Here is a 257825-nt window from a genome sequence, read left to right as displayed (position 1 = left end):
ATTTTGTTAAATAAGATTCGTTATAATAAACATCATTTAGTATGCCTAGATTTAAGTGAAATGTACTCATATTCCATATATGTAGCGACTGTTACTATGTGTTACCAACAAGTAACTCTTTCTTCAAACCACTAAGTACACTTCGATACACCAAAATCGACGCTCTATTGGCCATTATTTTTTTTCGTTTTGATCGATTTTGAAGCAGTATTTTGCAAAAAAACCGAATTTTTTTTCAAATTTTAAAAATGCTTTACAAATTTTAGTTGGAACTATGACCCCGGAATAAATTCAGATTGCAGCGGGGTAGCAAAATTTGGCCATTTTTTTATCGGCTACGATGTAGAGGATGAAGACGATGAAAACAATCCAATTGCAATACACAACTTAGCTAAGTCTTTTTAATAAAGCAAGAGGCTTTCTTTTCGAGGCAAACTTCAATTCAAAAATAAATTAAAAATGTTTCCAATGCCGTTTTTTGATAATTCGCTGGTCGGATTTGCGCTGGATTTAAACATTATAAAAACCCTACTACAGCCATTAAAGATGTTCAGATATGATAGTAAACTTTACAAACGCCGAAGAAGAAGCATCGAATGCAAAATCGGAACCAACAATTACAACCGAAATATTCGTATGAATCATAAACGCAGGCACAGCAATTTTATAAGTGTCGAGAAACTGTGGAGTATCGATTCTGTCAATGGGACGTTATTCTATGCCTACCTCCTCGTCCCGGTGGGACCATGGTCGTATGCTGACAGGGAAGGGGGACTCCTCTTTTCGGAGGATGAGCCCATCCGAGCGTCTGTTCATCACGTTAAAGGCGACGGATATATCGTCCTCGTGTCAGCGTGTGACTAAACAGAGCTGACACGATGGTCCTCCAGCGAGACAGGGGGTTGGGAAAGGCCCAACAAGCCGTCCTGGAAAACTAACCGTCACGAACAATGCAGAAGAAAATACGAATCGGAACAATCGGCAAAGACCTACGCGACGAAATAAGGACTACGATTGGAAACTCGGAACATGGAACTGCCGATCACACTGCATTCCAGCTTTCGACAGGATAATCTACGACGAACTCCAACCATGCAACTTTGAAGTCGTAGCAAGAACTTTGCTTGACAGGAAAAAAGGTATGGAAAAGCGGGCATCGCACTATGGGAAGGTTCCATACAAACAGGTGGCCAAAAATCTTTTTTTTTCATATTCTTTAGCGAAAAGCTTGTTTGAGCTGTTAATAATGAACGAAACTCATAATGGACGTATCCAGGTTTTAAAACCTTAAGGGTGAGGAGGAGGGGGAGAGGTGGGGGGGGGGGGTTGGTGTAAGGTATGCAAGGTAATTTTTTTTAAACAAATAAAAAGAGACACAGAGAGTTTTACTCAATTCAATCACTTTCCATATAATGATGCAGTATTTGAACAATATTTTCTTAAATTTTCATTGGTCAAGCGACAGTGAATTTCCGAAGGCACCTCGAAATAATGCGGTGTGCATCATAACTCAAAATCTACTGGGCCAATGCTTTCGAAATTTTTTATTATTATTACAACTATTTTTACAAAAAATGTTAGTAGTTTTTTTTAGCGAAAAAGGGGACTTTGGCTTCAAAGTGTTACAAAAAACTCAAAAAGCAAAAAAAGGAAAAACTCAGATAACGTGCTTTTTAACCCTCAAACCAATAGTAACGGAGAAAGAATGCATGCCGCAAAAGAGACAAAAATATTTCAATTTATTTATTAAATAGAAGTAAATAGAAAATAGTTTGAAGTGCATAGTGATTATTTCAATGTTGAAATGACCAATGAGCTTTAAAAGAAATGTCGCTCTTTCAGTTGATTGCTATGCCAATATATCTTCTTCATATTTATAGTTTGCGATTAATTGTTGTTTCATTTGGAACTCTTGTTCCGGAGATATAGTATAATGAATCCTATATAAACCAATATCACGGAAACGAAATAGTTAAAACTATCAGAATAGGTCTTGAAATACATTTTTTATATTACGAGTGGCCATAAAAAATTTCTTGGTCCCAAAACCTGCTTTTAGCGATTCCGGCGCTTATTATTATAAGCATGAACATTTTTTGAATTTACAAATCGTGCTATTTAAAAATTTCAAATATTTGGTTACATTGATCGTGTTAACGGTAAGTTGGAAATTCCAGTGCAACTCAGTACCATTTATTGCTACATAGTAATATTGAATAGCAAAAATGTAGTCAGATGAATTATCTTTTCAACAAAATTGTAGTCCACGCTCATTTCGTTGTGGAATATGAAGCACTCAACCGAAACATGTACTGAAGTATCCTTTTCTGGTCGACTAGTTGAGACTGCCTTTAAAACTTCAAGTGATGCGTTCTCAGTTTGGGGCAAATTCGGGCAACTAAAATCTTCGCTATAAGTTAGAAGATGCATTATCCTTGCATCCCCCATCGAGAATTCCGGGGGACATTGGGGGACTTTTTTCCTGGATCCAATTTGTGTATATTTTAGGACCTCGAATCGTTATTTTTCATATAACTCCATACCAATGCAATATATTTGTATTTTCAATAATATAATCACAAAGCTGGCATTCTTAGCTTTAAAATGGCATATATGAACATATGTTTCATTCAAAATTCAGCAAAGATACGAACAGTTGAAAAAACGCACGTGATATTTCTATTTTTCAAAATTTTTATCTTTAGACACCCATATACACAGTTAAGTCAAATATATTTTCGAGATACTCTGGGAATTTCTTAGCTAGAGTATATATAAACATTCAGTATAGAATTGGTTTGAATTGAGGTTGATGCAATTTTCGATTTTTGGCCACATGCCTCCCCATAGTGCATCGGGCGGCTACTTTCTACCAGAGCTGTGGCACCACTAACCAGCTGGGAACCAACTTTGTAGTGCTGAATGGACTCCGATCAACGCAAGGATGTGTAAATTGAGGATCAAATGCCGTTTCTTTAACTACAGCATCATCATCGTACACTGCCCACACGATGGGAGACCCGACGACGAGAAGGAAGCGTTCTATGCGAAGCTGGAGGAGGTGTACGAGGCTGTTTGCAACGGGACGTGAAAATCGTCATCGGTGATATGAACGCTCAGGTAGGACGGGAGGTAATGTTTAGACCGGTAATCGAGTCAAACAGCTTGCACACCGTGTCGAATGACAACGGCCAACGATGCGTGAACTTCGCAGCCTCCCGTGGCATGGTAGTCCGAAGTACCTTCGTCCCCCGCAAACATCGTCAAATCAAAACCACCTGGAGATCACCTGACCAACGCACTGAAAACCAAATCGATCACGTTCTAATCGACGGACGATTCTTCTACGGTATCATTAACGTTCGTACCTACCGCAGTGCGAATATAGATTCGGACCATTACCTAGTTGCAGTATGCATGCGCTCAAAACTCTCGACGGTCTACAAAACTCGTAGTCAGACGCCAAGGCCCAACATCGCGCAATTTCGGGATGCCGGGTTTGCCCAACACTACGCTTCAGCGGCTGGAAGCAGCACTACCCACGGAAGAACAGCTGAGCGCAGCTACTCTTGAAGATGGCTGGAGGGAGATCCGTTCCGCCATAAGCAGTACTGCTATAGCGGCACTAGGTACAGCGATTCCGAGTCGAGGAAACGACGGATTCAATGACGAATGTAAGCAGTTAATGGAGAAGAGTGCAGCACGGGCGAGTATGCTGCAGCACGGAACGAGACAGAATGTGGAGCGATACACACAAGCACGGAACAGGAAAACCTCGGTCCTCCGGAAAAAGAAGCGCCAACAGGAGGAACGAGATCGCGAAGCGATGGAACAACTGTACCGCGTAAACGACACACTACGGCTACGTTCCGCAAGCCGATATGTGCAGGGACTTAGACGGCAACCTTCTTACGAACGAGTTGGAGGTGATTGAGAGGTGGAAGCAGTACTATGACGAGCACCTCAACGGTGAAGCAGAAGAGGACGAAGGCGGTATGGCAACGGATCTTGGAGCGCGCGCAAAAGACGACAGACTGCCGGCCCCTGATCTTCAAGAAGTCCAGGAGGAGATTGGTCGTCTGAAAAGCAACAAAGCTGCCGGTATAGATCAACTGCCCAGCGAGTTTTTAAAATACGGTGGTGAAACACTGGCAAGAGCGCTGCACTGGGTAATTACGACTCTTCCGGAAGAGTGAATGGAGGGTGTCGTTTGCCCAATCTACAAAAAGGGAGCCAAGTTGGATTGCTGCAACTACCGCGCGATCACACTACTTAGCGCCGCCTACAAGGTCCTCTTCCAAATTCTTTGCCGTCGATTGTCACCATTCGCAAGGGAGTTCGTGGGGCACTACCAAGCGGGATTCATGGGTTCCCGCACCACCACCAATATTCGCGATTCGACAGGTTCTGCAGAAGTGCCGCGAATACAACGTGCCCACACATCATTTGTTCATCGATTTCAAATCGGCATATGACACAATCGATCGAGATCAGCTATGGCAGATAATGCACAAGTACGATTTTCCGGATAAGCTAACACGATTAGTCAAAGCGACGATGGATCGGGTGATGTGCGTTGTTCGAGTATCAGGGACACTCTCGAGTCCCTTTGAATCTCGAAAAGGGTTACGGCAAGGTGCCTGCTGTTCAACGTTGCGTTAGAAGATGTAATAAGGAGAGCGGGGATAGACACGAGTGGCACAACCTTCAGGAAGTCCGTCCAGCTTCTTGGCTTCGCCGACGACATTGACATAATGGTACGGAACTTTGAGGCGATGTCGGAAACGTACATCAGACCGAAGGCTGAAGCCAGCAGGATTGGACTGGCTATCAAGGTTTCGAAGACAAAATACATGAAAGGAAATGGTTCTAGAGACGACAATGTGGACCTCCCATCTCGAGTTCGGATTCACGGTGACGAAATCGTTATGGTCGGCGAATTCGTGTTTTTTGGGCTCTTTGGTAACCGCCAACAATGATACCAGCAGAGAAATTCAGAGATGGATCTTGGCGCGAAATCGTGCCTACTTTGGACTCCGGAGGACGCTCCGGTCGAACAAAATTCGCCGCCGCACGAAGTTGATTATCTACAAGACGCTGATTAGACCGGTGCTCGCGCCCTTGGAGTTTTCGAACAAAAGGTGTTGCGTACCATCTATGGTGGCGTGCAGATGGAAGACGGAACGTGGCGCAGGCGAATGAACCATGAGTTGCATCAGCTGTTGGAAGAACCATCCATCGCGCATACCGCAAAAATAGGACGTTTGCGGTGGGCTGGACACGTCGATAGAATGTCGGACAACGACCCGGTGAAGATGGTTCTTGAGGGCGACCCTACAGAAATAAGAAGACGGGGCACACGGTTGATAGACCAGATAGAGGACGACCTGCAGACCCTTCGAAGACTGCGAGGCTGGCGACAGGCAGCAATGGACCGATTGAAGTGGAGGCGACTTCTGCATACAGCAAGAGACAATGAGGCGCTAGCATGAACGGTAAGGTAAGTAAGACGTTATTCTACAGAGTTCTAATGTCAAGGAACAGATTTCAGCAGATCACTCGCTGCATTCGATTTGACGATTCCTTTAAGGGGGGTTATAGGTTTGTGTAAAAAAACACTTTTGAACTGTCAGCACCTGAGTGAAACGAAACCTGCCAACCATTGCTAGGGAGTCCAGAGAGCAATTTTTTTGGTGAGAAAACACTTTACGCTCTTTACATTAATTACAGAAAGGTATTGAAGTAGTTCTAATTTTTTATTGAACACCCGTTACACATATCCTCAAATATCAACCGTTACAGATTTACTGAGCTTTTTCTGCAAATAACTTATTTGTCTTAAAATATCTCTAACTCAACAAGCATAGTTTGTATTCTAGCACATTTTGGTCAATTTGAAAATTGAAAAAAATCCTACCAAGCAAAGCACTCATAACAGTCAGATGATGGAAATAAGTAACCTTTTAGTGCTGAAGTAGTCAAGTAGTGTTTTTATGTGGTTTTTGTTAATTTTCTCAAAATAATGAATTATTAACATAACAACAACTATTAACCAAAAGTTGCGTTTTAAGAATTTGAAATGATCCGCAACTTCATATTGCTATCTCTTTTCATTTCTCTGTTATTTCATTATTAAACTTTTCTGTAAGTGCTTGGATGACTCTAGTCTAAAAATATGCTATAGACACATTCCACGCACTTGTATCGATTACCTCATGAAAATAAATCTACTAAAATAAGTGAAGCTCGTCAATAAAAACCAGTAATACATTTAAGACTCGTTTTTAATAATTGAATAGATTTTCCCGTACCACACGGTATGTTCGTAATAAAATTTATTTGGAGTAATCTTAAATGCTATTTTATTGTATACATATTGTACAAAGATTTCATCTTTGGACGCACATTTTTTGAGTAAATGGATTGTCGGATAAAAGGGGGGGGGCAAAAATTGACCATTTTTGCGTTGTCCCCTAACGCAAAAATCATGTTTTTTTTTCAATTTTTCAAAAAAACAATGCACGATATCTATGAAATATTTTCAGAAGCTATTAGTACTCATCAATACCTTTCTAAAAATGTGCTATTTGTATATAACAAACTTTGAAATCGTTCTTTCATAGGGGTGCACTGAAGTGTTGTCCCCTAGCGCTTTCCGTTACATTACGGTAAATCCTTCTGCAGAGATACTTTGGGAGCTTACAGAACAGGATATAGACGTAAAAGATATAAGCTACCTATTTCAGAAATAGCGCAGCCATGAGTGCCCTAAGGGTGGAAAGAGAGAAGGGGGGGGGTTATGCCATTAAGGGGAAGGCCTACCTTATAATATCGCAAAATAATCGAGTTTTTATTACATCTATCAATGCAAAAACTATCTAAGGATAAATCAACAATTTCAGAACATGGTTCAAAGATATGGAATGGAACGCAATATGCCAAACAAGTATGAGAGCGCATGGAAGAATTTGGTCATAGGGAGTAACACTCACTTGTCCTCCTTAAATATTCTTTTAAATTGACGGGGTAACACTGTTCAACACACGATCAGGGAGCAGAACCAAAAAAAATGGCGAATGGTTTGAGTCCCAGGAAACCCTTGGTGAAGAATTTTTTGAAAAATATTGGAACCGGACTTCACAGTTTAAAACCAAAGTTTGTATGGAGAACTAGGGGTGTTCAAGAGGCAAGATGTCAATGAAAATGGTCATCTTAAATTTTCGCATAAAGTCTTACATAAAATGCTTATTACATTGAAAAAGTAATCTATGCAAGTTTTTAGCTCAATCGGATATCATTAAGAGGGTGCAGCGTTTGAATATTGTTTTCATAATATAAGAAAAAATCCAAAGGGGGGAGGAGTACATGAAATGCTGAAAATCGAAAAAAAAATTGTCGAAATATGTCTAAAAATAGCATGAAACATCAGCGTCTAGTATTTTCAACAAACGATAACCGCTGAAAACAAATTATAAAAATTTTTAAGATCCAAGAACTTGGAAATTTTTGAAACAATGATTCGAAAATTTTACTGTAATGCCCTACGATTGAAAAAAAAATTACCATCGAACTGGGCTTGGTAGCAGCACAAATAAAAAGATGGTGGAGATTTACGGTTCCAACTAAATCACCGTGGAGAAATTTTTGAAAAAAATTGGAACGGGACTTCACAGTTTATAATTATTGACCACTTGGAAAAAACCACGGTTTGTCTTTTCGGAATTGATTTTCTTCTACATGAACTAAACATCGTAGTTTAACACAGCTTTTTAATGTTTTTTATAGCACGTTAAAGTCAAAATTTTATCTAAGATGCGCATTTCTCAGAATTCGCAAACAAAAAATACAATTTCACGAAATTATCCAGTTTTCCATCTTTTAGATAATTCAGTGACAAACCGGCCAGTTGACCCATAAAACCAGGATTGTGTGCAGATTTTTAACAATTTTTGCATACTGTAATATGTCTAAATTTTGAAAAAGCTGTGTCTTTCCCTTCTTTTCCAAAAATCGCGTAAAGCGGATGCATTTTGATTAATTTCCGCAATCATAACTAGTGCCTTCTTGCTGATCTATTGTATACATAGAAACGGTTGAACAAACGCCAGAGGTTGAACTAGAAGGGCGATATTCTATTTCGAAATCTTTACTTCAACCATATTACTGGTTTTTCGCTACATTATATACAATATGTAGATATCATAACTGCTTGACTGAGTATAATCGTTTGACAGTCTTACCTTTGCTGAGTTGCTTCAGTGTCACATTTGTTTATTTTTAACGCAACAAGAAAATAAATATTGAACCACCCTAATGACGTTTTTTGATCTGCCCTAATCAACAGTCAATTTTATTTTCAAGATTTTATAATGTCAAAAAACAAAGTTGCTTGAAAAAACTTATTTGGTCAACAAAATAAAAATTTGTTGAGTCACCCTAATAAACAGTTAATTTTAATTAGTATATTTTCCTATGTCAATAATGTATTCAACTTATCAAAACTACTTGAAACCACCTTTTTCGAACCATTAGAAAGTGGCGATTGTGGTCTACAATCTCTTCTATACCGGGCCACACGGTGGTATGCGGTGTGGCCTGTTCTCAATCCATATTAATTTGTTTTCTAAATATCATTTGTCAAATACACATGAAGGTGAAAATAGAAATATATCTAGTTTAGCATTTCAAATCTTTGTTTTGAGTTATTCACAGGTCTTGAGGTAATATACTTTGCTTTGTTTGAGCTTCAACAAACACTTCGGTCGCGTTAGGGGACAACACCAAAATGAACACAAACGGTCACATATAAAGGGTTTGCAACGATCGTGAAAAAAATTTCATGAAAGCACGAAAATCTAAGTATACAGTATTGTTCTGTGACTATCGATGATCAAATTCTTAGAACAAATGGATGCTCTAAAGTTTGAGATAAAGCAGGTTTTTTGATAAATACAAGTGTAGTCCCCTAAGGCGACATTTTCACCTCTCAGAATGAAATGACAACCTGAAAAACATCTAACCCATAACATCAACATAACAATAAAAAAATTGCCTATTTCGGGTCTCTAAGATAAGAAAAATATGCTCAAGAAAGGATTTTTTCAAATTGAAATTGGTTCGTCTGCTAGAGCCCACCAAACTACGAACTATCAATTTTCATATAATCCTAGCAAAATCCGGTCAAAAAGCTGATGAAATCGGGGACTGATAAACTCGGGTATTCAGTCTATTTAGATTTTCGAGAAATGTACAAAAAAATCACAAAACGCTTTTTAAATAAATTTCTTTTAAAAGGTTACTTAAACTCTTTAACTGGTACATGTGAAGACACCATCCAATAGTGTCTTTCCAATAGAACTAAAAGATTTAAAATACAATGTATACTTATTGAGTTGGGGGTATTTAAAGACAAACATTGTTTACAGAAAAAGTTCAATAACTTTTCCGACGGGGTTAATAAATAAACGTATTATCAACTCACTATTACCATCAAGAAGGCTAAGAATAATAAGTTGCATTAATTTCGAAACTCACAGTTACTAATACCTTGGTTGACAGAAACAAAGAAATACTCATCACAATTTGCAGTGTTGTGCATTATTCTGTATGAATCCCTTATTTTATGAAGGTCATACCTTGTATACTCACGGCAGAAAAAAACAGTTTAGTCTTTGCTTCCTTCGCAAATTACTAAAAATAATAAACGACTGCACAAACCTAGCATTTGTCTTCGCTCTAGTACGAAATACGATTCAACTAGAACTATCACTATTCCGAATAGTAACAACAGAGCAGCATTCACTTCAAGCAGAAATCGGCTCTTTTGAGACTAATTCTATTTTGATTTTAATTTTATATTTCTATTAATTTTGAAACTAGGAAATAAAAAATGTATTTAGTTGTTTTCGATCTCAATTAATATAACAAAAAAAATATTGAATTCCTGTTTTTATAATTGGATTAATGAAACAAAATATGATGTAGGAGAATTGTGGGAAAAACCGACACTGTGGGTAAAACCGACACCCCACAACTTTTCCTAGAAATCAAATTTTTATTAATTTCATAATGATACATCATTATTATTACGTTTATGTAGAGCATTTGAAGAAAAATTGGATTTACGTTAGTGCGCCGAATGTCATAAAAATAAACAAAACATACGACAGCAACGTTCATACTCGTCTGGATGTAAAATTTCGTTAGTAGATTTTAAGGTTTTAACCGAACAAAAGCTTTTCAAATCACCCCATTTTTCAGTACCTATTATTATCGGCCTTTCCTATGATCAACTAGGTGCATTGAAGACGAGTTTGAGAAATTCAATATTTTTAATAGCTTTTATAAAAAAATGTGCGCTGTTGGGGTAAAACCGACACCCTTTGGTTGGAGTGAAACCGACACACTGTTAAGATGGTTGTGTTTACTTGCGATTCATTACAAAAGGCTGGGGATCTTTGTGACACTTCAATTACACTATTAGCACACTATAGTAATAGCTGTAATACACAAAAATACTTTTATTGTGTTTATTTCTTATAAGTCTCTTTAAAAATCAAAAATTGGTATTTTTGCTTATCTGATTCTATCGAAGCTTTTGCTATTTCTGCAAAAAGCTCATCAAACCGAATTTCTTGTGTTCTCTTGGTTTGTCATAGATGAACTTTATCACAATGAGACAATCGCAATCGCTAAATTGGAAAAACTTGGCTTCAGTGGATCACTCCTACGATGGTTCCAATCCTATCTCGTTGGCCGTCAACTCAGTGTGAACATAGGTGATGCATACTCCAAACTATTCTCCGCAACGTCTGGAATTCCGCAAGGAAGTCATCTCGGACCTTTGATATTCACTCTCTATTTCAACGATGTAAACTATCAGCTGAAAGGGCCACGGTTGTCGTATGCAGATGACCTGAAAATTTTCAACAGAATTAAGAGCCGAACGGACGCACTTTATTTGCAGCAGCAATTTGACACTTTCAGCAGATGGTGTGAAAACAACCGAATGAATCTGAATCCGGCGAAATGTTCTGTGATATCGTTCTCCAGAAAAAAGGATCCCATTGAGTTTGAATATAACTTGTCTGGAGCTCTTGTTTCCCGGGTGAGCTGCGTTAAGGATCTTGGAGTGCTGTTAGATTCGAAACTTACATTTAAGAATCACATTTCGTATGTTGTTGGTAAAGCATCGCGAAGCCTGGGCTTCATCTTCCGTACGGCTAAATCCTTCACAGACATTTATTGTCTCAAAAGCCTCTACTGCTCTTTAGTGCGCTCCACGCTGGAGTATTGTTCGTCAGTCTGGAACCCGAATTACATGAACAGCAGCGATCGAATTGAAGGCGTTCAACGAAAATTTATACGGTATGCTCTTCGACGCCTGCCTTGGCGCGATCCTTTTCGTCTACCAAGCTACGAGAGTCGGTGTCAACTCATCCAGCTCGATACCCTTCAGCGCCGTAGAGAAACTGCAAGAGCCTTATTCATCTCTGATCTTCTGTCAGGACGCATCGATTCTCCAGATTTATTAGAGCGAGTCAACATCCAAGCAAGGTCCAGAACGTTACGCGGAAACGTTCTTCTGAGAGTGCCGTTTCGACGAACTATTCAAACAGCTAATGCTGCTATCACGGGACTACAACGCCTCTTCAATCGTGTGTCGCACCTGTTCGACTTTCATTTGTCTCGGATAACTTTAAGAAAGCGATTCCTGCAGTTTTTTAAATGTAATTAATTTAAGTTTCCATCATTGGGGCCGAGTGCGGCCTGTTGATGCGTGCGATAAATAAATTTTATGATATTATGTATACCCCAATAGATCATTGATGATCAGAGTTCGAAAAATCAAATCTGAAAAAGATAATTTTACTAAGAAGTGTGTGTCACTTATAAGTGAATGAATCCAATTAGCAGAACGTAGAACGCTTGCAAATCTTCTCTTACGAAATAAAATGACACTGGAGGTTGCAATGATGTGCGCAAGGATTATTTGGAAATACTCATATCAATCAATAATCCTATAGCATAAAATATTTTTATTTACAGTACTACGCTTTCGAACTTTCTTCCCCTACTACATGATGAAGTAATAAAAAGCAGATATTTGCATCATACATACTCACACTTTATTAATCACGCATATATCTCATTTTTAATAAAGATAAAGATTTTAATAAAGTGGAGAGAAAATAAATTAAAGGGGGTGTCGATCTTACCCCTATAGGGTCGGTTTTACCCGCAGTGCCTACAAAAAGTCACTTTATTTTCCAAGTTTTACAACCAATAATTTTTAATGAAATTAATTTTTCGAAGCGCTGAAAAAATTAAGTCTTGTTAAGAATTTTCTGAAGAAGAATTGTGCATTAAAATTATAATTTTATTGGTTTTGTGGCAACTTAGAAAAAGTGTTAAGCTTAAGGTGTCGGTTTTAACCATAATTCCCCTACGTTTTGACCCAAAAAGTTAGTGATCTGCTGTGATTAAATTCAAATATTTTCCATCGATACAAAACTTAGTCCACTTTCAATACTTTATTCCATAGTTTGATTACGTATTTGATCTTCCAAAAACACAGTACTTCCTTTCGTCCTTGCTTCCACTTTGCTATATTGCTCTTCATAAGAACTCTTGCATGTGAAATGAATATCTCAAATTTATATTATAACTGGCACGTTTTAAACTGTTTCACCACGCTTTAGTAACTGGGTGCAATTGGAACAACTCCAAATGTGACACTTGCTGAGGCAGCTATTTGTTTCAATCCTTGTCTCGCTACCTTCGAAAACTCACATTTCAAAACAATTCGCCAGAAAAATTCCAACGTCCACCGTCCGAAGCGCAAGACCATTCAAGCACAGCAGAAAAAAAAACAGTTTAGTCTTTGCTTCCTTCGCAATTTACTAAAAATAATAAACGACAGCACAAACCTAACACTCGGCTCCGTTCCAGTACGAAATACGATTCCACTAGAACTATCACTATTCCGAACTAGTAACAACAGAGCAACATTCACTTCAAGTACAACAGTTGATGTTCCACTATTTTTTTTCGATACTTAAAGACCACTTTCTCACTAGAAACCAACTTCGCACTCCACCAAATTAGCGGCCTAATAGAACTAACACACTGACCGTGCTGCGGCGATTATGTGTAGTAGGTACATACAACAAATGCGGTTCTTTGCACCCTCGCGCACAGTAGTTACTCGATTTAACTCCGATACCAAAGGCGACTGTCACAGCACCGACATAAACAGCACATGCTTCCGAGACGAGCGCACAAAGTAAACTGAGGCGAAGCCCGTCGCACCATAAGTACTAGATGCTATAAAGCCTAAAGCGCAGGATTTGCGATAGCATTCTTCGCTGAGACGATGTGGCTCAGAAGGCGCGCTACGGATTGTGACAGTGTTGCTAGAAATATGAACCTAAAAAACAATAATAAAATTGTTCTAGTTTTAAATAAGCATTGAATCAGTATTTTTAATTGTGTTTTTAGTACACAGTTCATGACTTAGACAACTAACTTTGTCTTAATATAAGCACAAAACCCACCAGCACTGGACAAAAGCTCTGGCTAATATTTCGAGAGAGCGTTCGCCTTCTATCTCTCATTCTCTTTTCGACGAGTTGTACATTCTCGGCGATGCCACTTCTCGCTCACCTTTACTGCAGCTTACGAGTCATATCGCTAGGAACTAGGGAAAATCCATTATTTGTTTTGGAACTGATAACAAGTGGCACCATGTGCGTGATGTGTGCAAGTAGTTTTATGAGTCGCCGCGAAACAGAATGAGCGAATCAAAACAAAAGACAGGAAAATCTAATTCCATTCCATTTCTGGCCCATTTCAGTGCGCACACATTTTACGCGATCTACTCATGCCGCTATTAGGTGACCGGCTGGGGCTGGCAAACAGGTATGCGGCCGACGTTGCCGGTGTGCGAGATTTTGTTTTGGAATTTGCGTTTGAAGTTCTCGGTTTTTGTGGGTGCTTGGCGTTCTTCGGTATATCAGATCGAGTTTTAATGGGTTTTTGTGACTGAATTGTATCTTTCGTTGGCGGTCTGAACTGAAACTGGTTTTCAGGCGAGCTGCAGGAAGTTCGGTGCAGGAAACATTCTTAATAAAATATATTTAAATCATCATGACACTAATAAGAAAATCTAAGAGGTGGACTTTTTTTGACAAAATGTGACAAATTTCATGATTGAGCTAATAGAATTTCGAGAATGCCGTTGAATGTTTAGGATATTTGGACATATCACCACTGCATGGTGGTCAAGAAAGCGAAATTAGCAGGAAACAATTGTTTACACTTTCATTTTTGGCTCTGGAGATTTGGTATCTTAGAAACATTTACTGTATGTAATAAACTGCTTCTGTTAACTGAAGCAGGTTAAGGGTGGTTCTGAGAAAACAAAATGACAAAGATTATTTCAAATTGTAGTTGGGATAGAACGATACTTTCTTCTGCAATGTTCTAAACAATTTTGTTGAATATGTCAAATTTCCATAGTTCTCATTTTAGAATGATTTCAAAAAAAATGTGCAGTTTTTAATGTGATTTTTCTCATAAAAGTGGTGTTCTGAGTAGTTTAAGAGTGTAATTAGCGGCAACTTTCTTGAAAGAAGAAAGTTTTCATCTTTTCTGGTTCAAAAGTTATACATGATTTTTACTGAAACAAAACGCGCCTTTTAAATATTGAATATTGACACACGAATAATTTTGATTTCACTTGAAAGGTTGTACTTCTGTCTATAAAATATTTGAAAAATGAAGAGTGCTTTTATGTCTTTCTCAAATTTGAGTAAGGACATTTTTGCATATAACCTTACGGCGTCCATTTAATGTACATATATTTGACTTGTGTTGACTTCGGCTCATCAGCAGCTGAGAGACCAATTTGGCCGTCAGGTAGACACCCAATCATAGAAATGTGATAAAACTAAACATAATTTTGGACATGAACATCGTTTGAATCGCAAAGAAGTAAACCTGTTCTGATGTTTGATGTTTCTATAAAGCTGTGTGCTTTTCATGAAATTTTTCAGTAATTTGTAATTGTAATGAGTTGGCTTATTTGCGCTCTCGTTATTAAATGTGTTCATGATGCAATATTGCCAAAATAGTTTAATAACTTAATAAAAGAATGCACCAGATTTCACCAGATGGCTGGTAGTTTCAGCGTGCTGTCAAAACATTTTCGACACACTACTACAAAACATCAACAGATTGCCGCATGAATATTCCCCGAATCTGGTAATTATTCTCGCTCATTGCCATTGCCTTTTGGAATCAACTACAAAACCAATGGATTTAATTCCGTAGGATACACATCACTATGTTGCACTCAAACATTGCGTGGAATAAATAGCCACCAGCTGGGTATTCACTTTGGCATCTAGTGAAAATAATGGTCAGCATGTCACGTGGTCGGAAAAAGTTGATTCTGTCTAGTACCCGTAGATTGGAAGCATTCAGCAGCAAACTTGTAAAATTGTCCCATTTGCGAACCGGAATAAATTGCGAAGATTTTTTGTTCCAAGAAGCAGGGTAGATAATCACTAGAAATGGAATAATTTATTGAATTTCAATATTTTTTTACCCAAAATTCCACTCGGTCTTTCCCGTCCGAAAGGAACGGTCGCGCTTCATGAAACACCGTGCTTAAGGCCGATTTCTTCACTCTCGCTTAACTTTTAAATCAGGTTCACCAGTACGTTTAAACCTGGCTTAACCCTCTAGTTCCCACCACCGCCTCTAGCCGTGGACTTTAAAAAATCGGGTTATTTCATAAAGATGGGTTTTCAGAAAATTTTATAATGGATACTATGATGCACAAGGTCTGAAAATCGTTCAAACTTCCAACTACAGAATGTCATTCTGCCGCATATTTGTCTCATTTTCTGTGGGATTTCCTATATTCATGGGACTGATTTGCGATCATTGGCAGTTTGGTCTTTTGTGTAATTTCCATGGAAATATCTTATTCCTGAACGACATTATGTTTTCTTATATTCACGTTTTAAGGGGGGCGTCTGGTGTAATGGGCAAAAAAACGACTTCTTTTTTATTCGCTTAATTGTTAGTATTGAACCTCTAGAAAGTTCTCTCGCAATCTCGGTGGCCACGCTGAACTTTTTCTGTTTTAAACAGCCATGCATTCCTGGTGCGTATTTGCTATAACACACGCAGATTTCAATCTATCGACAACAATTTTCGAAAAACTTACAGCGATAAAAATACAATGTAAACAGTACACTCTAACCTACTTGTACCCAAATTTTCAAGATAAAATTCCCAATGGGTCATGTTCTACAGCGTTTTTTCCGTGGTTTAATTTGATCTGGGACACCCTTTAATAGCGTTTTTACCAAAACCGCGTTTTTCATATTGGCGAACACGATAACTCAAAAACTAATTAACGATATGACTTGATTATTTTTAAGAGGATGCCCAATATGTGTAGCCTATCGATGAATCACAAAAAAACTGATTAAAAAATTATTTTAATTAAATTATTTTGAAGAACACCAGCGAATTTTACAGTTAAATATGAGATTTTTTTTTTGATGTACCCATTTTTCGAAACTCGAACTTTATTTTTTCTATTTTTTGTGGTTCATCGACTAACTGCACGTCTAAGCTTTACAAAATTTATTGAATTTCCCGTATCAGACAATTATATCGAGAGTTATCGTGTTCGCCGCGGCGCTCCTCGACTAGGAAATGGGTGGACGTCTACTCCTGGAACGCTCGTATATGTGTCTTTGCACGACCAAAAATATTTTTTTCGTGTGCAATGAATGTATAAAGCGATCCTAACATTACACAAAAGATCTATTGTTGCTTTCAAAATCGTAAAGCAAAATAACTTTCGTTTTAAGCACTTTACATCAGACTCTCCCCTAAAGATTCACGATAATAACACGAAATTGAAGTAACCTATGGATTCTTGAATTGGCTCGAAATTTCAACCACAAGCTTTCAAATTCAAAATTAGTGGAATTTACAGTCGATGGTAACCAGTATGCCCCATGGATAGGAACTATGAAACACGACGTCGTCTTTAGTGAAATATTCTTCTTGTAATTTTTTTTGTTGTTTTGACGAAAAAGGATCCTGACGCTTCTAATTAAAGTCATAGTGAGGTTTAAATTGTTTGTTGACGAAAGAAATGACTATATCATCGCGTAGCATTGGACCAACATATATGCATATAAGCTGCAATCATAAAAGAAGAGATCGTCGCTGTTATGTTATCTTACGACAAACGCCATTTTGGGGTGAACTGAGTTAGATGTGCCTTGTTACCGAATTTTAAAATATCTACAATGTGGCATTTTCAGACTTTTTCAATTCTGCCGGGTTACTGAGATACAACGAAACACAATTATGACAAGCGCCAATTTCTCGAGCGATCGAATTGTGCTATCTTGTGACAACAAAAAAGGGACAACATTCCTATTTTGCTGGCCAAAAAGCTTATAGCAAGCCAACAGATGTCTCTGATGACATACGTAATTCCTGTGCAGATCAACCATAATCGTTTTCTAGGTTCTTGTCTTGGGATGAAAACTTTTTCTACCATTGTTTTTTCTGCGAATTGTTGGCTTGTGTTTACAAGATTATTGAACAAATTTTCGTTTCAGATTTCCACTAGTTTTCGAAAGTATGCCGAAATGTAGAGATAAATTATGCAAGAAGAATATTTTTTTCGTCCAGTTGCCTGCCAACAACAATATTGTTTGATATGTATTGTCTCTAAATTGTTGTTGGAACCAACTTTTGTTTATTTTTTTCCCGAATAAACGAGGAAAATTGTGAAAACTTTTTGTTCCAGTACCATCATTTTGTAACCTGATATTACTGCTACCGCATGGAAAATTGTAATATTGGGCATAGTGATCTATAACGCATAATATTATGAATCAGTTATGATTCTTTTTTATATAAAAACTTCTGTGCACATTTGAGACACATCATACATATTTTATCATCAATACACGCTTATAACACGTATGCGAACTATAACACGTATGTAAAGTCGTTTACATTTTCAGCAAAAACTGTCAATATAGTCAACCGATCTTCTCATAAATAGAAAAGATAGAAGCATCGATCGCCTTTTCCGAAAAGCGTCTAACATTTATAAATTTAAAGATAATCGGACTCAAACTTTAAAAATAGTTTTTTTCGAAAATGTGTTAAATGGCACTTGTCATAAGACAGCACAACAGTAGTGACGAGATAGTTTCTACAAAACTTGGCCACATTGACAAATTTTGCACTAAATTAATAGTTTTTACTGTAGACAATCGGAACCCATTCCCATTTAAAATGATAGATCACAAAAACAGGAAATTTTCACTGTTCCCCATACGTCATCATTCATCTATTTATGAAAATTACACAGAACCATGACAAGTTACCGAAAACTTTGTTCGCGCAAACGTTAAGCATAAAATTTGCTATAAATGGTAATAGACTGAACAGTTGTCCGGTGAACGGTTACTCATAAAAATGGAATAATGTTTTTCATTATAAACAAATATCCACACAAGGAGTTAAAGTTATCAGAAATCAATCAATTGGCCAACCGCGAACTGTTGCGATTTTGCATAACGAAACTAACTACCTGTATCAACAACGAAATAACAATGATTGGTCTAGTGTCTCCAAACCAACAACCATCACAATGAATGCCAATTAGGACGGATTTACTAAGAGCAGGAACCAAATAAGAACTGCCGACTGCGAACATCATGAACGCTGTACCTATCAAGATATGCTCGTGAACGATAACGCGAGAGAGGGTAAATGGGCTGACTGCCAAGCTGTGATGGGCAACACAGCTAATCACCGGCAAAAAAAAGGTTCTCAACACGCAGAAGATATCTAATTATTTTAAATACAAATGATCGAGCGTTTTCGGGCTGTCGATTCTCTCCCTGATAAAACGACAAAACAGAAGATTTTGATTTCATTGGGCCGATGCTTCTTGAAGTTACAATTTTCTTTTGCATTTTTGCGGGCTAAACAATAGGATTTCACCAAAAATTTCAGAACATCCTGAAACAATGGTTATCAAAACTGTAGTTTTATTCATTTACCTTATTTAAATTAATTTTTCAAATTCCATTCTGTATTAAAATTTTTAAGTTTATGCATTTGATGGATTTTATTCGTTTTGTGTATTTTATTCATTTTGAATATATCACTAACTTTAAATATATGATCGTATCATTCTTTGGATTCATTCTGATCTGCTTAACCGTTTCGTGAATTTTATCCATATAATTCATTAAGCTCATTTAACCCTAGAACGTTGCACTTGCGTTTTTCACCCTGGAACGTTGCACTGATGTGCAAATGTACCCCACGCGTTTGATCGCAATTTTTACTGGTAAAAAAGCAAACAAGAGAAATGAATAATACACCACTTTCTTCGTTTTTTAATTGTGAAAACAGCAGTGTTAGTTAAAGTACGGAATTTATTGAATCAATGATACATAAATTGGCTTGGACAAAAAAAAATGGAAAAACCGCGGTTTTGGCATTTTTTACAAAAAATATTATAACTTTGCGAATTTTCAACCGCTTTGAAAAAAATTAAATGATTCTAAAAGTTGAAAGAATGATCTAGAAACGATATAAAATGGAAGTTCGATATTCTTGAAAAAATGCAATTGTTTGGAAGAGTAAAAGTTTTTAAATCGGGTTTTGGAAAATACCAGGAAACGGGGTGGAAATCGAAATGCAAAAAATATTTCTGATCAGTAAGGTATTGGTAACACGCAACGTTACTGTTGCAGCAGTTACTGTGCGGAAATTATACTTGCGAGTCATTATTTTGAAAAACGATTGGAAATAAACAATAAAATAATAAAAATCAGCAAAAATAAGAATGATTTTTTTACCTCAAAATTAAATTAAATTAATTGAATTAAGGAATTATATATATATATATATATATATATATATATATATATATATATATATATATATATATATATATATATATATATATATATATATATATATATATATATATATATATATATATATATATATATATATATATATATATATATATATATATATATATATATATATATATATATATATATATATATATATATATAAATTATATAATACGAATTATTACTTACGTAGTAAAACAACCAGTATTTAAACTGGTATTCTCACGAATTACATGTCCACTGACAGCACGAAACCTGACGAAACACTGACGGCAACCGTACACTGGGGTACAAATGTACCCCACGCTAACTTTGACACCTGATTCCATGAAAGCTATAAGCAAACTGCCTATAAAACTTTTTCCTACTCTTACTAGGAACTCTAAACTGAATTATGGTTAGGGTTCCAGGTTAGTAAATGTCGAATTCTCGTCGTCGCACGGCTCCAAAGATTTACGGTTTTCATCTTATGCATTTCATTAATTTTTTTTCCAATTTATACATTGTACTCAGTTTATTCATTTCAATAATGATTAATTTTGATGAGCCATTTTTTTCATCCAAATTAATAAATTGACGAAAAAAAAATTTATTCTATTTATTTTATAACTGTTTTAATATCGCTTAGTTTATTCATTGAATTTAATTTATTCTGTTTAGTGTTTTTTCTTCTTTTTTCAATTTACTGATTCTATTCATTTTATTTGTTTTATTAATTTTAAAATTTCTTTATTTAATTTAATTTATTTATTTTATTTATTTTATTTATTTTATTTATTTTATTTATTTTATGTATTTCATTTATTATATTTATTTTAATTATTTTATTTGCCTTATTTATTTCAAGAAAATATTTATTTTATTTTGTTTGTTTTATTTATTTTGTTTACTTGTTCATTTTGTTCATTTTTTCAAGTTTATACATTTTATTGAGTTTTTTCATTTTATTAATTTCGTTGACTCTTTTAACTCATACATTTTATTCATTTAATCAAAATAGTTTGTTTGAAACAAATTAATTTATCCTATTAATTTTATGATTGTTTCATATTGTCTAATTTTAAATTAGCTGAACGAATTTGATTTATTTATTCTATTGATTTGTTTTATATTAATCGTTCTTCTCGTTTTATGGATTTGATAACTTTTTATCAATTTTTTGCTTTAATAGTTTTCTAATTGTTTTTATTTTTATGATTTTCTTTTAATTATTCAGTTTATTGGAGGGATTATTCGTGCAGAACTCGAAACTTTGTTCAGCACATCATTAGTTGGGTACATGTTTCGCATGAGTTCTGTAAATTAATGAATGATCTAGCAGTGATATGTGTAAGATATCTCATCTCACTGTTGGATGGATTAAGTCGGTTTTTCGTAACAAGATAGGTTTCACAATGTACCAAGTTCATATCTCTGCCCCTAGATGGTGCTTTAGACATTCGAACAACACTAAAAGTGACAAGTTGACAGTGAATATAATTGAAAATCAATCTGAAATCATCCGGAACAGTTGTTTATGATTATAACGATGTTATGTCTAAGATAGTTTCGTACGAGACCTAGTGGTTTGGAAATTGATTTCCTCGCACTTATTTTATTTGCAAAAAAATATTTGGGTTTAGTTGAACAATACATTGAGAGTAAGTTGAGTGCCTGAAAAGTCTTATCATTTTAAATTATAATTACAGATTCTAATGTCTATGAAAGGAGAATACAGACAAGTATTGACCAAACTAGTACGATATTAATACTTTTCAAATTTACTAGGCGATTTTTCATGCAGAAAAAAACTTTTCGGATAACATATATTCATCTTATTTTCTTTTTCTTCACTTGATCTCAATGATAACTAATTTATTCTTAAGTGAATCTGCTCTCCCATCGCTCCTTATCGTGGTTGTCATATCATTGTCTTATTTTTTCTTCATTTGATCTCAATGATAATCAATTTATTTTAAGCGAATCTGCTCCCCTATCGCTCCTTATCTTGTAAACTATATGTGGCTTAAATTCTAACATTTCGATTTCTACAAACTCCATCAGACATTTCGTGGCATTAAAATATTTCACGGGATTCTAATTGACCTCAAAATTCGAATGTTTGACAGACTTAAAAAACTTCTTGTGCTTTTGGTTCAAGTTGGTAAACTTTTCAGAAAAAATCAAGGGAGCTTCCATTCATCCGAGAGGGCTGCAATGGTTTACACTTACATTTAGTTTCTGAACGGAACATATCTATGTCAGAATACTGCAAATTAATAGAAAATTTCAAAATAAGGGCTCAATTTCATAAAACCGACACGTTCATAGAGCAAAGTTGTTAAGTAGAAATTTCATCTGAACATTTTTGCTCATTCGATAATCGTAGAAGTCTGTCATTTTGAAATATAACAGTCGGTGTTATGAAAACGGAAAAGGTTTGGTGTTGAAAAAGCTATCAAAATATGCTATGAAAGTCCTGTTTACCTTATTCTGCCATCTGTCGTATTTAGCTAACAACGATTCAAAGCTTAGCTGGGCCAAAGTAGCGCAACAAGTTATCTTGCAAAACGTGCAACACAGTATGCATGAGCTGTGGTCACATTTTGTCGCATCACAAGCCTGCCGCACTACATCGCTCGTGCAACAACCACCGACGCGATTGCACTGAGAATTCCATCACATTGAAGATTGTACCGAACGACGAACAGCAGGGGAAGGCAAATAAAACGCAAACGAAAATCAATTCGCTCCATCCACCAACAATCTGGGTTTGGATTGGTTACCCGCTGTCGAGTTCAGTTCATTTCGAACGATTTCGACAGTCAGTAAGTTGCTGCGTCGCGATCAACAACACTAGAGGTATTCGATACAGTCACCATCAAATCGGATCTTTTGACTTGGTCGGTGGGTGGTTGGGTGGTCGGCCGTGTCTGGAAGTCTGGCCGATGAAGGAGGTAAAATATTTTGCATAAACAAAATCCACTACGTTCGAACGATTCGAGCTAATGGAAATCAATAGTCATAAATCGCCGCTTGAGATGTATTAATCCGTATCGGGTGGAGGTGAATCTGCAGCTCAACAGTCCATTCGAATGTGGTTTCCCGCTGGAGGGTGGCCAAGTGGTGAGTTTTCCACGAATTTGGTGACATAGTCTAGTGGGTTTACTCGGTTGGGAGAAAGTGAGAACGAGAGTGAGTTCCAGCCCGCTTTGACTTGTCGGACACGAGAGAGCACAGGATAGTTTGAAAATTGGGGAAAAGCCTACATCTGGTCGGGAGCAGCCGTTCAGTGAGTGTACACCGATAAAGGAATGCGGACGACACCATCAGCGAAACCTCATCAGGCGACAGCTTTGGTGCGGTAGTTGAGTGTGGTGACCACCATCAGTCAGCCAGTGAATCAGTTTTTTTCCTTGTGCTATTTGTTGGTTCCGTTTCCTTCCGGAATATCCCACTTCCAGTGTGCGTGTGTGTATGTCCCGCTAATGCAAAATCTGCGGAAAACCGTCCCGTGTGGAATTTAAAAATAATTGTGTAGTGAGCGATGCCTATGGATCTGAAATTTGAACTATTCTGAGAGGAAGAAAAGTTTGGCCTTTTCCTTAATTCCTATTGTCGGGAAACCTCGCTGAACCGTGAAGCACTGCCTGCTGCACAAGGACCACTCGAGAAAAAAAAATCCTAGCAAAGTGAACCGTGTACTGTGAGTCCCAGCACTGGGGATATGTGATAGTTTCAAAAAATTGGTGGTTCTTATAGTTTGCGACGAAAAAATCTTCGCAGTGGGATTGGTTTTCCTTTTTCCAAGGGATTCTGCTAGTGCTGCTGCTTCTTCTTCGTCGTCGTGACAGCAGTGTGTTCTTGGTATTATTCCTCGCTGCTGGTGCTGGCACTTGCTGTTCTCTTTCTCACTCTCGGTGTGTTTATAATAAATTCGTTGCTGATTTTGTCGTCTGGTGGCGCTGCCACTGACTGGATGGCCTAGTGCGTGTGTGAAAATGTAGGCTATACAGAGCTCAATAAAATCTGGCTCCAAAAAAGAAAAACGCTCCACAACCTGTACGAAATCGTTGAGTGGAAAAATGCAGCTGTATTTGTAAGGATGGCCTACTCCTGTTGGTTGGGTAACTCAGCCGTTTCGAGTACCGCGAATTAGAAGTAGTGGAACAGCCACAGGAACAGAGCACGAAGAGCGATTAAGCGATCGAAGGAGGCTGGCGGAAAAACAACAAGCGAAGAGAAGTGCTGGTATTTTGGTCGTGTTAGTGACGAATGTTGAAAGATTTTTCCCTAAAGCACCAACAAGGGTCAGTTGCAGCGAGAAGAGCGTGAGTCACGATTTTTCCGCGAGTGAGAGATTGGCAGGAGCTAGTGAGTGCTTTTTCGGGGGTGAAAAGAGTTCCCTAGAGCAAATAGTTGGCAGTGAAGTAGCGCTTTAATCAGTGACCTCGTAGTACGCATGAGTTGTGATATCGATTGATTGCGCACGCAAACCCTTTGCTCTCGCCGCGCCATCTATCTGTACTGTAATGCCGTTTGGGGCCATCATCGAGAAGCAGGGATCGGCATCCTGCAGCGCGTACCGTAACCGCGGATGAGCGAAAAGTTTGACGGACCGTTATCAGTAGCCGTCCTAGAATCGCGGTTCTCGTCCTATTCGAAGGAATTCCGACCAGCAGGGCCTTTTCGGTCGCGAGTGGTGTGTGAAAAATCTAGTACAACTGTGTGCGATCAAGATGGCCGCAAGTGTTCCACGACCAGTGATGAGAAACAGTGTTACAACCAGCAGCATACCGTGTTCCGTTGCACCAGTGCAGCGATACCACTAAGAAGCATACGCAAGGACGTTAGAAAACTGAGATGATGGGGCCATGAGCCCGAGCCCCGAGGTCATCAAGAGTCGCAAGTGCGTCTCAAGCGGGCCTGCACCATGCTAGCGCCGCCGAACCCGAGGTCAATATGCGGCCAGGACCCGGGCTGGTCGTGATGGCGCTTGCGTTTATTTCGGGGGCTCGGCGAGGCACCAGTCAACAGAGCAGTGCCAGTCAAGGTAGCAAGTTGGGCAAATTTGAGGAAGACAATACGGAAGCACTATCACGGATAAATCCGTGGTTGTCAGCGTGCGATCTGGCGCAACCCAACTCAGCACCGGATCTCCAGGTATCTACATTTACTTTCCTCATAAAGCAATGTAAAAAAGACAGATTCCCATCAAATTCCGGTTCTAACGGAATCGCGATGAATTTCCTTTGTAGCTAGATGTAGAAAATCATCTGGTTTCATTCAGAGTTAGTAGAAAAAATCGGGAAAAGACACATCTCATTCATCAATTATATAATAATAAAATTCGGATCCTTCAGCATTCCTAAGCAAGAGAGCAGGAGAGTCATTTGCTTCCTTTGGCCAGCTTTCCTATGCTTGTGTGGGTGAATGGTTGGTTCCCAGTGGCAGGGATCGCAAATCCATGCCACGGGCAACCATCAAAAACGAGAGAGAGTGGAAACTCACTGCCTGGCAGACAGATAACTCAGACTAACACATTCGTTTTTCGAACAGGACCAAGGAACTGAGATTGCAACTATAATGGGTGGGTGGATAAATCCTGATTTGACACACTAATACATCAATCATCGTCGGATAGGTGGTCGCTGCAGCACACTATTTCGTTCAAGAAAAAATTGGAAAATTTCTAGCGTTCCGTTTTGGTTGAACGGTTAGGTTGAGTTAAGGTTCCGAATGGTTCGAATAAAAGAATTGAATAAATCTTCTCAAGGGACGCGCAATAATTATATTTCAACTGTGGCCTAGTTGTGATTTTTTCACTTGTACAGTTCTTTCAATGGGACTCAACGATGCAACATGCTCGTTAACTAGCTTCACGGTTTCGTGGAATCCTTGACGATAATTGTATTCTATACGGCTGCCTGGTAATCCTAATCCTTATCACAAGCGGTTCGTTGGTGGATTGCGAGAGCAGCTGCGGAGAGCACGTTACCATGGTTACCATCCATTCAAGGATTTCTAGAAAGTCAATGGTTGTCGAACTGTGCATTTCACCTTGCCTCTGTTCTACATTAATTTTCCAACTGTTTTCGCCGTGATTTCGAAATTGCAAACATGTCTTATGGCACACATGTGAACTAAAGTTTCTCAAAACTATGACCATAAAATATTTGCTCACGTATCGGATTGAATGGTTCAGCAAAACTTTGACTTGCCAAAATCATCCCCCTGCCCTTAACCCTCTTACATCGTCCTGCCCGAGGACCACCCAAAACCGATACTTTAATCTTCGATTTCATGTACAGTCTGACACCCCCTCCCGCCCAACCCACATCGTTCAGCTTTTTCGATAGAATAACACTTCAACCTGTCAAAGTTATCTGCCTCGGTCCCTCAAGCATGGGGCTTCAAATCTACTTTACTCATGTAGTTAGATATTCTCAAAGGACCAAAAAAAACCAGGAGCTCCATTCTAAGAGACCAACCGTTGGAAGAAAAATTCTTCCCACATATTCCCCGATGGTCCCTGTCCGAGGAAAAACACATATCTTTTAGCGTGAATCTTAACATGAAAAACGAAAACCACACCATCGCAGTATCATACCCGAATATGTGACATCCGGAGAAAGAGATAGAGCGAGAGAGATTAAAGCTTCCTTTCCGAGTCGTGCACTGGCGAATCCTTTTGGGTGGCACTGGGCGCGAGAGTGAGATCCATGAAAGGGAGAAAAAGTTCTGCCTTTGACAGACCGTCCAGGCTGGTGCTCTCCACACCACACACAGGCAGGCAGACGGGGAAGCGAAGGATCAGATTAACTGACTTGACTGACACCCCGAGCTGTCAGTCATGTGAGCGGTCGGTGAGATAACGGAATGGTATGGGGGGAGACACGAGGCAGTGTAATTAATCTATATAAATTACTGTATTGATTTTAATTTTTGCCACCTTCTGCCATGAGCGATCGGCTGCGAAAAGGAATCGAATTCGACGGGTCACAATCAACACAAACGAAGCACCAGATAGAACCTGCTTGGACTGAGTTGTTAATTGGTTTAGAGAACTGATCCTTGCTACCACCATCGCTGGGAATCGATAATAGATGCAAGGACGATGATTTTATCGCTAGCTTGACTGGAACAAAAACGATGAAAAGATTACCACAAAGCTTGCAGATGATGGAACCGTTGAGTTTGGGTTACGGTGCTGAGGGGAAAATTGTGCTGGGGGAAACTTTTCTGTAATATACGTTGCGTTAGCGAAGTGATTAGTACAACAGAACAAATGTAGCAGTCGCAATTTATGGGTCTTCTGCAGTGAAAATCCTACCTTGAAGGCAAAGTTCTTTCTTATCAGAAAAAAAATCTGATTCTAATGGTGAATTGATTTGGCATGAACTTGTACTTTTGTATGAAAATGGTGCATACAACCGTAACAATGTCAAATCATCCCAAATCTATGGATCACAAATCGTATGTGGAAGAAAATACAAAAATTAATAACTTATTGCAACCCCACATTGACAAAGAAGCCGTCTGCAGAAAATTACTTGGTGATTTATTTTCTTGATATTTGTTGCTCACGAACCAGCCATTTCGACAGGCACATTTTTATGTAGTCTAACAAAACAGTCAAATAATACTACCGACTCGTGATGAAATTTTGTTTGCGAATATAAAAATACCTAAATCAAATACAGAAATAGTTTTAGAAGCATTCGTTAGTAGCCAGCAAAACTTATTGATTCAGCGGAAGAACTCGCACTCGCTCGTGTTTGGTAGTATGTTACTATTTTTAAATCGATCATAGTTATCCCTGCACGGAAAAAATCCCTTCATGAAAATATATCACGATCTCATAAACTGAATGATGTACGAAATCCGTGATCAATTTTCTGAAATTATGAATAATAAACCACGTATTGATGAAGCTAATTGTGTTACCAAAAAACTAGTTGTCAACAAAAATATACATAGCGTTAGATTTGAATGTTTGATTTGGTTTCTGTTGGGTTGTTGTTATGATTCTCGTTCATAAATTGGGGGACATACTGATTTGTATAAACTATATCAGATAATAGAGCCGACAGTTACACGATGATCATCATTTCAGGATCGCGATTTTCGTAATTTCTCATCAAATTACCGTGATATTTTATTCATGAGCTTACTTTAGGATCGTCTGGCAAAGTAGCGTAATATATGTTTATGATTTCGGGATCTTAGTCACGATTTTTGTTATTTCTATTCACGTTACCATGATATTTTAGTCATGAGTAGAGTGATTGATATTCACTATTTTTGGTATTATAGTCACGAGTAGTGTGATTTCTAAATTAGATATGGAATTTAGCGTTTCGACTTCGTCTCATCAAAATTACGCATCAGATATCACGTTTGACGTTTGATTCTGATAAGACGAAGTCGAAACACAAATTCCATAACTAATTTAGTTATTGTTCTCCACTAAGAAGAAATATAGCATAGTGTGTGTGATTTCTGTTCATAATTTCAGGATCTTTGTCGCGATTTTCGTAATTTATATGTACATTATTGTGATATTTGTTTTATAAAATCAGTAATGAAGTTTATTTCACGCAAATGAGGAACCAGAAAATGGGTTCTTACTGCTGTAATCGTAAGTAAATTTGATGTTATTTTTTTTCTTATGTTTATATTAACACTGTCTAATTGTGGCAAATATATCCCACACGTTATATGGCGTTTTATTTATTTTCAGTAACCTTTCCAAACTTTTGGTAATTTCCAACATTTACAATTGCAATTGGTTTTTGACAACACCGAGATCTTGACACTAACTTCTTTAACTCTCTTATTACCTACCGTACCAATCAGTGTAATGCCACCATGTCCTTTGCTGTATCAATATGTCGTCTCTAGCTCACTCCGTTCATTGCCGTTTGTCGCCAGCTTCACAGAGCACGAGGACTCCTCAGGTTCCCTTCTTAGTCAACCCACCTTGCTCGTTGTGGCTACTTGTGCTAGTCGGATTAGTTTTGGGAACCATTTTACCGGGTTGTCGTCCGCCACTTTAACGACGTGCCCAACTCACCACAGCCTCACATATTTTGTTGTGTGAGCGATATATAGTTTTCCAAACAACTGTTGCAATTCGTGGTTCATGCTGTCATGCTGACTTCCAACTGCATCGGTCCATGGATCGCTCGCAACATCTTACGTTCGAAAACACCCATGATACGTTGCAACTTCGCTTGTATAGCCTCAGAGCCGTAACGTGGTCTTCTGGCGCCCTTGGCGAAGTCTTAGTTTTGTGCCCTGAACGCCACTTGACTATCCTTTTCTGTTCGACTTTCGACCAATAATTGAGTGTATAATTGAAAATGGCACACTTATCGTGACTTACTTTATGACTTATCCGCACATAGTTTATGAAGTAAATTAACAACTCTTATTAGATAATCAGCAGTCAAACATGATGAAGTCAGTGTGCAATCCGCCAAAATCATCGTCACAACGCAACGCAACGCAACGCAACGCAACGCATAGTTTATGAAGTAAATTAAGATATCGAAGTATGTGGACTTTTATAAAAAGCACGAAAACTAATTTTTAGGAAATCTTTCGAAAGTGACGCGGAAAATCGAAACCATTAATATAGAGTGCCAACAGGTTACTAAAGTTTGAAAATATTTTGAGAAATACTTCACTACAGATTTGTTTTCGAGGTTAGGTGCTTGCCAAGTGCCGGAGCATGTTTTCAGGAGACTTTGTGACGGACTAACAACATCTAAATGTCGGTTCACAAGGACCGCTTTCTCCAGTGATTGAAGATTTTAAATGGCAATTGCACAGGACGGGACAAAACTGCATGTCCCTTCAAACTCGTATCGGGTAACCATTAGCAGTATTGCTGTGTCGATCTTGTTCAATAACAAGGTTCGTACCGCGCGTCATGTTTTGCACTAAATAAAGGTAAATAGGCTATTGTAGAATAAAACCGCAAGTGGCAAGTGCGCAGAGAATTAAAACCCATTCAAAGCCGCTCTAGGCACTTTTTAACAGAAATACTAAGGAGAGCTACGCCTCACCACGAAAAATCGTTATGCTCTCTTGGCTCAGGAAGACTATGACTCTGACGACCCCCATCGTGAGACATCTGTTACTGCTCCTAAAAACTGTAATCGAACGAGATTTGTTGTAAAGGTAAACATTTTCCTAATGAGCGACCGAATACAACAGCTATAGAAAGCGATGACACAAAGCTGAAGCAAACAGTTCCTGGTCTTAGAAATTTGAGATAAAAAAACGAGCTTCCAGCGTTTCAAGAAGCACCAAAAAAGGGGTATCTCCTTGCTGATAAACGATCTAACTTTTTTCATGATATTTGCTACAATTTTAAGGAGGTGGCTGCTTTACTGTCCACGATCAAATATTTGTCCCATTTTGGTTGCTATGCAACCATGAAAGCGAGCGTTAAGTTTACAACAATTTTCAATTGGAAGTCATTGCAGTTCGTTATTTAATCTTCTATCAACTTTAGATTTGAGATGGGACTGATAGGGCCGTAGCGTACTCTTTTGATACTTTTGGTGGAATTTCAGTTTAGTGCTCCTTTTTCAATTTGACTCACGAACAATAATTGAGCGTGTGTAGCGCAGTTACCCTACTTATTTTAATATTTATCCTTACTTATTTTATACAGCAAATTTCAGCGTCCCTCTAAGCTTGGCAGAGGGTCAACCTGGCTAACCGCACACTACGGATCTGCATAGCCCATTGGCCAACCGGTTCAATGGGTTCAAAACCCGAGCCCAAAGTAGGGTGATGAGCCTATTTGCGCCATGTTTCTATTATCACCCTACCCATTGGAAGCCGTTGGTTAGAGCAGTGTCTGCCATCTTTGTTCAACGCATTGAGTCAAATGGTAGCGCAACAATAGGGGCACTCGATTCGAGTTTTCATTGTGCTCAAACACGAGAATTTTACTGTTTTCAACGCATTTGTGTTATTATATTGGTTCTTAACAACGAAGCAAAGCGGTTGATGTCAATTTTTACGCATTCTATTGATTGTAAGGCAAGAAATTATCGAATTAGTGAGGCACCTTGCTTAGTATGGTGAAAATAGGCTCCTCACCCTACCTGCCAGAATACATTTTTGAATTTCTCTGCTGGTGTTCTCATCGCCGGTCACCATGTTCACCATACAATCATCCGGTAAAGTCTCTTCCTCTTAAATCTTTTAAATCACCCAGTTTTTTTCTGATCCGTGCTTGCCTGCATCGTTTCTCGTTCTCCCTCGTACGGTGCTGCATCATTCTTGCCTCTGCCGTATTCGTCTCTTCATCTCAGTAGTGCTACCTGTGGTGCTTCGTAAGTTGCTCCAGCCATCAAGAGTAGTCACACATACCTATTCTTCTGTTGGTAGTGCCGTCTCCTGCTTCTGCACGTATTTCCGCAGCACGATCGTAGCTGCTAGATGTTGAGCCTCGGCGTCCATCCTCACGAGTGCTGTACTAACAGTAGTGTGGCTGTGAAGATCGTTGGCAGAAAGCACGACAAGTTGTGTGTATTTGTGTTGGAACTTAATTTTACATTGATATTCTTGCTCCAAATATGTGCATGAAAATAAATTTAAAATTGCAAAATATTTATTTCTGTGTGTCTGGGCGTTCATGTCGCCGTAAATCAATTTATTATCCCATCGTGAGCAGCTGTCATAGAAACGCTCCAGCTCGGCCTAAAATGCATCTTTGTCGTTCGCTGGTCTCGTTTTGTGTGGGCAGCGAACGTTTATGATGCGGTATTTGAAGAAACGGAATTTTGCTTCTCACTACACACAGTCTCTCGCTGTTACTGGAACAAGCATAGGCGAATCTTCTCCAGCACTATAAAACCCAGCTCGTTTGTTGTGCCGCTGATCTGGTAGGCTGTTCGATGTCCGTTTTTTCACACCTGCCGAACAAAGTTTCTGCAATACTACGACCCCGAGGTTGCGAGTTTGTAACTCGTTGTGCAGAATTCGGTCGATCCTCTGGAAGCCAAGCGACTTACAGTTCCAAATTTCCAATAACCACTTTTTTCGTAGCATGACTTAATTGATTTAATCCGCAAAGGTGTTTTCGGACTTGTTACACCTGTACAAACCTCCTATCTGGTCGGAGGCTTCTCATTTCGCTACAGAAGGTGTCGATAGCCCACAGATCATTCGTTGTGTGTGTAACAAAAAGAAAACAGGCCGACAGGGTACCCGTGTACCCGCAAATGCAAAAGTGTGTAGCTATCTCAATTTTTAATAGTTTTAGACCACTTTTGGATGTTTTGAACTCAGGAAACCATCCAATTTTAGAATCGATGAAATTGAACCCGTATTCGTCGTTAGAATTGTCTCGGATGGTTTTTTTCTTATCGTTATGGGATCATATGACGATTTAACCTCGGAACGGTCACTCGCGGCCTTGCGGGTACCTGCTCCGGAAAGAGCGTTGCGGGGGTCAATTATATTATTATACATTTTATATCCCAGTATTGAAACTTACTTCCGGAAATCTGAATAACCGGGAATCAGATGCATTTTTACAGATTCTAAAAGTGATTGAGTTCCGGAATTCAAAACATCCAAATGTATCCAGATTGGATAAAAAATCCAATAGTTATTAGTATTTCGGTTTTGGTGGTACCGGGGTACCCCGCCGGCCTGTTACGGGGTTAAATAAATACAAAAACCCTTCCTCAAGCCCCCGATCACTGTATCATTAGTTTTATGCTCCCAAAAGCTATACTTGGTATTATTCTAAGGTGTCACTAAGTTGCAATTTTCAGTTTGGGAAAGAGTGCTGGAATTTCATATATTAAAATCTGCAAAGGAGTACGCTGTCGGACACATAACGGTTAAGTGCGATCTTGTTAACAGAGTTTTAGCCTTACCTTGCTCACCGTGATTAATACGTAACGCTGCTGCAAGGCTACTTGGTCAAGTTTGAATGCGTTTTATTCTGTAGATTCCAAATGGATTAAAAAACAAAGGAAATTTCACCCTTTCACTTTTGTCCTGGATTTTATACTATATATTCATTTCTTTATTGAAAGTTTAATAAAAAACCAAAAATTCGTTTTTAAGTGTAATATATGTTTTATCGAGAAAATGGTTGAAAAGGGCTTCCTTCCGCAAGAATGAAAAATCTGCCAAAAAATGAAATTTGTGGCGACACTATCAAGATTCAAAGAATCTTAACATCAAGTAATGTTTCGATCAAATCTAGTTTTTTTAATTATTTTTCATAAAACTAACTAATAACATTTAATGTTACTATGTTCTAATTGCCGCAAGGTTCTACTGTATCGATTTTGTTGGCTATTTTCGGCAAATTTAAAACTAAGAGAAACGAAAGCAATGAAATTGAAAGACGGATAGGTATTCTAGAGCGAATCAGTTATAAACTTAGAACGGAAAACTAGAACTAGGCAGGCATGATCGATAGCTTGGTGTCGATTGAATGCGTACGTCACGGCTTGATGCTAGCAGAAAGGGAGAAGAATGATCACATGGTCGTTCTAGGCGAGGATTTGTGAAGAATTTTTTGCCGGCGTCGGCGGTGAAACATGATGATGAGTTATGTTCTACCATAGACCATGCGGTAGACTTGGGTGCAACGCCCAACTCCTACTCTGCAGAAGGCAAAAAATTCTTCACATTTCCTTTCGATCATGCCCATATGAGCCTGCCTAGTTCTAGTTTTCCGTTCTAAGTTTATAACTGATTCGCTCTTTCGTTTCTCTTAGTCTCAAATTTGCCGACAAATAGCCAACAACATCGATACAGAATAACTTTTAATGTAAAAAACTAGATAAATTTCAAAGTAACGTTGTTGTTAACTATTCTGTTACAATTTTCGTAAACATACGCAGAAAACTGTACTGATGAGATAGTTTGGTTAGTCAGAAATATGTAAGAGGGCGGAAAATTTAACTTTTTGCCCCGAGCGGCAAAAAGTCTAGCGCCATCACTGGACTCATTCATGATATCAGCCGTGATATGTTAATTTTGATTACCATCGGATTTTTTACACGGAGCAGCGTGACAATATGAACTGGATAATTGAAAAGAGACTTATTTGCTGTAACTTGTTCTGTGAACTATATCACGAAGACGATTTGTGGCTCTATAATGTATTTTTGTTTCTAAGTGCAGTTTTCGTATTATGTCCAGACCTCACATTTCACCTTATCACATCAATAACGATGTCGGAGGTCCTAATAGTTTTCTTATATCTTCTGTCCGTACTTATTATTGCTCGCTTGCAGCTGGACGTAGCGATATGAAAAAGCGCATGAAACAAAAATGATTTCACGACTAATATTACAAATTTTTTGAAATGGCTCACAGGAAATTTCCATGACCATTTGAAGAGCTGCATGATTGAAAATGATTAGTGATATCTGCTATAGATAACAAGTACGCAAGATAGGTGGATCACGGATTAGTAATCTTGAACCAGTTCACGAACCCATGAATAATATTGCATGATTTATTTTTTCAACTATTTTACGGAAACAGTATGGTCATTAAATTTACAAATACATGAATAATATTTTATGATTTTGTGAACTAACTAACACGCATGATCAGTCGTGCCAATTGTACTAGAAATTATCAACCTGTTCACGCATATATGAGTAATATTTTTTAATTTTATGAACTATTTCACGAGCAAACCCAAATACATTCAGTGGATCTACACAACAATTATTAGACCAATACTGGCACACGGGTGCCTTGTTTGGTGGCAGAAGGGAGAAGTCATGACAATCCAATCAAAGTTAAATCATCTTCAGAGAATGGTATTGATGGCGATGACTGGTGCGTTCTCTACAACACCTACTCTGCTATTCTGGAGGCCCTCTTGAACATAAAACCACTACATGTGTTTCGGAAACAAGAAGCACTTTGTTGTGCATACCGTCTAAAGGTTACTGGGCACAGGAACAGTAACCCAATAGATCGTACAACTAACCATACAAGACTGTGGCCCCAAATGGTTAAATGTTCCCAGTGACCTTACACTTAAATGTAGTTTTCCTTTTAAAACTTTCAATGTGAGAATTTCTCTTCGCGAAAAATGGCTGTCTGGCTGGATGGATTAAATGAAATTAAACCAATCTCTTTCGCTTAGTAGATACTGTACCATATTCCAAGCCGAAATCTTTGCGATTCTATGTAGCGTACAATCAGCACTTCAAAAGGGTATTTGCAGTAAAAGAATCTATTTTTGCTCTGACAGTCAGGCTGCCCTGAAAGCACTTAGTTCGGCAGATTCGAGATCGAAATTAGTAATCGCATGCCGATCTCAAATCGAAGAACTTAGCCTGTCAAATGCTACCTACCTTCTATGGGTACCCGATCATTCCGGTATTACTGGAAATTAATGGGCGGACGAATTGGCTAGAGCTGGCGCTGCGACTGACTTCGTTGGTCCAGAACCAGTTATACCACTGTCGATAAGTTGGATAAAGCATAAGATTCGCTCTTGGGCTGCATCCAAACATGCCAAGCATTGGCATAGCTTGCAAACATGCGTTCAAACAAAGATTTTTCTGCCGGATGTTAATCCGAAAATATCAAAGAATTTACTGCATTTTTCCAATCACAATCGCAGTATTGTAGTCTGGGGCACACTGAGTGGACATTACAAACTCAATTATGACATGGTTACTATTCAGCGTGCTGAGAATTATTCGTGTGAGCTATGTAAATCTGATTACGTATCATTTGATATGCAACTGTAATGTAATTGCGTATCCGGAAGTTTTATTCTCCATACATAGTTGAACCTATGTACAGAGAGCTGAAACTCAAGGATATGCTATTGTTCTTAACCCAGTGTGGTATAGAGCTGCAGTTTGAGCCGACATTTGAATCACAATATCTCTTCGGCGGTGTTGTCGTTCTGTTATCTCAATATCCCCTCGGGGTGTTGATATGTCCGCTCACTGCTTAAATAAAAATTTTAAATCCCTCTGGGGGTTGGAAGTTTTATTACTGCTATTGTAGCACCTGCTCTGTTTTAATTGTTCTGTGCCGTTATTTTCCTTAATCCTAACCTTACAACTTCCCCAATCCTTCCCATCAGGAAATGATGAAAACACGATTCTTTGCAACGCACAAATCTCCGATCAACATGAGGAAGTACCATTCGATTCCTGAAGCTCAGATGCCAAATTTCACACCCACTTCCGTTGAATTTGATACTATGAGAAAATTAAGAGGAAAAGTGTATTGAATGCTATAACTTTTGATGTGGCACTCAGAAAATTACTCTATTTTTAATTTTTTTTTGTTTTTTGATGCAAATCATACATATTTTGCAATTTTTCTAATGTGAACAAATCTCAGAAATTGCACGGAACCTTTTTGACCTTTTTCAGAATAAGAGAAGTTGGGGTTATAGGGCTTCATATTAAATTTTATCATTTTCTCGTGCATTAGGGCATTGCAAAAAAATTTGTTTTTTGAATTCACAAAGGCCCCCCTCTCATATTGTGACAAATGTCAAAGTAAGCTCAGATGCCAAATTTCACATCATTTGGACAATTCTATACTGCCGCCCACTTCGCTTGAAATTTTTGAAATTGGTACTATGGGAAAATATGAAGGAAAAATATATTAAAAGCTATAAATTTTGTAGCAGCAATCAGAAAATTACAATTTATCCCTCTTTTTAAAGGAAATGACTTTTATATTTGAATGGAATTTCTGTTTCTAGAAAAATACGGAAAAAGGGTACTGTGTCATTCTGTCCCCAAAATCCCCTATTTTTAACCTTTACAGTACCAAGCTAAAATTTTTCTGAAAATTTTGTTTAAATTTTGCTCTCATTCCGTCAATTTTAGACCGAATTGGATGGAACCGGCTTTAAATCTGGAATTTAGTCCAGTTTCTATATACCGAGTAGTGTTCAAATCCGTGGACCGGTTCCGGAATTAATTCGAATTCCCTTGGGGTATATCCGGCATCCCAGTGGGGTGACGGACGAATTTTGAAGAAACATCCCATAAATTTAAGTAATTGTATTTTGAAATGTGCTACATATGACTATTTCCCATTGATCCTTCACAATAGACAGGAATTGGACCAATCTTGGCCACCGGAGAACTGTTCCGGGAGAACCTAAGAAAATGTATATATTTTTCTATCATTCCAGCGATTTGGGTTCATAGCTTTATAAGAAATGCGAAGTTCTTCCAATCATACGGTTCTACAGCTCCCTCAAGACCATTCCGGCACCGGTTCCGTACGGATGGACATTTGACGCCATTTTGAAAATCAAGATGGCGGCTTCCGGTTACCACAAAACAGTGAAAACCACCATCAATATGGGTGTTATTTGAAAGAGAACGGTCAACAAAAGCCGGAAATTGATAATTGACGCCATTTTGAAAAGAAATGGGGATTTCTGGCTACCACAAAACAGTGAAAAGCATCATCAATATGGGTGTCATTCGAAAGGGAGTGGTCAATAGAAGACAGAAATTGATTTTTGACGCCATTTTCAAAACCAAGATGGCGGTTTCCGGTTATCACAGTGCAGTGCAAACCACCGTCAATAATGGCGTCATTGAAAAGCGCTGGCGATCAGCAAAAGTCGGAAATTGGTTTTTGACGCCAATTCGAAAACCAAAATGGCGGGTTCATGTTCCAAAGAAACAGTGAAAACCGTCATCAATGTGGGTGTCATTTGAAAGGGGTGTGTCAGCAGGAGACGGAAATTGATGATTGACGCCATTTTCAAAACCAAGATGGCGGCTGCCGGTTTCCAAAAAGCAGTGAAAACTACCATCAATATAGGTGTTATTTGAAAGGGATTGGTGAGAAAAAAGGACGAAATTGATTGTTTATGCAGTTTTGAAAACCAAGTTTGCGGTTTCCTGTTACTGCAAAACAGCGAAAACTATCATCAGTATAGGTATCAGAGAGAGGTAGTCATAAAGTGATTTTTGACGCCATTTTAGAAAACCAATATGGTGGCTTCCGGTTACTACAAACAACAGTGAAAACCATAAGTATGGGTGTCATTTGAAAGGGGTGGCCAGTAGATGCAGTGGTGGCGGTGGTACTACCACCTTTGTAACAGGAACACTCTCCATAGCACTGAGCAATCTTTACACGACAAGCATGACGTGTTCAAGCATCTCTGACCATACTCAGCATGCTACTGTACGAAGGGCCAAAAAGGAATTGCGTGGTCGGAAAGTGACTTCGCTTATATGTACTACGGAAGCCTTTGCTTCCAATAACAAGACCATATAAGCCAATTACAATGCAAGCCATTGTTATAAAAAGTAGCCTCAATAGGTGGGGAGAAAATCCTGCGCAATGTTCACGAAATGTTAGCAACAAGAATCTGGCTACTCCACGCTTCCTGCCCAAATCATTTCAATCAGGTGGCTTGATGGTCCCTCTCAATTCCCATGTATTCTATGTAAGGGTCATTCCACGCGCAGTGATCAAGGCACGTGTAATCGACCTTCACGGATTTGAATCAAATTTGGAGGAATTGCTCATCTAGGGCCAATATATAAAAACCCAAATTTTTGTGTCTATTCAATCACCCCTCGGGCAATGGGAAACCCCCCCCCCCCCGTTTTGGCAAATTGTCAAAACCCTTGATTTCCTTTTGAACATATTTCCGGTTCTATTTACTCTAGAACCAAACCGTAAGATGGGTTTTGAAGAAAATTGTTCAAGGAGTTTAGAAAATATATTAGTTATTGGCGGCAGTGCTGCCAACTATCCGATTTTTTCAGCCAAATAGCAAATCAGCGATATTTTGAAGCAAAAAAACGCTATTTCCCATATAAAATCGCAGGCGCACAACAATAAAAAAACTAACTTGAGTATTCTAAGTTCACACATAATTTATCGTGAAGTAGACGAGAAATTATGAAAAATTACGTTTTTGGTTGCTTTTTAGCAGATCAGGGTCAATTTTTATGACTGTTTGAAGATTTTCTCAATTTTGGCCAAAAAAAATGGATTTTTATATGAGAAAAAGTCGAGTTCTTCCCTTCAAAACAGTGCATCTCAGGATGCGCTCAAATTATATTGAGATTATACGTGTTTTTTATGTAAAAATATCTACAGAACACGATGACATTAGAATCTTCATAATTAAAATATTTGTAATAAGAAAAAAAAACTTAATAATTAACTGAAAAAAATCGCATAGTTGGCATCACTGCCGCGAAAAGTTAAGCTCCTTGAGCAATTTTCATCAAAAACCATTTTTCGAATGGATTCTATAGTAAATTGAACCGGTGATATTTGTAGAAGACACCTAATTTCTATCTCTCTCCGTTGAAAAGTTAGTGTTGGCGCCATCTATGCGGTCACAGGTGGCACTAAAATTTTCTAACCAAGACATAACTCGTATTATGTATTGCAATTCTTCCGAACATACTATTCAGCTAAAATCTAAAATGTTTAGTTTGTTAGAACCTAGTACCGGTACACTACCACGCACTGCTAGGCCCCATGCAAAACTGACTCAGACACCACTTCGCTAAAAGTTTGATAACTTCTTTTAACAAAGCCGAATTGACTAGCAGTCTTCAACAAAGTTGTACACAATTAAATTATATTTCTTATTTTCACTTACAGTGATAATTCGATGCATACTGTGCCACTTAGCGGTGAAAATGCGAGCTAGTGGGTTTTCTTCATATAAATTGTCGAAAAATCCCATACAAAGTTCAGGCACGTTGGTCCGGTAGCTAGACTTGTCCGATTTGCTTCAAATTTAGAGCAAGTACTCCTGGTGAGACTAGGAATCGACTCAGGGGTAGGCCGATAGGGGTCACGTCCTTACAATCGTCGAACGGTTTTGTGTAATCAGATAGGTGTACTAATTTTTGTTTTAAGTTTGTATACAAGAAACAAAGGGGTTGGATAGGCAACCGCTCTCCTCTTGCTGCAATAAGTGTGCTGGATATGCTACACATAGCTATGCGGCGGTACGGTTTTTTGGTGTTGGTGTTTGTTTTTTCGTGTCGTGGAGAAGGCGGCCATCGAGGTTTTTAGATAGTGACGGACCACGGCATCGAACAGACGCCCCGAGTTTTTTTGTTTTTCCGGGACAGTTTCCAGCCACAATAACCAGTGCGGTGAAGTGCGCGTGTGCGATGGTGACAATCCCGTTCGAAAAGTGCCGACCCGTGGTTCGGGTACTCAAGTGCTTTTGTGTCGGGTCGCCGGAAAAGGAAGCTAAGCGCCAAGGAGCAACTCGTTTCCCCGGCTAAGTATAACGGACCCAGAAGACGCCTTTCCGCTCTCGCTGTGAAGGATCAGCCGAACGAGCCTAGCTCTTTTTCACAGCTAAGCTTCAAGGAGAGCGAAGCAGGGTGGCCAAAGGTGCTCCCTGGGAAGTACACTGCGGTGACTTCTGGGATCTCTCGCGGGGAGCGAGTAGATCCGGCGATAATTCGCCATCGTCGCTAGAGAGGTTCCAACAAAGGAGCCAAGCTCACCTCCCTAGCTAAAAGTTAAGGACCGCTGCCGGCGCAGCCAACGACACCAGCAGGAGAACGCGGCCGTTGTGTTCCCGGCCGGTCGGAAGAAACCGCCCGCCTTCCCGCCATCGTCAGAAGCAGCTGATCAACTTCATCGACAGAGTGCAGCAAAGAGGAGATTTGGTGGAATAAAAGTCGGTATATCTATTAGTTTATTTACCTTTTTTTGTTGTGAAACGAAAATCCGTAATTCTGTAGAAACACCTAGGCCGCCCTGAAAAGAAGGGTACGCCGGGCAAACAAGAACCCGAGTAGTGGAAAACTCTTACTTACAAAATAAAGAAAAAAGTAGGCAACCGCGGCATCTCAGTCGCCGTCGTTCCCCCAGCACATTATTCGGCAGCGGCTCACGAGTCAAAACTTCTTGATATCATCCACTGCTTTAATTGAGGCCAGCAATCACTCCATAAACGATGAATTCATCGAAGAAGCCCCACACACCTGCACGTATACCACACTATGTAGCCGACACCGACACCAACCACGAACGCGTGAATCAATAAATACATCTCCAATGCAACGCACTATCACGATCCGCAGTATTGAACGAGGAAAAATACACATGTCCAAATCGAAAATTATTATTATAATAATATTGCCGATTGATAGCCCATGTGAACATCGGCAAGAATGAACTAATCTTGTTGAGATCTGCGTTCAACATATTGACAACAATGTGATTTAATTCGGTTATTCTCGCTAGTAATGACTACGAAACGATAGCAAGTTTTAAAAGTTTCGCTGAACTATATTGAAAATTAGTCTAAATCTGTACCTTTTGAGTCACGAAGAAACTTAGTTGTCTGTCACAACAGCACATACATATTGTTGGTGTGAAATAGTTGTTGAAATAAAAATTGCTACTTGGGTGACCGTTCATTTCTAAATAAAACCCATACCGATGATGATTTTGACTATTTTGTGGTACCACCACCTTGCTTTCCAAAATGGCGTCAATCAATATCCGTATTTGCCGACCATCCACTCGCAAATGACTTCCATCTTGATGACAGCCTTCACTGTTTTGTGGAACCGGAAGCCGCCATCTTGGTTTTCAAAATGGCGTCAATCATCAATTCCCGTCTTCTACTGATCACCCCGTTTCAAATGCCACCCATACTGACAATGATTTTCATTGTTTCCTTGGAACAGGAAGCCACCATCTTGGTTTTCAAAATGGCGTAAACAATCAATTTTCGTCTTTTGCTGACCACCCGCTTTACAATGACACCATTATTGACGGTGGTTTTCACTGCCTTGTGGAAACCGGAAGCCGCTATCTTTGCTTAGAAAATGGCGAAACAATCAATTTCTGTCTTCTATTGACCCTCCCCCCCTTTTGAATGACACTCATATTGACAATACTTTTGACTGTTGTGGTAACCGGAAACCGCCATCTTGGTTTTGAAAATGGCGTCAATTATAAATTTCCTCCTTCAAATAACACCCACATTGATGGTTGTTGTCACTGTTTTGTGGTAACCGGAAGCTACCATCTTGGTTTTCAAGTGATCATCTCTTTTCTAATGACACCCATATTGATGACGGTTTTAACTGTTTCTTTGGAACAGGAACCCGCCATTTTGGTTTTCGAATTGGGGTCAAAAATCATTTTCCGGCTTTTGCTGATCGCTAGCGCTTTACAATGACGCCATTATTGGTGGCGGTTTGCACTGCACTGTGATAACCGGAAACCGCCATCTTGGTTTTGAAAATGGCGTCAAAAATCAATTTCTGTCTTCTATTGACCACTCCCTTTCGAATGACACCCATATTGATGATGCTTTTCACTGTTTCGTGGTAACCGGAAATCGCCATTTTGCTTTTCAATATGGCGTCAATTGTCAATTTCCGGCTTTTGCTGGCCGTTCTCTTTCAAATAACACCCATATTGATGGTGGTTTTCACTATTTTGTGGTAACCGGAAGCTGCCATCTTGGTTTTAAAAATGGCGTCAAATGTCCATCTGTATGGAACCGGTGCCGGAATGGCCTTGAGGGAGCTGTAGAACCGTATGATTGGAAGAACTTCGCATTTCGTATAAAGCTATGAACCCAAATCGCTGGAATGATAGAAAAATATATACATTTTCTTAGGTTCTCCCGGAACAGTTCTCCGGTGGCCAAGATTGGTCCAATTCATGTCTATTGTGAAGGATCAATGGGAAATAGTCATATGTAGCACATTTCAAAATACAATTACTTAAATTTATGGGATGTTTCTTCAAAACTCGTCCGTCACCCCACTGGGATGCCGGATATACCCCAAGGGAATTCGGATTAATTCCGGAACCGGTCCACGGATTTGAACACTACTCGGTATATAGAAACTGGACTAAATTCCAGATCTTTTAAAGCCAGTTCCATCCAATTCGGTCTAAAATTGACGAAATGAGAGCAAAATTTAAACAAAATTTTCAGAAAAATTTTAGCTTGGTACTGTAAAGGTTAATAATGTTACTGCTCCGTGATGCAAATCATACATGTTTTGCGGTTTTTCTAATGTAAAAAAATCTCAGAAATCGAGCAGAACCTCTTTGGCCTTTTCCGAATACGAGAAGTTGGGGTTATAGGGCCTTTTGTCATTCATATTAAATATTGTCATTTTCTCGAGCATATATCTCTATTATTCTTCAATCAATTTTCATAATATGTAACTTGTTGAACATGAAAAACTTCCTCTAATTTTCCAAGATTAGAACTTCGCTCAAATAAGCGTATTTTACACTAAAAGTAGTAAATTGAATAAGAATTTATTGTTAAATGGAGTTAACATGTGCGCTTTAATGATAGGGATGTGAAATCGAGACCGTATGTCAGATAATTTGATGTATCTGAATTTTACTGGTAACGAATCTACTTTTACTTTGCTCCTAGAAGTTTTCCACGTTCAACAAGGTACAGTTTATTAAAATTGAATGAAGAATAATAGAGATATATGCACGAGAAAATGATAAAATTTAATATGAATGACAAAAGGTCCTATAACCCCAACTTCTCGTATTTGGACAAAAGTCAAAAGGGTTCCGTTCGATTTCTGAGATTTTTTCACATTGGAAAAACCGCAAAATATGTATGATTTGCATCACGGAGCAGAAAATTATTAAAAAAATGAGATTTTGGGGACAAAATGGCCTCTATCCCGTATTTTTCCTAGAAACAAATGATGATATGTTAATTGAAAAGATATTTAAAAAAAATTTTTTTGGGGTCATGCAAATATAACGAGCTATAACTTTTTAAGCATTACAAGAAGAGACTTTATGTATTCAGAAAAAATCTTCATGAATTCAATCTCCACAACTTTTCCAAAGGCGTTAGATCATTTCTTTCAGAAAAAAATAGTTGAAAAATCTCACTTATAGGAGGATTAATCACAAAAATCATGACAGCAAATGACAGACCTTGCAATTTTTGATAAGTAGTCCAAAAAAACTATTGACGTAAACTCAGCTGTTTCCACGTTAACAACTAATCACCATTTAAAATACTACATTTTTCAAAAATAACAAACTAATTTAGAAAATACGCGAGAAAATCCGGTGTTGTAATTTAGAAAGTTGTCCATTTTACGTAAAAACCTTTTTACGAAACATACCGAACTTGTTAGAATGATATTTAAAAATCATAGTAATAAAATGGCTTTAAAGGAATCATCCACAAACAACCAGCAATAATGTTGAAGACATTAAAGATGAAGACTGTGTCTTCTGCAAAGATGTTGGCAAAAGCTATATCTCACTTTCAGGAAGATTTTTTTTATTCATTTCGTTTATTTGATAGGCACAAATGCGTTAGCTTGGCGGTGCCAAATTCTTTTGTTATTACATTTTGGATATTTTAAAGCTAGGAGGTTACAATGTTGAAATATTTTTTTATAAAAGAGAAAAATTTTACAGCTATCTTAACACTAGAAATAAGATTCTATATACAAGAGAGGGGGCAAAAGATTTTTTTTATGAAAAATTTTAAAACAAGGAATTCAATAGTAATAGAATTTTAGGAAATATTTACAGTTATCTTAAATCTAACAATATAGTTTAGTACACAAAAGGGAGAACAAATATTTATGAAAAATTTCACCGGTGTTTTAAAACTAGGGATACAATTCTATTTACAAGATGGGGGACAATAGTTTTAACAAAGAGATAAAATTACAACTATCTTAAAACTAGGAATACGGAATACAAATTTGATTTTTTTATCGCAGACTTATGCTTGGTTAAGATATACAGAGGGGGCCTATTTCCAAAATCGGTATAGAAGCAGTTGTATCAAGGACAGGGGAGAGAGGGCGTAGATGGTGACCGGGAGAGAAGAGCAAAACTTGCAACTTTCGGACAAACGGGAGATCAGCGAAACAAATTAGCGCCTCAGTCTAGTAGGTCGGATTGGCGGATGGTATTTTTCGGACTCGCGGGGAATCCTTCAAAAGTCATCGGACCTCGAGTCGCTCTCGCTTCAGTTTCCGTAGTGGTAAGGGCGACGGCAATTTTAGGGAGATTAATCAACGAAATAACAACACCATATGAAAGGGCTTGTAATGTTCACAAATTCCTCCGAAGACATTATTGACCTGAATCTAACGATTTAGGCATGATTTTGGCGAAAAAACCACTGTGAAGTGGCGTGGAAACAACATATGCAGTTATAGAAGAAAGGTTTCATTGCACTGTTGGGTGTATGATATCGGTTTTGTTTTGGCAGAAGAAAATGTCTTCAAAATAGCAAATTCAGGTATATTGTACCCAATACTTGAAGACCTCAATAAGGTATTAAAAAGCCTTGCATAAGAGGTAAAATTCCTGAAATAATAACTGAGAAATGTACTACGAATAACTAGTTGATAATGAAACGAGTTATTATAATACTCGAATAATAACAAAACCTTTTCAACCTTCCGGTATCAAAATTCACTGTATGGAGGTATTCAATAAGGTATTAATTTGGTGTTTGTAAAAATTACTGGAATACGTGAATAATACTAATAACTTTTTTTTATTATAGAGGTTTTAACCTTACGGTCATTCGCCTCTTCGGGTTAGAAAAATCTCTTATGAAAGAATTCTAACCCTATGTGCGGGGTCGGGACTCGAACCCAGGTGCGCTGCGTGCAACACAATCGATTTACCAACTACGCTACGCCCACCCCCACCAAAATAACGTATTCCTACCTCATTGAGGTATTAAGCAGGTTGTTTCCGCACATCAACGTCTGTAGAGCTGTCGGATTTTATGAAGAGGGAAAACTGTTCGGTTCACGGTGCAGTAAGAACTCGCGGTCACATTAACTAAATTCAGTAGGTTTATTCAGTAGGACTCGCCACTTATTGTAAGCCCTACTGCTCAGTATAAAGCAAAAACTGTGTAATTCGACTGTAATCCATTGTAGGTATATTAGAGAATTGTAAAGACTGTTTCTAGTGGTAATAACGATACTAATTAACTATGGATAATGACTTTTGATACTAACTCGTTCTGGTAATAGTTTGAACTATATATAGGTTGCTACAACTATTAAATGAACACAACTGTACTGTCCCGGAAGTGAGAAACTTTTAGAAAACTGACTGCAGTAGGAGTGGTGAACGCAACAAACTGTTCCGTAACGCCTAAGCTAGATGGTTCATTATGCGATACCTATCTGTCCTGTACTACAGTGAAGTCTCACTTCCTCGAATTTATGCGATCGTAAAGCTGGCGCAAACACAGGTTTTGAAAAATGTTTCTTCAATACCTGCTTAAAACCGGAATGAGGTTTTAATAATCAAATAATGCCAAGTTTTGGCATGATACCAGAAAATAATATGCTCGGGTTATTAGCCAGCTATTTTCTCCTGGTCGGGGAACTTTGAAAAACTGTAACAGGCAAACCGTTCATCCAAACTTTCGGAAATTTAGTCCAATTTATTTTCATATCCTAGATAATAATACAAAAATAGCATTGAAACGAAATTAAAACATAATTTTTTTGACTTTGTTTCCGCCACGGTATCAATGTGCAGCTGTTTCGGTTTACGGAGAGCGAGTCATAATATTTGTACTGTATGTCGTTTGTATTAGTGTTTTACGAGTTGAGAAAATGGATTTCTTTAACTCGAGACAAAATCATCTTATGACTTGATACAAAATGGTCTTAAAGTGTTTATCCATTTTTAATGGGACAGTGCATTGTTGTTGAACTCATGTTCATGATACTCATGTGCTCTGCAGTTGTATGCAACTTTGGGTGGAACAGTGCTGGTAGTCTACGCTGTCATTAGTTTGGAAACACCCACACCGATGTAAGGCTGAAATATGGTGTTCGTTTTTATTTCTGTGAGACCTGTTTTGAAGAGATGTGGTTGCGGTGTAAAGTGCATAGTGTAGTGATGTTGGTAACAAATAACAGAAGCTTCCGAAGCGAAAGCCGGAAAGCAGGGTCGGCTGGAGAAATCGAATTGGAGAACTTCATTCAGATTTTTTTCCATTATCATATTTATTACACTTGTTATATTGTATTTATATGTTTGACGTCTTTAACATTGATGCTGTCAAATTATTTTACTTACATGCTGTGTCTGTGTGAAAACGAAGTAATGCTGGATTGGGTACGCCAAGTCTTCGTTTGTCTCTATTGAAAGTTTGTGGAATTCTTATTGGAAGAGAGTTAATTTAATCCTGTATTCCCAATTCTGAGTTAGATATATATGACGAATTTCGCGCTAAATCGTATTCAGAGTTGGCAGTACCCTCTCAGATTTTAATGAAACTTTCTGTACATGAAGACTTTGTCACAAAAAGTCACTTTGCAAACCTTGTTTTCCAAAAATGATCTAGACTGTCTTTTGAAAAGGGTCAAACTTTTTTGCCAATTTTCTTCAAATGGCTATAGTCTAAAAATGACAAATACTACAAAAAAATGTTGTAGGAGTGATTTTCACAAAATTAGTCAAATTTTTGAATAAAAATATTGAAAAAATTCTTTATCGACTCCTACACTAAAAACGCTTTTAATCCACCTAACAGTGTGATGAGACATTTCTTATGACTCTTATCACTCTCTTCGGATATTATATCGTTTGAGAACATTTAGAACTTGATGCTTCGCGATGTTTTTCATAACACATACTACATGGGATAGTGGCAGGACTCAGAGAATCACTGAAATCAGCATAGGACAACATCAGTGCTAGAAATCTCAAACCAAATCAATGGGAAGGCGAAAAAATGGCCCATAAAATAGACAAACAAACGAATTTATGCTAATGCTCTGTTAATAAAATATCTAAATTCCTCAATCAATGCATTGTGGTTGGAAAACTGATTTTTCTAAAGGGGTTATGTATATTGTACTGAGCCAAAAAAAAATCGATTTTTTTTAATCGACTTGAAGTTTATACTTTACTCAAATTTCCTACGTGACTGAGAATTAAGAAATCAACGCTTTTTCTTGAAAAAACCCACCATTCAAAGAAAATCAACAGTGCATATTTCCAGACTTGGTTTTATTTCCTATTTAAGAACTATTGTGTTTTTTACATCCTAGATTGCATGATTCAGTGATCGAAATCTAAAACTTCATGAAGTATTTGAAATTATTAAATTAAAATTCGTGTTTGCTATTGAAATTGACAAAATGATTGTATATATAGTATATAGTCCCTTTGGCGATTGTTTACTTTTTCGGTCCCACCTATCAGCATTGAAGTATCGCCCTTACGTTTTTTTTACAATACCAATTTTACAATTGGTGGGGGTTTGGTGAAAATCGATCTTAATGTCTAAACGGCATAATTCCGAAACCGTAATTTTTGAAGTTTTAAAATTATGCAGAATTAATTTTTCAGAAAATAGTTACAGAGCAAAAAAGTACCAAAGTCCAAAAAAATCAATTTTGGTCAAACGTTATTTTTTCATTTGGCATCAAAAATACAAATTTGATTTTGAAAATTTTTCATTTCAGTTTATATGGGAATTTGCTGTGTGATTGACCTCTTCAACTCGTAACTCCGGAACCGGAAGTCCAATCAATAAAAAATTCAACAACAGCCGATGGGAAGGTTGTACCTTTCATTTGAGACTAACTTTGTGCAAATCGATCCAGCCATCTCTGATTAACAGAGGTCATATTTTTTTCCACATACACACATACACACACATACATAGAGACATACATACACATACAGACATTTTCCGATCTCGACGAACTGAGTCGATTAGCATATGACACTCGGCCCTCCCGGTCGTGATTAGATCGACGAATTTTAGAGTGAATGAGAAAGGCAAAAACATTTTTAGCAAATGTTGAAATTTATGCATTTTTTGGTGAGCAGTTCTATGTTTCATAGACATTAAATCAATTTTAACTTCGCTTCCTATTAAATAAAGACCCTTATTACAGTACATCTCTACAAAAACTAGATCAATTTGAAAATAAATCTGAGGATTATGATTGATTACAGAACTCTGGAATTTTCTATTGGAATGTTTTCAGGCAGGAATATGATATTGATGCTATTAGACAACTGTGAAATCAAGACCAAGAGATCAGTTACATATCAGGACCCCATTCCGACAATTTATCAAAAGTCCTCATGATGTTATTGTAATATTGAATTAAATCAGTCTGCATCAATAAATTTTCAATTCAATCCAATTTTTTTGGGTGTTGTGGGAGGGGAGGGGGTTGTATGCTGTTAAACCCCAAAACCTTCTCTTGGCTACGCCGTTGCTTGGAGTTATTTATTTCTCTTTTTATTTTCCGATATGTTTCAGATCGACCCGATGGTTATAAGTTAGAAAAATTGCAGTCAGAAGGTTTGCACAAATGAACATTTTTGTACTGATAAGTTATCAAGTTCCTTCCAGACAACTTGGAAGTGTTCGGTGATTATTTCTAGCGGTTGTAGATAGTAAAATGAAATACAAAATTCGTTTTATCGAAATAATGTTTGGCTTATTTCAATGGATTATTACTATATTGAACAATAAATAAGCGACAAAGAGTAATCAACAAACAACAAGCCATAATTTTTAAAGTATTCAAAATAGATATTTGAAGTCTTCAGTAAAGTTATTCGCAAAAGTAAGAGCTACAAATTTGCTGAAGGCATCATTTCGACATAAGCACTTGTAAAAAAATTGTGAAAATATCTCACTCATAGGGGGATTAATCAGCAAAAGCACAATACCAAAAGAAAGGGCATATTTCCTCCATTAAATTCTCTGAAGATACTATTGACCTAAAATAAGCCGTTTTGGCGTTAATAATAGATTACATGTTTTTGGTCATATTTCTGGCAATGGGAAATGATAAAAATCTTTCGTCCGCATTTAATGTTAAATATCTCGTTTGATAATAGTCCGATTTCAACAATCTATTGCTTGTTCGAAAGGTATTCGTTATAGCTGTCTAAAACATCTAAATTGTTAATCTATATTGTCAATTTCGGCAGATAATTTAAAAAAACTGCAAAAAATAGCCATTTTCACGCATTCAAACATTCATATCTTGGAAACTAAACATCAGAATCAAAAACAAATTAATAGCGTTCATACTGTTTTTAGTGCTTTCATTTAAAATTGGTTTGGATAAGATCGGTTCAGCCATTGCTGAGAAACACGAATGAGAATTTGTCCGTTACACATACACAGACACACACACAGACATTGTCCCAAATCGTCGAGCTGAGTCGATTGGTATATAAGACTCGGCCCTCCGGGCCTCGGAAAAAATCTTGAAAGTTTGAGCGAATTCTATACATTTCTTTTATAAGAAATGTAAAAAAAATCGATTTTAAAAATTTAAAGTCGATTTGCAAAAAAACATCTTTGATTTGGATGGAATTTTGTTCCAATATAGGTAATTATGTTCTCTACCTACCGTCAAAATTTCAAATTGGGCACTTTTAATGAAAAAAACTTTTCCTTGTCCAAACTGAACTTTTTTCAGTGTATTTTTATCGAAAACTAAACCAATGAAAGTCGTTATCATCTCAGAATCCAATAAAACTCAGTTTGTAAGAAGATATTGTCTAATTTAGCAACTAAGTATATTTTTATTAATAAAGAATCCCATTGAAAAGAGTTCATGTTATCAAACGAATATTTCATTATCGCTTCTTTATTTTCTTGTTTAGTTCTGAGGTAGGATCAGGGAAAGAAATAATTATTTATTTATTTTTATATACAACATTTGTCTTAAAACTCTCTTCATGCATGCTATTTTGTAGTATTTCTATACAAGGAGAATATTTTTGGTTCATCTTCAGAATTAGAATACCTTTTCGCCTCTACTTTGTCACCAGGAATAGGCACGAAACTATGGAATTTCTGAGTGCCAGATATTGTTTTGGCGTTATTATACAGTTTTTCGAGTTCTTCTGACATTTTGTTGTACTGTACAGTAAATATGTAGCAGAAATTGAATTTTGTGATATTTTTATCAGTTTGTTCAACTGCCCAGTTATAAAACTTTCGTGAAGTTGTTATGGTATTGCTATTGTCGCGAGCAAGACTGGCTCTTTTTGCCATTTGCTTGAGAGTGCTACTAATAGTATCACAGGGTCCTTTCCATGGAATGTTACAAACAAAATGCCATTCTGCGCATAATACATACTTTAACTGGAATCTACACAAGCCTGCGAAGTTTTTCTTATTTTTGTATTGTGCTGCTGCTCCATCAGATATAAAATAAATTTTAAAAAAGTTCGTCAATTGTTTCATAAAATTTAACATTTCTTAGATGACAACTGAACTGCAGTTTTCCAGTTCTCCAGTCTTCCAACAGCTGTGTAGTCAGTAAATTTATAAACTGATGTTTCAGTAAAGTGAGATTAGTTTGCTGATTTTCGGTGAAATATTTTCCGAGACTCAGCTATCAAACGTCTGAGATCTCAGCTAAAAAGTTGTTTGCTGAGATTTCAGCTGTTGAGATTTCGGCAAAAGATGTGAAAAAAGCTGAGATTCAGCAGAAAAAATTAAGTGTGCAGTCTTACAGTTTTCCAGTCTACCAATCTTCATTCAAGTTTGTTATGTATATATACCAAATTCGTTACTGATACTTTTTGCATGTATCAGGCAACTAGCAGTTGCGATTCTGAGATTATTATGACTTTCATTGGTTTAGTTTTCGATAAAAATTCAGTGAAAAAAGATCAGTTTGGACAAGGAAAAGGTTTTCTTCAAATAACTTTTTTCCTTAAAAGTGCCCAACTTGAAATTTTGACGGTACACCATAGGCCGCAAATCGATTTTTTTGGTCGAAAATTCAAAACTTATAAACTGTTAGTGCTAAACTTTCAGTGTCTTTGGAACAAATTATCTACAATTAGTTCCCTTCATTTTGGGGAAAACAAAATTAGGCTGGCTCTCTTAATTTTTGAAATAAAAAAATTATCTCCTGAATGGAAAAATATAGGAGAATACAACCTTCTAAAGAAATATAGAGAAATCAATTCTAAGTAACTTTGTTGAATATGTCGAAACTTTATCTTCAAAGGTTTTTATTTTACAGCGATTTAACTTTTTTCTATTAGAGTGACTCTTGAAAAATCAGTTTTTTGATAAAAAATCTTTGACGATGATTTCTCGTGAATGTCAACTTCGGACCAGTTAGCTCTTACGAATGCGCACATTTCTTCTTCTGAGACCAACTCATTAACTTTTACATAAACAGAGTTATTGACGATTTTATGCTCAAAATTCGACATTGTCTAAGGTAAATAACTCCGAAAGTGGCAAAAAGTGACAATCAATGTTATGACCATGTAATAGTACTTTAAAAACGCTACAAAATAAGGGGTACATCGTTTGTCTCCTAGCGACTCTTTGCGTGAAATTGTTGCGTATAAACTACCTCTGTCCAAAGGTCAAAAGTCGATTTTTTGTTGAACATCCAGTTCTTATATCCCGTAAGTACTAGACATACAGTGTCTTCAAATGAATTTCTTCACAATTTTTATTTCGGTGTAAAAAATAGGGTGGTCTCAACATTTTCGAAATAAAAATAATTTATTCTGAACAATAAAAATAGAAGTATAAAGCCCTTCTGAAAATTAAAACGTAATCATGTTTGGGAAATTTTATTGACTATTCTTAAACTATTGTAAACTTATTTTACAGCGATTTCCTTTATTCGGTTTGGCGTGACCAGGGATGCCAACGGTACCGATAAACTACATTTTTTTGATATATTTACATTTGCACAAGCCGTACAGCCCGCTACAGCGACGCATCACTACAGCTCTTGCCAGAACAGTAGCCAAATCGAGTACATTTTCCCGTACAGCAGTAGAATACATTTTTGTTTTGCTGCTGTACTCCGACTGCTCGGTGAGAGTGTGGCGTAGTAAAGTTTGTTCTCTCGCTTTGTACATTTTTCTCTGCATAGTCAAAGGGAGAGTCCCGCACACGAAAGCGTTGATGCCGGCCGTAGCGTAAATGAGCCGCATTCATTGTAGTCATTTTTGAATAAAAATATTAAAAAGATTGAAAATATTAAAAAATGTAAAATAAGGAAAGAGAAGCTGTACCGCTCGCGTCTGGTGGCTGTACTGGGGACAGTAGTTTTCTGTCATGTTACTGCTTTACACACAGGCAGCCGTACAGCGCTGGGCGTCCTGAACTAGCGAATGACAGCAGCATCGAGAGAGAAATGAGAATGTAGGCAGAAAAATTACAGCCGTGGAAAAGGTAGGCATTTTGCATCCTTGGGCGTGACCCTTAAAAAAATATTTTTTCAAATTGAAAAATTCTTCTGATAAGTACCATTTTTACTTTAGAAACCAAATTATTACCAATTTTATAAACGAGATATTGATTTTTTTTTTCAGTAGCAATATTTTTCCTACGTTTCAACAATTTCTACACTGCTTTTTAAAGAACCCATTAATGCGTAGAAATTTGAATAAAAGTGAAATAACTTACTTAATAGGTGAAGAGCTTGTACGTCAACCTGGATACGTTTTACCCATTATTTCTTGTAGAACACTTACAACGAATTGCGTAAAAATACAGAAATTCGTTTTTTTCGGATCCGATAATGTGCAGGTTCCGAAACAATTTTTAATGTGGAGGTTATCTCGCTTGAAGTAATTCATAAAGATCCCATTATTAGTCACTTATTATTAGTCTCAATATACCCATTGGCATAGCCTCATCGAAATAGATGAGAAGTACCCAGTATTAGAAACAAAAAAGTACCCACTTTTTTGACACCTGGAATAACTTCTGCAAATGAGCAATTTATAATCATAAAATTGGTAAAGTTATTTTGGCGTGTAAGGAAAATAATTACGAAGGAGACAGCCAATCTCATATCCGTTTGATAATACTACAAAATACTATTTAATGAGAGCTGAACAGCTTGTCTTACAACGTATGTTCACGTGGAATTTGTTATTGTTAATTTCCTCAGCTTGGGTTAAAGCCAAGGCAAGAAATAGCATTTTGGGAAACTATTAGGACAAATAGCAGAGAGCTGAAACAGAGGAGATAATATAATTAATAAAAGACAACCAAATCATTAATGCTAAACAATGGGTGCTTCCTATACCATACACCTGAGCTTTTAAAATACTGTAATATGTTGATAATAAATCCTTATTTGCCATTCGAATAAAACGTATGCCAAACACTCCAAACATTTATTTTGTAAACCGTAGTCCGAAAATCACATGTTTTATGTACAATTTGTCTCCACGAAACAAGTTTAAAATGTTTGACAAGAATTCTCATCATTTTCACAAACAAAATGCGGAAACGATTTGCATAATCTTTGGTTTGAACGAGACACATCTCCAATGAGTATTATCAAATTTGATTTGTATCGGAGATCCGGATATGTGTGTATAAAAGAACGGCGACTATGATTAATTTATATTTTAATTTAGATAAATACCGCATACATTCTCTATAACAGAGGGAGTTTACAAGCAATCATTTCACGTGAAGAATCGCTAGGATGTGCTCCTTATTTTGTAGAGTTTTTAATATACTACCAGATGGTCATAACATTGATTGCCACTTTTTGCAACCTTCGGAGTTATTTACCTCAGAAAATGTTGAATTTTGAGCATAAAATCGTCAATAACTCTGTTTCTGCAACAGTTAATGATTTGGTATCTGAAGAAGAAATGTACGCATTTGTAAGAGCTAACTGGTGTCTGAAGTCGACATTCACGAGAAATCATCATCAAAGATTTTATATTAAAAAAACTGATTTTTCAAGAGTCACCCTAAACGAAACTAGGGCAATCGCTGTAAAATAAAAACCGTTGAAGATAGAGTTTCGACATTTTCAACAAAGTTACTCAGAATTGATTTCTCTATTTTTCTTTAGTAGGTTGTATTCTCCTATATTTCTCCATTCAGGAGATAATATTTTTATTTCGAAAATTAAGAGGGCCACCCTAATTTTGTTTTCCCCAACATGAAGGGCACTTATTGTAGATAATTTGTTCCAAAGACACTGAAAGTCTAGCACTAACGGTTTATATGTTCTGGATTTTCTACCAAAAACATCGATTTGGTAGAGAACATAATTACCTATCTTGGAACGAAATTTCATCGAAATCAAAGATGAAGTTTTTTGTAAATCGACTTTAAATTTTTAAAATCGATTGTTTCAGTGTAGGAGTCGATAAAGATTTTTTTTAAACTTTTATTCAAAAATTTGTCTAATTCTGTGAAAATTACCCCTATAACATTTTTGTAAGATTTGTCATTTTAAGACTAGGTATACCCACTTTAAAAAAATGGGAAAAAAGTTCGACCTTTTTCAAAAGACAGTCTAGATCATTTTTGGAAAAGCAAAGTATGCAAAGTGGCTTTTTGTGACAAAGTTCTCATGTATAGAAAGTTTCATTAAAATCTGAAAGGGTGCTGCCAACATTTGTTCGAGTTGGCGCGAAATTCGTCATATGTCACATTACTCGTTTAAAAAATCTTTACAAAGTGGCTTTTTTAGAATTTTGACATTCTGTTTGGTTACTGGGATATAGCGAGAAAAGTACTGAGAAAATGTGAGTTTTTTGCTTCAATTGACTGTGTTTGGGGATTGGCTTCAGTTATCTTGATGTATTAGATGTTTTTCTGTGTAAAACTACCTGAAAAATAAAAATTCACGAATTGTGAGAAAAATGCAGTTAAAGTTTTAAACTGAAAATATAGCATATTTGACAACACTGTGGCCAAAAATTACTATTTTCCAGATTCCCTGTCCCAATTCCCTTAAAAATGCATTCCCCCGAATGTTTATAGACCAAATTAAGCCAAAGATATAAATAAAAGTTAAGAATCGATATTTTATTTGTATGAAATTTTTTCCAATGCTCAATTATGACACGCCACACAAATTTTGTCATCAATACAATGACATGTGTGAGCGCGATTTCTGAGAGATTAATACAATCTATAGATTGTATTAATCTCTCAGAAGTCTCTATTATAATCTATTGAGAGATTAATACAGAATAGATAGAAGCATCAATTGCCTTCTTTGAATTGTCTCTACCATTTATTAGTTTCAAGATATTCAAACTTTAAAAATCGCTCTTCTCGAAATGTGTAAAATGATGTCATAAAATAGCACAAGAGCGACGATTTGAAATCTAATTTAGCGATTGCTGAGTTATGATGTTTGGAGTTTTCAATTTATAACTCTAATGTACAGAAAAAATGCAGGATTAAACTAGGTTTCCAATGTTATTGATTTTCCAGCGCCAGTTTAGTTTTGTCATTGATACCCTGCTAAGCCAACGAAAATTGAATATATTTTCCAACCTTCGAAAAGTTTTATTATAAAACAACTATCCCGTAACATGCATCTATACGTTTCGGAATGTTTCAATCTATTCGTTCGAAGCTAAAAGTGACAAAGAAACAAGGCTAAATGAACTACCACCACCTTCCCCTTCTCCATCGGTCTCAGGAAAATTCTGCTCCATGGGTCACATCCAGCGACGGTTTGAAAGCAAAAAGTGGCTGTCGATTCATAAAACAAACAATCGTCTGCACAAGTAAGTCTGCTTTCTTTCATTGATTTCCCGGAAACAAGTGGATCTAGATGGGCAGATAGTGATAGAATTCTCAATATACGGAACCATACTTGACCGGATAGATATATGTAGATACAAAGTTTCGAACGGTTGCGTTACCAAGTGAAGCTTGTATCTTCTGTGGCGATCAGACAGGGGTTGATATTCAAACGTACGGAGACAAGAGCTTAAACAAGTAGATTCAGGGACTGAGTTGAAGAGCTTCCCAGTTTCCCTTCGATATGCACGACCTATTTGTCTGAATATACTAGGAAAATTTTCTTCTCTGTTGGAAAAAAACGAGAGAAAGAGAGAGAGGCAGTGTAGTGTCTCACCCGTCTCATCGGTTTCATTCTTCCCTAGAAACTCCAACAGCTCTCTAATTGACCTTCATTTTTACTAGGAAGAAATTTATAGTGCTCGTTGCTTCGGCACAAAACGTAAGCTGTTCCATTGTTCCCCGAGGATCCGTGGGTGACAAAATGTACGAACCACAAGAGACACATCGTGGGTGTATAAGAGGGTGAAGTACTTGGCACCCGCGCTGTTGTGCGGAAGGGAGTAGAGTAATAAAGTGTTCGCCACATACCATGTACCGTATCGGCCATTACCGACACTGGTAGCTTTGGCAGCGCCAGCAAAATCTTCTCGTGGCAACCCACCAACAGTCAAACGATGGCACCGGGAATCATCCACCCGCTTGCCGGAGCACTGTGACGTGGTTTTCGTTCGGTAGACGAGACTATGTATAACATTTCAGCAAATTGATTTTAGAACCTTGTTGGAATTCCGTGCTATTATCATTAACCCGCTGGCGTTGGTAAATAGTTGGAAGCTAATAGAGAAATTTTACGGACGATATTTCGATAATATAGAAATTTTACGGACGATATTTCGTCGATCCGTTGGTGTTAACTTTTTGAAACGGAAACAATTCTGCCGGAATTTCATTGAGGGTGTTAATTTTGTTTTTTACTATTAATATTCGCTCATTAGAAATAAACTAACACAAACTTCAACGGGGTGATGAAAATTCTACAGAAAAATCCCAGCAACTGCACTCGTTCTAGTTCACAAACGGCAGCGAAAATTTCACTTCAAACTCGCCTGGCTGCTTTCACGGATAAATATCAATCTCCACAAGCTTGGTGCAACGGGAGAAACAATCTGGCCAAGGCTGGAGTAATCTCAGGTGCACAACCGAGCGCTCGTGTGGAAAACAGAACGGTCCGTGATCCGTACGAATTTCCACATTCCGAGCCGAACGGTGGCAGTAGCAGAACGGTTCGATACGGATCTGCAACTTCCCAACGTGGTTGCATCGTTGAATCTTGCTGAGCCGCTCGTTCTACTGTTGCTGCTGCTGCTGCCACCGACTGATATCAATCACTCTCGGATAGACATGATAGGGGCGGCAAGCACATGCAATGGCAAAACCATGCAATGGATCGGCCTGGTTTCTTTTAATTTTTCAGCGAACCTCCTCTCATCCGGCAGACATCAGACAGTCGGGAAAATTGATGAGCGGAAGGAAGCAGCAGTAGCAGTACAACCACGGTACTTTGACAGCAAGGTAGAAGAAGAAAGATCAATCTTGATTCGGTACAGACTAGCTATTTTCCATTCATTCGAGGAGATTTCCCCCAAAAAAATGCTTTTACGATTTTTCGCTGATTTTTTTTCGGGAAATAATTTTCACACTCTCGGCAGTTTTATCGATATGCTGAGTTCAATAAATGTCCGCTCAAACTGTTCATGCAACATGACGTGGTTTATTATTTTGCCACAAGATTTATCGTGGTCTGGCTGTATACGCCAAATCCGGGTGGCCCGCGATCGGTGAACTGATAGACGGGAAATGGGAACAGGAATCTTGATTGAAAACTAGGGCAAAAGCAGCACCAGTCGCTTACTTGCAGAGTATACAGCTACAGTGCCACTCGATGGAAAGGTTCAATTTTTCCTGGTTCACCTCACTTGTGAGAACACAAACACATACATATATACATACATACCGCGGCAGTACCGCTGACTGGGTAAATGAGGCCAGGAAAACGTGAAAATCATTGCCCGATGTTTTTGCCTCGTTCGCTGTCAATTGAGATAGATGCCGCCGCTGTTGTTGTGTGCTTCATCCGTTCGATCCCAATGAGGCGAGTCTAATTTATTGAGGGGAAAATTGGAAAACCTTTGACGTTCCGACATGCGACATTATCTTTTCCTCTTAATCTTGCAGCGGTATTTCAATTGATGAACGGTGAATAGTGTTATGTAACCAGAGTATTACTTGTTTATCATGTACCGGAGAATGTGAGGATAGTATATATGTAATTACTGGAAACATGATCGCCATCGATTTTTTAGATTTTCAGGTCGCATTTGCCAACTTACTACTAACTCAAGTAGAAAATCGTGTTGAAATTTATTGAATATTACTACAAAACTAACGACGATAAGGCTGTTTGCAGTTATGTTCGGTTTATGAAATTCGACTCAAGACGAATTTCGCGCCAACTCGAAAAAATGTTGGCAGCACCCTCACCGATTTTAATGAAACTTTCTGTACATGATAACTTGGTCACAAAGCCCACTTTGCATACTTTGTTTTTCCAAAAATGATCTAGACTGTCTTTTGAAAAGGGTCAAACTTTTTTTATCATTTTTTCAAATGGCTGTAGTCTAAAAATGACACATCCTACAAAAAATATTGTAGGAGTGATCTTCACAAAATTAGTCGAATTTTTGAATAAAAGTATTAAAAAAAATATTTATCGACTTCTACACTGAAAAAATACATTTACAAAAAAAACATCTTTGATTTTATGAAATTTTGTTCCAAGATAAGTTATGTTCTCTACCTACCTCAAAAATTCAAGTTGGGCACTTTTAAGAAAAAAAAAAGTTATTTGAAAAAAATTCCTTGTTCCTGAATTTTTTTTCAGTGTATTTTTATCGAAAACTAAGCCAATGAAAGTCATAATCATCGCAGAATCCAATTTCCCCGCTGCTACTTGCCTGATACATGCAAAAAGTATCAGTAACGAATTTAATATAGCATCTCGGACTGGACTGAAACGAGGCCGAATGGATTCGTTTAACGGAGATCTGGTACCGTAAACCGGGGTGACATTGATCACTTTTAGAAGTAATCATTACATATTTTTAGACGCAACACATTTTTTTCAAGTTTAATATTTTTAAACCATGTACTGATGTAAGGAGAACAAGATTGGATGGTTTTACCTAAAATTGTCCGTTTACAGCTATTTATTCAAAAGTGATTTCAAGTTGAAGTCCGTTTTCGTATTCTAGGGTGACTTTGATAACCTGCATGTTCACCCACATTAAGTTATTGATGTCAATGATTTTCATTCAAATGTTTGTTTAAACTAATTCTGGAAAGATACTCATTGTTAAATAGATGTTAATTAATATTATATAAAGTATTTGAATGCATTGTAAAATTCGAGTAACCAAAATTCGTATAATTTGTGCCCAACTAAAATAAAAGATTTAGAAAACCTTTAAACCTGCTAAAATTGTTTTGTTTCCGTGTTTTATCAATTTACAAAAAGTGTCATCCATTTTAACACGTTGGAATATTGAACAATAAAAAAATGTTGCGTATTTTAGCTTAAAATAATTTGAAATAATTGCCAACTAGTTTCACAAAAAATGTATTAAAAATAAACAAAACTCTTAAAACTAAAATGTTGCGTATTTTAGCTTAAAATAATTTAAAATAATTGCCAACTAGTTTCACAAAAAATGTATTAAAAATAAACAAACTCTTAAAACTAAATTTAGCATATCCCAATATAAAGGAAAATAAAAACTCGCTTGTAATTTACTACTCTTGCTCAAATCTGAGATTTATTTGTTTTATAAAAAATAGACACTTTTCGAAGCTTCGTAAAAATCAGGTAAAGTCAAATTTCGGTTTTTTGTAGTTTTTGTACCCAAAAACCGAACAATATACTCAAAAAGTATAACAAATCAGTATTTGATTAGTTTAGAGTAAAAATCATTTTAAATTAAAATGATTCGGTTGGCTATTCTGGTTTAATAAGCGATCTACGAAAAAAGTTTCGAGTGATCAAAGTCACCCCGATGATCAAAGTCTCCCCGGTTTACGGTGCTAGAATACTTAGCGCACGACCAGTCAACATGTTTAATGTCGCGATAACCGCCACCACACGCGCAGAGACCGCTCTCCACGATCTCAATACGCCGGCCTTCTTCGAATAGTGATTGTACATGACCCGAGATATCACCCGAATGAAATCATGACTCTCATCCATTCTCTTGGACCGAGGTTTGTTGATACCTTTGGGATTCCCAAACATCCGTCGTCGAAATTTGCCAATTCTCGAGCGTCCTCTGAGAATAAATATTTAAAAACTTCTAATGCCAAAATGTCCACCTGTTCATTATCATTCTAATCCTAGAGTCCACCTTCTTATTACCCGGAATGGAGCACTGCGAAAAAAATTCAAACTTAGGTAATCAGCTATGATTTTTCATATAAAATACTCAAAAACTCCCATGTTTTTCCCAGTAAATACAAAGAGTGCTTTCCATGCTCCATCAAACGGAGAGCCTCCTGTAGGAGTAACGATGTGGGCATGGTCGTTGATAGGTAAATATAAAACCATCAATTTTGTGGGGACAATGTTGGCACCTCTTTTATGATTGCACTCACCATTTTTATCATAAAAATTAACTTAAAAGCGATGCATAGCTGTCATCATATGACGAACGTTCCGTGTATTCCAATCACAGGATGCATCGAATACACAACGTAGGCCCTAGCCACCAAACGAAACATTGTTTCTCTAATGATCTGTAAGTTAATGCGTCGACGGACCGGTGCCAATAATCGCGTTTTCAGCATTTATCAAGTTTTTCATTTGCATTTGTAGCGTCGCGTATATTGGAAAAAATCGGGCGATCCGACATTCAAAAGTCCCTTTCGCGTGAAATTCTAAGCAATCTCTGTCCACCACGAGGTAGGAGACTGTTCACGGTTGTTCGCGTCGGGTACTTGTTTCGTCTAACCTTTAATCGTAATGCAAATGCATTGTATAAAACCTGGGGGAAAATGTAGGGACTGAAATATAAGGACATTTGGGGTTTTTGATGTGGAAATCCCTGCTAATTTCTAAGATTACCGAGACCAGGAACCACTTATTTCGGTTTTATAATAGCACCCTTCAAGCGACACTCTCAGGCTTTTACGAGAAAGCTTAGGAGAGAAAACTGATTTTCCTCTTTCGGAAATTTATAGGTGCATTAGAAGATGTTCCCTCAATGGGATTCTCGCTTTTCAGTGTACGAAGAAACGCAGGAATTAGTCGTTGTCGTTGACGTAGCGCTATTTTGCCTTATCGGAGCGTTCATTAAAATAATGTTTCATTTTGTCCCAAAATAATTTATATGCATTTCCCACAGCATGCCTTATTTCTAGTATAAGTCGCTATAGGCCCAATTGTTTGCAACAACGGAAGTTCATGCTTCGCGGCACAAAAAGGCGAACGGGTAGACGAACCCCGCCCAAACGATCAAAGCTTGGAAGAGCAAATTCGGTGAAAGGTTCGAAATGAGACTGATGGAAAATAAAATGTTTTCAAATACTCCTTGATTTTTTCCTGAACGCAATTGCTTGAGAACTAGAATTTTCACTGCCTGAAACAATTGGTTCTTGAAGGACTGAACTCCATACTTCGCTATTAAGGCCCTTGTTGGAGACTACACCATCAATCTCTACTTCCCGGGCGGGTACATAGACAAGATACTTCTTCGTACACGGCCAAGTGGTATTTAGTTAAATCTCGCATATATCGATGATGTTAAATGGCTCATCTCTGCCCTCATTCAAGTTTGTCATGAATATATATCACATTCGTTACTTGTACTTTTTGTTTCTATCAGGCATCTAGCAGTTGGGAAATTGGATTCTGAGATGATTATGACTTTCACTGGTTTAGCTTTCGATAAAAATACACTAAAAAAATAAAATTAGTTTGGACAAGGACATTTTTTTTCATATAACTTTTTCCGTTAAAAGTGCCCAACTTGATTTTTGACGGTAGGTAGGGAACATAATTACCTATCTTGGAACAAAATTTCGTCCAAATCAAAGATATTTTTTGTAAATCGACTTTAAATTTTTAAAATCAATTTTTTTAGTGTAGGAGTCGATGGACAATTGTTTCAATATTTTTATTCAAAAATTTAACTAATTTTGTAAAATTCACTCCTACAATTTTTTTTGCAGGATTTGTCATTTTTGGGCAATAGCCATTTGAAAAACCTGTTTTAATCCACCTAGCGGTGCAATTGTGCCTTTCTCATTTCTCTAAACTATGGCACGGAGGCTTTTTATGTTCAACATAATTGTGGAAATGTCCATTACATTCTTAGTACACTTTGCACTTATACACAATGGCTTGCCAGCCACGAACTTGATGAGCTACGTGTCGACGGTGAAACACTTGAAACAAAAAAATATCATACTCCATTAGCCTAATCAGCAATAGATCAATGTTATCTGCTTGCTAACTCATTTTGTCATGCGGGGATGGGTATGTGAGGAGGGCGAAAGTCCCATGAACGAACGACTCCCCAGCTTAAATTGGTATGCTTTGTAATGTAGTGGTGGTTTAAAGATGATGGGGTTGAAAGGGAGGGGTATGAGGTGGTGGTCTGAGGGGTGATTTAAGGAGATTTTTAAAGGAGGGGAGTGAACAGTAGAGGGGGGGTGCAACCCCTCTCCGTAAACCATCAACTACGCCCCTGTTAAAATCCAGAAACCTTATGCGAGTCGAAAAAAAATTTAGGTTGACGTTTTTCAGAGTGATTGCATAACCTTTCTATATGAGAAAGGCAAAAATGTGCAAAATCCAAAAAAGTGAATCTTCGTCAAATTTTTTTCGTGTTTGCATCAAATCTCGACGTTTTATGCACCTTGAATACATTTAGCATCAAAAATAAAAATTCTGTTTTTAATTTTTCCTATAGTTTTTATGAGAAATTTCTGTGTGGCCGCACTCTGAAACCCACAAAATGTCCACCTGTTCATTATCATTCTAATCCTAGAGTCCACCTTCTTATTACCCGGAATGGAGCACTGCGAAAAAAATTCAAACTTAGGTAATCAGCTATGATTTTTCATATAAAATACTCAAAAACTCCCATGTTTTTCCCAGTAAATACAAAGAGTGCTTTCCATGCTCCATCAAACGGAGAGCCTCCTGTAGGAGTAACGATGTGGGCATGGTCGTTGATAGGTAAATATAAAACCATCAATTTTGTGGGGACAATGTTGGCACCTCTTTTATGATTGCACTCACCATTTTTATCATAAAAATTAACTTAAAAGCGATGCATAGCTGTCATCATATGACGAACGTTCCGTGTATTCCAATCACAGGATGCATCGAATACACAACGTAGGCCCTAGCCACCAAACGAAACATTGTTTCTCTAATGATCTGTAAGTTAATGCGTCGACGGACCGGTGCCAACAATCGCGTTTTCAGCATTTATCAAGTTTTTCATTTGCATTTGTAGCGTCGCGTATATTGGAAAAAAAATCGGGCGATCCGACATTCAAAAGTCCCTTTCGCGTGAAATTCTAAGCAATCTCTGTCCACCACGAGGTAGGAGACTGTTCACGGTTGTTCGCGTCGGGTACTTGTTTCGTCTAACCTTTAATCGTAATGCAAATGCATTGTATAAAACCTGGGGGAAAATGTAGGGACTGAAATATAAGGACATTTGGGGTTTTTGATGTGGAAATCCCTGCTAATTTCTAAGATTACCGAGACCAGGAACCACTTATTTCGGTTTTATAATAGCACCCTTCAAGCGACACTCTCAGGCTTTTACGAGAAAGCTTAGGAGAGAAAACTGATTTTCCTCTTTCGGAAATTTATAGGTGCATTAGAAGATGTTCCCTCAATGGGATTCTCGCTTTTCAGTGTACGAAGAAACGCAGGAATTAGTCGTTGTCGTTGACGTAGCGCTATTTTGCCTTATCGGAGCGTTCATTAAAATAATGTTTCATTTTGTCCCAAAATAATTTATATGCATTTCCCACAGCATGCCTTATTTCTAGTATAAGTCGCTATAGGCCCAATTGTTTGCAACAACGGAAGTTCATGCTTCGCGGCACAAAAAGGCGAACGGGTAGACGAACCCCGCCCAAACGATCAAAGCTTGGAAGAGCAAATTCGGTGAAAGGTTCGAAATGAGACTGATGGAAAATAAAATGTTTTCAAATACTCCTTGATTTTTTCCTGAACGCAATTGCTTGAGAACTAGAATTTTCACTGCCTGAAACAATTGGTTCTTGAAGGACTGAACTCCATACTTCGCTATTAAGGCCCTTGTTGGAGACTACACCATCAATCTCTACTTCCCGGGCGGGTACATAGACAAGATACTTCTTCGTACACGGCCAAGCGGTATTTAGTTAAATTTCGCATATATCGATGGTGTTAAACGGCTCATCTCTGCCCTCATTCAAGTTTGTCATGAATATATATCACATTCGTTACTTGTACTTTTTGTTTCTATCAGGCAACTAGCAGTTGGGAAATTGGATTCTGAAATGATTATGACTTTCACTGGTTTAGCTTTCGATAAAAATACACTAAAAAAATAAAATTAGTTTGGACAAGGAAAAGTTTTTTTCAAATAACTTTTTTCGTTAAAAGTGCCCAACTTGATTTTTGACGGTAGGTAGGGAACATAATTACCTATCTTGGAAAAAAATTTCGTCCAGATCAAAGATTTTTTTTTGTAAATCGACTTTAAATTTTTAAAACCAATTTTTTTGTAGTGTAGTAGTCGATGAACAATTTTTCAATATTTTTTTTCAATAATTTAAGGATTTGTCATTTTTGGGCAATACCTATTTGAAAAAAATTGGTGAAAAAAGTTTGACCCTTTTCAAAAGACAGTCTAGACCATTTTTGAAAAAAAAAACGAAGTATGCAAAGTGGCTTTTTGTGACAAAGTCTCACGTAGTTTCATTAAAATCTGAGAGGGTGCTGTCTACTCTGAATACGATTTAGCGCGAAATTCGTCTCAAGTATATTTATGCAAAAACCCTGTGTTTTTACGCACTGCTTTCAAAAAAAAGATTGATCGAGAAAACTATTTAAGGATGGGTTATCGGGATTCTTTTTCTATTTGAGACGTGTACTGAAACAAAATTGAAGATCTCTTAAAAAAATTAAATATTGGTCTAACGGAGTATCTGTTTAAAAAGAGAGGACACAAAAGGTTTTTGGTGTCCCTTGATGTGGTGGTACTCTATGTTGGATCTCAAAATCCCAAGTCGCAGCGCCCGCTCTAGCCAATTCGTCCGCCCATTTATTTCCAGTAATACCAAAAAGGCTGGATACCCATAGAAGGTAGATAGCATTTGAACTGCTAAGTTCTTCGACTGGAGTTGGAAATGCGATTACTATTTTCGATTTCGAGTCTATCGAACTAAGTGCTTTCAGGGCAGCCTGGCTGTCAGCGCAAAAAATGATTCTTTTACCGCAAATCCCCTGTTGAAGTGCCGATTGTATGCCACACAGAATCGCTAAGATTTCTGATTGGAATACGATGCAGTATTTACCAAGCGAAAGACTCCAGCACCAGCTAGACCCTCCAACAATGAACTGTCAGTATAATAAACTACATACTCTTCAAGTTGTCGCTCCATGCAGCCTGACAGCTATTCCTCGCGTTCAGGAATTCTAACATTCGAAGTTTTAAAAGGAAAACTACGTGTGAGTGCAAGTTTATACTTGTCCCAATTAACCATTTGGGGCCACAGTCTTGTATGGCTAGTTGCACGATCTATTGGGTTGCTGTTCCAGAGCCCAGAATCCTTAGGTGGTATGCACAAGAAAGTTTCAGAAACACATATAGTGGTTTTATGTTCAATGGTGCCTCCAGAATAGCAGTCGAGAACGCACTTGTCATCACCTTAAAAGATCATTTTCTAAAGATGGTTTAACTTTGATTGGATTGCCATAACTTCTCCCTTCTGCCACCAAACAAGGCACCCGTATGCCAGTATTGGTCTAACAATTATTGTGTAGATCCACTGAATGAAATTGGGTTTGAGTCCCCAAGATTTGCTGAAAGCCCGTCTACATTGGCCTAAGCTTCGGTTGTAATCCTCTGTTGCGTGAAAAGCACCAATGATGTTTTATTTGGATTAACTATTAGTCCAACATGAAGACACGATTGCTTAACAACAAACCGGTGATCATTATATGACAATCATCAGCAAAACCATATGTCGGAAACCCAAGCTAATTAAGTTTCCTCAACAAGCCATCGGCGACAGGGTTCCATAGAAGTGGTGACAGCATACCACCTTGAGGACATCCGCAGACACTCAGTTTCCTTATCTCTACTTGTCTTTACGATGAGCACAGATTTCGGTTACTAAGCATTACGTGTATCCAGTTCGCGATATATGAAGGTACTCCATGACCTGGTGCTGATTCCAAAATGGATTCGAAGGACACGCTGTCAAAAGCACCTCTAATATCGAGAAAAACTTCTAAACTTGATTGATTTTATGATGTTGTAGACAACATTGTGTAACAGGGTGGTAGTAGACTTCCCCCGCTGTATGCATGTTGCATTGCATGCAGCGGGTTCTCGCCTAAGCTAACGTCCTGAATGCAGTGGTCGATCAAACGTTCCACTAGTTTGAGAAGTAAGGTTTCAAGTCAGACTTATCGGTCTATAGCTGTTTGCCTCTTCATGAATGACGCGACCACCTCTAAGAATGAATTTTACAGTCACTTCCCGTCACGCTAATGGAATGTATCCTGTTGCAAGACTATAAGTAAGAAACGTTTTCAAAATATGCTTGAAGTGTTCTTTGTAGTAGAAATTGACTGATTCAAGCTTTCCCCGGAGACATATGGAGCATAATTTTCAACCGTCCATTTGATCGATTCGGTTGTCACAATTCTACGAATGCCCAAGAATAAGAACTACCTGAAAAGAATTCAAGGGCAGTCGGTAGCGATGGCTCCGTACAGCCTGGAAAGTGTGTGTCAAAAAGGCAGTTGATGACTACATTTTCTTCGGACGAGTGCTCACCATTAGCAGTTCTAATTGAACTGGCGTGAAAGTCTTTCGATTTCGAAAGTAACTTAGTTAATCTGCTAGTCTCGTTGAGACTTGAGACATTTGTGCAGAAGCTTTTCCAATAATATCGCTCAGAGAATCGGGGAGCATTTCTGTATGCTTTGCGAGCCAATTTAAAGGCCTCCGACCCGTCCCTGCGTCTGCGATTACAAACTCTTCTACATAACTTTTTGAATTGAATAAGTTCGATATTCCACTAAGGTGTACCTCTAGAAGCATGCATAACTCGAAGTGGGCAAGCCTCTTGGTATGCTGCTACTATGAGTGAGTTTGTTTTATCTACGACCTCATCCAAGTCACGTTGGAAGATACCCCAGAAACCTAGTCGATAAACCCTCTTCGTAGAGGTCCCGGTTCGTTGATTTGGGATTACGATACGAGACGGTATCCAGACGTTTAAAGGTTCAAAGACGATGTACCTATGATCAGGTAATGGCGGTTCGAGCTCGATTGGTATGAGCCAGTTTGCCAACTCATGCGTAATACTGTCAGAGCAGAAAGTTATATCTAACATCTCTCCTTTGCCAGGTCATGCAAATTTCGGGTGATTTCCTACATTAAATATTTGAAGATTAGTACTGCTTAAGTATTCCATCAATTCGGTGCCTCTCAAATTGTCGTCGCTGAGTCGGTGGCCATCCTTACTGAACTCAAAAGAGATAAAGGTCATTCCAAATCATTTATCTCACAAGATTGCCAGAACCGGTCAAGTATCCTCGTAGTCTGAAAATGGTTCGATTGGTTCTCACACACAGGTTTTCGTCACTTACACTGACTTTGTCATTCTTGGAGTCATTTTTTCAATGGATCCAAAGAACATTCATTATTGACCTCCTGTAACCGGTTCCAGTACCCTCGGGGAAGATTGGCCAAACGTCAAATTATTTTAGTATGATGTGTTTTAATAAATTCTTCAAGTTTTAAAACAGTTTAAGCGTTGTCCCATAGAAAATTTCCATATTATTAATAAAAAACTCCATATGGCAAAACAGACTTACCCCAACGCAATCCGGAATAACTCCAGTATTTTTGGATTGTGGTGGAAGATGCTCCAGCAGTATGAACTAGAGGAATAACCAGTTATTTTGACATATAAATCGTCAAAGTTGGTCAACTCTATCAAGAGTTATGAATTTTTTAATAAAAAGTCTGTTAAAATCTCAAACTTTAGGTGTTAATGTCCATGTAAGTTTGAAACCGACGTGACGATACAGTGAACAGATATTAGTAGGTTATCACGGAGAGCAACTAAAATGTTGTAACTGGTTGAATTTATAAGTCATTAAGTTGAGATTATTGTTTCAATTTAAAGTTTTCAGTATGTGACGGTCTTTCGTTTCATTTTAGTTCGCTATGAAATAAAATGAGAGAGATGATAAAAAATCACGGGGAAAAGAGAGAAAAAAGAATCAATGACTTGAAATTGGCTTGCGAGCACTTCTTGTATCTTTTCTATACATTCAACTCGAGTGCTTTCGGAATTGTGCTCTGATCCTCTCATTATCGAAAGACACTAACGTCTTTGTTATCCGTAGGCGCTGCAACAGCTTTTATTGAAACTCTTTCTTAAATTGTGGCAAAATGAACCTGTAATCAAACAGACACTACAGCTTTTTTCAAGTAGTCGAACATCTTGCAATATATGTAATAAGGGACCATCCATGAATGACGTAGCATTAAAAGGGGGGGGGGGTTATTTCTATTTTGTGATAATGTGTGTCGACAGGGGGGTAGGGGGTCATGTCATGCTTCGTAGCTTTTCTAAAGGGGAATAGAGCTTCAATAGCGGGAGGGGGGGGGGGTGTAGGATTACTGTCAAGCTACATAATTACCAAGGGGTATTTAGAGGTTTGAGATGAAATGCTACAATGGGGGAGGGGAGTCTACTACGTTATTTATGGATGATCCCTTTTATTCAAAAAACTACAAGGGGCAGCTCTATGGGTTATCTTGGTTATAAGGTCATTTCATTTGTAGTAGGTGATCGAATCCGAATAAACTTATTTGAGAAGATATGAAAAAAGAAGACAGAAAACCGTAACCGAACTAATATCTGGAACTAAATCTTTGTAGCACAAGATCATCTTTTAAAAATTATAAAAAAACTTTTCGGTTGTGTGTGGTAGAAACCCAGACCGGTGAAGAAAATTTTAGACAATATAATCACATTTCACGTATAGACCAAGCTTTCTAATTATATTTTGCCATTATTGTAACTTTCCTAAAGTATGCATACAAATGTAGCGAATGCAGTGGTCTTAATCATATATCAAAACTATAAAGATACAAGAATCGAAAACAATTTTTATGTGGTCATAGATGCTTTTTCGCAGCGGTTTTTCGAGTAGCAGTGTAATCATTCATAAATAGGCTTAGTAGTATGTATCTATTATCAGAATCAACGTGGGATAGGCTGAGTGGGAATTAATCACGTGAAGTGGAAATGAATCAATGTCGAGGGTAAATAATAAACTTTCGTTGTGCTTTCCATCGATCCGCGTAAATTCGTTGCTAAGAAAGTTTTCGTCTTTGCGCAATGAAAGCACAGATTGCTATCATGCAGGTTACGCATGCAATCGCTAACACACAGGGATGCCACATTGAAATCTGTGTTTCGGTCAAAAATATCTTTTTACCATCTGTGATAACTGAAACAGGAAAAAATATATGATAAATTTGCGAAAAATCTGTGAAAAATCACAATATTTCCAAAAATCTGAAATTTTTATCAAAATGCCAAAAAATCTGCCATCTTTGAAAAAGAACCTGTGATCCACAAATTTATGAAAAAATCTGTGACATTACAGAAAAATCTGTGAATATGGTAACCCTGCTAACAAAGTAGATATACTTACCAACACATTCGCCTCAAGCATTTAACCCAAGCGCACAAAGCTAAATGAGTCAACGCTGATGACGACGGTTGGGGCGAATGAGACAACTAGTACCACGACACTGTTAACCGTGTTTACAAATGGAAATCGAATGTACAAGCGATTTTGTGTACGAATAATTGTGTTCGAGATTGTACATAAAAGTGTGCTGAAAACGAGCACAACACAACAGAAAGCATAGTGTTTGAATGGACAAGCTCAGTCGCATGTTGGACGGACTGGGTAGCGTACCTCCACAGCCAGTGTAGCGGATTTGTAACTCAGCTACACTGTCTGTGAAAACACAACGCAGTGATCTACTCCACCTGCCGTTCAACAGGCAACTGAACTGAGCTTGTCCAGCCAAATCCGTTCTTTAAATAGTTGATGATGACGTCGTTCATAGAAGCATAGCGCGCTAGGTACACAAATCTGTCGTGGCGGACTTGAGAAGCGCTATCTTCTGTGTATAAATGCATGATATTTTGACTAAGTTGAACATTATTTAAATTTTTAATGCCATGATATCAAAAACCTTTGGGTTTATCTATTGGAATCTATTCTTAGAAGTATTTCGGGGCAATATGTGCAAAAAGTTTGAAAATTTATCGTGAAATTGGACCACTTTTCGTTACATGCCATTTTTGTAGAATTTGCAAAGTGCACCCTCCATACCGAAAACAACGACGTAGTACTACGTCAAAACAAATCAATTACTGAGCAGATTAGTAACAATATTTTTGTTTAACGAATTGACGAATTAACTTTGAAAGTGTAATCGAAATCGTCATATAAAGTTGGCCTCTCACCTTACTTACTCTTCCGGAAAGAGGAAGTAAGAGCGATATGTTCCCTTCCATGTGTCGGATGCAAGAGATGCTGAAATTATTGAGCTTGTTCATATTTGTAGTTGCTAGTTATTCTGATGATGTCATCAATTATACTTTAATAAATTTTTCCTAAATTACAAGATAGTAGCAGTGTTAAGTGATTTCCTTTCGATTTGTTGACAATTTTTTTAATGGGTTAAATTCTGGGCAGTTTTCTTTAGTTGATTAAATCATTGAAATATAGATTTCAATCCTATTGATCACCCAGAACTTTTTCTGCCCGGGGCACTGATTTGCTAGAATATATAAAAAAAACTGTGTTCACATGATGCCATTGAACAAATAATAGTGGCAAGACGCCAGATCAAGAAAATAGAAGTAGAACCGTTTCTGCGCATCTACAAATCGCCTGCTAAATCAGAAGCTGTAATGCAAATTTCGTCATTCTCTTTGTTCGAGCATTCTAACAATATTTTTAGACTCATCCCGATTTAGCGTCTACTACAACTTGCAAATGTTTAGTATTCATTGCATTTTCTAGCTCCGTCAAGGATTGTCGTATTCGGTTAGCTTTGAACTCTTGAATAGCCGTTGTTGTAACGAGAGTAAATTGTAACTTGTAAGTAAATAATAAAAATTAAATTCAACATCAATAATCCGACGATGTCGCACTATGAAAAGGTGTTTTACTTCCAGATGAAACAATCAACTCTTTTTTGGATTTTCGAAAAAAAATTAAGCCGAGTATCCAATGAAATAGCCTAGCAAATTGATTTAATTAAATGAATATAGAATTGTGCGCCCTGTAAAATTATCAGTCAATGTGCCAAAACGTCTATTTTTAATAGTCCTCTGATGAAATAACATCGTACAGTTAAATTAACTCTGCTGATGAGCTGCAGCCTTAAATCCTCAATAGCGAAAGTTTACAAGTTTAGTGATTTTTTTAGCAATTAAAATACCACCGATGATCAATGGGTGAACCGCGTATGTTATTGCACACTGCAATAATCACTTGATTCCAATGTTTGTTTCAACTGGACAACATTTCACATTATTTATTTGAGAGAGCTGGAGGATCCGAGTTCATCATGAGTGCTGGAAAGGCAGGGGGAAGCAACGGTGCTTGATGTGTTGGTAGCGTACTGTAGTAGGCGATAGTTTTCAACATAAACCATCGACGAATGTGTGGTTGTTTGAAATGTTTTCCAAGAGGCTATTAAAATTCTCGCCCCAATGGCTATGAATAATGACCGCATTGGAAAAATAGCCCATGATACGGATCGGTTCTGGTGGTGAATGGAAACGGATGGGAAACGCAAAATTGTGGCAGCAGAACTGCGCCGACCACTGCTGGCGGTGTTTATTTATCCTAGAATCTCAAAAGATGTGGAGAGTTGATTGGAACAGTTTTCACAGCTTTAGGTCTAGTTTGATTTGTATCTTTTTCCTTTCTCGAACTTGCGAAAGAGGCGGCAAATGAAAGGCGATTGAAAGGAAAAACACCGTCGAGCAACATGACATTATGAGTAATGTGGAACAATATAGCTCAACGCTGAGAGTAACCAGAAAAGGAGCTGCCCGGTGACTGACGGAGCTCAAAATAAGCTGTTCCTCGGACTGAACAAACAAACGCCCGCCCTCGTTTTGTTAAGGCGGAACTTCACCCCAGAAATAGTCCGGTTTAGTTCACAAGTTGTTTCCAAACCGGACTGAACCGGAATGGTCCGGAAAGCATTTTCAACAGCAATAAACTGGCTTTGTCGAAACTAACCACAAGGACACATTGGCATATGAGCCGCTCCCACTCACATGCAGTCACGAACTATTTTCTGCCATCTCATTTTGGTCGGACATTTGCGGGATATGGCTCGTTAGTGTGCTTTCACTGTGCGTGTGCACTACTTACGGGGCGATCGGAGATTCCAAGCCACTTTCGGTATCAAAAGGAGGATTTTCAAATCGTCACCCCCCCCCCCCCCCAAATGTGCACAAAACCGCAAAAAGTCTCACTGGGGGTACATAGTTCCACATAGCTGCTGCAACTAAACGATCGAACAACGATTCGATGCAGTCCCACAATTTAGTCCGTTCGTCAGCCATGCTTTGTTGTCAAATGTTATACAATCCCAGACTGGAATTGACGGTTGAGAGCAGAAAATATAAAATTTCAACCGCAGCTGCAATCAAACCTCAAACGCTGCGGGTTCAGGAAAAAATTAAAATGGCAGCTCAAGTGGATGATTTCACAAACACCCAAACGACCCTTCTGCGAGTTGCAGTTTTTCCGCTCCAGTATTCGCTTATCTCGTATGCTCCACCAGGGTATCGTAATTATGAGCCTATCAAGTGAAAAAGGGATATAAAACTATAGTAATCAGAAAATACAATTTTGTCAATCTTTTGCTCCGGAGGCGGGTTTTCAAACCGTAAGCCAGTAGTGGTAGGATTTTATTTAATAGGGACTAATTATATAGCCATGGCGCACAGAGTGCGCCGCATTATTCACTGCATTACGACCTTCATAGTTCATTTAATTGGCTGTCGAGCAGTACACTGCGCATGGGTAGGTAAGTTCGATGAATTTGGCAACAAAAACAATCTGAAACTTAACAAGGGAATGGCGTTGATTTATGGTAATTGGCGGCAAAATAAAGTAGAATGTTGAATTGGTTAAATTATATATATAGAAGCCTATAAGGCTTTCATCGGACTCTTGGGGTTAATCGCCGTTCAGATTCATAAAACTAGACTGCGTGCGCGAAGTAGGACGATAAATGCTTTATCCGATCTGAATGGATGAAGTAGTATTATTGTACTTTTGAAATATTTAAATATTCATTTAACATTTGGTACATATCAGCAATTCTTGATTTTTCCATTATTTTTTGCATCAATTGAAAAGCTAAAATAATCTAATTTTAGTTTAAAAGTTGATGCTAGTTAGTCAAGACTTAAACATGTCACTATAATTTATCTGGATTAACTAATGCTACAATTGATTCTATATGTCTAGTAATTTAAAAATATATAAAATAGCTGGATCGACTAAAGTTATTGTTTATTTAAAACCTGTGAATCAAAAACCAAACGAACTGTTTCGTTGTTTCAACTTTGCTATTAATTGCCTCAACTAAAATTGATGTTGCGTCAAATAGTGTGATGATGGCACAATGATGCAAGATGCAAATCAGTTGATTCGCCACTATGTAATATACCCGTTATGTGTCCAACAAAAAACACTTTTAACAGGCCAACGAGGGTACCCGGGTACCCACAAATTGAAATGCTCGTAACTATGGTTTCTTTTAACCGATTTGGACACTTTTAGATGTTTTGGGTTCAGGAGTTCGTCCACTTCTTGATTCTGTTAAATTGAACCGGATGAATAGATCTGCTAGTTCTTAGTAATCCGGATTTTCCGGAGTAATATTACAGTGATTTGTAAATTTTAATAATATCCTAGAAATATGTGTATCAAAACTTTTCAAATTATCTCGGAAGCTTGTTATTTGTTGTTACGTCTATGTCAGTTTGAAAAATGGGATTGGAATGGAATGGCCACTCACGGCCCTACGGGAACCTGCTCCGGAATGTCCGTTCCGGGGTCAAATAATCCAAAACCACGAGATATGGCCTACTGATGCAATTCCAAGTATTTTGATACCCTTATTGCTAGTATTCCATTAAAATTCAAAAATAATATCCCAGCACTGGAACATGCTTCCAGAAATCTGGAGTTCCGGGGATCGAAAGTAACCCGATTCATTTTCACCCAGTCTAAAAGTGGATGAGTTCTCGAATCCAAAACACCAAAAAGTATCAAAATCGGTTGGAAATTACCTTAGCTATTGGTATTCCAGTTTTGTGGGTACCCGGGTACCCACGTCAGCCTAATATATAGTAAAAAAATTCAAGAGCCCCTCCTTACACCCCCATTACTATATCAACAATATTATTAACTTAAAACCTTGACTTAGTGAAGTTCTAAGATGTCACAAAGTTTCAATTTCCAGCTATGGATAAAACATGGGAACTTCATTAATTGCAACCTAAAAAGGTACCCGGGTACCGCGTCGGACACATAACAGATAATATTAGTCCGACGTACACGACATGTATAAAAACGTGGTTGTGATTATGGACGACGAGACGTATCTGACGCTCGACTGAATGACCCCTGCCGATGAACGGACACGCCCCCAGGAGCAGCGACTAAAGTACATCTCATACCGAAGTTCCCAAAAAAGTATCTCTTGTAGCTGGTAATCAATTAGAAGGGAATGTCAAAGTTGGTACTTTTTTCTTCGCAGTTTGTAGTAAATGGGAAGGTTTAAAGCACGAAGTGCTCCAAGGAAGCTGCGGCCTTCAGTAAGAAACACCACCTGAAAGACGATGTCGTGTTCTGGCCGACTCTAGCATTGGCACATTACGCGAAGAGGTTACTGGAGAAGTTTGAAGATCTCAGTCGTCCCTATGAATGTAATGACTTCAATTGACTACGCAGCCGTAATAAGTCCTAATATTGTTATCGTATGTCACTAGTGTTCCAAGATATGTATATGAATTCGTGGACAACGTCGTGCCGTAACCGATTGATTTCCACCTAGGAACTTGTACGCTCACTAGTGCCGCATAGTGAGAGTATCCCAAACTAATCTGTCAGCATATCGGGCATCTCGAGCAACTTTGCTGAAGACATCACCCTTCTAAATTGCCGTCATTTGAAGATACTGAAATAAAAAGATGTATGCTCACTAGCGCCGCCTAACGGGTGATATCCATTTTAATCATTACATTATCAAACATCCCTTGTCGTCCTCAGAAACTTTACAGAAAATATCATTTTCGTAAATTATTAAAATTTCGTGACCAAATATGTACTTGTAGTTGTATTCTCCCTAGCGCCGCCTAGTGGCTGAATTCTAAAATCATTTATACGCCTTCGGGCAGCACTCGATTCGCTGATGAATATTGCCGAATACACCACGCTTCTAAATTATCATGATCTCGAGACATAGAATTAGGATAATAGTACATGCTCACTAGCGCCGCCTGGCGGACCTATTTCAATTTGATTTGGCCATAATCGTGTATCCCTTGACCTTCTCTAGAACTATACCGAAAACACCACCTTTCTAAGTTATTAGACTGTATTATATTCTATAATGTGCTGAAAGGTGATAGGCTCACAAGCGCCACATAGTGAGAGTATCCCAAACTAACATGACACCATCTGGTAGTCTTTGATTTTACGAGCAACTTTACCGAAGACAGTACCCCCCTTCCCAAGGTTTAGGGGTTTGACGGTATTGCAAACATCATCAAGCATATTGCGTGCATCAGTCCTACAGAACCTCTGACAGACAATTGCTTTAAGATGATTATTGATTTACGCCTCGATAGTGGTGCATCGAGGAGACCGAGAGGGCTTATGCGCCTTTTTTATTATATATGTTTCTTCATACTCTGCACCTGCGCATACCAACGCTAAACCACTGCACAGTGGGAAAAAAAGTATCAAAAACGCGACTTTACGCAATAGTTTGATAGAAGGCTAAGTGTTGTAATCAAAGATGAATACTTCTTATGTAAAAATGTCTGGGGAGTCTATTGCAGGTATTTAAAATGACCGTACAATACGCTATCATGCCCGTTTTGCCCCAATTCTTCTTTTCGTTTGAGTTTATTTTCAAAACTGAATATATAACTCGGAAGAAAGTTGGAAACGGCTGACAAAAATTAATATTTCTTATGTAAAAAAGTCCAGAAAATTGATTGAAGACTTTTAGAATCATCTCACGAAATGTATACACCCATTTAACCCCAATTCTCCGCAAAACTAAAGTTTGAAGTTAATCCTGGCTTTATATTTCGGTAAAAGGCTATATGCGGCTGATCAAAAGTGATGATTCTTATTTATAAAAATCCAGGTTATTGTTTGAATATAGTTAGACTGGTCGCCCGAAACGTATGTACCCGTTTTACCCCAATTCTTCCCATAACTCAAGTATAAAGTCAAACCATTCTACATTCCAGAAAGAGGCTGAATGCGGTTGATCAAAAGTAGTATTTCTTATGCAAAAAATTCTAGGAAATCGATTGAAGATCGTTAGAATGGCCGCACGAAACATGTGTACCCGTTTTACCCCAAATCTTCCCATATCTCAAGTGAAAAGTTAAACCTGACTGTGCTTCTCGAAAAGAGGATGAAGGTGATTGATGAAAAGAAGTAATTCTTAGATAGAAAAATCCGGGGAATCGGTTGAAGATAGTTGGAATGGCCGCACGAAACGTTTGTATCCGTTTTACCCCAATTATTTACATAATACAAGCGTGGTGATACACCTTACTCAATATTTCAGAAATAAGCAGAAAGCGGTTGATCAAAACTAATATTTTTATGCTAAATAATCCAGGAAATTGATTGAAGGTAGTTCGAATGACCGGACAAAACACGTATATCCGTTTTACCCCAACTTCTTCCCATAGCTCAAGTGTAAGGTTAAACCTGACTGTACTTCTCGGAAAGAGGCTGAATGCGGCTGATGAAAAGTAGTAATTCTTATGTAGAAAAATCTGGAGAATCAGTTGAAGATAGCTGCAATAACCGCACGAAATGTTTTGTATCTGTTTTACACCAATTATTCACATAATGTATGTGTAAAGTCATGTCTTACTCGTTATTTCCGAAACAGGCTGAAACCGGCTGATTAAAAGTAACTTTTTTATGGTAAATAGTCCAGGGAATTGATTGAAGATAGTTCGAATGACTGGACAAAATATGTGTAACCGTTTTACCCCAAATTTCTCCCATAGCTCACATGTCAAGTTAAACCTGGCTGTACCTCTCGGGAAGAGGCTGAATGCGGCTGATGAAAAGTAGTTATTCTTAGGTACAAAATTCCGGGAAATCGATTGGAGATAGCTAGTATGACCGCACGAAACGTGTATACCCGTTTTCCCCATTTCTTCACGTAATGTATGTGTGAAGTTATACCTTACTCATCATTTCAAAAACAGGCCGAACGCGAATTTTTTGTACATAAGAATTACTATTTTTCATCAGTTGCAGTCAGCCTCTTTCGGAGAAGTACAGTCAGGTTTAACTTCATATTTGAGTTTTTAGAGGAACTTAGGGTAAAACGGGTAAACATGTTTCATGCGGATATTCTAGTTACCTTCAATTGATTCCCTGAAGTATTAAACATAAAAAATTACTTTTTATCAGCCGCTTTCAGCCTCTTTCGGAAATGTTGTGTAAGTATAATTTCACACAAGTGTAAGGGACAGAATTGGGGTAAAACGGGTCAACACGTTTCGTGCGGTCATTCCAAATATTTTCAATCGATTCCCTGAACTGATTTACACAAGAGAAACTACTTTGGTGAGCCGCTTACAGCCTCTTGCTGAAATAATGAGTAAGGTATAACTTCACACATACATTATGTGAAGAATTGGGGTAAAAGGGGTATACACGTTTCGTACGGTCATTCCAACTATTTTCATTCGATTTCCCGGAAGTTTTTACATAGGAATTGCTACGTTTCATCAACCGCATTCAGCTTCATTCGGAGAAGCAGAGCTAGGTTTAACCCCACACTTAAGCTATGGGAAGAATTGGGGTAAAACGGGTACATACGTTTCGGGCGACCAGTCTAACTATATTCAAACGATAACCTGGATTTTTATACATAAGAATCATCACTTTTGAACAGCCGCATATAGCCTTTTACCGAAATATAAAGCCAGGATTAACTTCAAACTGTAGTTTTGTGGAGAATTGGGGTAAAATGGGTATATACGTTTAGTGAGATGATTCTAAATATCTTCAATTGATTTTCTGGACTTTTTACATAAGAAATATCAATTTGTGTCAGCCGTTTCCAACTTTCTTTCGAGTTATATATTCGGTTTTGAAAATAAACTCAAACGAAAAGGAGAATTGGGCCAAAACGGGCATGATAGCGTACCGTGCGGTCGTTGTAAATACTAGAAATCAATTTTTCAGCCCTTTTTACATAAGAAAAACCTTACCTGGTAAACGACATCCAGCCTTTTCAAAAAAAAGTCGCGTTTTGGGTCCATTTTTTCCCACTGTGCACTGGTCTATGCACGGTGGGCGTGGCCGACTGCCGGATCGACGTGGATTGACTTTTGCTGTGTGCCGTGTTTGCAAATATTATTCTATTGGTGGTATTCGTGGACTGGGCTCACAGAGGGAGTCATTGTGTGTCCATTTATCGGTCGACTTCGTCATCGTGCATATAATAATTAAATTAATTTAATAAAGTAGAAACCTACTAGTTGTAGCTTTGTAATAATCGTAGTTTTTCGTACTAGTGTACAACTGTTATGTGCTAGTCGTATGTCTATCTATGTATGTATTCATCTGAATATTTGTGACAGTTGGGTCAGAGAATGGATGCAGAACTGACGTTTATGATAGAATAGTGGCTAATACTTCTGGCGATCAATCTGAGCATTTGGTTCTATTCATTGGGGAAAGTCGGGTTGGATAAATTAGGGTACAATAAATTTACCGACGCACGTGAGCCATCCATTCCCGGCCAGCATAGCATGATTGAACTCTAACAGCATGCAATTGTCGTTGATGATAAATATACAACATTTGCTGCATTTAGATGAGTTTGATTGCATGATACATGTGTTTTTCTATTCTACTTCATTAGTCTGTTTCCTTTGTACATCTATTAGTTTGCTTTTCCATTATTTATATATACCAAAATGGTATTGTTCAATTTATACACTTCAAGTCAAGCTCTTTGCATCTTTTTTCTTTATTCGACATTGTATAATTCCTTTAATTAGTATATTTCTACTATACATTATCTATACTCATATAGGTACAAAAGCTCGTGGCTTTCGCGATAACACAAACCTGGCCACAAACGCGACCGTGCAATTACAATAATCCACACATACTTACGCCCGCGATTTCGCCTACATGAAAACACCCCGGTAGTTAAGTAAACGTAGAATCTTTAAACTTACAAACGCGGTCGCAAACATTAACTCTCCACTCGCGCGATCATGAAACGGTCACGTTCGAAAGTTTTACCAGCCCGGACTTCAGTTGAACCAATCAAAAAAGTGACGCTCATATTCACTAAACAACACGTTCCATGGTGACATGACCTGGAACTCAAGTGATATGGGGAAACGGACTTCCATCTGTACCATACACTAAAAATTAAGCCTCAGATTCACGGTTCGCGCGCGATCAAACAAGAATACACGCTACATCATTATAAAATCAAAATTATACACGTTACAAACACGTTAATATACAAATGCTTGAGCCCTTCGCGACCATCCCCGGCACCTACACCCGCGATCTCGTAAACATGATAACATCCGGGTGATAAAGTGAATGTCTCAGCTCCTATAATTTTCAAACGCGGTCTCAAGCGTGAACCTAAAAGCTCCCGCAGTCGCACGATTATGAATCGGTCACTCTATTCTTGATATCAGCAGATTAGGTCCATGCTTTCAATTGGACCAATTAAAAAAAGAAAACTTTCATATCCACTGGACTCCACGTTACATGGCGACATGACTGAGGACTCTAGTGATATGGGGTAACTTACTCCCTGTCAGAATGTGAATTGTACACCAAAAACTAACTATCAGAATGAAAGTCCGCATGACTATCCAAGAACGCACGCGTATATAGGAAATGCCACACGGTTACAAAATCCAGTCTTGTACACGCGAAGTTACATGAACGAGAGCATACGTGCAAACACGTTAACATATGAACGCTTAAGCCCTTCGCGATTATAAACGCACACCTACGTTCGCGATCGTGCAAGCTTAATAACACCCCGGTAATAAGGAAAACATTTTAGCACTCACTAAGTTAAAACGCTGTCTCAAACACGAACCTACAAACATCCGTTTTCGCGCGCTCATGAATCGGTCACATCCGGAAACCATTACTCTCTGTCCTAATAACTTATTAATCCTAATAACTTATTCATCGATACATTCAGTAGGACCAATAAAAAAATAAAGCTCATATCCACTAGACAACACTTTCCATAGCGATATCACCGGGAACTCTAGTGATATGGAAGATCTCACTCTCTTATAGCATCTTAGCCGTACACCAAAAAATAAAATATTAGATTCACGGTCCGCGCGCGATTATTCAAGAAAACACGCGAATATGCGAAAGGCACACGGTTATTAAATTGAATTTATACACGCGAAGTTACATACACGTTAGCACACGCGACATACAAATGCACACGCGATCGAACACGTTAGCGTACAAATGCTCGAACTCTTCGCGATGATACACGCGATCGCGAGTCCCTACGCCCGCACATACCTGAACCGTACAATGAATATCAAATTCAGAATCACGGCCCGCTACAATTGGCCTAAAGCAGTGTTTTAGTGGGCGACATAGCCTGTCGCGTCTGCAAATTGTAGTATGTGATTCTGACGGGGAGCCCTTCCGAGTACCTAGCTCTACAGCTCCAGTAGGACAACTCTCGAAAAAAAACTACTGAAGACAGTACCCCTCTAAATATTCTGATTGAATGATTTTGACAATAGTTGAACTTTTGCATTCGCGCAAGTACCGCCTGGTGGGATAATTCCGAGTTATTATTTCCACCATCCAGAAGCTATTGACTTTCTATACAAATCTTCCTAAGACACCACCTTTCAAAATAATCAGTGTTTCAATATATTTAATGTTGAACCCATTCATCGATAGTCACATTCACGATTTATTTACTATCTTTTAAAGCACCCCTGGTGGCACAGTTCTCAACTAATTTGATATCCAATTATTCTAGCATGTAGGTCTAAGTAAGCACAACAACTTCGCCAAAGAAAGTTTGGCGCTAAATGTAAACGCAGACGAAATATACAGCCACAGCCCCAATTAGTCAAAATCCCATAAGACATTCCTATTACGCGGATTCCTGACTATTACTATGAATGTTTCACAGCTAAGTACCAATTCCTCCCTTCTTTAAATTTTTGTTGCATTGATTTCCAGCTCTCTCCGATAAACCCTTCCTTTCGAGGGTAGTGAAGCCCGCATGATAGTCTTGGGTAATGGAAAACACCGACGACCGATATTCGCTCAGGTTTAATGGAGATAGATTTGAATATTTCCCCGAATGGCCATAATAATACCGCTAACTCTTGTTTTCGATACGAATTATATTCATCCTATATAACATGATTCCTGGATAGTCTATTTTCGGACTAAAAATAAGCCAGTTAACATTATCGATACATCGCGTGATCTAACTAAACAATACTCGGCCGTGACTGACATCGCCATGGTCCGACCAGATAAACGTAGGTTATCTGTTAACGACCTGGAATAGGTAAATATGATTGCTCGCTGCGAGCTTTTTTGCGAAGAAATGTTTTGTCTACGTACCCGCACGGGAAGTAGAGATTGATGGTATAGCTTCCGACATGGGTATGAAGTATGGGGTTGGCTTCATCAAAAATCGAGGTGCATAAAAATAACTTTATTTTCCATCAACCTCATTTCGGGTCTTTCGCCGGATCTGCTCTGGAACATGGCACCGGCCACGACTAATTTCTACGCTTCCTTGTTCACTAAGTAGCGCGAGTGTGACAATTCCATTGAGGAAACATCTTCTAATGTGCCTATAAATCAGAGGTTTTCAACCTTTTTCGTTCCATGTACCCCTTTTCGAATATTGATCCCCATGATGTATCCTTTGCTGAAAATTGCTTACCATGATTACCCCGTCAGAAAAAAAAAATTCAGTTGGACGAAAACCATAGTTTTCCTATTAAAAACCCGTTCTTGAGCCCTCTCAGTAAGCTTGACAGATGAATATCCGACGGAAATTTTAGGATAACAAGTTAAAATTTGTCCCGCATAATTCACCCTCTATAATAGTCCAATTTACTCACGGGGGTGAATTCACCACCGGTTGAAAACCACTGCTATAAATTTTCGAAAGAAAAAAATCGTTTTCTCTGCAAAGCTTCCTTGCAAAGGCCCGAGTATATCCCTAGATGGGCCTCTATATACAGTAACTCGAGGAAGTGCTGTTACAAAATTGTAGTAAGTGGTCCCTAGTCTCAGGAATCCCAGAAACTAGCAGAAATTTCCACATGGGACAGCACAAACTTAAAGTGTACCTATATTTCAGCCAGAGATTCAACCTAGTCCTTGACGGATACAATTCTCTAATATCGTCGACTGGATATTGGACTTTCAACAGTGAGAACACTTTTGAAGTAGTTTTCTACTTAATGACCCTCTTTGAGCGGTCGTATACGTCGATGGCTAATTCATCGAGTGAAGTCACAGATTTGATTACTGTTTCCAATAGTATCATCGATTCGTCGAATTATTTAATAAACAATTTGCAGTGTTATGCATTTGCATTGCGTCAAAGCAGTTTATCTCCCGATGTAGATCTTAACTTTCACAATTTAAACACCATTCACCAGGTCCTACGGAAGAGTGTATTAGGGGATCAAAATGTACTATTCTTTCAATCGTATTAACCTTTTATTAGCCTTTCAGACAACATTAAAACGCTATTCGCTCCTCAGCGGGTTCTAGAAGACTTCAACTCCCACGATATGTCATTCACGATGATAACTGTTGACACGAATTCCTACACCACCAAGGTTTATCATTGTACTTGACCTCGCTACAATTAGAGTGTACACTTTGATTGAAATAGTTACACGTCCACTAAACCCGAAACCATCCAATCAAAACAAATTCCAAATTCTTCTGGTGAAAGAGTACAAGGTTTTGACTGGCTTGATTCTCGATACTGCAATGAAAGATTTCCACTCAGTGTTTGGATAGAGAAAGCACGAAATTGTACGCGAAAAAGTTCTATAAGGACTTTTGGAACGTCAGATCACCCGAACATTTCGGAATATACGTGACGTTAGAAACGCAAATGAAAAACTAGAGGAAAATTAAAAAACGCGGATATTGGCAATGGTTCATCGACGGGTTGCAAATGATGAGTTGACAACAAAAAGGAGCGTCTAATATAGCTCTGGTCCTCACCAGTTCCTACCTCACGCTTCCACGGGTCGAACGATGACAAATGACCGCCTGCTGTGAGGTTCGTGCTTAGCTGGTAGCCTGGGCACTGTTGGAGGAGGTGCGTACCCGAGCGTCTGTTCACCAAGAGTCTGACTGTCATCCAGCGGCAAAATAAGAAACGCTGCATCGCGCCAAGGTGGCAGCCCCACCAGCGCGATATAGGTAGCACGACTCCTGTAAGGTAGTCTACCGAAATACCAAAAACACCATGAAAGGCAAGAGTAGAGCAGAATACGAACTAAATGTACACCGGAGAACGCGAATTCAGAGCAGTGGACCCCATTGCGAACACTTCATTCAGATACCACATCTACTACAGCGGTGGCGAAAGAGCAGAAAATGGTGTTGGTTTCATAGTGATCGGGACGCAGATGAAGCGCGTTATGCGGTGGAAGCCTATGTGTGTTAAAAATATAGGCAAGTTCTTAAACTACAGCCTGATCAGTATTTATACGCCAACTAACGAAAATCCCGATGGTTCTATAAGAGCTCCCACGTTCTATAAGAGCTTAGATAAAGTCTACGGAGATTGCCCAAGACAAGATGTTAAAATAATCTAAAGCTAACGCACAGGTTAGGAGGGAGCAGTTCTTTCGCTATCAATGATAATGGCCAGCGGCTTGTAACTTTCGCTGCTTCTTGGGGAGTGGCAATCAGTAGTACCTATTTTGCGCGTAAGGATATCCGAAAGCACACCTGGAGACACCCAAGTGACAGCACTTGTTGCCGTAGGTGGACGGTATTTCTTCGACGTCATCGATGTGAGGACCTTCAGAGGCCCAAACATCGATTCTGGTAGTAGCAAAGATTCACGCACGATTATCTAGTGTCACGAGTCCAAGAAACAACAGAACGCTGCGATTCAATATCCAACATCTTTAGGCTGAAGGTGTAGCAACTGAGTATCGCCAGAAGCTGGATGAGCGGATAGATGAAACCAACGTAATTGGCTATGTTGACAGTATGTGGGAGGCTGTTTACGACGCTGTGACTATAACGGCGCGAGAAGCGATAGGTACAGCTCAGCGGCGCCAACGAAATGGTTGGTTCGATGAAGAGTATCAGAGAGTGACGAACGAGAAGAATGCGGCCAGAAGCCGGATGCTAGTGTCTGGTACACGCCTCAACAGAGAGCGGTACGGGGAAGCGAGAAGTGCCGAGAAACGAATCCACCGAGAAATAAGGCAGTGTAATTGCTGAAGCGCAAGAAAGCATGGACCGGAATGATATGCGGAGATTTTATGTAACTGTCAGCGGTGCGCGGCATAAATCAGCGCCAGTGCCCGTTATGTGCAATGATCGAGAGTGAAATTTGCTGACAGACAATACAATGGTGGCTGCCAGGTGGAAGGAGAATTTAGAGGTTTTGTTGAATGGCGCAAGTGAAAGTGTATCTAGGAACAGGATAAACATTGAAAATGACGGACAAGCTGTGGATCCACAAACACTAGACGGGGTTAGGAACGCTTTATGTGAGCTGAAACCCAGTAAAGCTGCTGGGAAGGATGAGATCCTGGTTGAACTTTTTAAACACGGTAGTTAGCAGCTGCACCAAAAAATCCACCGCATTATTCTAGGAATATGGGCGGACGAATAATTGCCTGCTAATTGGATGGATGGACTCACTTGCCCTATCTACAAAAAGGGCACAGACTGGAGTGCGCTAATTACAGGCTGATATCTCTCCTGAACTCGGCATACAAAACACTGTCGCGTATCCTGTTTAGCAGGCTGAGACCGCTTGAGGAGTCCTTCGTCGGCGTTTCAGTGAGGGCCATGGTTTTCTGGCGAAACTGGTTAGCCTGATACGTGCGACGTTGGATGGTTCAAAATCAAGTATTCGGATTGCAGATGAGATCTCAACCTCATTTGTCAACTGAAGCAAGGCGATGCACCTTCAAATTTGCTCTTGAAGGAGATATTAAGAGAGCTGGCATGCAAGGGAACGGAACTATCATTACAAGGTCGCATATGGTCCTTAGTTTTGCGGACGATGTTGATGTAATTGTAATCGATCGTAGAGCAGTGGAAGAGACCTTCGTGCCTTTTAAGAGGGAGCAGCGAGGATAGGCTTAGTCATCAACTCAGCCAAGACATGGTCGCAGGTAAAGAGAGAGGCAAGTGTTGATTCCGAGGTAGTGCTTGATGGTGACGTGATTGAAGTGACCGAAGGATATGTTTATCTTGGTACAATTGCAATTTGCGACAACGATGTTTCCCGTGAGGTAAAAAAGTGTATTGCAGCTGCCAACGGAACCTTTTGGGGTCTACGTAACCAACTTAGGTCCCGCAACTTGCATGTAGCAGTAGCAGATGACGCTGTAGCCAACAAAGTATCAAGATAGGTATCGTCAACGGATTAACAAGAGAAGAAATGATTCGTCCGGTGATTAGACCCTACGTTGTGTTTTCGATTCAACCTTCAATCTGAATACACGAAAACATGAATCCTTTACCGGCGGCAGCAGTATTTCATACATATTAAAACTAAAGATGTATATTAACGTAATGATTGTTCTTTAAACACACAAATTTATCTGGCAGCACAAATGGTCCGAGCCAAATCACACCGATGCCGTACTGTAAGGAGCGGAAAATTCTCGGAACCACAATGGACCTTAGGTAACCTTCGACCTACGGAAGGAACGTCGAAGAACGAATGCGCTAACCGGAAAAGGCTTGTGGGCACCATATGCGCCAGACACCCCAAGTGCTAGCGATACCAAATAGTAATAATCAGCAAAGCGATAATCCACAGCCGGATCTATTGCGGGATCAAAATCACTGGACGTAACCGCGACGAAATGGACGTAACCGCGACGAAACCATCCTAGTACCTCTATATAACGGATCCATTCGGATGGCCTCCAAACTACTACCCAGCACACCTGAAGAAAGCGCATGCGTTTAAGTCGGTCTTCTGACTTCCGCTGGAACATCGGACTTGTTTTTTCTTCTTGTTTGACACGACTCAATAGAAATTTGTTCGCGATAGTTCACCGAACAGATTACGCTAAATTAGGACCACTAAACCAGAGGATGGCTGTGTATAACGAGCATTGTGAAAGTATTGACTCTAACATACCCAGAACAAGTTTGAAGCAGTATTTCAACTCTGATAAATCATGGTATATAAGCAAAGTGTATGTAGTCTACGATTGATATTGACGAATAAATAAACAATGGAATTCCCCAAAATTCTTCACACTACCATTTGAGTTAATACGGTTAATAAAGATGGCAGACGCTGAGTAACAAAGATGACAGCCGTGGCTTCAAAAGTGAAAGGTAACAGTGCGAATAGGCTGAACGTAGGCTAATTACCCTATTAGGAAAAATTTTAAAGAAAAACACACACAGTGCGCTTCACCCTGTGGTACGAATTGATTGACTCAAATTAATTTTCACCGTCGAATAATGGAAGAAATTTCCACCATTACATAACCATCTCGCGGCAATACAAAGGCAACAACCAATCCTAACCGAATAAATAATGTCAATCTGTAGGAAAAATTTCAGCAGCAGCTGGCTTCTTGCTCCACTCCAGCAGCGTGAGACCAAGAGTGAAAAATAATCGGAACTACGTCATCGGGGAAGAACGCCTACGCGCCCGAATAGCAAACCAGCCGAGAAACAAGTCGGACCGAGGAGAGTGATAAAAGGGTGTCGATGCCGGCAATGGGAACAAGTCAATTACGTCATTATGTACTTCGAACCAGCCTGTACTCATTCAAGCTTTCTCTGTTCTTGATGGTTCGCTTGATTTTCGCGGTGGTAAATTTGTCAATTACAAGTGTGGAGTTGGCGCTCAATTGCGGGTTGAACAGCTAAACTGGAATTTACGAAAGATAATCCGGCATGTTGACTTATATCGTTCAAATCTGCCGAAAAAGGTAGAAACTAGAGTCTGTGGTATTATAGAGTCCCGTATAGAGAAATGCGCAACACTGCCAAAAATGATGCCCTCTTCTTTGTTCCTGGCACCCACAGTTTTTGCTTTGAGTGACTTCACCCGAGTTAAACAGTAGAGTGAATTGAAAATCTACTGTTTCGTGGCTTATAGCACTTTATTCATAATACTATTTCATGTAATTTATTTTACATTGTTACAAAAAAGTATAATAAACTGAATACAGTGTCTTGTTTCGGTGACTGAAATATTTCGCCATGATATTATTTCTCTCAACACTAATACTTTTCTTGCATGTTCTTCGAAAGAAGAATGTTTGTTTATTTTGCACGATAGGTAGCCATCTGACTGTTTGATAGGTAGATTTGGCTTCACTCTGTGCGTGCCTTTATATAACATAAACAACGCCTTTGGTAGAAACTAGTATTAATTAGAGAAAACGAATATTAAAATCGGTCCTTTTCTGCCTCAACTCAATTCCTTTACATTTCGAAGAGGATGTAAAATTAACCAATGTTTTTTCTTTCTTTCTCAATTCCAGGGTCAATGTTCAGCCGGTACACTGCCTGTGGCCTGGATAGACGAAGGTCCTGGTCCACCGCGGTGTCCACCGCCATGCAAGGCCAAGTCTAATAATAAAAATAGTAATTATAAGCCAAACAATATTGATAATACTAAATATAACATGGAGAACCGGTTACATGATAAACAACAGTGCCTTGACTATTTGGGCGATAATGAAGAGTTAAGTCCAGCACAAATTTGTAAAAAATCGTCACAAAGTATTGAGACCAAGTTGAAAACGTTACGTTTAAGACATTGTTGTGAACGTACTGTTGGCAGCGCGCTGCACAACGCGGCCTACGCCGGGGTGCTGCGCGGTGGTTCAGAATGTGTTAGGATGCTGAGTGACCTGCTGGAGACGGATGCACTGGCCGCCCGGATCACCTGCGAGTTCACCGAGGTGCTGGTGCGGTACGACTGCGGACAGCCGTTCTCGATCATCCACCACTGCGAGGACTGTAAGGTAAGTGGGAAGCCAGCCGGCGTCGATTTCAGCATTGTATTATTGTTCTTTTTTGGACAAACAGAAAATGACGAGAGTGGTTATGATGTGTACTTCTAGTCTCATGTTTGTGTTTTCTACGATCGAAGACTGTTAAATGTTTTGCACTCTTGTTTGTATTTTATTTTAAATTCGCAACTGAAAATTCCTTGTCAGATCATCAGTTTCCGAGCGAATTCATTGACTTTTTTTCGCTGGGAACATCACCCGGCAGGGCCGGCGAAATGCGTGGGTAGTACGGGTAGTACTATCCACTCGAAAATTATCGAGGGGGGAATTACCCACTCGAAAGTTTGGAACAAACTAAAACCTAAGATTAACCACGTATGTGTTTTGCGCACAAAATTCTAGCGTTGGAAATCCTCGATGTAAAACAATTGCATATTTTTATTCAGATACAAATTTCTTTGCTATTCAATTTTTTTTTTGAGACTATGAGATAATAATTAGAATTTGTTTGAAATTTGGAATTATTTTTAATATTTATACTCATTGGAATACATTTTGTAACATCTACATCCTAAAACAAACAGTTCAGATTGATAGAAAAATTAATGTATTAATGCAATTTTATTCAGACTATGGGATACAGTTAGAAATTTTTTAAGGACAATATATACAATTTGTAATGTTTTAACATGAACAATCATTTGATTAAAAATTGGAGAAAGGAGAAACAATAACTAGACAATCAGTGGACTTTTTATAAGCAAAGCAAAAGATTGTTGATTCCAACATCGGTAGCATAGAAAGCGAGGAGAGGGCGGACAAAAATAACAAGAATAAAAAGAAATTAAACTTGTAGCTTTGTAGCAAACGGAAGATCACTATCAGGATATCCGGAACCGGACCGCCGACTGGCCTCCTTGGATCCGCTGGGAACTCTTGAGATCACATTTGCAAGTAGCTGTTGAGCAAGTCAACCAAAAGAGAAGCCATAGCCAGCACATCTCGGACTAGAACCAGGTCAAAGGGATTCATTTACCGGAGATCTGGCGTTACACACATAGAAAAAATCGTGTAAATTTACGGCTCCTGACCATGACATATACGATCATAAAAAATTACACAGCTATACGTTTGATTTTAATTTTACATGTCGTTGTCGAGTTGCGTAATTTCGCTCCACATATGACGATTGTTTAAAATGTGGAGGAGTGTAATTTTATGGCACTGCTCATGGAAAGTACATCTTTCATGTAAAATTAAACAGAACACGGTTATATTTCGTCAATTACGGTTTGTTATATTGTGGCAAGTTTGGAATTATCTCAACGGTAAAATTAAGATTTTTTTAGTGTGTAGAACACTAGGCGCACGACCCGACAACATATAGAAATATTGTTTCCCTCGTTAATCCGTTGACAAACCGGTGCCAATAACCACGTTTTTCAGTCGCGAGTATTCGAAAAAATTTGGGCGATCCGACGTTCAAAAAGTCCTCATAGGACCTTTTAGCATACAATTCTGAGCGCGCTCTAACAATAACGAAGTGGGAAACCTTCCACAGTTGTTAGTGCCGGATATTCATTTCATCTGACCTTTAATCGCAGTGTAGAGATACCAGCCAGTCAAAACGTTGGACACTTACACTAGAGGAATTTCTTATTTTGATTCGATTGCCTCGGATATAGTGGACGTGTTTCTCTTTCGATCAATGAGCACACTAATGAGGTAGAGTACAAAGATAAATCTAACGTGCTTGGCCGCGCTGGTAGGCATTCGTTTCATTTCCACTGTATTCAAGATGGTCATATTGAAATTATCGCGAATATCACGCAGTAAGATAGATCGGTTATCAGAATGAAGACAACCCCATGACATAGCGTGGGAGTTGAAGTGTTCTAGAACCAGCTGAGCTGCGTTGTATATGGTAACACTATCAATAAATCTTTGTTTATGATTCGGATTTAACAAGCGACATTTTCCACACCGCATTTTCACTGACTAAAGCACATGGATCTGGAAAGAGCACTCCTTATTTCGCAGTTAAGGCCCGCCTCAGAGACTACACCATCAATCTCTACTTCCCGAGCGGGTACCTAGACAAAATACTTTTTCGTACACGGTCGAATGTTGTTTAGTTAGATCGCGCGATATATCGATGATGTTAAATGGCTTGTCTTTTTCCGGAAGTAGACCATCCAGGGGCCGGTTGTATTAGATATAATTAGTATCGAAAATGAGACTTATCGGCATTATTTTTGCCTTTGGAGAAATATTTCAAACGACCTCCACTATCTTCCCATTAGTCAACACTATCATGCGGGTTTCAGTACCCGCGAAAGGAAGGTTTTATAGCAGGGAACGGAAATCTAATACAACGAAATTTAAAAGAATGGAGTAATTGGTACTTAGTTGTGGAACATTTTCGCTGAGCCGTCAGACATACAGCTCTGTTAACAAAGGGTGTTTCCAAATAGCCAACAGATATTATCAGGGAATTTTAATTTTCACACGCCATAGCTGAACTTTCGTCAGTACGGGGAGAAATCACTCCGAATCTTATTACCAACTAGGGAAAAATCTGTTCCGCCGGCCCTGTCACCCGGTGCTAGATATTACAAAAATTCTTGCGAAGGAAGGAGCTCTTCGGGTATTCAACCATTGTTTCACAGAAGAACCAGTTTAGTATGAACGATTAGTTTTGAAGACGCTTTTGTATGCACATGTGTTTATTTTTGCGTTTTTCGAAAGCATTGAAGCGGAGTGTATATTATACCTATTCAAAAGCCGAATACAACTGAAAAGCTCGGTGTTACTAGAAAAATTGGAAAGAGAACTGCAGAGACTTCATTTTGAATCGATTGGATTCGGGTTTAGATGTCAAAAAATGAATTCAATCGAACACTTATATCATTGGATGTGTTGCCATTCATTACATGGACATACGTTGCCAAAACGCTGTTTTTCTTCTCGCCGTTCTCTTGTCTAGATTTTTTATAGGTTTTACAAACCTACACAAATATAAGAAAGAAAACCGACGTGCGTACGGATGCAACCGTCAAGTATGTTAGGATGGGTGAATCAGTGCGCGTAAATGTTTGTGATAATACTACCAAACCACGGGTAATACCCATTTGCACAGGTTTTCATATAAACTCTGTAACCTAAATGTTAGTTATCTGTGGCCATACTGTAGGTAGCAACTTTAGTTTAACATATCTCCGTTCTAAGAATGATTGCTTCAAGAGGTTTTGCGAATCGCAAAATAGCATAGCCGTAGCAACCTCAGAGGTAAGGAGGGTTTTGCCCCACCACGCGTTTTCCATCGCACCACGCATTTTTCTCACACATGAAATAAATACTAGAAAGAAAATAAAGAAATTAAGGAATAATCGAAGAAAAAGCAATAAAGTAATTTATTTGTATAGTTTATGCTGTGTTAATTAGTATCGGCTCGAAATTTCGCCACCCACTGTAAGGGACCATTCATTAATTACGTATCGCTTTTAGGGGGGGGGGGGCAAACAAACTGTGACATGTTGTTACATATGGAGGAGGGGGAGTAAGCTAGAACGTTACGTAACATGCTTTTACTGAAGAAATTTTTTTTTGCTTTCGCTTAAATTTTTTTTTTGAATTTGCTACGTAATAGGGGAGGGGGGATAGAGAAATTTGTTACAATTTGTTACATGGGGGTAGTGGGGAATCAATGTTGGGCAATTTATGCGTTGCGTAATATATGAATTGTTAGAACACAACGCGATCTGGAGCATGTATGTGTTGGCGAGTTACTACCCTGTAAACGACCAGTGAGCGATATCTGGCAATTTTTCCACCGTGAGTAATTGTAATTTCTCTATCCCCCAGATTATAATCCAGTAGAACGGTGACATCGAGCTTTGTGATGGACCGGTATATCTGAGCGTTAGTGGTATAGGAATTGATCCGATAGAATAGTGCAATCCCAGTATATCTTTAAACGGGCATTTCCCAGAACAGGCACGGGTAGGTACGATAGTTCGGCACAATCGCTTCCAAAAGACTACGTTGCAGCGCCAATTGTTGATGCAAAATCAACATCAATGTAGTGACACTCGGCGTAGGCTTCGTTAGCGAGTGCGCCAGCCTGGCGTAATGAGGTCGATGGTCTGATCCGAATCGGACGAGTCTAGGTACTGGACCAACGTGTTCGAAATTTTTACAGAATTATTCAGCAATTTACTTAGAAAAAGCGTACTAAGTTGCATTTTCACCGCAAGGTGGATTGTATAAATCATTTTATCACTGCAAGTGAAAATAGGATTTCGTCGATCTCGCAGCCTGCAGTGTTGACTAATCGCTGGTACTAGCTGATCAGATCGGAATTTTTCTAGGCCAAACGCCATGCCGATGTCGCCACCAATCCTTTCGAAAAGTTTGATAACTACACCCAGTCGTTCCGTCGAACCAGCGTAGATCTTGAAATCGTCCCTGTGGAAGGTATGAGACATCTCTTCCGGTGAACTTTCTTCATACTTTATCATGAGAGCCATGCCCGTTTCGATTGAGTCTCCTACTGAACGTACTAGACCGCAACACGTCTTTTCCACTTCTGAGCCTTGACAAACTTCACCTACCGCAGGAACCTCGCGACTACAGGATCAACTTTATACATCTCCAATACCTTGGTGTATGCCATACTATGGCTCCGTTGGTTACACACTACTTGTTCAACAATTATTGCATCGATGATGGTTTGATCTTTGCAGTCATGTGTGTTCTTCTTGTATCCCTTCTGTTCCTCTGTCAGGATGCTATTATGCTTAGAGTGAATCCATACGTGGGTGGTGATGAAGGATGATGATGCTCATGATCTTATGCAGACTTGGTCTGTACTTTGATGGGTTGGACGTGTTGCTGTCCTTGGGGAGGAGAATTCTAGTACCACGGATGATTTAATCCGATAATAAGCGTGGTTCGCGTAACGCCCCGTTGAAAGTCCTGCCATCGTGGGATGTACAACGGTCAGCTTCATGTACCAAATGTCGTCATCTCGTCAATATCTTCGCCTGCCCATTCCCCCTCGCACCTTAGCCATGGTTGCCCTTCGCGATGTTGTACGGGGGTCTCCCTAGCCCAAAAGCTAGTGACATCGCCGATATCCGGTAGACCTACGCTTCGGGCTTCTCCTGGCTGATTTGGTCATAGAAATGTAACACCTTAGCCATTTTTATAAGACCCTTTGTGTCTGTTCTAGTGTGGAGTTTTTCCGTTAGCTGGTGAGCTCCTCGCACGCGAAGCTCAGTAAGTGCAATGATCGCAGCTACATGACGACATAATTTTGCTAATCTTTTTCCGTCTCTGCACGCTAATAGCCAATAGCCTTCCAATAGCGGCACGTTTGTTCGTGATCCGATTCTCCAATCCAATCTACTCTACCATGGAGGTACTCGCCTTTCCCGGTGATATTGAGCCGGGTCGCCTCTAGATGTAAGTCGATATCCTAAACATCTAACGGTTGCCACTGTAGCACAGAATACTATTAGCTGCAGATCTTCTAGGTTCTTCACAAATTCCAGATGGATTGGACGAATGTTAGCATTCATGATTCACAGGTCAACTTAAAAGAATACTGCAGCTTCGGGATCCTGGGGCGCAACATTGTTGCGATACTGCGCAACCACATCGTCGCTATTGAAGACCAAATCGCGTAGTAGCTGCCGATCAAAGGTTCAGTCTTCTGATAATGATCCTCTTTTTATAAACAACTTAGAGTGAGTCATTTTATCTTTCTTTTCTTGCTGTCATGAGCGAGACGGTGGAGGAAAAAAATAGAAAAGCGTGGAATAGGGTCATATAAGCAAGCTTAGAGTTTCCTGCAGACTTAATCCTTTTTCTTCTACCGTTCTGGTTCTTAATATTAAAAAAATACTTCATGCCTTCAAGTCCCTTGCTAATTGAATGTCATTGCCACATAAAGAGTTTAAATACAGTGTGAACCCGTTTTTATCAACCCCCAATTTTGTCAGTTTTTCGACCCGATTTCGTCAACCAGTCAGGGTTATGACGCTATGTCTATGGAATAATGTTGAATATTTCAACAGCTTCGGTTTATTAAAGGATACAAATAAATATGTGTTGTCGTTGCTCTGCAAAATAGTGGGGTTATTCAGGAATACTTTGTTCAATTGACTGTACCTACTAGAACTGGCAAAATTACTCTATTCCGAAAATTTCAATCCGATATTTACCAAACACATCTTTTGCTAATAAACAAAAGAGAATCATTTTCTCTTTCGTTGACTGCTGGGCCTTGAACTGTGCTGGGCCAACAACGGTATGACTGGAATCTATCCTCAAAATTTCGTTCATTCGGCATATAGGGCTCAATTGACAACTGACATAGAGATCTAGTTGGTATAGGCTGGTATGACGGCGCTAGTGTTTTAAAGTATATTCGTTTAAATGTTTGCACAAGCTTATCGGTAATTGCAGTGGAAAAACTACAAGGGGCAGCCCTATGGGGTTGCACGAACTGCAGACGTAGAACTATACTACTTAATGTAAAATATTTATTTTCTTAGTACATTAAGAGTAAATAGTAAAGCGTCAGACAATTCTCAATAGGTATGTACAATAAATTTATTAATCTCTTAATTCAATAAAATTACTATTCGTCAAATCATTCATCAATTTAATAAATGTATTTCGCCTAAGTTCAGTAATGGTTTGACTTTAATATTGATTTATCTTTCCAAAGAGCCATCAAAATCGGAACCATCGCTCGGAAAGATGCATTCAATTGTCTGCTCATAAATATATGATGATCATGCTGGTAGATTTCTTCGCAGTAAAATCTATATGCTTCTCAACGAATCCGAAACCACACCAGTGCCAGCAACGCACACAGGAAGCTGGGGAGCACAACGATTGCCGAGGAAAAATAAGCAAGATAAAACAAATCCATAAAAGCTCGTTCGTGCCGCGGTGTCACAAAACACTTCCTGCCTGCGCTAGCTGGCTCAGACTGATTTCACGGGGGAAGGAAAGAAATTCAGAGCCATCATCATACACCCACACCAATAAAACGGGTTTTCCTTGGACCGGACTCACAATACCCGAAAGGAAATAGACATGGAAAACTAGTTACCCACACGCACATACTGTCTGATGGGTCAACCCCGTCAGAAATGGCAGAAAAGCGAGTTTTCGCTCATTCATGGCGGTCAGCAAAATGAGACGTTTGGTTGATTGAGAGTTGAGAAAGTTTCTCGAAACAAATGGATCTTTTTTGTGAATTTCACTCATCTACTTAATTAGCAATGAACTCGTGTCTGACGTGATAGTAAAATTTCTACTGATCATCTGTGTGATTTTTTCGTGATAAATTATTGAACTATTTACTATTTTTCTCTATTTGAATAATCGATACGTCCGGTTTCTTCGACAGAACACAAAAACCACATCATGTAACTGATTTTTCAGGCTACGTCGAACATATGATTTTCTGCGAGGAAAAACTCGTGTAAATGATGCTTGAATAATGCAGACAACGAGGTGCGTGCTTCACATCACTCATTACATGACTCACACGTTTGGCGTCTTCCTGGCAAAAAGTCTAGGCCCTTCTGTAACGACGCATCGAAAGATAGATGGGAAGGCATCTCTTCCCTTTGGGAAGGCAAACCGTGACAAGACAGAGAGACAGAGAGGATCGAAAGCGTCTTATTGATTTTATGTGCTTATACTACACTTATCCTTCCACTCATTCTCGGCTGCTTACCGTTCAGCCCGGACTGGGAATGGTACCGCAGCTGGACGTAGGGAAGCTACTGCCATGTGAAGACGGGTCGACGGAAAATCAGCCTTCCAAGAGTTGAAGAAGAACCATCCCACGACCTTTTTATTGTTTTGTCTTAACTGCTCCGAGGACCTACATTGGCGAGAAGTTAATTTCTACATTAAACGAACGAGGCCAACCCAATTGGTGCGGCTATGTGTAGTGGATGTGGACCAATCAGAGTGACGCGGCGGAAAGGATGATAGACAACTGTGATGTACAGGACTCGTTGATGAGCACCGGGATCGGGGGACCTTGAAATGGGGTCACTTAATTTCATTACCTCATGAAGTGCATTCATTATTCATGAAGTGGGCCATCATGTTCCATGCAAACACGTATGTCACAATCGGACAACGGCGAGTGAGTTGGAAGGATTTGGGACAAATCGGGTGACAATTTTGTGGTTTTGATGAGTTATATTGTAAGGGTGATTCACCTATTTTCATACATCAAAAGAGTCCCGGTCTACAATCATTACATTGTGCAACAAAACTGCGTGTAAACTGTGGTTCTACAGCTACGCCTGGAGTTTGTCCTACTTTTTGAGAGACTTTCATTTTCATCGTAGTTTTTATTAAGTATTTTAATACTTATTTGCAATAAAAAAGTTTCAATTAGCAGTAATAATAAAATAAATCTTCTAGACTCTTGTTTCCTATTCTGATTTGTTTTGGTGCTCTTGGTTTCCTGTAAGTTTTTATGTATTTTTTCCAATAATTGATACTTTACACGGTCCCGCCACTAAGGTTCAATATTTAGCAATATCGCGAACTGAAGGCGATTTGTTTGAAAATGTAGTGTTTTTGGAAGGAGATCGTATTAGCCATACGCATCTGACGTGAACATTTTCTCGTGCCCCTGAATATTCCTAAAAGTAGAATTAAGGTTTAATCTAATTTTATTATTGTATGTCGTTTAGGTGAATTTCGGACTTCGATTTTTGTAGTGCTTGTGGAGGAAGAAATTTTTTATTTTTGGCGTGAAGAAATCGTACGCAGTTTTGTGGAAGGCGTAACGCTAACTTGGCATTGGTGGATCAACGGGAAAGATAAATATGCATACCGAGTTAAAAGAGTGACTAGTAAAGTGTGAGAATATTAATTGAGTTAGAGAAAAACTGTTCTTAAATTGATTGAAATCACATGACAAGTTCGTTTTTAGACAACGGACATATTACTTGGTTGCGGGGTAAGTGTGCCGTATGTCAGGAAATAAGTTGTTATTTGGCTTCTTTGGCTAATCGTATTAATGCCACAAATGATATATTTCCCAAATTCTCGGTAGCCGACTGCTCAGAGCAATGGTTACATGATAACTTAAAATATTTCGGACATTTGTGTTTCGAATTCAACTCGTCAGTAACTAGTACCAATTTGGGGCCAAGTTGACCAATGTATCTTGACTAGTATCTACATTAGAACTAGTTAGACACTATGTCCAAACAGTCACACGACATACCTGATGCCTAAAGCAACAACGAGTCATGTCCCAGGAAGCAAAGTCAGAAGCACAACAATCTCACTTAATTTTGAATTGGGTCTTGTGCCCTTAATTCACATATTGGTTTGATTCTTTTTTTCCTTTTTGGGAATTAATATTGCATATAGGATGACACTATTGGCACACTTACTAACAAATCTCCCATTCCCGAGATACTTGTGGAGATGCCGAGGATTTCTCAGTCTCTAGCAACGACATGTATCTTGTTTGTGGTAACCACAGTTTTTTCTTGTGATTTTGAGTGACTTCGACCGAGTTCTTATGAGTTGAATTAAATGATTACTGTTTCTTGGTTTCCAGCATATTATTTACAATATTATTTAACGTAATTTATAGTACATTGTTACAAAAGAATATAGTAAAATGAAAGAAATGTATTGTTTGAATATAAATAACTTGCAGCATCGACCAAGGTCGATATCAATGCGCAGGTTCCTGTCTAAACTATACTCTCTCCCTCAGCGCAGTAAAATTCCAGTTCACTCAATTGAACCGAAGGGACGCATCCAATCTGTCTGCTATGGTAACAATCTTATCCATTTAACATATTGAACTGATGTTCAGTTCATGGATTTTCAATCACCGTCACTTTCAAATGAGTCACAGTTCATATTCAATTTCTTTCGTTTGATCCTGTCAAATGAAAAGATTCCGCTTTCAATTGACCCAGTGAACATCAGTTGAATGGGATTTGGGTAAACAGTTGAACTAATTCAAAGTTCAATGATGTAGATAACGGAAATTTATGATTAAAGCCATTATGAAATCCAAGATGACGGAAATATGAATATCATTCTAAACGGGGCTGATCAGTAAGAAACTTAAATTGATGATTGAGGTCATTTTGAAATCCAAAATAGCGGCTTCCGGTTACCACAAAACAGTGAAAACCCCCATCAACATAGGTGTAATTAGTAAGTGGCTGAGCAGATAACTAAAATTGACGATTGAAACCATTTTGAAATCTAAGATGGCGGCTTTCGGTTACTACAAAACAGTGAAGGTCACCATCAATATAGAAACCACTTGGAAAGGGCTGGTCAGTAGATGACAGAAATTGATGATTGAAGTCATTTTGAAATCCAAAACGACGGCTTTCGGTTACATCAAAACTGAAAACTTCTATCAATATGGGTACCATACGAAAAGTTATTAACGATGCGTTGAAGATTGGGGTCTAAGTAGACTCCCAAATTTTTAACGGATGATTCCCGTTTGAGAACGATTTGTAAGATATTGTAGTCGAAATTAACTTTCGATTGATTGCGAGTAAAAAAATATAAACTGTTTGAAGTCGTCAACAAACGAAAGTTTGATGCACTTCAGCAAATGGTTTAAGTCGTTTAAATAGAGCAAAAATATAAAAGGCCCAAGATGACTGCCCTGAAAAACTCCCAAGCGGGCTGATGTCGTGCAGTCTCTCTTTTTCACTACCATTTCACGTTCTATTAGGTACGAGTGAAGCTAATCCAGAAAAGAGCCATTAAATCCAAGTCTACTTAATTTGGAAACAGTTATCTGGTGATTAATTTTGTCAAATGCCGCGGAGAAGCCGGGGTAAATGGCATTTACTTGTAGTCTTGCTTGAAAACATTGACTGATGAAAGATGTGTATCTACTAAGCTCGTAGATGTTGATCGTTTAGATATGAAGCCATTTTGGGTCTCGAGCAGTAAATATTTCGGACTGAGTTGATGCTTGAACTCCGTGAAGTGACATATGAGATGATAAACCGGCTTACTCTATTCGTTGACGTAATTTCAGAAGCTTTTAGGGTTTTTTTCTAGGCTTGTTCTGTATACGTTGATGGTATGAATAGTAAAGAGCCTAATTCCATCGTTTGTAGCGGTTGTTGAAGTAAAAGTAATGCGATCTAAGGTAGAGTGAGGGTCAATTCGTTAGTTTTTTTAAATGCGGAACGTTTAGCGCATTTGTAGCGTTTCAAAGTTGAGTTGGACCACGGTGGGTACGAACTGCGGTTTGTGGCATGTCCGAATTTATTGGCTGTACAGTATATTTATCGAGTGCTATGAAAAGGTACTTATTAATACAGAATTTTGGCAAACCTAATTGTAAAATTATGTCGGTAAGAATTGCTAACAAAATTCTGCACGTATTGTGTCTGTGGCCCTGAAAAAGACCGATACATGTTTCTGGGAGGTGTTATTTCGAGCTGATGTACTGGCATTGAGCTGATCCGATTCGCAGATATGAAATACGTATACGCCGTTACTAACAATGCTTTAATATGTTCGCGCGCTAGACTAATAGCACGGACCAATCTTGGCGCAGCTAATTACTGCTTTCGCGAAATCCATTATTTATTTAGGTGTGGTAGTCGTGAATCTTATGGAATTAAATACAAAGAGGAACAGTTATGCTGCTCCAGGAAGCCAAATGACGTTTTTTTCAGCTACTCACCTTTCAAGCCACATGAACAGATGGCTTACCACACGAGATATTTTTTGCGAGCTTCGACAGCTTAATATGTTTAAAAACTTAGTCATCTTTCTTCTTCCAGTCAACGTGTAATATTCTTGCTCACGAAGCTGTTTGCAGTCTGCCTTGACGTAGGTTTCTTCATCCTGTACCACGCAATCAAACTTTATAAACATCTTCATGTACAGCTCACGCGATCGCTCTCAGGCCGATTTGTTTTGCTTATCGTTATGCAGGAGCGGATCCAGAAAAAATTTCGGATGGGGTTCGAAATTTCGATTTTGAAATGTTCATTGTACAATTCGTAATTCGTAATGACTTTGTTTAATAAAAATCAGTTTTAATGGTCCAATCTGGAATTATTTAGAGTTTAGAACAAATTAAAATGGAAACTATTTTAAAAAAATTCAACAAATTTCGGAGGGGGTCCGGACTCTCAAGACCCTCCCCCTGGATCCGCCACTGTTGTTATGATTTGGAATTACTATTTTGTTGTAAGTCGACAGTCCAGCTCGTTTTTAGTTCAATGCACGGTTGTGGACGACACTCTAACCTAGTTTATGACATTTCGGATGAAAAGATTGGGGTTCCGCTTGAAACAGTTGGCCATCCTTTTCGTAGTTTGGCGGCCTTCGGCTTTTGATTTTCTCCCGATCCAGTCTTCCTAGCTGTAAACGTTTTTCGATTACTTTTATGACATTGATTTGGCCATATCCAACAATTTTGCCAACTTGGCATGCGAGTAGTTCGGATTTTTGCAGGGCGCAAGCAAAATTTTGCTCTGTTAATCCTATTGCTGCGATACCATTTCTGCAACTAACGAGCAAATGTCGAAATCAAATAATACAGAGCAAAAAATATGAAAATTAACTCTCACGGAATTTCTGCGGAATGCTTAAACACTAAGTTTTCGTTCAATTCAACTCAAGGTCAATATTATTATTCACATATCAAAATTAAGATTCAATCTAATAAATGTAAAACGTAAAATTAACTTTCAAATAGAGGGAACTTATTCTTCTGTCTTTTAACTATATTTTATATAATGGTCGCTGGAAATTTACAATCGCTCATACCACTTCTTCCACTGGACGTTTTCTTTGTTAGTTATCGCAGCCATAACTGTTCGCACGTTAGTACGAGATTTGTGAAATGATTGAAAAGCCTCGAAAGGTACAGAACCGTAGCGTGTGGTTGGCCCCCGCCAAGGGCGCCAGCCTCAGAGGGGCGCTGAAATCATGACCAGTATTTAATTTTTGTGAGAGTAAATCATGAAATAAATCAAGATAATGTGCCATTTCCAAGTGAACTGAACACTAAAAAGGAAGAGAATATAAACACCAAAGGGTTGCAAAACTACTGTAGTTTTTGCTAGAGAAGAATCTGAGTCGGGTTCTAATTCCAACTGCTGTTTCAACTGACTGATCCCCCCATGGGGACCATCAGACTGATACTCTTTTAAAAGAGCATAATGATTTGTCGTTGTGAGTGGCATAGCACTTTTTGTTTTTCTGCGAAAGTGCTTAGATCGTCCTTAATGGGAACACTGTGGATTCCTAGAACCCTAGATCATATGGACTCTTTCATAATAGGCATACATATTTTTCAGCATTCTCAATACAAGAGTCATCCTCACGATTCTCGGTACAACAGCCGAACAGACAGACGATTCTTGTCGAAGAAGGCGTATTGAAACCCGATACCAGTTAGAAGGGACACAATTTTGTCCCAACACAAAACATCAGACTCAACTTTATGTTGGATTGTGCACCAAATTGCATAAATTAGGTGGTTTTGACGGCGCCGGTGGTTGAGTGGTAAGCGTGACCACCACTCACTCCAGTTGATCTAGGTTCAATTCCAGCCGAGGTCGTTGAGATTTTTCTGAGGTGAAAAAATCTGTGGTCACGTCTTCTTTCGGAGTGGGAGGTAAAGCCGTTGGTCTCCGGTCCATGAGTTGATGGATCGATATCTAGTCCAGATAGTGGCGTCACCTCTCTGGCGTCGGTTAAGAAGAAGTAGAATCCAACTTCAATACTTACTAACTAATATCCTCCTCCCGTGATACTTGTGGAGTGCGCAGTAGTATATACGGCCTCTAGCAAAAGCAAGTGTCGGACTAACCATTCCTTCCCTTTGCTTCCGCAATCTACGTTCGGGCCTGGCCGGCACCGGTGCTGATCAATAAACACTTTAGGATTACCAGGAGTTGCACATTGAAAGATGTTGCGCTACTCCCAAGCATAATCATCTACTTATTCCCTATGCAACTGCAGCTAGTCCAAATCGATAATGGAATGGCAGCCAGGGGTGATCGCACAAGCTCAAGCCCAAGCTCAAATCGCATAAATTAGGGGGTTTAGCTCCTTTAGGGAGTATAAGTCATTTGCTTGCTTTAGATAGAATATCACAATTCTGAACTTGTCTGGACGACCTTTTTGGGATATCTGTCACTGTTGAATAGGCCTGCGTTAGTTCTTTCAAAATCTTTACAATACTTTGCGGATTATCTTTTGTCCGAAAAGAGTTCAAATATGGTCCAACCGAGTTCAATCAATGTTTTTAAACGGGAAGTCGGATTCTGGTTTTTTTAGGAGTTTATTAATACCCGGGCCTAAAGCCCGGCGCAAAGTGAAAACTTAAACAATACGAAGCCAGAGACAGAAATTACTGGAGATATAATAAATTGAAAGACAAGCCAAAGGATAGTAATGGAAACATGTGGGGATTCGCAATGGATGACATTTCCAACCGTATTGAAACGAAACTGTTTTGTCAAGTCAGTAGGACTTTTTATAAAATTACTCATAAATGAGGGAACATCCGATAGCATTGTAACATTACTTTGACCCTCACAATTCACGAAAGAAATTGGTGTTATCGAACTGAAACACCTGATCTCGAGTTTATGTCTCTGGAATGTTATACAACGTATGCTGTATTCACATGTCTGTCTCAAATTCTTTAAACCTTTATATCTACAGTTTTTCTTCGGGGGGATTCATGTTCACCGCGGCATATTCGCTGACAATACTACTAGTATTGGAAAATGCTTTTGTGGCCACCGCCTCAGGAGAGCGAAGCCATTTCCATGTACACACGAAATCATTATTAGAAAGTCAAACTTAAATAAACTCCAAGTCAACTCCAAAGGGGCGCAAAATTGAAACTTCGCCAAGGGCGTCTGAAGGTCACGCTACGGCTCTGTTTATGCCTTTACGTAAATTCAAACTTTTTTGAAATTTTTCGCGCAAAAATGTATGTAACCCCTTAAAACAACAGGTCATTTTCACAACCGAAGATTAAATGTCATAATGGAACAGTAGGAATGATGCTACACACAGTTTTTTAATGCAGGATTAAAAAATGCGTCAATTAAAAGATGACCAATTTTTGATCGTAACACTCTTTATATTCTTAGGGTGTGGCGTCTTGTAAAGATGAATCGAGATCCCGTAAAATGGGATTTATAATACTAGTTTTGATGCACAAAAATAAAAAGTCAATTATTTTCAACACAAACGGTTGGACAGCATTTTGTGACCGTCGAGTTCTTTTGGAAAGGGTCCTTGGCCGTAAATCAATCTCTTGTAAATTTGGGTTGGCACTAGATCCAAGCGTTTTCGATTTCTTAGAACGATAGAAGGTGACGTACGTGTGATTCTTTCGATATTTTGGTTTTTCGCCTAATGGTACACTTTTTAATACAAAAACGTTGAAATCCTACGTACGTTACAGAGGGAAAGAAATATTGTATACAATGTGAAAATTTCAGAACGATTTTTATGCGTTTTTTTGTATTTGATTATATTGTTTTGTTTGCATTACATTTCTAATTTAGTATATTGGGTCTACAGCCACAAGTGGTGACTTTTCATCCCTATTGTTTACATGATTCGGTTAATTATTATTAAGATATAATATGCTTTCGAAGTTAGGTGATTTTTGCAGTGAGAAGTTTTAAACCTACTTGTCATGGGAATTCAGAGCTACACAAAACTAAACTAACATATAAACTATAAAGAGAGCTAAGCGTTGCAATTGGTGATTGCAATGATTTCTGTAGGAAATTGCTTATAATACTGTTCGTCATAATTTCCAATGCTTGTATGCAATTTCTAAACGATAATAAATAATTAATTTGAGTTATATTTCCGGCCATCGCCAAAAATTTGGTTTTGAGAAAAATGCAATTAAAGTTTTCAGTACACTCAGGGAATACAAAAAAGGCGTTGTGGCAAAATTGAACTTTTATATACTATTACAACCTTCCATATTTTGACATATCACTTTTAAGGCTCTAGTGCATATTTTAGGCAAGTAAAAAAATGTTTTGTATTTTTACAGTGGTTACCCTTACCCTTACCCTTAATCATCTTAACTATGATGTTTTAAGTGAGCAAGGGCAACTCTGAATCAACACGCTCTTTGATAACTGAGCGCCTCATTTTATCCGGAAAATATCAATCTAGAATCAGCTACTCGCATGAGCGAGAGAGAATTTCGATGCCTTGCCTAGAAATGCTATAAAAATATTCCATCAATTTGGAAAAACCGCCGTTTCTGGCAACATATCGTGTCACGTACAGCGCGTTCAAAGTCTCTGCCAAACACCCAGGTTTGTCACGAACCAATAATGAGCAACGGTTAATTAGCTCGAACTACTTATTCGACACTGAAGCTGTCGTAGACCAATTCGTCTAATTTATTTTTCGTTTGAATTAAACGCAACTCTGCCAGAATTCATGACCAATACTGACCAGTTGCCGTAATGCACCCAAAACAACGAACAAAGTTATAGGCGCTTGATGGTTTGTGTGGTAAAATGGTGCATACTGTTGATTAGTGTGTCTCAAATTGGATCTGCTTAGCGTCGTTATTAGTCATAAAAGTTACAGTCATGAACTTCGGACCTGAAAAGCACCTTTACGAAGAACTGTCTGAAATGTATTTCTAATATTATATTTTTTTAAAGTAGCCAAATCAGTTTTCAAATTTAAGCAGTATCATATCGACGGTAGTTGAACTTAACGAAAGGGAGATCGGAAAACATCCGCAACTATGAACCGCTCTAGTCTATTCACAGTTCCGGCTGCAGCTCCACAAATAAACAAAATTTTCGGGGCGCTAAATGCATTGCCTTTGCCCGTGATGTGGCGGATGATGAATGCTCTTTACATTGGCAGTCGTGCGAATAATTTTAGAGTATGAACGATAGATGTTGCAAATGAACGGCGACGACGCCGACGACGATGCCGACGCCGGCATTAACCAGCCGCAAATAGATCTTGAGTCGGTACAGAGTCGGTCTGGCCTAGCTGGACCGATCCAAGGGTAGCAGTTTCATTAGTAATTATTCACGGTCAACCGGAATCGCATAGTTTAATCAGGAAGCAGAACACATTCCACGAATCCATCAAGTACCAACACAGCCAGTCGGTCAGTAGCAGTCGGGCTGAGAGAAGACTCTTCAAGTGGTGCAGTTCGCTGCACTTTTTACGCCCGAATCGTGCCCCATATCGCCACCAGAGACGCACTGAAGTGTGCTCAACGAGAACGATGGCCGGACTCGGCCATCACGCGCTCCGGAGAGGGAAGGGGGATAATTGATTCTTTGTCCGAAACACATTCGACATTCTATGCCGGGAGCTGCTACATACTAGCTTGTTTTCCATGACTGTCGAATTTTTGGATTGAGATTATAAATAGAATTTCTCATCCCTCGGTCAGCAACAGCAACGGCATCAGTATTAGCAGGGCTCGCTTATGGTTCAATGACTCGAGCATTCAAATCCATCCGCCGTACCTACCGATAATGACTATGGTGGTGGTATCACCTAGGCACATCCAAAATCCATCATCGGCGGATCAACGAATCACCACCAGATAGGAGCTGTCCTTCGCGCAGGCGAGTCAGGCGTGCATCTCTTGTGAAGTGAACGAGAGCACACGGGAAAACCAGCATCGGTTGTATCATCATCGATTTCGATGGAATAATTTATCATCGGTCAACGAGAGCGAAGGGAATCAATCTTCCGTCGTTCTATTTGGATCTAGCTCCGTTCGACCGCTCCTGCTGCTGGCTGGCTTGTGCAACGCCCGGAAAATTGGGGATTATTTTTTTCACCGTTGTTGTTTGACTGCCGCCTCCGGTTATTTTCTTGGGTGGTAAAGGGGATGTTAAGCACTTTTTATTATAAACAAACTATTAGTATACTGAATGGTAATCGTAAAGTATAGGTGTAAACGAGAATAGCCTTTGTGTTTTATAAACGAATTGATCTTAATCATACACATATTTCAATTTATTATTCGGGCGTGACTAAACAAGCATGGGCGCGCAGTGTAGCGAGCGAGGAAACCTTCGTTTATGGATCGTGCTCTTTTATTTTATGATTTCATAATCAATCGACACATTATATCATGAATTCAATGAATCCATAATGTTCACTTATTACACCATCTAAAACGACAATTGATGCATTTGTTTCCATTGAATACAAGTATAGAGGCCTCGAGGTTTTTATGATTGGAATAGGCATAAAATCATACTACCTGTCTGCACTTTTGGTCCATGGTACCTTCAAAAGAAGACAGATCCAATATATATTTGTATCGCAAAATATTTTGATGAGAATTTCTGCATTAAGGGGTACACCACTATAGAGCACGAAAAAATAAATAGGCATATTTCGGGAATTTTCCTTAATTCAATAAAGAGATGAATCGAGGTCTTGTATAATGGGATTTATAGCGTAACTAATAAACTGGCAACAATTTTGACTTTTTTTCGTAACACTGGTAAATCAAACGGTAATTAGCTTCACATAACATTTGTAAAATATGAGCTTTTTCCGATAACTCTAGTTTACTCACAAGAGTTTTCAAGTTTGTATGTGAAAATATATGAAAATTGGAAGTAGAAACGATAAATTCCGTAAAAAATGACAGTATCATCTTGTGCATCCCAAAATCTGTAAATATATAGCTTAAGGTGTAAGAATCAACATTTCCGAAGACTGCCAATTGAACCTATTTTGCAGTAAAAAGATATTCTCATATAAAGTTATGTGTTGCCTCTCTTTTTCGCACATGCTTAGAATAGGAAATTTCAAAACATTCCGTTTGTATTTAAAATTAAATAACTTTGTCGGGGAACCTCCAATCAATATGCAATCTTCAACAAAGCTGTTCGTTATATAATAAGCTACGCCACCGTAAGTTTTGAGGTATGCAGACTTAAAATTTGATTTTTAATTTCTGATTTTCCATATATTTCACCATAGAAATTTCTAAACTCTTGTGAGTGAACTAGAGCTATAGGAAAAATCTCATATTTAGCAGATGGTTTGTAGAGCTAATTACCAGTTGGTTTAGGAGTGTTCCGAAAAAAGTTCAAAAAAGTTGCCGGTCTAGTAACTAATGAATCACAAAAAATAATTTTTCGGGTATTTTCATCACAAGATGGCGGCTGTGCTGCATTTTTCCCCTGCGATTTTTTTTTGTAAGGGTCTTAAGTAAACTTAAGTTTTTCTAATTCCCTATGACAATAGCAAGCGAAGTACGTAGGATTTTTTTCGATATTTTCCTTTTCGCAAAATGGGGCTCTTTGAGTGAAAAACGCCGAAAATAGCATCAAAATCAACACAAAATTGATAATTAAAAAAATAAAATCCTACGTACGTGGCTGGAGAAATAAATTTCGAATATACTAAGAAAATTTCAAAAGAATCAAAAATTAAAAAAATGGTATCGAGAAAAACGTGGTTAAAGTTTTCAATACATTCGGGGTATACATAAGAGGCGTTGCGGCAGAATTGAAAATTTTAACATTTATGTATTGTTTTCGTTTTCCATTTTTAGGGATATCATTTTTGACATCCTAAAGCACATTTTAGACTAATAAATAGAAAAAATCGATTTTTTAAATGCTTCGGTGGTGCAACCCCTTAATATACTAATCAGAAGTAGAATATTCTTGAACTGCTGAGTTTTGGTTACACCAAATTAATTTCAAACGCAAAGCTAAATTATGAGCCACTCGACCAACCAAAGAATCTTTATCCCTTATCCTGCAGCAAAAATGCTCCAAAATGAATTTATCTGAAGAGGATTCGCCAACACAATATTGATTGAAAACCTTCTGTTCACGTAGTCGAATATTTATTGACAATCAAAATGTGGCTTTTTCCGAAGGAGAATTGTGTCCAATTTTATCACATCAGGAACGTGGTACTGCTCACGTTCAGTATTTTCCCGTGGCCTAAAAATAAAGATCGGTTTTCGTGAAATAGATTCGTGTTGAAATCGCAACCAGGACATATTTTTAAAAGTTAAGATTGTCATGTTGAGATGTCAGTGTAATGTCAGCATTATTGTTGCATGGTCAAATAGGACAAACAAACGATTTTTTCTTCCGATTCCAATTAGTTCAAGCCGTAGTGAAACGCTCCAAATAGAGTTATGATATAAACTACATCAACACCGCTCCATTGGGAGCGCTTCACTACGAACTGAGCTAGTTGGAATCGTGCAATTCTAATATATTAGATATGTTTTAACTTTAGAACTAAAGGTTGTCCAAGAAATTTTTGCACTACGTAGAAAGTGTGATCAAAATTATGTTCGTTATCCAAATTAATAAAAAGAGTCATTTTGTGATATGTATTATTTAAAAACAGTTTTGAATGTCACTCATAGACGTTTACACAGTAGTATATGTACCTTCTCTCCTAGCATTATTACGTTTCCATCTAATTTTTAGCAATATCTGATTTTGTATATGCTGCTTCGTAATTTTGATAATTTTTTGATTTACTGAAGTTCCGGACAGTTTGGTATTTATCTTGATGACTCCATTCAACTCCAGAACTGATTTTACATAACGGCACGATGCCAATTCAGGTCAAAACACTAACATTATTGTCTAAAATAAGGTAGTCGACGTTTTTGAAGTCATTCTTTTGTGGTAAGTTCACTGGGTATTAATTCCGCTTGCGATAAAAATTTGACTTCGTTCGTCGCAACTACAGATGGCTTGCCAGAATAAAAATTTCCTGTCCTTGCTATATTAATTTTATGAGTATGAGGTATGAGTTGGTGTTCACTGCGCCGAGTCTATTCTAAGTTCGCGATGAGCTGATTACGGATTCTTACGATGTATAAGCTGAATTTTCTTACGTTTGCTTGGCAAAATTTGCTGATTATGTTCAAATTTATAGAAAGAAATATCACCAAATTTACCAAACCATTTCACCAAATTTACAGAATATGAACATTACACGTTAAACTGTATTTCAACGAAAGTTGATTATTCTGCGTCGTTCGGAGGAGGACTTGTGGTGCAATTTTTTCGTAGATAGCTTCAAGGGGTTTCATATCTTGAGATGCGGGAAAATAGGGAAAAGTTTGAATTTTTGTAGCCATATTTTTATGAAATACTTGTTTTTTCACGTCTAGCGTAGTACAATGTACAATTTGTAAAATACAATTTAGAACATAAAAAAATATTAATAATTGTCGAAGTTACAGCAATTTCCGCAAAACGCGTTTTTTCAAAGGGGTCATGCATAAATGACGTAGCATTTTAGGGGGTAGGGGGGGTACACCAAATTTGTGACGAAGTGTGACGAGGGGGAGGGTAGGGTCAGAAGTTGTGCGACGTAGCATTAAGTTTAATTTTTTGGCCGGCCTCAAAACCCATTAATAAGAGAAAACAATTTAATGATCCTCTATTCCTAAGTTGATTTTCACGCGGTTTCTCATTTTGTAAATTTTACTGTTCGCGGAATGGCAGGCTCGCAAAGAAAAGGATAGATTTTTCATGCGGATTTAAATTTCCACATTAGTTAGCTAATATTGCTAACTAGTAGACCTATTTTGGTAGCTGAATTAAATTTTCTTTCGGATGCAATCAAAGAAAATTTAGTAATTTAGTTGAGCTTATGCTTCCTTAAATCGTTGGCAGCTGCAGGATTGTGAACTTTTCTTCATGCTTTATGACATGTAAAATTCTAAACAAAACTATCCACACTATATTTGTCATGAAATGGGCTTCTCTTGTAGGCAATTTGCTGTTATAATGAAAATGTTGATAAAAGTCGTCAAACATTTTGTAAGGACATATATTTAAAATAATTGAAAAACATATGTAATTTTTTCATCTCCCGGTCACGTTGGGGGGGGGGGGGGGTTGATTAGAGATATGCTACGTCATTTACAAGGGGGAGGTTAGAATTTTGTGACCAAATGCTACGAGGGGGGAGGAAGGGGTCGAAAATCGCCTGAAAAAAAGCTACGTCATTTGTGTACGACCCCAAAGAGGTTTTTCGTGACTACGATTCCGTTTTAACAGATCAACTGAAAGTATAAAAAGGGGCCGTACACAAATGACGTAGCATTTGGTCAAACAAATTCTAACCTCCTCCTTGTAAATAACATAGCATTTCCCTAACGCCTCCCCGCCCCCCATCCAGCGCAACGCGACCACGAGATGAAAAATTTAAATATGTTTTTCAATTCTTTTAAATACATGTCCTTACAAAATGTTTGACGACTTTTATTAATATTTTCTTTGTAATAGCAAATTGCATAAAAAACAAGCCCATTTCAGAACAAATATAGTGTTAATAGTTTTGTTTTGAATTTTACATGTCATGGAGCATGAAGAGAAATTCACAATCCTGCAGCTGCCAACGATTATAGGAAGCATAAGTTGAACTAAATTTTGTTTGGTTGAAACCGAAATAAAATTTAATTCAGCTGCCAAACTAAGTCTACTAGTTAGTAATATTAGCTGATTAATGGAGCAAGTTCAATTAATTTTTTGGTTCAAATTGTGGTGAATCGGTTTTCCGTGTAGAGCCCAGATATATGAAAGTTTAAAGTATATCGTAGAAATAACTATTTTAAATTAATTAGTTATGGAATTTGTGTTTCGATTTCGTCTCTTCAGAATACGACACTAACTTACTGGACGGCGCCGCTGGTTGAGTGGTAAGCGTGACTGCCATTCATTCCAGTTGGTCTGGGTTCAATCCCAACCGAGGTCGTTGAGATTTTTCTGACGCGAATAAATATGTGGTCACGTCTTCGTTCGTAAAGGAAGTAAAGCCGCTAGTCCCCGAGCCATGATATGATGGATCGATATCTAGTCCAGATAGTGGAATCACCTTTCTGGCGTCAGTAAAGAAGATGTAAAATCTAACTAACTACTCCTCCTCCCGTGATACTTGGTGGAGTGCGCAGTAGTATATACGGTCTCTAGCTAGTATCGGACTAACATTCCTTCCCTATCCTTCCGCGATCTACGTTCAGGTCTGGCCGGTGCTGGTATTGTACAATGAAACACTTTAGGATTACCAGGAGTTGCAGATTGAAAGATGTTGCGCTATTCCCCAGCATAATTGTCTATACTGATTCCCTGTGCAACTTCAGCTAGTCCAGATCGATAACGGAGTAGCAGCCAGGGGTCGTCGCACAAGCTCAAGCTCAAGAATCTGACACTAATTTAGTTAACGAACTAAGCTGGTGCCGGATTAACGCTAGTTCAAAAACAAAAAACGGTGACACAATTCATGCTCCTGAGTAAATCCCTAGTCAAGCGTGATGTCAAAAAATTAAATAATGATAGCACTTGATAAACAATTTTGTCAACTACATTCGACTTTTGCCAGATTTTAAATATGAAATAATAAACAAGAATTATGGCAAAAATAATTTCCGATTATAATGTAAAGGATGCAGCGATTCAAACTTTAAACTCGTTTTTTCGAAATCAATATTTTGTCATTTAGTCCGGTCTGACTTCTCTCAAATATAAGGTAGTCGACGTTAAGTATTTTCCGAGTTTTAACTAAAAATGTAAGCAAAAGTCGCTCTCACACGTGTCATAGGTGTTTATTGATGACAAAATTTGTTTAGCGTGTCATAAACGTGCATGGAAAATTTTCCATTCAAATAAAGGGGTGTACCCCATTATGCATAAATACGTTGGGCATACGGTCGTTTGGCATACGTACGTTAGGCATAATGGACGTTAGGCATAAATACGTTAGGCATAATGGACGTTAGGCATAATATACGTTAGGCATAATGGACGTTAGGCATAATGGACGATTGGCATAATAGACGTTAGGCATAAATTATCACTTCAAGAAAATAAATTTTTGGCGGTGTCGGCCTCGAATGATAAGGGCGTAAATGTTTGAACTTTTTAAATGTGGTATAATTACTCAGGAAGCTGATCAAACTCGATCAACATTTTATTCTACTGTATATACTTGAATAAATAAGAACATAAATAAAAGAAGCAGACCGAATGCGTGGCATGCGGAAACTCAGCTTGCGTTAATTTCTCTACGTACAACCGATAAATTTCATATTACTAAAATAGCAATTTTCTTTAGACTTTAGACACGGGCTTTTCCCTGCTCCTAAATAAATAAATAAATAAATAAATAAATAAATCCCTCAGAAACATTGAAGAAGACTATTAGTGTTGAAAAGCAATTATTTTTCATTACTTTTAATATAGTGGAATTAAACGGAAGACATATGACTTTAGAAGATTAACTGTAACATTGCGCCAAGTCGCTCAAAAAGTTGTAATTCAATTTGTTTTTTCTATCTTTGATAGTACTCTTAACGAACTGTCTTTCGTTTTTTCAAATAATAATAATGAATAATGCACATTAACTTAGATTAGCTCTTACATACATGTATGGTGCAATTATCCAAGAAGAAAATATGTGCTTTTGAAGAACAGCTCATGAAAAAAAGAATGTCACATTTTATTATTCATTCAACGAATATAAGAATATTGCTGTTTCAATATTGATTATCTCCTATATTACTAAGTTCAATGATTATATTCTTGACGCCATCAAAATAGAACTACGGAAACTGTCTAATACGAAGGAGAGTTTATTCGTGTACTGTGACGAGGTACTTAAACGAAAAAGGTATCGTCACTGTGGATCCCTACCTCGTGGGAAATGGCGGTCACCAAGAACCAATGACCGAAAATCCCGGGAATACCGACCCATTTTTGGTATCGTAATACCGGTACTGAACAAAAGCCAGTACCGGTATTTTCGGTACCATGCAATTTTTTATGAAATATATGTGGACTCTTTAGGGGGACCTGTTTCAAAATATCGGTCTGCAAGATGACTTTTAATTATATTAATTACCTTCTATAAGTTAAACATTACTAGCTCCCGTTGTACTGAACGGTAAATTCCTGCTTTATTTTGTCGAAATTAAATTTAAACGATCTTGTACTAAATTTCCACATATTCACATCTATCGTAAGAGACGTACAAATTTGCCTTGATTTTTTTTATTAGCAACATTCTGATAGGTTTCATTATTCACTGGATGTCGCGTAATAAGACTATGGTGTAAGTCAAGTCTTTGGTTTGCTCTTTAACCTTTATTTATAATTCAAGGGATATTTTCATCATCTCGTCCAGGGAAAAAAAAATGAAAAAAACTACACTTGCAAGGGATAAATATGTCGCATGGTATATTCCATTTTGGAGTCTCTCGTTAAAGTTATACGAAGGTATGCTATAACAAAGCGTAATTTTTTTCTAACCGGAAAAACCAAGTGTAGGATTAATATCTCTATAATAAAGAAAGCCTTGCGATTACTTTTATTTTTTTGTGAATTATGCCTATCGTCCATTATGCCTAACGTACATTATGCCAACCGTCCATTATGTCTAACGTATATTATGCCAATCGACCATTATGACTAACGTCCATTATGCCTAATGTACTTATGCCTAACGTATGTAGGCCTAACGTACTTCTGCCTAACGCATTTATGCCAAACGTCGCGCATAGGGTTCGCAGTACCGACCCTTTTTGGCGAGAACCGGTACTACGGTACTGAAGCCCTCAGTACCGGTAGTACCGGTAAAGTACCGGTACTCGAATATTTTTTTAAAAAAATCGAAAAAAGCTTCAAACTGAAATTGAATGCTCAAACTGATGATTTTATTCTCAGATGATTGATTTTTGCTGATCAAAAAACATGTTTATTGTTTTTAATTGCTTCGGAATGGCAAGACTCATTTCACAGAAGATATTTTTCGTTTAGGCAACCTTCTTTTATTTCGAAATCTAGGCCACTTTGAAATCAATAACTGCTAAGTGGTGCGACTTTCGTCGACTTGAACAGATGGTAAATGTATGAAACCCTATTAACAACAGTAAATCAAAGCGAGAATGGCAGTAAATCCGAGCAGTTTAATCGCATTTCCTCTCTTGCTTTTCTGAAAATTGGTTTCGAACTTTATGTCGTTTGCCTACTATTCTCTAACGCATACCCAGGCTCTTTGATTTCCTGTAAACTATGGAGTTTTGCTGAATTTCCGATCACCAATAATTACAAATCGCCCCATTTGAAGCAGTTCACCAAGTCTAAAACTGTTAGCTACTAAATCGCTGTTTGTTCTATTATAGATAAAGGTTTAAGAGCAAACCAAATACAGACATGACTTAGACCACATTCTTATTACGCGCCACCCAGTGAATAATGGAAACCAATCAGAATGTCGCTAATAAAATTTTAACTTCTAGAATTATTATGATGATGGCCCCACCTCGTTCCCACACAAAGGTGTTATCTCAACGATTTATCTAGAAGGCAAATTAATATAATTAAACGTTATCTTGCAGACCGATATTTTGAAACAGATCCCCCTACTGAGTTAACATATTTGTCATAAAAATTGTTTAGTACCGAAAATACCGGTACTGGCTTTTGTTCAGTACCGGTATTACGGTACCAAAAATGGGTCGGTATTCCCGGGATTTTCGGTACCGGTATTACCGGTACCACAACCCTAGTCGCGCACCCCAAATAAAGCATCAATTATTAACTTTTATTCATATCTTTGGCTTAATTTGGTCTATAAACAATCGGATAGATGCATTTTGAAGGAATAGAGTCAGTGAAACTAGACAAATAATTATTTTTGGTTACAGTATTACCAAATATGCTATATTTCCAGCTTAAAACTTAACCTGAATTTTTTTCATAATTCGTGTATTTTTATTTTGAAAATGATTATGGCATTGTGTTTCTCAGATAGTTTTACATAGAAAAACATCTAATCCATCTAGATAACTTGTGCCAATACCCCGACACAGTCATTTTTAGCTAAAATAACAGAATTCGTCAGCACGTTTCTCGGTATATCTCAGTAACCAAGTAGAGTGTCAAAATCTTGAAATCGCCACTTTGTAGAGATTTTTAATACAAGTAATGTGTCATATCTAACTCAGTTTGCTCCAAAATAGCGTTAAACATTGCACTGCTACTTTTGTTTTAGCAGGAGAATCCAATTATGATCAATTCAAAGCACTCATTAAACGGCAGGATGTGTTATAATACGTAATTCAGATATACTGTTGTAAACGCCATGTATTTTCAGATTCACTACCACAATCAGAACAAGTTTTCGCATCCAGCCCACAGGAAAGAATCAACGGTGCGGCCAAACTAAAACAAAACCTTGAAGATATATTGTACTGAAATTTCAGGTATCAGTAATCAATTGTTTGAAGCTATTCAACTGATTTCTGATTGGAGAAATTTTATTGTCATCTGCACATAAAATTCGGCTTGTGACAATGCAATGTTGAAGAGAAACTAATCATTACAAGTTGTTAGCCTTCGCATGATTATTTTCTGCGCGTGCAATGCTGGGCGCTCTTCTTCTAACAGCTGACGAGGTTCATTTATGTCTATGTGATGTTTATGTTTGTTGTGATCGAGTGAAAAAAGTAGAATGACTCGTTTTAAATGATATAAGAAGAAATTTTTGGCGACAGTGAATATAAGGCATTGGGTTTCAACCATTTTTTTTTCCAAAGTTATTAAATTTGGTACTCCAAGGAGGCGATTTTTATTTACGCTGGAAATTGAAACCGTTCTGCAAAATAAGGGGTCATGCATAAATGACGTAGCATTTTAGGGGGTAGGGGGGGTACACCAAATTTGTGACGAAGTGTGACGAGGGGGAGGGTAGGGTCAGAAGTTGTGCGACGTAGCATTAAGTTTAATTTTTTGGCCGGCCTCAAAACCCATTAATAAGAGAAAACAATTTAATGATCCTCTATTCCTAAGTTGATTTTCACGCGGTTTCTCATTTTGTAAATTTTACTGTTCGCGGAATGGCAGGCTCGCAAAGAAAAGGATAGATTTTTCATGCGGATTTAAATTTCCACATTAGTTAGCTAATATTGCTAACTAGTAGACCTATTTTGGTAGCTGAATTAAATTTTCTTTCGGATGCAATCAAAGAAAATTTAGTAATTTAGTTGAGCTTATGCTTCCTTAAATCGTTGGCAGCTGCAGGATTGTGAACTTTTCTTCATGCTTTATGACATGTAAAATTCTAAACAAAACTATCCACACTATATTTGTCATGAAATGGGCTTCTCTTGTAGGCAATTTGCTGTTATAATGAAAATGTTGATAAAAGTCGTCAAACATTTTGTAAGGACATATATTTAAAATAATTGAAAAACATATGTAATTTTTTCATCTCCCGGTCACGTTGGGGGGGGGGGGGGTTGATTAGAGATATGCTACGTCATTTACAAGGGGGAGGTTAGAATTTTGTGACCAAATGCTACGAGGGGGGAGGAAGGGGTCGAAAATCGCCTGAAAAAAAGCTACGTCATTTGTGTACGACCCCTAAGTATTATATAGATGTACTAGCTGTGCGTTGCTATGCCTCATTGAAAAGTTATAAAAAATCAATACATGTAGAAGAAATTGGAAAAAATGCGCAGTAAAAATAACCAAAATTAATTTAATAATCGGATAAAAAATATATTTAATTTCCACCATCTTTGGCATAAATTATATTTTTTTCAGTTGAGTTGAGTTGATCTGGAGGTATTCTGGATGTATTCAATGAAGTAAAAATCTTGATCGGATAATTACTCGTTTCTTAAAAGATCGTTTTTCTCCATACTGTTGGAAACATCTTCATTACAATCAATCACTACCAATGCCCCGAATGATATTCATAAAAATTGTGTGAAGTTCAATGAAAAAACTGCTTTGTTCGTTTTCATCTGAAGTATTCTCAGTTGAACATTAATCGAGAGCAGAAGAATTGTCCTATGATATCAACCAGAAAACTATTTCTGCTATTAGTGTGCGCAAATTGCTGACTCATTAAAATTTCTTGTGGATAACTTAATAAGCATTCAACATGATGTTTTGTCAAAGAAATATGTGCAAAAAATATTAACCCTCAAGGTATGTCAAAAGTCCGACGGGTTGCAAATATCGTGTTTTAAAGAACTTGTTATTATAAATAAAAATCTGATTTTTGGGTAATCAATTCCTCCGCTGAAAAAATGACAGAAATGCCTCCTTAAGTCACGATATAAGCTAGTCTTTTTGAGGGTTAACAAACTTAAAGTATGTACGACCACCAAAATGATATCCAAATTATACGTCATATTTTGTATACATAAACCAGTTCAATATAAGATTTAATTGTGCTGATGTATGGTCGGGTACGTTGTCATTCTTTGGTGCAAACCCTTATTAATATGTACAGTAGACTTCCCAGAAAAAAATGAATTTTTGAAAACTCAATCGGCCCACCCCCGATTTGATTCCTAGTCCCACCAGGAGTACCAAATTTGAATCAAATCGGACAAGTCTAGCTACCGGACCAACGTGCCCGAAGTTTGTATGGGGGTTTTCAACAATTTACTTGGAGAAAACCCACTAACTCGCATTTTTGCCGCTAGGTGGCACTGTATGCATCGTATTATCACTGTAAATGAAAATAAGAAAGATAATTTAATTGTCTACAACTTTGCTGAAGACTGCTAGTGAATTTAGCTTTGTTAAAAGAAGTTATTAAATTTTTAGTTAAGTGATGTCTGAGTCAGTTTTGCATGGGGCCTAGCAGTGCATTGTTGTGTATCAGTACACGATTCCCACGAACTATGCATTTTTGTGAAATAATCGCTAGGTTTAGCCCAATAGTATGTTCAGAAGAATTATAACACAAAATACGAGTTATATTTTGGATGGAAAATTTTAGTTCCACCTGTGACCGCATAGAAGGCTTTTTTATAGAAAAGAGATAGAATATCAAGATGTTCGGAAGAATTATTGCAAAATGCCTGTTCTACAACTTTGTGGAAGACACCTAATTTCTATCGCTTTCCGTTGAAAAGTTAGTATTGGCGCCCTCTATATGGTAGCATGTGGAACTAAAATGTTCTAACCAAAACATAACTCGTATTATTTACTACAATTCTTCTGAACATGCCATAAAGCTAAATCTTACGGTTATTTCACAAAAATGTTCAGTTCGCGCGAATCGAGTACTGATACACAACAATGCACTGCTAGGCCCCATGCAAAACTGACTCAGACATCACTTCACTAAAAGTTTAATAACTTCTTTTAATAAAGCTGAATTCACCAGCAGTCTTCAGCAAAGTTGTAGACAATTAAATTATCTTTCTTATTTTCACTTACAGTGATAATACGATGCATACAGTGCCACTTAGCGGCGAAAATGCGAGTTAGTGGGGTTTCTCCAAGTAAATTGTCGAAAAACCCCATACAAACTTCAGATACGTTGGTAGCTAGACTTGTCCGATTTGCTTCAAATTTGATGCAAGTACTCCTGGTGGAACTAGGAATTGAATCAGGGGTGGGTCGATAGGGGTAATTTTTTTTCCTGTCACTCTAATGTAGAGCAACAAAAGTATACTTTTTACTGTAACAGCACAGTAATTTTAGAGTAAAGTTTAATGTCATATACAATAAACTTTAACGTTTCTACAGGAAATACTCCTACGTTAAGTTTTCGAGATAATTTTTCGATTAAGCGGATTTTCTACTCATAAAATGGCGGAGATGTTCTACGAAAAACTTCAACCCCGACTCGCTTGTATATATTTTTGCATAAAAAAATTATCGAATATTGACTGATATTGTAAGTAGCGTTATCCGCAAAAACAAAATTTAGTGGCTATTTTAGAGCCGAATGAACCATTCGTCCAGCACCCACGTCGATGCTATTTCGGATGAAGCGATCGCAAGTTCAATTTACATTTCTTTGGAGAATAGAAGCAAATAATAAATTAAGGCGAAATGTCTTTTCTGTGCCACCAGCAGCAATAAGGTAGATAAATAGTTATTATTTGCGTTGCGATTGATTACAGAAGCCAATTTTCGATCGGAAATCGTGGTATTCAATATACGACGAATACATGGATCTCATCAGTACTGTATTGGCGTAAAGTAAATCATTGCTGTTCCATTAGTGTTCGGACAAACCTAAATGCAACAAAGTTTAAGACTTTTATATTTACTTAGATAGATAGTTAATAATAAGAATAAGTTTGTTTGAGCAGTTTGCGATCGAATGGCCCAATAGCAGCTGAAAATTTTATTAAAAATGTTATGTGACCTGTACTATAAACAGAATTGAACATGTTAAAAAGAGAAGAAAACTGCATTTGTTTTTGTTTAAAGTGGTTCTGAATAAGTTTTTCATATTGCCGATCTAGTTTAACGTTTGAACTGGACAGAATTAGTTTCGTTCAGTGCAGTGAAGTATAGATACCCATTCTATCGCGAATAAAATGAAATTCGGTCTTTTAGATTTCAGTTAGAATTCTAATGAAGTATGACGTGATAAAATCCGACGAGTTTTGTCTCACTGGAACGGTAGTTTTCACTACTGGTGTCGGCCATTTCAAAAACACCGATATTTAGTTGATTTTTTACATCCGGATCATAACTGGTCCGTACCGGTATTATACCTCTTGAAACCACTTTACACCGCTGTGCACAGTTCGTGAGCTCGCGTCCAGTTAGTTGGCCATAGTTAAACAAACATGAAACCCGTCAATGCGACCGTTGAAAACAACAATCATCAGTAGAACAGCACCCACACCACCCACAAGGACCCGGGTCGTGCGAAGGGTTTTGCGTTCGCCTTCTAATCGCCGTCGTTACCGTCTCGGTCTGCAAAGTCTGCATGCTGCTATTAATTAAGAGTAAGTGTTAACAACGTTTTGTGTGTTGTTTGCAATCTTCTTTACGACTATTTGCCCTCAGGTCGATTTTTATTGAAACACGCTCAAATATTATAAAAAGAACGTCGCTCGCTGTGCTTGTAACTCGTTGTACGTGTGTGCCCGATGCGCCGTCTGCTGATGATCATTGGACCTGGCGCTGTGTGTGGCCATCTCCACATCCACATCCAGCAGTGCCGTGGTTAGGATTTTTCTTCTCTTGGTGCAAAGAGCGCCCATCGTTGTCACGTGAAACCGCTTTGGAGTCTGACCGTATGCTAGCAAGCCCGCAGCTAGACGGGTAAAGGTGGCTAGGTTTGAGGTGGGAAATTGCGTGAAATTAAGCTCTAGCGTTATTATTTTGCGGGAATTAATTCCACTGAATTTACTGCGGTAAATTGTTTTACACATCCCAGAACCAAAGGATATCGATTTTGGTTTTGATGGTTAAGTCGGTTATGTACCGATGGCATATGTTGGAGTCGGTACCGTGTAGCAATGGAGGCGCCTGGTACGCCATGGTAATTTCATCGTTTTGCGTGTGTGGCAATTTCCTGTCACCACGGTTTTAAAGGTTTAGAGTGCATTGCCCATCCTGGAAAAGCATGGGTTGTCATAAATCAAATAGCGTTCAAGCCCCGGAGTATATACAAAAATTGGATTCATCAAACTGTCAATCAATTTCCATTTACTCGTGCTCATTAAATAGTGCTGAAGGCGGCGGGGTCAGGTCTAGAAACGGTGTTGCCACGACAGACAATAATAGAGAGCAGTATATTTTGCCGAAAAGTGGAAGTGCGAGGAGCTAAAGTGACATTTTCATCAATCTGCTTGCGAATAGTGCTCGAATATATGGGCGGGGCGAATGAATGTTAACTAGAATGTGAAAAGTTCTTGGAAAATTTCCCTTCAAGGAAATTTAGGAGAGTGACACACTCGATGCGATGCCGGTGCCGTGCACTTCGAGGAACACGGTTCGTGACGGGCGTTTTTATTGGATGAATGATTCATTTCAACGAGAAACTGACCTTTAATAAAAAGCACCCGTCAGGTGAGAAGTGATTTACGTAAAATTGGATGCGATCTATCGTATTTTGAAATATATCAATAACGTTTTGAAATAGCGAGAAGAGGAATCATCTCAAATAGTCGATCTGGTAGGAGAAAACGACTCGGGTGTCCAATCATAACAGGAAAACGATATAATAGTGAACAAGTGACATCAACCGCTTTTTTGCCCCGAAGGCATTTTGAATAGAAATGTTTATTATATAGATTATACGTCTTATTATCCTAATTTCCAATGTGATAATATCAAAAATCTATATTTTTATCTATTGGGTTTTTTTCTAGAAGTATTTCCGAGCGATACGTGCAATAGAATGGAAAATTTATTTTAGCATGGCTAAATTATAAACGTTTAAAAATTTCATTGCGCATCAATTTTAGTTGGATTTGCAAGCTAAACCTTCATATCGAAACGGACACAAAGTTTCATTTCCTACTTGCATTGTCATTTAAAATTTGAATTATATAACCTTAGTTATATGAAAATCTTGCGAGTAGTAAATCTACACCGTTTTTTTCCGAGATGAGCACAACCGAAAAGGAATCTTCTGCAGTAATTATAACCCTCATTTACGGTCCCTCATGAATTCCAACTGTGAGCATAAACCACAGCTTGACAAATAAATTGGATTTTCATTACATCTGCATTGCGCTTATTTTCACCATGCTATGAAGCGCAAACTTAAATTAATTCTCATTTAGCTTTCACCTAAAAGCATTTGAAAATTCGTTTCACTTACGATCCTGAAAAAGAGAGAGAAAAAAAAGCACACCAGCTTTTTCCAGGCTCAACTCAGATGGATCCATCGTCGCCCACCGCACCGCCGCTGGTCGCCATTGTTAGGTCATAGTCATGAATCATGCTGAGGAAAGGTAAAAATCACACACCACCGTGGTGGTTTAGCATGCGCTCGCTCCAATTGGGACACACGCACTAAAAAGCTGCCCGCTCCACCCCCTGTTGTGGTCTGATGGTGCAGAAACTCACGTTACATGCATCAGCGTATGGTGGTCGGTTAATGCCATGAATGACAAGCAAAGTCCCCATCATATCGTGATGTGGCAAAGAGGATTTTAGAGTTGGACACTTGGCCGTGATAGCGGATTGGTGATGATGCTGTTTAGATTTGGTTAATGATATACCTCGCCAGGCATATATTATGGGTAAAAGTATAACCACTCAAAGAAAAATATATTAACGAATACCAAGCCTTCCTCTCGTCGCATTAATTTAAGTTATTCAAAACTTGCTTAAAGGGGTGGTATCGACATTCAGGGTCTAGACGTCAAGCTCATTCCGAAAATATCAACTTATACATACTCACATAGGGTTACAGAAATTTTACACTAGCACCAATGACCACTTTGAATTTTAAAATTGCGTTTATGTTGAATGCTTCTATTCGAGTCTTTCAGCAATCTTTCGTTCTGATTTATCATGTCCAATGGTGGTGAATTATCCTTCAATGGGTTGAAATTATAACATATTTATTGGAAAAACTCATTAAGAAGCTCAAAAATGTGTTAGAAAATTAATCCGGTTAGTCGATTGGCGCATGGTATATTTTCTTTGCTGTTGCGTGTGCAATCGTGTGTGCAACCGCAAGCCGCTGAACGGTGCGCAGTGGGATGAACCCGGATATATTAGATATTTTCGTATTTTTAGGTTTTTTCTTGTATCAGCTGACTTTTTTGCAAGATTTTAAGTGATTTGAACGTAAAATAAATTTTGGTAGCTTTTTGAACGACTCTCAAGTGTTTTTCCATAATTTAATCATAGGAATTACATCCGGTTATTTACGTATTTCGAGGAAATGGTTGATTTTATGCATTGCATTACTGCACAAAAATTATCCATGCGATTAAATTACATCGTAAAATCACCAAAAATAAGTCACTAGCTGGATTAGTTATTTTTTAGATATCTGGTTGTCATGAACTTTTATAGAGTTCGAACTTCTAATGCGATAACAACAACGACGCCCGCGAATGCCCACAATCACACCATACTCATTCGAAAGCTTCTAATTTTCTCTAATTCTCTCTTTAATGAGTCTATGTTAGTTTTACAAAAACTTGCGAGTAGTAAAAAGTTAAAGAAGAAAATGTGAATGGAGACGCCTGGTTACTACTGATATTTAATTTGAATTATCACTTTATAGCTAAAATAATGACACGAATATATGGATGCGAGTGTGTATCTTCGTCGCGAGCGGTTGACTCTCGTAGAGCTCCCTTCGAGTCAGTTAATTTTCATTATTTTCGGCACAGTTACCTCCCGGTTATCAAAAGTCTGAATAACGGTGTAATTTAACGAATATACGGTGTAATTTATACGAATATATAAGTGAAGTGGCTTATAAAAGCATTGAATTCCGTCAAATGAAAAAAAAAATCATTTCCTCGCATTACGGGCCGTCGATTCCTGATGCAAGGACAATAAAAGCGCACAGAAAACATCTAGAAACACAGTGTACATTCTAAAAATAGTGAAAAATAGTTTTTTAGAGAAAAAATTTTATCCGAAAAGTGAAAAAATACGGCGATAACAAAAATTGGCATATTCAAATAATTGGCGTTTCACCGGCGACTAGCGACTACCAGGTGTCGCCCCAAATTTCCTCGCCCGAAAAATAGGTGGCAAACCAGCCGGTCGGTGCTCAGCTATTTTCGCCCGCGTCCCGTGTCACCTATTTTTCATTGGGTGTTTCATCAGCGGTGCCATCTTTGAAAAAGAGCTGCCGTGGATATTGAACTGTTTTTTGCGATCTTATTTTATTGCAAATGAGTAGAGGGTTTGGTTCTTTTATATTCGAGATTGAGTGGCGTCGGCCTTCTGCCGATAGTGGCAGAATGAAAGGGTGCGAAAAGATCTAATCGAGAAAATATTGCCGTAAAAATGAATAGCTGTTCGGAGGTCGGCTCCAATGGGACTTTGATTTGACTGGTATCGATGATCGTGGGTCAATACGTACTGAAAATTCGCCGCGTATGTTTTAATGAATCTAATTTCAAGTTCCGTTATTGGCCCGTGCATCAGGTTAGCGATCCTCTGTATTTCCCTTCAATGTTTGAAATAATCGTTCGTATACGTGTATTTCACAAATGATCCGATATGGAAAAGAGGGAATACTTGTGTTGATTTATAACATCTCGCGCTATCATAACTCTTTGTCTGTATAACGTATTATCATTCGGTAGTTTGCAACCCAAAAATATATCGTAGAGAAGGAATAGGGAAATTAGTATAAATAATGCAGCATTAAATAGTGATCCGGCCCATTACGCAGACAGGATTAGTTTTTCTTTAGAATACTCCCACGGTCGGCTGTGTGTAGAGTAGAAATTGCTTTTGTTTTGAAAACATACGATACTCTCGGTAGCCGACTACCCAAAGTTTAAAAATAACCTAAAACTGAACAAGATATTATTTTTCGAGCGATCGTGTTCTCGAAAACTAACTACACTACTACCTAATCAACTATGCTTTACAGATCACATCGCTTGCTTGGAACGAATCCTAGACTCTATTCCCTTCCAAACCACCAACTCCGCGACACCTATGGAATAGTCTGATGAATTGAAAAAAATCGTCGCGTCATTGAATATTATTTTAAAAATATAAGCCGGCTATCCGGAGTTCAAGTTGCTTATTTTACTAATCGTATTAATACAACAAATGATAAATTTCCCAAATTCTCGGCAGCTGGCTGCCCAGAGCAATTATTACATGATAACGCTATTGGCACACTTACTAACAACTCTCCCCTTCCCATGATACATGTGGAGATGCAGAGGATACCTCGGTCTCTAGTAGCAACATATATCGGACTAACATTCCTTCCTTTCCCAGAAGATCTGCATTCGGACGTGACCGGCGTCCGTATTGATCCGCATGCAGGGATCAATAGAGATTGTACAATGTGGCTCATCATGTTATTCCCAAGCATGTTGTTCCAATGAACATCTTGCAACCTAATTTGATTCTGGTCAATAACGGAGTAGCAACTACGGGCGATCTATTATGCTTATGCTTAAAATAATGACACGAATATACGCACAACTTTCATTGAGAGCATGATCTATGAGGGTTTTACTAGTGATCAAGAGAGAGAAACCGAATGGAAAGAGTGGTTTCTTAGAGGGTGAAGGTATTCAGAATGTTTAAAATTCAGTATATGAATGGTTGGCGTCCATAAGGCGCTAACCCCACATTGTGTCTTACGGAAATTCGACTTTTCTCGCTCGTTTTCCGAGGTTTCAAGAAAAAAGTAGTTAATCGATTCGCCATCAGTAAATGTTGTAGCTCAAATATCGGTGTGTTCGATATAATACTTTCTTTAACCCTCCGGAAGTCGCGCAAATGGCTCACTGAACGAGCAGCCGCAGCAGTTCTAAGATTTCGCTAGATTTTCAGAGCAGCGTGCACTCGATGTATATTGTTGAACGTAATTTTTCGAAAATTCAGGTGAAAATGTCATGTCTTCACATTAAAAGTTGACCGAGCAATAAGGGATCAAGAGAAAAACGGTACCGTAAAACGGGATATCTTTGATCACCGGGGTAAGTTTGATCAAATGAGACTTTCAGTAACGTACTATAAGATGATTCCCTCTAACAAAATCATCGAAACAAAAAACAAACCATATTCTAAACATGTTCAGCATCTATCGGCAATGATTATTTCGTCATTTAATGTACTTTTTATTAACACAAATTTAAATTGAAAATGACACAACTCTCATGCATCGTTTCAATCTATTCAAACAATTACTTGAATATTAATGAAATCATTCAACTTCAACTGAATTGATCACTCTTTTAAAAACCGTAAATATTTTTGTTCAATAATTCATTTTAAAAGTCCGAGATTTTTGTTGTTAACTATTTAATGTCGACAATCTTCCTGAAAAAGTTCGATAAAAGGCAGCTGTATGCTTCTACGCAATTTTGTTTTCATTCAAGACGTCACGATATCGGGCAGTGAAATTGCCTGTGGATATGCAATGCACAGAACATTTCGAGAGTTATATCTCATTTCGATACACATATTTTACTGATCAATGTTACCCCCAAAACAACGAATGAAAATTTACAACAAAGTACCGTGCAGAGCCCATCCACCGATAGGCCTCCATTTACCGATCAATTTGACGGCGAAATTGTTTTGACTCGAATATTGCACGGAATTTAGAAATTATGAATAAAGTGAAATATGGAAATAGCACGTAGAACATCAATATAATATACACTTTCATTATTCATCTTTTCGTATTTTTCCAAATAATTATATTTGGATGCTGTATTAAATCCGTTGCCATTTTACCGCTTTTTTCTCTTAACTCAAAGCCAACTGTTAATAAAACTGTGTAAGGACAATATTTCTAAGTGAACTATACACAAACCAAATGAACAAAGTCTGCAACACATGTTTGGACCTAATTGGTCGGTAATAAAAAATCATAAACCTAGAATTTTCGGCAAATGGATATCTATTACTTGTAGTGATCGGTGAATGGCACTCTAGAATTGTTGGGCTATTCGGCTATTTAGCACTGTCTGCCAATTCATTTACAAATTTGCGTATTTTTTCTTGATAGTTGATTAAATATTCTAGTTGAAAACGAAGAACGAATTGAAATGCCTTTTAACATTGTTTTACATTTCTTATAAAAGAAATGTATAGAATTCGCTCAAACTTCCAAGATTTTTTGCGAGGCCCGGAGGGCCGAGTCTTATATACCAATCGACTCAGCTCGACGATTTGGGACAATGTCTGTGTGTGTGTGTGTCTGTGTGTGTGTGTATGTAACGGACAAATTCTCATTCGTGTTTCTCAGCAATGGCTGAACCGATCTTATCCAAACCAATTTTAAATGAAAGAACTAAAAAACAGTATGAACGCTATTAATTTGTTTTTGATTCTGATGTTTAGTTTCCAAGATATGAATGTTTGAATGCGCAAAAATGGCGTTTTTTGCAGTTTTTTTGAATTATCTGCCGAAATTGACAATGTAGATTAACAATTTATATGTTTTTAGACAGCTTTAACGAATACCTTTCGAACAAGCTATAGATTGTTGAAATCGGACTATTATCAAAAGAGATATTTAACATTAAATGCGGACGAAAGATTTTTATCATTTCCCATTGCCAGAAATATAACCAAAAACATGTAATCTATTATTAACGCCAAAACGGCTTATTTTAGGTCAATAGTATCTTCGGAGAATTTAATGGAGGCAATATGCCCTTTCTTTTGGTATTGTGCTTTTGCTGATTAATCCCCCTATGAGTGAGATATTTTCACAAATTTTCTTGGAAGTGATTATATCGAAATGATGTCTTCAGCAAATTTGTAGCTCTTACTTTTGCAAATAACTTTACTAAAGACTTTAAATATCTATTTTGAATACTTTAAAAGTTATGGCTTGTTATTTATTGATTACTCTTTGTCACCTATTTATTGTTCAATATAGTAATAATCCATTGAAATAAGCCAAACATTATTTCGATAAAACGAATTTTGTATTTCATTTTACTATCTACAACCGCTAGAAATAATCACTGAACACTTCCAAGTTGTCTGGAAGGAACTTGATAACTTAGCAGTACAAAAATGTTCATTTGTGCGAACCTTCTGACTGCAATTTTTCTAACTTATAACCATCGGATCGATCGGAAACATATCGGAAAATGAAAAGCGAAATAAATAACTCCAAGCAACGGCGTAGCCAAGAGAAGGTTTTGGGGTTTAACACCATACAACCCCCCCCCGCCCCAACAACACCAAAAAAAATATGGAATTTAAGTTGAAAATTTATTGATGCAGACTGATTTAATTCAATATTACAATAACAATTATCTGATCCGTAGATTGATAACCTATTGTTGTAAACATCATGAGGACTTTTGATAAATTGTCGGAATGGGGTCCTGATATGTAACTGATCTATTGGTTTGATTTCACAGTTGTCTAATAGCATAAATATCAAATTCCTGCCTTAAAACATTCCAATAGAAAATTCCAGAGTTCTGTAATCAATCATAATCCTCAGATTTCTTTTCAAATTGAGCTCGCTTTTGTAGAGATGTACTGTAATGAGGGTCTTTATTTAATAGAAAGCGAAGTTAAAATTGATTTAATGTCTATGAAACATAGAACTGCTCCCCAAAAAATGCATAACTTTCAACATTTGCTAAAAATGTTTTTGCCTTTCTCATTCACTCTAAAATTCGTCAATCAAATCCCGACCCGGAGAGCCGAGTGTCATATGCCAATCGACTGAGTTCCTCGAGATTGGAAAATGTCTGTGTGTGTATGTATGTGTGTATGTGGAAAAAAATGAGACCTCTGTTTCTCAAAGATGGCTGAACCGATTTGCACAAAGTTAGTCTCACGTACAACCTTTCCATCGGCTGCTATTGAATTTTTTTATTGATTGGACTTCCGGTTCCGGAGTTACGAGTTGAAGAGTGCAATCACACAGCAAATTCCCATATAAACTGAAATGGAAAATTTTTAAAATCAAATTTGTATTTTTGATGCCAAATGACTTTAAAATGCATGAAACATTGAGATGTTTGACAAAAATTGACTTTTTTGGACTTTGGTACATTTTTGCTTTTCTCATATAGAAAGGTTATGCAATCACTCCAAAAATCGTCAATCATACCGGCCCGGAGGGAGTATGCAGTGAGGGGTTGCTACTTTAAAATTAAAACTAGTTTAAAATTTCCTAACAAGTTGAAAATTTTCGGCAGGACCTGGACCTCCCGGATCTTTCCCCATGATCCGCCGCTGGTTTCAAGCGATGTTTCAATATCACATAGTATCTCAAGATCGTGGCTGTCAATCCATTGTATGTATGTGCAAATCGTACTGAACATGTAATATTCATTTCCACCATTGTATTGAACATAACCAGCCATGGAATCGTAGTCTGGACAAATGAGACAAGCATAATTGCACCACTAGGTGCATTAAAACAGGTTTTTATTTTGGGAATGCGTCGAGTTGAGACGAAAACGTAATATAATTAATAACGAGGATAACACTTTCCGAATGTAGAGAGAAATTTATGAAAAATGACGATTTCCATTCGATTCTAGCAGGTTCTGATCGATTTTGATGAGCATTTGATATTTGTTGTATGACCAATTATATGTATAGGTCAAATGTTTAAAAACAGTAATTTACGGTCAAGATAGCATCATTTTGAATCCGCCAATTTCGGAGGTTTAGTATCTTCGATGAGTTTTACAAACGTTAAACAGCGCATCATTTGATAACATAATTTTGACGGTATATCGTCCAAGAAGTATTTATGGTGAATTTTCTCAGGTTAATATACATGACTACAATAAAGTCTCAACAAATTTGCTAAAGACACGAACTCTGTTACTATTTTCCGAAAAATTAATTCTGCATAATTTTAAAACTTCAAAAATTACGATTTCGGAATTATGCCGTTTGGACAGTATGATCGATTTTCACCAAACCGAATTTCTGGCCGCTGATTTCAAGTAAGTAGAAACAAAGTCGTTCTACACTCGTTCAAAAGAAACTTCTTCGAATGCTGAATATTATAACACATTGAAACCCCGATTTTATCAGCCAAATATGAACATATGTTTGATGGGCTCTAGCAGACGAACAAGACTGAATTCGAGAAAATCTTTTCTTGAGCATGTTTTCCTTGTCATGAAGATATGCGAAATATGCGAAAATAAAAAGTTCATCATAATCAGAAATAGTTATCAGACTACATCAAGGGACGAGAAGAATATTTTAACAGCTTCAGTTTATTATAAAGAAAAAAAAATTGCCCGATTTAGTCAATGTCCCCATTTTGTCAGCCTAAAATACACCATGAGACTGATAAAAATGGGTCTTTATTGTATGTATTATTCGCTGTGTCTCACATTAATAGGTACATTTCTTTTTTGGAGATTTTTTTATTGCATCGAACTACAACAATTTTTAGGTAGTTTTCAAGGGGTTATTTTATAGACTTCTTCCAAAATTTGGTGAACCTATTCCAATTCGTATACCAATTAATTGGTATACTTATGGGTTTATATGTTGCAGATAGAGAAAATACTGAAATTTTCAGCTTTTTTCCTACACAATATTACGAAAGCTTATTAAACAATTTTTCCTAATAAGTTTGAGTAAATTATAATATATTTGAAATTTTTTAATGGTTTTATTTTTTAATTAACCATGATTTTTTAATAAATAGTGACCATCGCTTCACAACGTAGTCTATTTTTCATGGCTTGCTGTGAGCACGATCTCTCGAATTGCTGAACTGAAAATTATGGAATAGAAATTAATTTTTAGTATTCTTTACGAACCCGCTGGTGCCCTAAGACGATTTCGCTAGATTTTCAGAGCACTGTGCACCCAGTGCATTAACGCAAGTGACGGAAGGTTATCGAAAAGTTTCGTGAAAATGAAAATTCCAGTAATGATGATGATTTTCCCAAATGGTTCGTTTTCGTTAGGTTTTTATTTGTTCTTTGGCATTAGGATTAGCGATAATAATTCAAATCAAGGATACTACTGGGAAGTCACCTTTAGAAAAAGTCGATGCCGAAGTAAAATTTGAAACTATGCACGCATGCACTTCAGAGATAGCGTGATATCAGGAGCTGTGATTTCATTTCAACGCTTTTTTGTGAAAAGGGCGATACTTACAAATGTAAATATAGGGCTTTTTCATACATGCGAATGAGGGCTTTGAAACGCAATAAAATTAACCTGAAAATTTTGATTCGACGATATTGCTTTCTTAAACTACAGCAAAAATACAACGGGCGAAACTGTATTTTTGTTTGTTTATTTAAAGTTTCGCCCTTCACGCTCCATGCAAACAAACAGGGCGATACTTTTTTTGCTAGCAGTTTAGAGGCGAAACTGTTATTTTCGTATTTTTTTAGGATTATCAAGCTGATACCAGCTGTAAATAGTAACAATGATCTCTATTGAAAAAACACGGACGAAATCGGTGGTGCAGAACGGTAGTTATTGTAAAAAAACGTACGGGCGATACTTCAATGCTGACAGGTGGGACCGAAAAAATAAATAATCGCCAAAGGAGCGATACTATCATTTTGTCAATTTCAATAGCAAAAACAAATTTTAATTTAATAATTTCAAATACTTTATGAAGTTTTGGGTTTCCATCACTGAATCATGCAATCTAGGATGTCAAAAAACACAATAGTTCTTAAATAGGAAATAAAACCAAGTGTGGAAATATTCACTGTTGATTTTCTTTGAATGGTATCACTGCTAGTATCGCCCTTTTCAAGAAAAAGCGTTGATTTCTTAGTTCTCAGTCGCGTTGGAAATGTAAGTAAAGTATAAACTTCAAATCGATTCAAAAAAAAATTCGATTTTTTTGGCTAAGCACAATATATAACCCCTTTAGGAAAATTCAGTTTTCCCACCACAATATAGATATTTTATTAACAGAGCATTAACAATAATTCGTTGGTATGTCTATTTTATGGGCCAATTTTTCGCTTTCCCATTGATTTGGTTTGAGATTTCTAGCACTGATGTTGTCCTATGCTGATTTGAGCGATTTTCTGAGTCCTGCCACTATCCCATCTAGTATGTGTTATCAAAAACATCGCGAAGCATCAAGTTCTAAATGTTCTCAAACGATATAATATCCGAGGAGTGATAAGAGTTATAAGAAATGTCTCATCACACTGTTAGGTGGATTAAAAACGTTTTTTAAAGAGCATTGGAAGTAGAAATCGCTGTTAACTGATCGGTAGATGGGTCTTGCACGGTACATTTTTATAGCAAAACGAAATAAAATACCCAACGATTTAAACATTTTCAATATGGGTCATTCCACGCGAAGTGATCAAGGCACGTGTAATCGACCTTCACGGATTTGAACCAAATTTGCAGGAATTGTTCATTTAGGGCCAATATATAAAAACCCAATTTTTTATGTATATTGAACCACCCCTCGGGTCATGGGAGCACCCCCCGTTTTGACAAATTGCCAAAACCCTGAGATTATAAGTGTTTCTTATGTAAAAATGTCTGAGGAACACGATGGCATTAGAATTTTGGGAGAAAAATTAATTTTTAATATTTAACTGAAAAAAATCGCATAGTTGGCAGCACTGCCGCCAAAAATTTATATTTTTTCGAGACTCCTTAAATATTTTTTTTCAAAATCCATCTAGCGATTTGATTTTAGAGTCAATAGAACCGGAGATATGATCAAAATAAAATCAAGGGTTTTGGCAATTTGTCAAAACGGGGGTGCTCCCATGACCCAAGGGATGGTTCAAATGGCACAAAAATTTGGGTTTTTATATATTGGCCCTAGATAAACAATTCCACCAAACTTGGTTAAAATCCGTGAAGGTCGATTTTAAGTTTGAATCTTTTTTTGATCACTTCGCGTAAAATGACCCATATACATGGACAGTAAGATTCCGTTTTTGGCATGCTTCTTTTTTGGCAACAAAAAAAGTTCCGTTTTTGGCAACAAATGGGTTCCATTTTTGGCAACATTGTTTTTGTTCATAGTAAATCTTTAAAAAAATGCTCAATACACATTTTATTATAAGAATGGATATCACTTTTGAATTTATTTCCAAACATAGGAGCCATATTTACTATATTTTATGGAGGCGGGCATAGCGAATAAAATTAAATTTGCTTTTTTTTGCATTATTTCATTCCATTTCACATATTATTATATAATTAATGTTCTTGTAACATTTATGACGTCACAAATTGAAAATAAAAGCTTTTAAGGTATGGTTCCATTTTTGGCACGGTTCCAGTTTTGTTAACTGAAAAAAAATATTGTTGCCAAAAACGGAATCCTACTGTACCAGTATTTGTTTTAAAAATGCAAACAGTTACATCTACTTGAACTGAAGACAGTTATTCGAAAGTCTTTTGAAAAAATGATCAATGTTCCCCCATTTTACGATACATTGTGGTCGGAAAATTAAAAAAACGTAGGATCAATTATTAGCTTTCCTTATAGAGTTGTGGTGTCTTCGTAAAAGTTGCTGTATGGCACCTACCGTTTTATTTGGTTGAAGCAGAATAGTTCGGAATTCAGTCGCTAGGCGGTCCTGTTAACATCTTTTTTATTAAGCTAGATAGAAATGTGGTGTCTTCGAGAAAGTTGTAGGTCCTATCATTTTAAATATATCTTCTGAAGTTGTATACTTTGTAGGTCCTGTATGTTTCTAGATAGAGCATGATTTGGGAATAAATTTTACTTACAGATAATGTTTCCAAAAATGCACCGTATTTCAAAACTTGTAGGACCTACAAAGTTAGTATCATCAGAGCATAAACTTATAATTATCTGACATATAACTTTGTCATAGACACCATCTTTCTATCTTGTTCTATTAAAAAGTTAATAATAGCGCCGCCCTGGCGACTGACTACCGAACTAATACGAAATGATCAATTAAAGCGCTAGATGCCATGCAACAACTTTGCCAAAGACAACATTACTCTAAAACGAAAGATAAGGAAAGGGCGTGTGAATTGTGGATTACTCCCTTTTGGACGCTACCTCCTCGAAGTACGAAAATGCTCGGGAATTCAAAGGTAGTTAATGTAATGATCTTATTTTTTCTAGACAACATGGGTCCATGAACTACTAATAAAATCAGCTATTTTAACAATAAAAACAATGTTGATTTGGAAATGTGGAAGATTTTCCAATTTCTGTAAAAAAATGCGAAATGTCGGTTAGCCCCTTTTGGACGCTAGCCCTTCCAATATTTTCAACTTGTTGAAATATGTCATCAAATGTTTCTGAAATTACTTCTTGTTAACTTATATAGAAACTGTCAAATTGAGTGGACACACATGAGTTCTAGTCATTTGGTGAAACTATTTTGTGCAGAATTTGTATAGTACTGATTTATTTTAAGAGTAAGCGATATTATCAAATAAAATAGGATCATTTTTAAATATACGCGAAACAAAGGGATTATAATTTATTTTCTATCTAAGATATGGCATAAGCGAACTTATCAACAGGATGGTTGAGCGAAATAAAATTTCATCAACCATCCTGTTGATAAGTTAATATAATTAAACATTCCACTAAGACGCTCAAAAGTTTTGTTTTCAAATTTAAGAATATGTATATAATTTTCATATCAAGTAACCCAATAATAAAATTAAAGTTCCAAAATTTTTCGATCACGTCTTATTTGATCCGTAAAAACTAAATAATGATTTCTGAGGCACCATAATTAGAAGAAAAACGATTCGTTTCAACGTTGAAAATAAATTTAGCTTACCATAAATACTATTGAAAAAATATCAATATACCGGCAAGGACAAAATATTTTCGAGTCACCCTAATAAATAGTAAAGTTAGTTTCTAATATATTTTATAACCAAAAAAAGGAATTCAGTGTACAAAAAATTCATTAATAAAAATTATAAACCTTCACAACAGAATAATTAGTTTTTGAGCCACGCTAATGAATTTTCTTTTTCAAACATGCGATAATGTCAAAAACGATCTAGCGCACGAAAATTAATATTTTAAGAAAATTTTCGATGAAATATATATTTTTGAGACACCCTAATGAATAGTAAATGTTTATTTTTAATATATTATAATATCGAAAACGAATTGAGCGTATCAAAATTATATAAAACGGTCCTATTTGAACCGGTACGGAAAAGTTTTGACTTTAGTGCACCTTTTGTTCTGTCATGCCACTTTGCGGTGGTGGATGGAATTGGGGTTCCGAAAAGCCCCGCACGCTCATTTCGCACAAAAGTGGTGGACATCTTGAAAAAATCTATGCGTATTCACCCAAATAAAAATTATTTCATAAAATAGGAGCCTCATGTTTCTAAAACAGTTGTTATTTTTTCACATTCATTTGTTGCTTCAATCACGGCTTTACCTTTATAATAATTTTTGTTTAGAATATGGCAAAAAAATGAAACACTTTGTATCTCCTGATGAATTCCACGAAGATCCGTCCGAAAATCTTTAAAATCGTAACCGACCATCTTTGATTCGATGAAACTTTACACGTTTCACCGGCATGGAAGACTAAATATTTTGCACAGTCATAAGATTATTTTGACTCAAGAGCAATTTTTTAAAAAGGCATAAAAGTTTCTACATGTAGCATATTCGAAAAAAAAATCGTTCGATTACTGTATTTTATTCAGCAAAACTATCTGAGAACAAGTTATAGGGAATGATACTTTTGTACACAAACATATGTAGGGGAACATGGGGAGACTTGACCAGGTTTTCAGCTAAAACTGCATAAATCTCTAAAAAGGTCTTCAATCCATTAAAAGTCATTGAGATATAATGCGCAAAGTTATTGTGCGTCTTCATGATTTTTTGCAGAATTTTTAATTTAATTTTTGAAAAGTTACAAAAGTTTTTCAGAGGTCGTTTTTTTTGGTCAAGTCTCCCCACTGCGGGGAGACTTGACCAAGGCGTGGGGAGACTTGACCAAGAGATTTTTTAAAAATCATAACAAAAAATAATGACATAAAACATACTCTAATTATTTTTTTCCATATTGTCGAGATCTTTAGGTAGCAGTAAAAAATATAAAAGGGTTGCATTTGATAAATTTAGATTTTTTATAATGCATTTCTTTTTAAGCATTAACTGTACTGCTTGCATTGCATGTTCACACATCACGAAATCAGTCCTACTATTACTAACTTTGTTTACTAATACTAAAATATAAAGACTTATGTTTGAGGTGGGATTTTTTATGGCGTGATTAACATTAACAGTAGATACCCAAAGCATAATAAATATCAGGAATTTTGTATCTTTCTTCAGCTAATTGCCACTTGGTCAAGTCTCCCCATAAAATCTTGGTCAAGTCTCCCCAACATTAGTTATTACGTTCAATTTCATTAAAATTCTAGTAATAACTATTCCAATGTTCCAATTTATGTATAATCATTTCACTGCTTCACAAAGATTAAGATGGTATATTAGTACATTATTAGTAATTAGTAGTCGAGTAGATATGTCCATACAAAGTTTGATAAAAAATTACATCATTTAATGCAAATTTATTAATCACGTAATATTTTCTGTAAGGAAAGGATTTTTCATTCCAAACTTTTAAAGTTACCTTAAGGGATCGAAACAAGTATAAAAATATTTTTGAAAAAAATTTCAGAATCGAATAGAAAACACCATAGCCAAAAATAGAATTTTGCGCTTGGTCAAGTCTCCCCATGTTCCCCTACTGTAAAAAAATGTTGTCATTTTCACAAAAAAAAACTCATTTTTAAAATTTTATATATTTTTCTAACGAAGCCTTAAAAGGAAAAGAAACATTTTGATGGGATTGCATAATAAAGAACTTATCGGAAAAAAAGTTTTTCTAACAATAACTTTTGTAAAAATTTCATGCTAATCGACATACAAAACTGTATTTTTTTACATAACATGATTCTTAGGATCATTTTAAATCAAAATTCATTTAACAGAAATCTTCCAAAATGCGACAATTATCGAGATATTTGGAATTTTGCTCCCACAAAAGCAATGAATTCTTGTAATTATGTCCTTTTAAAACGTTATTCGCGTTACTCCATCATAAAATGTCAACAATCTAATGTTGATCGTTTTAACGATGTAAAAGGAACTTTTTCGGTGTATTTAGATCATGGAGAGGCTTTCAATGAAAAAGTTTTCCTAACAACAATTTTTGACATATTTTTATAATTAATACCTACTATTAGCAGTCAAAAATACAATTTTATTTTTTTTATATGATTATAAACGTCATTTTAAATCAAAATGCTCATAAGAAAAAATTTCTGAAGCTGTCCAGCTTTCATTTTGTTATATTATCAAACAGATATGAGATACAGATATCTCCTTCGCAGTTAGTTTTTTACACCTAAAAACCAATATCCCTGTTTATAAAACTGATAATAAGTTGGTCTCTAAAGAAATAATTGGCACTTATCAGAATAAAATTTCCAAATTTTTTGGAAGATTCACTGCAAAAGTATTCAGCTAGAAAAATTAATTTTTTAAGAGTCCCGCTAAACCAAATAAAGAAAAGCGCTGTACAATAAAACCCGTTAACGATAGTTTTGGAATTGTCAACAAAATTACTCAAACATTACATTTTAATTTTCAAAAAGGCTGAATACTTCTATTTTTATTGTTCAGTATAAATTTTATTTATTTATTTATTTTTATTTCAATCCACACCGAAATGAAGCGCACTTAGTATGGAGAAATTCTTTGGAATACTGATAATCGCTTTTTAGCACGATGAAACAGAAGGAGTTTACAAGAAAACATTGCACGTGAGGATGTGTTAGGATTTAAACCATGTGCTTATTATTTTGTAGTGTTTTTAAAGTACTTTCAGATGGTCGTAATGGTAATTTTTCGCTGCCAATAGCTCTAGCTCATAAAAAATGTTAATGAGTTTGTATCTGAAGAAGAAATATGCGCATTCGTAAGAGCTAACTGTTGTCCGAAGTTGACATTCACAAGAAATTAACTTATATTTAAAAAAATGAGCGAATCCTATACATTTCTTTTGTAAGAAACGTTAAAAAAAATTTTAGGAGTCACCCTAAACGAGACAAAGTAAATCGCTGAAAAGTAAAAACCGTTCAAGATAGAGTTTCGACATTTCCATCAAAGTAACTCAAAATTTCTCTACATTTCTTGAGAAGGTTGCATTCTTCCATTTTTTTCATTCAGGGGTTATTTTTTTAATTTTAAAACTCAAGACAGCCACCCTAATTTTGTTTTCCCCAAAATATAGAGAATTTGTTTCAAAGACACTAACGGTTCATAAGTTCTGGATTTGTGACCAAAACAATCGATTTGTGGCCCATGGTGCAACGGCTTGAAACAAGAACTTGTGTTTGTTTAAGCAGACCAACTCTGACGAAAAAAAATTTTCATCACACCCAAGCTCACGGTTTCGGTGCACGGATTTTTTTTAGTTAGTTGGTCAGCTTTTGTTCAATTTATCTGTATTACCAGTCGACAGTTATGATAGCCTCAAGATGACAGACTGATGACGGTGATAATTCTGATACTGATAATGATTACTTATCGTAAAGGTAGATTTGCATTCTCAAGTTTGCAGAACCGTAGCACCTGTGCAATGAGAAATAAGTTTTGAGAAATTAGTCCACTTGGCAGCATTTGTCGTGGCATTCTATCCCTACGCAGTGTACTGAAAATGTACACTGAGGTGCGAAGCCCGTCTGATAATAATCAACACCAAAAGTTTTTTATTCATTCGTTTCAAATTTGAACAGTATTTTTGAAGTGTATAATTTGATAATTGGACAAAGTTTCGAAATATATTGTCATTTTGATTGAACACTACCCCCATGAAATTTCATTCTGCACTCCAGTCAAATTTGCATGCACATCCTTTCCATGTTTGAAAAGCATGTTCTTAGAATGTTTGTCTTTCTTAAATTATTATAAAGCAACGAAACTCATGCCTGAGCTGCTCTTCATTACATCACGCGAAATTTCGTAGTCGGTCGGGTGGAATTATCCTCCTACGCTAAAAACGATTTATCCGCTATAGTGGCAATGTACGTTCTCATATTCACATTGAGGCTTATTCATGTTAAAAGGATACACAAAAGACAGTACGGGACCGGGAGGAAAGTAACACGCTTTCACATCCTTCAGAAGCACGGTTGGATCCGTAGCTTTTTACTCACTCTGATTTTGTTTTCCTTCAACAGTCGGGCTAAAGCGAGCTTTCTCAGTTTTCCCCGCGTGGGTATTATACGTATGTGTATAATTATGCTTTCTGTGTGGCATAGGCACCGGAAACTGCTGATCGTGGGACTGCAGATCGGAAATGCCGCACATATTTATGCAGGATTTGAATAATATTTGACTAGCTGGTATAAATTTCCCGTATGAAAGGAGTACGAGTATATATGTTACGACGCTCGCCCGATCAGAAGAGAATAACAGATTTATAACAACTGGAGTTTTCTATACTATCAATATTATTACATAATCTGTTATGAAACGATCAATTTATGAATTGATCATTTGTTACTAGATCACTGTCATTAGATGATTATATCTTATATAGTTTTTATCTAATCTCACAGAGGTTGTAATAAAGGTTTGAAAAAAAAAATATATCTCATTTTGTTTTAACTTTGATCAAATCATATCAAATTTTGTTGCAATTATGTTATCATTAGCCAGTTTTTTGTTTTATTTTTTGTTATTTTAATAACTAACCAGCCGGATTTATAACAGGTTCCGTTTCAAAATATTTTTGGAAATAGTTAACTCCAGTTGTTATAAATTTATTATTCTCTCCTGATTGGGTAACCATACACTGGGGTACAAATGTTCCCCACGCCAACTTTGGCTCCTGCTTCCACGAAGACAAAAGACAAAATGGCTTTACTACCTTTTCCTACTCTTACTATGAACTCTAAATTTAATTATGGTTAGGGTCCCAGGTAGCCAAATGCCGAATTCTTGTCTTTACACTGTTCCAAATATGTCGTGAGGTACATTTGTACCCCAGTGCAACGTTCTAGGGTTAATAACTACAAATAAATATCTTGCTAGGATCTGCTCCAAATCAGTTCCACCACGTGTGCGAATTTATTCCATTCGATTCAGGCGGTCATCAAATGTGTAAGCGCATTTAATATCTACAATGAAAATAAAAACCTTAATTATAGTGTAAAGCTAACTATATACAAAACTACGAGTTTGCTGTCAAGAGTTGGTGCAACCTAACCTAACACCACACTTTCTGTAGAGCAAAAATTGTTTTTTGAGAACGATATTTTTTTCGAAAATACCTTACGCCCTTCTTATGAAAGTATAACAACAAATCCATTCGGTAACTATCAGTGCTCCTGCTATAACTGACTGATGTAACTTATTGTTCATCAAAGTCCTTTTAGCAACCAAGAACCGTGGCTTCTCTATCGGCTGCTCACATATTGTTCGAGTTGCGATGATGGCAGTGGTTTTGATAGCGAGAAATTGCATCCCACGATTCAGTATGTGTGTGTGTGTGTGTGTGTGGTTTGACCTACATATTTAGCCTTGTGTGAAGCGAAAGCAGCTCCTCGACGATAACAACAACAACGACAAATGGTTACGATTCGAAAGCAGCTCAGGCAGCGACAGGAATTGTTATCCAAAATATTTATTCAATGCACACCGACAGAGAATGTCACGATCGTTCTTTCTGCAAGGCTGCGGTGGGCGCACGCGGTACGAATAGCATACTGGCTCTGTGCTTGGGTGTAGGAGTTTCAGCACAGGATATATACCAACAGCGTGATAATCTTTAGGTAGCACACAGAGAAGGAAGTGAATTCCTTTCTCTTGATCCAGCATCCCGGCGCTGCACAAAAATTATATAGAATACCCACCTTACATAGCGATTGTCTTATAAGTAGCGTTATGTACGTGAAAATGTTCAAACACAAAATCAACCAGAAATGGACATTTAATGCCTTCTCCATATCTAGGTTGTCAACGAAGAATAACTTGGTTCATTCTTTTTTTCTTAGCATTCATTTTGGGAAGTTTCATCAACCACGAAGCAGAAGCAGAAAGGCTCAAGGCAAACCAGAAGTTTGCGGACAGATTTCCAGGTCGAGATGCTTCTGTTTCCTTTCACGAAACATTTAAAATTGCATCAAATATGCATTTACTGAAAATGATATACCTGCACCCAAAACGTACCCGGTAAGATTCGCTTACATTAATGCAATAAATACGAGCGAAAATTGCAAGCGTTCTGGTAATGTGCGAAAATTGCAAGAAGCTTCCTTGCATGCAATGCAAGAAACAGAAAAACCGAATTTTGCCTATGTATTAGCGATGTATGTGTATTGGTGACCAATATGCGTTAGAAAAAAAAATGTTGGCATTGAAAAATGAACCCCGCACAAACAGATCGCTAAGCAATGCTTTATCCACCCAACCATACTACCATATAGTAATAAGTGGATAAAAGTCATATATAAACACTTAGATGATTTCACGATTAATGAAAAAAGTGAAACACGCAGCCAGATTTGAACTCAGGCCCTTGCGCATCATAGCACTAACTATAAGCACTGATCTGTCCTTACGCATAAAGGCAGGACGTTAAAACTCGTACAATTGTCACATCCGTAATTTGATGCCGTCTCATGTGTAATGAATAAACCACAAAACTGCGTTTGATGATGTTGGTGAGGAATGAATAAAAAGTAGACGGAAAATAAAAACTCGCCGTGCATTGCTATACCAACCAGCATAGGTATGTGAATGTGGTGGTAATCCTTTGACAGTGTGTTGAAGAAACGTATGTACGTATAGCGAGAGATGAAGTGATTTTATATGCTTGCAACAATTGCAAGCGGCTTTAACTGCAAAATTGCAAGCGATGCTAACATTATTTGCAAGTGATTGCCGCTTGCAATTATTGCAAGAGATTTTTGTTTTGGGTGTGCAATCTGCACCAATGCTTTGGGCTATCGAGAATGCTTTTTCAGTTTGAAATGGGAACTCACGGAGATTGTTGGAAAAGGTTTGCTTTAGATTAACTTTGGCAATTAATAAAATATCTGAAACTCGTTTGCTGTGCCGTCAAAAGCACCATTTAAATGTTTCAATAGGAAAGCTGATGTCGCTTGAACCAAAGTAGGAATAATGGAATCTCATTAGGAGATATTTGAATGTCAAAGATTAAATCAATTATTAATAAGTAAACTTCGAGAGAGTTGTTTTGTTGAAATACGTTGGGCTATCCTTGGCAACCATCTACTTTCTAACCGTATTCAGAATGCTTTCGGACAACCTTCCTGAATGCTTGAGCTTTTTGGTGGAATAATAACAGCTCAACATAATTCTGATGCAATGCTTCATACAGTAGTGCAAGTTACTGTTGGGCGTATCGCTCGTGAAGTGCAAGCAGTAGTTTTTACTCTTTTCGCCTTTTCTGAAGCACTGCGTTCGGTTTGATTGCGTATTACCGTTATAAAATTCGCGGATCTCGCTTTTCATCGTTAGGCTACCGGATCGACGTCGCGAGTGCCGGGTGTGCTACTTCCCGGAAGTGTGTGTGTGTGGGAATCCGGTTTCTCCGGTGAAAGATTTTTCTTTTCGCATTCGCAATCACTTCGTCCGTTGCTAAAGATATATTCTTCGCACATTCCAGTGAATAAAATATTTTACAAAGCTGTCTGAATCGACTTCTTCCATGTAGTCGTGATGCTGGTTATGGATTAAAAGTGTCGGGTATTCGTTGAAAATTTATTTCACCAGTAGTGAACATTACTAGTTCTCTTTGGTTTAGCACAAATGAGTTGCGCAGACTCGCAAACATTAGAAATTATGACGAACAGTATTATAAGCGATTTCCGACAAAATTCGTCACAATCACCAATTGCAACGATTAATTAGTCTTTAAGATTTGTTGAGCTCCTTATTCACATCAATCGAATATTCAATTTTCATTCATCAAAACTCTTCCCCGAACGATTTGGAGTATGAGGAAGTGCCGGAATACCATAAAACCGACTTTGAATAAGTCAAACGTAGACTATGTAGAATAAATTGGCAAACTGTATTGAGTATAGAAGGAATTGTCAACGAATTTTATCTCTGAAACAGTAATAGTAAAAAGAAGAAGAATAACTCACAGCGGTCAACATCCTGTGTGGTTCAACCAACATCTAAAAACCTGAAAATTAGAAAACAAAAGGAACATAACATAGAAAATCTACAAAATTATTTGGACATTTGCTCCCATAGCCATTAACACTGCACATGAAGAATATAACCGCAAATATCGAGAATGAAATCAAGACTTGTCCAAAGAATTTCTTCAATTACGTGAAATGAAATTGAAAGGAACAATTTTCCATCCCAAATGAATTTTGACGGACATGTAGGAAATAACAGTACTCAAATCTGCAATTTATTTGAAAAATTCTTTCAAGTAGTGTATACTTCATATCCCGAAACAGACCGCGACCGCGACTACTTTTCATTAATACATGAATTTTCAAATGATATTTCCGTCCACGAACTATCTGAACACGAAATTACCACTGCACTAAAAACCTGTTTTAATCCACCTAGAGGTGCAATTGTGCCTTTCTCATTTCTCCAAACTATGATTTAATAGCTGGTTCGTACAATATAACATTATAAAAATGTCTTTCATTATTATTACACTTGGTAAGTATATATAAGAGCACGTATTTGCATTCATCGCGGTATCGGTTTGAATCGGAGTTTTCTATGTGATCGCACTCCACAACCCGTAACTCCGGAGCCGGAAGTCGGATGGAGATGGAATTTAATATCAGTTTCCGGGGACGCAACACCTTTCATTTGAGACTAAGTTGATCAAATCGGTCTAGCCATTTTCGAGAAACCAATATAACCGTTATTCTGAATTTGGATGCTTCCGGATCCGTCGATGGTGGCCAGTGTGACCAAAGAGCCTTTGAATGACTGTTGGGGACCTAGATCTACAAATTCAACAGTTGTGTTTACATTTTGGAAAAAATTTCACCATTTTATATTCATCGCAGAATTCGTTAGAATCGGGATTTGCTGCGTGATCGTACTTATCACCCTGTAATTCAGGAACCAGAACCCGGATCCACACAAAATTCAACAGCAGCTGATGGACCTTTCATTTAAAATCAAGTTTGTCAAAATCGGATCAGAAAATTCCGAGAAACCGATGTGGACAAATCAACAAATTTTGTTTTATAACCATACTCTTCAACTCGTAATCCGGAACAAGATGTCGGTTGAAAATGAAATTCAATAGCAACCTATGGGAATATTATACCTTTCATTTGAATCTTAGTTTGTAAAAATCGGTTCAGCCATCTCCGAGTAACCGATGTGGACATTTTGTTAACAAATCCGCACATACACACACATACATACATACATACATACATACATACATACATACATACATACATACATACATACATACATACATACATACATACATACATACATACATACATACATACATACATACATACATACATACATACATACATACATACATACATACATACATACATACATACATACATACATACATACATACATACATACATACATACATACATACATACATACATACATACATACATACATACATACATACATACATACATACATACATACATACATACATACATACATACATACATACATACATACATACATACATACATACATACATACATACATACATACATACATACATACATACATACATACATACATACTTACATACATACATACATACATACATACATACATACATACATACATACATACATACATACATACATACATACATACATACATACATACATACATACATACATACATACACACAGATATTTTGCGATCTCGGCGAACTGAGTCGAATGTTATATGAGACTCGGCCCTCCGGGCCTCGGTTAGAAAGTCGGTTTTTGGAGCAATTGCATAACCTTTCTATATGAGAAAGGCAAAAGAATAATATTTAATTAGCTTAATAAGCATGAGTTCAATGTTATCTTCATGTGATTATAATTTGGAAAGGTTGTTGGAATGGGTTTGAACGTGTAGGGAATGGGGGGTTAGTAGATTGGGAATGGAGGATGCGTCAGAAATCCTTCATCTTATTTCGGTATACGAGGTGGATGAAGGAAATGCGGGCGTGAGGGTGGTCCAAGAGGAGGGGAGTGATGAAGGAGGGAGGTGTAAGGGCAAGGCGGGTAGGGGGGAGGGGCGGCGACGCAATACTCAACTGCATATTTTGCCTTCCATTTGAGACTTGGTTTGAGAAAATCGGTTCAGTCATCACCGATGAACCGATGTGACTTTAATTGTGGAATATGCCCGGAATTCCGGACTTCCGGAATCGTCGATCGTGGACAATATATTCAAAGAATGTTTGATTGGCAATCAGTGATCTAGATCTGCGATTAGAAGTAATTTGGTGACCATTTTAGCCTCTGAGGTATTACGTTTGTACCGATTTATATGGGAAATTCCAGTGTATCCTTACTAACACCCCTGTAACTCCGGAAGTAAGAGTCAGAACCGAATGAAATTCAGCAGCAGTCAATGGCATTACTGTATCTTTCATTTGAAATCAAGTTTGTAAAAATCGGTAGAGAATTCGTTGTGGAATGGGTGTGATATTAGCTTAGGAACTTGGCGGGTTCCCCGGGGGCGTCATGAACCGTCATAGGTGGCCAATGTGGTCAAAGCTGCTTTGATTGATCATCCAGACCCGCAAACTAGAGTAATGTTACATCAATTTTAATATGTTTTACATCATTTGAACATCATGGTGGTACCAGTTTATATGGGAATTTGCTGTGTGACCGCACTCTTCAACCCGTAACTCCGGAACCGGAAGTCGGATCAACTAAAAATTCAATAGCAGCTTATGGGAGCGTTATACCTTTCAGATGAAACTAAGTTTGCGAAAATCGGTTCAGCCATCTCTGAGAAAATTGTGTGAGTTTAAATGACACACACATACACACACATACACACATACACACACACACATACACACACACAGACATTTGCCGATCTCGACGAACTGAATCGAATGGTGTATGACACTCGGCCCTCCGGGCCTCGGTTAAAAAGTCGATTTTTACAGTGATTGCATAGCCTTTCTTTATATGAGAAAGGCAAAACCTAGACGCATCAAAAGAAGCTGGACCTGACGGAAATGAACCAATATTTTTAAAAAAAATTAGCAGAAGAACTTACTCTACATTACATTACAACTTACATTACTACATATTTTCAACATGTCACTGAAAAATGGAACATTCCCAGAAATATGGAAATCATCCCACTTAGTGCCAAATTTTAAATCAGACGCTAAATCGGACATCTGGAACCATCATGGAGTTGCCATTATTCCATGCATTCCAAAATTATTCCAAAAACTAGTAAATGACAAAATATTTCAGCAAATCAAAAATCAAATAACAAGCAAGCAGCATGGCTGTTATAGAGGCCACTCAACCACATCAAACCTTTTAGAATTTGTAACATTTACTGTAAATGCAATGGACAATGGCAACCATGTGGAAACTCTCTATACATACTTTAGTAAAGCATTCGACCGTATTGACATACCTTTATTACTCTTCAAACTGCAAAAATATGGCATGGAAAATAAACTCTTGAAATGGCTCGAATCACATTTAACGAAACGCGAACAAAGAGTTCACTTTCAGAATATACTCTCTGAACCAATTCGTGTCACCTCTGGCGTACCCCAGGGTTCCTCTTCTTTTTATTTTGTACGTAAATGACATTATCTTTATACTCAAATATCTAAAAGTGCTTATATATGCAGACGACATGAAACTTTTCATGGAAATAAGAAATGTCAAAGACGCTGAAGTATTCAAAAACGAAATCGACCTATTCCACACATGGTGTAGCAAAAGTCTACTCCAACTTAAGGCTCAAGTTACCTCAAGGCTTGGTAGTGTGCGTAAGAAAAATTGTGTTTAGCTTTGCCACCAGATTATCCATTTAAACCTTTCCAAAACTCTAAAAGAAGAATATCAGTCGATATATTAGATCATCACGATTCAATTCATGCAAAATACCTGCTGGAAAAACTATCGGCTTAGCTGAATGGTGCTTTTGAAAAAGTTGCTGTGGTTTTTTCATTGCGCAGTTGTGTTGCGTACCTCAGTACAGTGTGGTAGTGTGACAAAAAATCACAGCCACTTTTTCAAAAGCACCATTTAGCAAAACCGATAGTTTTTCCAGCAGGTATTTTGCATGAATTGAATCGTGATGATCTAATAAATCGACTGATATTCTTCTTTTAGAGTTTTGAAAAGGTTTAAATGGATAATCCGGTGGCAAAGCTGAACACAATTTTTCTACCCATACTAACCAGCGTTCAAATCTAACACATGCTCAAAAAAGGTAACTTGAACCTTAACGTAAATAAATGTAACTAAATAGCCTTCAGCAGAACAACTTCAAATATTCCCATAGACATACACTTAGGAAACCAACTTGTAGAAAAATGCAAAATTGTAATATTGGACTCCAAGCTCACATTTGTTGAATATTACAATAACAATAATAATTAAAGCAAATAGTATAGTATAGTAAAGTATAATTTTGAAGACCTCTACACAATTAAATCATTATGCAATACATATGTCAGACCAATTTTGGAATATTGCAGCGTAGTATGGAACCCATACACTGTCCTGTACGAAGAACGCATCGAATCAGCCCAAAAACAATTTCTTTTGTACGCAATTCGTAAACTAAACTGGACGACATTTCCTCTTCCATCGTAGAAAGCACGTTACATGCTCATTAACACACAAACACTCAGAGAACGCCGCGAATTTGCCATGCTTTGCTTTATCAACGCCATTATTTCTCAACGTGTACCATCCGCATCATTACTTTCGCAAATAAAATTGTATGTACCCAGCCGTCAACTAAGAATTCGTAATTTGTTCCAAGAACAATATTTAAGGACAAACTATGCTAAAAATAGCCCCATCAATAGAATGATGCGTCATTGTAATGACAATTGTGCAATAATCGACCTTTTCAATGTCTAGAAAATAAATTAAATTTGAACGTAACGTAAATATAATGAAATTGATCGTGCAATGCAAGAGTTCATTCGTCGTTTTCTGCAATGAAGTATTTTCGTGCATTGTAAATAGTAGGTTGTGTTCATTTCATAAACTGAAAAATGGCCTCTTGGTGAACGAAAGTTTTCGTAAATTTTACTTCTTTAGTGGTACATTGCACGTTATATCTCGACAAACATGTCAAATGGTCCTAAGTGCAAATGAGAGCCTCTCTTTGTTTACTTTCTCTTTCGATTATTACGGCGTCATCTTAAAACTTTTCAATATTGTTTCAGGATATATCGAAAAACTCTGATTTCGACTAGCTTATTCTGCTAAGAGTTGAGTAACAAACGTATAAACTGCCGAGTTATTAGCGAAAGAGAAAGTAAACAAAGAGAAACTGTCATTTGCACTAAGGACCATTTCACATGTTTGGCTAGATTTAGTTGATAACGAAATTATTTTTCGTTAATCAAGCGAAATATTTTGTTCGCTTTAATAAATGTTTTTGAATATTACGAACTATTTCGTTGGTCTTACGCATTCATTGCTCCGGTAGAATATGGAACGAGCTCGGCTTCTTTGTGAATTATTCCGTAAGAGAGAAAAACCACCCTTTCAAACTTAGTCATGCAACACCAACGAACAGTTCGCGATTGCTTAAATGAATCCGATCGAATCCGTATTGCTCCAGATTCTGGATCAACTGGAAGCGAAAGCGGTTTAGGAAATCTTCCAGAGACCGGTGGACACGGATACGGTTATTCACTAGTTGACCGTCGTGACGTAAATATTATAAAAACTTTTGTATATATCAGCGAACAATTTGTTCGCCTAATGAAACCGATTCGTAAAAGGCCAACGAGTTTGTTTCGTGGTTTGTATGAAAAAGTCGCAACAAAAAATAAAAGTGTTTCAATAGGACTAGGAATTATCATACGTTCGAAAAACTCGTATATTTTATGAAAATTGTTTACAAGAAAATAATTTTCAGCGATTTACGAATATATTATTTCAGTGTAGTATAGTTCGTGAACGTGAAATTGTTCACAAAATCGTTAAAGATTGTCCATTAGACCTCTCCATATTTTGAAAAAGTTTTTAAATATACATGGGTCAGCTCAGATTTTCGTTCTAGGTGTGAATTTAAGAACTTGCGCCAAAAATGACTTATCCATGGAACAGTGAACTGGTTCATGATTCCTAGAATAATAGTCACGCCTGCCCATGAGTGCCGAATAAAAAATCCAACGGCAATTAAAATATAGTTTTATCACGATAATGCGAAAAGAAATTGCGTATATCATGATAAAACCGTTGATATCATGAACATGAGCCACACTACTCCACGCGTCAATTTCGGAAGCGAGCTCTAGAATAAACGTGCATATAAATTACGAAGCTCATTGCTAGGATCCTGAAATCATGCACGCTTTTCACTCTACTTGTGATTAAAATATCATGATAACGTAAATAAAAACAACAGAATCGTTAGTGAACTCCTGGAATCATGATCATTAATCACACTATTCTGTCAAAAAAGTCCGATGCAAAACTCGTGAATAAAATATCGCGATTTCTTGAATATAGATTACGAAAATCGGAACTAAGGTACTGAAATCATGAACTTCCTTCAACTGTCGGTTCTGTTAGTTAATATAGTTTAGTTAATATAGTTAATATAGTTAATATAGTTTAAATTAGTTTACAAACCAGTGTATCGTCAAATTATAGACAAGTATCATAACAAAAACTAAACATGTCCAGGGAACAACCACAGTAACCTAACCAAACATTGCAATGTAAACATAATTTTTGAGAACACAAATAGTTTAATGAATACGAGTTTTGAAGACTTTTTTTTTCAATAGGCGTGTTTCGGAATTCAACATTGCTCAACAATTGGTCATCGATGACCAAATTGTTGAGTTAAACATGGCCGCCGCGATTTTTTTCGGTGAGCAAAAGAGAAAGTTTTGCTCTGTTGTGATACAAAACTTCGGATGCAACATTGCACGTTGGAGAGCTGCGACACCCATTCCCCTCTCGCTGCTGAGCAGCAAAGAGAAACTAAAATAAGCTGGTACCAGTGATGCCACATTCTATATTATTTACCGGGAATAAAAAAAAATCTCACTACTTTTTCAGAAAATTTGTACGGAAATTTACAGCAATAAGTTAATGCAAACGTTTTGCTAGTTGAATAATATTTGGTTAATTTGGGTGTTTTATACATCAACCTTTCCAATCTCGCTTTATTTTTCCGTCAATAATAAATAAAAAACACTGAGTTCTTAGTGCAAAAATCATTTGTTCTATTGTTAAGGTTTCAATAATAAGTTCATTCGCCAGTAAATCATTTGTTTGGAGTAGTCAAATTACAAAATATATTTGTATTACACACCAAAGAAAAACAGTTTCCGTAATTTTATATATCCTATATACACTTTCTCAATATTACTAGGTATTAGAAATGTCAAATAAAACTATTGTTTTACCATTTTATCTCCAAAAATATCTACCATGCTGTAGTTTCCTTAGACATCATTTTAATCTGTACCTATACAATTCAAATAATCTGCAGCTTTATAGAAACATCTGTACTTTTGGTTGCACTGCGCGGTACGCATACAGATCTGTCAATCGCGCTTCTCATTCGTTCTTGAAATGATGGTGGGGGCATGCAGTCGGCTGAAATAAATTCCCATTCTCACAACATGTGGTCGGCACCCAGCATGCTATCTCTTTCGCTTCTTTTACCTGTTGTATAAGCTTCTTTCAAGAATGCGTGTACCACCGTCAACGAAGCTTTGGCGTCAGTGTGCTCTTGGACTCGCATCTGGTAGGATGGTTGTTAATTGATGCGCGCAGTTGCATGATAAATAGGGCATTCAAGTTTTCATTGCGCTCAAATACAGTTTTTCACTATTCTCGGGTTATTTTTGCTATTATCAGTTTCTCGGTTATGGTTTGGCCGATTATCACAAATGCCTCAAATTAAAGGTATGTTTTCCTGCTACAAAATTTCATACGGATCCGTTGTATAGTTCCGGAAATATAAACTGTTAATCGTCCGGTCACATGAAATTCCCATAGAAGAAGGAACTAAAAAATTCTAAGAAATCGAATTTGAATTTGGGATGACAAATAACTTTAAAATGCATGAAACATCGAGATTTTAACCAAACCATTTTTGGTGTTTAGATCATATGGGCATCCTTCCTATACATTGTACGAACATTATCCTGTTTCTCCTACCAGCTGATCAAGACGACCAAACTCAAACCGCTGATTACTGGTTCAAGTTATCGATTTGATCGGTCTTTTCTTTTACAAAATTTTAGAACTCGAATATTGATTTCTTGTATATAGTTGTCATGTCATGTATAATGAAAATGTATTACACTCAGGTTTTTTTTACGCGGGGGATACGTACCGCGTTAATTGGAAAATCCGCGTAAAAAGCCGCGTTAATTCGAAAATCCTCGTAAAAACCGCGTTCATTCGAAAGTTCGCCTAAAAAAACTCAACACAAGACTTAGAATATTTTTAAAAGTTTGTTTTTGCAAAAATAAGTCCTTTTGAATGCAAAAGACAGGCTTTTTTCCTACAAAAATGCTGAGTTCTTTTAAATCCAAAGAACTTAGAAGAATTTTGGCAGTTTTTTTTGCGCGGATTTCGCAATTATCTCGATTTTTGCAAAAAAAAATATGCCTAGTCCTTTTGAATGCAACAGACTTAGAAGATTTTCGGAAAGATGGAAGAGACGGGTCTGGACTCCTTATATCCCGCCCTCAACAATATGGGTATTTTCTGAATGGTCTTGACGAGTAGGTGCCAGAAATTGATTTTTGGTGTCATTTTGAAATCCAAGATGGCGACTTCCGGTTTAGCGAAATTCTCTACAACCCATGCAATATGAGTATTGTCGGAATAGTCTTGACGAGTAGGTGCCAGAAATGTATGTTTGACGGCATTTTGAAATCCAAAAGGGCGACTTCCGGTTTGGCGAAATTCGTTATAACCCAATAAATATGTGTATTTTCGGAATGGTCTTGAAGAGTAGGTGCCAGAAATTGATATTTGACGCTATTATGAAATCCAAGATGGCAACTTCCGGTTTAGCGAAATTCGCTGTAACCCAATCAATATAGGTATTTTCGGAAAGGTGTTAACGAGCAGGTGCCAGGAATAAATAAATAAATAAATCAGCATCTTCAGCCCAAGGTTGTCCATGAAAAATTGATTTTGGAAGCCATTTTGAAATCCAAGATGGTGATTTCCGGCTTAGCGAGATTCTCTACAACTTAACCAATATGAATATTTTCGGAATGGTTTTTGACGAGCAGGAGACAAATGTCGATGTTTGACGTCATTTTGAAATTCTAGATGGCGACTTCCGGTTAACCGAAATTCCTGAATGGAAAATCTGGGCGATCATCCAAAACATCCTCGAATATAAGATCTAATCATAAACCAGCGAAATGTAAAATATTTTTATGTGTGCATCCTGAAGAGTGCGGTGAGAATGGAAATGAGAGAAGAAAGAGATGTATGTAATATGAGTTGGGGGTTTTAATTGATTCAAATTAAACACATTGCTAAAATTCAAGTAAATTCAACTGCTTAATTAAAGCTATTTGTACATCCCATACTGATTGGGTTATAGCGAATTTCGCTAAACCGGAAGTCGCTATCTTAGATTTAAAAATGGCGTCAAAATCAATTTCTGGTACCTACTTCAAGTCCATTCCGAAAATATCCATATTGTTGAGGTGCGGGCCATAAGGAATCTTCCAGACCCACGTCTTCCAGCTTTCTGAAAATCTTCTAAGTTTTTTGCATTCAAAAGGACTTAGAATATGTTTTTGAAAAAAAAACCGTGTTAATTTCGAAATCCACGCAAAAAATAAACTGCCAAAATTTTTCTAAGTTCTTTGCATTTCAAAGGACTTAGAATTTTTTTTTTCAGAAAAACATCTAAGTCTTTTGCATTAAAAAAAGGAAATTTATTCATTTCAACTACCATCAAAGGCATTTTGAACATCAGTCTTCATTAGATGCACAATATATGTGAAAAACTGGTGCGAGTATTACGTACTACTATTGCACTGGCGAATTGCATTCATTGCAATTGAGTGAGTTTCAGGCAACCTATATTTTAACTAAAGATTAGGACAAATCAGACTTAAGTCCACGCTGGCACGTAGCCAGAGGGAAGGAGGGGGAGTCTAAAGGGTAACTCCGCTCCCCCACCACATTTTCGGGAATAATGATAAATGATCACAAATAAAAAAAATAATAATTCCAACAAGCGTGTTCTCAAATTGATGTGAAAATGATATAGAATAAATTTAATAGGAGAATGAGCATTGGCAAAATCAAATTCTTACATTGGCGATCCTGCCGGTTATTGTAAAAAGAATCCAGTTAGAATCCCCCACGCGGTTAAATCAAGCAAGGAAAGAGTGAAAGCGTGTAAACTGAAAGGCTTCCCAAAACAATATGGCGACTCGAAAGAAAAAAAGAATTGTGAAAGCGTATAAACCACGTGCCTTTTCATACTAGCAAAATTGCTGCTTGGTCGCCTGTCATGAAAAATGGCTGCTTTGTAGCCTGCAAAGAAAAAACTCAGCAGCCGCATGCATATATTATATTTCGCAAAAATCGCCTTAAGGGCCATCCATATACCACGTGGACAATTTAGGAAAGGGTAGAGGTCACGAGAAAGCCCATGCTTGTCCATTGGGATGGGGGTGGGGGTATGGGTAATGTCCACGTCGTCATATTTTTGTCTTTTATATAAAAATGAAACAAATTTGTATTGTCATTGGTGTGAGCGGTTATATTCAAATTTTTTCAAGATTTTTAAATAGTCCAAGTGCTTATAACAGCAAAGTATATGCGTGTGCATCACGTGTGAAAATTGAAAACATCTATGAAGACTATTATCGAAAAAATCATAAGAACTCGCACGAAAAAGAATCAAATTTTTTATCTAGGGTAACTGCTCCCTAATTCATCTTAGCACCTCTATTCATCTCACCCATTTGAACACATTAGTTAGAGCAGTATCTGCTATCTCTATTCAACGCATTAGCTCAAATGGTAGGATGAACAAGTGTACGTTGTGCTCGACTTTTGGCTTCGCTCAAACGCGAGTATTTTACATTTCCCAGGAAACATTTTACATTTCTTAGGAACGAAGCAAAGATGATGATACCTATTTAAGCGCAATCCACTAACTCTAAGTCGAGTTATCAACGAAATAGTGTGATATCCTGACTAATGAGATGAATAAGGGCTCGTCTACCCTAAATCACTTGATGCAATCATCTGTAACATGGTCTAATCACATTAATTTTGGATTTCATAGCTAGAGGTTGAAATTACGAACCAATTCAAGAATTCAAAGGTTATTTGTGATGAATCTTTGAAATGTAAATATAAAATATTATAAATCGTTGAGATTTGAACGATTTTCATAAGGTTTAAGGTTCAGAAAAGAGGGGTTTTTTGTCCACGTGGTAAATAAACGGCCCCTTACAGTACGCCACATCGCAATTGAATAACAAAGCTCGCGCATAAATATCAGCAAAAATACCTTGCCGCAATGAAAACTAGGCATGACGGTTCGGGACAACCACATTATATTCAAATCACAAAACAAATAGTTTTCCTTTTGTTCTAACATAATAACATCGCATAATTGCATATAATCAATCGTAAGACTAAAACAAAATAGCCGCCAGCAAAAAATATTACCGCTACAAAGCTTGGCATGGCAGATCGGGACGATCGCATTGTATTCAGCTAAATGCCTTGAGCAACACGATTTTTTGAGCCATTAATGCATTGCTCGTATACTGTGCTCCTGTTGCTCTCATTAAAGTGTAATACCGTGATGGGATATTTTCAAGCAATGCAATCAAATTCTCAAATTTTGGTCTACGTGGTTTATGAATGGCCCCTTGTCTCTCTGGTCGTAACAATTTGGTGTATACAGTGCTACCCAGCGGTGAAAACACGACCCATGGGCTTTTCCCATGTAAATTATCAAAAACGGTTCACCAGAAGTTGCCATCTTTGTTTTCAGAATTGCGTCCAAAATCGATCTCTGGTATCTACTCGTAAAGCCTGTTCCGAAAATACCCATATTGATTAGGTTAGAGAGAATTAAACATTTGCCACAAAAATGGGGTAAAATAAATAAAAACAATTGTGGCGAACGTTTCAGTGGCATTCAATTTTTGAACCACAATAAAAATTAATTCACTTCGTAAATATTCTATGGGCATACTTTTTCGATCGATATGCTTCTTTCTATAACACTCAGCAAATGATCAAAAAACTTTTAAGCAGGTTTTCACTTGTTCAACAAATATTTTGGTTGTAGTACAGAACCTACGAATCAATTGTCGACAACCGACCAGTGACGGCAACCGACCAGTTTCCCCTACCTACTACGAAACTATATGAAGTGAAACAACGAGAAAAATGTTAGCCATTCGTTAGGTGTAACATTTTTGTAACAAATAATTCAAAATTATTTAAAGCCATATTTAAATGTTTTTGAAACCAAATTGTTTGTTAGAAATTCAGAGTTTGGTAAATAATGTCTTTGATGCGGTTGGCCAATGTGTGGCTTCAATAATACTGTACAAAGATAATGTGGTCAATCGATAAAACTGATTCAAAACCTTTATAATAACTTTTAAAGCATGTAGAAAATCACAACTAAAATAAGATTGAAACTTCAAGAATTCAGAGTTTTTTTTCGGAAGCAATTTTAGTAGATTTACTGATATTAATATATACTGGTGACTGGATTAAGGTCCATATAAGTTCTAGAATATGAAGTGATCAATTTTACACAAACTCGAATTCAAATTCCAATTAGTTCCAATTAAAGTTAAAAAATTCCTTTGGACAAAAAGAACACCGCATTTAATGTAAAATTTGTGAATTTTACATTCATCAAGCAGTGACCGCTGGCTTATTCTTTGTTCTGGAACTCTGTGGACTCTCGAAAGTATTTTCAAAATAGCATTGCAACTATTGCGCTTTTTATCTGTTTTGCCTAAACAACTTCAAGGTACCGAAGAGGGGCAGTAAAGCGGTTTTTGCATGTCGCTAAATATTGTATTTAAACACTAAAGTGTGTTTTTAACTACGCAAGAGACCTCAATATATTTTACATTCTCGTGTTCGATGATTTTTTTAAGACGGATCAGAAAACGTAGAAAAACATCTATGGTCCCTTAAGTGATTGGTATACATCAGCAACATTGAACGTATTATTGTTTGAATTATTTCCCAACAGTAAATATACTGTTTGTTTAGGCTTAGGTGCTTTTCTGATCTAACAGGTAGGGTGATAATAGAAACAAGGAGAAAATCTGCTCGTTACCTTATATTTTCATAAAAATATACAGGCATTTTCCAACGTCAACGAAATAAGCAGATTGGAAGCTACACCATTAATTTTGTTCTACCGACTCTCACTTTTTCCGCAACTTTTTACCAAGTTTTATGCAGCCGAGCTAACCAAGATCTCAGTACAAGTGACGTTTGTTTTGCTGAAACTCGGAAAATGTATTACTGAAAATCAGTAAATTGAAGCCACGTTGCTGAACTATCAATTGAAAAAAATAACTGACCGTTCAGCTGTGCGGAAAACACCGAACTGAAGATGAGATATTCAAATTTTGAATCTTCAAAAGCGCGAACAATTTTGAAGAAACTACTTACCACCGAATCAAACTTAAATTATAAATGCTAATAACAGTTTTGGTTTCATCTCAATTAATGCCTGAAGCATTGAGACGAGTACATATAGACCTTTTTAGTAGACCCAACACGAAAAACACTCAAATAGCTATATAATTAGCTGTAGGAAGCTAAAAAATGCATTTAAAGAATAGTCCATAAAGGAAGAGTATTCTGATTGCAATTGAAAAGCGAGATAGTGAACTTGTTCTTTGTTTATTGTCTTATTTTCAGAGTGCGCAACTAGTGTTTAGGATAAGCAATTTATCAACTAAAATGTACATAAGATGCGCATAAGTTGCCAGGCCGAAAATTGGAAAAAACGATAGGCGCAAGTCCAATCAGTTAGTAAACTGCTCACTCGACTGACACGCAGAAGTGAAACTTATTCACCAACAATTCAATACTAGCGCATGCCAAATAACTGGTGTATTGGTATGTGTACTTTAAAAGTCTCTTTCCTCTCGATGCCGTTTGTTGACCAAATCATCGGCCCTCACCGTACGATGGATTGTTGAGCTGTCTGATGTGATGATCTCTCTCTCGCGCAACATAATCAAGCTTTGTTTATGTTGCACATTGGTGTCACAGCGCGTCGCTTTACTCTCCCGCAACAAAAAGTCATCAAAATACCGATGAGTTGCTGGTGGATTTTAGGACGCGCCTAATAGGTTCAATCAACAAAAGAGAGCCTCTCTTTGTTTACTTTCTCTTCCGTGAATTACTCGGTCACTTTTCTGATTTCCCTTCAAATGTTTGCGTAACAAGCTAGTAAAACCCTTGGTCTGATTAATGTTTAAAAAGTTTTATGGTTTTGCAGTAATAATCGAAAGCGAAAGCAAAAAAAGAAATTGACTTTTGCTGTGAGCCGTATTTACCAACATTGCTTCACAGTTTAATGGTAGTGTTGGTAAACACGGTTCACAGTAGAAGTCAATCTTATGTCGACTTCGTCAGCCTCTCATTTGCAAATGGGACATGAGGAAAAAAGTCTTCATTTGTTATTCAGAATTTCAAGAACTTCCGCAAATAGTTCAGAGCTCGAAATCGTGATGTTTTCATGAATTTTGGAGCGTTTTTTTACCGTACAATGTTAGAGTCTATGCAGGTTCAACTGCGGTAAAAGATGCTAAAACAAACCAGTTATTGCACAGTTACCACCAAATCGAACTGCACAGTACGAAAGTGTGATGAATCAAAAGTGTGATCAAAAGTGCAACTCCTTCGACCTGACAAATTATTGACATAGAAAAGTGTAAAAACAAACTTCTTCTTACTTTTAGTAGCTGGCAGGTTAGCATGGCTGCCAGTATCCCGGTTTTTACAATAAATTTGATGGAAAAAGTTAATTTTTTGTCGATTTCATATCATTTCATTTGGTAACCGTGAAAAAAGTGTGATAGCGAAGTGCATCAAAAGTCCAACTTTCAAAGCAATAAGCAATATTAGCAGCATTTTTTGTAAAAGGACGCAACCCATAAAAATAATCCGGAAAACAACGTAATAGAATACAACGAGCTTCATACCGAGAACAACCTTAACTTTAAATAAGTATTTCATGTATGAATTTACTGCATCCGTTGCAGGTCCAAGATTCACAGAATTTTGTCGCTTTCCCCAGGAAAATTATTCGAAAAGAAAGCAAAAATGCAACGACATTATTGATGGAAGGATTTATTCCATTAGGTATAAATACGTTCAGTATACGGACGTTGGGTATACGGGCGTTAAGCTTAATAAACTTTGGATATATTGGATATTAGACATAGAATATCATGCTGCTGTGCAATTTTTTAAAATTAATTCTTGGCGGCGATTTTGTAAGCTATATTTACAACGTTAAAGTTTGCAATTATTTGATATTGACGTGTATTGCTAAAAGCTAGCCATGCACGACCATGAGAGCACCAGAAAAGCTTATGGTTGCCATTGTCCATTACATTTATGCAAATGAAAGCAGTAGTTCCCTGTGAAGATCAAGCGAAATTTTGAACCGAGTATCTCACTTTTCGACCATTTTGTACTCGACTGAAATGGGTAGGATGTCAATATAACCATGGCTAAGAAAGCTCAAAGCTCGGATGGTTCCAAATCGATGTCAATTCTATTTACAAATTGCGTACATAGAAAAAAATATTTTGTAATTTTAAATTTATTTGCATGCACATATTTGGAGCATGAATATAAATGTAAAATTAAGTTCCACCACAAATACACACAATTTGTCGTGCTTTCTTCAACGAATTTTAATTTAATTTTACACGTTGACTGAAAATTACAGCTTCATTAAACGGGATACCAATGCTCTTTTATGTAATTTTACTTCAATGTTGCTGTAAATAAGTGACATGTAATATCATTCGAACGAAAGTGTAAAATCATATGCTTTTTGATGCTCCTATTGGGTGCATCGAATTCAACTTAATTTTCAATCAAATTTTTGATTGAAGCTATGTATGTTTACATTCGTATTGATTTACATGTCGTTTAAATTTCATTACTTTTTTGTGTGTAAATAACATTTGTAGTTGTGCGTTCGTTGAAAAAATAAAATGGTTGCACCAAAAAACAGCTCATGAAATAAATAATGGAAGATCATTTAATTTTTGCTTCGATGATTTCTTCCAAAACTAGCGTAGTTGTCTACTTCAGTTAGTGAAACAAACAGGGTACTGTCGCAAATGTATCATCTGTATCCAATTCGAAGTGTTTTTGTAATTTCCAAAATCAAGTGATCGTTTATTATCATTACCATTCCATGCGAATGACATGTAATTGCGATAAGATGCGTTTAAATCTAAACTTTTTGTTTTAATGAAGAAAACATCGTTTCCGATATGAAAAACAAAAAAAAATCATGATGTATTTAAGGGTTCTTGATATGATTTTCTAATTATTTCTTTCAAATAAAAAAAGAGGCTGATCGTTCTCAGCGGTAGGACCCGTTTCCTGCCTTCCAATAAACGGACGAAGCGAACAAGGCACAAACAGCGAAACAAAGACGGACTGTGATATAAAAGTATAAAGACACAAAGTGCGATCGATCGACCACCGCCGGCGGTGACTGAACTAGACTGTCGTGAATTTTATTTGGCACACTTTATCACAGATAATACATGTACAACGGCGGGGGCATATGCACAGATTGCGCTCTGCCGCAACAGAGGCAAAGGGTGAAAAGCTGTATAATGATACAATTATACAAGTATTTTTTTTTACTTTTCTGCGACATTCAATTAGCTAGAGATTACTAAGTAGGGAAAGAATATGAACATTTAGAGCCATAGTACTCAAGAGATAGCGAGGATATGGAGTATACAGATCGGAAAACAAGAACTTACAGGGTCATTAGAAACGGGTCTAAAATCTTTTGTCTTCCGCTGGCAGGAGTCGAGCTTAGGCAGAGTTACTACGAATCGCTCGTAGTCAAAAAATGTCTCACTGCAGAAATGCCTATCGTATTCATGCCCAACGTCACGCATTCGTTAGCTGGGACAAGAGACGGTTTTCATAGTTACAGATCCAATGTGCTGGGTGGCATCTGTGGTTGTGTGTGATCTCGCTTTGCTGGTAAGGTTGCGGGTTCGAATCTCGCCTTTGGGGGATTTTTTTTCTCACCTAATTGCTTTCGTTTCACTCACCATTTGGGTCGGTTTTCCCCATTGGATGCCACCAAAAAAGCTTAAATAAGATATTGGCATTTACGTCAAAAACCAATTAAATGAATTATTAGAACACTATAGTTGGGTGTAATTTTAAATAGAAGTTCGCTGCAGATTTCTCTCTGATATCATTCTAAGTTAGATGTTTACAGGCGACGGACGGAGCCTTTTTCCGGGATACTTTAGGAAATCAGTAGACCCTCGGTATTTAGAGGCGACGAATAGAGGATTGTTTCGGAAGACTGTATGTGGAAGTCAGTTTACTGAGCTGATCATTTTTTAAGATATTCGACCCGCCTCTACCGTTTAACCCTTCATAAACCGTTATATTTATTACCGTTGATTGGAAACTTGTAAGAACAACAGAAAGATCCGATATCCCAACGATTCGACCGAAGTTCGTTCATGTTTGACTGCCGCTCATTTTATGTAAACATCTAGTCAGGTAACAGTATAATAGGGTGCCAATGGCACCTATGGGAAACTTTAGCTCAATCAGATATGATTAACAATTCGCGTTTAGCTGCCAAAGTACAGACATTTTCACCCGTGGAAAAACACTAAGGAATATTAAAAAATCGAATTGATGCAAAATGTCTTAGATGGTAACGAAACGCCAAGAGTTTTTTTCCGGTACTTTTAGATTTAATAAAGGTGGGTGGGTAATGTCAGAGACATAACCGGAGTGAAGTACTTTAGGCTCTTAATATGAATACTACAAATTTGACTTCTGATCGGTTGTATTAAAACCAGTTATTTCTTTATTTCTAATATAAAAACCCGAAATATTGGTACACACACATCGAAATCTAAAATATTCGAACATATGTTCCTCATATGGTAACCCTGAAAAGAGAATTTAATGAGAGAGAAACAATTCATTTGGCACAGCAGAAAATCGGATATACTTGTGCTGTTATTTCAGTATTTCCATTAGAAATACCGGAATAACTTATTTCAATAATACCTTTCAAAAATATGTAAAAATTGCAGCATTCATATTAACAGCCTGAAGTTTATGCTACTTCACTTCGGTTATGTCTCTGGTATTACTTAGCCATCTTTTTAATCTAAAACAGAAAAACTGTTCTGAAAACCTAATAATTGTATAACCTAAAGCGATTTAATGCTACACTTTTGTGAAATCCCAGAAAACAAAATTACGTGCTTTTTTGTCGTCTATAGATATTTTAACCTGAAGGTCATTCGCCTCTTAGGGTTAGAAAAATCTCTTATGAAAAATTTCTAAAACTATGTGCGGGGTCGGGACTCGAACCCAGGTGCGCTGCGTACAAGGCAATCGATTTACCAACTACGCTACGCCCAACTACGCACCCCCAAATTACGTGCTTGTCCAACAAGGTTTCCGCCCTGTTGTTGTAGTGAATTATGACCCCTTGTTGTGATGAAGTTTACCCCCACACAAGTGCGTTTTATCCTATCCAGCTTTCAATGTGTAATTTTTCATTAGAGATGCACCGAATATTCGGTCGACCAAATATTCGGGCCGAATACCAGCCAATATTGATTAAAGCCGAATATACGGTACGCCGAATAATAAAAACCGACTTTCGGCCGAATGTGGTAAGTAATGGTGTAATATTCATGAAATATTTAAAAGAAACAAAATAAAAGAAAATATATAGGTGTATGCAAAATACTACAGATGCATCGAATATTAATTCGACCAAATATTCGGTCGACCGAATATTCGGGCCGAATACCAGCCGATTTTAACTTAAGCCGAATATACAATACGCCGAATAATTAAACATTAAATATTCGGTATTCGGCCGAATTTGGTGCATCTCTATTTTTAATGATTTTGAAACACTGCATATTTTACATGTTTTTGGACGCTTTACAAAGCGGTAAGATTGCGATTACAGAGAAAAATGTTTGTTAAATGATATCATCAATTAAATGCTCCCAATTAATGTTCTATAGCTAAGCTATGGTCATATTTCCTTAGGGAGCGCGTTTTATCCCATCTTTTCCTAAGTAATACTATGCTTAAACTTTAACCAAGCAGGTTCCTTAGAGTGAAATTTTCGCAATAACCCTCAATTGTCACGTATGATAATCGACAACGAATGCAATAATAGGACATTACTTTTAATGGATTTTTTCATTTGCGAGCCGCGATATTCGCGGATAAGCCGGTCTTAAACTGGATGTAAAAATCCCGTCATACATAAACCTTTTATACAATTAATCTGGTTTCACGGATCGCTATTTTACTGTGTTTGTAGCATGATGATACGTAATTTTTTTTCTAAGTTTGCCCCGAGGACCAAGTATTATAAGTTTCTCCGGGTAGTGTAAAAATGTTCTAAATAAGCTTTACGAAGTAACTCATATCAAATCATCAACAGAAAATTATAATATCAGTATCCAATAAGCCAACACCGTTTCCTTTATATAAGGAAAAAGCTATTACTTAAATCAAATCGTCATTCGCACGCGTACTGCCGCTTGCCAGAGGAAAACGAACCAAAGAGCACACGCCAGTTCACACTTCAATGTGTACTCTGGAACGCACGCCGTGGTGAATGTATCTGAACACGCATATGACGCCACATATAATTTAAAGAGTAAGAGAACGCGGCTCTCTCATACCAAACCACTCCATCGAAAATCCATTTATTGTGCCTCTGCTTTCTGCTTTTTCTGTGGTATGTCATCATTGTATTTTCTGTGTATGCATGGCACACCAGTGTATCATTGAAATGAAATGCTATCAGCGATCGGCAGCAGTCATGGAATGATTTACCTCCGAAGAATGCGAACTGACATGAAACGCAGCAGCTGCTACGCTTACAACATCAGTATTAGAACTTCTTATGTTCCCTTTTTATACATGTCGCGGATCAGTGGATGACAAAGTGGCTGTCCTAGCAACGCTCGCTGCTTGGTCGAATTGTACCCACCAATCATGGATCAGATAATTACCGCTTTCATAAAATCCATGATTTCTATTATTTTTTTTGTCATTGTACATTTTACGGCATTGGATACAAAATTGTTTTACAGATTTTCAATCAGATAGTGCAATAATCTTATTTTTTCATTCAGTAAAACGGCAGATATTCACGTTCAAAAAATCGGGTAAAATTCAGGCAGAAATTTTCGAAACGGGACCCCTATATTGAAACGTTACAAGTATTCTACTTCATAAATCAAATTTCTTTTTCGAATTCACGTTAGATTTTGACTTTTCGTGCATATCTAAGACATACAAAAAATAAAAAACTGGTTTGGTAGAATGGATGTCAAACAAGGTTCGTCTCCAAAGACTTCGACTTCCTATTTCAATTCATACACATTGAACTGATCTTCGGATCAAACATAATCTGCTAAGTATTCTAAGCTTTCACAAAAACTGACGCAAAAATAATCGGCCGTGACAGATATCTCGAAATTTTGTCGGGATAAGTTCACAATTGTGAGATTCTGTCTAAACCAAACAAATGAGTTTTATGAAGGACTACCACGTTTACATGCCCGCTCACAAAGTTGAGATCGACGGTGTACTCAACGATTCGAGTTTGTCATGCGGTGATCCATTGAAGCACGGAGTCGTGTAACCTTTGGCAGGAGAGTCCACATAACCATGCTCCGCGTAGCAAAAGTGTTAGAGACATTTAAAGCCTTAAAATGCTTTTGGTACTCTTTTATAGACATACTAAAAAGAGCTACGCCACGACAAGTCGTTATTCTCTCATTGCTCAGGAGTATGACTCTGATGATATCCATGGGGGACATATTTAATTGCTCCCAAAACTGTGGGCACATGAGATAACTTGTAAAAATTTACTTTTATCTCTAGAGAGGCCACCAATATACCAGCGCGAGGAAGCTGATACAAAGTCTTGGTCTTAAAAATTGGAGATAAAACAAGGTAATTCCCAACGTTTCTAGGCAGTCCAAAATGTGTCATTTCAATCAGAGAATCAACTTAGTGCAGGATTCGTTGATCACTGGTAATCTTCCGGCATTGAGAAGACTTCGGCGTAGTGTAATCTTTTAGCCCCTTTGGTGGAGTCTCAGTTGTACGCAACTTCGGTCTTCATATTGGCTTTCTTTTTCAGTTAAATTAACCGTTGTGTGTCCGACGCGGTACCCGGGTACCTTTTTAAGTTTCAATTAATTAAATTCCTATGTTTTATCCATACCTGGAAATTGAAATTTTGTGACATATTAGAATTTCACTAAGTTAAGTTTTTGGGTTAATAATATTGTTCATATAGTAAGGGTGGGAGTGAGGAGGGGCTCCTGAATTTTTTTACTACGGAACAGGCCGACGTGGGTACCCGGGTACCCACAAAACTAAAATGCCCATAACTAAGGTAATATCCTACCGATTTCGATACTTTTGGCCGTTTTGGATTCAGGAACTCATCCACTTTTGGACTTGGTAAAAATGAATCGGGTTACTTCATTCGGTTCCCGGGAATCCGGGTTTCTGGAAGCAGGTTCCAGTGCTGGGGTACAATTTGCGAACTTCAATGGAATACTAGCAATATGGGTATCAAAATTCTTGGAATTGCATCAGTAGGCTGTATCTCGTGGTTTTGGAACCATTTGGTGATTTGACCCCGGAACGGACATTCCGGAGCAGGTTCCCGTGGGGCCGTGAGTGGCCATTGCATTCCAATTCCATTTTTCAAATTGCCATAGGGTCCCGTAACAATAAAAATAAGACTTCCGAGACAATTTGAAGAGTTTTGATACTCATATTGCTAGGATATTATTAAAAGTTACAAATCATACCCTAGTACTGGAACATTACTCCTTGTACTGGAACATTACTCCTTCTATTGTACAGAATCAAAAAGTAGACGAGTTCCTGAATCTAAAACATCTGAAAGTGTCCAAATCGGTTAAAGGAAGCCATAGTTATGAGCATTTCAATTTGTGGGTACCCGGGTACCCTCGTTGGCCTGTTAAAGGTGTTTTTTTTTTGTTGGACACATAACTGTTAAACTTGGTGGGGGCCAGCCCACCCATCCGCACGCTACGGGTCTGTTAGTATAACAAGAAATGATTGTATGGGAACATGTCGTCAGCAAAGCTCAAGTTATGGTTGGTATTTTTTTAAACCTAAGGCATGTGGAACCAAATGCACCTTATGCAGGGTGTCCTAGGGAAGTGTAATCATTCGTTACTTACATTGTATAATTCTTGTTTACGTACATTAAATATCTACAGTATTTAAAACATGGAAATACGTGCTAGTGTTTTCAAATAAATACTTCGATTTACCGTGCCCAAGTCCAAAGGTGTGATTGCCCTGACTTGCCACTAATAGTGAAACGTGTGCCATCTGCAAATAGTGTAACCTCGATACCATTCCAGTGATAGGTGCGCAATTATTCACCAGTGTAATCATATATTTCACCACATAAATTCATGTTTGCATCCTGGCGGGTTCCGATGTTTAAACACCGAGTGGTTATTCTCCAACTCAAGACCCATCAACAAGAGTCTTCTCCACTTTCATTCGTGCTTGATCAAACAGTTGCAGAAGTATCTTGGCAATGGACGGCCACAAACCTGCTGCTGCCCTTATTCAGTAACTCAAACAAGGCCCTCTACTCCCACTCGCGACAAAGCGTATGTGAGCAAAGACAAAGGCAGTCCTACCTAATATATCATACTCGTCGCATATATGTCTGATGATGGGTCGATATATCTGTAGCTATCGTACATTTCTTCAAGCAAACAAATCAAACTATGCAGTGCAGACGAAGCTGCTTGTGGAAGTGGTTTTCTCTGAGAACTTGGTCCTAAACTAGGTTTGACCTTTACGCAATCGTAGTATTATTAAACGTGAATGTCAAATTCGGGTACATTACACTTTATGTGACGACTATTTTAATTTGTCTGTGTTTGAAAGCAGTCGAAATATATACCGATCAGAAAAGTCCTTCACTCAAGAATTGGTAATGGATGAATGAACAATTCACCGGCACCAATGCACCACAACAAAATGTTTTGTGCATTAGTACAGCGCTAGTGTCTATTATATGTATCGCCCTATTACTTATTCGGTATGTGTTCATGTCGAACTGATTAGCCTCAAACCTTTTTTTCCATTGCTCAATTCGTGCATTACGTTCCCAACTTTAATTGATAATTCTCACGACTAAATCCCCTAGAGTTAAGAAACGGAAATCCCTGCCTCATTTGTTAACAGTTTTCCACAGTGATTGGCGTTCAGGATACCCACAGATAGCAAACCCATGCACCTTTATGCAACCCTCACTGGAACCGAGTATACATACAGTCGAAATTCAGCCTGCGAGAGAACTCGTTGACAGAAAAATCCCCATTCACGGTATAATTCCGATCTGCGCATGCAACATGCTCGCTTTCTCTCCAAAGCTCGGGTATACAGTACCGTGAAAAGTATGTCTCCTACATCGACGGTGCTGGCATTTGGCCACATTGCAGCACGCCAAGTCAGTCGATTCACTGCTGATCAGAATGGGTGCTACATTTTCCAATCTGTTTCTGTTCGCTTGTTAGTGAAGTGTGTATGTGTGTGTGTCTGCCTTCATCCTTGCAATTCAGATGAAAAATTATGACTGTGGATATCCTCTTCATTTGATACAACAAACACAGGCTCACACAACTCACCCCACTTGAGAAACACCAGTAGTAGAAAGTAAAACCACCCACGTAAGATAGCGAATCTGTGTCTCTCTTTCTCTCTCTCGCTCTCTGGAGACTATTCACACCTCAACAACCCTCTGCTTGATTACAACTTTGTTGGAATGGTTTTGAGTGCCTTGCCCTTTTCCGTGTGTGAGTGTGTATCGTGTCTCTCACGCTCTTCTTCGAACCTCGCTCGCTTCCTAGCGTGGGCGGGTGTGTGGAAGCGTTGAACAATCCTTTAGTGGGTGGGAAAGGAACAAAAAGGCGAGCGGAGGGCGGACTACGGGGGCGAGGTGGGTGTTTCACGTGTGGTGGCACAAGCTCTCTAATAGTTTTCCCAGATCACTTTGCTGCCACGGACGTTCGGCCGAAAGGTGGAGTGGACATGCCACGGGTGACTGAAATTGGTCATAAATATGGGTTTATAAGTGGAGCCGATGTCGACTGAGCTGTCGGAGCAAATCGGTTGAAAAGGGGGTGTAACAAAAAGTTCAGAATTATTGTTTTTTTATCTGCTGTTATATGTGTTATTAAATGTGAATTTTGAATTGTTACGGCCCTTTATTGGGAATGATAAGTGCTGCAAAATTATTAGTAGTTTGAATTTGTCTGTGGATGGGAAACCAAAAACTCGGACAGGTAACTGAATTACTACATTATGGAACTTCATATCAGTTTATTTTAAAATACATAATTGGATACACAATGATCACACGAATCATACTCAGAACGCTGAATAGTAGTCAAATGAAAATTGAGTTTTCAATGCCCGGGCACTAACTGGGTTGAAATATTGCAACTGTGCTGAAATTCTTTGACATTTTCGGACATTTTCGTCCAGCGGAAAAGTTTTTGTCGCAAGTTTGTAAGCTACGCCCCAACGTACTAAATTTCATTTAAGACAATAATTTCAGAATCAAATGACTCCAGCGGAAAGGCGCTTTTTTGTTTTATTTGGATTAACTAATAGTCCAATATTACGACACCATTACCCAACTATGCCTAAGGCTTGCTGCAATAATTAAAAAAGGATGTTATTGTAAATACCGGCGATCATTATATGCAAATCATCAGTGGTTTATGTTGCAAATTTAAGCTCATTTGGTTTCCCTTACAAGCCATCGACGGCAATAATCTATAAAAATAGCAAAATAGTGACAGCACACCACCTTCAGAACATTCGCAGACGCTCAGTTCCCTGATATCTACTTGTCTTAAGGGCGAGCACAGGTATCAGATTTTAAGCATTGCGTGTATACCACACGGTGATTACTGGTAATGTATTACATTACTAGCAATCACCGTCGTTGATCTTCACATACATTTTTACTTCAACAGATAGATAATTTATTTTTTGAAATATCAACTGGCCTACCCTGAGTCAATTCCTAGTCCCAACATAAGTATCTGCTTCTGCGGATAAGTCAAGCTACCGGACCAACTTTGTATGGAATATTTTGAAAATTTACATGGAATTAAACCACTTGGTCACATTTTCACCGTTAGATGGCACTGCATGCATTAGATTATCACTTTAAATGGCAATAGGAAATTAATTTATTTACCTACAACCTTGTCGAAGGCTGTAAGTCAATTCAATGTTGTTGGTAGAAGTTATTGAACATTCAACGATACCATATTTGAGTCAGTTTTGCATGTGACTTAACAGTGTATGGTTTGCGTTGTGACGATAATTTTGGCGGATTGCACACTGACTTCATCATGTTTGACTGCTGATTATCTAATAAGAGTTGCTTAGGAAATGGTAGGTAGGAATTCATACCAATCCGACCCACACTAAAACCTCAACAGAATGATAGCCATCATTGCCGGCCGCCCCCATCTTCATCGTTCACGGGGAAGGATAAAGGATAAGGTAGACAGGGAGTGTTGATGCTCCACCTACTTAACGGAAGGACGACGATTCATCAGACTCTTCCATAGGTGTCGCGGAGTTGGTAGTTTAAAAGGGTATCAGGTCTATGGTTCGCTCCAAGCAAGCGATGCGACCTGTAAGGCATATTTTATTAGGTAGTTGTTTAGTTAGTCTTCGAGTGCACGATGACTCGAAAAAGAAAAGATCTTGTTTAGTTTCGTATATCAGTTTCAAAATTCGAAATAAAACTCTTTGAAATAATAAATCAAAGCGCTTTGCTGGGTTGTGATTGTTTCTATTCTAATATCACTTTAAAACCCCAAGATAAAATACTACGCGGCTGATTATGCCCTAAGGAATTTTAATGATATAAAATTCTAATGCTTGCAATAAAAACCATTCATTACTTAGTCTTGGTCATATAGCATGACTTATGGGTTGACTACCAAGAATCGCTATAGATTAGCTTCGCAAGTTTTTAAACAAATCAAAACTGTAACTGCTCTAACATAACCCAATCTCCGCACCCACCAAAATCTTGAACTAATCCACTCTTCTTAGTAGGTACAAATCCAGTCCAGTCCGCCCGTGTTTTAGAAATGTCTATAGAATCATCTTGCCAGATGCCATCGTGATACAAAACGCATCACGTATATAAAATGTGTTCCAATAGGCCTCATTATCCCGCGTACTTACAAACCACCGCAAACATGTTGGCATGAGAATTCCAACCCAATGCTCACACAAACATAAATCAAGCAAAAAACACACCTGTCACACCTTGCTGTGTTTAACACAATCCAAACCCATCCTACCCACATAAATTATCGTGTGTACACGACTAAAACTTATCGCTTTCGCGCATGCAAAGTTTCAACTCGTGCAGCAGGGTGAACAACGCACGATAAACTTTGCACACGACAAGGAGACGAATGCGAGTGGTACACGATTTAACTGTGAGCGGGTTAATGCACATAACTGCAACAAATTCACAGCGTCTATCGCTTATTGTACCCTCCGGACGACATAGTCATGATGTTGCTCGTTTGACATGCGAGCGTCGAATGATTCAAACGAACACGTGGAAACCTCTATTCATAGCTTCGATTAAGTCACTTAGGTGCTATCTATTGACGGCTCTACCCGGAATAGACTGGCTCATGTATTGGAGTATTTACGTTTTCCGACATTTATTCATTTTTACAGTTTTTTTAATAGTAGACTACTAAAATACATTAATAATATAGCAATAAATCAAACAAGACTGGCCCGATTTTCTTCAAATTTGGTGTCTGACTCAGATGCGGACCAATGGATACCATTTCTTCCTTGCCACTGTAATGTACAGCCTGACTATTCACTAACAAAGATATCATGAGTTTTTTTATTTTTTATCGCCCATATTTTAATACTATCTTTAGTGCTAGTGTTTGCTGCCTTAAAACATGGTCTACTCAAACTCGAATCCTTTTACTTTATATGAACGGTGTATCGCTTCTGCGTGTTTGTGCATGTCGAAACAGTTCTTGTATATTAGAAAAAGAAGAACAAAAATGGATAGAAAGGAACGCGCCTCACTCACGCTTTTATCACGTATGGCCCAAGTAACAATCCAAATGCTAATTAGTTTTATTTAAATCTTATGGCAGTTTTATCAACACCTGACTTAGTAAATCGTTTATGACAATGACATGTAGTAATATGAGTGCTTCAAGAACACTTGATGAATCTTCCATAAATCTCTAATCTTATGAACAGTTTTAGAAAACTCCTGATCCCCTTCTTAAGACATCGTTTTTCAACCTCCATCAAATAAAAAATGGTTTTATGAAAATCTTGTTGAAGCCAAATAAATGTATCTTGAGAATGCGACCATAAAACCCCTTTAAAACTGCATATATTTGGCGAAGTGAAAATACTCTATTATAAGCATAATATGAATAATAAGTCTATTATGTTCTTGTTTCTTACAAACAAACTCCTACAACTGACGGGATAAGTGAAGTGTCCCCACGGAGAAGATGTGAAATGTAGCTCAATAATGAATAAACAGCAAACTCGGCGATTGTAATAAAATAATTTAACATTCCAAATGTGTAGGCACACACCAAAAAAATATGAATTTTATCGTTGACGTAATTGCAATCATGACACAATTTAACAAACCGTAATTCACGAATTGACGGAACATTATCGTGTTCCGTTCAATTTTACATGAAACATATACTTTACATGCCGAATGACATAAAATTACACTTCCTGCCATTCAGGATAAACGGTATAAGTGGAGTAAAATTACGTGATTTACAAAATTCAGCGTCATTTAAAATTAAAAGCAAACGTAAAACTCAGTCATTTTTGATGCTCGTATATGTCATGGTCAGGAGACGTAAATTTACACTATTTTTTCTAGGTGTGTATCTACTGTATATATAGCGAGATGTCGTTAGTTGTTTGTATAGCTCTATTTCACATACGTGGTTTAAAATAAAGAAAATATATCTAGATGGAACTATGAACACCATGACAATTAATTATAGGTATTTTTATTTTAATATGGGTATTTTCAGCATTAATAGGGATCTTCCATGAAACCTTTCTGTCTTGAAAAATTTTCCTCGATAGTGCCATAAATAAAGATGAACTTATTACGTTCTTGAAAGAATCATATTGCTCTTGAGGAATTCCACGAAGATCCGTCCGAAAATCTTTAAAATCGTGACCATGTTTGCTTCCGATGGAACATTACACGTTTCACCGGCATGGAAGACAATAAGATTATTTTGACCCAAAAGCAGTTTTTTAAAAGGGCCTGAATGCTTCTACATGAAGCATTTTTGAAGAAAAAAAAAATATCAATTGCCGTATCTAAACTATCCGATAACGAGTTACAGTGAATGAATACTTCTGTACGATAAATATATACACTGAAAAAAATATTGTGTCATTTTTCACAAAAAGCAACAATTTATGTTAAAATTGAAATTGCAAAAAGCGCTTTTTTAAAACTAAAGAGAAAAGAGACATTTTTAATTTGATAGTATAGCACATTGTTAGATTCGCCTCATGACTACCCCATCAAAACAAAAAATACGGCGCGTGCCTATTAACCGTCGTGTGTCCAAAAAAAACACCTTTTACAGGCCGACGAGGGCACCCGGGTACCCGCAAATTGAAATGCTCATAATTATGGCTTTCTTTAACCGAATTGGACACATTTAGATGTTTTGAATTCAGGATCTCGTCCACTTTTTGATTCAGTGAAATTGAAGTGGATGAAAATATCTGGTTCTTGGTAATCCGGATTTTCTGGAGTAATGTTTCAGTATTGGGTATGATTTGTAAATTTGAATAATATTCTAGCAAAATGTGTTTAAAAACTCTTCAAATTGTCTCGGAAGTTTGTTATCTATTGTTACGAGACCATATGGAAGTCTGTTATTGATTGTTACGAGTGTGGCCACTCAAGACCACACGGGAACCTGCTGCGTTCCAGGGTTCAAATCACCAAATGGTTCCATAGCTACGAAATACAGCATGCTGATCAATTCCAAGGATTTTGATACCCATATTGCCAGTATTTCATTGAAATTCACAAATAGTATCGCAGCACTGGAACATGGTTCCGAAAACCCGGCATCCCGGAAAATCGAATGGGTTAACCCGATTAATTTTTACCAAGTCTAAAAGTGAATGAGTTTCTGAATCCTAAACACACAAAATTGTTGAAATCAGTTGATTGGTTATTGGCATTTCAGTTTTGTGGGTACCTGGGTACTCTCGTCAGCCTGTTACGTAGTAAAAAAAATCAGGAGCCCCTCCTCACTACCCCCTGACTATATCAACAATATTATTATCCCAAAAGCTTGACTTAGTGAAGTTCTAAGATGTCTCAAAGTTTCAATTGTCCTGGTACCTCATCGGCCGCATAACGATTAAAAACTAATTTTAAAAATTACCAAATTTCGAACCTTTGGAAACCAGATATGTCATATGTAGGTACGACATGCGATCCTTCAACAAACTTTTACCTATACTAATGCATTGACACTCTGAAAGTATACATGTCAGTTTTAAACAACAAATTTATATAAATTTCATCGACAACTTTTCAAGTACTGATTATTTCTCAATTCCAAACATATCATCAGAGGTCTGAGTTAATATTTTTAATAGTTCAAAAGCTGTTAAGAGGTTTGTTTATTTCAAAAACCTAAGGGTGCTCCAGAATAACAGTGAAAGAAAAATCTGTACAGTTCCAATAACGCGATCTCAGGTACAAAAATTTAAGAGAAGTTTGAGAAATTATCAGTAAAACTGTTAAATTAATTTCAAGTTGTCGTGAAATGATTAAATATGCTTTAGAAATTTCAAAAATTCAAGTCCTAGTATATCGAACAATATAGAGGTACTTTAATAAAGTCCTACTACTTAGGACAATTCAAAAACTCTGGACCATCACTCCAGTTTACTCATAGAAAAACCAAGAGATTATTTCTCAGTAAGATCAATATAATCACTCTCATTCATCTTTATAACGAAACATTTACGATAAACCAAAAAACTCTTGCTTGAAGATAGTTATATCAATAGATGTAGTACGAACTAGTTTCTTATATTACTGATAAATTTACTTCAATTTCACGTAGTTTTGTAGCTGGCGATGCAGATACGCATAAAACATGATTGTGAAACGTTCAGGGTCTTTAATATTTTAAAATAGACTAATTGGTCGGTTTTAGGTCAGACCGAACTAAGTCAAATGAGATAATGATAGCACTGGATAAAGAATTTCGTCAGCTACATTCGACTTTTGCCAGATTTGAAAGAAAGAAAGAGTAGCAAAAAACAAGAATTATGGCACAAATTAATTTCCAATCATAATGTGAAGAGTGCTGTCTCGATCAGAAACACATAACAAAAATATATCAAGACTATATCTCGATTTGTTACATGTTATAATTTTCTGTTATTTAACTACTAACGAGACCAGATTTATAACACAGCTTATTACGAAAATTGCATTCTGTTATAATCTTGTTATTGCATTCTGATTGGGGCGATTCAAACTTTAAACTCGTTTTTCTCGAAATCAATATTTTTTCACTTAGTCCGGTCTGATTTAACACCGACCAATTAGTATTCCGAAAGTGCGCGTATATTTTTCCCTGTTTCCTAAATTTCAGCGAAGTGCTGCATCGCAATATGCAATATTAGCATTTTCACAACATGCATTCATTGCTCTCCTAGCGATGCTGCACTTAGATACAAAGAAACCCCTTGCAAAATGTTGCGTAAACTTAACCCTCAAAAAAGCAAGCTAAAATTGTGACTTCAAATAGCATTGCTCATAAGACAAAATAAAATCAAAAGCCTCTTTTTTGTCGTTTTATCAATGAGAGAATCGAAAGCCCGAAGACGCTCGATCATTTGTATTTCAAATTATAAGCTTATTGAAACTAGAGAACTGTAACTAGCCGGGCTTCTGACACCCCCGGGTTAATAGATGCATATTTACTTACGCATCGATTAGCATGGATTAAAATTTGTAATCTAACGAAATAACAGATTGACCGCATCCTACTGAGAACACAACACTATTCCTACGCCCGACAAGAGATCAACAATCACTCACAGAAACACCCGGAAAGGTGTCCCAATTGTCTAACCCATTTTTAAGGCCACCGCTTATCTCGCCTGATCTGCACCATATCCTACGAAATATCCGCTTCCGGGTGCGGCTGGCTAAAATGACAAACACGACCGCCGCGTCGTCTGGAATGACACCCCTCAGGCTAAGACGACAAGCGACAGGCGTTGTTTGACATACTTTCGCTGCCCCCTGGCAGAAGTCACCCGGCCCAGCACTCGAAATGTACCGTACCCTCCGCTGTTTTAGCGTTGTCATGGTTCACGTTGCATTCGAATGATACAGTGCTTCTCACCAGTAGTGCAGTGGCAAGTGGCGAACAGGAAAAAAAACCCCAGCGCACCTCCACTACTGCCTGCAAGCAACAAAAACATGCCAACGGAGGATGGAAGGAAACCACAATCGTTATGTTGCAACCTCAGGATGACCTATTTTTGGAACTGGCAAGTGAAAATGATAATGCACTTATTTAAATATTTAGCTTTGCTGTTCACACAAACGACATAGCGCAATTTTCTCGAACGCTGCGAAAGGACGAATACGAAAATGTGACCTTCAGTGTGATTGTTCTCAAGAGCTATATCTGCGGTAACTAAAACGAAGCAGTGATTAATTTTTGAGAAGTTTTCTGTCCATTCGTGATCTATTTAATAATGCAAGCGCAGAACGATGTTGGCCGGCTCAACTCTAGAATATTCTAGACCGAAACTGTTAATGATAATTGCAACTGAGAGGATTGTTATTAAATTTGGTCTTTGAATTCAACTCAGGCATTTTTTTGAATTCCGCAGACATGAAGCGAAAGACTTATACCCAAGTTCCGCATTGCGTTGAATGCTGCACGGGTAGGATAGGTTCTCTTACAAAAAAAGAAATACAACCAAAAAAAATGTAGCTTCCGGAACGAATTCGGTCACAAAGAGGAAAGAAATTGGAACGGGTGCACCGTTTTCCTCCGGGGCAGCATCTTTCGAATACCACCCTAGTCTAGGTACGGTCAGTTATATAATCATCATATTACAAATGATTCATGTCCTAGTTGAATCTCGGAATGGTTCATCTCGGAGCAGGGATATGTTGAAGTGGATGGAAATAAAGTATACAGTAAGGAGTAATGCAGTGGGGCTTTGATGTAGGTTGCGCAAGATTTTCACTGATTTGCTTGAAAAAAATGTTAGGCAGCCAACGATTTTTGCAGCAATCTGATTTAATACGCTAATAATTACGAATCAAGAGCTAAATCAGTTAATTCAAGACCATTTAAAAAATCGTTGGATGGGTAATGTCAGAGACATACTCGGAGTGAAGCAGATTACTGCTAAACCAGTTAATTCGAATGTAGCAATTATTACTATCTAGTGAATGATTGTATTAAAGTCGGTGAATATAGCTGCTGAAGGAAGTTTACATTTAACCATCACAAACATTACAATTCGTTGTTATGGGATGAAAATAGAGTATTGCATCCAGTATTAGTATTATTCAAACAGCATCACCGTAAATATAATGAAAGAAGCACTACTTCAAAATGGGCTGGAAGTTGAACATGCAAAATCGGGCAGCTGAACTAGGTATATTTGGGTCCCTCAAGAGTAGTTTTACAGTAGCTGATATGTTCTTGATTCTCAAATCAATCGGCCTGTCAAACACATCATTGGGAAGCAAATTTACTCTACAATGGCAATATGAAATTGGTTTGGATTGAAAAATTGAATGATTTTAACGTTTCAAGGTAGCGGTCCCATTTAAAAAATTTCGGCCGGAATTTCACCCGATTGCTTGAACATGAAAACATGCTGTTGAACAGAATAAAAAATAGATGTTTGCGCTATCTTGCAAATATGCACAAAAAATTTGTAACTGATTCCGTAGAATACACAATTACCAAAAATAACGAAAATCATGGATTTCGGGAATGCAGTTGTTATCTGCGCTATGATTGGTCTGCCCAATTCGACCAAGCCTAAGCGAGTGTTGTTGAAACTGTTCGACTTGCTTCTGATTAAATGTTGGCACTTATTGGGCACATATTGGAAGAAACATGGAACGTTGGGCTGTAGTAGAATGTTACAAAAACAGTAGGGGAGCCCGGGGCTAGTTGGCGGTTGGGGTAAGTTGGCGGAAACCCTTTTTCTCTGTTTCTATTAGACATATAGCGCTGCCTCTTCCTGTGTAGCTCAAGTTATGTGTTTTTGTTGCAAAACGATTTGTTTGGTGGAAGTTGTGGGCGATATTGCATTTTAGAGCATACCAAGTAAATTGTCTAAATTTTAAATACTTTGCGTTATTTAGGGTGATTTTCAATCTATTTTTCGAATGGTTATATTTTTCGATAGCGCATGAAAAGAGCTTTCAGTAACCGTATAGATATTACATCTGTCCACAAACAAAAGTTATTTTTTAAATAGTTTTTAATATAATATGCGGTCGGGGTAAGTTGGCGGTGCTGCACGCGGGGCAAGTTGGCGGTACTATTTACAGTACAAAAAAGGCATCAAAAATTTTTATTTCTGGAATTCACTCCAAAGTAGGAAAATCCGACTTGTCCGACTTTTCTTCGAAGACACGCCACTGTGCGACGGCCCACTATGTCACGATTCAGCGGAGCTCTGGCGTGTTGGAAGCGTTCTTGTTGTTGATTATCACCTTTAGGGGAGAGAGGGTAACAGTGGATCAGCAGGAACTATGAAACATTCGCAATAAAATCGTAATGCATGATCAGAATCGTCTCATTCCCTCATATTTTACGATTTCTAATTCTTTACACGTGTTGCTATATTTTGGAAGAGATCTGAAAACTGTGTCTCTTTTAATGATTATATGTTTGTTTTGCGATAGACAGAGTAAATTTGGAATGAAAAACATTATTCCATCTTTATGAGTTACCGTTCTTTGAAGAAATGTTTAGTCTATTGCTATTTATAGCAAATATTATGCTCCAAATTTGCCGCGAATAAAGTTTTTTGGTAACATCTCATGGTTATATTTAATTTCATGAATAGATCCATTGAGTAACTGTGAAACGATGACGTATGGGAAACAATGAAAATTTCTTGTTTTTGTGATCTATCTTAAAATATGAATGGGTTCCGATTTTCCACAGTACTCATATAGTGCAGAATTGGCAAATTTGGGAAAGTGATTTTCTCCTCAATATAACTTTAATTCGAAGCGTTAAGATCATTCTTCATCAAAACAAAAGAATAAAATTTACAAGTAGAATATTTCACTATAGACGACGTCGTGTTTCACAGTTCCTACCCATGGAGCACACTGGTATTTTTTAACACTGAAAGTTTATTACCCATAAAAAGTTATTTCCTGTGAGTTTTACCAGCTAGAAAAATATATGTATTAGTTAATAACAGAGTGGCACCATGTATCACTTTTGACTACACAAATAACATGTTTTATCATCAAATTTAGTTCGTAGAAAAAAATATGTTCCACTATTACTCCCTCTCTCCTTCGTTTGTTGATGTTACTCCAGGGCACTTTTTTCAAAACGTCAGGATGCCAAATTGGCAATCTTGTTACTTCAGAGCATGCATCAGACTTTTTTAAAGACTCCCACTCACGTAAATTTTTTAGTTGCCAGTTGCAATAAAAATGTCACGTTTCAAGCCACAGGTGCATGTAGCTTGACAAACCAAATATTGCTTAGAGAAATCGTAATTACTCAATAATTCACAGTACTTTTCCGGGTGCTAGTGGGAAATAAAAATTCTACATTTCATCACTAGAAATGCTATGCAACGTAGCGAGTAACGAATATATCACGAGCACAGACAAACAGACATAGCACGAGATAAATTTTTATCACCCTGAGAAAAACGGTCGGTTTAAATTGTAAAAAAGTGCTATTTCACCGGGCGTGGCGCTAGTGTAGCGACTTTGACATATAACCAAATACGTCACTTTGTTTCCGAACGCACCCGAAAACGTTACCGCCATTTGCATCACATTCCAATCAAAACAAAAACACAAACGCCGGAAATGTGAAATGTATGCTTATCAAAGTGGTCAAGGCAGAAATTGTTCAAAATAGCTCCATTGTTTTCCGCATGATGTCGATCGGTGAGTAGACACATTTCAGGATGTTACTAATTTAAATGATTCGGTGTATCGAATCTAACCAGATATATGCAGTGGATTCGAATTTATCGGTCCCCTGAACTAATGGATAAATTCAACGTTAGGATCATTAAACATGGCTGATCGAAAACGGTCTTAGCTCATTTTTAGTTTACCTAACTCCTGCGCTCCAGTCACGAAAACTGAAAATACGCTAAGACCGTTTTCGATCAGCCATGTTTAATGATCCGTCATGGAATTATCATGAATGATAATAACTGTATATTTCTAGAGAAAATTTTCAATAGGACATAAGTAACATTGAGAGCCTCTCTTTGTTTACTTTCTCTTTCGTTTATTACAACGTCATTACAACACTTTGCGCTAATTTTTCAGTACATATCGAAAGCCGACGGTATTTACTAGAATATTATGCAAATAGTAGAGTAGTAAATGTTGAAATGGCCGAGTAATGAACAAAAGAGAAAGACCCCAAAGAGAATCTCTCATTGTTACTTACGTCCTATTCTAAATTTTCTCTAGATTTAGATTGCGTCAGGATGCAGTTGCGTATGATACCAACACATCGAGCATACCTTGCACTCAAGATAGAGTGTGTCAAGTAGCGCAAAGAGCTCGTATGCGGAATCATCGTGGCGAACTCTCAGTTTAGAAATAAAACAATTGAATTATCCGAGTGCCTACTTAATGAACTTTTACCTACGGAAGACGCGGAAAATGAAATCATTGATGAGAATGTGATTCATTCTGATATAGGCGATAAAATTTTACGGGCTGTGTCCATACTATTTAGATCCAACGATGACGCTGATAACTCAACCGAGTCTTTATTTATTTATTAATTAATTTATTTATTCATTTATTTATTTATTCATTTCTTCTTATCTTTTATCTGACCTGTGTTGATCTACATGAAATGTTTTTTGAATGAGAAACCCCATTTCAGGAAGCGATCGTCAAATGGGAGTAAAAAGCCATATTTTTTTCGCATTTTTACACCTGATTACAATGCTTTGACATTACAAAGAAATATAATCACATAGCACACAGCATTACAAGAACAAAAACTATAAATATTACAAAACTTAAACCTTAAAATCTATGTCAACATTTTTAGTTTATTTTTTGATTGGGCATAGCGTAGTTGGTAAATCGATTGCCTTGTACGCACCTCACCTGAGTTCGAGTGCCAGCCCTGCACAAAGGGTTAGAGATTTTTCTAACCCGAAGAGGCGAATTACCTTATGGTTAAAACCTCTATAATCAAAATTTAAAAAAAGTCGAAATTGTTATGAACACTATTTCAAACATTAGACATCGCCCTAATGGATTCATTGTGACTGTACTCGGTGCGCTTAAACTCGAGTCTTAAAAAGTTATACGATCAGCAGATTTCTCGGGGCACAATAATAATAATTGTGAGATAATAATAATAATAATAATAATACTCTTAATGTGTTTCGCCTTTGGCTACAATAGACTACAAAGCCTTGTACCCACAAAAAGTAAAAATAAACGAAGGACTGGGAAATAAAAACAATATATCGACCTGGATAGGGGCCTCACACGAGCATTAAAAGTATCATTACTAAATAATGACAATTCTGGTATTGTGTAGGACTCCTCACACGAAGCGTTAGTAATGTCATTACTGTGCAGAAATGTCACTTTTAATGATCGTGTAAGGCGAGTAATGACAGAATTCCCATACAATTTCAGTAAAGTTACTTTTCAATGACACTTTTATTACGCATGTAAGGGCCCGTTATGGAAATTCTGTCATTACTCACTCACCATACACGGACTTTAAAAGTGACTTTAAAGGGCGAACACGAAATTATTGCGACACATTCAACAGGGCATAACTTTTTTACCATTGGGTAAAAATCAACCAAATTTTGCACACTTTCTCATTGATGTGTATTGTTTACATGCTGTCAAACTCGAAGTCGTGTTTTTCGATTCAACGAAAATGGAGGTGAACCAACGCGAGTCGAGAGAACAAATTCTTTCCAAACACTTGGAATTTCCTGACCTGTCGCACCGGCAGTTGGGAAAAATGTTGTACATTCACCATTCAACCGTCTCCAGAGTGTTGAAGCGGTTCCAGGAGCGGTTGACGTTGGACCACGGCAAAGGAGCTGGAAGAAAACCGGGACCGGACAACAAAAAGACGGAGGGAAAGGTGAAGCGGATGATTAAAGCAAATCCCAACGTCTCAAGCCGTGATTTGGCTAAAAAATCGGCATGTCGCAGAGCTACGTCCAGAATGCAAAGAAGAGAGCTGGACTACATACAAGGTACAGAACTTCCCAAACCGCGATGAGCAGCAACAATCGACGGCTAAAATTTGGGCACGGAAGCTCTACGAGAAGATGCTGACAAAATATGGTTGCTGTGTGATGGACGACGAAACGTATATAAAAGCCGATTTTAAGAAAATTCCGGGGTTGGAGTTTTTCACCGACAAGAGCAAGTTCTATGTGGACGACAAATTTAAGAAGAAGAAAATGTTGAAGTTCGCCTCCAAATATCTCATTTGGCAGGCCATCTGCTCTTGCGGACTGAGGAGTGAGCCTTTCGGGCACAGTATATGGCGAGATCTACAAATCTGAGTGCCTCGAGAAGCGCCTTTTGCCGTTCTTGCAGCAGCACGACGAAGCTCCGCTATTTTGGCCAGATTTGGCATCATGTCACTATTCTAAAAGTGTCTTGGAGTGGTATGAGGCCAATTCTGTCCATTTTGTTCCAAAGGACATGAATCCGTCAAACTGTCCGGAGCTGCGCCCGGTGGAGCAGTACTGGGCAATGATGAAGCGGGAACTTCGGAAGAGCAAGAAGACAGAAGAGAAGAACATGTTAAGAAAATGGAAAAAAAACTGAGAAACTGGTACCGGATGACACTGTAAAGACTTTGATGGAGGGCAACAAGCGAAAATGCGTTCAATTTTACACTTAAGGCTCCATCGATTAACTTTTCTTTTGATTTTTGAAGTATATATATATGTATAAAACTACCCTAAAATTTTGGTTTGATTTTAAGCATTATAAGAAAATTGACATTTTCGGTGTTGCAATAATTTCGTGTTCGTCCTTTATTGCTTGGTAGTGACATCAATAATGCCTTAATGTCACTTAGTCCGGTTTGACTTAACACAGACAAATTAAAATTTCATGTTTTGTACGTGTTAATGCATTCCATTTCAGCAATTCCATGAAAAAGTTATAAGAATTTCGTTCAATTCGGTCATTTCGAATGGTCAACTGCAGCTGACGGGAAATAATCCCAATGTTTTTCCACAGGCTGCGTTTCCTACCAGCTCTAATATTTCGGCGGCGAGATATTACTTTACGACCGTCAACTAAGCCGACGCTCCGACACGCTCCGCGTAGTTGCCTTTTCTCAGCAGACAGTGGATTCGGTCGAGAGGCAGCTTCCCTAGTAACAATTGAGGTTTTACGATAGTTTTATAGCCACTCATAAAACTTAGATTGCACTTGTAGCGTGCTATAAAACTAAAATTGTTACTTGGACTATGTGCGTGCAACCAGCACGAATGTTCCACACAAATGATGTCGTACTCGCATATGAACCCTGCTTTTGTACTTAGTTCAATTTGCGTTCGAAGCCAAATGGGCTGGCCATCGAATGGAATCAGCTTACTTTCATCGTCAAAGAGGAGGAGCTTCGAACAAAATCTGTTCAAGATTTCCGGTTCGGTGCATGTAATTGGCGGGAATCAATCAGGAATAAGCTTCAGTCGGATGATTTAAATTCGGATTTTCCCGTGTTTCGACCCGTCCGAAATAAAACTAATAGTTGATGAAGGAAAAGATTTTCAAATTTAATTCTTGGTTGATAGTTTGATTGCGCCGATAAGGCCTAATTTGTTTTCCGAAATAGATGTTCTCTGGATGGGAGATTTTTGGTCCAATTGGAGATTTTTGCAAATTTCAGATTTTCGTTATATCATACTTTTGAACAACAAGGAACGAATAAGAACTGCGAAATGGGATTATCGCTGTCAATGATAGGAAATATTCAAATTTAATTTTTATTGTTTGTTAGAGTCGTTAGAAGGGCTTTCAGTTGAAGGAAAATATGCGATTCAAAAGCTACCCAGCAAACAATTTTGTAGTTATACCGAAATTTTAACTGAGTTATATATGTAAATATACAGTACCACTAAATCGTATACAATGCGCAAATATGCTTTATACGGACAAAAGTGGAGGCAATATATCTACATTCAGATAAAATTTGGTTTCAATATACGATGTAAACTGTATATAAATGCGACTGTAGTCGGCACTTATTCTAGTTCCATGTGGCAAGAAACAGACACCTTTATACACTCTTACGACTCGAAAAAGTACTATATACGATTATAGAAAATATTAATATTAAATTAAAATTAAGAATAAGACACATCTTTCGACCACCTGTTTTAAGAATGAGAATTACTTTGAATTTTCGCATACTAAAACGTTTCTAGCATTTATTTTACTACAAATGGATTCACTCGGTCTAGAACCCTGAAGCATCCGCTTACGTGCCTGCAACATACCCTATACACCATTTGATAGGTGTGGTTAGCTCGGGTCAAACTCATTGACTCATGGGAAAATGCTTTTATTGTACTACTCTGGTGTACGACTTTGTATATGCGAACGTGAGATAACTAACTCGCCTATCATAACATACTCTTAATGATATCCGAAATGTGTTGTAATCAAGTCATATATTGTAAGATCTTCGTACTTATGAAAATGTACATATATGTCCATATGTACATATAATAATACAATTAATGTTAAATTTGCATAAATTCTTCCAGGGCTCTATTATAGTGAAGAAGCTATACATCTTCGCCAAAACATCGACTAGAATACAATATTATATTTTAAATAAATTGTACTTATTAAAATAATTTATGAACTTTTGCTTTGCTCCTACGACACATATATACAAGTTGGCGTAAGAAACCCCATTGATATTTTTTAAAATGAGTATTTTTCGTTAATAGAGATACCCAATAAATTGTTTGCAAAATTTATCAAATCATAGAAATAACCAAAAGAGTGTCTGAATCAATCATATTAACTTTTCAAAATTTACTTTAGAATACACTTTGGTTTCGACATGTTTCAAGTTTTATGAATACTATCCACGCTTTTTATAATTTTGTTCTGTTAACATAAGTACCTGCGCCAGTCTTGAAATTAACTAAACTGTTTATAAACAATAAAACTCATAATTTTAACTATTACCTAAAAGTCTGGTTCATATTTTCATAGTTCTATAAGTTCCTATTTACGGTATGATGCAACCATGCTGGCATGGGAACGAATTGAAGGCAATATCAATATATAACTGAGATCCCTTTGTTAGAAAGTATCGTTTTATTTATTTATATTTAAAACCTAGCAGAACTGATATTTTATTTTGGGGATTGAATTGAAGTCGGTACCAAGCCAGCATTTCATACCACCACTTTGCTTTACGAATCTTGGCGTGCAATAGTTGGATTAATTTGGCTATTACCGACACACATTTATATAGTCGTAGTTGTTGCTTATTACTGCACTAATAACGAGCCTTTTTATTCATTATATGACTTAGTTCGCACTCATATACGAGAATTGTAAACGAGTTATCACAACGTACTGGTTAAGATAAATTTTGTATAATGCGTATACATACAGTGTACCATTATACGATTCCGATAAAAATTGAATGCTTATACGATTTTTGTTGGTAATCCTTATACGACTACTGGTTAACTGGGTAGACACGTGCATCAAATTTCGTCTTTTTGGCACGGAATTCATATATAGCCTTCTGATATTTGATGGTCACTTAGGTATAGTAAAACGGGGAATATAGTAAATATAGTAATTGATACTATATTTTTTCACGAGAATATTTATAATGAACAGTACTTTTAAGTGCATATCTTTGGTTAAAAAATAGTAATATTTGTTTTGTGCCGTTTTTCTTCAAAAATGACTTAACAAATATTTTTTGCCAAGTTTAAGAGAGATGATATAAACATTTTTTGGCCAATTATTAAATGCGATTTGTTTTCTCAGGTTCACAGAAAATTAAAAATATTTTTAAAAAATTCGGTCTTGAAAAAGTTGTGAAAACTGCTTATATGCGACATTTGTTTGTTCAAAAATGGCCATTTTTCATAAATTGCATTAGCAGAACTTCTGGATGATTTTTCAGAAAGTTGATTTATTTTACAAAAGTGTTTCCAATATGCATCTTTCACTCTAGGGTTGAGCACCACGACTTTTTGAACATTTTTTTTTTGGGACAGCCTACTCTCCAATATCGAAAAATGTTTCTACGTGATTAATGGACGACCCCCGAACTGAAACGAATGTTGAACCCAGCTAACTCATGAATTTCGTTAGTCACAGCTGTTGTGGCTCGATGGAGATGTATGGTGAATTACCATGCGTTTTGTTCGTCGCAGTGCATGTGGGGTGTGTATATGGAGCAATAAATTTTTCATTTTTAAGATCACGTATATCCGAAACGCGTAGCGCCACCAGCCAAATTTTTCGGCATATTATTAACTAGAAATATAAAAAAATGAGTTTTTAATGTCAATCGCAGTGAAAAATAAGAAAAACGAAATAATACCCATTTTTTTACAAAATTAGTTGTTTTTGAACGTTTTCTATTTGTTCTTGAAACTACCTTGAAGGTAGTTAGAGTTATCAATAATAAAAATCGGTTAGTTGGTTCGGAAGTTATGATTTTTTTTGAATTCAACCTTTGAAAAATCACGATTTTTTGGACGTTGGGGACGTCCAACGTGGTAAGCGGTACCCTAATGATGAAATATAAATATACTTCTTTGATATTTTTCAATTGGAAACATTTCTACCAAATTTTATAAAATTCTGAGAGATTGTAGCATTGCTGATTTATGTAGTTATTTTAAATATTTAATTTCATTTTGATAGTCTTAGTATCCAATAATTAAAAAAAAACTAATGTAATAGAAAAACTATGTAAATATGTTGTAACGATCTCCTCACAAAAACATGTTCTAGTTTTTAGATTAAATTGCAAGCAGCACACTAAAATAATTTTCAACAATCCAACACAATTAAATGCTGTGCCTACTAGAAATTCCGTCTGCCTACTGCTACGAGGCGGGTGACTGTGGCACCAAAGCATCTCTCGATGCCCTCCCTGCTCTTGATTTAAACAAGTAGACAAGAGTGGGATTTGTAGGTCCCTTATATACCAACACCTTCGGTATCGTTTTTCCAACCGTTCCATTCGCAATTGCTCCATTGCAGCAGCTAGCGTGGATACCGTGCGTTGGACTTTGGCTGTCTGGAAGGATTCAGAACCCGTGCCGACTGGGTGAATGAAACTGATCACCACCAGGATGTGAGTGGGGAAATGGTGGGCGCAGTGGTGGGCTGAAAGCGGTGGATGAATCCTTTTAGGATTCGTATCCGACTGCCGAGTAGCACGTTAGTAAAAAGTGATTATGAGATTGTGCTTTTCGCAGTGTAGTCAAGGTTTGTGCGATGCGGTTGGTAAGGTATTGAGGGAAGGGTTCTTTCTCGTGTGCTGCTAAAGACTCTATGGGATGTGGAAGTTTTTAAAGCACATTTAAATTACCGGGTGCTACTTATACTTGCCGGACTTCGGATTAAAGTCAACTTCGAGTGAGTTAATAGATTTTTTTTCGATGTGGAAAACAATGCCTTCATATAGAATAAATCACTTGCGCTCTGAATGTATGAGATTGAAAAGCGCAAAAAGTGTGTTAATTAGGACAGTTTTTGTGATGGTACTACCCGCCCGTTCATCACTAAGTAATGACTCGTGGTGTATGCCTTCGATTCCATTAACGGTCAATCCACGATAAATTCGATAAACTTCAAACCCGTAAAAGCAAAACCTCAGCCTAGACCCTTTTACAGTCCTCCGGCAATATGCCGAGAGCGGGCTTAAAACAACAAATTGTGTGAAAGACAAAGCAAAGCAGGAACCATAAACGTGCCTAATCACGTGAAAGCTGTTTCTCTTTTTGCGTGCATTATTATTCAAGCGATACTACCAGTTTTCTTTACAAGAATCTGTGCTGTGTGGTCTGCTACTTAAAAGACACAGCCTTCCACCCTGTTTGCTAATGTTTCCCAAGAGGGGTGAGTATTACGAAGACAGCCGGGCAACAGCCCGGCAATGGCATTCCTTTGCTTTTTCTTTTGAAACCACCCTTCTCAAACCCAACAAACTTAGTCCAGCAGTCGGTGGAGCATTGCATCTCCATACCTCTACCACCAATCTTTTCATTAACTTTGCTAAGTTCAGTTGATTATGTGCCGAGTCGAAGAGGAGCTTTAGCTTTCTTTTTTTTTATTTTCATCGGAGGCAGCATAAAAATCAAAAACCTCATCTGATAGGCACGTGCAGAGGGGGGCACTGGAGCGCAAAAGCAGGAATGCCTTCGGCACCAAAATAGCTATTCTCAACTGGTACTACTGTAAATGTTCCCATACTGTTGAGTGCTTTCAGTAAGTATGACATAATTTTGATGGTCGTTTTACTGCTCGTTGCAGAATCAAATTCAGATCGAATAATTGACACAACAATTTTCGTAAGAATAGTTATCACCAGAGGAAAAAATCACTCTTTGAAACAGTAACGACAGAGACGAATCACAGAATAATTAAACATAGCTAGGAAAAATCTCATCCCATCGTGCGCAGTCATCGTGATAAAGCACTCCATTTACAATCCCATCTCACGTCAGCGTCATCTCGGAGGCTTCGAGTGCTAGCGGGTGCGTCCGATCTCGCCGATAAGAACCCCATTTCCAACGTCAGCAGGATTTTCACCCGTTCTAGCCATCTCGCACTCAACGGCTATTAGCTGCTGTAGTGTAAGTTTGTCAAAGGTCCCGTCTATCTCGATGACGAATAATTAATTCATCGGTTGATTCAGCCCCACTCCCAGGCCCGGTGGTTCTCTGGATCTAGTCCTGTGGGCAACCACAGTACCGCATTGTTTCCATATCATTAGGTGGTTGAAAGAAGGCAATGCGGGTCTCGGTAGGATAGAAAGTGGACGATTTAAATTGCTATGGTTATTTGAACACATTTGAAATGTGGAAAATTATTCTCTCTTGATCGCTGTTGGTTTTACTATATAGTAGCTACTGGAATGGATGTCGTTTTATTGATGCGGAACTAAGGTTATGATTAGTTACACAATTTAAATAATTCTAGATTGATTGATTTGAACAACACCTCTTATATTATTGCTCGTTGATATTCCAATCGATTTATGGTCGTAATATCGTTCTTGAATTGGCATATGGCATGACAATATGAACTGATTCATGAAAGTGTGATTACTTACTTGATGGGCAATAATTCGCTTCGTTGAATCTACGCCGAGTGAATTATTCTCCTCCACTGGACCCGGTCCTAGGCCAATCTCTTCCAGTCACCCTGGACATTGAGTGCTTTTAGGTCCTCTTCCACTGCAAACAGCCATCGTGTACGCGGCCTGCCACGGAGTCGTCGGCCTCTTCCCGGTTCTCTACTGAATATTATCTTCGCCTGTCGTTCTTCCGGCATTCGTGCCACATGACCAGCCCCCCACAGCCTGCCCTTTTTTATTAGCTTGACAATATCCATTCCTTTATATACTTGGTATAACTCGTGATTCATGGGACTCCGCCAGATGCCATTTTCTTCTTTACCGCCGAGTATTGTTCGCAGCACCTTACGTTCGAAGACACCGAACGCTCCACGATCAACTTCCTTTACCGTCCACGTTTCATGGCCGTACAAGGCAACCGGAACTATCAATGTCTTGTATAACGCGAATTTTGTCTTCGTCTGCAATTACGGGACTTCAGCTGGCTACTAAGTCCGTAAAAAGCCATATTTGCAGCTGCAAGACGCCTTTTCACCTCGCGGGTACACAAATTCTTCCACTACTTCAAATTTATCACCACCTAACACCACTTCACCACCAATATCACTATTGGTGCGGTATTGGTCACCCACGTATTCAAGCTATCATGTACTTTGTCTTGCTGGTGTTGATTGTGAGACCAATTCTTGTTGTCTCCCTTTTAATAGGCACGAATGCCTCTACCACGGCTCGGCGGTCGATTCCAATGATATCAATATCGTCCGCAAATCCTAGGAGCATATGCGACCGAGTGACGATGGTACCGTTTCTTTGCACGCCTGCTCTCCTGATGGCACCTTCAAGAGCAATATTAAACAGCAAGTCTGACAGCGCATCACCCTGCTTCAATCCGTCTAAGGTTCCGAAGGACGTCGAAATCTCATCCGCAACCCAAACACTTGAGTTCGATCCATCCAGCGTTGCACGAATCAGCCTAATCAGTTTCGTCGGAAAACCATGTTCTACCATTATCTGCCATAACTCGTTTCTTTTCACTGAATCGTACGCCGCTTTGAAATCAATATACAGATGGTGTGTCTGCAAGTTGTATTCCCGGAATTTATCTAGGATCTGTCGCAGGGTAAACATTTGATCCGTTGTTGATCGGCCTTCGCGAAAACCACCTTGGTATTCGCCGACGAAAGACTCCTCCAACAGCCTCAATCTGTTGAACAGAATACGTGACATAATTTTGTACGCCGAATTGAGGAGCGATATTCCTCGATAATTGGCGCACTCCAGTCTGTGTCCCTTTTTGTATAAGGGACAAATGAGGCCCTCTAACCAGTCAGCAGGTAGTTTTTCTTCTTCCCATACCTTCAAAAGAGTACGGTGAAGTACTTCGTGCAGCTGCTCACTACCGTGTTTGAAAAGTTCGGCCAGGAGCTCGTCCTTTCCAGCAGCCTTACAGTTTTTCAGCTCTTTGATTGCCTTTTTTACCTCTTCTAGCGTTTGAGGCTCCACAGCTTGTCCATCGTCACTTATCCTTATTCTGTTCGTTGACGCGCTAACATTCTCTCCGTTCAACAATGTCTCAAAGTGCTCTCTCCACCTGGCTGCTACCATAGTTTTATCTGTCAGCAAGTTACCTTTACCGTCATTGCACATGACGGGAGACGGCGCTGTTTTTCTCCGTACGCCGTTGACAGTTTCATAAAAGTTCCGCATATCATTTTGTTCCATACTGTTTAGCGCCTCAGTAATGACGTTCTACTCATACTGCTTTTTCTTTCTGCGGTGAATTCTTTTTACGGCTCCTCTTGCTTCCTTGTACCGCCCTGTATATGCGTATCTGTCAAATAATCTCACTCATATTTCACAGAGATGACTGGACCGATTTGCACTAACTTAGCCCGACTGTTTGCATTTTTGGTACCTTTGCAGTGGCGTAGCCAAGGGGGGGTTTTGGGGGTTAAAACCCCCTCCAAACCAAAATATTGGAATTGAAGAAAAGTTTGATGCTGACTAATTTATTTAAATTTTCAAATAATTTTGGAAGTTTATTATCTGTTCATTACATTGAGAACCCAATGTTTTAAACGTTATGGGGACTTTTTGTAAATTGTGAGAATGAGATCTTGTAACTAATATTTCAGTGAGGATCCCATAGTTGATAAATCATGTAAATATCAAGCAAAATAGTTAAACGAAAACGCCTACATAAAAACTGATGAAAAATGGCGTTTTACGTTTGTCTCTAACAGGTCAGAATCGGTTTTCATGTACATTTGATTTTTTTGGATTATCACTTATATAAAGTGCCACTAGCTAAGATTGGCAATAAAAAATTGAAGATTTGTCACGTTTTTTGCTATTTATGATGTACATTTGGGTATCGAATTGAATGGCGCCAAGATTCCATAATTTGGAAACCATCAGCTTTTGGAGGTTTAGTATTTAGTAGCATAATTTTGTTGATTATTTTTTCCAGTTGGATGCATTACTAATTCCAATCAAATTTAGTGCGAGACTTAGTGTCTTCAGCAAAGTTTTCAAGAATGTTATTGCAAATAGCTTGGTTGAAGATATGAATGCAACCCGTATTTGTGCATTATAGGCCATGTTGTACTACGAATTCCCTTACTAACGGTTATAGGCGGCAACAAAGAATTTGGGAGAACACCTTGTAGATGACGTTTACTATCCTAGTATGCAAAAGTGACTTCAACGCCACTTTGGTCAAATTTAACTTTTTCGTATTTTTAAGTTCACTACGAAAATTCAAATCTTTCAGTGCAAACGACTTTAAATAAAAATAAAAAATAACCTGTTGAAATGCGAAAAACAAAGTGGCGAAAGCATGCTTTTACCCGCACCAGGCAAAATTTGAAAATTCATTTCCTGAAAAATATACTGGATGGCGTTTACGTCACCTTTGCATACAAGGGCAGTTCAGTAATGTGATTAATCGGTAATTAGTTGCAAAAATCCCGCCTAACACCATTTTATAGATGGGACATACTAGTCCCTACCTCCTATATTTCGGTGAAATCTCCTTCTTCCAGATCTTTAAAAGCACCCAGTGGAGTGCTCTAGCCAATTCCTTTACTCTGTGTTTGAGTAGCTCACATTACAGTTGATCATTGGCAGTGGTTCAACTGTCCTATTTTTTCATGAGTCTTAGGTTGATCCGGAATCTTAAAAAAATTAAAAAAAATATTTGAGTACCGGTAAAGTACCGGTACTCAAATATTTTTTTAAAAAATTCGAAAAAAGCTTCAAACTGATATTGAATGCTCAAACTGATGATCTTATTCTCAGATGAATGATTTGTGCTGATCAAAAAACATGTTTATTGTTTTTAGCTGCTTCGGAATAGCAAGACTCATTTCACAGAAGATATTTTTCGTATAGGGCACCTTCTTTTATTTCGAAATCTAGGCCACTTTGAAATCAATATCTGCTAAGTGGTGCGACTTTCGTCGACTTGAACAGATGGTAAATGTATGAAACCCTATTAACAACAGTAAATCAAAGCGAGAATGGCAGTAAATCCGAGCAGGTTAATCGCATTGCTTTTCTGAAAATTGGTTTCGACCTTTATGTTGTTTGCCTAGTATTCTCTAATGCATATCAAGGCTCCTTACTTTCCTGTAAACTATGGAGTTTTGCTGAATTTTCCGGTCACCAATGATAACAATTCGCCCCATTTGAAGCAGTTCATCAAGTCTAAAACTGTTAGCTACTAAATCGCTGTTCGTTCTTTTATAGATAACGGTTTAAGAGCACCCAGTGAATAATGGCAACCAATCAAAATGTCGCTAATAAAACTTTAACGTCTAGAATTATTATGATGATGGCCCCACCTCATTCCCACACAAAGGTGTTATCTCAACGATTTATCTAGAAGACAAATTTATATAATTAAACGTTATCTTGCAGACCGATATTTTGAAACAGATCCCTTGGCGAATGACCTAAAAAGGTTAAAGCCACAAATAAACAAAAAATAGAAACAGGTCCCCCTGCAGAGTTAACATATTTGTCATAAAAATTGTATAGTACCGTAATACCGGTACTGGCTTTTGTTCAGTACCGGTATTACGGTACCAAAAATTGGTCGATATTCCCGGGATTTTCGGTACCGGTATTACCGGTACCACAACCCTAGCTTTGATCCACACTACACACATCCTTTCGCTGATCGCCTGGCACTTGATCACGCGTTGACGCATTTTGCCCAGCTCTTGTGCCGTCGCTCGATCCCGCATTTCCACACCTTCTACCACGTCTAGCAAAGCTCCTCCAATGCTACGGTTTCGAAGTTGCGAGTTTTCTGCTCATCCTTTTCTCCTTGATTGTTAGTAAAGTGGTGTTTTGGGCCACTCGTTCAACTTGACCTAATCTGTCTCGTAGTCCGCCACCCAACATAACCGACACCTGCGACAGGTATTTAGCTCTGTCTACGGTAGGGTTATAGCACCCATGCCCGCCCACGCCATCCCATTTCGCTATTACTGCAGATCACGGTAGTACCCAGTCGATCGCGGCCTACAGATTAAATGTCATCAACCCACCAACATTTTTGAAAAATCTATGATTTTCGTCAAAACCCCCTCCAAACCAAATTTCTGGCTACGCCACTGTACCTTTGAATTAATGTATTCATGAATTATTTCATGATTAATGGTATATTAGTCACAAATTAGCTACCAATTGACCCATCTAACCCCCAATGCCTCTTAAAAGTATTTTCCACTGGACACGTTCAAAACGTTATTGTTCATTTGTTAGTCAAATTGTTCATGATTCCTAGTACACGATTCACGATCTATTTTTCTATGTCTGTTGTAATATTTAGAAGATATCCCTAATCATTTTCAATTTCATGCAACTCTGCATATGGTCTTGAAATTTTCACGTGTGCTATTTCACAAAATTTGGGTTTTTCATTTAATATTATTTAGTTATGTCTAGCTACTAGCAACTGATAATAGGTGCAAGCAGCAGAGATAAGAAAACTTTTAGGATCTCGTACCTCGTTGTTCATTTGATAAGCTTCAATAAAATGTGTGGAAAGATAACGAAAACTGCACTAAGTACCCATAATACATTACAGGCCACAAATTTTATTCGTGATATAATTCACAAAACAAGATACCGCGAATCAGTCATACTTTCATTCTCCATGTCACGTTACTCCACATAGAAAAGATGGATGGGTAACGTCCCAGACATAACCGCAATGAAGTAGAATACATTTAAGTTTCCCCCTTCTAACTTGTACCGTTCAATATAAGTTGCAAATAAAGTTCTATTTTCAGTTTTATGTTATAGAACTATCGAAATCGTAAATCTAACAATGAACCGCACTAAATCGTGCCCATAGGTCGTTACTTGAGTCGAATTTATTTTTCCCAATCAATCGAATCGCAGTGTATGTGCTGAATACTCTTGATATATTCAAACACATGTTTCGAATGAAGCAACAAAGAGATCGGCAGCTCACACCAGTTTTAAAACTCGAATCAAAATTGTTCGTATTAATAAATCTTTACCCTCTGCTGGAGATATGATTGTTTCCGTTCCAATTTCACTTTTAAACTCCTATATTAAACACCACACTGCTGAGTACACCCTAAGGAATTTGATTGATATAAAATACCAATGCTTGCCAACCTGTGATAATAATAAAAATCAATCAGTGCTTTAGCTTGAGCAGATGGCATTACTTTTGAGCTGACTACTAAGAATCGCTATAGATTAGCTTCGCAACTTTTTGAAACAAACTGAAACTGCTCTAACACAACTAAATCTCGTCGCCCAACAAAATCTCCAACTAACATCCGTCGTTAACATAGTGCCGTGTGCCTGAGTGTGCGATTCGGATTCGTTGCTGAATGGTGTGTGATTTTTTTCGTCAGAGTTGGTTAGCTTATTGTAAATCCACTTTGACGGTTTAGAGCACACTACGGCATGCCGATAAAATCAGTTTTCACGTTAACCACACAGATGTGAGATTCGTTGCTAAAAAGCAGCACATTTTGTAGAATTTCGGGTTCCGGGTTAAGAGAATCGAATTGCAAACGCCTTGTTAGCGACGAATATAGTATGGTTATTAGGGTAGGACAAAAAACAGATTCCAGCTCCGAGTAACTTTTTAGGTGCCATTTGGGTCCTAGAACAACTGTGCAAAATCTTAGTTCGATCCATGAAACTATATTTTTGCGCCCGCTATTTAAAGTTTACATGGGATTTTGTATGGGAAAATTAATTTTCACAAAATAATTCCTCCAGGAGTCGCCCATTGCTTCCTAAAAATTAATCGTTATGTGGCTTTTGTAGGAAATTTAACAAAGAAACAAAGTCTCGAAAACCACGAAGCGATCTGACGCTTGAGAAAAAAGTTGTTCAGCCGAAACTGATTCATGCTCTGACGATTGATAAAATATTCATTTTTTCTAGCACCACTTCTGTTGGTTGTACAATTATAAGCAATTTTGTTTTAATCTTCTTTTAATGTGTCTAAATCATTTATCTATACTGTTTGGCCACTTCGCAAAAGTTTTGAGGGATAAATGGAGGCTTCTTTCGTACATAATAAGAGAAAGTTAAAAATTTTGTATATAATTCGACCGTCAGAAGCAGTGATGCTATAAAAAGTGAAATTTTCATAAATCTTCAGGGCATCAATCGGTTTTTGCTTAATAACTTTTTCTGCAAATTTTCGGGCGTTGAAAATGCAACCATGCTTATGCTTAAATAATTCGAATATTAGAATAAATATCAGTACTGAATTCAAAAACTAATTTTCCGAAGGCTAATTATGAGCCACGCATAACACACTTGAAGTGTAAAATAAAATATACCGTTTATATTTATAGATTCGAGTTATTTTGATATTTTTGTTTGTAAGAAATTTTAAACTACTTTGCCTAGTGTGTTCTGCATAGTTCGTTTTTGTTGTTTAGAGTTAAAATAGGAAAGTTCTGAAACTAGATAATTGCTCAAATGAACAATGGTAAAACTTGTTTCTAAATTATGTCCACATCGTGTGGATCAAAAAGTACTTCAATGTTCGCCCATCAGTCAACGAAGTTTGGCATCTACTGACATAAAAGGACCCCGCAGTCCCATGCAGACCAAAGCGCTTCATTCATTAAAAAATCATGAAGTACAAACACTTTCTGGCTGGCGTGGACAACGAGTCTCGAATGGTAAATATGCGGTTGACCCGCCCTACTAAATTATTCCTCAATTTTGGCCAAGGCACTCTTCATCCTCAAACCACAGTATGTAAACTCAACTTTAGACTACCATGCGTTAATTCTGTCAGTATTTTCATAACTGCAGATATCAATATGTTGCAGCATTTAAAAGAAATTTAAAATTTCAAGCCACTTGTTATCTTTCCACTTGAGATTACAACATGTTTCCCTTTAGAAAACTTGGGTTATAGATTGTATACTGAAATGAATCACCACTGTGTTGTGGCTTTAATCGAATGTTACTCTGCATCTGTGCTTACCTAGGGGCCCCTTGGTTTAACAGTGCCCAGGGGTCTAGTGTTGTCTTAAGGTGGTCCTGTGTGCGATTTAATACCACCACTAGAAGACGCTATGGGTTTTTGGCAATGGTGGTTTTAACTTTCACACAGTTATACCGTGTAAAAATTGCACATGTTTCCTTGCTGTGTGCAAAGTTTATCATGCGCTCTTTAGCCTGCTGTGCGATATGAAACTTTGCATATACACGATTGTACCGTCCGGCTGATATAGTCGTCCTGTTGCTCGATTGGCAAGCAAGCGACGAATGATTGAACAGGCGGCACCACTATTTATAAACTTTTCCCTATTTTATTTAGGTCACCTTATCACTGGGGTGCGATTATGTTCAAATTCCAACATTGCCGAAAATTCATAGCGTCTACCGCTTATTGTGCCGTCTAGACAATATAGTCAATATGTTTCTCGTATGGCATGTGAGCTAATACTGATATAAAATGAACACGTGGGACCTATATCAAAAACTTTCCCTTATGTGATGAAAGGCTAAGGTTCTTCTTTTTGGCGGCTCAGCCTGAAATATGCAAATTTCGCATTTTCCTCGTAGTTTTCGAAATATGAAAATTTATACTACTTGACATTTCACGAAATTGCATACAAAGCGCGTGCGCATATTTCTGATTGTATAGTTTAAAATATCGCAATTTCGTTCAGTACAACTGAAGTTGTTCGCATTTGAAACTGGGAAAATATCGCAGGAGTAATTTTCAAAACGGGATCCAAGTTTTGAAACATTAGAAGTGTTCTGCTTCAAAATCCGACAGTAAATAAACATAGCATATCAGGAGAAGACGGAAAGAAAGTACAAGTATTAAGATAAAATTGCTGATAGGATAATGAAAAGGATAATCGAGCATGAGTCACATTACTCCACTTGTCAAATCCTGAACCTAAGTCATTTTACACGTGACTAAAATATCACGATAACGTGAATATAAATTACGGAAATCGTGAACAAGACCCGGAAATCATGAACATGAATCATACCACCCCACTATGGGTCACAAGGGCGGTTTTTTGGTACAAAAATCAATAACTCCCAAACCGTTCATTTTAGAGAAATTATGTCTGAGAGAATATTTTTGGGAATTAAATTGGCTTTCTTTTAAAGTAAAATGTAACTAGGGTGGCCCTCTCGAACATTCTTTTCGAAAAATTATTTTTCGAACAAAATCGTGTAGCAAGGTACTTACTTCAGCAAAGTTGTAGAAAAATGTTTTTCAAGTAACATTTTCAAATGCATCAAAGTATAGCATTATCGGTTTTCATGCTATAATTATTTTTCTTCTTTAACCTAGGGTGTTTCTGAAAAAGTCAGTTTTTTAAATATAACTTTTTAAGTAGTTAGTCTATCTTCATACTCTCTATGAAGCAATTTTAGTTCTTTTCATTGCACATATTTCTGCTGAAGAATATGAATCGATATCATTTTTCGTTATCGAGTTACGATCATTATTTTAAATAAAATGATAGTTTTCAATGACCTCTAACTCATAAGGTTGCAAAAAGTAGCAGCTAAATTTGTACTTTTTCGAAAGTGCATCAAAATCACTTAATTTTTTTTTATACTTTACAACTAGTATTATAAATCATTTTTTACAAAATCTCAATTTACTTGTTATTTTCAACAAGAAAAAATCTCTAAATATGTTTATTTTTTATGTTCTAAAGTGGTGTAACCCCTTAAATATTTTTACATATACCAAGATCTGTTAATTGTAGTTGTCGCAAGACTGACACCAGTGACCGCAATATACGAACATAGCACATCACTCGATCCAGTGTTGCTTTGATCTACATTTCATAACTTTGTCCTGGAAATCGTGACGCGATTGTAAAGATAATTTTTGAATCACTCGCCGTATCACGAATATCAAATTCATATTCTGGGAAACTTGTTCGAATGTACAGACCGATAAATTGCGTGCTGCGTATCATTTGTTCAAATTTTATTGCAAGCCGTATAAATTTGTCGGAATTGTGCGTGAAATGAGTGTTTATTCGATAGTAAAATTGAATTGCATGCTAAAATTTGTGGTGCCAGGAAAAACTCGTTATAAAATATATGCGATGGTGCGATCGAAACCGCGCGGTGACTTCCATGATGGAATAGCAAACGCAGCTTTGCAGCACAAAGGATGTATTTTTCGATTATCCTTTTTTCAGTATATGCGTGTGTGTACTCGCGTTTTCGTTTATAGGCAGCCGTAGACGAATACGTTTGTTATTGATGCGATTGACGAGCAGAACCGAAAATCTGCTCCACTTTGCTTCTACTATCAAATCTGTGTAATTACAGTAAACGTACAATAGTTTGCAGTTGTGAATGAGACGCCAAAGGCATTAATCACTTATTGATTGCTTCTCGCGTTTATTTTTTGCTCCAAAATGTTTATCTCCACTCTCTGGTATAGTATGTGATTCTCATATGTACCTATTCGAAAATAATTCAGTAGTGTTACAAAAGCAAAGGCAGAGCGAAACTGCGGTGTTACATTCCGTAAGGGATGTTGACCTTTTTTCGACGGCCTTCGCTACTGATTCTTAGTGTACAGTACATACCATCCTTCGTGATTGGAACTAGAACATACGACGACTGGCTTCCTAGACTGGTTCCGTGCTCTCTGAACCACCAGATCAGGGCGTCACAAAATCACAGGACGTTTGTTAATCATTATTTCTCCGTCATTTGCTATAGTTTTAATTATTTTAACACCAGACGTTTCGAAAACATCTGGAATGATATTTGATAGTAGAAATCCTATACGGTTACAATAATATTTCTAGTTCTAATATTTCTACTTAAGTAAAATTGTTCACGGAAAAATATTAGTTAAAGTCATGAATTATATCATATCATTTGGAATGGCGTGGCAATAATGCAAGTCTTAGGAACCTGGGCGTCTTTCCGCGACCTGGTCACCCTATGCTGATCTTTCTACCCACTTGGACTAAAAATGTGACACTGTTCACTGACAGAAAAACGATTTAGTAATGACATAACGAAATCCGTAACTACTCGTCTAGGAACCGAGTATACTATTTTCTGGCGTTATGCCAAAAGTTGGTATTATTTAAAGTATTTAACCAATACGTACTTAATACCTGAATTACTAATGCTTTATTTTTGTATGTATTATCTATGCAATCCAGTGATTTATACAAATACCAAATTAATAAGTTACTGTGGTATGTTGTATCTCTATCATAACGAAATAACAAGATTATAAAAGAACGCAATTTTCGTAACTTATTGTGTTATAAATTTGGTCTCGTTAGTAGTTAATATAATAGAAAATTATAACAAGTATCATTGCGAGATATTGTTTTGAAATCTTTTTGTTATGCATTTCTGAACGGGATCTGACATGCATAAAAGCCCTAGCAATTTTATTATTCTCTAATACCTCCGTACAGTAAATTGTGTGATTGGAAGTTTGAAAAATGTTTCATTATTATTCAGGTATTAAAATAACTTATTTTATTATCAACTAGTTACTCGTAGAATATGTTTGTTATTGTTTTTGGTATTAGCTTATTAAAACCCTAATGTGGTATTTAATTATTGTTCTAGAATACCTAAATTTAGTTTTCTGGAGTTACTTTCTTCTGCTCGAGTGAAGTACGCAAAGAAAAACAAATATCTCAACAAATAAAGGCGTTATGCTGGAGTTACGGAAGGAAAATTTAATACAATTATAAAACACAATCTCCTATTTAGTAACGTAAAAACGTGATTGTTTCATAATTTGTGGCCCTTTATCACAAATTTGGGAACATTTTTTTCGCGTTCTACGTAGTGTTATGCCGTGGAATTCCAATAGTCATTTGGATTGCAGATCGTTGTTATTCAGCATTTGTTGAAAACATGTGATGATTCACATTCTTGAAAATGTTATCACCAATAGCTCAATTCCAAAATTACTAACCGTTTCCCTTCTATTACCTATCTCTCATTTTCAGGAGGCATATCGAAGGTGGGGCTGCAGTATGCTTCTGCCGTTGTTTACGACCAGCGACGAAGTGGCCAGCGTGGATGCCATGACGGAAGAAAGCAACAGCAACAGTCCCCGCAGTGGAGCGAGTGGCAGTACCAGCAGCGGTAGCAGCAGCAGCAGTAACAAAAGTGTTAACAATAAAACCGGAATCGACGGTGACCGGGCGTTCCGCGGTAACTCGAATGCCAACTATCGCGGGAACATCCCGAACAAGCAGACTGAACCGAATTTGAACGATGCGAATAAGCAGCAACTAGTAAAAAATATATCAATCACTGTGAAAAGGTAAGTGATTTAAGTTCTTGGTCTGTACGTCTAACATCATGTATCAATTGATTCGCGAAACTGCAAGAACTGGTCCTACCAAATGCCACAACCGCAAATGAATATGCGAACAGTATCGCCCGTTTATATGCTGTTTTGCCAGCAGGCAACACATATTCACTTCACTCAATTGGTTAGCTTGCCAGATCCAATTGGTGTACACTTACTGAACAACAACTGCTCAATTATTCTCTTTGGAAACGAAGAAAAAAAGTAAACATTTTGCATAAATGTTTTTGATCAATTCCCATGCCTGATTGCTTATACGTTCGACCGTTCGTTCGTTCGTCCAATCGTCTCTACGTTACCGAGTCTCGTTCCCCTACCCAAAAACACATGCGAGCAGGGCAGGAAAATTTCGAAAAATGAATTGATTGCTGTTCGAAGCTTCACGAAGCACTTTCTCAAGCATACCACATGCAATCGATGAGTTTGACACAATCGCTGCGAACATTTAGGGGTAAAACTTATCTCTGCTCGGACGAAGCGAGCTTCGCATCTAGTTCGCTTTTTACAATGTTCGAAAAAGTTCACATTAACCTTAGAAGCACACATCGTCGAACACGAGGTAAGCTCTTGGCTCGTGGTTTTTGCGTTTTTGGAACATTTCCACGGAGTTTCGAAGCGATATTCGGTGAACACATATAAAGCGAATGCCTCGTTTATTTGAGAATCGCGAACATCGAAGTTTTATATCGCTTCAAGCATCAGCATCATGAGGCCACCGCGAACATGTTCGCTACGTGACTATCTGTCTTAAAATCATAAACTGTAAATCTTATTTTGAGTATAAATAAAATGGATTTTTTTAAGATTATAATTTAGGATTTAGGGATTAGGTGCGTCGCATACCTTACCAATTTATGAGCCACGAGTTTGAATGAGCGTAGTGCTAGTGAAATTCAAATTCTTTTTTTCGGAATACAATTATGTTTACTAGCTACTTTGATTGCAAACTCGTCTTTTCTTCTTCAATCGGAGTATATTTTCCCTGCCAAGGAGTTTAGGTGAAGATGTATAAAGTATGTTTAAGGGGGTAAGGGTTTCATCGTGAAAAAATTTTTTTTGGTGAAATGACTCTTTTGGATGAAATGATACATTATAATGTACAAAAGTTTTGATCAATTCGCTTCGTCCAAATTTCTAAAAAAATCGCAAATAGTGTTTTTTAACGCTAAAACCATTACCCCTCTCTTAATAATCTCCCTATCTAAAACAAATTCTTCCTAAAAAGAACAATTTTCGGATGGAATCTCACTGCTGACGTCCGAGTTCAGTTAGACGGCGAACTTCAGTTATTTGCATCCACTGAGGGGTAGTTAGGCGTAGTCCGTTGGCCTTTGTTTTCAACTTGTTGCGGTTTCTAACGTTTTTGCGCAACATTCCTAAATCGGCTAGTCATATTCACTCAATAATATGCGATGATTTGTGTGTTAAACGTTATTTTTAATTTTACCAAATGAATTTATTAACAAATACCTACATACTTGAATCCATTATTATTGTCATTAATTGAATTATAATTTCTTGGCATCTGTACCAAACCAAGAGGAAAGCTTCCAAATGATTTTTATAATATTGTTTTATAAGTTTATTGGTTGATTACCTAATCACAAGAGACAAAATATTTATTTTCAAACATTTTCGACAGAATCTGTTCACTTAATAAATGAAGTGTCAAACTTATTACATGTTCCACTTTTATGAAATTTATTTCCTGACTCCTGTACATGTGTTTTGTGATAAATAATGAGAAGGATATTCCAACTTGTTTGTATTGTATTTGTTAACTAATTACTGATGGAGAAACGCAAAGAACTTACAAACAATGTTCTAGTGATTTTTTTTTGTTGGAAATCCAAAAACAATTCTGAAAAGGACAAAATTTGGTTTATCTTCTCCATGATGTAATCTTCCCTTATTTGACTTTTACTAATAAAAAATAAAAGAAAGAAATCTTTAGGGCCCCCTGTATTTTTTTTGAGTCAGTTATAGCCGAAATGCTTTATGTAAGGGAAATCTCGGAAAATGAGAAGCGAAATAAATAACTCCAAGTAGAATGAAAGTCGTTCTAAACTCGAACTTTTTCGAATACTGTCTTTCCATTATTATTCGCTTTTTGTCGCATTCCATATTTTGATATATTATTTTGAAGACCCATATTTAAGATCAATACAATAGTAATTCTTCAAAAGGGCTAATGAGACTTTTGTAAACAAACTTATTTCGCTCATTTTTCTGCTACAGAGTTGAATTTTATGAAAAATACACATGAATCAACATCTTTGCCCTTGGTAGAATCGATTTCAAATGTTTTCTGTGTTGAAATGATAAATTAAGAGAAATCAGCAAAACAAAAGTTTGTTCACAAATCTTATTAGCCCTATTCAAATGTTGATATGGAATAATAAAATAAATCAAGATCAATTTCGATTTTTTTTTTAATTTTGCGGTGGTGTAATCCCTTAAGTGGTTGATTTAACGGCTTCTTTCAAAATTTATCGAACCTACTCCCATTCGTTCATTCGTTAGAGTAGTTTATGTTAAAGAGAGTGTACTAAATTAATAGGTACACTAAAATTTAGGAAGTTATGACCCTCGCTCCACAATGCAGTTTGCGACAGAATTGCTCAACTGAAAATTATTAAATGAAATTAATAAAAACAAACATTAGACTATAGCATTTTGTACGCATGCACTTCAGAGGTCCAAGGGTTACAATTTCTGTTCTAGTTCTCGGATCGCCAACACATTTTTTTCGATTTTTTGGCCCAGTTCTCAAGGGAAAGCCAGTTTTTAACTTTTTGCATACATATTGCATTGAATGAAGAACTTAGATAATGTATTCATAAAGTATTAGTAATAATTCGATTGTCCGTTCATTTTATAAGGCTATTTTCTATAACTTTACAACTTATTTAATTTCACTTTCAAAATTTCTCGAAATATCATGTTCTAAAAGTTCTCAACCGATATAATATTCGAAAACAGTTATAAAATTGTCTCATCACACTGGTAGATGGATTCAAAACGTTTTTTTAAATAAGTGCACATGATTTACAAAACGACCAGAACTGCCAAATATGAATCGGGAATGGTCGAGTTTATTGACATTCCCTATTTATTTCTAGGATTCATCATACACATCATGACGTTATTTATTTAACTGATAATCGATTTTTTCCTTTGAATGGATATCGATATCTTTATCCTCAAGAAACTGACATAACTGGTAGGTGACTATAGGAACATGACTAAGATAAGCGAGCCACTCAATACGTTGTGTACATTGTGTTTAACTTCATTTTCTAGCCCTAATTTATTTCATTTGAAAATTTATCCCCGCCCTGTCACGAAATCTTGATTTTATCCCTACTGGTAATATATCAGTAGGGTATCTTAAATAAACTTGTTACGTCACTTTTCAGTTAACCCCAGCATCCATAAGCTACACATTGTCACAATTATTTTTCACCTATTCCACCCTTAATACAAGGCCTCTGTCTAGAATATACTTTTTTTGCATAACTAGTAGGTAGGTATTTGAATAAAGAAAACTAATATCGTCCGGCGAACATGTTTGCGATGGCCCTCGCGATGCTAAATTGATATCATCCTTCGGTGTTCGCGATTCTGAAATACTTCGAGGTAATCTTCTTTCTGTGCTCGCGAACATCGCTTCGAAGCTCCGTGTAACTGTTTCAAAAATATCGATCACACGAACCAAGAGCTTAGCTCGTGTTCGTCGAAAACTACGCAAAAGCTTTTACATATCTTTCCGAACATCAATGAAATGAACAAGAAGCTTCATTTGTCCTCGCCGAAGAGCATGCAAAAGTATCGCCCAAATGTCCGCAATTACGATGGTAAGCGATTGTGATGCGAAGCTTGTGAATACGAACCAGTAACGCAAAGCTTCGCGCTTTGAAGGTATTCGAACATAGGTTCGGTTCGAATATTTCCTGCCCTGCATGCGAGCACATGTCAGGCTCTATCTAAGCATTCCTGTCCCGTATCTGGTGCCGAGTGGCAACCTGAGATATTGTTTCGAGTTGAAATCTAGCAGGATCCATCCAACCGGTACATGAATAAATAATTCACCATCACTTCATTTGGCAGAGGCAGCAGATGCCTGTGAGCAGTATCTAGCAGTCTTATGGCAGTCTCGGAGATTTTCTTTATCTATTCATCATGTTCTAGAAATAACTATACCGTTGGACGGTGGGGGGCGGGAGGGTATTGTCCGAGGCTGAGATGTCAATTCTCGCACGTTCACCGCTGGAAGGCTGCTACAAAATCTGAGGTTTTGTTGTTCGGTTTGTAGTGCTTTTCAGGATCCCATTGTGAAGATGTCGAGGGGTTTTTATTGTTGAAAGGGAAGGGGGTTTAAACTTTTCGATTTTCTCGAGTACATTAAAAAGACTCGTCATCTGGAAACCGTCTTGTTGAGAAACTCCCCGGCAGTTTGGATCCCGATCTTGGATGTACTTGCATATGTGATGGAAACGTGATGGTTTCTTACTTTCGAGGTAAATAAATAATTATATGTTGGACATACTATCATTTCGTAGCAATCAGAATACATCTATTTACGTTCTTTAGATTCGTTTTAACCGTTAAGGAGGAAGTCTGATTTAAATACCTAGAACATAACCTAGAAAGTGTGTGTCGAAGAGACAATGAAAAAAAAAATAATTTCACAATGGTATTTCAAGGAGCACATTTGAAAATGCTTTTTCAAGGATTTGATTTGAAAATCTCTCAGGTCAGTACCGGTGGACGTCGAAAGAGACTGACTATCGAATGATAGGTGCCTGCGAGAGGATAATTCTGCGCGCAACACGCGACGGTACAAATGAAATCTACAGATGCACACACCACAAGCTGCATCATGCATAGAAATCTATGGATATTGCAAGATCGATAAACTTAAACTTAAACAGGTAGCGTGAATGCATGGAGAGTAGGGTGATCCAAAATAACACCATGTTAAAAAAGTCGTCGGGCTCACTTCATGAATGAAAGGTTAGCGTATTAGGACCACTTTTTTCTTCGAAGTGAATTAGTTTAAACGTTCCCTGCCGGTGGCGAATTTCGATTTTTTTTGAGAAATGGGTCAATTTTGGGTAAAATTTCATATTCGTTTAGCAAATTCACTCTGAAGAAAAAAGTGGTCCTGATTCCATAACCTTTCATTTAAGAAGTGAGTGCGATGACTTTTTATTATGATGATATTTTGGGACACCCTTATGGAGAGAGACTAAAATTATGCTGGAAGAAATCGATTACTTTGGAGTTAGCTGTTTAAAATCGAGTAATATACGCGTGCGTACAAAGAAACTGGAACTAAGATCAAGCAGCCTGGAAGTATACAATGCAATACAATGCTTCAGAATACTCTGATTATATAACTACGATGACAATGATTACCCTATCTGGTTTTATGGCACTCTTGAAGCTCTCTTCAAAACTTAGATTACACTTGTAGAGTCCTATAAAACTAGAAATACTACTTAGGTAGGGTGGTCCATAAAAAGCTTTTGTGTCTCAACCTGATTTTGAATTAAAAAACCGATTTAATCCACCTAGCAGTGAGATGAGACATTTCTTACACATTTCACTATTGGATTAGTTTGCAGAACTCACGAGAAGTAGGCACTCAACTAGAGGTGGGATGAAAACAGTTTCTAGCCTTGCACGAATAAAATCTCGAATAAACTGAATAAATTATAGAAATCAAATGAATCAAATGAATCAAATGAATCAAATGAATCAAATGAATCAAATGAATCAAATGAATCAAATGAATCAAATGAATCAAATGAATCAAATGAATCAAATGATTCAAATGATTCAAATGATTCAAATGAATCAAATGAATTAAATGAATTAAATGAATCAAATGAATCAAATGAATCACATAAATCAAATTAATCAAATTAATTAAATGAATCAATTGAATTAGATGAATCAAATTGATTTATTTCATCCAGTGAATACAATGAATCAAATTAATGAAATGGATCAAATGAATAAAAAGAATGGACGAACAAAATGAATAAAGTATAATATAAATGAAATGCATAAATAAAACAAACGCATCAAATAAACAAAATAAGCTGAAGTGATAAAATGAATAAAAAGAAGAAAATGAGCAGAATTAAATGCATTGATTAAAATGAAAAATTGAACAATGGTAAAAGGTTATAAATATAAAGAAATAAATTGAATCAAATAAATTATTTGGATGAAATGATTAAAACTGAAAAAGTAGTCAGATTATTAAAATGAAGAAACTGAACAAAATGAACAAAACTGGAAAAAATGAATAAAATGCATACAATGAAAACAATGAATGATATGAGTAAAATGCACAAAAGGAATAAACTGATCAGAGTGAATCCAAAGAATGAAACGAATAAAATAAGTAAAATGAACGCAGATGAACAAAACGAATAAAAAGATGCGGAATGAAATAATTAATTAAAATGAAATGGTCATATATTTGAAGAATTTTTGAATAAAGAAAATGAATAAACCGGATTGTACGAATTTGAAAACCATTGCATCAGAAAGTTTTGAAATGTTTTTGAAAATCCCATCTTCTGAGAAAAGGCTAATAAATATGCAGAGGACTTTCTAGGGCTTCCATCTTTTTTTGGTTTTATTCTTTTTGTTTTCATGCTTCTTTACTTGACGAATTCGAAGTTTACTTTTTGGCCACATATTCCCGAAAAAAAGATTTATGTACAGAATAGAATTTACTGGTCCAGTATTTTAACGCGCAATTGAATATAGTAAAATGAGACAAGGTCACATGTGCTTTCAAGCCCCTTAAACAGAGAACGACAGGGAGAATGCGATTCGTGAATAAGACAGGTAGATATTTCAAAGTTTTTATTTGTATTGAAGTAAATAGTGTGAACTGTCTAGGCTATGTCGATAGCATAAAAACCTACATTCAGTTGATTGCAATGCAGTCTCTTTCCATTAATCCTTATAGCTTTCATATTGTTTCTTTCGGAATTCTCGTGCAGGAAACATGGATAAATAAGTCCTATACAGACCAATTCTGTGAAAAAGAAATGGTTCAAACTACTCAGTATATCCAGATATGGACGACGATTGTAGTTGTATCCCCCATCGAGAGTGGGTACTTTGGGAGACTTCTTTTCCTGGATCTAATTTATGGATATTTTTGGTCTTTGATCCGTTATTTTTCATGATAGTTCGTACCAATACAATGAATGTGCAGCTGATACAACTCATGGTTCATTCGCCTCCGCAACGTTCCGTCTTCCATCTGCACGCCACGCAACACCTTTCGTTCGAAAACTCCAAGGGCGCGTTGGTCCTCCACGAGCATAGTCCAAGTCTCGTGGCCGAAGAGGACCACCGATCTAATCAGCGTCTTGAAGATAATCAACTTCGTGCGGCGGCGAATTTTGTTCGACCGGAGTGTCCTCTAGAGTCCAAAGTAGGCACGATTTCCCGCTAAGATCCGTCTCTGAATTTCTCTGCTGTTATCATTGTCGTCGGTTACCAGTGAGCCCAAATACATGAATTCGTCGACCATCTCGATTTCGTCACCGTCAATCCGAACTCGGGTGGAAGGTTCACATTGTCGTCTTTAGAACCTCTTCCTCTCATATATTTTGTCTTTGAAACGTTGATGGCAAGTCCAATCCTGTTGTCTTCAGCTTTCAGTCTTTGAGCATATATTTCATTCAAAATTCAATAGAGATACTGATAGTTTAAATATTGCACTTGGAATGTCTCTTTTGAAAATTTTCATCGTCAAACTTTCATATTACCCAGTTAAGCCAAATATTTTTCTGATATAGTCATGAATAGATACAGGCTTTGAATACAATTGAATTAAAGTTGAGTTGATGTAGCAGCAGAAAAAAAATAGTTTTGTTTTCTCAAACCTTCGCAATTACAATTATTAATTATTTCATATTGGCAGAAGATCTTATCACACAACTTAGAAATGGATACAGAAATAGCTAGATAGATGCGATAGAAGAGAGACAGAGAGAGAGAAAGATAGAGAGAGAAAGAGAGAGAGAGAGAGAGAGAGAGAGAGAGGGAGAGATAGAGAGAGAGATAGATAGAGAGAGAGATGGAGGGTGGGCGTGTGAGGAATGGCAAATGATGGTTAATGCAGTGACATTATTTTTATAGGTATATTATTATGATATATTGATTCTTACATTCTTATCATAAATAATGTAAGTAGTAATTTTTGCGCCATAACCAGTATAACCTAAATCTTGAAAAAGAGCTAAATTTTCGCTAGATTTTTCGGCTTCAAACATACAGCTGCTTTCGGTGACGCCACAAGTATAATTATATTAGAAATCTTTTATCTCACTACTAGGTGAATTACTTGTTGATCTGTGTATTGCTATACCATCCAACATATACCTCATGATTGAACGCAATGCCTAATTCAAGGAATAAATACTAGAACTCACTGTTTCTTTATCAACACATTATTTTGTCTTTGAAGTGAACTTATATATTTCTTTTTTGAGAAATAGTTCATTTATTATAAAGGTAATTCACAAAACGTTATCAACATTGAATTCCTTGAATCACGTAGAAGTGTTTTCATACCCCGATATTCAAAATCGGTTTAGTTTTGCCCCTAAAACACCAGTAAAGCACTACTCTGTATGAAACAATCTCATTTTTAATTAATGGAAATTGGTAAGCGAGGGCTAAAAATACAAAATGTTTAATATCTCCGCCGCTCGTGCACGGATTTTGACAATCTATAGCTTGTTAGAAAGGTATTTTTACAAGATTTCAATGTGGAGTTTGCGGGACAATATTGTATTGTTCGAAAGTTGTTTGCAAAAAACATGTTGTGTTTTGACAAAATCGCCCATATCTCAGAAAGTAAACAACATATCAAAAATCAAAAATAATAGTGTCAAATGGTAACATTTTTTGGATTTCATCACAAAATAATCCAACATTTAACCAATATGAACATTTATTATTCAGAGCGTGTTATATATATATATATATATATATATATATATATATATATATATATATATATATATATATATATATATATATATATATATATATATATATATATATATATATATATATATATATATATATATATATATATATATATATATATATATATATATATATATATATATATATATATATATATATATATATATATATATATATATATATATATATATATATATATATATATATATTTACGCGGAAAGCTCAAAAATAGCATAAAATGGCAATTTTGTCACTCAGCATAATGCTGATTATAACAAATAAAATTAGCATAAAAAATAAGTAAATAAAACTGCAGATAAACATTTGTTTGATATTTTGAGATAATAACGAATTTTTGATTCCGAATTTCAAACCCTTTTTGATCAAACTCGATTGTTTTAATGTGCAATTTTCCGTTCGAGTCGGGTTTCGATTTTCCAAACTATTAATTCTTGAAACCAAATCGGCGGTTTCTTTTAAAATTTGAAACTTTGGGATTCTGGTCGGTCCGATTTTTATTTTTAAATTGGAGCTCTCGAACTCAACCATTTCGTGTCGGTGTTTACGTCTATACACCTAGTAGCTTGTTGTAAAAAAGTCAATCAGTCATTTTATAACATTCAAACGATATACATCGATAAATAAAATAAACACGAAGCGAGTAAGTATTTTCCGTTTTTGTCACCGAAGGAGCACCATTTGTGTTTCGTCATCCGCTCCTGCTGTCTAGTCATCACAATACAGTCCACTGAATTGCTGCTGATCGGAGCACAGATCCAAGACATTTAGATCCCCAGCGGTTACTGATTTCGGATACTAGCTGCACACTGAATTTGAAATCAGAATATATTGGCTGGATTGACACCTCTCACATGTTATTTAAAAAAGGCACCTTGCCATCTCATCACTATCCGGATGTGAACGGAAAGAGATAAGGTAGGGAAATGGAAAATGACAAAACAATACAAACAATACACAAAACAATAAACAGTCTGGAATTCCCTCCCGAAGGAATAATAAATCGTACTGGTAAAGCCTATAGGCGCCCTGTACACAGGTTCATCGAGGTATGAAGAGCCAAAAATTCGGATACGAAATTGCATTACTACAGGGCAGTTGCATATCAAATGATATGATGTTCCGTTATCAGATTCATAAAGATCACATGAATAATACTCAGCGTGCTGAATAATAGCCATGTGATAGTTGAGTTTTCAATGTCCAGCCAGTACCCTGACTAGAATACTGCAGTTGTACTTGCAAATACGCAACAATTTTTTGACATTTTCGGACTCACATCCGGCAGAAAAGTCCATGTTTGAATGCAAGTTTGCAAGCTACGCTGATGGTTGGCATGTTCGGATGCAGCCCAAGAGCGAATCTTGTGCTTGATCCAACTTATCGAAAGTGGTAAAACTGGGGTGGCATTACGCATCTCGATTCGATCAAAATTCTATCGACTCGACCTTGTTTCGCATTATGTATTTCGAACCAAGCTCGAAAGTAAATTTTCGTTCGAGTTCGCTCGAAAAAGTACTAGATTATCGAGAAGTGTTGGCATTATGGAACCATAACAATCGAACTCGAAAGCGACTCGAGTCGAACGTATTCGCTCGATAGTTGTATTGCTGTCGACTGTCGTTCGAGATTATGATTTGTGTTTTTATTTCGGAATACTTAGAGGATATAAAATTACCAAAATGTGTAAAAAGCTCCCACGTCCTTTGAACTACTTTATGTTATATCTATTTTCACCATCAGGAACAAACGTTTTTGAAAAAAGTAATACTAAACATTGATAATAAATTATCTTACACCAAGTAATTATAAAAAAGTGTTAAAACAAATCGATGGAGCAAATTGAAGACACCTTGATTTGTCTAATCGCTATTTGATAGATGTAAAGAATCATAAGCATTCTTGATTTCAAAGTGGTGATTCAAACAATTTTATAATCTAATTGATGCATTTGCTCCCAACTATACCTCAATTGCTTTCTGGAAACACTTCATTTTGATTGTGTTCTCCCTATCTCTAATTGTGTGCTATAATAGAATAATTAACTAACAAGTACACGGAAAACCCCAAAAACACGAAAACAAATTTCTGTCTTGACTATTTGAACTAAAAATGGCTATTTTAACGAACTAGTATTTAAATTTTTGCGTCATTAATTGCTGAAAAAAATTGTTTCTTTTGGAAGCTATCAGTTTCCTAAAAAAACACTGAAAACCAAAATTTTAATGCAAAATTAGCCATTTTTATTGAAAAGGGCAGTACTTGCAATGATTATTTTCCAAAAGATTTGAGAAAAGCGGTTTTGAAGTTGTGTTGTTTTAAACAATTATTTAGATATTAAATATGTTATTTAATCTAAGAAAAATTGTGTATAACCCATTCTGCAGATAATACATTCCATCATGCGACTGAGGTCCGAATAATAGACTCTACCAGCTAGGCATTTCGATGTTTCGGTGCTTCAACTTAAACAGCGATTAAAATTTTGTGGTAAGAATTTCAAGAATATAGTTATATCAAACTAAAATAATGCCCAAGCGTTGAAAAAAGGTGGTGAGGGTGAGTGGCGTGAACACATTATGAACGTGTTTGGGTCAATTTATTTACCACTATGACTATTTTTATTCTGTGAATTTGACGCTCATCGGAAAAAAACAAAACAAACTGCAATTTTGTTTACACTGAAAAAAATTATTCGGTGGAATTAAAATTATCATACGAAGAACAAGATCATTACTCGTTTTCTGCAACGAAGCTTTTTCGTGCATTGTCGTCTAATTCACGGCATCTTGATGACCGAAAAGTTGAGTAGTTTTACTTTTTTAAAGAACGGGTTATTCCACGTCAAATTTACAACCACAATTTTAATTCCTACCAAAAAAATTTCTTGCATTCTTAGCACAAAATAATTGACATCTATTTTTTGTTTTGGCTGAATACGATAGATTTTTTTCAAGTTATGAGTTTTTGAATTTTATGAATTGAACCATTTTTCAACCACTGATAACGCTTAGTTGTGCGAAAAAATTTATTATTAATAAAAAGTGCGTTTTCGAATGAACTCACCAATAAAAATCTGATATAGTTTTTATTGTTATTTATGTTATGAATTCTGCAAATGTTAGAAACATATTGAAAAAACAAGCTTGGACTAATAAGTTTTTTATTCTATGAAAACATTTATAATTATATTGAGAACCTTATTACTTTACGAGATATTTCAGTTAAAGCTGACCCATAACATGGCGTTTAACGTAAAATTGCCCTTTTTAATGTTATCTCGCAAAACATTTTGAGATCCAGTGCAAAATTTTTACACTATTTCTAAAATGATTTTTATTATTTGAAGAAAAAATAAGCAAAAAAATGATCCAACTTTTAAAAAATTGCTCATGCGAAAATGCAACTTTTTATATTTATTTTTTTCCATGCATCAAATACTTTCCGAGCTATCAGCGATTCAACAATGTTCAATTTTTCTAACTTCAAAAGTTGAAAGCTCATACCTTGAAGTAAATATTATATTCAGCCATAACAAAAATACCTGTCAAATATTTTTAGCTAAAGAATGCAAGAAAAAATTTGGAATGAACTAAAATTTTATTTGTAAATTTGACGTTGATTGGCCTGTACGGTGCATGAAAGTTATCGTCGATGTCTAAACTATTGTTCGTCAATGAAACGAAATGATTCGTTCTTTTATCAATTGTTTTATATAGTATAAATATTTTTAGAAAGGGTAGATTTTTTTTCGTACATAAAAGAAAAAAAATCGCATTTCCATATAACATCGGATCTTTTTGGATCGATGTTTGACAACATCGATTTTATTTCAAAGTGCTCGCCCCTATTGTGTACTAGAAAAAATTGTTATATTTGCGAAACTTATCCATATGTATTTCGACAATAAGCAACTAAAAACTAAATAAATTAAAACAATTCCTATATTTTACCAAAGTTGGTTTTATGAAACTTATTCATAGCAGAATTAAAAATATTTTTTTCTCAGTGTATACTCTTATTTGACAGTTTGCGCTCGAACAGGCAGTCGAAATCTAGTACCGAAATCTAACAAGCTCGAACGCTTGGTCGAATGCGATACGTAATGCCACAATTTAGTCGAAACGACTTCAAAACGTTTCGAATCGAGTCACTCGAATCGAGATGCGGAATGCCACCCCTGGTTCTGGACCAACGAAGTCAGTCACAGCGCCCGCTCTAGTCAATTCGTCTGCCCATTCATTTCCAGTAGTACCGGAATGATCGGGTACCCATAGTAGGTAGATAGTATTTGAAATGCTAAGTTCTTCAATTTAAGTTCGACATAGTTTATTTTACCGCAAATTCCCTGTTGATTGTACGCCACACAGAATTGCGAAGATTTCTGCTAGGAATACGGTACAGTATCTATCAAGTGAACGGGATTGGTCTAATCCACGACAATAGACACCAGCACCGGCTCGGCCCTCCAACAAAAAATCGGCAATGTAATAAACTACTTATTCTTCAAGCTGGCGTTCCATCCAGTCAGTCCTCGCGAGGGGGAATTTTCATATTGAATGTTTTAAAAGGAAAACTACATATGAGTATAAGGTCACTGGGAGGAGGTGTATACTCATCCCAAGTAACCATTTGGGGTCACGGAATTGTGTGGCTAGTTGCACGATCTGTTAAGCTGCTATTCCAGCGCCCAGTAACCTTAACCCATTATAACCCAGCTATATTAAAATTTTTGGTAATTTATAAATTACTTCGTGAGCCCTCATATTATGCCGAATTAAGTGTGGAAAAAATATCATATCCGCTTTGGAACGTTTTGTTGCGAAAAAAACTAATTAATGAAATTTCATACGCTGGGCTGATAGGGTATCAAAAAATTATTACATAGAAAATTCGGCTAAAATCTTTTTATTCAGCATAAAATCGAATAATATTTTCAACCTTGCGAGATCATTCATTTAGCAGCCTTTTTGAAAGATTTTAACACTTCTCTCCTCTTTCGTGCCGTTTCGTCTCATGATTGGTTCGTTTCATCAAACCATCCTTCCCTCAAACTTTGTAATTCTTTTAAGAAAAAGAACATTTTCTTATGAGAATTTACATAAAAAATATTCTGAATAGAATCAGGCATGATTTGAATGCACTGATTCAACGTTAAAATCAGCGAGAAAGTTGTGAATCCCCTCCTGGTCCGGAAGAGGAAATAATTTTGCCTTAGGAAAAAAGATATCGGTTCAGCCTAGTGTACGAAATTTCATACCTTGAACTACCAGCAGAATTTTCGCAATTGTTTCACCAATTTCTTCCTTTTTTCGCACTGAGCCACATCTTTCACATGTCTCATGACCATTTACAATCCGAAACAAGAATTAGTGATAAATCTTCGGTACGGATCAATACCTTGACCTAGCAACTCCTAGCATGTTGTTAGTCGCCTCTTACGACATGGGAGCAGGTTCCCAGTGGTTCTATTCTTGGCTGAAATAGTGCAAAAACCAAGAAAAACTCCTAAGTTTGATTGTTTTTTCGAAAAAGCTTTTTCAATGTTGTAGACAACATTATGTAACACGGTGGTAGTATACTTCCCCCACTGGTATGCATGTTGCATTGCATGCATCGGGTGTTCGATTGAGCTAACATACATAGGTCGATTATACGATCAACGGATATGAGAAGGAAGGAGGTCAGACTGATCGGGCTAAAGCTCTTTGCCTCCTCACAAGTAACGCGGTCATCTTAGTGAATGAATTTTACAATTATTTCCCGCCACGCCAATGGAATGTATCCTGCTACAAGACTATAAGTAAGAATCTTTTTTCAGAATGTTCTTCATATTTCACAAAAATGCATAGTTCGTGGGAATCAAGTACTGATACACAACCATGCACTGCTAGGCCCCATGCAAAACTGACTCAGACATCACTTCGTTAAAAGTTTAATTACTTCTTTTAACAAAGCCGGATTCACTAGCAGTCTTCGAGAAAGTTGTAGACAATTAAATTATCTTTCTTATTTTCACTTACAGTGATAATACGATCCATACAGTGCCACCTAGCGGCCAAAATGCGAGTTAGTGGGTTTTCTCCATGTAAATTGTCGAAAAATCCCATACAAACTTCAGGCACGTTGTTCCGGTAGCTAGACTTGTCCGATTCGCTTCAAATTTGGTGCAAGTACTCCTGATGGGACTAGGAATCGAATCAGGGGCGGGCCGATTGAGTTTTCAAAAATTAATTATTTGGGCAGTCTAATGCACATTAAAGGACTGTCCCAATTTACATAAATTTACATTTAATTACATGTAAAAATGAGAATTGTTCGGCTTTTTCTAGGTCATTCAGTCTGAGTTTTACATCAAAAGAGTCACACAGTGGCTTAGCCAAGGGGGGCTATGTATTTTTTTAGATTGCGCAAAGCGTTGCGTTGTTGCGTTGCGTTGCGTTGTGACGATGATTTTGGCGGATTGCACACTGACTTCATCATGTTTGACTGCTGATTATCTAATAAGAGTTGCTTAGGAAGTGGTAAGTAGGAATTCATACCAATCCGACCCATATTAAAACCTCAACAGCATGATAGCCATCATTGCCGGCCGCCCCCATCTCCATCGTTCACGGGGAAGGATAAAGGATAAGGTAGACAGGAAGTGTTGATGCTCCACCTACTTAACGGAAGGACGACGATTCATCAGACTCTTCCATAGGTGTCGCGGAGTTGGTGGTTTGGAAGGGTATCAGGTCTAGGATTCGCTCCAAGCAAACGATGCGACCTGTAAAGCATATTTTATTAGGTAGTTGTTTAGTTAGTCTTCGAGTGCACGATCACTCGAAAAAGAGATGATCTTGTTTAGTTTTTGGTTATTTTTAAACTCTGGGCAGCCGGCTACCGAGAGTATACTATGTTCCCTAAACAAAAACAATTTGAACTCCACACAGCCGATCGTGGGAGTATTGCCTGGAAAAGCTAATCTTATCTGCGTAATGGGCCGGATCACTATTTATTGCAACAGTATTTGGACAGAACTCGCTACTTCTTCTCTACGATATATTTATTGGCTTGAAAACTACCAAGTGACAGCATATTATACTGGCAAAAATAGCGCGAGATGTTATAAATCAAGGAAAGTATTTCTTATTTTCCATATCGGATTGTTTGTGGAATACAAGTATACGAGCGATAATAACGAACACTGAAGGGAAATATAAAGGATTGTTAATCTGATGCACGGGCTTGTTAGCAATAACGGAGCTTTAAATTAGGTTCATAAAAACAGACGCGGCGAATTTTCAATACGTATTGAGCCGTGTTCATAGATACTAGTCAGATTAGTCGTATTGGGGCTAATTTCCGATCAACTATTCATTTTTACGGCAATGTTTTCTCGACTAGATCTGTTCGCACCCTCTCATTCTGTTCGCACCCTCTCATTCTGCGGTCTAAGGACCAAATGTCATCAATAGACTTAGAATCGCGTGGAGGCATGAGATAGGAAACTTGTAAGAATTTTGCTATCCCACCGTTTGACTACCAGAATGGATGGGAGAACAGTAATACTAGCAAATACCGACTACCATAAGAGCGGTGCAAATTTGAACGAGTGACGTAGAGTACTGCACTGAAAAAAGGACCAGGAGTGCGATTTTACGAAGTTTTAGCTTCCGATGGCCCTACATTTTCTGACAAAGTGAAGTTCTTGAATGTTGAGATTTTTATTACTGTTTAGAAAAGCAAAAGTATCATAAAGCTAGTGTCAGGCCTTCATGAGACCTCAAGAAGTCACTTTTGGAGGTATTCGTAAATGTAGATTTGTCGGTAGACGGTTCCAAATATAATAGGAAAATACCTAATTTAACACAACTACAGATCACTTGCAACATAAAAAGCTTTTTGTGAAATTCGACAGCTCCATCTTAGGCCAATTCAATAAATTTCCTACATGAAAGTTTCCATTTTTTAAAAACGGTTTTTAAGCCAAAGCTTTGGAAGTTAAACCTTGGCGTGGAAGTGCCGGTATATTAATATATTCTGTTACTTAGTGTAGAATTAGATTTCGTCATTTACGGCTAATATACAACCGCCAGAAGAAACTTAAAACGTTGGTACACAATCAAGAAAGGCGAATCAGAAAAGGTATATGTCAGTGATTCACTAAATACAGACTGGAAAGAGGGTAATATGGAAAACCTTAAGGTCCGCCCAGATTAAGTCTTCGGTACGGAACAAAACCTCGGCCTAGGAACTCCTAGCATGTTGTTAGTCGCCTCTTACGACATGGGAGCAGTTCCCAGAGGTTCTATTCTTGGTTGAAATAGTGCAAAAAGATTTCAGCCCGCCGGACACCACACGGCTTTGTATTTTTTTAGATTGCGCAAAGCTAAGATAAAAACTCAAGACAATTAATAATAATGACATTTCGGAAACTAGATGGAAGATAACGAAAAATGACGTTTACAGTACTAGCAGGTCAGGATCGTTTTTTGTGAGCATTTAATTGTTGTGTTATCAATTATGTGAATAGCTGCTAAGCAGGATTGAAGTTACGAATTTCAATATATTTCAAGCTATTAATAGTGTATTTTTGAGAGCTGAATTGAATAGCGTAATAAATTTTCGTATACTAGGTACTAGGATTCGTTGTCAAGTTGTGAGCTGTAAAGAAAAGTAATATAAGTGCTCGAAAACTTTTTTACGATCGTGCGCACATTCATTCGAAATTGTCAAATTTCGATGTTAAGTACATCCAAAACTCGGCCGTAATACCTTCACGGTAACAAGAAAAAAATGCTCGAATAGCACATTCAAATCTTCTCTGCGTCGCACTCATGTTTCATCAATTCTTATTCAATAAATATTAAGGTTCAAATATCTTTCGGTGAGCGTCTAAATAAATTGAACGCTTGATAGTATGCGTTGGAAAAATGCGTTCAACTTGGTTACCGATTTATCCATATAAAGCATTTATTAAACGCTAAAAGAAGAATATCAGTCGATTTATTAGATTATCACGATTCAAATCATGCAAAATAGTTGGTGGAAAAACAATTGACCGGGTGGAATGGTGCTTTTGAAAAAGTGGCGGTGATTTTTCGTCACACCACCACACTGTCCCGGGTCACGCAACACAACTGCGTAGTGAAAAAACCTAAGCCACTTTTTCAAAAGCACCATCCCGCCCTGTCAATTATTTTTCCACAAACTATTTTGCATGATTTGAATCGTGATAGTCTAATAAATCGACTGATATTCTTCTTTTAGCGTTTAATAAATGCTTTATAAAGATAAATCGGCGGCAAAACTGAACACATTTTTTCCTACGCATACTACCAAGCGTCCAATTCTAACACATGCTCAAAAAAGGTAACTTGAGCCTTAACGCGTCGAATTGTCTGGAAGTGTGTAGCACCTCGCTTATCATTGTATTGCGCTTCAAGCGGAGTAAACACATTGGGGATAAAGACGAGATTCGATTTTTCTACACGACACATTCTGTATTTGAAGATCGGCTCACACTCGGCTAGCTTCAAAGCACAGTCAGAAAAAAAACGACTCGGAATAGTGGTGGGGTACTTCGGCCGGTGTTAGATTGAAATTTATTTTCTATCGCGGACGTTAATAGCAAGATAGTGACTGCACAAAACATGAACAGTCCTTTCCGTCATTTACGGGAAGCAAGACCTATGGTTTGGATCAACGTGTCCGAACCGAGGGTCCGGATCCAGACACTTGTCTGGATCTAAGCACCCCGCCTGCCCTGACTGCCCAGGTGTAGACGAAACTGCCGAACACATACTGTTCGTATGTCCTCGTTTCGACGTCGAAAGAAGAGCAATGCTTGACGTCTGTGGCTGGGACACAACCCCTTATGATACCCTTATTCAGCGGATGTGTTAATCGGTGGAGAAGTGGAACGCAGTCTCGACTGCAACCATCCAGATTGCCTGTAGGCTGCAGGGAATTTGGCGCACCGAGCAACAGACGACGGGCACGACTAACTAGTGATTGGTTAGTTGGAGCGAAAAAGGTCGAGCGCAGAAAAGTGAATGAATGGTCTGTTCATGATGAAGCAGGTTTGGCGTAGCGACTGGCAACCGCGTAAGGGGTAAACCCAGCCACCCCGAAGGAAGGCAGAAGAACGAGTGTATAGGCGTATATGTGGACTGCCTCATGCCAAGATGGGAGGGTCGTAGCGTAGTATGTTGGGACTTAGCTATCAATGCCTCGTAGCGTGGCAGAGGAGTGAAAGGGTGAGCATCCAAGTCAGTCTCACATGGTATGTCAGAAGTGGGGCCTAAGAAAAATGTCCCACATGGGATGCCAGGGGGAGCGACAGGAGTGTAATAGAATGGTACGATCGAGAGTGAACCAGGTGATAGGGCGAGCATCCAAGTCAGCCTCGCATGGTATATTAGAGGCTAGCACAAAAGTAAGCCTAGCACGGAATGAAAAAGGCGAGCACACACGTCAGCCTCGCAAGGAACGAAAAAGGTGAGCACAAAAGTCAGCCTCATGTGGAGTGTTAGAGAGTGACTCAAGGTGTGACAGAGAGAGAGCACCCAAGTAAGCCTCATACAGGACGTATGAACGCGTGAGCGAGAGTGAATGAATACATCAAGTACAGCCATCCCCCCAGAAGTAATACCGAGAGATAGTCCCTGGGGGGGAACAATGGCGGAGCCCAGTGGAGTTTAGTTGACACACCCCCAGTACGCTCCGTGTGGTAGCTTGGCATCTACTAATAGCACGTGTACTGGGCTAGTACGTAAATATATTCTCCATTGTCAAAAAAAGCTGCAAGTCTGGGTCTGGTTCAGGTCCGGACTTGGAAAGGGGATGGGCTAGATCGAGGTACTGGTCCGGATCCGGTTACTGGTCCAGATCCGGGAACTGGTCTGGATCTAGGTACTGGTCGGGATCCGAGAGGTCCGGATTTGGAAACTGGTCTGGATCCGAGCACGAGCAACCTACTCAGTAAAAAATCCGTAATTCGGACTGGTTTCTGCCAATATTTGGGTAGATTCCAGCCTGAATTTGGGTTGGTTTGACTCGGTACTAATACTATCATAGAAATCGACTGAATTATTCTACATGCGAACAGAGGCGAGGTTGACACATACTGAAAAAGTGTTTGATTGTGTGATGCACATACACGAACAGCAACCGAAATTCGTCATTCCACCGTTTACTACCTTTGCGGCAATATGAGTTTAATACTGCAATGAGCAATTGCGTGGTCTGTTACTGAAAAGACATAGAATCTTACCCAAAAGTAATAGAAACATACTCGTCGGATTTTGGGTGTAGGTATTAATGAAGAATTTTACAGCATAAAACAGCATATATCTTGATAAAATAATTTTGGCGGGTAATCCTCCTAGAAGTAATTATAGAGAATTTAATCTTCAAGCAACTTCAGCTTGAGACTTAGTGTCTTCAGCAAAGTTTTCGAAAATGCTATTGCAAACAGCTTTGTTGAAGACATGAATACTGTATATATATATATATATATATATATATATATATATATATATATATATATATATATATATATATATATATATATATATATATATATATATTATATATATATATATATATATATATATATATATATATATATATATATATATATATATATATTATATATATATATATATATAAATATATATATATATATATATATATATTATATATATATATATATATATATATATATATATATATATATATATATACTATATATATATATATATATATACTATATATATATATATATATATATATATATATATATATATATATATATATATATATTGGACTCCTGGGCAACTTTATGTGTATAGCATTTTACTTGGATCTTCGGAATATCTTGAGATACAAGCGTTTTACAAAAATGTTCATTCTTACTGTTTTCAAAAATGGTGGGGTAAACCCGACCCCCTATGTTTTTGATTGATTTAGTGCAGATATTGCTCAAATTTTATGGTTTTTCAATGATAAATCAATGAATGTTTTGTTATTGAATTGTAACATGAAGAAAATGGAGGTCAATATCAATCTTGGAATGCTAAAATCACGAGCAGTGGCACGTAATGATATTCCCATTTGCATCGGAGCAATTGCTCGACGAATACTAAAATCATCATATTTTTTGTGTCTTTCATTTGTAATTATGAACCATTTTGCATAAAAATAATAAATAATAGTATTAAAATATATTTCAATTTGATAAATAAATTTTTTTTAACAAAAAAGCGGTCGGATTTACCCCACTATTTAGAGGTCGGATTTGCCCCACCGCGTCATTTTTCATTACGATGCAATTAAAAAATATATGAAAAAGGTTGACCTAAATCCATCTATGCACTTTGTAGGACTTAAATCAAAGAATTTAAATCCACTTACATTTATTATGCAATCACTTTAACAATCATAAATATCCTGTAGTCAATGATGCACAAAAGTCCAATCCAAAGTTGTAAAAATACAATTTTTGTCGTATGAGCATCTCAATGTAGACTAATAAAATGCTGTCATACCACCATTATGATTATTTTCGATGCTCTACACGACAACATTGATATTAGTTCGCGTAGTGCTTCTGATTTTTGGTAAGGGAGGGGTCGGATTTGCCCCACCTTACCCTATATATATATATATATATATATATATATATATATATATATATATATATATATATATATATATATATATATATATATATATATATATATATATATATATATATATATATATATATATATATATATATATATATATATATATATATATATATATATATATATATATATATATATATATATATATATATATATATATATATATATATATAATTCGATTATAGACGTTTTAACGTTCAGGCCATTCCTATATAATCAAAGCCTCTTCGGGTTAGTAAAATCTCTTATGACAAATTTCTAACCCAATGTGCGGGGTCGGGACTCGAACCCAAGTGAGCTGCGTACAACTCTATATATTCAGAGTATCGAATCTGATCTTCACTGTTGAGAAAGTTTTCGAAAATTTGTCCCACTTTAAAAGTTTACATTCTTTAACTTCATTGACATATTATACAAGAAAATAATCTATAGAGGCTTAAAAACTGCTCCACATTGGTTCTCCTTGTTTGTAGACTGGAGTGGTATCGTTAATCTACTCATTTTTCTGAATTTTCAATAATTAATTAAACTCTTATTAAATTTTAGTATTTTCAAAAAATCAACAATTTTCCGCAAATTTCTTCCCAAAACCAAATTTTAGGCTACACCACTGGAGTCACAATATTTAATTTTACATATTAGAACATGAAAAATTCTATTATCAAACAGAAAAAATTCGTCGCTACGTTGTTTACGTCAAATGTGATTTTCATTTTTTGCCTTTCTCAATAGAAAGGTATTGCAATTGCTCTGAAAACCGACTTTTTAACGGAGGCCCGGAGGGCCGAGTGACATATACCATTCGATTCAGTTCGTCGAGTTCGGCAAATGTCTGTGTGTGTATGTTTTTGCCTTTCTCATATAGAAAGGTTATGCAATCACTCTGAAAAACGTCAACCTAATCCCGGCCCGGAGGGCCGAGTGTCATATCCCATTCGACTCAGTTCGTCGAGATCGGAAAAAGTCTGTATGTGTGTGTATGTGTGTGTATGTGTGTGTATGTGTGTGTATGTGTGTGTATGTGTGTGTGTATGTGTGTATGTGTGTGTATGTGTGTGTGTATGTATGTGCGTATGTGTCAAATAATGTTACTCATTTTTCTCAGAGATGGCTGGACCGATTTGCCCAAACTTAGTCTCAAATGAAAGGTGCAACCTTCCCATCGGCTGCTATTGAATTTTGGATCGATCGGAATTCTGGTTCCGGAATTACGGGTTTCAGAGTGCGGCCACACAGAAATTCCTCATATAAACTATAGGAAAAATTAAAAATAGAATTTTTATTTTTGATGCTAAATGTGTTCAAGGTGCATGAAACGTCGAGATTTGATGCAAACTCGAAAAAAAAATTGACGACGATTCACTTTTTTGGATTTTGGCACATTTTTGCCTTTCTCATATAGAAAGGTTATGCAATCACTTTGAAAAACGTCAACCTAATCCCGGAGGGCCAATTTTTTTTTCGACTCGCATAAGGTTTCTGGATTTTAATAGGGGCATAGTTGATGGTTTACGGAGAGGGGTTACACCCCACCCCCTCTACTGCTCACTCCCCTCTTTTAAAAATCTCTTTAAATAACCCCTCAGACAACCACCCCTTCCAGCCCTCATACCCCTCCCTTTCAACCGCATCATCTAACCACCACTATATCACAAAGCATACCAATTTAAGCTGGGGAGTCGTTCGTTCATGGGACTTTCGCCCTCCTCACATGCCCACCCCCGCATGACAAAATGAGTTAGCAAGCAGATAACATTGAACTAATGCTAATTAGGCTAATGGAGAATGATATTTTTTTGTTTCAAGTGTTTCACCGTCGACACGTAGCTCATCAAGTTCGTGGCTGGCATGCCATTGTGTATAAGTGCAAAGTGTACTAAGAATGTAATGGACATTTCCACAATTATGTTGAACATAAAAAGCCTCCGTGCCATAGTTTAGAGAAATGAGAAAGGCACAATTGCACCGCTAGGTGGATTAAAACAGGTTTTTCAATTTAATATTAATGTGGTTGTTTTTTCCTTTACAAAGTTTTAGAACTCGAATAATGATTTCTATTCTTGTATATAGTTGTCATGTCGTGTATAATAAAAATGTAATATATACATTTGGAAGCTTATAATGAATATAAACAACGCAAAAATTGTCGTGTTCATGTTTGAGAAAGGCACAATTGCACCGCTAGGTGGATTAAAACAGGTTTTTTTCTAAGAGTGAATAGCAATCGAATCGAAGGTGTTAACTTGTAGACCAGTTCGTGAGCATTTGTTTTGATAGTTTGACAAACTGCTTCAACGATTGTATCAATTTCTCCTTGCACAGGTATTATAACGATATGGACGATATTACGAGTCCTGAGTTTCCCTTACAGAACAGGATGTTTCGGGATTAGCCTGTGAACTGATAATTGTCCTAAGTTACATTATTTATCAAGATCTTACACAATATGCAATCCTTCCTGTATTGTTCGCTTGAACATACGGCAGTTATCTTAACAGTCATTACACAGAACTATCCGTTCCATCCCAATCAGCAGCCAGTTGCTTTACCCGCAGTCATTGCCATTTCTTTCCCCTTTCCGCGCTCGATCCTTCCCGCTCAAGGGACCAACTAGCTTCCGCACTGGCGGCCGTCTCTGTCAGCTTAGCTCTGCTTTAATAGGTCTCCAGTTCCCATGGCAGTGTACGAAGACATAAAATTTATGTTATGCGCTTCATATCATTCACAAACTCACAATCATTCTCATCAACCGGCCAGCACCGTTTGCATAACTCTTGCATTATGTATGTTCCGAGCTTCGGTTATGTTTTCCTTGTTATCACTTTCCAGACATCCGAGGTTACCCAAGAAGGCGGAAGCTTAATTGATTAGATGAATGGATGGTGGATGTAAGTGTACGTGTATGTGTGTATGTGTGTGCTGCTCCTACTGCTGATAAATAATAGATCAGGGCAAATTAATAAGCACTCAAACTCTTAGGACGAGTCAAAGCCGAACCAAGCTTTGGTCCGACATACCTACCACTGTGGATTGGTCGAGTTTGCGTGCGACAGACGGTGGAGGATTGAACGGGCGGGTCATCCGCTTAGTCGTATTGTGATATTTCGTCGTTTTTTCTCGTCATTGTCATATTCCTTATTTTTTTTTATCAATTCTTGAGTGTTTTTCGCGTTCTTTGTTGCTGAGTGGCAACAGCTACTCTCACCGACGGCGGTTGATTGCGTTGTGGTGTTGTAATAAATGGAACACAATGCGCGGTTGTTAGCTAAAATCAAACGAAGCTAGGAATGTGCTTGCAGGCGATTTCATTGTTCGTTACTTTGTGTTTATTGCACTTTTTGCATTTTATATGGCAACAAACTAGTTATTGATTGGTCTAATTATGAATTATGAATGTATCCGTCAGTACCATTTATTTTTGAATATTTCGCCTTATGATGTTGCTAGGAATTTGCAAAATAAAAACTTTAGTATAACTATTACTATTGGTAGGACTTGCAAATGTTTAAGTTTCGGTAAATTCAATTGGAGACTATTTATATTTCTTCTGGACATAATTATAATTGGATTGATAGTTAAATATACACATAGCGCAAATATATCCCAAGCAACAAATAACAAAATTAGTTATTGAAGAGTCGTTTCGAGTTCTTCTCATCAGAATCCGGCACTAACTTAGTGACAGGACTAGACTAACGTCGGATTGACGCTACCCAGCAAACAATTTTGTCGCTATATTGAAATTTCAACCGAGTTATGTAAATGTAAATATACAGTACAACTAAGTCGTATACAATGCGCAAATATGCTATATTATACAGACGAAAGTACAATAACATAAAATTGAATTGCATTATACGATAAAAACTGTACATATATGCGATTGCGGTCGGTACTTAGTCCCATTCCATGTGGTAAGAAACAGACACATTTTATATACTCTTGCGACTCAAAACAATACTATAAACGATATTAGGCTTTCGGGAAATATTAAAATAAAATTAAAATGAAGAATGAGAGACACATATCTTTCGACCGCCTGTTTTTTCAGGAACGAGAAATACTTTAAAAAATTTCGCATTCCAAAACGTTTCTAGCATTTTTTTTCTCCAAATGGGTTCACTCGGTCTCGAACCCTGGAGAATCTGCTTACGTGCCTACAACATATCCATTGCACCATTTGATAGGTGTGGTTAGTTCGGGCCAAAATCTTTGATTTTTGAGAAAACGCCTATTATTATACCATTCTGATATACGACTTTGACGTGAGATAACTAACTCGCCTACCATAATATACTTTTAATGATATTCGAAATGTGTATTAATTAACCCATATGTGAAAAACTTCGTCCTAGAATGTGAAATTTTTATGAACTCTCCAAGGCAAAGTAGCTATACGTCTTCGCCAAACACATCGAGGAGAATGCCAAATTATCCCAATTTATATTTAAAATAAGTTGTGATTATATAAACAAATTATATAGTTTTGCTTCGCTCCTACGAAACGAATATACAAGTTTGTGTAAAAACCCCATTGGTATTTTTTGTTTTTGGCAATATTAACATATAACTGAGATCCCCTCTTTTTACAGAGTTTCAATTCATTTATTTTTTTTTTAACTTTAACAGAACTGATATTTTATTTTGGGGATTGAATTGAAGTCGGTACCAAACAAGCATTTCATTCGAAATAAGCCCCACCGCCCATTGCTTTACGATTCTTGGCGTACAATACTTGGATTAATTTGGCTATTACCGACAAACATTTGTTTAGTCGTAATTGTGTCATATTATTGCACTAATAACGATCCTGTTTATACATTATATGACTTAGTTTGCACTTATATTCAAGATCCATAATGGAGTCATCACAATGCACTAGTTAAGATAATTTTTGTATAATGCATATACATACGGTGTACCATTATACGATTCCGATAAAAATTGTATGCTTATACGATTTTTGTTGGTTATACTTATACGACACCTGGTTAACTGGATAGCTCTAAAAACGGAAGAAAAGGGGTGCTGATTAGGCTGTTGAGAATTATTGGAACCGAAACTTGGTTTGGCTTAGCAATCCGATGAAATAGGCACTTGGCTGACCAGCTGTTCTTTGAAAAACATGTGAACAGCTGAACAGCAAGAGTAAACAAAGAGCGCAGCTAATGTCATTTCGATCGAGTAGGGGCTCGAAAAGTACCTCTATACAATACACCGTATTTTTCTCTCCCGATGCCCGGGTCTTTTATGGAGGCCCGCGTTTTTGTAAAAAAATAGAACTGGTTGGAAGGGGTTATAAGAATAAATTCTGCATTGAACATTCGTGATCAAATTACTAACATCATGAATAACTCACCTTATATACATGAAAGTATTTGTGTTTGTACAAAACCAGCTCACGCTCACAAATATATGGTGCGACCGTCAAAAATTTGGTTGGGATCATGGCTATTATTGTTTCCCTATAGTACGAACCTCTTTATGCATTAATACAAAGAAAAAATTATCTGAACTACTACTGCTCGTGATTGGGTGCAACGAAATGGAGAGGCAGACATAGGGACACTCGATACTGCCAATACGTCTTCCAAACATGGCGGACGTTACTCTGATCAACGGCTATCAGTGTGTAGGATGGCAATACAAATTGGCACTTAAGAACTTCACCGAATGCTTCCTACTAGAACTACTTCCACGGAATAACCAATGATTTCTTTTTTTTATTTGCAGTTCACGTCGAAAAACGCAACGAGTACGAATACGACCGTGTCTAGACGTATGTCAAACCGTGGAGCAAAAATGTCCGTACATGCTGCCGGGTGATCGAGCACCAGCCTATCCTACGCAATATGCAGGCGAGCCGACTTTTCTGTGTCGAGGTAAGTTTGCGAAACTACAAGACTATGGGAGGGGGATATTTTATTTATTTTTATGGGATTTTAGACATTTCTGTGGATTATAAAAAATAGTTAAGCATTTTTGAATTGAGCATGTGAAACTAGGAAAGAACAATTTGGGTTTTTTGCTCGAAGGAGACATTTATAAGGAGGCTCTATGCCCACGGTGGAATAGTAGCAATCGTATCACGGTCAGGGCAGAGAAAGTGTACAACGATGGTAGGAAGAAGTAGAAAACAAACGAAAGATCAATGACATCAAATGTATCCTCGGACTGTCAAGAAAATATGAACAAATTCGATGGGTGGCCCTTATTGGACCCGCAGGGAATCTTTCAAAAGGGCTACGTACAGCCTATCATCAGATTGCCAGCTTTGCAGCTAGTGGGTCTTTGATGCGGATCGGCAAGATACCGAGTTGGGCGGATGATGTTCATGTTGTAGGGCCCGTGCAACGTTGATAGTATTTGGTACAGTGGAAAATGAGTCACAGAATGATTCTGTGAATGAGAGAAACAGAAAAGATTAGATAGCTTAATTTGGACATTGTTGCCCCTTATAAAGATCTATTCAATGGACATAGAAGGGAAATGGAAACTTGCCAGCAAAAGGCACAAATCCCCGACTATGTACGGGGAACGTGCCATTTGAGCCAATATATTCTGATTCCTGATTCCTGAACATCACAGTACCCCGCGCATATCCAGAAAACGTGCTCGATGTCATGATAAACGACGCCACAAGCGCAAAGATTACTCTCCACAAGCTCAATAAGTCGTAATTATGCAAACAACGTGTAGCGGTTGGTCATTAGTCGATACATCATCCAAAAGAAAACTCGATATTGCACGACACATCCATCCCCCTGAATCAAAACCACGTCGACTTTCTAGATAATAGAATACAGCCGTCGTCCAAGTTTCCTATTGCTCCATTAGGTTTGTTATCATACAGGAAAAAATATTGAGGCCAATTACCTGCCAGCACTTCGTGACCCAATGCAACACGCAAGCAACGATACTCAAAGTTTTCCAGTTTAATAAAAATTACGTTCACAGTGGAGTGAAAACAGAAGCACTCGTATTTCATCACCGATAATACCTGATACAACCTGAGCAGGCCTTATGGATAGGTACCACAACATTTCTTGGTTATTGTACGTTGGTTATTTACCTTACCGTTCAGGCTAGAGCTTTATTGTCTCTTGCTGTATACTGAAGCCGTGTCCACTCCACTCGGTCCAATGCTGCTTGTCACCAGCAGTCTTCGAAGGGTCCGCAGGTCATCCTCTATCTGGTCGATCCACCGTGCTCGCTGTGCGCCCCGTCTTCTTGTTCCTGTAGGGACGCCTTCAAGAACCATCTTCACCGGGTCTTCGTCCAGCATTCTTAGGACGTGTCCAGCCCACCGCAAACGTCCTATTTTTGCAGTATGCACGATGGATGGTTCTTTCAGCAGCTGATGCAACTCATGGTTCATTCGCCTACGCCACGTTCCGTCTTCCATCTGCACGCCACCATAGATGGTACGCAACACCTTTCGTTCGAAAACTCCAAGAGCGCGTTGGTCCTCCACGTAGTCAACTTCGTGCGGCGGCGAATTTTGTTCGACCGGAGCGTCCTCCGGAGTCTAAAGTAGGCACTTTTTCCCGCCAAGATCCGTCTCTGATTTTCTTTACTGGTATCACTGTCGGCGGTTACCAGTGAGCCCAAATACACGAATTCGTCGACCATCTCGATTTCGTCACCGTCAATCCGAACTCGGGATGGGAGGTCCACATTGTCGTCTCTAGTTTCATGTATTTTGTCTTCGAAACGTTGATGGCAAGTCGAATCCTGCTGGCTTCTGATTTCAATTTGATGTACGTTTCCGACATCACCTCAAAGTTCCGTGCCATTATGTCAATGTCGTCGGCGAATCCAAAAAGTTGGACGGGCTTACTGAAGATCGTGCTACTCGTGTCTGTCCCCGCTCTCCTTATTACACCTTCTAACGCAACGTTGAACAGCAGGCACGATAGACCATCACCTTGCCGTAATGTTCTTCGAGATTCAAAGGGACTCGAGAGTGTTCCTGATACTCGAACAACGCATATCACCCGATGCATCGTTGCTTTGACTAATCGTGTTAGCTTGTCCGGAAAACCGTATTCGTGTATTTTCTGTCATAGCTGATCTCGATCGATTGTGTCATATGCCGATTTGTAAGCGATAAACAAGTGATGCCGAATCGCGAATATTTGGTCCGTGGTGGAGCAGGAACCCATGAATCCCGCTTGGTAGGGCCCCACGAACTCCTTTTCAAATGGTGACAATCGACGGCAAAGGATTTGGAAGAGGACCTTGTAAGCAGAGTGATCGCGCGGTAGTTGCAGCAATCCAACTTGTCACCCTTTTTGTAGATTGGGCAAACGACACCCTACATCCACTTCTCCGGAAGGGTCTCCTCTTTCCTTTTTTTGACGATTACCAGTGCAGCGCTCTAGCCAGCGCCTTCGTCCTCTGCTGCTTCACCGTTGAGGTGCTCGTCATAGTACGGCTTCCACCTCTCAATCACCTCACACTCGTTCGTAAGAAGGTTGCCGTCTATGTCCCTGCACATATCGGCTTGCGGAACGTAGCATTTGCGCGAACTATTCAGCTTCTCGTAGAACTTCCGTGTGTCGTTTGCGAGGTACAGTTATTCCATCGCTTCACGAAATCGTTCCTCCTGTTGGCGCTTCTTTCTCCGGAGGACCGAGGTTTGCCTGTTCCGTGCTTGTTTGTATCGCTGCACATTCTGTCTCGTTCCGTGCTGCAGCATCCTCGCCCGTGCTGCATTCTTCTCCCCTATTAACTGCTTACATTCATCATCAAACCAGTCGTTTCCTCGATTCGGAATCACTGTACCTAGTGCCGCTATAGCAGTACTGCCTATGGCGGAACGGATCTCCCTCCAGCCATCTTCAAGAGTAGCTGCGCTCAGCTGTTCTTCCGTGAGTAGTGCTGCTTCCAGCCGCTGTGCGTAGTCTTGGGCAACCCCGGCGTCCCGAAGTTGTGCGATGTTGGGCCTTGGCGTCCGACTACGACGAGTGTTGTACACTGTCGAGAGTTTTGAGCGCATGCATACTGCTACTAGGTAATGGTGCGGTTCTATATTCGCACTGCGGTAGGTACGAACGGTGATGATATCAGAGAAGAATTAGAACGTGATCGATTTGGTTTTCGGTGCGTTGGTCAGGTGATCTCCAGGTGGCTTTGTGGATATCTTTGCGGGGAAGAAGGTACCGCGGACTACCATGCCACGGGAGGCTGCGAAGTTCACGCATCGTTGGCAGTTGTCATTCGGCACGGTGCGCAAGCTGTTTGGCCCGATTACCGGTCTAAACATTACCTATCGTCCTACCTAAGCGTTTATATAACCGATGACGATTTTCACGTCTCGTTGCGAACAGCCGTCGTACACCTCCTGCAGCTTCGCATAGAACGCTTCCTTCTCGTCGTCGGGTCTCCCATCGTGTGGGCAATGTACGTTGAAGATGCTGTAGTTGAAGAAACGACTTTTGATCCTTAACTTACACATCCTTGCGTTGATCGGAGTTCATCCAATCACGCGTTGACGCATCCTACCCAGCACTACAAAACCGGTTCCAAGCTCGTTGGTGATGCCATAGCTCTGGTAGAAAGTAGACCTCATCACTAATCTTGGAGCTGTCGGTGAAAATCCGGTTGTATTTGGCTCTGGCTTCATTACCAGGAGCACCGGCCCCCAGTTCTGTAGACAGACTTGTGTCCAGGTTGGGTCCGCGGACGTGCCAGGTCCGGTCACGAACTCGGTGTAAGCGGGGGATCGGTGGCAGATCCATGTCTGTGTATTCCCGGTGGATTTCGTTAGCTGTCTGTAGCAGGAAGCAGTCCTATCCGTCTGTACATTCTAAAAATCCCAATGTTCCTCTGGCGATGGTGAGTGCAGCTGCCCAACGAAGGGAGAGAATCCCGGCTTCCATGCAGGCCGCTTCAGCAGGCGTGCTGGGTAGCAGACCAGAGGCTGCGCGAATTGTTCCGTGGTATAGCGTGCCTAGAATGTTGGTAAACCCTTCCATATTGCAACACGTCAGCTCAACCCTGTAGAATATCTTGCTGTGGACTAGGGCCTGGCTAATGTTCAATGCAGTGTATCGATTGAAGCGCTTTGTGCCGGGTGCTGATCGTTTTAATTAGTCGCAACCGGCTCCGGCAGTCGGCTTTGATACGTTGGAAGTGTGGTTACCGATAGTCGTGGGATCGATCGTCGTGCACCCGTTAACGGCGATAGCGTAGCCACTATGCCGCCGCTTTCCGCTTAGAGCGTTAACTCTCCGTCAGAGTTCTGTAGTCGACGAGTCAGGAGATATGCCTTCCAAAAATCTGGTCCAGCTGGTATTTTTTGCCTCATCTATCGCTTTCCTAATCTCGTTTCTGGCCTTTCTGAAGTCATCAGCTCGCTGGCTTCGGTGTGGATAGAAGTCTTCTTTAGTGTCCGCAGCGCAATTCGGCGTGCTCTGATGGCTCGCTTGACTTCTGGGCACCACCAGTGCACAGCCTGTCGGGGAGGGTTACCACTTGTCCTGGGAATACAGGAAACAGCGGCCCGATTGAATATTTTGGTGAGTTCGTCCGGAGTGTATGACTCGTCCCTATTCAGAAGGTGGCGTCTGGGCGTACATAACTTGGATAGGGAAGTGGTCACTATTGCATGGGTCGGCAAGAACAGTCCACCCGCAATATCCTGCCAGCACTCCCGAGCAGACAGGGACGTCGATGGCGGATTCCGTCTGTCCGCGTATAAAGGTTGAACTGCTGTCGTTGAGAACGACCGCGTCGTTGTTTTCGACTACTCCGGCGAAGTCGTTTCCTGTCCTATTACTCAGACGTGAGTATGGTGCCCATTTACATCTCCCATGATGATGAATGGGGTCCCAACTTGGTCGATAAATCGCTGAAGTTTGCAACTCACATTCCGAGTTCCGTCAGGAATATACAGGGGTATAACGATGCACTGGACTGGATATTCGATCCTTCGGGCGACTGCTATTAGTTCGGTATCCATAGTTATCGGACGGGACGGTATATCGACCCGAATGGCCAGCCCCACCGTCCGGTAGATGTTGTCCTCGCTGGCGGCGTCCCACGAATATCGGTGTCCGAACCACGATGGTTGGTTCGTCTGATGCCAGCCAGATGGGCTAAGTCTTAGTAATGATCAGCATCAGGTCGCCAAGGCATCCTCCAGGCCATTTGTGTTTCGCTGGATGGCCAGTGGGGTTGAATTGATGTTAGAGGCGGTAGACTGGCGGCTAGACGAGGGCTGGTCCAAGTCCGCTGCAACATCTTCTCTTCTGAGTTTGATTCCGCCAAATGCTTCTTGGTGGATCGGGGAGGTGCTTCCGTAACGTTCGGCGGCATTGTCGGAGATACCTGCGAAGGATATACAAACAGCAGACGGTTCCGGATTGAGTGTATCGTATGAGCTTACCAGGGGAGAGGCTGGAACTCCCGCACCAGCAGCCGCCGGGGGCGCGTCGCAGATAAGCGGAAGTTCCCCGGACGAGGCCAGCACGGAGATTCATTATTCAGCTCAACCAGTCAATCATTTGCCATTCATTTTCAGTTTCATTGACCCTGTGAATAAATTCCTACTGGGGTTTTGACAATATTTTTTAAACAAAACTACCCAGAATCTGTTAGCTTGGAAATACTAAAATGTTCAGTTTTGATATGAAAATCCCGCCAACTTGAAGTGAATGATTGAGGGAGGCTTTGAATTTCTGTTGCGGTATATTAAACTGAAAGTTGGATTTTGAAAATTAAAATTCGTAACACTGTGAACGAGTAAGTACAAAGTCGATGTTGAATCGATATCAGGAGAAATTCCGCCGCCGGCGACCTTTCAGTTGAAGAAGGATATATTCACCGCTGGGGACTATCCAAGCGGATCGGAACAAAACTGGAAGCTAAATGACTCAAAAACGAGCATCGGTAGATTGGGAAATTCTGCGAATAACTCTCAGACGAAGGGGGGTAGGTTACTGCCGGGGACTACCTGAGTAGATCGCGATAAATCCAGCAGCTAAATGGCTCAACAAACGCAAAGGAGCCAAGGGGTTCACAGAAACAAGAGGTGTAAGTGAAACCCCACGATGGTCCCAGGAGAACAAAAGCATGGAGGTAGAAGAATTGTATGAAACTACTCTTAATAAAAAAAACACAAAGACATTAGGTCAAATCGATTGAGTGATTTCTACACATTTCTTTTTTAAGAACTGAGAAACAAATAAAAGTTATGAAGAAAACAAAGGAATTGGAACATTAAAAACTTTAAAATAACAAATGAAACGCAATAGTTCAACTACTAATCCATAATCCGTTGATTTTTTTTTCTAGATCTCAACATTGAAGAAACAGGCGAGCAGCAGCAGAAGTCGAACAGTGGGCCGGTTAACTGCTGTTACGACTACTGCGGACTGAGCCCTCACGACGGCATCTGTACGAAATGTGATCCTTTGCTGTACGACGATGACGACTTCGAGGAGGGCATCAGTGACAATGAGGCTACGGCCAAAGGAAAACCGTATGAGAAGCTGGCTGTCGCAAACAGCACGAACTCTAGCACTAATGCCATCATTATCAGCAGTAGCAGCAGCAGCAGCAGTAGCGGTAGTAGTAGTAGTAGTAGTAGTAGTAGTAGTAGTACCAGTAGGACAAGTAATTTAGCCGAGCTAAGATTCCACAGCGAGCTGCCGCCCCGATTAGCCACGTGTCCGAGTATAACAAGCGCAACAATCCCGTCAACACAATCGGAGCATTGCAAATCAGCGCAGCAGCTGCTTTCCCAACAACAGCAACAACAACAGCAACAACAACAACAGCAGCAGCAACAATCTACCGCCGTCTCCATCGCCGGCAAAAGTACTACTGCTGCTGCACTCTCGGTGGCAACTCCGAAACCGACGCCTCCGGTGGCGCCCACGTCCTCTTCAGCATCATCGCTAGCATCATCGTCGTTATTTATTAAACTAACTAATATAAAGTCGATTTATAGCACTTACTTTAATAACTCGTGGACGATGAGGCTACGCTGTCTAGACGAATTTGTCGCATGGACAAAGATCCTGCTTCAGCTGGCCGGGTTATAGTTAAGGTGATACCATGGGCGCTAACGACGCTAAGTCAAGATGCACTCACACCGGCACACACGTACACCGAAAATTAACTGTGTGTTGAACGAAGAGAAAAATACTACGAAAATTCCAACAACCAATGAGAGGAAAACACAGCGCCAGATTCGTGAAAGCGAAAAGGTTCGCGAATCCGCTTGTGTAACATATATAAGCAAAATAAACAACAAATGATTAACAGAACAAAGCACAAAGTTTTCCGCACCCCAGCGGAATCCGCGAGGGAGGAAATGGCAGGCCGAGAAGATGAAAACACGATAATAATAGCCAGGGAAAACAAGGATTTTGGGGCATTTGAATTGGAAAACAATTCGAATTAGTGCGGTGCATTTTCGCTGCACATAGTAAAACAATTGTGGAAGAATCGCATTTCTATTGTGAGATGGGTGATGGTTTTTGCCGGGAAAGGGGGGCTGGGGGGTAAGGACAAAGCATAATGCTTTCGGCAGATTTTGGATCGTGTGCGGGGCAGGGCCGAGGGATTTTGCCTCGAAGACGTTCAAAGATGTGAGGCAGAATAAAATTATTATAATAATATGGACAGTTTTAGGAGACATATGAAAAAAATTACTAATTGTTAAGCAAAGTGAGAAAACTAATAGACGTAAACGAAAGCTAACAGTAGAAGAGGATAAGAAATGAAAAGGTTCAACAAAAATGTTTTTACAAGATTAAACAAGACACGTGTAAGCAAGCAAATATTTTTCGAGTTCGATTTATTTTTGCGTCGTTAAGTTTCAACTTTTTTCGAGCGTTTTAGTGGAATGCCGAAGCAGAGCTGATAGCGAGGCTGGACGATGGAAAACGGATGTTTTGTTCGAGTTTTTTCGTGATTCTGCGGAGGTATCCGAAAGGCAACGGTGTTACAGTAAGAGCCGGAACTGTGAAACCAGTTTTTAGTCGCTGCTATTATAATTAGTCCGTCAATTTATACAACAACCGTTGTAGTTGAACATAGTTTTACCAATTAGAGGAAGGTGGAACTACGCAAATCCGGAGACAGACCGTTGCATCGTAGACCCTGGTGGTCCCGACTGAACCACCCTTTCTCTCCGGATATGTGAACGAATTTGAATGCCATGTTAAAAAAACAAATTCACCTGAACCCCTCTATTCAGTTAACTGTGTAAGCTAAATGCACTAGTGGGAATTAGTAGCCAGCAGTTTATCAACTTTTATACTCGTTGTTGAGGAACATGTCGAAAAAATTGTTTTTCTTCACACACATACACAACTACATGTGAGAGCACACAACGCTGTGCAGAGGACATAAAGCTAGAACCTATCGTAAATTGTAACCTTAGATCGAACAACTAATCGGCCATCTTGTTTGAAAACATTGTACCGCTCTTAAAACTATTGCAACGTCCTGGGCATGACCTGGGAGGCCGGCGGTTGGCCTTCCTCTCGCGCCAAACTGCAGACTTGGTCGGTAGCCACTGCAGACATCCATACACACGCAAACAGGACCAGCTAGTAGTGTAAAAAAAATAACGAACGGCCCGAAGAAATCCAAACAGCAACAACAAACCAACAACAACAACAACATCAACAAACATCTTGAGGCCAGATGTGATGGCCAAACCCCAAGGGTAAAACCTAAAAATAATAATAAAACAAAATTGTTAACGTTCGAAAGCCATATTTTTAGCATTTAAATAGTAATTAAAACAAATGAAACTATAATCAATATTTGTTACATAAATGTGAGATTTAATGAAGGCAAAACCCAGACAGAAAAATAAATAATTAAATTAATGGACTACTGGGAAAAGGGAAGGAAATTAATAGCCTAGAAACACAATAAAAGAAACCCAACACTAGAACATCCAACGTTTATCGCAGTTGAAGGGGCGATCGTACAGAACACAGTAACACACAGAAGAAAAACAAAAAAAAACTAGAAACGTCATCAAGTTGTAATGTTAATCGTGTAGGTCAAGTGGTAACCCAAAACAAAAACAAAAAAAAAGCTGTAAAAAAACAAAATGAAGAAAGAACTAAAGCCGGAAAACGTCGAGCAGAGAAAACCCACCCAAAGTTTTTTCGACATTTCGTTTACGACTTTCGTAGGGCGAAGCAAGGTGTTGTTGATTTATTTGTACTGATTATTACCAGATATATTTTCGAGAATTTATTTTTATATAGTGAAGGCAAATGGTAAAATTAGAGATACAATTCTGACATTTTGACATTAGATAAACAGCCATGGCCGGTAAGGGCTGACGTGTAGAAGAATGTAACAAATACGTTAAGCTAAGAATTATTAGTGAAGAAAAAAAAACAAGGCGAAAAAAGAAGAAAAAATATCCAGTGAACAAAAAAACAACCTAGAGTGTATAGATTGAAATTTGTACTAATTTATATAGGAGTAAACAATAACAAACAGCACTCTCTCTCGCACACAGCAACAGAAGCAGCAGCAGAAGAGCTCGTTTGTCGAAGCACTATGTTTGTACAGTAGAAGATATTAAAATCACGACGGGAAATTGTTTCGAAGCATTTAGAATTTGTGCAACGGAGAAGAAAAAAAACTATTGTTGGAAAATGACAACCTCCGAGGAAGAGTTCAGTTCCAAACCCCCTTTCGGAACACTTGATTTTCCTTCGTTCGAACTATAAACAAAATCATACACTCACAACCACAAGAATACTTCCACTCGAAACTACTACATACTACTTAGAACTAACACTAACAACGGAAGAAATTCACGAAAGACGTTCTTCCTGCGTGAAGATTACAAACCAAAAAAATAATTGATTCCAATTATCTATTAGAGAGCGGTAAAATTACAGCCCCCCACAGCGGTGGAGTTATGTAAACATAAAAGAAAACGAAAAAAAGAAATCAAATCTACTACGTATAGGCAAGTATATCTCTATCTAAGAACACACTATAACTTATCACTATCTCGAATGTGGAAATGATGAACGTGGATGGTGGCCAGCTAGTGGCCGTCTGCCCCGGTGGGAGAATGAAGTTGGCTTTCTGCGATTTAGCCCGAAAACAAAACACAAAAAAACCAAGCAAACAAACAATGAAAAGTCGAAAACCAGCACAAATCTTCTCGCTTCTTGTACTAGAACAACAATATACGATCAAAGCAAACAAACAAAAGTAGGCACATGTATCAATCACTCACTCACTCATTTTTCACTCAGAGCGGATCTGGTTTTATCGTTTCTGCTATTTTTCTACTAATCAGCTTGAACATACCTGTTGCGGAATTCGAAACTGGAAATTAGAAATAAAAATAAAACTTGCAATATGGTTTTTTAACGCAGCAACTAGCGAACAAAAAAATCACACATAAAGACACACGGATTCCATAACATAAAGAAGCAACAGAAAACCGAAATAAAATCGTAATGTTCAGTCAGAACGACACAACAAAATCGCGAAAGAAGCTTTACAGGGGATTTATGAAAAAATAATAAAAACAATATAAACAGAAAACAAACCAAATTCGTTCATAGGTGTTGATAGGCAGATTGCAAAAAAATAATAACGACACAAACCAACCAATACCAACCAACCAACCAACCAGAGCAGTAATAGTAGCTAAATTCTTTAAAGAAACAACAACAAATAAGTTCTCTAATCATTGTAATGGTTTGGTTTTTCTGCGCGTACGGTCCCATAGTTGTGTAGCATTACTTTTTTGGGTTACACGCACCGGAACGAAACGGACACAAGCGCATAGCCCTGACCTAGTAGCAACAACCGAACACGCACCGAATTGATTAACCTTTAAACGGATACAGTGAAATCATAGAATCATACGCACACTTACGCGATATTTTGTTGGTGGATTTCTGTCTTTAGTGTATGCCGTTCGTTTTTGGCTAGTGAATAGGTATAGTTGGGTTTGGGTTGAAGTGATGCACGGTTTGAGAATTTTACAGCATCATCCGGGATACTCTAGATAGTTATATTTTTTTTTGCTTTTACTAAAGATGGTTTTAACCTTAGGGTTACACGCCTAATTTTTCTGGGTTGAGTAATTGCTAACCCTATGTGCGGGGTTGGAACTCGAACCTAAGTGAGCTGCGTACAAGGCGATCGAGTTACGAACTCTGCTATGCCCGCCTAATTTGAAATCATTACCATGAGCAAGATCGCATCAAAATACTGAACAGAATTCACTTTATTAGTATCCAAAATCTTTCCTCTTTATTGACACTAGTTCATGCACGCCTTCTTGTTCGCCTCCTTTTCCTTTCCTCTCTCCCTTTCTTGCATCTCTTCACACTTCATATTTAGAATCTCCCACCCTATGATCATGTTATTGATCAGGCACCATGTCTTTTTTCTTTGTCATAGCTACAAGAACCTACCACCCTACTTCAACTTTTTAGATTCTAGTAAGCGACATAACCCATAAATTTCGTTGACTGTTGTCACTTACGTTGGGATCGTGACTGTTCTTGTTGAAGTTGAACGGTGCCTTTGTAGACCAGAACGGAGTAGTAATTGAAGCATAACGCTCGGGGATGGAAACCAATATGCATTTTTGGCAGTTTTTCTTTTCGAAGTTCTTCGTATCTGCACCCAATTTGGGTCAGTAAACAATTATCTTCAGGACTGGTTTCCGCAAACCAGCTAGAACTCTTGTTTGGTTTCCACGTAGCCGTACACCCCCAACCTCGTTGAAAAATGGTTATGCTTTCTGCATCGTCTTGAGTTTCACGGAGTAGTTCATCCCAAAAAGTTGCAACAGATTCGGAGCTAATCGTTGCAATTTTGGTGTACAATAATCTCTTCAACCGAATCAAAAGGTTCTAGTACGACGTTTTAATCCCCTAGAGTAACTTAAAGCATTGCAATCTTAGCACCCACCGCTAAATCCTAGAACACGTTCGAGATCAAGGTTTGCACTAATATACAAGAGCTTTGCAATCCGTAACCAAGTCAAATTTTCGACCCAAAACATGGAATTTTACCACTGCGACCACTATTCAGGTTATCTTTTGTGGCTGCCCCTGTTTGCTCTACATGTTACAAGTTGCCCGAATCCAATGTAGTTAGAAGCGAGTTGTTTGTCCCAGCCGGGTAGTAAATCGTTAATGTAGCTAAGGATCCGTTTGGGACATGTATGCCATACCTAGTGAGGCGTCATAAGATGCCTCCCGAAATATCGCTCTCTTCGAAGAAATAGTACTACACAATGGCAGAGAATATGTTCCGAGCTCTCGAGCTCGTAATTACAGAAGCGACAATTGTCATCTTGACTTTTGTCAATTTTTTTTCAGATGATACTTAGCAGAACAATGTTCCGTAAATAATCCGTAAATCTTTTCGTTTTTGACCCACTAGTTTCTAGGCGCTCGTTGTATCTAGATGCATGAATTTCTTAGCTTGTCGAGCGCCGTCTACGTTACGCCAGTCGTTTAGTAGTTTGTCTCTTACCCTAGCCGAAAGTTCTAGTTTGATTGCTCATGTTTGATGAAGCACGCCTGGTTAATTCGTCGACCACTTCATTACCTTCGATTCCTTGGTGGCCCGGTACCCAGAATATCATTACTTTATTCCGAGTTGCCAGTTGTAAATATGCGTTCCTGCACATTTCGACGACCTTAAAGCAAACAGTGCTGCTTGGCTGTCCGATACTTTCCTACAGACCTCCGAGTAGGTGTATATTGCATATACCTCTGCCTGGAAAACTGTAGGCCACTTTCCCATTGATATCGCTTCTTTAATTCTTGGTCCGTAGAGCCAGTCAGCTCACCCATTTTAGAACCATCCGTACATCCCATGTCCCCCCCATTTTAGAACCCCCTATATCCCATATCTGATGATCCACTGTGTGGACCTCATATGAGATATCAAAGTTCGATTTAGCCTCCATTTTATCTTGAACTGTAGTCAAGACACGGTTTAGTTTGAGTTCCTTTATTATACTAAGGTGACCGTTTAAATCCCCATCAAATAGTGGTTTACCCTTTAGCACTCTCAGAGAGCCAAGTCTCGCCTATCTCATAACATGTTTGTGCAATGAAGGAAGATGCAGCATGGCTTAGCTGTAGTGGGTGTTGATTTCATAGCGCCTGTGATAGAGAGGCAGGCAGATCTCTGAACTTTAGTTAGTTTAGCTTAGGCGGTCCTTTGCTTATCTTTGGGCTACCACACAATAGAGGAATAAGTAAATTGTGGTCTGGCGATGGTCGTGTAGGACCAGTAAGTCAAACTCGGTTTGAAACTCCAAGTTTTCCTGAAGAGTCTAATGCATGCCTTCAGTGTTGTTGTTGCTTTATTAACGGCGTATGTCAGGTGTTAGCTCCAATTCAGTTTTTTGTCCACGATAACACCTAGAAGTTTCTCTTCTTCTGCGTAGTTGATTGTAGTTCCACTGAGAGTTGGGGTAACCAACTTCAGTTTTGATGATGAAGTTCAGGACTAATTGAATCCGATCGCTTAGTACAGATTAATGTTTTCCCCTCACAATTAGGATAATGTCATCTGCATATCCGTTAATTCCGAAACCAACTTCAGTCATATCATTGAGAAGATCGTCCACCACTAGCGACCAGCGCAGGGGTGATAGCGGACCTCCCTGGGGACAGCCTCTATTGGCTCTATTTCATATCCTTGGTTGTCAGTCTGTCAGCATCGCTCCTAGTTCCGCAGGGCACTGCCATTCTATCACAAGCCTTGTAGAATCCGAGGCTTCCAATATCTGACATTACCACTTTTAAAGCTAGGAATGATGTTTCATGGTTGGATTTAGAAGAGAACTTTATCCCCTTTCTGGTCAACTCTACCAAGAGTTAACCAAGAGTGACCAATTCTTTCATGTTGAGGTAGATAAACTATGGACTCAACCTTCAGACGTCATAAAAAAATGGCAACAACATCTAGATATCAGACGGTTTTATATCAGATACTGTGATCTTATGGCTAAGAAATTCCAATTCTGTTAGCATGAACTGACATTTATCCAAATTCAATGTGGCCCCTCGTTCCATGAGCTGTGCCATAATCTAGCATCCTACTCTCCAAGAGTTTTAACCGGGTTCGCGATGGTAGGTATAAATACGTTAGGCACAATGTGACGATCGGCATAATGTACGTTTGGCATAATCGAGGATAGGAATAATTTACAAAAAATGTATAGCTTTTATTTATTGTAGAAATGTTAACCCTAGGCTCGTTTTTCGGGTTAGAAAAACCTATTTTTGCTACACAATCCTCTCGTATAGCATTAACGAGAGGTTGCAAATGAGCAATAATACGCAAGTTGTTTAATCCATAAAGGCGTAAAAAAATTATCCATTTGTCCATGTAATTGCAGAAATAGGGCTGGAGAAATCGTAATGTAAGTGAATTTTTTTTTATTAAAACACAATTCAAGCCTGTTGGATATATTTCAGTTTCAACTGTAATTGATGATCAATGCACAATGAACATCAACATTTTATGTATTTATTTTAGAGACTTCAACTTTAAGCTAGTTCGGCTACAAACAACAAATAATTTTCGGAATTGCTCGATGCTCCATGCCATCGTCGTCGAAAAAAGAGCTTCGTTTAGCTATACACCAACATGATAGTTTATGACTAACGTCCATTATACCAATCTTCCATTATGCCTAACGTGTTTATGCCTCATGGGATACTCCCGTTTTACCTATATCCCTTATATGGAAACGTCGAGATACCAATACAATGCATGCCCTAGTAACCACAAAGAATGTCATTAATGATTCTTCGAAAACTCTTTGGGACCGTTACTATGCCAAAAGGCTGCCTTTTGAACCTAAGCAGTCCCTTTTTTCTGGATCTCGAGAATTCACAGCAACTTAGAAAGAAGAAACTCTTTTTATTTATTTATTAACAGATTAGGGCGAAGTGGCCTGTGCCGTATACAAAAGATTCCTCCATTCCACTCGGTCCATGGCCGCGCGTCGTCAGCCACGCAGTCTGCGAAGGGTCCGCAAATCGTCTTCCACCTGGTCGATCTATCGTGCTCGCTGCGCGCCACGTCTTCTTGTACCGGTCGGATTGCAATTGAGAACCGTTTTCACCGGGCTATTGTCCGACATTCTGGCTACGTGCTCGGCCCACCGTAGTCGTCCGATTTTCGCGGTATGACAGATGGGCAGCTCCCCCAACAGCTGATGCAACTCATGGTTCATTCGCCGTCTCCATGTGCCGTCTTCCATCTGCACTCCACCGTAGATGGTACGCAGCACTTTCCGTTCGAAGACACCAAGTGCGCGTTGGTCCTCCACGAGCATGGTCCAGGTCTCGTGCCCGTAGAGAACTACCGGTCTAATCAGCGTCTTGTAGATGGTCAACTTCGTACGACGGCGAACTCTGTTCGACCGAAGTGTCTTGCGGAGGCCAAAGTAAGCACGATTTCCTGCCACGATGCGTCTACGAATCTCTCTGCTGGTATCATTGTCGGCGGTCACCAGTGAGCCCAAGTACACGAACTCTTCAACCACCTCGATTTCGTCGCCATCGATGCAAACTCGAAGCGGGCGGTTCTCAAACTCTTCTCGTGAACCTCTTCCTATCATGTACTTTGTCTTCGACGTGTTGATGGCAAGTCCGACGCGCTTGGCTTCTCTTTTCAGTCTGATGTAGGCTTCCTCCATCTTCTCAAAGTTTCGTGCAATAATATCAACGTCATCGGCGAAGCCAAGTAGCTGAACGGACTTTGTGAAAATCGTACCACTCGTGTCGATCCCTGCTCTTCTTATTACACCTTCCAGCGCGATGTTGAATAACAGACACGAGAGACCATCACCTTGCTGTAACCCTCTGCGTGATTCGAAGGGACTCGGGAGCGTCCCTGAGACACGTACTACGCACATCACCCGATCCATCGTCGCCTTCACTAATCGCGTCAGTTTGACCGGGAATCCGTACTCGTGCATAATCTGCCATAGCTGATCTCGATCGATAGTGTTGTATGCGGCTTTGAAGTCGATGAACAAATGATGTGTGGGCACATTGTACTCGCGGCATTTCTGTAGTATTTGACGAAGAGCGAACACCTGGTCCGTGGTAGATCGTTCGCTCATGAAACCCGCCTGGTACTGCCCCACGAACTCTCTTGCAATTGGTGATAGTCGACGGCATGGTATTTGGGAGAGTACCTTGTTGGCGGCGTTCAGCAGGGTGATTGCTCGGTAATTACAGCAATCCAGCTTGTCGCCCTTTTTGTAGATAGGACACACGACACCTTCCATCCACTCCTCCGGTAAAATCTCCTTCTCCCAAATCTTGGTAATCACCCAGTGCAGCGCTTTAGCCAGTGGCTCGCCACCGTGTTTTAGTAGCTCGCTTGGTATTTGGTCAACCCCAGCGGCTTTATTATTTTTGAGCCGGCTAATCTCCTCCTGGATTTCTTGGAGATCCGGAGCCGGTAGTGTAATGTCTTCCGCGCGTGCTCCCAGGTGCGTTACTGTGCCATCCTCGTCGTCTGCTGCATCGCCGTTCAGGTGTTCTTCGTAGTGCTGCCGCCACCTCTGGATCACCTCACACTGGTCCGTGAGAAGATTCCCGTTTGTATCTCTGCACATGTCGGCCTGTGGTACGTGGCCCCTGCGCGAGCGGTTCAACTTCTCGTAGAATTTCCGTGTGTCTTTAGCGCGGTACAGCTGCTCCATCGCTTCGCGATCTCGGTCTTCCTGCTGGCGCTTTTTGGTCCGGAAAACCGAGTTCTGCCTGTTCCGTGCCTGTTTATATCGCGCCTCGTTCGCCCTCGTGCGGTGTTGCAGCATTCTCGCCCATGCTGCATTCTTCTCTTCGACTAACTGCTCGCATTCGCCGTCGTACAAGTCGCTTCTTCGGTCAGGGCCCACCGTACCTAGTGCAGTGGCTGTGGTGCTACATATGGCGGATCGGATATCTCTCCAGTCATCTTCAAGAGCAACTGCGCCTAGCTGCTCTTCCGTTGGTAGTGCCACTTCCAACTGCTGCACGTATTCTTGAGCCACTCTGCCATCTTGTAGCCGCTCGATGTTTAGCCGCGGCGTTCGGCTTCGACGAGAGCTATGCACTGTCGAAAGTTTTGAGCGCAAGCATACTGCAACCAGGTGGTGGTCTGAATCTATATTCGCACTGCGATAAGTGCGGACGTTTGTGATGTCCGAGAAGAATCTACCGTCGATTAGAACGTGGTCGATTTGATTTTTTGTTACTTAGTCCGGTGATCTCCAGGTGACTTTGTGGATATCTTTGCGAGGGAAGAAGGTGCTTCGGATTACCATTCCACGGGAGGCTGCGAAGCTCACACATCGTTGGCCGTTGTGATTTGATACGGGATGCAGGCTGTTAGGCCCGATCACCGGTCTGTACATTGCCTCCCTTCCTACCTGCGCGTTCATGTCGCCGATGACAATTTTCACGTCTCGCAGAGGGCAACCGTCGTATGTCTGCTCCAGCTGCATGTAGAACGCTTCTTTCTCGTCGTCGGGTCTCCCTTCGTGTGGGCAGTGCACGTTGATGATGCTGTAGTTGAAGAAACGGCCTTTGATCCTCAACTTGCACATCCTTGCGTTGATCGGCTGCCACCCGATCACACGTTGGCGCATCTTGCCCAGCACTATGAAGCCGGTTCCCAGCTCGTTGGTTGTACCACAGCTCTGGTAGAAGGTAGCCGCTCGATGCCCGCTTTTCTACACCTTCTGTCCCGTCCAGCAAAGTTCCTGCAGCGCCACGATATCGAAGTGGCGGGGGTGTAGCTCGCCGTAGATTATCCTGTCACATCCTGCGAAGCCGAGCGATCTGCAGTTCCATGTTCCGAGTTTCCAATCGTGATCCTTTATTCGTCGCCTGGGTCGTTGCCGATTGTTCTGGGTCGTATTCTCTTCTGTATTGTTCGTTATGTGGGTTCTTTAAGGGGTGGCTTATAAGGCCTACGCCAACCACCTGTCTCGCCGGTGGGCCGTCGTGCCAAGACTGGTTAAGGTCCCACCTGGACACCAGGACAGGTTTACACCTTCCGAAGAAGGGTAACCCCCCCCTTCCCTGCCAGCATACGACCAAAGTTCCCACCGAGGTTGGTTACCCGATCTTAACTAAGGTTACTCGTATCCCAGTCGACGCCACGAGGAGGCCAGGGCTAGGAGTTACTGGGCAGGAAGCTAAGGACCGCAAGTGGGGTCTATTTTATGCCTTCAGGTACAAGAGGCTTACGCACTGCCCAGTCATTGTCGACCAAAGAAGAAACTCTCATAACAAGCTTTGATGCATACGATGATACTCCAGTGTAACTGCTTGGCTCAATCTTCAAAAATTCACACACACAATAAAAATCATCCGTTGACCTTTAGCAATAACTATTTATGGAGAGAGCCATGAAGCAGGACCTGCTTTCTGTTTGATGATATATCTGTTTAACATTTATCCCGCTTTCAATTAAATTCTACAACGAGTAGAAAATTGAACCAGATTCTAACTCCACATGCTGCCAAAATGCATGGGGTGAGAATCTGATTCAGTTTCGGGATCAAGCATAATTAGAATCTCTGTCCTTCGTCTTCGACAAGCAATGTCCGTTTTTTGTAGGAGAAAAACCCCTGTGACCAGTGTTTAGATCTATTGTGGTATGTCCCTTCCTCAATCTAAGTGTACCATTTACTACGACATATAACTAAAGATAAGTGATTGAGATACACGCTCTTCCCAGTTAGGCACACAACTTCGTATGAAATTTATCTGTTTGGGATTTGCAGTCCAGTTATCAAAAGGCTCCAATGTTCCTTTGCCATGGTATCTTAGTCTGCATTGCATCAATGCACTTCATTTGCAGAGCAGATGCTCTGATGTTTCACTTTCAGATCCGCAGACGCGGCATATATCGTTTGTAAGCTTACCAATTTTCTTAGGATGATATTTACTCGGACAGTGTTCGGTTACCAGTCCTGTCATGATGCATAGCTCGTTTTGTTTAGTCTAAGCATCTCCAGGCTTTTTTTCTCGTTGGGTGAGATAAATTTCTTTGAATATCGTAGTCCAGGTATGGTACTCCAATTGTTCTTTAAAGCTGCAATTTTACACTTCTATTTTGTGGGCATTCGATGAGACTCCACAGAATGGTTCTGGGTCGATTAAATTAGTGGAACTCATCGTCGTTTTCATTGCCTGCAACTCCACAATGTCCAGGAATCCAGTAAAAACTTACATGATTTTTCTCCGCTAATTGTAGAAGTACAAAAATTCACTCCCATAGTAGTTTTGAGCAACATGTAAGTGCCTTTAATGCATTGAGCGAAGCCTGACTATGAAAATGCAGATATTTGCACACCGGTATTTTCTTTTCAGACATATGTAGGTGCATTTTAGAATATCATGTATTTTGCTTGAAACACTGTCGGCCAGAATCTCATGGGGACACTTAGCAGTACACTCTTTGAAAAAGAAGAAAGAAAATAAGATACGATTCGACCGAACTGAATGTGTATGATTTCAAAACGGGAGGTTGGAGTCCTTGATGAATCGGGTTCGTCATCCATTTTATCATCAACTGGGTCTATTCAGGAGAGTTTATTTATGCACTAGCCAGGAGCCCGGTACAAAATGAAAACTCAAAGAAAATGAAGGAAAAATCACAAATTACAACAGATATGATAAATTGAAAGACAAATCAGAGGATAGTAAAGCAAAAATGAAGTCACGTATCTTCACTCGATGTCCAACTGGATGCTACTGATTTTTTATCAACTGGAACGAAGAATTTATACAATTTCTAAACAGCAATAGATCATAAAAGAATCTCTGTGTCACCCGCATGAGAAAATAGCTGGGTTGGTAATGTCTGGGAAACAACTGGAATGTTGTGACTGCAGTTGGACTGGTAATTCGAATCCAATAATATGTATCGTAATCACTAAACCAACCGCTAGGTCACGAATCTTGAATATCGAGTATCGAATACGAATATCAAGATTTGCGGCTGGAATTTATTTGAAATGATGGGATGGGTGTTTTAAACATCACATATCTCAATACTACTTTCCCGCCCTGCGTACGTGTTGCTAGCAGAGTTGTGAAAAAATCGAAGCTATATTTTGACAGCTGAAAATAAACCGTGCTAAATGGATTAAATATCCCTTCTAAAAATCCTCCTGACTCAATCAATTAAATATCGTACAATTATGTCCAGGTTACTAAACAATTCAACCATAATTCAATTTAGAGTTCCTAGTAAGAGTGGAAAAAGGTGGTATAGCCAGTTTGCTTATAGCTTTCGTGGGAGCAGGTGTCAAGGTTGGCGTGGGGTACATTTGTACCCCAGTGTACGGTTGCCGTTAGTGTTTCGTCAGGTTTCGCGCTGTCAGTGAAAATGTGACTCGTAACAATACTAATTTAAATAGTGGTTTTTTCACTACGTTAGTAATAATTAGTATCATATAATCGTTTTTAATCATTTAGTCAATTAATATAATTTAATTTTGAAGTAGAAAAAAAAATCGTTCTCATTTTTGCTGATTTTTATTGTTTATTTTTTATAGTTTTTCAAAACAATGGCTCGCAAGTATAATTTGCGCACAGTAACTGCTGTAACAGTAACGTCACGTGTTACCATTACTGATCAGAAATATTTTTTTCATTTCAATTTCCACCCCATTTCGTGGTATTTTCTATAACCCGATTCTTAAACTTTTCACTGTTCCAAATAATTGCACTTTTTTAAACATATTGAAATTCTACTTTATATCGTTTCTAGACCATTCTTTCAATTATTAGAATCATTTGATTTTTTTTAAATCGGTTGAAAATTCGCAAAGTTGTAGTATTTTTTGTGAAAAAAGTCAGAACCGCGATTTCTTCAGTTTTGTTTTATTCAAACCAATTTATGTATCATTGATTCAATAAATTCCGTACTTTTACTAACACAGCTGTTTTTACAATTAGAAAACGAAGAAAATTATGTATTATACCTTTCTTTTATTTGCATTTTTACCTGCGAAAATTGTGATCAAACGCGTGGGGTACATGTGTACCCTAGTGAAACGTTCTAATAAAGTGCGGAAAAAGCTTGGAACGTGCTTAAAACGAAGACCAATTTGCGATTCCCATATGAATTTTAAGGTTCGCATAACTACCTAAACATTGGGCTATTTAGAGTACTAATCCAGATCTGGATTGAAGTTTCTGAAGTTAAAAATTAACCTTTCTTTTTATAATATCTTTTATCATTTACCAAAATATCAAAGGTAGCTCTGCACTTACATCGTCTGAGTGGTCATCGATTGAATTCCTGGTTCCTAACTGTTTAAAGGATAATTGCTTGGATTGTCGAAGTCGCCAAAATGAACCTAACTAATTTAATGTATGATGCCTTGATATCGGTACCGTTTTCATCATATACATTGAAATTAACTTCAAGGCAGGCACATGACGTACTACCCACTAGAAAATTTCGTAGTGGGTAATTATCCAGTCAAAACATTGAAACAAACCTAAAATTTGGGTTTCTGCCTCGCATGTGTCTTGCGCATACAATGCGGGCGTTTGCAATTTTCTATATCCTCGATTCCATTTGCACAAACGAATTGCGAGTGATTTTATGGAATGCATATGTACTGGAAAAATTGACAGACATTTTAATTAGTAATAAACCCCTCCCCCTGCGCTTACTACTATATTGAACAGGTGCTAATTGAAAAACTGTTAAGGTATTAGCGGGTTTATTCGATATGTGCTTTGAAGCGGGTGTGAATCATTTCCATTCATTTCCCAAATCGAGACTGTTTCACTAGCCAAAGCAGCTATCATCAAAGATGGAATCCACTTATCATAAAATTCGATAAAATCCAAGATCATATATGCGACCTAAAACCGATTCATTCCTAATTCGAAAACTAGCACCCAAATACAAAAATACACCTCGTCACAACTTAAACAGATTCAGCATTAAAACCAACTCGAAAAGACATAGAAAAAATACACACACACTCTCACGCAACCAGAACAAATATATTAGATAATTAATGAAAACCAGCAGAAACATAAATGTGTTTTATAGAAGAAAGAGAAAAATAGATAAAAATTTTACATAACAAAAACAAAAGGAAAACAATTGCAGAAAACCAAACCAAAAAAATGAAAATCGTACCGTAGATGAAAAAAAAGTTATAAAAAAGGAAAAAATAAGAAAAAATTGTTAAGTACAGTTATCTAATTCTACAGCAAAGCATTAAGAGAAATCAAAGGAAAAATAATGAATGAAGGCTAGACATGAACAGAGTTCACCAAAATTACCAGTATGGATGTATTCAGTTGACTTTACGTTGAGTTTTTTAACTGGGTTCTACTAAACGTTAACCGAAAACATACACTTACACGCAAACCGAGACCCACAGAAAAAGAAACACGGAGATCGAGAGAGTTTACGTAGTAACTACAGAAAAAACAGTGGATAAACATTTAATAGCAATCGCCCCCGCCACAGAATCGAATAAGAACAAAAAACATAATTGTAACGAATAACAAAGTAAAATAATTAAAAAAATAGTTCAAGCAAAAAAAAACCCCACCACAGGGTAAGTTCCGACTGTAGCGGGTGTTGGAGTTAATACTCGCCTACAGCGGCGGAACGAACCGACCGGGCACGGGGGGAAAAATCTCGAAGCCTATCGACAGGCACGCACATAAGTAATGGTTATACTGTAATACAGACATTAACGTACACAAACACACGCAGTGGGAAAAAAACACACACATACATACATACATTCACACGAAAAACCGAATCATTGAAGAAATAGATTGGTAACAAGTACTACACATTAAATTACAATGTAGCACGTTAAGGCGAAACGAATTACCAGTAATCGGAATGAAAGCAGAACAGGCATGGAAAACAAATAATCGAGTTCAAGAGCAAACAATGGGATGGAAAATCACAGAAAGCCCTGAACTTTTTAGTTTGTAGAGCTGTTTGTTACCTATGTTCAGTGAATAAGAGGAGAAAAAATAAAAAAAGTATATATACGATGTATTAGTAGGAATTTACTCTGATTGAAAATTGTTGCAAATCGGATCCACGGAAGAGTAGATTAATATTAAACAAATAGGAAAAAAATAAATGAGAGCAACTCACCCAACACATACTTAAGAAAAGTAAAAAAAAGTCTATATCTAAGCATTAATCTGGAGAAGAAAAAAAACTAGGAAATTAAACAAGTAAACAAGTGACAGGTGGCAAGGAAATACACGAACTACTAGGAAAAAGTGATCCAATCCAAGAAGGAGCAGTTGAGAAGATCAAACAACTAAACAAAAACCAAAAAAAAAAAATACTGAAGAAACTAAGATATTTGTTTTTCGTCGAATTGAGGCTAATTTGTATATAATTTCATCGCTTCTGTATACTTTTAAACAATGCTGTTCATATTTAGGAAGGTAATCAACAACAATGCCAACCGAAAAGAAAAAAACAAAGTGGAAAATGGAGTGGAAAACTATGATTAAAGAGAATAACATGAAAGAAAAATAATAACGATTTGTTTATTATTTCTAGAGAAACAAATGCGCGGATGCGCGCAGGGGTATAAAAAAGTTGAAAAGGAATAAAGAGTAAATATCCGAAATGATGCGTGTTTGTTGTTTCACTTGATTTTATATTACATTTTCCCCCGCTATCTTGGATCGATTCGAAGTTTTGCGGCCAACCGTTTTCTATTTGCCGAGGCGTGATAATAGGTACCGAACGAAACTGATCTAATCCGCCAGCACCGCTATCCGGTATGTTTCATGCTCGTTCATGTGGAATGACTATCGCATGGTTCGTATTCGCCACCCTTGATTGATTTGCGGATTTGCTTTGTCAGTAGGTATAGTTTATTTCTGCGGGTCTGCTATATTGTGAAGATTATTTTTAAAAGTATTCTCCCGATGAAAAAAACTTCAAAAAATAGAAATCGGTTTCAGAAATCTTAACGTTGTAGTGCAGTTCCAGAAGGAATGCTTATCAGCAATGCAATTTCCGGCGGAAATGAAGAGGTTTTGATCGTTAATTCATTCATACCGATGTTTTTAAACAGCTATAACTTTTGATTGAGGCAAGATTCGCTCACAAAAAACAAGTAAGGCTAATAAATGTGACTATTGCCTTTCATTAACAGTTACAAGGATCAGCTCTAGAACTGAAGTTATTGCGATTAGTCTGATTGGATTCCGATGGAGCAGTGCTACCAGACACAGTTTACGTTGACGATGGAGAATAATTTTTTAATATATATTCATGTTTTTTTTAATCTAATAATTTATTTGAAACGGCTGAATGCGTTAGCACAACTGAGCCGTGGGTCTTTTAATTTTTTTTTTACAATTAGTAAAAATAAAATTCTAAAAATGTCGGACTGCCAGATCTTGTTGACGCTGTTGGCTGCTGCGTGTTGAGATCCTTTTCCTTGGCGGTGAAGCCGCTTGGGGGCCATTCAGTCTGCCTTCTCTCGCGTTCTCGTTCCCGTCCATGTCATCATCGGTACTGCTTTCTTGCTGTTCACGATCTGAGGTTCTTATTTGTTTCCTGTTCTTACGGGTATATCCGTCCTCATCGGTATTTGCTTCTTTATTGGCGATGCTACTTGTTGGTTTGGAAGAGGTAATCGTGGTCGTTGTACCTGCATTATGGGTTAATTGGATCGTTGTTTTTGGTTTAACTGATGGTGTCTGTGGCTGCTTGTTAGAGTTGGCTGTAGTAGTTGAGTTTTGACTAGATGCTTCGGCGCATGTTTTTCCGTAGTGGGCTGTATGGTTACAGAATTGGCATGTTGAGGTCTGCCCGGGATATGTGATTAGCGTTGTTTGCTTATAGGTCACGCCTTCCTTCGGTGATTTGCATTCGATAGTAATGTAAGAAGGTATCGGCACAGATAACAGACGTTCAAGCTCGTATTCCAAACGTGTGTAAAAACCTGCAACTGCCATTTCAAATTGATCGCGCGATTTAGCAAACGAATGTAGGTGGCGCAGCGATCAATGTTATGCAGCATGAGCGCAACTGTCAAAATACGTCATTCCCGTGTTTTATTTTCGTTTCACTTCAAATAATTTCAAATTTTCTTCAAAAATGGGAAGAAAATGCGAGTTCTACACCTGTGGAAATCACGAAGGTAATAAAAGTGGTGATGGAAAATCATTTTTCCGGTTTCCAAGAAACGAAGCGCTGTAAGTGTTGATAATTGCCTTGTGTTATGAAAATGAATAATGTTCAATGTGTTTAGATGTTCCTTGTGGGTGAAAGCTTGCAACTCTCAAAAGGCAACGCAAGCGTTTGAAACGGATGGAGTGCAAGCATTCCGGAAGAAAAAAATGTGTTCCGACCATTTTTCACCAGGTTCATTTAAAGATGTAGCTAGGAAAAGTAAAGGGTAAGTACTTATACTTCGAACGGAATGGGGGTTTAAAGTCATTTAAACATAATTTAGACTGGTGTCCGGCACCGTCCCGATTACCTGCGAAGGCTTCACAGGTAGCAATAAGGACAAGAAACATAACGGAACGAAAAGTCCGGAACCGAGCGTTGAATTCCTAGCTGACGAATCAGATTTTAAATTGTGGTATACGCATGTGGACCCAAGTCAGCCGATGACAGTCTTCTACTAGACGTTATAGTTCCTCACCAAATAGTGAGATCGCCGCAGACGTAGGGCCGTTCTGTCAGGAGCCTATTAGTGAATGCCCTAAGCTACTGGAGGCGTCCCCTGCCAGGCGATTTTATACCATACCTGATGATGGACCGATCGAGTTATTAGAACATGATGATGGACAGTCTTTACTAGTATCAGAGTTGGTATTTTCTTCTGAACAATGTCCGAAGACAATTAGCGACGACGAACAGCAGAACAACGAACAGCTCTCCACCGAGTTACAACGTTGTCATCACAGGTCGACCAACAACGAAGAAAATCAGAACTCCTTCGGCCCAGTCGACGAATGCAACCGACTGCATCAAGACATCGGATTACGGAATCGTATCAAAGTTGAAAAGAATATTAATCGGAAACTCAAGTTGAAACTCATGTCAGTTCGTCGTCAGCTTTTCGTTTCTACGCAAACTAGTAACCGACGTTTAGAAACAGCCAAGAGAAGAAAAGGAGTGGTTGTGGCACTAAGAAAAGAGATGAAGGCATTAAAAAAACAAAAATCTGCGACGGAAAAGCTTGGGGAACTAGCTGCAGCTAATCCCATTATAAAAGATTCGTTGATCAATGCCTCTCGACGTCCCATGGCCCGTCGTTACCATCCAGCAACCATTAAATTCGCCGCAGGAATCTATCTCAGTGGCCCTCGCACATACCGTTACATATGTAACACAAAGCAAATAATACTACCTCATAAAAGTACCGTCTACGACTATAATAAGAACATTCGTCTAGAGCCGGGTATAAATAAAACCATTCTCAGTCGAATCAAAGACAAGACTAAGTGGTTGCGGACCAAACGGGAAAAGATAGTGATGGTATGTGTGGATGGAATGTCTGTAAAACCTGAACTGACTTACTGTGCCAAATCCGACACGTTTTATGGATTTCCGGACCATGGCATTACTCGCAAGATCGAGAAGAACGATCCCACAAAATTGGCAACTGAAGCTGTAGTCGTTATGGTCTCTGGACTATACCGCAAATTTAAACAGGTAAATTGAATTTTTTCTCAATTGTAAATTTACCTCTATTATATTGAATTTACAGCCAATCGGATATCTTCTAGCGCATAATAGCCTTGGAAGTGAAATTCAAATGAAACTTGTGGTAAAAAGTGTAATAGCTATTCGTGCTGCTGGACTGGATAGCCCTGGTGATGGACCAGTCTACAACCAACCAAAAAATGTTTCGTGAAGCCGGTGCGACTGCCGAAAATCCGATAATTAAAGTGGATAACAAAGATATTGCCATATTGTATGATCCGCCTCATCTGTTAAAAAACGCACGAAACGCATTCTACAAACACAATGCAGTATTTAACGACCACATCGCCTCATTCAATCACATTAAACTTCTTTATGAAGCAGACGTGGCATCGACGTTGCGTTTGGTTCCTAAACTCCATCATAAGGCTATTCATCTTCCACCGTTTTCGAAAATGAATGTTGCCATGGCAACACGTACATTAAGCGAAACTTGTGCTATTGCTATTCAACATTATGTTGCTACAGGAATTCTCCCGAATGAAGCATTACAAACAGCATCCTTCATAGCTCTTCACGATAAGCTGTTCGACACGTTTAACTCGAAAGAACGTTATGCGAGTTCCATTGGCAAGGTAAACGGAAACATTTTTGAATATATTGAAATGTATTTGAAAGAATTTTGAATGTTAGCCTTACAGAGCCCCTATCACGGACAAATCAGTTCATTTATGTTTCCTTGATGAGGCACTACAAACCCTCAAGGCAATGTACTACACTGCAAATACATGTTTCAACATTCGAAATGTAAGAATAACGTTTTTAATTTAAATTCAAAAATTAATTATCATACTACACTTGTTGAACATTTTCAGGCAAAAAAACAGTCCGAGACATTAACAGTGGCTCAAAGACACCCAGCTTACCTGAAAGGATTTAAAGGGAACATAAATGCTTTGATCTGGATTTGGAACACAATGAAAACAAAATACCGTTGTAATTATTTATGCACCAACCCCTTCTGCCAGGATTGCCTAGAAAACTTGTTTTCAGAAATCCGTCGCCGTTGTGGTTTCAATGACGCTCCAAATGTATTCCAATTCAGTAGTGCGTTTAACCCTTTCATGCCCAACTTTTTTCTTGTGCATGTAGGGTTTCAAAACTATTTTTTCTTGAAAACGGTGGGATCAAGAAACACAAATAGCCTTTTTTCATAAAGATAGGTGCTTCCCTTGCAGTGCTAGAAGCTGTTAAATTTTTAACTTTTAATGCTCAATGCAATTCTCCTAGAATATTTACAATAGTCCAATTGTGTGGAAAACGTAGCCAAAGACAGTCTAAATTGATAAGTTTTATCAGCTTTCAAAAATATTGCAACATACCGAAGATATATGAAAAATTAATTTTCCATCATCAACATAAACTGTCCCTGGCAGCACTGCTACATCGGAATCCAATCAGACTAATTGAAATAACTTCAGTTCTGATCCTTGCAACTGTTAATGCTCAAATGAAAGGCAATAGTCACATTTATTAGCCTTAGTTGTTTTTGTAAAGAAATCTCGCCTCAAACAAAAGTTATAGCTGTTTAAAAACGTTGTTGTCCACAAACAACATGGGCATGAATGGGTTAAATATGCCTTGCTATCAGATTCCAATGACACATCCATGAAGGCATGAACTGTCAAGACGACAACGTGCCATTCTTTTTGAATGAGAAATACTTTGAGAATATTTCCAGGCAAGAACCAAACACACGTACTTTCCAGTTTGAGCCGTTGGATGTGGATACACCAACTCAATTTCTTACGAAAGATCTGAATGGATTGGTGTATATCCTTGGAGCAGCAGTTCGTAAACTTCCTCACGCTAAATGTGACTCCTATTCGAGCAATTGATTGTCTCCAACGACCTGTGACTGTTGTATTTTTGCCGTTCTGATGTAGAGGACATGTATGGAATAATTTATTCGATCGATTGTATTATCAACTTAACTAATAAACACACTACCAAAAGAGTTGATCTTTGAAAACAATAAATATCATTTTGATCGCAAGTTAGCCTGCACTAAGGCTGATTATCATCGTGTTCTCTTGTAAATCTGCTTAGTATTGCTTTTTTAGCGTTGGAGGACGAGATGAATCAATAGATATTAGTCACAGTGTAAAATTAAGCCTGGTTCGCACCGCCTTGGTGTCGCGACGTTTGTCACAGTCCGTTGTAGCGGACAACTGTCAGAATGAGATAATTCAAGTTCAATTAGAAAAACTTGATTATGCAATAACATATTATCTACATAGAAACTCAATCATTGTATTTCACAGTTTCGCGAAAGCTTTCGACTTACACGATCAACTGCTGATTCTCT

At 37.9% G+C, this 257825-nt stretch overlaps 2 protein-coding genes across 2 annotated transcripts; both read left to right on the top strand.

The window, feature by feature from the left end:
• The first annotated feature begins 23250 nt into the window (after positions 1 to 23250).
• Positions 23251 to 252414, top strand: LOC131690800 (uncharacterized). Its single transcript, XM_058976825.1, has 5 exons — positions 23251 to 25130; positions 88966 to 89451; positions 200674 to 200993; positions 228503 to 228651; positions 235070 to 252414. Exons 1-5 carry the CDS (start codon positions 24930 to 24932, stop codon positions 235819 to 235821), a joined length of 1908 nt encoding a protein of 635 aa, XP_058832808.1. The 5' UTR covers positions 23251 to 24929; the 3' UTR covers positions 235822 to 252414.
• Positions 252415 to 253897: 1483 nt separating this feature from the next.
• LOC131688018 (uncharacterized) lies at positions 253898 to 255668 on the top strand. The gene is made up of 5 exons (XM_058972144.1): positions 253898 to 253995; positions 254052 to 254198; positions 254256 to 254387; positions 254458 to 255466; positions 255522 to 255668. The coding sequence occupies exons 1-5, from the start codon at positions 253898 to 253900 to the stop codon at positions 255666 to 255668; spliced, it is 1533 nt and encodes a 510-aa protein (XP_058828127.1).
• Positions 255669 to 257825: the final 2157 nt, after the last annotated feature.

Source organism: Topomyia yanbarensis, chromosome 3 (assembly GCF_030247195.1).
Source record: "Topomyia yanbarensis strain Yona2022 chromosome 3, ASM3024719v1, whole genome shotgun sequence".
NCBI lineage: Eukaryota > Metazoa > Arthropoda > Insecta > Diptera > Culicidae > Topomyia > Topomyia yanbarensis.
The sequence above is the reverse complement of the archived record's forward strand: the minus strand, read 5'-3'. Positions and strand labels throughout refer to the sequence as shown.

Bases quoted from the DNA above. Each gene is read 5' to 3' on its own strand.
- LOC131690800 (XM_058976825.1), top strand. From the start codon at position 24,930: ATGCGGCCAGGACCCGGGCTGGTCGTGATGGCGCTTGCGTTTATTTCG. The intron at 25,131-88,965 runs GTATCTACATTT...TCTCAATTCCAG, and splicing joins ACTCAGCACCGGATCTCCAG to GGTCAATGTTCAGCCGGTAC. The intron at 89,452-200,673 runs GTAAGTGGGAAG...TCTCATTTTCAG, and splicing joins ACCACTGCGAGGACTGTAAG to GAGGCATATCGAAGGTGGGG.
- LOC131688018 (XM_058972144.1), top strand. From the start codon at position 253,898: ATGGGAAGAAAATGCGAGTTCTACACCTGTGGAAATCACGAAGGTAAT. The intron at 253,996-254,051 runs GTAAGTGTTGAT...CAATGTGTTTAG, and splicing joins TTTCCAAGAAACGAAGCGCT to ATGTTCCTTGTGGGTGAAAG. The intron at 254,388-254,457 runs GTATACGCATGT...CTCACCAAATAG, and splicing joins GAATCAGATTTTAAATTGTG to TGAGATCGCCGCAGACGTAG.